Source organism: Triturus cristatus, chromosome 7 (assembly GCF_964204655.1).
Source record: "Triturus cristatus chromosome 7, aTriCri1.1, whole genome shotgun sequence".
Taxonomy (NCBI): domain Eukaryota; kingdom Metazoa; phylum Chordata; class Amphibia; order Caudata; family Salamandridae; genus Triturus; species Triturus cristatus.
In genome coordinates, this window is record NC_140590.1 from 580,182,924 (window position 1) to 580,471,281 (window position 288,358).

At 47.3% G+C, this 288,358-nt stretch overlaps 1 protein-coding gene across 2 annotated transcripts; it reads right to left on the minus strand.

Moving 5' to 3' along the window:
• Positions 1 to 14,367: 14,367 nt before the first annotated feature.
• LUC7L3 (LUC7 like 3 pre-mRNA splicing factor) lies at positions 14,368 to 215,009 on the minus strand. Of its 2 annotated transcripts, none has more exons than XR_014966556.1 (11): positions 214,824 to 215,009; positions 173,727 to 173,793; positions 169,422 to 169,461; positions 166,083 to 166,227; positions 149,448 to 149,525; positions 149,255 to 149,359; positions 111,619 to 111,780; positions 94,119 to 94,384; positions 37,810 to 37,961; positions 15,177 to 16,340; positions 14,368 to 15,140 (listed from the first exon to the last, which is right to left on the minus strand). XR_014966556.1 is itself a non-coding variant. In XM_085617151.1 (11 exons), the coding sequence occupies exons 1-10, from the start codon at positions 214,920 to 214,922 to the stop codon at positions 16,180 to 16,182; spliced, it is 1,275 nt and encodes a 424-aa protein (XP_085473277.1). In that variant the 5' UTR covers positions 214,923 to 215,009; the 3' UTR covers positions 14,368 to 14,863; positions 16,147 to 16,179. The 2 variants fall into 2 exon arrangements, 1 of the variants encoding a protein (XP_085473277.1); XM_085617151.1 differs by having other exon boundaries at positions 14,368 to 14,863; positions 16,147 to 16,340.
• Between the last annotated feature and the right edge of the window lie 73,349 nt (positions 215,010 to 288,358).

Consider the following 288,358-nt stretch of genomic DNA (forward strand, 5'->3'; position numbering starts at 1 on the left):
GAAGATCCGAGAACCAGTGCTGTCTCGGCCAGAACGGGGCAATTAGGATCAGGGTACATGGCTCCGCCTTCATCTTCCTGAGAACCCTGGAAATCATCGGAAACGGTGGAAAAGCGTACGCAAATACGCTGAACCAACCTATGGAAAAGGCATTTCCGAGTGACCTTGGTTGGTGTGAGAAGTTGGCCTGATGTATGATGTCACTAGTTCTAGTGTACACCTTATATCAGTCCAAATACCCTTATGGTGATTGGTTGTAAAGTCAACCTTATAGACCAGCTATCCTAGTGGTAGCATGGACAAGAGCAGTCTTAGGCTAAACTCTGAATGGCATGTGAAGCCAGCTGTGATACCATATATAATCCCTTGAATACCAAATGAAAGGACACCACAACAGATATATATAAAAAATAAAGTGTATTTATTCTAGTCAAACCCTCAGCACTCTTTATGAGATTAGAGGTAAGTACAACACAGTCTTATTTAAGCATACATTAAGTCACACAGGTAAGTAATACAGTTAGGCCCTAGGGGCCACGCAAACCATATACTAAGTAAGTGGTATTAGGACCACTGTCACGGAAATAGAATAGGCCTAGGCCTAGGGAATCGCTGGGGCTACACTACACTAGCGTTAGTTAGGAAGTGGGAGGCCCACGGGATTCGTGTGCAGAGTGGAAACACTCACGCGTAATGCGTAAAAGTCAATAGCAATAGTACAGTTTAGAAAATGGTAGATTTAGGACACTTCCGGAGTAGCTAGGAAGTTGAGACTTGAAAACTAGACACTAGGATAGTCACTATCCTGATGAGCACCGGAGTACCCAAGTTACCTAGCCCACAGGCTGCGGGTGCATAGGGGTGAAGATGCGTCGTTTTTGTCGTCGACTCCTATGGATGCCTGAAGAAAGATGCTGACAGGCAGTCAGTGAAGAGTGTCCGGTGGATCCCAAGGCTGGGATCAAGAAGAGAAGAAACCTGCAAGCAGAAGGGACAGAGTCAAGGTCACTAGCCAGTGACCACGTGGAACCAGGCGATGTCGTGAAGATTGCAGGTGAAGGTGAAGCTTGTCGCTGCAGCCAGGAGGACCAGGAAGCGTCGAGGACGACCAGGACCAGGAGGCGAGCTGTCCCACGAAGGCTCTTGCTGTCGGCGGCGTCGAAGTTGGACTAGGACTCACCAAGCCTTGGCAAGCGGAACCCACGAAGAACGAAGGACTTGCTTCTGGTGCAGACCAGGAAGGTCCGGGGTGCTTCTTCTTTGCAGAGAAGCGGGAGCCAGTCTGGAGGAGCCAAACCAGCGCAGAAGATTTCAGGGTGCGTCGTCACAAAGGCCACTAGCCAGCGGGCAAGCAACCGGACAGACGCGGCAAGCAGGAAAATGCTGAAGGGCCCCACGCAGGACTCGTGGAGTGTGGGGGGCTGATCTTCGGTGCAGATGGTGCTCGGGGTTGGGGCTTCTCAATCCCCGGTGCACAACTTCGAGGGTACCTCAGAAGCTGCGCTTTAAGTTACTAGCCACTTTTTCCAGGTAGCCGGTCCCACGTCGCTAGTCGCCTCCACGGATCTCAGCTTTGCTGTGGATGTGGATCAGGGTCGGAGAAGTCTGGAAGTCAAGGCTCTGGTCAGGCTCTGCAGTCGGTTCCTCGTAGAACGTGGGCAAAGCAAAGGGTAGTCTCTTGATGGTGCCTGTTTGCACAGGGTAGCCACTCCTTGGCTACAAGGGAGATTCTTCAGTCTTCTTCTTTCGTCGAATGTCGAAGGTCCAGAGTTTCTGTTCAGTTTTGCAGGTTCAGGATCATCTAAAGTCTTGAGGCCCAACTCCCACTCTTATACTAATCTGGGGGGGCTGGGATACCTGCTAGGTCACGCCTTATGGGTGGGACCTGGGAGGGGGTGGTTACACCCACTTCCCTTTGTCCAGTTTCGCGCCAGAGCTGGGGCTGGAGTGCCCCAGCGCCGGTTTGAACTGGACTATGCAAGGAACACCTTGTGTGCCCCAGGCATGTCTCATTCCTTTCAGCCCACCCTGCCCCAATACACTAAAGGCTGTCTGGGGAGGTGCTAGCACCTCCCCAAGCAGGAAACCTATTGTCCAGGCCTCCCTGGCTGGGATCACTCCCAGCAGCAGGAGGTCAGACTTGTGTCTGTGGCAGCAGCATCCATTTTGTGATGCTAAGGCTTTGGTTAGAGTTAAACAGCAAAGTAGGATTTTAACATGTCTCTCCCTCTAGAAGGGAGGAATAATATCCTCATCACCAGAAATGGTATGGGGGTATTATTCCAAAGTGTTAGACACCTTACACGACATGTTTTGATAAAGCCAAACCATAGTTACCATAACCGTTTAAGATTATAAGGCACTTTAAGAGTATATGGTAGGCTATATCATAGAACAGCTATAAGGACATGGTTCCGAAAGCTGCAGACAGGCTCAGCTCATGCTAGAGCACCATCTCACATGTTACCAAGCACTCTGCCTCCAGGATTGTTAAGGCCTGCCATAGGAGTGACTGATAGGTACACATGTGTCTATATATAAGGGTAGATATAGGCATACTATATCTAAGCAAGGGGTGATTACACGACCTTGCCCCAGCTGAGTGATCAGCCAGTTGTGTCTGATTGGAAGGCCAGACCAGGGGTGGCATAATACATGCTGCAGCCCCTGGGAGGCCTAGGGTACACCTATGCCCTGGGTACCTAGGGTACACTGTACAGGGTCCAATAAGGTGATCCTTACCAATTGGTTATGTACCTAGGGTACATGGAGTCCATTTTAAAGAGAGAGCAGACAGCCTGAGACCCTGAATGGCAGGATCTCAGGCCAACTAAGTCGAAAAACCAGCTAGACACTAGGCAAAAAGTTGGGGGTAACCATAGTCAGATATCCACCTTCCTACAGTTGGGGACGCCAGCTTGCGTAGCTTGGGCATTTGGCGTTCTCCTTGGTGGCAAACAGGTCGATTCCTGGGACTCCCCATTCTGAGAATATGTGATACAGCGTACTCGTCGAGCTCCCATTCGTGGGAGAGGGATTTCTGTCTGCTTAGGGCGTCCGCAATGGTGTTGTCCTTGCCCGGGACATAGTCCGCCCTGAGTGTGATCCCATGGAGTACAAGCCAGTTCCAGATCTTTTGCGATTCGCGTGATAGAGTGAGCGAACGCGTTCCTCCCTGTTTGTTGAGATAGTGCATCGTCGTGGTGTTGTCCGTTCTGACGAGCACCTGGGAGTTCTGGATGCGTGGTAAAAAGACTTGCAGCGCCAGATACACAGCCCTCAATTCCAGAAGATTGATATGGAGATGCTTCTCCTGATCTGTCCATTTGCCGCTTACTTGAAGGTCCTGTAGAACGGCTCCCCAGCCTTCCAGGGATGCATCGGTGGTGATCACCAGCGGTGCTGCTGGAAGCAGGAATGGCAGTCCTATAGACAAATTCCTGCGATTTCTCCACCATTCCAGGCTCTTGGATATTTGCGGCGTTATCCTCACAATGTCTTCGAACGAACCTGTACTCTGCGTCCATTGGTTCATGAGGGCTTCTTGCAATGGACGCATCCGGAGTCTGCAGTGAGGGATGAGGAGTATACAAGAAGACATCATTCCTACGAGTGATTTGTAGGTTCGAACTCTTCGGGACTTCCTTGATGCCACAGCCGTGGCCAAAGATATTATCTTGTTTTTCCTTTCCTCTGAAGGAAATGCCCTTGCGCATTCCATGTTCAAGGTCGCCCCGAGGAAGGTGATGCTTCTTGTTGGGGACATGTAGGATTTCTCGTGATTGAGAGTCAATCCTAGATGTTGAAAAAGATTGGTGCAGGCGTTGGAGGATTCTGTCGCGCCTGCAGCTGAAGGTGCCTTTACCAGCCAGTCGTCGAGGTAGGGGAAGACTTGGTGGCCCATTTGACGCAGGAAAGCTGCCACAGGTGAAAGGCACTTGGTAAAAATCCGCGGAGCGGATTTGAGGCCAAACGGTAGGACCTTGAATTGGTAGTGTTGTCCTGCCACCTCGAATCTTAGAAACTTTCTGTGCCCCCTGAGTATCGGGATGTGGTAGTAGGCATCCTGAAGATCCAAAGATGTCATGAAATCTCCTTTTTCTAGAATGCCTAGTATTTCTTGGATCGTCACCATCCTGAAAGACTGACTCTTCAGGAAAGAGTTGAGTGCCCTGAGGTCTAGAATGGGCCTCCACTTTTTCTCCTTCTTGCGTATAAGAAAGAAGCGGGAATAGAATCCTTTCTCCCTTTGAGACGATGGAACTCGCTCGATCGCTCCTTTCTTCAACATCGCAGATATTTCTCGGAGTAGCAGTCGCAGATGTTTGTGTGGAAGCCTGCGGGGAGGGGTTGCAGGTGGGATGGTGGTGAATTCCAGGGAATGGCCGAATCTTATTAATTGAAGTACCCAGCGATCTGTGGTGATGAGATGCCAATTTTCTAGGAAATGGGTCAATTTTCCTCCAATCTTTGATGAGGGAAATAGTCGCTGGACTGGCTGGAGTAATTGGTCACTGGCATCGGCCGGTGCCCCTCTTCTGGTTTTTACCCCTGAAGTTTGATCTCCCATAAGAAGTCTGACGACCTTGTTGCTGCTTCTGTTGGTACTGGGATTTATTCTGGTAGGAATACGAGGACCTATTTTGATAGGATCCCCTGTCGGAGGACTGGCCTCTGGATTTGTTGCCTCGAAAGGACTGATTCCTTGCCTGCAAAGTACCAAGCGCTCTAGCAGTATCAGTGTCTTTCTTGATTGCTTGGAGCGCCTCGTCAATTTTATCCCCGAAAAGGTGTTGGCCATCGAAGGGCATGTCCAGCACTTTCGTCTGCACCTCCTGCCTGAATGATGTTGCCTTAAGCCATCCCTGACGGCGTAGGACCGCTGCCCCAGCTAGTTGTCGAAAGCCTGTCATGGCCACATCTATGGCACAATCAATGATCTCAGCTGCCGAGGTTTGGCCCCCGGTAAGTAGTGCCTTGACCTCCTCCTGAACTGTGTTTGGCAGCTCCGCTATATAAGGGGCTATATCTTCCCAAAGCTGGCGGTTATAACGCCCTAACAGGGCTATGGAGTTGGCCACCTTGATGGTCATGGCCGATGTCGTAGAAAACCTCTTACCGATCGTGTCCAACTTCCTGCCTTCCTTGTCAGGTGGGGCTGACAGAGGAGAGGAAGGGTTGCGAGAATTCTTCTGCGCCGCCTGGGTTACGACCGAATCCGGTTTCGGGTGCCCATTAAGGCAAGCTGGCGCCGTGGTTGGAGCCTTGTACTTTTTATCCAGGCGTGGAACAACCGCAGGTACAGAGGCCGGCGTCCGCATCAGTTTCTTTCCCTGGTCCCAGAGAAACTCAATTATTGGGATCGACTTCGTTGTCTTCTTTGTTTGCTCCTTGAAGTCATGCAAGAAGCACTCGGTCTCAGTCGATTCCATCACCATATGAAACCGCGTCGCTGCACTTTCCACTATCCTATGGAAACCGCCAATGTCCACTGGCGGTGAATCTGCTTGGCGCGGTTGCGGTGAAGCTGGGGAGGATGCTACATACTCTTCCTCCTCATCATGATCCGTCTGGTCTTCCTGGACTTCCCCCTCTTCCATTTCCTCAGCCTCCTCATCTGATGATTCTATCACCTGAGGTGGCACTTTCTCCTGGCGGACCTGAGTAGTTGGCCGTGACAGTTTTGGGGCTGTCGTTGGTGTAATTGTAGTAGGCGTCGGGCCCCCTGTCTCAGTTGCCGGTGATTCCGGGAAACGTTGTTTGTAGTCCCGGATAAGGTATTTGAGGTCATTTACAATTGACACGGGAAGGCATACCATCTGGGTGACCTCCGTGCGAACCTGATCCCGGAAAGGGTGTTCCTGGTAGCTCATCTCCTCCTGTTCTTCGTCCGTGCTCTGACACTTGACGTGCAGCTCTGAAGGGGAAGTAGCCTGATCCAGGAGTTCTTCTTCAGATTCCTCACTCTGGAGAATCTCCATAGGCAAATGAGTTTGCACCTTACTTGGAGACGTTGTTTCTGGTGTAATCTGCTTCCTGGTCAGTTTGCCAGACACAGAATCCTGTGCAGAATCCCCTGCCGTCGTCGACGTCTTCGCCGTCTTAGTCGTCGACGGGGGGCTCCTCCTCGACGATGTCGTCGTCGACGGGACAATCTTCGTCGTCGACGAGGTCTTGGACGTCGACGACGGCTTTAGCAGTATTACAGATGAAATGGGTGTACCTGCTGACGACGATGAAGGAGTGGTTGTCGTCGACGAGAAGACTGACGACGCTGTCGTCGTTGACACAGTTGTCGTCGCTGTGGAGACATAACCTGGCGACCCAACTCTTTTTTGCGCTGAGGAGGTTGTCGCAAATTTCCTGGCCGACTGGGTAGGCTTCTTGAAAGTCTGCGCATCCTTTTCAGACACTGAAGATTTTGAAGGTCTTGCCTCTGAAGACTTTGTGTGCCTTCATAGGAGGAGTGTCTGAGGGGCCAGGAGACGCCACTCTTGGCCTCTTCAGGGAGACTTCAGAGGTCCTCGAAAAGCTTCCCTCTGAGGATACCACACTCTCCCTGTCCTTAAGCCTGTCCAGCCAGATAAGCAGACGACCTTCTCTGTCCCTCAAGGTTTTGTGAGGGAAAGACCTACATATCTTACAGTCCTTAGGTACGTGGTCAGGATAAAGGCAATATAGGCAGAGGTCATGCTTGTCGTCCACATGTAGCCTTTTCTTCCCACATGAAGAGCAGGCCCTGAAAAGGGCTTTCTTCTGGGATTCAGACATGCCAGAACTTAAAAGAAATAAATCACTCACTGCAGTGATAAGTGGCTTGAAGCAATCTCTGTTCAAGTCCTTGAAGAAATAAGTCGCTTTTAAAAGTGAACAAGTTAGTTTTGAAGAAATCCTGAGGAGAACTCAGGCTGGAGACTCCCTAGCACAACGTGCGGTAGAAAATCTGAGGGACTGAGGCTCCTGTCAGGAAGGTTCTAGAGGGAGGTGATGGCTGATTGGCTGGCTCTGAGAGTTTGGTCCTTTTTACATAAGGACAAGGATAGGCCACTAAGGAGAGGCCCTTAGGCCTATTTTTCTCTATGTATGTCTATAGGACATTACTTTTTTTTAGGTACTGGAGGCTCCCGTCTCGACGACGGGGAGTGATTCAGGCATGTGAATCTATGAAAGACACCCCTAATACTGGATAACAGCTGGTTTCACATGCCATTCAGAGTTTAGCCTAAGACTGCTCTTGTCCATGCTACCACTAGGATAGCTGGTCTATAAGGTTGACTTTACAACCAATCACCATAAGGGTTGTTTGGACTGATATAAGGTGTACACTAGAACTAGTGACATCATACATCAGGCCAACTTCTCACACTGGTCACCTAAATAAATGTCTTTCCTGGTGGGGTACGGCAGAGACCCTAAAGATGACGAATACTCCGTTAATGAACTAACTAATTAATATGCTCTCTAGGTACCTCTCAGAAGACGTTTTAGCAAAAATAGACACCATCTTCAATAAACTTCTGCAACAAGACAAAAAAACGAGCATGTCACACAAAAAACATACTCACGAAAGATAACAGTGGGATAGACCTCCCTAACTTTAGAAACGACTTGATGGTATTTCCATTCCAACAGGGCACCAACTGGTTTCTTGAGGATGCAGACTACACACCTATCTGCGTAAACATAGAAAAATCAATCCTAAACAAACCCATCTGTGCATATCTGACAATGCATAATTCCCTACCCTCCTACTCCAAATACATTTAGGATAATACTAAGAGAGCCTTTCTCAGGGTGTACTACCTTCCGAAGATACAGATCTGTAACTCTAATCTGGAATGCATTTGGCTAAATCCCAAAATCAAACTTGATGGTCAGCCTATACTATGGTCTGATTGGTCAGAAAAAGGAATAAATCTGATCAAGGACATCTTTGAAAAGGACTACCACCTCCTCTTCTCCAAGATGCAGTCCTGCTTCGGACTAGAGAACCTAGATTTCTCTAAATTCTTGAGACAGAGTCCAATTATCGAAATGCCAATCACTTAAAAATAACTCCTCACTCCCACTCTCATCAATTGCCTCAATAAAGCAGGACTAAGTGTCCAAAGTGCAGATGTTACTCTTACCGAAATCTCAAATACAAAACCCAAAATTAACAGAAATGGGAGATATAACACTCAATTGGGACCGCATACATAGCTCCACTTTCTCGAATAAGCTATCTCCAATGCTCTCCCAAACTAACTACTTGCTCATTCTACTGGACCCCAGAAAAACTCTATAAACTTGACCTCACACAAGACTCCATATGCTGAAACCTTAATAAACAAAAGGGCGCCTTAGCACATATGCTCTTCGACTGCCCCATCCACCGAACTTAATGGAACTCTAGATTTACTTTTAATCGAAAAGATTTTACATCTCTCTCCAACACGTGAATTCACTTATATTCTTCCTTGCCGGTTCGATCCTCAAATAAAAAATTAAGCAGGCAGACTTACTAGATCTAATGCTAACTTTTGCCTGTAAGCTCATCTTCAATAACTGGAAGAACTTTGACATAGTCTCCTTCCACATGTGGCGCAAGTGTCATTTTTCTAAGAGGAGCAGAAAACATCTCTTTACATTGCTCCTCCTGGCGCCCATCTTAAAAAGGCCAATATGGAATTCATAATCGGTCTCTATAAGTCACTTTGAACCTCCATAATTGCATATCTACAGATGTCTGCCCCATCTAACCTCACAAAAATACGGCCATACTGGCATCACCTTCGGCACTGTTAGCAACCTCCTGAGGCGGAAGCCGGGAGTTTTGACAGCCTGTAACTTTTTAAAAATACTTGCAGAAATTTGTGTCTTTTAAACTTTGTGATTCCCTCCCTGGGCACTTATTATTTCTGTTTTCTCACCTGGCATCCCCCGCACAGCGTAATTATCGCTGCCGCGGCGTCAGTAACTTCGCCTGGCCGCCATTTCCTGGAATTTCCCAGGACACGCCCACCATCGCTGGCCGCGCCCCCTCCCAACACCTCCACCCGCCCTGCCCTGCCTATAAAACATGTGCTCGCAGCGGACGAGCGCAGCGGGCGCGCCGTCTGCGCACTGAAGGCGCGCCGAAGGCAAGCCCGCCTGCGCCCGTCCGCGTCCGAACGGGGCACGGGTCACGCCACTCTGTCCGTATCACTCAATACTCCCCTGTTGACCTACTTGACCTGCACGCCCCCTGGCCCTTAGCCCCATCTGCACGCATGCAGCTCAACCGTCTGTGTCTGGGTCACACCCGAAACACTTTTCCAGAGTTTGAGGCTTGCACAAACCCTACCCCTCCTCAATTTATCTCTCACCCCTCCCCCTGGTCCTCACCCTCCAGCCTTGAGCTCAAAGTGCGTTATCTTAACACCCGCTCCCTTGTAAAACATCAGACGGAAATCTTTCATTTCCTAGACACCGATAACCCCGACATACTGTTTCTAACTGAAACCTGGCTGCACGACGGATCTTCCCCCGACATCTTGGCTGCCATTCCACCTGGTTACTACATTCTTCAAACCAATAGGACTTCCGGTAAACCCGGAGGGGGTGTGGCAGCCATCATCAAGCTTTCCATCAGATTTTCCACCCTTACCGTATCATGTATCCCTCAGGTTGACTGCCTTGCACTCAGACTGGATTCCCCAGCATCACCCCTTACTTGTGTCTTAGTCTACCGCCCCCCTCAGTCCATGCCTGACTTTCCATCTATGTTCGGAGATCTTTCATCCCAGGTAGTCATCAATAACTCTAAAATCCTAGTCCTCGGAGACTTCAACTACTGGCCCCATGATGAGAAGGAAAGTGCCTGTTCGTTGGCTTTCTCCGACTTGCTGCGCAGCTTGAACTGCTGCCAACATATAAACACCGCCACGCATACCAAAGGCCATTCACTGGATCAGGTCTGGACCTCAAATTTAGTGATCTCGGCCCCCCTTATATTGCCGTGTGCTTGGTCCAATCACTTCCTCATTTCCTTCTCCCTTAAAACTTCCACCTGTCCCAGCAGGCCCCTCGATACTAATCTCTTCGCCCGAAACTGGAATAAGGCCGACATTAGCCAATTCATCAACCTATTCAGTACCTCCATTCCCCTGGAACCCTATTCATTAGACACACGCCTCTAACCTAAGCCATTGGCTTGAGTCCGCCAGTGATGCGGTCGCCCCCTACAAACGGATTAAAACTAGACGTCTTCATGATGCTCAGAAATGGTTCTCTGAGGACCTTAAAGTTTTAAAGCTTGGTCTCAGACAAGCCAAGCGCCGATGGCGTAAAAATTACGCCCCCGAAGCCAGGGTAGAGTTTGTATCCCTACTCAAAGGGTACAAATCCTCTATTGTATTAGCCAAGACCATGCACTTCTCTAACAAAATCGTGGAGTCAGCTAACAAATCTAAAAGCATCTTCTCGATTGTGGAGGAGCTATCCCATCCAGACAGAGTTTCCATCAAACCCCTCCCTTCCCAAGAGCTCTGCAACTCCCTCAATCACTTTTTTATCGAGAAGATCGCAAAAATCAAAAACAGTATTTCGGTGTTGCCCGTATCGGACTCCTTTGTGTTCCCAGACAACCCCCACGCTGACCCCCTTTATCCCCAGTCTCTCACTCAGATTCCCCTCATTACGGAGGCGGATTTTCCCGCCCTCCTTAGCAAAGTCACTTCAGGATCTCCCACTGACTGCTGCCCCCCCAAGCTCTTATGCAAGGTCTTCACTGCTTGTCCCACTCCCCCCTTGGCACTGTTGAACTCCTCCCTCACCTCCGGCCTAGTCCCTAGTATCTTTAAGATAGCTGAGGTAGTACCTATCCTAAAAAAAACAACAGCCGATCCTACGATCATGAGCAACTTCCGTCCCATCTCCCTTCTCCCTTACCTTGGAAAGGTGCTTGAGACCCATGTCACCAACATCCTGAGCTCGTTTGTTGAGCAGTCTCACTTCCTCGACTCCCAACAGGCCGGCTTCAGGCCCGCCCACTCTACTGAGATGGTCATACTTTCTGTCATGGAAGAACTGCGTAGGGGAGCTGACTAACACCAGCCAAGCCCTGGTGCTTCTGGATCGGTCGGGCGCCTTTGACACGGTCGACCACACCATCTTGGTCGACCGTGCCAGGCAGGCTGGGATAGGGGGTACCGCTCTTGACTGGATCCGCTCGTTTCTTACCAACCGCCAACAAGCGGTCCGGCTATCCCAGTTCTCTGCAGACAGGGTTGGGCTGACCTGCGGTGTGCCTCAGGGATCCTCTCTGTCCCCTCTCCTCTTTAACCTTTATCTCACCCCTCTGATCAGTACTCACCGAGATAAAAATGTCTCCGCATTTAATTATGCGGACGACATCCAGTTAGTCTTTAACATCGACTCCTCGGACCAGTCAGTCTCCAACTTTCAAGCCATTCTTGGCCACATCAGTAATTGGATGGGGGCAAACCACCTGAAACTCAACCCCGACAAGACCGAACTGGTTCTTGTAGGAGGCCCTTCCAACCCCTGGTACTCTAATTTCTGGCCCTCCAGCCTGGGCCGTCCTCCCCGCCCTACTGATTCGGCAAAAAGTCTGTGCGTTATCATCACCAAAGACCTTTCGATGAAGCCCCAGATAAATGCCACTGTTTCTTCTTGCTTTTTTCAACTCCGTAAAAATCGGAAAATTGCGCGTTTTCTCACCACCGAAGCTCTTACCTTGGCCCTTTTGGCGTTAGTCATCTCCAGAATTGACTACGCCAATTCTTTGTATGTTGGCATCCCTGACTACCAGCTCAAACGCTTGCAGCTTGTTCAGAACCAGGCGGCCCGCCTCATCTTCCATCAACCGAGGCACCACCATACCTGCCCCCTGCTAAAATCCTTGCACTGGCTCCCCGTCTCTGAACGCTGCAAATTCAAGCTAGGATGCCTCATCTTTAAATCTCTTGCCGGCCTTGGCCCCTCGTTCATTTCCTCTCATTCACCCATATGCCCCCCCCCCCGCAATCTACGCTCGGCTCATTTGGCTCTTCTTATAGTCCCCCAAAGTCAAGCGTAAGAAATGGGGCGGTCTAAGATTCTCGTTCCAAGCTCCCTCTCTCTGGAACTCCCTCCCCCTGGACATAAGATTGGCTTCTCCCTACACCCACTTCAGATCCCTCCTCAAGACTCACCTTTTCCGCTCGGCGTACAACTGAACTAAAATTCCTTTTTTCCCAGTTTTCCCCTTCCCTCTTCACCCTTACTCCTGCCCTTACCTTTGCCTCCCTCTCACTCCTCAGGCAGTTGCTTTCCGCCCCCTCCCTCAGCGCCAAGAAACTGTATAGTGTACGCCGCGCTTTATAAATGCTTTTCACATCACCTTTACAAGCCCCACTAACCATTATCAACTAACTCTACCTTCTGACCCGCATCTGACACTCATGCAATACTGACATCTACTCAACTATCAGTCTTGGTATTGACCATTAATTCTGTTGTGCATACAGATACCATTATTCCGTTGTGCATAAAGATACCATGGAAATGTTTTCTGAAACGACAGCTATGTAATGTATGCAGTGTTTAAATCGCTCTTAGTTATAAAGTCTGAATATATTAATCCATGCTGACCTATAAGACTTCTGTATATGTACCATTACTGACATGTCCGTTATGCATATCTTGTACCTCCCCCCTTGCCTTCTGCACCCACTCTCACGGTGCCTTCCTGAATGGTTTATTTAGAAATGTTATTATGAAAGACAAGCTCCATCCTTGCTTTAATTGCTTTGGCGAACTGTCCCTCCGTTTGTATTCTTATACAAAAACTCAAAAACTATTTGAAAAAGAAAGAAAATAGCTGACCATAGTTAATGTAGCTTCAGTTTAAAATGTCTCATAGTTGGAACGCTTTTTCTGTCTGTTGTGTATTTTCCTCTTTCTCGTTTAAGGAGCAGAGCTGCACCAGTCAATGTTTATTCAAATGTATCATATTGTTTTGGTTTCTGTGTGAATGTTTAATTGTGTATGTTACTTTGACAGCAGAACAATGAGCCCAGTACCTCATTGTGATGCGCATATTTGGCTGAAGTTCCTGCGGCATAGATTCCATTGTGTGGTAGACAAACACTGTAGTAATGCAACATGTTCAATCCTAATTGGTTCTTTTTCTGGGAATCATAGGGATTAAAACTTAACATAGTAGATATGATAACTATGTTGAGTTAGAAGAGTTAGTTCAGATGCCCTTTCCACTCTCCTTGGAGGAGGCACTTTCTTTGCCCTTCCCCAAAAGAGCTAGACTCCTGGCAGATTTCTTTTCTCAATCGCTTGACAATCTTCATTTGATTCTGCCTTTATAGGCTTTACTCGCCGGCACCTTCTGCGTGACCCCTCACTAAATTTCAGATTTTCTTAGCTTAGCATATTAGGGAACTTCTCTTCAAAGGAAAAGATACTGCTTTGATTTACTTTATGATAACTTTAAAAGTTTGTCTTTGCATTTGTGATTTTAAATTGATTTAAATCATTTTGACTAACGCATTCATGAATTGATTACGGATTTTCAACTTATTTGAATTTGTAATTTTACTAATCTCCTATTAAACATTCATGGTTTGCAAATATACCACTGTCACTTTTGTGGGGCCAAAAGTGATTCACTGTATATAATTGTATTTGATTTGTTGGTTCATGTCTCAGTCTGACACTGAAAGCACTTCCGCTTGAATGCAGCTTGAACTTAAGTTTGCACAGGAATCTTAATGGTGCAAATGTACTGCAACCAATCTTATTTCTCACTAAACCACTGACAATTGTTTGAAGTTTGAGTTACATAGCTCTGCCTGTGTGAATAATACTTATTATTGGGCTTGCTGGCACCAGCTAAATAAAGTTGGCCATTCTGTGCTTCTTTATGTTCAGACAGGTCTGAGGGAGAGCAGTGCCTTTCATCGTTTTACTAAAAATATTTAATATTGGCAGCAGTAACTGTTGGGTTTCATATGCAAGGGGGCCTCACCGCCGAGCTCTTCCTCTTTAGTGATGAACAAGATGAGCTGTATGTCTTTCTTTTTGGTGCATGCTTCCTCCAGGTCTCCTTTCCCAATCCTCCCTGCCCATCCTTTAGAAGTTGCCTGAGGACTTTTCCACTCAGAATATCTACTTTTGGCTCCCTTATGGTTAAGACTTTATGAGGCCAACTCATTTCAATCACCAAGTAGAACTTTAGGCAGTTTACTATCAGACCAAAAGGTCTTATTCCAGAAATCTTCACTTACCTTTATCACCATTAACTTAGTCATAAATTTGCCAGCAAACTATAGAAACTGCAGGTCATAAAATGAAAATTCATCTTATACAAATTAAGAGTCAAGCAGCATGTTTATTTTACCACAATAAGTTTATTTGAAAAAAGTGTTGAATATTTAACATCGGAATTACAGTGGAAAAGAGAACACGTTTTTCTCCCTCATAGATGAAGTAGCTAACGGCCAACGAATACACATGAATTAATTTTAACTTGGTTTATACAATGTAATAAAGTTATTCTTTTTAATACCCAATACTGAAAACTCGGCAACATATTGTGCAAACCACAGGTTTAGGAACTGCGCGTATGGATTTAAATGTCTTGACGGAAACAGATGCAGGACCTCAATTTCTCTCTCTCAACAGCATTTATGCTAATTTAACACATTTTTCGGACCTGAGATATTAGACAATAGTGTTGAAATGCATTTTGTGAGAGAGAGAAAAAAAAAAAAAACACAGTGGACCTTATGTTTTTCTAAGCCACTATATATTTCTTTCACCTCATTTTAAGAAGATATTCAGCTGGGGTATTCTTGAGGATGTCTTTCCACGTCACAGCTCCATTCTATGAGGCAAAATTTAAGGCAGAGACAAATTAGATAATGCACACAAAAGGTTTTACATTCATATAAACATAATGAAACAAACTGTGCTACATATATGTCCCGGTTATATTTGAATATATTAAAATAAGATAGAATGGTCTATCAATGGTATATCTTCAAAAGACTGACCAATCTCTAACTAGATCATTAAACGACAAAAACTGTTTCTTTACCATTATCTCCATATAAAGCTGTATCTATAGTTAATTAAGCAGAAAGCGGGTAAATTGATGAGAACTGCCATGTGAACATTTATAACGTTGCAGTTCCCACAAGAGAAATATCTTTAGTTATTGTATTGGTAACAGCCCCAGCCATCTATCCTACAATTGTTAATGTTTAGAAGGCATATTCCCTAATAAGGTGAAGTGATCAGATGTGTTTTACAGGCTTGCATTTATAGGGGTGTTTAATGCATGAATCAAGAGAAAGTAGTGCCAGCCTGTGCATCGCCATCATGTACAGTTGAAAGAAAGTTGCATTCAGTTAACAAAATATACAATTTTCACAAAGTGAACAAAATAATTTTCAATATATGTATACATACAACAAGCTTATATTACAAATAATGCAAACATGGATGTCGGTAGAGAAAGGAGTACCTGGCATGAGTACCTGCTTAGTTTGACTGAATCCTTGATTTTTAATTTGCCTTTTCATGGGCTGCTCACAACACCAACGCTGTGTGAGGTATGGTAGACAGCTGCAATAATTCATAAGCCCTACACTTCCATCAATCCAATGCTACTGGCTCTCGAGTTATAGAACACACTGCATTAGAATTCAAGGCAATAAAAATACTAGAAACATCCTTGACAAATCAATACTAACAGTTGAAATGAAGAAAAATAGCCCAGAATGTTACCCAGAAGCATTAATTGTTATGAAGTGGTCTCTATAATGCCAAAATAAGACTATACATTCAAAACAGTTACCATTATGAGAGAAACAATAGAACAGACCCTGCAGTTTGCATGTCTCAGATGAGGTTGCATGTATCAGGTCACAATGAAAGCTCAATACATTTTTTTTTAAAGAGGCACGCTAAGTGGGGTCAAGTCTGCTACAAGAGAGCGGAGACAAAATGTACCTCAAAATGCTTTTGCAGGACTACACTGTATTTCTTCATAGGATGCTTTAGTACGTTTTCTTGATCCGCTTACTTCCATCTTCATCCGTGCATACTTACACTGCACTGTCAAACAGTAACAAAAGCCCTAAACAATGAAAGAAATACACTTACCTCCATCTGATCTGAGGTCATATCAGATCAGTTTTAATTGGACTGAGTTTCACCTTCAGATTTAATGCCTTCACTGGTCCCATTGACCTCGTTGATAGTCCCACACTCCATTGGCTCGTTATTTGCAATTTCTCGCAATTTTTCTTCAGTGGAAGATTTTCGCTTGCTCTTCTTTTCGTCCGAATATCTCCTTTCTGCAATAAACAAAAGTACCACTGTTAACTATCAATTTTAATACGCTTTCATTTTTATTGAAGAAGTCACTTTGTTCTCATTCTAACTGCCTCTTGTTTCTAATTCGCATAGTTTACAGTCCTTTCTGAATCCATTCTGATATTTCCCTTAGTTCCGAGTAACTGCGGCCTTTTTCTGAATGCCTCCACCTGTCTCATTGTCACAGCGTTGCTTCTTCTCAGCACCAGTCTCCCGTAGAATTCCACATAATTTTATAGTTTCAGATTCTCATTGTCAATTTTCTTCATATTGCTTCTCTCTCCTCCTTATTCGGAATTCCCAAGTCTCTTGTTAATCATAAATGCCTACTAGTCTTTCATTTGGGTAGGCTTCCTTTTCTTTTGATCCGATTTTCTCAATAGCGAGACAATTTTCCTGCTGTTTTCGATTGTGAATGCCTAGTCTTATTTTAAATCTGGCTGCCTCTACCATTCTTTCAGTACATGTTTGAATAATAACCATCTCCATCATTCAAACGTCCACATTCTTTAGGTTTCTAAATGCTTATCCTCCTTACCTTTCATTTTAACTGCTTCTGATCTTAGATTGCTCCGGAACACTCATTCTGAATGCATTAAGATATTTCCACTTTGGCTTGCATCCAGTCACCCCCAATAGGACAGCAGTCTATATTTCAAATTCAGGGAATAACTGCTTTCGTATTTGGATCACCTTCTTTTTCTTTCCTCCAGTCTCTCATGCTGATTGCCTCCTATCCATGTCATTTGGTTGTTCGCTTTTAAAAAAATATTAGTCAGATTATTTTCTCGTATATCATTCCAATAACTTCCTGTATTTCAATAAGAAATCATTTTCTCTTCTATTGAATGCCATTTGTTATTTTCAATGCAACTGCATTTTCCCCACTTATTTAATGGTTACCTGTTTAGCATTCCAGTTTTGTGAGCCTCTCGTGTTCTGAAGGCCTCTGTGTAATTCGCTTTTTCTTTAACCATTCAGAAGTAACTCCTACCGCGATCTTTCACAGTGTACTCTGCGTCATGCAATCTCACTCCTATTGGTTCCGTTTTTTTTGGGTTTTTTTTTACTTGCTTACTCACTGCAACTGCCTCTCACTTCAATTACCTTCCTTCTGATTGCATCCCAGCTTAATTTAAATGCTCTGTAACTCGGATTGAATTGCAGTTCTCTCATTCAAACTGCTCCTCTGGTGTACTCATTTAGATTGGACTCCTAGCACATATGTATAGATTACTTCCCATCACCACCAGGCTACGTTGCCAATCATACCCTGCCATTGAGTGCCCCTCACATCTTATACTGCAAATCTACTATTTCATTCCAATTTTATCTGTTTCAGTCAAATTGTCTCCCGTCCCTGTTATTCTGAACAACCCCCCGCCCATTCAGAATGCCTTGCCTTTAATTTTGAAGGACTATTTCCTTCCATGTCTCTCTATCCGATTGTTTATTTTGCATGCTGAAACTCTAGTCTGTTACTTATATTTTTAATGAATACTCCTTTCTTTCCGTTTGCCTCCTGCAAGGTGCAACAAGCAATAGGTCACTAGATCAAACTACTAAAAAATGTTTAGTAAAGAAACCAGATTTTCATCATTCAATATTAAAGCATCCAATGGTAGTCTCCCCAACTGCTACAACTAATATATGGTCTCCGATAGCCTAATGTCGCCATCAGACAAAGCCACCTAATATCTTTTTTTTAGTCCACATTTTGTTATGATTATGGCTACATTGTAAATGACTGCACATGTAGATTTTAATTTATTTGTTGTCTTATAGCCTTGTTTCCTGTGTGCTTGATGCTCAAAGTACTAGGTCAGAGTACAACGATAACTCCCTGTACCAAACCACTTTCTAAAACAATTGTGAAGGCTAATGTAGGCTTGGATTTTGGGGTCAGAAGAATTGTCAGCTAGTGAGATGCTACTCTTTTAGAAGAGATTTGCAGCAGGTTGAGGGGATTGGGGTTAAAAAATAATAGAGCCAAGGACACCTAATAGAAAATCTTTATACCAAGCTACTCCAACAAGTAGCAAACCTGCTTGATGCACTCAGGTGAGCGCTGCTGGTCATTTTTCACAGGGTGGGCACGAATGTAACCTAGACCGAAATGATCACGATTACAACACTGCTGGCTTGGTTTAATTTTAATTGAGCAGAAGTAGCTCTTGTTACAAAAAGGATGGAGACCCCGGGAGTATATACCATCTACTCAAATAACCACAAAACTGATACCAAGAGTGTGAGAAAGTGGCTCTGTATATACTGTTCCTTAATAGGTACAGGGTATACAGAGTCCACAGTCCCCCAGGGTTTGACAGAGGTTAAAGTTAGATATAATCTTACTCTCTAAAGTGGTAGCTTGGTCGAGCAGTAAGGCAGTATCAGAGGACAGTGTAAAGCATTTGTTGTACACACTCAGTCAGCAAATGGTCTCACACACTCAATAACTGAATTCTAGGCCAATGGTTTATATATAAAAAAGATATGCTTGTTTTATTTTAGAACCAACACTTGGATTTAAAATATACTTTCTCAGAATGAGATGTTTCATATAAATACTTTTGCAATATGCAATTGACTTTTGTAAACAGTTACAAGTGGTTGCAGTAGGCAACTCTATTTTAAACACAACAATGCATTGAGCTCAATGGAAAATTCAAGTTATGTGCAACAGATTACTTTTTAGATTACTTTTGGAATTCCAGGACTGGATCCTAGCTTCAGTCCTGGGTCAGTACTCAGAATCAAGTGATGAAAGTCGACTTAATTACTGTAATGATTTTTAAACAATATTTAGCTATTTTAAAAGTTGACACTTGGACAATATTTCAAAGAAAACAGTCAATGATTCCCTATGGAAGAAAATTCAAGTTGCAGGTACAGTATGTTCTCGTTACTTTTGTAATCCAGTACTGGGTGCCTAGACTCAGTACTGGGACCTTTATCCAAAACAGGTAAGTAATTACGTTTTCAGATATTATACGATTTTTGAAGAATATTTAAAGATTGCAGAAATCGACACGTAGAAGAAATTTCACAGAAAAACAGTCAATGGTTTCCTATGGAAGAAAATTGGGTTAAGGGTAAGTACAGTTGTAAGTATTTTTCAGAGTCAGTGCTGGGCACTAAGATCCAGCACTGGGAGCTCACCTAAGAGCAGGTGAGTAAGTTCGTTTTCGTTACTAGGCTGATTTTTGGTGACTATTTTAAGATTTGAAAAGTCCTCACTTAGAAGAAATTTCAGGAAAAGGTCAGTCAAGAGTTAGCGGTTTAAGGGTAAGTACTCGACTGGCAGAGTTGAGGTTCTGGGCATAGACTCAGGGGTCCCCCAGGGTCAGGTAGGTACAGTTGGTTCACCCTCAGCGGCTCTAGGGCAGCCGGGTGCAGAGAGAGTTAAGCCCAATGTTATCCTATGAGGGATAGGGGGGCCTTGGTTGGTGGCTGCTGACTGGCAAGCCACGCGGCTGTGGGAGCTGGGCTCCTGGTCACTTACTCAGGGCAAGTGGGGAAGTAGGTAGGTGTAGAGTTTTCACTGCCAGGGCCACTCGGGCGGCTGGGTGCAGAGTGCTTTTGAGCCTTCGGGCGCTCAATTGATTTCACTGGGAAATCTCCGGTTTAGAAAAAGGCTGCAAGCTCGGGGACGAGGACTCTTCAGGTGCCACCACCACTTTGAGAGGTAAGTTGGGTAGTTGGAGGTTGGGTAGGTACCCCGGGATTGGGCACAGGGGGCCGCAGGGCGCCGCGTGCAGGGGCGCCTTTTGGTGGCGGGAAATCTTACCCTCTGTTGATCGCGGTAGGGGGGCACCTTGTTCGGAGGCTGCAGGCTTCTTCAGGAGTGTCGAGGGAGGTCTTGGGTGCTGGACTCGGGGTCACCGTCGCCGTGGGGTCGTCCACGGGGTCTTTGTTCACTACGGCACTGGCCAGGCTTGGCTGATGCAGAGTGTGCTGGGTTCGCGGTTCCGGGCTGCTGCCAGGGATTAGAAGTAGGTTTTGAGTAGAGCCTCTACTCCTGGGAGTCCCGGGGGCTTAGAGCCAAAAGGTAGCCAGGTCCTCCGGGGTTGGTGAGGTTGCTGGCCACAAGAGATGCCGGGTTGAAGCAGGAGCAGGTTCTAGGGTCGACAGGCCGGTAGGGCTGGGGCCAAAGCAGTTGGTGTCTTCCTCTTTTTAGCAGCTGCAGGGCAGGTCTTCTTTCTTCTTGCTCTTCTTTGTAGTTTTGAATCTGGAATCTGGGGAAGGAAGGTTCAGGGTGCCCCTAAATACTAGATTTAGGGGCGTTACTGGGTGGGTACACCCCCTATCCTGCCTCTCTCCTGTGGGAGGGGGGCAGTAGCCTAGTCCTGATAGGGTAGGGCTCCCCATCTTCAAGATAGCTAGAGCCCGGAAATGTGCTTCACCTCGCCTCCCCCACCTGAGGGGTGGGGTTGGCAGGCTGGCACATCCCATGTCCTTATTTGGGGTTTCCGGCCAAAGCTTCCTGCCAGAGTGGGGGGTTGCAGTGGCCTGGGGAAGCTCACAGAGGCAGCATGCCTTTGAAGCTTCCCCCTGCCCATCCTGGGGGAGGAGATTTAGCACCTCGCCCAGGATGTGCATTGTTGCAGGGGCTCTCCTACCCAGGGGTCCAGCAACATGTCTGCTGGGTGGCAGCCTAGGCAGCCTCAGAGCAGATGTGGATTGTAGGTTAGGTTTAAGGGGGCACCAAACTTCTCAGTCTTTAGTGTTGCCATTATGGTGCTGTGGAGCTCGTGTTTGACGAGCTCTCAGCACCATGTACTCTTAAATGGCAGCACTGCACTTACAGTGCTCAGGAATGGACCTGGGCACTGTAGGGGCACAGGGCCCCTGCTCCTGTGTCCACACCATTGGCATAAGGCAGCCAGGTAGAGGGGTGGTTGATGTATAACAGGGCAGTGTAGGTGATGGGCATGGCACACAGGGATGTGTGTCATGTCGATTTTGTTTTTGTCTTGCACCCAAACACTCAGCCTGCAAAGGCAGTGTGCGTGTGTAAGGGTACAGGGCCTCTAAGGGTGGCACAAGGAGTGCCGCAGCCCTTAGAGGCCTTCCCTGGTCACAAGGCCCTGGGTACCATTTACCAGGGGCTGACATGTGGCCAGGGTTTGCCAATTTGGGTTTGGTTTGTTTTAGGGAAGGAACATAGGCCCTGGACACCTGATTGGCAGGAGTCCAGGGCACACTCAGTCAAAGTACATTCAGCAATTCAGCAAAAAGTGGGGGCATACCATGCAAGAAAGATGGCACTTTCTCACAAAGATACAGTATTTTCATCACATAAGTTTATTGTTGATATTGGTCTAGGAGGCCGTGATTGGTTCAATAAGAATGTGGCATCATGCATCACAGTAGATTAGGCAGTCAATTTTTGCAGCAGAACCAAACCAAAGAGTATACAGAATGGAGCTTAGATGCAGAATTATAGTTGGTAACTGAGTTATGTCCCACTCCTGCTGCTGTGCTTTCAGTCAAAGCAGATAACCTGTGCTGTCCGATTCTCAGAGCCCTCTCAGACTCGCTAGGAAGACCTTTAGGACCTACCAACAGTGGGTAACGAGTTTTTTTTTTTTAATCAATTGTTGCTACATCATAGCAGTAAATTACCAGATTTAAAATCTGGTCTAAACAATAGACACTTTCTGTGGAAGTCATGCATAACAGAATTAGAAATGACCAGAATACGAAGATAATAGTGCACAGAAGAATAGACAGAGCACATAATAAATGGAGAGGTGAGGGTTAAAAGACGTGATGACTTAAGGAGGTTCCTAATGGGAAAATAAAGGCTTTAACAACAGAGTTCAACAGATTTAGGTGGATTCAACAACAGAAGTTCAAAGATTAACCCCACTAAAGTAGAGGCTCAATTTAAAACAGACATGGTATGAAAAAAGTACACAAAAACACCACGGCCAATTAAATGTATTGCTTACTAATAAAAAAATTGAAAAAATTGAAAAGCAGTGACTTTTTAGATAAAGATTTTATGAAAGGAAGAACACGGCTGACAGACATTTTACCAAGCGAATTAAGGCAAAGATCAACTGATAGTTATTGGAAATTAAGGATGAAAACGGAAAAAGGTGTCAAGGATTAGGATCAAAACTTCAAGATATTCTGTTCCCATTATCAAAAGATGTATTTGGATTAGATGATTTCAAGGAAAACCAAGAGGTGAGCAAACCAGACAGAGAAGCTTTCAATTGCAGAGAATTAGAGCACATCGTTAGGACGAGCTATAGCGAAAGAAGAGGACGATGGAGTCATTAAGAAGGGGAAGCTCTCACGTGCCACACGTTCCCCATAATGTTTTTAAACAAATGTATGTGTTCTTATCCCACCATGAATCGCTCTGTTATGAAGCAGACATTACAGTGAATCTAAATTTGGGATAACTCCCTGAATTCTGTTCCTTATACTACCCACAGCCTTACTAAACGCAGATGCATAGATCTACATTAGGGATCTCATATCCTGAGGGGGACATCACGCCACAGAGTGTCCATGGGAAAGCTCTATTCGAGCATTACTACCTGGCCTCCCAACTGCAATGGATCGCCAGGTGGATATACTCCCGTTATTTGCCGGACATGTCTTCTTTGCAACCTCCGCAAATGCAGAGCAGCCTTTTATGAATTTTCCATACTTGCTCCAAGCCCATCCCCGACTCAATGTAGCGTACAAGTGCTTCCATAGGAGTCTCTTCCTCACTAGAATCACCATTGCATATGCACCTGCTATCCCACTGCTGGAAACTCCAAGAGGGGACACCTACACGACGGCGACTGAGTTGCATCACTGGGCCTCGGAAGGGATACAGGACGTGGGAGACCTTTTTCAAGACGGCACTCTTATCCCGTACCAGGAACTCCTGGCAGAGGAGAACCTGCGCCCTGGGCAGTTTCTACTACATAGAACGATCATAGCCTCGTTAACGTCTAAATGGGTGTTGGACTTGGCCCTTTTTAGCAGGTTGACCTCTAAACTTTTTGCCTTTCCTGTGACCTGGTATTAGTGGTCCAGTGTAAAGTGCGTGCTCCGAGTGCGTGTGGTGAGATGGGCCTGCCCTCCCATAGGAATGCATGGGGGATATGTGTGTCCATGGTAATTCCTGGTGTGAGAGGAGTGCAGGGTTGAGTTTAGTATGTCTGAACTCGTGAGAATAAATGCTGCGCAATGGTGTGCGCAGATTTATGGTGACTGGTGGAGAAATGCCATTTTTAGAAGTTGGCATTTCTGTGTGCTGTGCGTCTGCCTGCCTGATGTGAATTGCATGTCTGGCTTCTAATTGACAGGAGCTGAGAGGCGTGGGTGGCTCCAGGGTGGGCAGGGTGAGTCAGCTAGGCTGAATGGGACACCTGAGCTGAGAGTGGTGGGGGGAGAACTCCCCTGACTGAATAGGATGGTGCTTCCCTGGTACAATGCTGGCTCCGCCCCCTGTGGTGTGTCTGATCACTCAGCCCCCACCTGACAAAGTGCTCCAAATCCCCCTAAACCAGTCCTGACTGGTATCTCCATGCCCTGCACATTTACACAAAGGAAATACTAGTACAAATATAGGGGCTGTGACCCCATGAAAATGTTCAGTCTTGGTGTGATTCCTGCGGGGCGTGCTGCTGCTGGGGCCCAGGAGGACCTGCCAGGAGGGCTCCCTGGGCCCTCCTGGCGGGGTGGGCACCCGCAATTTAAATATAAAAATAAGCGGGTGGGCACCCGCGATTAAGGCATAACGGGGGAATCCCTATGATGGGGATTCCCTCACCAAGGTTTGCAGTTCAGCGCTGCGCAGCCCCCAGGATCTCCCTCTCCTTTGGGGGAAAGATGGGATAAAGCGCTCACAGTGTGCAGAAGACAGCAAAAGGTCCTGGGGTAAACAGCATAAGTCCTTAGGAATGAAGAAATGAGGCAAAAGGTCCCAGGGGCATAGGGAGGCCCAGCTATGCCCCTGGAAGAGGGAGAGCCGGGGGCTGCGCAGCGCTGAGTTGCAACCCTTGGTGAGGGAATCCCCATCATAGGGATTCCCCCGTTATGCCTTAATCGCGGGTGCCCACCCCGCTTATTTTTATATTCAAATTGTGGGTGCCCACCCCGTGATTTTCTTAATGGTGGGTGCCCACCCCGCATGGTGCCTGGATCTTTCTATTTAAATAGCGGGTGCCACCCCGCATTGGGCACCTTCGAAATGGCGGGTGCCCACCCCGCACTTTGCTGGAGGAGAAACACCGTCGCAGCCCGATCTGAAATACACCGGCTGCAGGCTGCCAATCGCAGCGTGGCCAGAGCAGAAGTCAGGCAGTGTGGTGCCTGACTCGGGGCGGGACTTCCGCATTAATGAGGGAAACCCGGCCCCGGGTCCACAGGAGAGCGGAGAGAGTCCGGCCTTAGCCCCGGTGCCGGAGAGGATGTCCAGCGAAGGGCCCGGGTGAAGTGGAGAGAGGGGGTGAGGCGCAGCAGCAAAGCCTCCCCAGCGAGGGAGGAGAGCAGAATGCCAATCCCAGATCATCGGCGGGGCTCCCGTGAGCTGAGAGAGAGCCCCGCCTGCGAAGAGAGCAGCCTGGTGAGTAGGGGCTTCTCCGTGGTGTGTGCCTGTCCAAGGCACATGCACCAGTGCGCCCCATCGTGGGCCTAGTTTGTGTTAAGCGCCAGTGCGCTCCAAGAGGGGCATATTTTGTCTTTCGTGCTGTTCCCCGTGCCCCTACCAATTTGGGTGATTTTCCCAGCTGCCCCACCTGACAGTGGGCAGCTGCACCGATGGGGGCAATATTGTGTAAGAAGCCCCAGTGAGGCCCCGAAGGAACAGATGTGCCAGGGCCCCGTTACTGCATTATCAGCTGCGCCGCACCAGAGCAGGCAGCTGCAACGTTGTGTATATGTGTTCTAAGGGCACCAGGAGTGTCCAGGCCTCATTTTAATATTCACAGCTGCCCAGCAAGTAGTGGGCAGCTGCACCGTTTAGGCTGTTCTTTCTTCAGGGGCATGTTTGAAGTTAGGAGTGAGATGCACTCCTTTGCCCCATACATGTACAGCTGCCCAGCAAGTAGTGGGCAGCTGCAACGTTAAGGTCTGTGCAATTGCGCACCCCTAACTTCTGCTGCATTGGCAGCGTGCCCTGACTTTTGGACATAGGGCATTTGAGCCCCTTGGAGATGGCCAGTTGTAATTTAGGTAGGTGCGCAGGAAATTTAATTCATGTACTGTTTTATGCACCCTGATTTATGCCTCTAAATGTGTTTTTATCATTATGAGGTTTTGCATACTGTGGTTTATGCATGTGAGATTATTCTCTACTGTGGTTTAGGTATGAGTTATACCCTACTGCGGTTTTATGTTGGTAAGAGTATTTCCTAATGTGAGTTATGCTTAGGAGGTTATGGTCTAATATGTTTAGGCTGATTAGGTTGGCGCAGAATATATTTCAAGCCTAATGTGATACTGTACCTAATATGTTTTATGGTTACAGGATGATGCTGAGTATAGTGTTTGCCAATAATTACTGGTTGTGTTCTACGTTTATTATATGTCTACATTTATTATCTTTACTAAGTGATGATTCTGACAGTAGCCCACGTGGGCCTGTCATGTGTGTATATAATCCCCTGTAAATTTTGCCCAGTGACAGTTGGCACAGTGTATATTGTGTGATTACTATCAATGTGTTTTATGATAATACAAAGGCTATTTTTATATATAACCTTGTGTGGAGTTCTTTTTGTGCCGCGCCTAGTAGGTTGTTGGTGTGTGTTGCGCAAATGCTTTACACATTGCCACCGGGATAAGCCTGACTGCTCGTGCCAAGCTAACATGGGGGTGAGCAGGGGTTATCTTTGGCGTGTAACTCCCTTGCCCTGACTAGAGTGGTGGTCTCTGCCTGGCTTTGGTGCAAGCCTTAGCCAACCAGAGATCCCATTTCTAACAATCGGGTAAACTCACTCAGGAACCTCCCACGCATCACACTTTGCAATACCTTCATGCGATGGGGACAGGAGGACATCTCACACGCTGGTTCGCATCTTCTCTTCGACATCACACGGAGGTGGACCTCACTCAACTTCGACTTCATTGGGAGGGGGGCCCTGGAGAGGGAGTTTACAAATAAAGAATGGGCGGTTGTAGGGGCAGCCCGACCTACGTCCCCCGTAACCAATGATTCAAACAAATTCAATTCTTTGTACTACACCGGGCCTTCCTTACTCCAACTCAAATCAACAGGTACTTCCTTCGCACTGATGTGGCTTGTCCCTGATGCCGGCAGTTAGATGCAGACATTCTCCATTTGCTTTGGTGATGCCCGGTCCTGACTGACTATTGGAATAATGTGATGGTCACCCTCACAACTTGCACCTCCTGCACCATTCCTCCTAATTGAGAGGCCCATGTGCTGCACGTCTTCAGCCGAAACAAAAATATAGAGCTGCCATACGATTTCTAGAACTGGGTTTAATAACAGCCAAACGTTTGATCACCAGGCGATGGAAATCCCCTCTGTCGCCCCACCCACTTGCCTGGCGCCGATCCCAGCTTAACTGGTCTGAGGCGGAGGGTGTGGCGCTGCGTATCGAGGGCCTGCTTGGAGTTCGTACATTCCCCCTAGCGCCTCAGTGGGACACGATAGTTTCCAAGCTCCAGGAGATGGTCACTGGTACAGGAGACCCAAGTAATTTACATGGGGTCGTTACTCAGGATACATTCCCCGCCGGCGGGAGTGTAGGGTAGTGCTGACACCTGAGCTGCCTTAGCCCTTCTGTCTCAGAGCATCATTGTCACCAGGTCCTGGTAGTTTTTGGCACCCCCCAGCTATGCTAGATACGGCAGCAGGTGACTCCACCCCCCCTTCCCCTCCTTGACTTATGTTGTCCTCATTTTGTTGTGCCCTATCTCCCCAGTTGGGTTTGAACTGCACTATACCCAATTCTTTTACATGCTACCCGGTGCCGTAACTCACCAGCACTGCTCTGCCCTCCCTGGGATATTAATTCATGGTTTGAAGTACTCCCCAAAATCCACATCTCTGTTTTCTCTCTTGCTACTGGGTATTGTGCATCGTGCTATTGGCAATCATTTTTCTGTTTTCTTCCACTTGATGCATTATCGCTGCACTGATTATATGCTTTATTAATAATGTGCAAAATGTTAATAAAGAAGATTTAAACAAAAATCAGGGATCTTATATCCTTTCTGGAGAATTCCTCTCATGACGCAAACAAACCAGTTAGGTTTTAGTAGGAGCCAGCAAAATCTAGTAAAATTTGGCAGAAAGGCAAATCCTATCAAAAACTAACAAATTAAATAAAGGCTGTGGGTATCTCATAGATGCACAAAAACATCCTATGGCCGTAAAAGAGTTATGGCAAGCTACAGAGGCCTATTAGTTACAATATATTTGACAGGCTTTGCTTAAAGTACAGTGTAACCGCACAAGGTATTTCTTTTCCTGTCATTCTTTGAAGTACGGACAGAACCACCTGCAGGTAGAATTAAATAACAAATCTTACATTTGTGAAAAAGTTATTCATGTATTCAGAAAGGAATATGCTACTTACCAGTATGCATCTGTTCTTGGCATGTAGAGCTGCAGAGTCACACACTGAGGATAAGATCGCCATCTGGTGTTGGGCTCGGATGATTGCAGGTTGTTGTTGTCTTCGGAAGAAGCCTTTGGTCACGAGGTTGGTGACTCCTCCCCTGGACAACAGTGCGCATGGGCATCCACTCCATCGGCAGATTGTTTTTCGCCATGATGGGAAAAGATGGAGTATATAGAAAAGAAAGAAAGGATGTCCATGTGTAATGTCTAAGTAAGACGGATGCTGGAACAGATACAGGTCCCGGGGAGGCGGGCGGGCGTGTGTGACTCTGCAGCTCTACATGCCAAGAACAGATGCATACTGATAAGTAGCATATTCCGTTCGAGGCATATGAGCTGCAGATCACACACTGAGGATAGATTATACAGCAGTGCTCCCCTTAGCGGTGGTCGCCTGTATCCGTTGCAGCAGCTTGAAATAAAGTTTTTAGGACAGCCTGGCCCACGGAGGCCTGTTGTTTGGCCTGCACGTCAACACAATAGTGTTTAGTGAAGGTATGCGTGGTAGACCATGTGGCTGCCTTGCAAATGTCTTCTAAGGGAATATTGCCTAAGAAGGCCATAGAAGCCCCTATTTTACGCGTGGAGTGCGCCCTAGGGGGAACTGTAAGTGTACGTTTAGCCTTGAGGTAGCATATTTGGATGCATTTAACTATCCACCGGGCTATTCCTGATTTGGAGATCGGGTTGCCTTTGTGTGGTGGCGCGAAAGCAACAAAGAGTTGTTTTGTCTTTCGAAAAGGTTTTGTCCTGTCGATGTAATAAAGCAAGGCTCTTTTAACATCTAAGGTATGTAGGGCCCTTTCAGCTACCGAGTCTGGATTTGGGAAGAAGACCGGTAGTTCTACTGATTGGTTAAGGTGGAAAGGGGAAATCACTTTTGGAAGAAATTTAGGGTTTGTCCTAAGAACCACTTTGTTACGGTGTAGTTGTAAGAAAGGTTCCTCAAGTGTAAGGGCTTGTATTTCACTTACTCTGCGCAGGGAAGTGATTGCGATAAGGAAGGCTACCTTCCATGTTAGGAATTGCAATTCACATTTGTGCATAGGTTCAAATGGGGGACCCATGAGTCTTGTTAGAACCACATTGAGATTCCACACTGGGGCAGGTGGCAATCTTGGGGGAAGAATTCTTTTGAGACCTTCCATAAACGCTTTGATGGCTGGTACCTTAAAAAGGGACAGGTGTTGCCTATTTTGCAAGTAGGCTGCCAAGGCTGCTAGGTGTAAACGTATAGAGGAATACGCTAGATTGCATCTTTGCAAGTGTAGTAGATAGCAAATGATGTTTTGGATGGAAGCATCCAATGGATGTATGTCATTATTAGCGCAGTAGATGGCAAATCGTTTCCATTTAGCGGCATAACACGCTCTAGTAGTAGGTCGTCTGGCTTCCTTTATGATATTCATACAGTCTGGAGGGAGATTGAGGTAACCGAACTCTAGGACCTCAGGAGCCAGATCGCTAGGTTCAGTGTTTGAGGATCTGGGTGTCTGATTTCTCCATGGTTCTGGGTTAATAAATCCGGGGAGAGGCGTAGCTTTTGATGTGGAACTAAAGATAGTTCCAGAAGTGTGGTGAACCACGGTTGACGTGCCCAAGTGGGAGCCACTAGTATTAGTGTTAGTGACTGTTGTTTCAGTTTGCGTACCACAAATGGAACTAGTGGGAGAGGCGGAAAGGCGTACGCAAATCTGCCTGACCAGTTCATCCATAGGGCATTGCCCTTCGACTGTGGGTGTGGAAACCTGGCGGCGAAGGTTGGGCATTTTGTGTTTTCGGGAGTGGCGAACAGGTCTATGTCTGGTTGTCCCCACTTTTGGAAGAAGGGGAGTAGAACCTTGGGGTGTAGTTCCCATTCGTGGATCTGTTGTGTGTGGCGACTTAGGAGGTCGGCCACTTGATTGTGGATCCCTGGGAGATGTTCTGCTAACAGGTAGATGTTTTGGGGAATTGCCCATCTCCAGATTTGCTGTGCCAGTTGGGACAGTTGGAGAGAGTGTGTCCCTCCCTGTTTCTGTATATAATACATTGTCGTCATGTTGTCTGTGCGTATGAGGACAGTTTTGTTCTTTAGGTGAATTTGAAAGGATTTTAGTGCTAGGAACACTGCTAAGAGTTCCAGGTGGTTGATGTGGAGCAGTTTTTGTTGGCTGGTCCATCTGCCCTGAGTGGTATGGTGAAGGAGGTGGGCTCCCCACCCCGTGAGAGATGCGTCTGTAGTTAGCACAACTTGTGGAAGAGGCTGTAAGAACGGTCTCCCTTTGGACAGGTTGATGGTGTTCCACCATTTCAGTGATCGAAGTGAGCGACTGTCCACCAACACCAGATCGGTAAGTTGTCCGTGAGCTTGGTTCCACTGTTGTGCTAAGCATTCCTGTAAGGGACGCATTTGAAGTCGTGCGTGTGGGACTATGGAGATGCATGACGCCATCATGCCTAGGAGCTGCATGAACACTCTTGCTGGAAGAGATGGATGAGTTTGAAATTGAGAGATGAGATTTTGTATACTGGCTATCCTGGCTGTGCTGGGATAGGCAATGGCTTTGGATGTATCTATGGTTGCTCCTAGATACTGATGTAAGTGGGAAGGTTGTAGGTGGGATTTGGGGTAGTTGATAGTGAATCCCAAATCGTGGAGAGTTTGAATCGTGCGATGAGTGTGGAGAACGCATTTTTGGTATGTATTGGCTTTTATGAGCCAATCGTCCAGATAGGGGAAGACATGGATCTGTTGTCTTCTGAGATGCGCTGCCACGACTGCTAGGCACTTGGTGAACACTCTGGGTGCTGTTGTTACTCCGAATGGGAGAACTGTAAATTGATAGTGTTGCCCATCTACCACAAATCGTAGATATTTTCTGTGAGCGGGATGCATAGGGATGTGAAAGTATGCGTCCTTGAGGTCCAATGTGGCGAGGAAGTCTCCCTGTTGTAAAAGTGGGAGGACTTGTTGGAGAGTGGTCATGTGAAAATGATCCGAATGTATATACTGGTTTAGTAGTCTGAGATCCAGTATGGGCCTTAGTGTTTTGTCCTTTTTGGGAATGAGGAAGTATAGAGAATATACCCCTTTTCCCTGATGTTGAAGGGGGACTGGTTCTATCGCATGTTTTTGTAACAGGGATTGAACTTCTTGTTTGAGGAGAGAGAGATGATGCGAGGACATTGGACGTTGTTTGGGCGGTATGTTTGGGGGGGATTGTATGAGTTCGAGGCAGTAGCCAGACTGGATAATTTGTCTTACCCACCTGTCTGTGGTGATGGAAGTCCAGACAGGCAGGAATTGTTGGAGTCGCCCCCCGACCGGAGTGGAATGGTCTGGGGGGAGTGGTGGCAAGTCACTGTTTGGTGGCTGGTGAGGTGCGGGTGTTGTTGTTGTTGCCCCGCCCTCGACCTTTGTTATTGTTTCCCCTATAACCTCCCCGGAAATAACCTCTGTTAGGGGATGTTTGTCCAGAATTTTTAAAGGTGGACGTGGTCTCAGTTGATGTGTTTTTGGAGCCTCCTCTATAAAAGGAGCGACGAAAGGAACCCCGGTTTTGATGAGACTGCAGTGCTCCCATAGACTTGGCAGTTTCATTATCCTTTTTCATTTTTTCTAATGCAGTATCCACTGCAGGGCCAAATAGCTGCTCTTGGTTGAAAGGTTGAGCTAGAATTGCGGTTTGAACCTCCGGTTTAAAACCGGAAATACGGAGCCAGGCATGTCGTCTGAGTAAGACGCTAGTATTGACCGCTCTAGAAGCAGTGTCTGCTGCATCTAAGGCGCATTTAATGGAGGCATTAGATATTAATTTGCCTTCTTGGATGAGGTCAGAGGCCTGGGACTTAAAAGGTTCAGGCAGATGTTGCATAAGGTCCTCAAGTTGGTCATAATGCGCTCTATCATACCTGGCTAACAGGGCCTGGGTATTCGCAATACGCCAATGGTTAGCCGCCTGCGCGGCGACCCGTTTGCCCGAGGCTTCTAAAAGTTTAGACTCTTTGTCTGGGGGAGGCGTTTCTCCAGTTGTCTGTGAGTTAGCGCGCTTCCTGGCATTTGATACGACTAGGGAGTCTAAAGGGAGCTGGGCCTTAATGTATGCAGGGTCTTGCGGGGCTGGTCGGTACTTTTTTTCGATGCGTGGGTTGAGAACCCTAGCTCGAACAGGGTCCTTAAAGACTTCAGTAGCATGCTTTATAACCCCTTTGATCATGGGCAGTATGTGAACAGTCTTTTGTGACTGCTCAAAGGTATCAAGGAGAAAGTCCTCTTCAAGGGCGTCTGAGTGCATTGTAACGCCGTGGAATGTTGCTGCCCTATTTATAAGTTGGCCGAACCCTAGGTGGTCATCAGGAGGGGAGGGCTTGGAGGGGTAGGTAGTGGGGTCAGGCATGTCAGGTATAGGGTAAGACCAGTCATCCATGGGTGCTGGGTCTGGGAACGTAAAAGGGTCGTTTGGATCAACAGGATCATTAAATAAATCAGGGTCCGCCCCTCCCCCTAAGTCATCATTATCTTCCTGTGGAGGAGGTGAATGATAGGGAGATGGTAAAGGTAAAGGTAAAGGAGAATCAGGAGGAGGGGGGGGGGGGGACGGGTTAGGAGGTAAAACAGGAGAGGAAGGACGAAGTGGTGAAGTAGCACAGTCCTTTTTCCGTATGGGAGCTGGGGGAGGTGTAGTGTCCAGCTTCCGCTTTTTATATGGGATGGCAGTCACATGTCCCGTGTTAGGATTGATGTAGATCTGCTTCTGAGTAGGATCTGGTCGAAAAAGTTCATCTGGCTCCGAAGGTGGTGTCTGTGATGTCCGCTTCGGGTCTTTATGAGCTTGTTTCGGCGGGGACGCAGTTTTCGGCGCCGATGATTTATTCGGCGCCGACTGAGTTTTCGGCGCCGACTGAGTTTTCGGCGCCGACTGAGTTTTCGGCGCCGACTGAGTTTTCGGCGCCGACTGAGTTTTCGGCGCCGACTGAGTTTTCGGCGCCGACTGAGTTTTCGGCGCCGACTGAGTTTTCGGCGCCGACTGAGTTTTCGGCGCCGACTGAGTTTTCGGCGCCGACTGAGTTTTCGGCGCCGACTGAGTTTTCGGCGCCGACTGAGTTTTCGGTGCCGACTGAGTTTTCGGTGCCGACTGAGTTTTCGGTGCCGACTGAGTTTTCGGTGCCGACTGAGTTTTCGGTGCCGACTGAGTTTTCGGTGCCGACTGAGTTTTCGGTGCCGACTGAGTTTTCGGTGCCGATGGACTTTCAGGCATCGATGTTGAAGAACGTCTCGGTGCCGGTGGAGACTTCGGTGCCGAGGAACGTTTCTGTGCCGAAGGAGATTTCGGTCTTGGAGCCTGTTTCGGTGCCGACAGTGGGTGTTTGGGTGCCGAGGGTGTTAAAGGCACAATCAGGTGAGGTTTGCTCGAGCCCGAGCCACCCACAGGCTTAGATGTCTTCGGAGCCGGGCCCGAGGGCGGGGCTTCTGAAGAGGATTTCCGGTCGCGACTGGGCCCAGCTGGCGGAGTCTTGACCAATGCTTTTTTGGATGGGGCAGGGGCAGGGGGGGTGGTACTCACACGCTGCCCTGGAGTGATGAGGTCATCGGAATCATCGGCCTCGGACACGATCTCGAGATCTTCGGTGTCGTCTTCGGGAACATCTTGAGCAAAGATGTCCTCCGGTTCTGGAGCTGGTTTGGCCATAATATGGCGTCGAGCTCTTCGGTCCCGGAGGGTCTTCTTCGAACGGAAAGCGGAACAAGCTGGACAGGTGGACTCGTTGTGTTCCGGCGACAGGCAGAGGTTGCAAACCTCGTGGTGGTCACTGTGGGGGAACTTCGCTCCACACTGGGGGCATTTTTTGAAGGGTGTCCTGTCCATCAGCCGCTTCCGGAACCGGTCCGAGTTGATGTCGACGTCGATGGAATGAAGATTAAAGAGTTAAATCGATTGCTGGAAGTTTTCTGCTGGAGCGGAAAAAAGTTCATCCGAACCCAATGGCGGAAAAAAACAATCTGCCGATGGAGTGGATGCCCATGCGCACTGTTGTCCAGGGGAGGAGTCACCAACCTCGTGACCAAAGGCTTCTTCCGAAGACAACAACAACCTGCAATCATCCGAGCCCAACACCAGATGGCGATCTTATCCTCAGTGTGTGATCTGCAGCTCATATGCCTCGAACAAGTTATTTACCTTTGGTAAAGATGCATCTGTAAGAGACATAGGTTAGCTATAGATTCATTATCTTCAAATTACCCCCTTGCGTTAGGCTGGAGCCGTAGAATTTTTTCTTAGCAGTACCCCTGCGCGTCGGTTGACTCCGCGCCTGTCGTGGTCGCCGGGATGATGTTGCGATGTCTACTTAGATGCCGCTCCTGTGCGCAACCGTCAGTCCTTACTTTTTCCGCGCCAGCCTAGCGCAGATCCGGAGAGAGCTACCCCTTTAGTCACTTTTTGACAAACATTTTTGGTGTTTTGGCAACCTCTTTTTCGAGTGCTTCGACTGCCAGGCCAAGAATCCTAAGTCTTTGCGTCAGCGGTCCCGAAAGCTCTTGGAGAAGCTGCGGTTGGCTCTGCTTCACTCCCGGTCTCGTTCAAGGGGAAGGCCTCGAGACCTGTCGCGGAGCCCCCACACCTCTTCGCACTTTACGTCCTTGAAGTCTTTGGGTAGGTCGAAGCCCAAGAAGAGGGAGAAGAGGCACCAGAGTAATTCTAAGGTAAGGAATCTATAACTAACTGTCTCTTTCAGATAACTTTTTTCCTTCTCTCTTTCATTTTTGTTGTGGATGGGCATCGACAGACCTCCATTTGGTCCCTGCTTGTTACGTTGTCATGCTTCCTCTGGAAGCTCCTACCTTTGGTCGCCATCTTCAGATTATTTTTTCCTTAATTCTGGAACCATTGGCTTGCATTATCAGGTAAAGGCACAGGGAAGTTGCATTATGCTTTATACATAGGCCCGTTAGCATCTCACTATATGCAGATGATATGCTGCTCTTTGTCCGTGAACCGCGGGTATATCTAGCGCCTATACTGTGGGAGTATATCAGATTCAGGTACTTCACAGGGATTAATGTCAACTGGAGCAAGTCACTTGTGGTCCCGTTGACAGTGTACAGAGACTCATGCTCTGGACTTCCCCATTGTGTGGTCATCTGACCCTGTCAAGTATTTAGGGGTGTGGGTACATCGGAATCCAGATAGTCATACAGGAGAATTACAGGGTTGCATGCGACAAACTTGAGCAGCAAGTAGACCGCTGGTCAAGGATGCCATTGTCCCTGGCGGACCACATTGCCCTGATAAAGATGGTTATCTTGCCCCGTTTTTTGTACCTGTTCAGTAACATAACAATAAAACTAAAGTTTTTTCAAAACGATACGCTTGCTGCTGGTGAGACTGATATGGGGAGGAAAACAAGCTCGGTGAGCCTGGATGCCTGACAATGGACTATGACAAATGTGGATTTAACGTGCCTGACATGTATTTATATTATCTCTGCGAGCAAGCGCAATATGTCTATTCCTGTCGCTGCCACCACAACTTTATAACGCATAATGCAGTGGAAGACGGGGATGCACACCCGATCCCACTCAAATGTATATTATCGCACACTCGTAGAGGCACTCCAAAGTAAGAATTTAACACACTGAATCCCACCATTGCAGCCTGGCAGGATATTGGCCGTCTGGCCACGAAACTTCCGCTGTATGCCCCATCACTCCTGCTGGCACATCATGCTGCACGGTCAGTGAAGAAAGAGGCGGGCGATATGTTCACGTTGGCACGGGCAGGTATAGACACTATGCAGGATCTGTTCCCTAACGGCAGTTTCATCACGGATGAAGAAATGGGATATGTCCAAAACAGCTCGCTGCCCTTTCTATTCATTTTCCATAGACTAAAGAAGGCAATGCAGGCACATTACCCCACCTTTCCGGATGAGCCCCAGACATTGCAGACACTACAACTCCTCCTGGTAAGTCCCACACGCCATAAGCTGATATCAAAGTTATACAGGGCAGCCAGGGAAGAGAAAGTTACAGGGAACCATGTAAGCAAAGATAGATGGAACACAAGACTGAATCCTCCACTCACACACAAGGAGTGGGAATGGTGTAAGCTTACTGGTGCATATACGTCAAATGGCTACTTACGCATAATTCATTTTCAGTATCTGCACCAGGCGTATCACACACCAGTCAAACTGTTTAAATGCGGTCTTCGGGATAACGATAACTGTAAAAGATGTGGGATGGCTGGCGCGGATTTCTGGCATCTGGCCTGGGAGTGTGACCAGGTGGCCGAGTTTTGGGGGAAGGGTGACTGAAAAGATCGGGGTGATGTCCAGTGTTACTATACCTTGTACACCTCACAGCGGTCTGCTGAATGTCACATCACAATTGAAGGGCACCATTGGCAAATTTTTAAGAGTGGCTCTATTGATGGCTAAGAGAAGAGTGGCAATGACATGGAAAGGCTCGCTTGCACCTCGAAGAGATCACTGGATTAAAGACCTTGTGTATTGTAGGGAGAATCTCGAACTCTATGCTGAGGAGCTTCCATCAAAGTCAAAACCGAAAGACATTTGGGAGCCATTAGTGCAATATCTATGGGCAAAAGATCAGGATGCCACAACTTTAACGAGGGATGGATAAATCTAACTGTGAATAGCATGCACTAACATGTAAGAAGGATCACCAAAATGTATCTATGCACAAACAAAGTAATGAATTTATTCATCATGGGGGGTTTCGGTTTGATTGTTATGTATTACTGTTGGGAGACGATGCAATATACACTGACTCAATCTGTATGTTGTGTGGAAACCCAATAAACAAATTTAAAAAAAAAAAAAAAACATTCACATTGCAAATATATCACTTGCTTAATAAATCATAAGAATCGTTGCAAATCAGAGTGGATATGGGAAGATACACACCCTATTAAAAGAGAAATTGATGTAAAATAAAAAAATTCTATGCTCATTTTTAGGCTACTACAATGACTCCGACCTATAACCCTCTCCTGGACTACACAAAAGAAACATTCATCAAGTCTGTAATAGCATTTAGCAAATGTGAAATTCACTTAACAAGACACAAACTACTGTTTTGTAAATGTTTCTGCCCATGGAAATTAGTTGGGTGTCTGCTGTGCTACTTTTAAAAATGATAAAGTAGAACAAATAGCACACTTGGTAGGTACAAGAGTCTGACAAACAAAAGAATACAAAAACATGTAAAGATAAATGGCAAAAAGAACAACCATTAATGAGGTTGTTTGTGGAAAGAGAATATATTACCAGTAACTGGCTGATGAATATACAACGTAATTAAGTACGGAGGGTTTAACAATTAATATATTTGATTGTACAAAAATGTCTTTGGTTACTTTAAGTACGCCAGATTGCATCAACATTTCTGTAATTTATGCACCTATTCATTGATTTGTTTACGTTTTCTTTTCTTACAAGTGTATAATCTTGTATGAGACTTCATCAACTAATGACCCTTTTATAAAGTTGTTCATAACGGAGTATAGAGCAAAAAGAAAATCTGTCTTGCCTTTTTCTTTTTTATATGTATTCTACTTCAGGAAAAGCTTCATAAAGTCTGCAATAACCGATAAAGCATGTAATTGTGCTAATCACAACAGATGTGCAAACACCAGAGAAACATGGCTACACCCGTGCAAACAAGGTGCTCAAACCAGTTTTTGAAAAGGCACACTATATACATAATACAGGCAGGCTAGCAACAACGAAAGTCTGCAGAAAATAGACACTGGCAATCACACAATGCATTGCAGTTAACTGCGAATTTTACATTAGCTTCATGCTACTTCAAGGTTAGAAACATGAAGTGAACAACCAACCTCGTTCTTTTGATTTTCTCTCTTGATCCCGCGCTCTACTTTTGCTCCTGTGCTTGTGAGATCTGTGATCCCGACTTTTAGATCTTCTGTCCCGACTGCGAGACCTATGTTTTCTCTCTCCTCTATCAGGACTTCTTTGACTATCTCTGCTTCTAAAAACAAAAGTGCAGAGGATACAGGGTACATATATAAAACACTTTTTTTAATATGTCGTCATTAACTTAACGGATTGCCTTATATTATCTTCTATATTTGTATATACAAATATTGAATATGCTACTTACCAGTATGCATCTGTTCTTGGCATGTAGGGCTGCTGACATTCATATCTGTGCATAGATCGCCGCCTAGTGTTGGGTCCGGATGATTGCACATTGTTGTCCTGGAAGAGTCTTCCAAGTATCACGAGATAGGTGGCTCCTCCCCTGGACTACAGTGCGCATGGGCATCCTCTCCATCCTCAGATTGTTTTTCGCCATTGTGGCAGTGATGGAGTAGATACTGTAAGTGATGACCATGCTATACAGTAATTCTGAGTGCTGCAGCCGCTACAGGCGCCGGGGAGGAGGGTGGGCGATATGAATGTCAGCAGCCCTACATGCCAAGAACAGATGCATACTGGTAAGTAGCATATTCAGTTCGAGGCATGTGGGCTGCTGAATTCATATCTGTGCATAGATTATATAGCAGTCCCTCCATTAGCGGCGGCTGCCCGTGCCAGCTGCAGCAGACTGAAAAAGGGTCTTGAGAACAGCCTGTCCTACAGCTGCCTGCTGTTTTGAATGTACATCTACACAGTAGTGTTTTGTAAATGTATGTATAGTGGACCATGTGGCTGCTCTACCCTCTAAAGGAATATTCCCCAGGAAAGCCATGGACGCCCCTAACTTTCGTGTTGAGTGGGCTCTGGGAGGAATCGTTAATGTGCGTTTAGCTTTTTCATAGCAAATTTGAATACATTTAACGATCCATCTGGCTATCCCTGCTTTGGAAATGGCGTTGCCCTTGTGTTGTGGAGAAAAGGCAACGAACAGTTGTTTTGTTTTCCTAAAATCCTGTGTTCTGTCTATATAGTACATGAGGGCCCTCTTTACATCTAGTGTATGGAGCATTCTCTACGCGACATTTTGTGGGTTTGGAAAGAAAACAGGCAGTTCAATAGTTTGATTCATGTGGAACTGCGATATCACTTTAGGCATGAAAGTGGGGTTAGTACGTAGTACGACCCTGTTTGCGTGAACCTGTATGAATGGCTCTTGAATGGTTAGTGCCTGGAGTTCACTAACTCTTCTCAACGAAGTGATTGCCACTAAGAAGGCTACTTTCCAGGTGAGGAATTGAATCTCACATGAATGTAGAGGTTCAACAGGTGGACCCATTAATCTGGTGAGGACCACATTCAGGTTCCACACCGGTGCCGGTGGGTGAGTTGGAGGAATCACTCTTTTGAGTCCCTCTAAGAAGGCTTTGATGGCAGGCACTTTGAATAAAGAGAGGTGCTGCCTATTCTGAAGATAGGCCGCTATTGCGGTTAGATGTATACGGATGGAGTTGTATGCCAGATTGCATCGGTATAAGTGTAACAGGTAACAGATGATGTTCTGAATGGATGCATCCAGCGGATTAATTTCATTGTTTTTACAGTAAAAAACAAATCTTTTCCATTTAGCCGCATAGCAAGCTCTGGTCGTGGGTCTCCTGGCCTCCTTGATATTCATACATTCTGGAGGCAGGTTTAGGTAGCCAAACTCTAAGACTTCAGGAGCCAGATCGCCAGGTTCAGCTGTTGCGGATCTGGGTGCTGAATTTCGCCATGGTTCTGTGTTAAAAGTTTGGGTGTTAGCCGCAGTCTTTGAGGCGGCACCACGGACAGTTCTAGTAACGTGGTGTACCATGGCTGGCGTGCCCACAATGGAGCAACCAGGATGAGTGTCATTGAGTGTTGCCGTAGTTTGCGTGCCACTAGCGGTATTAATGGCGCTGGGGGAAAAGCGTACGCAAATGTGCCTGACCAGTTCATCCATATCGCATTGCCCTGCGACTGTGGATGCGGAAACCTGGCGGCAAAGCTTTGGCATTTTGCGTTTTCCCTTGTGGCGAATAGGTCTATCTCTGGATGACCCCACTGCTGGAAGTACGGTTGGAGTACTGATGGATGTAGCTCCCACTCGTGCATTTGGTGGCTGTGTCTGCTGAGCAGATCCGCCATCTGGTTGTCCTTGCCCGGGAGGTGTTCCGCCATGAGGAATATGTTCCTCTGAATGGCCCACTTCCACATGCTCTGAGCCAGATGAGACAACTGTGGAGAGTGTGTTCCTCCCTGCTTCTGTATGTAGTACATGGCAGTCATGTTGTCCGTCCGAATCAACACGACTTTGTTGCACAAGTGTACTTTGAATGCCTTCATTGCCAGGAAGATAGCCATCAGTTCCAGAAGGTTGAAGTGCATCTTCTGTTGCTGTGTCGTCCATAGTCCCTGCACTGTGTAATTGAGTACATGAGCTCCCCATCCCTGGAGAGACGTGTCCGCCGTCAGTATTATCTGTGGAACAGGCTCTTGGAACAGTCGGCCCTTGCAAAGGTTTTGTGGATTCCACCAATGCAGAGAGTTGTATGCCCGACCGCTCACCAACACTAGGTCTTTCAACTGTCCTTGAGTCTGATTCCATTGACGTGCCAAGCACTCCTGAAGCGGGCGCATATGTAGTCTCGCATGCGGGACTATGAAGATGCAGGAAGCCATCATGCCTATCAACTGCATGAACACTCGCGCTGGAAGGGAGTGTTGTGGTCTGAACTTTTTTATCAGCAGTTGCATGCTGTTGATTCTCGCTAAATTTGGCTGAGCTTTGGCAGCCAGAGTGTCTATAGTCGCGCCCAGGTACTGCCGTATGTGGGCGGGTTGGAGATGTGACTTTGGATAATTCAGTGAGAATCCCAGACTGTGAAGAAGGTGAATGGTGTGGGATATGTGGCTGGCACACTGCTGGGCTGACTTTGCCTGAACAAGCCGGTCGTCCAGGTAAGGGAAGACGTGAATGTGCTGTCTCCTTAAGTGTGCGGCCACTGTCGCTAGGCACTTGGTAAAGACTCTGGGCGCTGTTGTTACTCCGAAAGGGAGTACTTTGAACTGATAATGCTGATCCTGAAGAGTGAACCTGAGATATTTTTTGTGTGATGGGTGTATGGGTATGTGGAAATACGCATCCTTTAAATCTAGTGTTGCTAGGAAGTCTCCTTGACTGAGTAACGGCAGAACCTGCTGGAGGGTGAGCATATGAAAATGCTCTGACAGAATGTATTGGTTGAGAGGGCGGAGGTCTAGTATAGTTAGTGGAGACCCGTCCTTTTTTGTTATTAAGAAGTACAGAGAGTACACCCCTGACCCCCGCTGTTCCATAGGCACGAGCTCTATGGCTCCTTTCTGCAGCATACTTAGTACTTCCTGCTGCAATAATGTCAAGTGCTCTGCGGACATAGGACGGTGTCTTGGTGGTATGTTGGGTGGATTGGACGTTAATTCTAGACAATAACCGTACTGGACAATTTCTCTGACCCACCTGTCCGTGGTGATGGATCTCCAGACTGCCAGGAACTGTTGGAGTCTCCCCCCGACCGGTGTTATGTGGGCGGGGGGCAGTGACAAGACATCACTGTTTGCTATTGGCGGAGGACCTGGCGTTGTTGTGTCCTCGTCCTCTGCCTTTGGTGCTGGATCCACGGTATCCACCCCTCTTGTTTTTATTATAGGTACTCTGGGTACCTCCTTTACTGTACTGCTGCTGGGACCCCTGACCTCAGCTGCTCCTCTATTCCCGGGGAGACGAAAGGAGCCACTCCGAAACTGCTGCGACTGTAGAGCCCCCATAGATTTCGCAGTTTGTGTCCTTTTTAATCTTTTACAGTGTAGTGTCAACCTCGGGGCCAAATAAAAAGTCTGGGTTGACTGGTTGATTCAAGATATTATTTTGAATCTCAGGTTTGAAGCCTGATATTCTCAGCCATGCGTGCCTCCTCAACATCACACTAGTGTTGATTGCCCTTGCTGCAGTGTCAGCTGCATCTAGTGCGCATTTGATGGACGCATTGGTAATGAGTTGTCCCTCTCTGATGAGGAGCTCCGCTCCTTCTTTGTATTCATCTGGTAGGTGTTCCAGCAGTGTTTCTAGTGTATCGTAGTGTGACCTGTCGTATCGGGCCAGGAGTGCCTGAGTGTTGGCAATGCGCCAGATGTTTGTTGCTTGTGCCGCTACCCTTTTGCCTGATGTTTCTAGCACTTTGGTCTCCTTGTCTGGAGGAGGAGCATCACCCGTAGTCTGCGAGTTAGCTCTCTTGCGAGCATTAGAAACTACCATGGAGTCCAACGGCAATTGAACCCTAATGTACATTGGGTCTCCGGGTGCTGGTTTGTATTTCTGCTCTATTCTTGCGTTCAATACCCGCGCCCTGGTCGTTTCCTTAAAGATGTCCTTCGCATGTTTAAGAACCCCTTTTAACATTGGTAGTGTCTTGACCGTTCTTTCAGATGTGGAGAACGTGTCCACCAAGAAATCCTCCTCCACAGAGTCAGAATGGAGTTCCACTCCGTGATTGGCAGCTGCCCTTTCAATGAGGGCGTTAAGAGCAGCAGTATCTTCAGTGGGAGACGGTTTGATATTATAAAGATGAGTGTCAGGAGCATCTTGTGGGTCACCCTGGTCAGTAGGGTCTCCCATGCTTGATCTGGGTCTTGCTGTTGGTCATCAGGGTCATTATCCACAGGATAAGGGGTATCATCCCCAATATAGCCCTCTCCTGCATCCGCCTCCGAGTGTGTAGGAGAAAAGGATGGTGGTTCCTGATGATAGGTTTGGAATGTTTCTACAAGCACTGGCGTCGAACCTGATGCCAGTTTCCTTTTTAGTGGAATCTTGTATGAGTCCAAATCCTTCTCTGGAACAATTCTCCGCTTGCGGAACAGCCTACCAGTGTCGGCGTCGATAAACTGGTCCTGCGAGTCCTCGACATCGGTTCTTTCCGTGGACACTGTTCGTGGTTGTTCGACACTCTTCCGAAGTTCGAACATCTTCGGTGCCCCTGGTGGCGGCAATCCAAACTTGATCGGCGCCGAGTGAGCTTTGGCGACCGTGTGTGGTTCGGGACCCGTTTTTGGTTCGAGGGTTGCCTGTTCCCCGATGCGTTTTAGGGACTCCGACACCTGCTGCAACGTGAACGCAGACGGTGCTTTGGAACCGATAGGCTCTTTGGAGACAGGTCTCGACGCGGTCTCCGGTTTCTTCCCAGCCTTCGGGTTTTCGATCCGAAGTTTGGGATCGATGCCCTGTTGATCCGATATTTTGGCAGTCGCCGCACTCTTCGGTGTTGACGTAGTCGGATCGACCACTGTGACCTTGGTGGTTGGTGCCCCAACCTTCGGTGCCATAGGCCGGTGCGTCTTCTCGGGACCGAGGGCCTTCTTCTGCGTCTCGGTGCCGAAGCCCTTTTGTGGTTTCTCGGTACCGAAGTCCTTCTGTCTTTGGTCGGCTCCGATGTCCTTTTTCTGTGTCGACGGATTGGAGGGCTTCGATCCGACCTGAACCAGTTGCACGTTCGGTTTCGATTTAACCGGTGCTGTGTTTAGTTTCACTTTCACTGAATCGAATCCAGTCTTTTTTGATAGTGTTGGCCCTTTTGAAATGTTCGAAGCCGGGCCTTTAGGCGGGGCTGTAGAACGATCCGATTGATCTTGGGTAAGGCCCGCAGGCGATCCCTCGACCTGAGCCTTATCAAGACTGTCTCCTTCGGCCTCCGCATCGACGGATTGGCCTAGCTCCTCGCCCGAGCTATCTTCCTCGGCCCCAAGGGCCTCATCGTCGTCTCCTACCTAGTCGACGACGTCTTCGTCCTCGAAGATCACCTCATCATCCTCGTCAGATCGGGATTCATGCTCCGAAGCATGGCTCGAGTCTATCTCTTCGACGCTCTCGACTTATTCATCCTCGGTGCTGAATATGTTAACCGGGTTAGGCGCAGATTGTTTGGCCTCCAATCTAGCCGCCCGTCGATTCCGAAGTGTCTTCTTTGACCGGAACCGGGCGCAGGCCATACACCTGGACTCATCATGATCCGGTGATAAACATTTGTTACACACCGGATGGACATCGACGTGTGGATATTTCGCATGACAAAGGACATCTCTTGAAGGGAGTCCTCGATTCCATCCTCGAGCGTCGATCGATGTTCGGACCGAAACTAGGTCCGAGGAGTGTGAATAAGTATAATAATTTGTCGATACCGAACGCGAACAATACCATCAATACCTAAAGGCTTTTGGCCTTAAATAAAGTTTTCCTAACTTGAGCTAAGATAAGCACATCCAAACCCACTGGCGGAAAAAAACAATCTGAGGATGCCCATGCGCACTGTAGTCCAGGGGAGGAGTCACCTATCCCAGGATACTTCGAAGACTCTTCCAGGACAACAATGTGCCATCATCCGGACCCAACACTAGGCGGCGATCTATGCACAGATATGAATTCAGCAGCCCACATGCCTCGAACATAATATATATATACACACACACACTCGCACACTACATGTGTGTATCTTACTGCTTGAGCACAAGGCACATTTGTCCACCTCCCTTTGTTCTTTACCAATGGCTAATACTTACTGTTTTTGTAAGACATATTATTAAATGCAGACAAAACTTTTTTGAGTGCATGATTCATCCCTTTGTATTAGGCACCACTGTTCTCGCTATATAACTCAAACCCCAGGGCCAATGTGATCTTCGGGTAACCCTTGTGTTATAGAGCAATTTGAATATTAGCTACACAACCATAACTCTCTCAATGCAACGCTTATGACATCGCACATCACATACAACTTTCTTCAGTAATGGTTCCTTCCTAGATCCATAACCCTAAGAATTATTCTGTGCTCTAGGCTGGATCTTAAAAGCAAAAAAAGAAAAATGAAGACCATCAAATAATTGAACCAGTGCCTGTCGGTAAGATTTATCAACAGAGAATTGGGCTTACTTCTGAAAAATGGATCCACCCTCACTTTTCTGTTTTACCTCAGTTCTTGTTGCCCCGACTTGACAGATCACAACTTTGTAACAACCCTGTATTTCCTCAAGTTTTTTGGGGGAGTTTTATTTTCATCTCACTAAGATTTATTTTCGACATCTTTTGCCTACTGCTCCTTTTTTCTGATGTTAGCTTTATCTCTGGTGTTCTCTCAGAGGAAATGCAGCCAGTGGGAAGAGAAGATGTCTAAATAACATAGGCACTCCCAGGTGCTAGTATTGCCTGCCCCATGACTGATATTTTCACCTGTAGATACTGCATTATATCTGGGAAAGACAGTTGAAGCTTTTTTCCCCGTCAACGTTGTTTGAACCCCATTTATTGTCAGTACAGCAGGGAGGAGTAGCTGTTAATGATGTATGCTGAGGTCATTTAATTTGCTAATCACATTGATTAACAACCATGTTTGTACTGTATTTCTTAAAACTGTCAATAAAAAGAATTCTAAAAAAAAAAAAAAAAAAATGTTTGAACCCTGGAGTCTGTAAAATTTTAGCTTGACCAGGCCTTTTTTAATGTCTGACTTGAGCCCTAGGGGAGATTCACCTGTGAAGTATATGACTAGGTGGAAACATGCTCCTTCCACCATCTCTGCAGGATTGGCGGCTAAGTGAGGTGCCTGTTCAGGCTTACACTCACTGACTCACTGGACTTGAGCCTATACAACCTGTCTGCATCCAGCAAAGTTCAGCTCAACTTCCATACAGCTACCTTAAGACAGGGAACCTGTGCAATACACCCAACTAGGTGTCGGAATTCAGACACGGAATACCTCCTCACCCATTTCTACGGGAGATAATGGAGATGACAGATGAGCAGGCAATAAGTATGAGTATGTAGGTGCAGATGTTGATAACTTGCAATATTTCAAGGGGGATCCACAGGAGAATCCTTTGCCTTGCAAAGCTTGCCACCTAATGATTCCTTCCCCTTTTCTGATTGTATGTGCAGCAAAGGAGTCTGGTATCCCAATGCAGGAGGACCAGCACCAGTCGTGTTCGATGTTTGAGTATCTGGAGTGGCTGATGTCATTACTGGCCTTTGCCCCCTACCTCATGGTCTTCTGTCTTCTCTGCCAGGTTATCGTCTGAGCCTCCCCCTCCCCTTATTCCCCCCACCTCCATTGCACACTGCCACCACAAGATGGCTGCTGGTCTTTTCCACTGTTTATCTATGCCCGGTGCTTCCAACAGACTTCATGTGACCCGGGAATTAAATGCCTTGTTTGCCCCCGACACTTTCTTTTACACCCTCTTCACGTTGTTTCCCCATGTGGCCTTTTCATCTTGCAGAATACTGTAATTAATGTGTTATCTTGTTATCAATCGTAGTCACTTTGGATCACATAGGGGCATGTAAATTCTCAAACGTTCGGGCTACCATCATGGTCAGAGCTCAGCTAGAAATAGGAGCACTGGCCTGCTATGCAAAAATGGTTATGGTTCAGAACAGCAACTCGTATTAGTCACTGCAGACGAGTTGAATACACCAATTCGTAGCAAATCTTCTTAATCTTGTTGCTTTGCACATATTTAGTTATGAGTGCATGTGAATCTTGAATTGCGGACGTAATAAGCATGCAGAAGAGAGACCTTGTTAAGAGTTCAGACTTGTATAAGTACTTTACGGTCACCAGTGGGGGAAACCATTATCTTGAAACCAAATTTACAACATGTGTTGGAAGCTCGAGCAGCTGAAGAATCGTACAAAAATAATCTTTGTTAGAACAATAAAAGGGGAGCCCGGTTATCCTGACGTGTTATTACTTAAGCCACTTCAGGATTGCCAAGGAATTAAGCTATCAAAGACTTTGCTATCTGGCCTGAAAGAAGGCAATGCTTGTAATCAAAGCAAACTGGAACTTCTGCAGAGACTAAACAACCGATTGAGTCAGCCTGTAATGCTGAGATTAGTTCCTCAAGAAAGACATTTACACAGCTCTAGTAATAGGAGAGTTATGGACAACTCAACGTCCTCAGTACACAGAGTCTTCAGTAGCTGAAGGAAGACTTCATAAGATAACAAGCCAACAGACTTGCACCCCTCTGCTTAAAACCAAGGTTGCGCACAGGCTGGCTCAAAGACAAGAGTACTCTGAAGGCTGTATCAATAACAAATGTCTTAAAATCACAAAGTGCCTCAACACTAAAGGACCAGGCCCAGGTAGGGGAGATGGGCCTAGGCACAAAAAAGGATCTTTAAATTAAATCCTTTTCTTTGATGTTTGACAGGACTTCTACAGAGCCAACAGCCAGGTTACACAAAATTAAAGTTAAAGCTCTGAATGTCCACCTGGAAACACTGACTTCGATTTTTACCTCTTCTCCTAGGGGCTTGGCTGTCTTTTGAATAAAAACGTGTTTGCCAGGCACTTCAGACTGTCAAAACTTTCCTTCTTCCTAATTTATTTTGGCTTCTCCATAACTGCCACAAATAAGGAATCCTCTCTCATTCTTGTTTCCTCTTTTCTTTTTTCTAAAAGTACATTCGTCCATAACGCAAAAGTCTCTGAAAGAAACTAAACACAGCATGAAGGGATTATTTTCAGTATTCATTTTTCCACAGACGCGCTGCTTCACAAACAGTTAAGGCATCTTTAAGAGAAGTTATGATGTGAGTAAATGGGGTCCTGTTGCAGTAACCCCCACTTTTTGAATGCCTCTTGATGCATCTGACTGCAGAGTACTGGGTCCCTGCTGTCCAGGTTGCCTGTACCAGTGTTCTTCCCTAAAACCGTTTCACAATTGACTCTTCAGGCCCCCTGTAAGTCTCTAGTAAACTGTACCTGGATACCTAGGGCACTGGGACTGAAGACGGTCCCCAAGGGACCTCTCAACTAGGCCATGCAGACTGCCACAGCAGCATGCATGAGCTGGTGCAGACAAAAAATCACAACGTTGACATAGCACGCTGCCTGTGTGCTATGCATACTAGCACTGCCTAAGGTATAGGTAAGTCACCCCTCTAGCAGGAGTTACAGCCCTAAGGCAGGGGGCACTATACCACAGGTCCATTCTTGAATATTGTGACAGGAAAGCTATGGTGAGTGTTTGGGCTGGAAACTAGACAACTCGAATTACCCAGCACTATGACGGTTTCTCTGAACACACAAGTGTTTGGTACAAAACTACTCCTCAAACCTACACTGATGCCAATGCGGGATTTATTGAAACATGCGCTCAGAGGGGCTCCCTGAAAACCTACCAACCCTGGTGTGGTCACACCAGACATGTTTCTGGACCCCTAGGTCGACAGCACCCCCTTAGTTATGTAAGAGAGACCAAATTTGTCTCTGAACCAATCAGAGCCTCTCACCCTCTAGAACACTCCTGAGAGAACATTTTGCCCCTCAGATTTTCCTGCACTGATGGTAAAGAGGGCTCACCTTTTGTGCTAAATCCAAGGTGAGCCTCTCAGGGGAGGAGGATGGGTCGCATGTGAATCTATGAAAGCTTCCAATACTGGAGAACTACAGTTACAGGTAAGTAAGTTGTTTTCGTACTCTAGTATTGGATCTTTCATACATCCACATGCCTGAATCAGAATAGCGAGCAGTAAATCATAGCACATTTTTTGTCACTTAAGACTTGGAACCAGGCAACGTATGTACCTTGAAAAAAGCACTCGAGACAGACACTGAGACAGACACACAGACACAGACACACACAATCTTTCAAGACTTGCATATAATACAATACATAACAATAAAATGTGCATATGTAACCAATAAAGGAAGGAGGGATGGTAAAGAGGGCTCACCGTCACTGGAAAAGGTTTCTCAGTACTGCTTGTCCCACTGCCACATCCTTCTCTGCAGCTGCATCAAGGCAGTAATGTCTGGTTTAGGTGTGCGTACTCTTCCAGGTAGCAGCTCTGCAGATATCCTGGATAGGTACTCCCGCAAACAAAGCAGTGGAGGTGGACACTGCTCTTGTAGAATGAGCCCGAACACGTGCATTCAACGGCCTCCCAGCCGCCTGATGACAATATTGTATTGCACTTGAAATCCATCAGGCAATTCCTGTGAGAAAGTGCCATCTTTCTTGCATGGTATGCCCCCACTTTTTCTGAATTGCTGAATGTACTTTGACTGAGTGTGCCCTGGACTCCTGCCAATCAGGTGCCCAGGGCCAATGTTCCTTCCCTAAAACCTAAAAACCAAATTGGCAAACCCTGGCAACATGTCAGCCCCTGGTAAATGGTACCCTAGGTACCCAGGGCCTTGTGACCAGGGAAGGCCTCTAAGGACTGCAGCACTTATTGTGCCACCCTTAGAGGCCCTGTACCCTAACACAAACACACTGCCCTTGCAGGAAGAGTGTCTGGGTACAAGACAAAACCAAGAGTCGACATGGCACACATCCATGTGTGCCATGCCCACAACCTACACTGCCCTGGCAAACATCAGCCACCCCTCTAGCTGGGTGCCCTATGCCAGTGGTGTGGGCACAGGAGCATGAGCCCTGTGCCCCTACAGTACCCAGGTCCATTCCTGGGCACTAAGTGCAGTGCTGCCATTTAAGAGTATATGGTGCTGAGGGCTCGTCAAACACGAACTCCACAACACCATAATGGCAACACTGAAGACTGAGAAGTTTGGTATCAAACTTCTCAGCACATTAAACCTGCACTAATGCCAGTGTGGGATTTAATGTACAAAGCACTAGAGAGGGCACCTTAGAGATGCCCTCTGAAACCTAACGAATATGCTACTTACCAGTATGCATCTGTTCTTGGCATGTAGGGCTGCTGACATTCATATCTGTGCATAGATCGCCGCCTAGTGTTGGGTCCGGATGATTGCACATTGTTGTCCTGGAAGAGTCTTTGAAGTATCACGAGATAGGTGGCTCCTCCCCTGGACTACAGTGCGCATGGGCATCCTCTCCATCCTCAGATTGTTTTTCGCCATTGTGGCAGTGATGAAGTAGATACAGTAAGTGATGACCATGCTATACAGTAAGTCTGAGTGCTGCAGCCGTTACAGGCGCCGGGGAGGAGGGTGGGCGATATGAATGTCAGCAGCCCTACATGCCAAGAACAGATGCATACTGGTAAGTAGCATATTCGGTTCGAGGCATGTGGGCTGCTGAATTCATATCTGTGCATAGATTACATAGCAGTCCCTCCATTAGCGGCGGCTACCTGTGCCAGCTGCAGCACTCTGAAAAAGGGTCTTGAGAACAGCCTGTCCTACAGCTGCCTGCTGTTTTGAATGTACATCTACACAGTAGTGTTTGGCAAATGTATGTATAGTGGACCATGTGGCTGCTCTACATATGTCCTCTAAAGGAATGTTCCCTAGGAAACTCATGGACGCCCCTAACTTTCGTGTTGAGTGGGCTCTTGGAGGAATCCTGCAAAGAAGCGCTGCTCCTGTGTTGTTGCTGTCTGGCCACTTCGCCACGCCTCGCGGCCCCCGCTTCGCGGGAGCCGCTCGTAGGCTTAGACTCTCTCTGGGGAACATCCTTTCTGCCTCCCTTCACGTGCTTTGAGCACCAACGCGCCCCTTGCAAGCTGTCATCTGGTCAACAGGGGTAGAGGCGGGACTGCGAGGACCAGCATTCCTAGCGGCGTGGATCGGCCGCAGCTGGTCCTCTTCCCGCCCCCTCCTCCTCCTCTTTAAAATCTGTGTGGAGTGAGTGAGCCTTGGGACCCTTCCTGCAAAGAAGCGCTGCTCCTGTGTTGTTGCTGTCTGGCCACTTCGCCACGCCTCGCGGCCCCCGCTTCGCGGGGGCCGGTCGTAGGCTTAGACTCTCTCTGGGGAACATCCTTTCTGCCTCCCTTCACGTGCTTTGAGCACCAACGCGCCCCTTGCAAGCTGTCATCTGGTCAACAGGGGTAGAGGCGGGACTGCGAGGACCAGCATTCCTAGCGGCGTGGATCGGCCGCAGCTGGTCCTCTTCCCGCCCCCTCCTCCTCCTCTTTAAAATCTGTGTGGAGTGAGTGAGCCTTGGGACCCTTCCTGCAAAGAAGCGCTGCTCCTGTGTTGTTGCTGTCTGGCCACTTCGCCACGCCTCGCGGCCCCCGCTTCGCGGGAGCCGCTCGTAGGCTTAGACTCTCTCTGGGGAACATCCTTTCTGCCTCCCTTCACGTGCTTTGAGCACCAACGCGCCCCTTGCAAGCTGTCATCTGGTCAACAGGGGTAGAGGCGGGACTGCGAGGACCAGCATTCCTAGCGGCGTGGATCGGCCGCAGCTGGTCCTCTTCCCGCCCCTTCCTCTTGTTTTTCCTTCATAGCTTGTGTGGACAACGCGCACGCGGGACGCGCGCGGGGCAACGGCTGGGGCGAAGACCGGGCTAAGAGCGGGCCGTTTGAGGCCGGCAGAGGACGGCCCAGGCCCACCCCCCTTATTGCTCCTAACCTGCTTGTTATGGTATCATCGTGCCGAGACAGGTTAGCTTAAACTGAAGCTCCCTAGTTAGTAAGTCGAATGACGACCCTGATCTCATTGTAAGCACCATGAGTACTAGGATGACACGTAGCAAAGCCTCCAAAGGTGGTTTACAAATCTGTGGCCCTATGGACGACTTCATCACCCGCACAAATATAGCCATCGATGAAGAAATATCTAAACTTCAAACCCGGGTATCCCTAGAATTGGTAGCTGCACGTAGGCTGTCCGAGGTAATTGCCCTCTCGAAAAAATCATCCCTAGGACATATAGCCTCTGCTGTCACTCCAGCACGCCCTGCCCGCCCAAATAGTATTACCACCCAGGTTGATTTACACCAGCCCCCGATTACTTCCACCCTCACTCCGCCCTTAGAACAATCACGCATTACAGAAGAGCTAAGCTTCGCTGCACCTTCTCACGCCCAGACCCCCACCCTTAATCCCCTTTCCCAAGCATTCCCAACTACTTCCCGTGTTAGTGGTGCACAACCCAAAAGAAAACGCCAATTACGCTCAGCCTACTCTCGTAAAAAGGCAAAGGTCGCAGTCTCCCACCAGCTCACAATGACCAACACTCAGGCACGTAATGCTTTACCTGAGGGTTCCTTGAGCACACAGTCAGTATGCCAAAGTATGGGAGAGGGTCCAGCCAACACCACCCCAGTAGACGAGGGGGCGCAGGTACAAGACCAAGACCAGGGAAGGAATGATAAGGAATTTATAGATCAAGTCTGGGAAACATTAAAAAAACTTCTCTCACCACTCGACTTAAGATTGTATAGGATAGAAAACAATCTACTCGAGATGGAGAAGAGCATTATTGCTCTGGCCACTCTTGGCCTAAGAAGTCTCGAAAACCAGGGCGTGTCCTTATCTGACCCACTTTCGCCAGCCCCTGTTTTGCAAGCTGAGCAGCACCCCCCACCAGTACCTGTTGCTGTAAGGCCTGTTCCTAAGTCGAGGACTGTGGCTGTGGATCAAGTTTCCATAACCGCTAAACCTCAGGCTACCAAACCGCAGATTCCCACACGGAACTCTAAGCCTGGAAAAGTAAATCTAAACCTGGTAGCATCCGCCAGACCCCAGCCTGCCGAAACCCAGGGTCCTCGTCCAAAAGAAAATTTTAGAGGAGGCTATATAGACCTTCCACCAGAGGTCAATGACTATGTGGTCGTGTTGACAGGCGTCCCTGTGATTGGCACTGACCAACACGAAAACCACTGGTCATTGAAAAATAAAACTATGCACTGGCTTAACGTCAACAGACCGATTCCCAATGGCAAAAGAAGCCGAGTAATGATGGTCCGTAGAATACCCTGGGTGGGCCCAACCAAGAAATCTAAGCAAGGGGACTGTGTAGTTGTAACTTTTGAAGACCCACATACGGCGCACCATATCTGTTCCTGGCCAACTAGTGAAGATTCTTTAGTCATACCAAGGCCGCTATCCTATTTTTACCCCCCACGCCAATTGCATACCCAAGCGGATAACTGGTCCTCGGTGCAGCACCACCCATGGAACACCCATCCCATGAGGCAAAAGAATACTCTTTTACACTGGAATGGCCTTTCAACCTACAATAGATTTGGAGGCCTGGAGGAGGTCGATTGACTTTCTATGTTCCCAGCATGCCCACAACTAGAAAAAGCATTGTCTCCACATGTTATAGACATAATTGGAAATCCAACCAACGGCCCTCCAACTAGCCAAGCAGGGCTTCTGACTCTCTTGCCCCGGGCCATGGAACCGATCAAAATGGCCATTTTAGATTGCAAAAGAGTGGAAACGAGGCCAGACAGCCCCTGTTCGATCCCCCCTCCTCCAGTACAATCTAATCCAATGGAGATCAACCTGCCTGATAGAGTTGCCTCCCCAGGCGATTCTTCACTGAGGGTCTTAAGCTGGAATGTGGCTGGCCTTGCACGTAACTTTGATAACCCGGAATGGAACACCTTCCTGGCACCCTATGACATTTGCTTGCTACAGGAAACATGGTGCCAGGAACCTAGACATAGAGTGGGGTTTTCGACCTTCTATGTTCCGGCTGTATGTCACCAAGGTTCTAAAGGACGCCCATCCGGTGGTCTTCTCATCTGGATCAACATAGCACTAGACCTCAGTGTTTCTCAAAGGACCACCGAAACACCTGACCTTCAATGGCTAACAGTGCACTACAAAGGGGGAAGGAAACTAGAATTATTTAATCTCTACCTAAGGGGCAATAGGAACGGAGGATCTCTAAACTCTTTAGGCTTAAGTAACTACCTGTCTGCCTGTGACGCCGACTCTCTCGTCCTGCTGGCAGGCGATTTTAATTGCTGTTTTGAGCCTTTAGCCAAAGAAGATATTCTGGATACCAACGAGGAGGATAACAGGAGGGGCATCCCTATTTTGAACCTCGAACCGATCCCTAAATGGACACAAAAGGCGATCGATATAAATGCTCTTTGCATGGAGCATAACTTGAGAGCAACGAATGGGCGTTCTAAATCAGATCCCATGGGTGCCCATACATACAATAGGACGGGCCACTCATCCAGAATTGACTTTGTTATGCTCAACTATAACCTCTGGCCATATCATCAAGACATGGAGGTTATAGAGACCTGTGACAGCGACCACAACCCTCTCGCTTTAACCATTTCTGTCCCCTGGCAAACTGGGTCTCAAGAAGCTACTAATCAGTTATGGAAAGCTTCACATGAGATTCTTCCCTCAAACTGTGGCAGACGTCTTAAATGGGCAAGAGTCTCAGCGGATGAGGCTAGGATGTCACAAGCTGAAACCATCTTACTAGAGGCTGAATCTAGGCTTGATAGCACGAATAGCGATAGCAAGATGTTTTTATCGTTATTTACGGAGACTGTAACGGCACTAAGTGGGCTGTTCATCATTCCCAAACCCAGCTCCAGAACTGCTTCAAAGGGGGCCCTGAGAACAAGTGAAAAGTGGTTCACAGCCAAGTGTCGACTTGCTAAGGGTGATCTTGTTGCTGCAGTAAAAGGAAAAGACCAAGCTACCATCAGGTCTGCAAGGAAACTTTATAGGAAAACTGTGACTGAGGCCAAGCGGACATATGATTTCAACTTTTGGCGTGACCTAATGGAGGTGAGCACAAGGAAAGATGCTAAGGGGTTCTGGGACTTGCTAAGATCAAGAGACAAGCCCATTGATCAACAACTGACTTGTAATATCCCTGGTGTTGCCTGGTTTGCCCACTTTTCGAAATTGTATTCGGCTCAGACAGGGCCTCCGCAACCAGACCCGCTCCCAAGGCTCAGTTCCACAGATCTCCCACCAAATGAAGTCCTATTTACCACCTTGGAAGTAGAGAAGGCAATCAGGTGTATTGTTTCTAACAAAGCAGCAGGACCTGATGGGATTCCGGGCGACTTGATAAAAAATAATCCCCCATTTTGGAGCAGATTAATTGCTGTTCTTCTTAATGAGGTTATGATGGGGGGGGTCTTTCCCTGACTCTTGGAGGGGCGCTGAAGTAGTCCCCATTTTCAAGAAGGGTAGCAGGGAAGACCCAGCCAATTACCGCCCCATCAGTTTGCTGGATTCGACGCAAAAGGTAGCGGGGAAAGTGGTATTGGGCAGGATTCTGGAGTGGGTGGATGAAAATCAGATATTGTCTGATTTCCAAGCGGGTTTTAGATCAGGGACAGGCACCGTCGAGCAGACATTCCGCCTTTTAATGCTCTATTGGAAGGTAGTGGTGCTAGGAGGGGGCAGCTTATACTTAGTCTTCATAGACTTAAAAACAGCCTTCGACCTGGTTCCAAGAGCATTATTGTGGAAGGTCCTTGACGAGTTAGGTCTACCTCCCTATTTGTTGGCCTTGCTGATAAAATTCCATGAAAACAACTTTGCCCAAATCAGATGGGGTGCCCAGGGAGAAAAAACCCCGTGTATTCCAGTAGACAGGGGCGTCCGCCAGGGGTGTGTGCTTGCCCCCACTCTGTTTTCGCTTTACGTCAATGGAGTGGTGGAGCACCTTCTTCAACATCCTGCAGATGCACCATCCCTGGCTGGAAGGAAAATCCCGACGCTCCTGTTTGCGGACGACACCCTCCTGATTTCGAAATCACCTGCAGGCATACAGTCGCTACTTTCCAGCTTCAAGGCCTTCTGTGACACCAAGGGACTGGCCATAAATATTGGCAAGACCAAATTTCTTGTCCTCAACCCCCCTAAGAAATCTGTTAAACCCCCCACTCTAGACTCTGTCACATTAGAACGGGTCAAAGAATTTGACTATCTAGGCATACGTCTTTGTGATAGTATGAGCTGGAAGGCCCATCACCAAAAAGTGTTTCTAACCCATAAGAGGGTTGTTGGTGCTTTACTTAAAGAGCAGCGTGCTTCCTTCATAAAACCTATTGGGGCACTTCTTGATATTTATAGGGGTAGGGTTGTGAGTGCAGCACTGTATGGCGCAGAACTTTGGGGTACCCAGAGAGTGGATACTTTGGCCCACCTAGAAAATAAATTTCACAAAGATCTGATGAGGCTACCCCAGAGCACCCCCACAATCCCCCGCTTGCTGGACGCAGGTACCCGTCCAATCTGCGAGCAAGCTAAATTACGCCCCTTACTACTATGGTCTAGAATTTGGAACGTCCCCGAACTCCACAGCTATGCAGACGCCCTAAAAGATGTACTGTCCTTACCTGGCTGGCATAAGATCGCCTAGCTCAGAGAGGTCAAGAGCGCATTATACAAGCTCGGTCTGGGAGCTGCGTGGGAAAATAAAACAGCACCTCCTAAACAAGAACTGAAGAAGGCTTACTGGTCTTGGGTGGATAACGAGAGACTTGGTAAATCAAATCACCCAAGATCTGTTGCCAACTTCTTGATGGTTAAAGATATCCCCTCCAGAGAACCATATTTGGACTTGATTCACAGTTCACATGATAGGGCATTATATTTTAAATTCAGGGTTGGGGTCTTACCTTTATGTCAGTTTACCTCTACCTGGAAACCACCACTGCAAACTGTACCCTATTGCCCATTCTGCGAGCTAAAAATCGAATCTGTCGCACACTTTCTATTTGAGTGTCGAGTCTATATGGCCCCTAGACGGAGGTGGTTGAAGCCTCTTTGTAGGAGCCTGGGAACTCGCTCACATCTGGAAGCTATAAGAATACTGCTCTCAGATACAAGACCCTTTTTTGCCATTTGTTTGGCTAAATTCCTAGGCTGGGCTTGGCGCATAAGACCTGCTAAACAACTGACGATACAGTAAAGTGTCCCTTTTTCATTTTTCATAAATTTTAAGATTATCCCGTGTAAATATGAAATGTTTTTAATGGTAATATGAATTGTAAATTGCTTTGTTTCGACTATTGTTTTTATGCTGTCATGTTTTGCTTTTATGATATGTTTCTATATCGAAATAAAGCTTTACTACTACTACTACTAATGTGCGTTTAGCTTTTTTATAGCAAATTTGAATACATGTAACGATCCATCTGGCTATCCCTGCTTTGGAAATGGTGTTGCCCTTGTGTTGTGGAGAAAAGGCAACGAACAATTGTTTTGTTTTCCTAAAATCCTTTGTTCTGTCTATATAGTACATGAGGGCCCTCTTTACATCTAGTGTATGGAGCATTCTCTCTGCGACAGTTTCTGGATTTGGAAAGAAAACAGGCAGTTCAATAGTCTGATTCATGTGGAACTGCGATATCACTTTAGGCATGAATGTGGGGTTGGTACGTAGTACGACCCTGTTTGCGTGAACCTGTATGAATGGCTCTTGAATGGTTAGTGCCTGGAGTTCACTAACTCTTCTCAACGAAGTGATTGCCACTAAGAAAGCTACTTTCCAGGTGAGGAATTAAATCTCACATGAATGTAGAGGTTCAAAAGGTGGACCCATCAACCTGGTGAGGACCACATTTAGGTTCCACACTGGTGCCGGTGGGTGTCTTGGAGGAATCACTCTTTTGAGTCCCTCTAAGAAGGCTTTGATGGCAGGCACTCTGAATAAAGAGAGGTGCTGCTTGTTCTGAAGATAGGCTGCTATTGCGGTTAGATGTATACGTATGGAGTTGTATGCCAGATTGCATCGGTATAAGTGTAACAGATGATGTTCTGAATGGATGCATCCAGCGGATTAATGTCATTGTTTTTACAGTAAATGACAAATCTTTTCCATTTAGCCGCATAGCAAGCTCTGGCTGTGGGTTTCCTGGCCTCCTTGAGGATATTCATACATTCTGGAGGCAGGTTCAGGTAGCCAAACTCTAAGACTTCAGGAGCCAGATCGCCAGGTTTAGCTGTTGCGGATCTGGGTGCTGAATTTCGCCATGGTTCTGCGTTAAAAATTTGGGTGTTAGCCGCAGTCTTTGATGCGGTACCACGGAAAGTTCTAGAAACGTGGAGTACCATGGCTGGCGTGCCGACGTTGGAGCAACCAGGATGAGTGTTATCGAGTGTTGCCTTAGTTTGCGTGCCACTAGCGGTATTAATGGCGCTGGGGGAAAAGCATACGCAAATCTACCTGACCAGTTCATCCGCATTGCCCTGCGACTGTGGATGGGGGAACCTGGCGGCAAAGCTTTGGCATTTTGCGTTCTCCCTTGTGGCGAATAGGTCTATCTCTGGATGACCCCACTGCTGGAAGTACGGTTGGAGTATTGACGGATGTAGCTCCCACTTGTGCATTTGGTGGCTGTGTCTGCTGAGCAGATCCGCCATCTGGTTGTCCTTGCCCGGGAGGTGTTCCGCCATGAGGAACATGTTCCTCTGAATGGCCCACTTTCACATGCTCTGAGCCAGATGAGACAACTGTGGAGAGTGAGTTCCTCCCTGCTTCTGTATGTAGTACATGGCAGTCATGTTGACCGTCCGGATCAACACTACTTTGTTGCACAGGTGTACTTTGAATGCCTTCATTGCCAGGAAGATTGCCATCAGTTCCAGAAGGTTGATGTGCATCTTCTTTTGCTGTGTTGTCCATAGTTCCTGCACTGTGTAATTGAGTACATGAGCTCCCCATCCCTGGAGAGACGCGTCCGCTGTCAGTATTATTTGTGGAACAGGCTCTTGGAACGGTCGGCCCTTGCAAAGGTTTTGTGGATTCCACCAATGCAGAGAGTTGTATGCCCGACCGCTCACCAACACTAGGTCTTTCAACTGTCCTTGAGTGATTCCATTGACGTGCCAAGCACTCCTGAAGCAGGCGCATATGTAGTCTCGCGTGCGGGACTATGAAGATGCAGGAGGCCATCATGCCTATCAACTGCATGAACACTCGCGCTGGAAGGGAGTGTTGAGGTCTGAACTTTGTTATCAGCAGTTGCATGCTGTTGATCCTCACTAAATTTGGCTGAGCAGTGGCTGCCAGAGTGTCTATGGTCGCGCCCAGGTACTGCCGTACGTGGGCGGGTTGAAGATGTGATTTTGGATAATTCAGTGAGAATCCCAGACTGTGAAGAAGGTGAATGGTGTGAGATATGTGGCTGGCACACTGCTGGGCTGACTTTGCCTGAACAAGCCAGTCGTCCAGGTAAGGGAAGACGTGAATGTGCTGTCTCCATAAGTGTGCAGCCACTGTCGCTAGGCACTTGGTAAAGACCCTGGGCGCTGTTGTTACTCCGAAAGGGAGGACTTTGAACTGATAATGTTGATCCTGAATAGTGAACCTGAGATATTTTCTGGGTGCATGGGTATGTGGAAATGCGCATCTTTCAAATCTAGTGTTGCTAGGAATTCTCCCTGACTGAGTAACGGCAGAACCTGCTGGAGGGTGAGCATATGAAAATGCTCTGACAGAATGTATTGGTTGAGAGGTCTTAGGTCCAGTATAGGTCTCAAAGACCCGTCCTTTTTTGGGATTAAGAAGTACAGAGAGTACACCCCTGACCCACGTTGTTCTACAGGCACGAGCTCCATGGCTCCTTTCTGCAGCATACTTAGTACTTCCTGCTGCAATAATGTCAAGTGCTCTGCGGACATAGGACGGTGTCTTGGTGGTATGTTGGGTGGATTGGATGTTAATTCCAGACAATAACCGTACTGGACAATTTTTCTGACCCACCTGTCTGTGGTGATGGATCTCCAGACTGGCAGGAACTGTTGGAGTCTCCCTCCGACCGGTGTTATGTGGTCGGGGGGCAGTGACAAGACGTCACTGTTTGTTATTGGCGGAGGACCTGGTGGTGTGGTTTCCTCGTCCTCTGCCTTTGGTGCTGGATCCACGATATCCACCCCTATTGGTCTTATTATAGGTACTCTGGGTACCTCCTTTATTGTACTGCTGCTGGGACCCCTGACCTCTAGCTGCTCCTCTATTCCCGGGGCGACGAAAGGAGCCACTCCGAAACTGCTGCGACTGTAGAGCCCCCATAGATTTTGCAGTTTGTGTCCTTTTTAATCTTTTCTAGTGTAGTATCAACCTCGGGGCCAAATAAAAAGTCTGGGTTGACTGGTTGATTCAAGATATTAGTTTGAATTTCAGGTTTGAAACCTGATATTCTCAACCATGCGTGCCTCCTTAACATCACACTAGTGTTGATTGCCCTAGCTGCAGTGTCAGCTGCATCTAGTGCGCATTTGATGGACGCATTTGTAATGAGTTTTCCCTCTCTGATGAGGAGCTCCGCTCCATCTTTGTAGTCATCTGGTAGGTGTTCTATTAGTGTTTCTAGGGTATCATAGTGTGACCTGTCGTATCTGGCCAGGAGTGCCTGAGTGTGGGCAATGCGCCAGATGTTTGCTGCTTGTGCTGCTATCCTTTTTCCCCGATGTTTCTAGCACTTTGGACTCCTTGTCTGGAGGAGGAGCATCACCGGTAGTTTGCGAGTTAGCTCTTTAGCGAGCATTAGAAACTACCATCGAGTCCAACGGCAATTGACCCTTAATGTACATTGGGTCTCCTGGGGCTGGTTTGTATTTTTTTTCTATTCTTGGGTTCAATACCCGTGCTCTGGTTGTCTCCTTAAAGATGTCCTTAGCACGTTTAATTACCCCTTTTAGCATTGGTAGAGTCTTGACTGTTCTTTCTGATGTTGAGAACGTGTCCACCAAGAAATCCTCTTACACCGAGTCAGAATGAAGTTCCACTCCGTGATTGGCCGCCGCTCTTTCAATGAGGGCGTTAAAAGCAGCAGTATCTTCAGTGGGAGATGTTTTTATATCATAATATGAGTGTCAGGAGCATTTTGTGGGTCTCCTGGGTCATTAGGGTCTCCCCATGCTTGATCCTGGTTTTGCTGTTGTTCATCAGGGTCAATATCCACAGGATAAGTGGTATCCTCATTATAGCCCTCTCCTGCATCCGCCTCCGAGTGTGCGGGAGAAAAGGATTGTGGTTCCTGATATGTTTAGTAAGGTTCCACAAGCACTGGTGTCGAACCTGACTATTTTATTTTTCAGTGGAATTTTATATGATCCCAAAGTCTTTTCTGGGACAATTTTCCACTTGCGGAACAACAGTCTACCAGTGTCTACGTCGATAAACTGGTCCTGTGAGTCTTCGACATCTGTCCTTCCTGTCGACACTGTTTGTGGTTGTTCGATACTCTTCCTAAGTTCGAACATCTTAGGTGTCCCTGGTGGTGGCAATCCAAAGATCGGTGCGGGCGCCGAGTGAGCCTTGGCGACTTTCTTCGGTTCTGGACCCGTTTTCGGTTCGAGAGTGTCCCGTTCCCTGATGCGCTTTAGGGACTCCGATACCAGTTGCAACGTGAATGTCGACGGTGCTTTCGATCCGACAGGCTCTTTGGAGTCAGGCCTCGACGTGGTCTCTGGGTTCTTTCCTGTCTTCGGGGCTTCGATCTGCTCAGCACTCCTCGGTGTTGATGTAGGCGGATCAACCACCTTGACCTTGGTCTATGTGCCCCAACCTTCGGTGCCATAGGCCTCTGCGGCTTCTCGGGACCGAGGGCCTTCTTTTGTTTCTCGTGCCGAAGTCCTTTTTTGGTTTCTCGGTACCGAAGTCCTTCCTTGGTTTGTCTGCTCCGATGTCCTTCTTTAGTGTCGACGGATTGGAAGGTTTCGATGCCTTCGATCCGACCTGAACCAGTTGCACTTTCGGTTTCGATTTGACCGGTGCAGGTTTAGATTTCACGGCATCGACTCCAGTCTTTTTTGATATTTCTGGCTCTTTTGAAATGTTCAAAGCCGGGCCTTTATGCGGGGCTGTAGAACGATCCGACCGATCTTGGGTAAGGCCCGCAGGCGATCCCTCGACCTGAGCCTTATCAAGACTATCTCCCTCGGCCTCCGCATCGACGGATTGGCCTAGCTCCTCGTCTGAGCTATCTTCCTCGGCCCCAAGGGCCTCCTCGTCGTCTCCTACCTCGTCGACGACTTCTTCTTCTTCTTCTTCCCGGAAGATCTCCTCATCTTCGTCGTCATATTGGGAGTCATGCTCTGAAGCAGGGTCCGATTGGTCTTGAACATCCTACTCTTCAACGTCGTCGGAGTGGTCTACCTCTTCAACGCTCTCGGCTTCTTCGTCCTCGGTACTGAATATGTTAACCGGGTTAGGCGCCGATTTCTTGGCCTCCAATCGAGCCGCTCATCGATTCCGAAGGGTCTTCTTCGACCAGAACCGGGCGCAGGCCATACATTTGGTCTCATCATGATCCGGTGATAAACATTTGTTACACACCGGATGGACATCGACGTGTGGATATTTTGCGTGACAGAGGGCATCTTTTGAAGGGAGTCCTCGATTCCATCTTCGAACGTCGATCGATGGTCGGACCGAAACTCGATCCGATAAAGGTGAATACGTTCGATAAATAATCTATCGATACCGAACGCAAACGATACCGACCCTATCTAAAGGCTTTTGGCCTTAAATAAAGTGTTCCTAACTTGAGCTAAGATAAGCACATCCGAACCCAATGGCGGAAAAAAACAATCTGAGGATGGAGAGGATGCCCATGCGCACTGTAGTCCAGGGGAGGAGCCACCTATCTCGTGATACTTCAAAGACTCTTCCAGGACAACAATGTGCAATCATCCGGCCCCAACACTAGGCGGCGATCTATGCACAGATATGAATTCAGCAGCCCACATGCCTTGAACCATACAATCCACGTCTGGTCTGAGAGGCTGCCTAGGCTGCCACACAGCAGACATGTTGCTGGACCCCTGGGTGGAGAGCCCCCGCTCTCCTGGGCCTGCAACAATGCACATCCTGGGCGAGGTGCTAGGTCTCCTCCCCCAGGATGGGCAGGGGGAAGCTTCAAAGGCATGCCGCCTTTGTGAGCTTCTCCAGGCCACTTTACTGTACTCAGCAACTGGCCCCCACCGGTTCTGACCCCCACTCTGGCGGGAAGACCGTCCGGAAACCCCAAGTAAGGACAAGGGATGTGCCATCCTCTGCCAACCCCACTCCTCAGGTGGGGGAGGCGAGGTGAAGCACATCTTCGGGGTCTCACCATCTTGAAGATGGAAAGCCCTGCCCAATCAGGACTAGGCTACTGCCCCCTCCCACAGGAGAGTGGCAGGATCGAGTGTGTACCCACCCCAGGGCAGGGACCCATTGGTCCATGCCCTTTACCTACCTGTAACGCCCTAAATCTAGTATTTAGGGAAACCCTGAACCTTCCTTCCGATTCCAGATTCCGAAAAAGCAAATAAGAGCAAGAAGAAAGAAGACCTGCCGTGCAGCTGCTAAGAAAAGGAAGACGCCAACTGCTTCATCCCCAGCCCTACCGGCCTGTCGACCCTCTAACCTGCTCCTGCTAAATCCCGGCACCTCTTGTGGCCAGCAACCTCACCAACCCCGGAGGGCCTGGCTACCTTGTGACTGAGCATCTGGGACTCCAATGAGCAGTGGCTCTGCTCAAAGCAAGTTCTAACCTCTGGCATTAGCCGGAACCGCGAACCCTGCACACTCTGCACCCGCCAAGCCTGGCCTGTGCCGGAGTGAACAAAGACCCCAGGGACTGTGACCCCGAATCCGGCCCCCAAGGACTCACCTAGACGCTCCCGACGACACCTGCAGCCTCCGAACCAAGTACCCCCCCAACCGCGATCAACAGAGGGTAAGATTTCCCGACATCAAAAGGCACCCCTACACCCGGCGCCCTGCGGCCCCCTGTGCCCAACTCCTGGGTACCTACCTATCCTCCAACTACCCAAGTTAACTCTCGAAGTGGTGGTGGCACCTGAAAAATCTTCGTCCCCGAGCTTGCAGCCTTTGTTCATCCTGGAGCTTTCCCATTGAAATCCATTGAGCGCCCGTAGGCTCAAAAGCACCCTGCACCTAGCCGCCCGAGTTGCCCTGGCAGTGTAACTTCTACTCCTACCTACTTCCCCATTTGCCCTGAGCAAGTGACCAGGACCCCAGCTCCCACAGCCGCGTGGCCTGCTAGTCAGCAACCACCAACCAAGGCCCCCCTGCCTCCCATAGGATAACATTGGGCCTAACTCACTCTGCACCCGGCTGCCCCTGTGCCGCTGAGGGTGTAACAACTGTACATACCTGACCCTGGGAGACACCCCAGAGTCAGTGCCCAGAACCTGAACACTGCCAGTCGAGTACTTACCCAAAAGCCAATAACCCAATTTTCTTCCATAGGGAAACAGAGGAAATTTCAGAAGAAACCAGTCAAAATGTGAGGAGTTTCTAAAACTTAAAACATTCACCTAAAATCAACCGAGTAACGAAAACGAAAATACTCACCTGCTATTAGGAGAGATCTCAGTGCTGGATCTTGGTGCCCAGCACTGACCCTGAAAAGTACTCACAACCGTACTTACCATTAACCCAATTTTCTTGCATAGGAAATCATTGACTGTTTTTCTGTGAAATTTCTTTTAAGTGTCGATTTTTGCAAACTACAAATATTCTTTAAAAATCGTACCAACTGTGAAAACGTAATTACTTACCTGTTTTATATAGAGGTCCCAGTACTGAGCCTAGGAGCCCAGTACTGGATTACAAAAGTAACGAGAATGAATATGCTACTTACCAGTATGCATCTGTTCTTGGTATGTAGGGCTGCTGACATTCATATCTGTGCATAGATCGCCGCCTAGTGTTGGGTCCGGATGTTTGCACGTTGTTGTCCTGGAAGAGTCTTCGAAGTATCCTGGGATAGGTGACTCCTCCCCTGGACTACAGTGCGCATGGGCATCCTCTCCATCCTCAGATTGTTTTTCGCCATTGTGGCAGTGATGGAGTAGATACAGAAAGTGATGACCATGCTTACAGTAATTCTGAGAGCTGCAGCTGCTACAGGCGCCGGGGAGGAGGGAGTGCGATATGAATGTCAGCAGCCCTACATGCCAAGAACAGATGCATACTGGTAAGTAGCATATTCAGTTCGAGGAATGTGGGCTGCTGAATTCATATCTGTGCATAGAATACATAGCAGTACCTCCTATTAGCGGCGGCTACCAGTGCCAGCTGCAGCGGTCTGAAAAAGAGTTTTGAGAACAGCCTGTCCTACAGCTGCCTGCTGTTTTGATTGCACATCTACACAATAGTGTTTGGTAAATGTGTGTGTAGTGGACCAGGTGGCTGCTCTACATATATCATGCAAAGGGATGTTTCCCAGGAAAGCCATGGAGGCCCCTAACTTACGTGTTGAGTGGGCTCGTGGGGGAATCGTTAATGTGCGTTTAGCCTTTTGATAGCAAATTTGAATACATTTAACGATCCATCTGGCTATACCTGCTTTGGAGATAGCGTTACCTTTGTGGTGTGGGGCAAAGGCAACGAAAAGTTGTTTAGTCTTCCTAAAGATCTTAGTCCTGTCGATATAGTACATGAGGGCTCTCTTCACATCTAGTGTATGGAGTGCTCTTTCTGCGACAGTTTGTGGGTATTGAAAGAAAACAGGCAGTTCAATAGTTTGATTCATGTGGAACTGCGATATCACCTTGGGCATGAATTTGGGGTTGGTACGTAGTACGACCCTGTTGGCGTGAACCTGTATAAATGGCTCTTGAACGGTTAGTGCCTGGAGTTCACCAACTCTTCTTAAAGAAGTGATCGCTACTAGGAAAGCTACTTTCCAGGTAAGGAATTGAATCTCGCATGAGTGTAGAGGTTCAAAGGGTGGACCCATTAGGCGTGTGAGGACCAAGTTGAGGTTCCACATTGGAGCCGGTGGGTGGCTTGGAGGAATCACTCGTTTGAGTCCTTCCAAGAATGCTTTGATGGCAGGCACTCTGAATAAAGAGAGGTGCTGCCTGTTCTGGAGATAGGCTGATATTGCGGTCAAATGGACACGTATAGAGGTGTACGCCAGATTGCATCGGTATAGGTGTAAGAGGTAACAAATTATGTTTTGGATGGATGCGTCTAGCGGGTTAATGTCATTATTATTGCAATAAATGACGAACCTTTTCCATTTGGCTGCATAGCAAGCTCTGGTAGTGGGTCTTCTAGCTTCCTTAATGATGTCCATACAGTCAGGTGGCAGGTTTAGGTAGCCAAACTCTAGGACTTCAGGAGCCAGATTGCCAGGTTCAGCTGTTGCGGATCTGGGTGCTGAATCTCTCCATGGTTCTGCGTCAAATGCGCGGGTTTGATCCGCAGCCTTTGATGCGGCACCACGGAAAGTTCGAGAAAAGTGGTGTACCATGGCTGGCGTGCCCACGTTGGAGCAACCAGGACGAGTGTCAGTGAGTGTTGTCTGAGTTTGCGAGCCACCAGCGGTATCAACGGCGCTGGGGGAAAAGCGTACGCAAATCTGCCGGACCAGTTCATCCATATCGCATTGCCCTGCGACTGTGGATGTGGGAACCTGGCGGCAAAGCTTTGGCATTTTGCGTTTTCGCTTGTGGCGAATAGGTCTATCTCTGGATGACCCCATTGCTGGAAGTACGGTTGGAGTACTGATGGGTGTAACTCCCACTCGTGCATCTGGTGGCTGTGTCTGCTGAGCAGATCCGCCATCTGGTTGTCCTTGCCGGGGAGGTGTTCCGCCATGAGGAACATGTTCCTCTGAATGGCCCACTTCCACATGCTCTGAGCCAGATGAGACAACTGTGGAGTGTGTGTTCCTCCCTGCTTCTGTATGTAGTACATGGCGGTCATGTTGTCCGTCCGGATCAACACGACTTTGTTGCACAAGTGTACTTTGAATGCTTTCATAGCCAGGAAAATTGCCATCAGCTCTAGAAGGTTGATGTGCATCTTCTTTTGTTGTGTTGTCCATAGTCCCTGCACTGTGTAGTTGAGTACATGAGCTCCCCATCCCTGGAGAGACGCGTCCGCTGTCAGTATTATCTGTGGAACAGGCTCTTGGAACGGTCGGCCCTTGCAAAGGTTTTGTGGATTCCACCAATGCAGAGAGTTGTATGCCCGACCGCTCACCAACACTAGGTCTTTTAGTTGTCCGTGAGCCTGATTCCATTGACGTGCTAAGCACTCCTGAAGCGGGCGCATATGTAGTCTCGCGTGTGGGACTATGAAAATGCAGGAGGCCATCATGCCTATCAACTGCATGAACACTCGCGCGTGAAGGGAGTGTTGTGGTTTGAACTTGGAAATCAGCATTTGCATGCTGTTGATTCTCACTAAATTTGGCTGAGCTGTGGCCGCCAGAGTGTCTATGGTCGCACCGAGGTACTGTTGTACGTGTGCGGGTTGGAGATGTGATTTTGGGTAATTTAGTGAGAACCCCAGACTGTGCAGAAGGTGAATGGTGCGGGACATGTGGCTGGCACATTGCTGGGCTGACTTTGCTTGAACAAGCCAGTCGTCCAGGTAAGGGTAGACGTGTATGTGCTGCCTCCGTAGATGTGCAGCCACAGTAGCTAGGCACTTTGTGAAAACTCTGGGTGCTGTTGTCACGCCGAAGGGAAGGACTTCGAATTGGTAGTGCTGCCCCTGAACAGTGAACCTGAGGTATTTTCTGTGTGAGGGGTGAATGGGTATGTGGAAATACGCATCTTTGAGGTCCAGTGTGGCCAGGAAGTCTCCCTGCTTGAACAGCGGGAGGACTTGCTGTAGGGTGAGCATGTGGAAATGCTCGGAGAGAATGTAGCGGTTGAGGGGTCTCAGGTCTAGTATAGGTCTGAGTGACCCGTCCTTTTTCGGTATTAAAAAGTACAGGGAGTTCACCCCCGTACCTTGCTTGTGGACGGGTACGACCTCTATTGCACTTTTTAGTAGCATACTTAGCACTTCCTGCTGAAAGAGCGTCAAGTGCTCTGAGGACATAGGACGGTGTTTTGGAGGTATTGTGGGTGGAGTTGAGGTTAATTCTAGGCAGTAACCGTGTTTGACAATATCTTTGACCCACCTGTCCGTGGTGATGGAGTTCCACGTGGACAGGAACCTTTGTAGCCTTCCCCCGACAGGTGTTATGTGGTCGGGAGGAAGGGAGAGGGCGTCACTGTTTGTTCTTGGGGGAGGACCTGGTGTTGCCGTATCCACGTCCTCTGCCCTTTGTGCTTGAGCCACGATATCCACCCCGGGTGTTTTTATCGTAGGAACTTTGTGTGTTTCCCTTGTTGTAGGTTTGCTGTGACCCCTGTCCTCTACCTGCTCCTCTATTTCCGGGGCGACGAAAGGAGCCGCTCCGAAAGGACTGCGTTTGGAGAGCCCCCATGGACTTTGCAGTGTCGGTGTCCTTTTTTATTTTCTCTAGGGTGGTGTCAACCTCTGGCCCGAATAAGTAGTCTGGGTTGACAGGCTGGTTGAGGATGTTATTTTGTACCTCAGGTTTGAATCCGGAGATTCGTAACCAGGCGTGTCGTCGCAACATGACGCTAGTGTTTATGGCTCTGGCAGCTGTATCCGCGGCATCCAGTGCACACTTAATGGATGCGTTTGTGAGGAGTTGTCCCTCCCTGATGAGGATCTCTGCTCCCTCTTTGAATTGGTCAGGGAGATGTTGGAGTAATGTTTCTAATGTGTCGTAGTGTGCTCGATCGTAGCGAGCGAGTAGCGCCCGAGTATTGGCAATACGCCATATGTTAGCTGCTTGGGCCGCAACCCGTTTGCCGGAGGTCTCTAGCACCTTGGACTCTTTGTCCGGGGGAGGAGCATCCCCTGTCGTTTGCGAGTGTGCCTGTTTGCGAGCGTTCGCAACTACTATGGAATCCAGAGGTAACTGGCCTCTAATGTAGGTAGGGTCCCCAGGCGCCGACCTGTATTTCTTGTCGATCCTGGGGTTTATTACTCTTGCCCTGGTGGGTTCTTTGAAGATGTCCTTTGCTGGTTTGAGGACACCTTTCAACATGGGTAGAGTTTTTATATTCCTTTCTGAGGATGCGAAAGTATCCATGAGAAAGTCGTCCTCGACGGTGTCAGAGTGGAGTTGCACACCATGATTGGCCGCAGCACGTTCAATGAGGGCGTTGAATGCGGCAGTGTCCTCTGTGGGAGACGTTTTCGCTCCATATAGTTGCGGGTCCTGTGTATCCATAGGTGCACCCGGGTCTACAGGGTCATCCCAAGCTTGGTCAGGGTCCTGTTGGCCTTCAGGGTCCATCTCTCCGGGGTAGGGGACGTGGTCACCTATGTAGTCCTCCAAAACGTCTGTTTCGGAGTGTGTGGGAGAGCAGGACTGTGGATCTTGGTAAGAGGAATGGAGAGGTTCGTAAAGAACTGGTTCCGAAGCCACTGGCAGCTTTTTCTTAAGCGGGATCCGGTAGGAGTCCAAAGCTGGCTCGGAAGTTATTCTCCTCTTGTGGAGCATCATTCTGCCGGTGTCGGCGTCGATGATGTGTGATGGTGACGTCTCTGCAGGAGAGCGTTCGGCAGGCGTGATCGTGGTGTGGGTGACACGTGTTCTGATTTGGAACAGTTTTGGGGCCGTGGATGGCGGCAGTCTAAAAGTGATGTTGGCTGGTGCCGGAGAGGCTGTTGGAGCTTTTATCGGCTCGGAGCCTGACGTGTCCTGGAGGACTGCCTTGTGTTTGATGCGTTGGAAGGACGCAGCAACTGGTCGCACCTGGAGCGCCATCGGTTCTTTGGCGCCGACCGGTTCTGTAGAGGCGGGCGTGGACTTCTTCGGCGCCACTGGGTCATCGAGTCGAGGAGCGGTAGTAGCAGTCGACGTCGTCGATGATTGTGCCTTTGGTGGTGCTGTCGAAGCGGTGTGAGACGCAGCAGCCAGTTTGACCTTTGTGGCCGGAGCCGATTGTTTCGGTGCCGGGAGCCGAGTAGGTTTGGCGGCACCGAAGGTCTTTTTCCGTGTGTCGGCGCCGACGTCGGCTGCTGCAAGCTCGGCACCGAAGTCTCGTTTGGTGCGGTCGGTGCCGACGGGTTTGGCTGGCGTCGAAGGTGTGGTGGGCTTCGATCCGACCAGCGACACTTTTGGTTTCGGTTTTTGATGAACCAATACAGCTTTCGGTTTCGAAGAAGGGAAACCAGCCGTTTTGGGTAGTAATGGCTGCCGCTGAATGTCCGAGGCCGGGCTAGAGGGCGGGGCCGAAGAACTGCGGGATAGGTCTTGGGTAAGGCCCGAAGGCGATCCCTCGACCGGAGCCATAGACTGGCGCACTGGGATATCCTCAGTCTGTACGGGTAGGCCTTGCTCGTCACCGGAGCTACTCTCTTCGGCCCCTAAGGCCTCATCGTAGTCTCCTACCTCGGTGTCGGCTTCATCTCTGTGAAAGAGTCGTTCTTCGATGTCTTCCGATCCGGAGTCGTGTTCGGAAGCGGGGCTGGAGGGTAGGTTCTCCACGTCTTCGACATCTTCGTCCTCGGCGCTGAAGATGTTGGTCGGGGCCGGTGCCGCTTGCTGCGCTTCGAGTCTCGCTGCTCGTCGATTCCGGAGAGTCTTCTTGGATCGGAATCGGGCACAGGCCATACATGTGGACTCGTCGTGATCCAGTGAAAGGCATTTGTTGCACACCGGGTGGACGTCGACATGGGGATATTTCGCATTGCATACAGGACACCGCTTGAATGGTGTCCTCGATTCCATCGTCGATGTCGGGTCGATGGTCGGGTAAGATGCGAAAAAGTTGTTCTTGAAGTTAGTAAACTAACAAAGATACTATCGATACCGATCGGGAACAGTACCGACGCGAACTAAAGGCCTTTTGGCCTGGAAAAAGTTTTTCCTAACTTGAGTCAAGATAAGCACATCCGAACCCAATGGCGGAAAAAAACAATCTGAGGATGGAGAGGATGCCCATGCGCACTGTAGTCCAGGGGAGGAGTCACCTATCCCAGGATACTTCGAAGACTCTTCCAGGACAACAACGTGCAAACATCCGGACCCAACACTAGGCGGCGATCTATGCACAGATATGAATTCAGCAGCAGATTTCTCACCTCACCCAGGATGTGCATTGTTGCAGGCCCGGGAGAGCAGGGGCTCTCCCACCCAGGGGTCCAGCAACGTGTCTGCTGTGTGGCAGCCTGGGCAGCCTCAGAGCAGACGTGGATTGCAAGTTAGCTGTAAGGGGGCATCTTCTAAGATGCCCTCTGGGGGGCTTAGTACATTAAATCCTACACTGGCATCAGTGTGGGTTCAATGTGCTGAGAAGTTTGATACCAAACTTCCCAGGCTTCAGTGTTGCCAATATGGTGCTGTGGAGCTCGTGTTTGACAAGCTCTCAGCACCATGTATTCTTAAATGACAGCACTGCACTTACAGTGCCCAGGAATGGACCCGGGTACTCTAGGGGCACAGGGCTCCTGCTCCTGTGCCACACCATAGGCGTAATGCACCCAGCTAGAGGGGTGGCTGACATATGCCTTGGCAGTGTAGGTGATGGGCATGGTACACAGTGATGTGTGCCATGTCGACTCTTTGTTTTGTCCTGCACCCAGACACTCAGCCTGCAAGGGCAGTGTGTGTGTAAGGGTACAGGGCCTCTGAGGGTGGCACAATGAGTGCTGCAGCCCTTAGAGGCCTTCCCTGGTCACAAGGCCCTGGGTACCTAGGGTACCATTTACTAGGGGCTGACATGTGGCTAGGGTTTGCCAATTTGGAGTTTGTGTGGTTTAAGGAAGGAACATAGGCCCTGGGCACCTGATTGGCAGGAACCCAGGGTACACTCAATCGAAGTACATTCAGCAATTTAGCAAAAAGTGGGGGCATACCATGCAAGAAAGATGGCACTTTCTCACATTACCCCAGTAATAAAAAGTCCCGATGGTTGTAAGTAGAAAATAACAAAAGGTTCAAATCGTTACTTATCGACAAGACACCCTTGAAGGGCATTACAAGGCTCCAACTTTGTTGCTGTTCTACGCACCGCCAGTTCTAACCGCCATCTTTCCCTCCAGCTTCACTTCCACCCGCATTCCTATTCACACTAGCATATCCTCCAGGGTCGCCGTCATCCGCGTTGACACTACCTTGCATTCCCCCATGCCGTGCAGGTCCCCTCGTGCAGGTCCCCTCGGGGGTCAGTGCGGCCGGCCGGACGGCCGCTATTGGGTGCATTAAATGTAAACAAAAGCCTTCTGAGCGTGGCGTCTGTGCACATGGCCTCCAAAGCTCACGTACAGACGTTCTTTGTGCTGTACAGCACAGAGTACACACAGCGCTTTCTGTGGAAAATGGCACTTCATTGATGATTGGTTTGATAGAACATTCCCATAGGGTGTAGGGTCAAGACGGATTTGCATATGGCTGGGTTCAAACTATAATGGCATAGGGAGCAAAAATCGATGGACATAGGCCCAGATCTCTGTACTGGGGTGAATGTTTTACATTGTTCAACATTCTGCCCATCAATTGTTGTTTTTGCACCTATCTAACCATGGCTGGAACACCACAAACACAAAAGCAATACGAGTCTTCTAGTTTACTATTTACTTTTGTTATTGTTACCCAATGAAATGGGTCTGAATTTACCAACCTGGGAAGGCTGGAAGACTAAATAGGCTTGGCCAAGATGCCAACTTGTAGAACAGCGAACATTCACCCCACTCGGCCATCCTGCCAGCCCTCCCGCATTTAAACCAGAGCCAGTTTTGTTGACTTCAGAAGGATGAGAGCCAAGTCAGCCCCATCAGTGTTTGAACCAGAGACTTAAAGGTCACTGCAAAAGGAACACAAAGACAAGTGGGCATCTCACTTCCTTGGTAATGACCAACAAACTGAGTAGCAAGGAGAGACACTTTCATTGCTGTCACCACATCAACAAATACATTACCCCAGTAATAAAAAGTCCAGATGGTTGTAAGTAGAAAATAACAAAAGGTTCAAATCGTTACTTATCGACAAGACACCCTTGAAGGGCATTACAAGGCTCCAACTTTGTTGCTGTTCTACGCACCGCCAGTTCTAACCGCCATCTTTCCCTCCAGCTTCACTTCCACCCGCATTCCTATTCACACTAGCATGGCCTCCAGGGTCGCCGTCATCCGCGTTGACACTACCTTGCATTACCCCATGCAGCCTTCTCCCCTCCACACACCCCTATGCCACCCTTACTGCCACCTGCCTTCTTATACAGTGCCAGCTGCACCCATGTCCCATTCTCACTCACAGGGCCCTGTGGAAAGGGCGGCCTGCCCTTATGGAAATGACGCACTCCAGCCACATGTAACTGCAAACACATCTCAGGGAACACAGTCACTGGTGGGCGGGGCGCGGCTACACAAGAGTTGTGGTAAATAGTACATTCATTCACTAGGAACTCTGAAAAAGATTGTTAGGACTTTCCTGAAGATCAAGGACAGTAGTTATGATCAAATGATTCTGGGTAAGAAATCCAATGTCCGGGGGCAAGAATAGATGTTTATTTGCAATTTGTGCGTGTAGTATTCATTATTTCTTATATAAGGCGGGCCAGACACGCGCGTGCATTGGGGAGTTACTCGTGTAGGCAGCGAGTCTGGGCTGTATTTTATTGCCTTGTAGGTTATACCCCTATCATTTCACTTGCTGTTACCTTCCTCAATTCACCCTTAGTGCTACTCTCATGCTAATGATTGAAGGCGCAATCGGTGCCTACACCCGTGCACTTGTCCAAGCCCTGCCACCTCTGCCCCTTTCGCACCTTGATCCGTCCCTCGACCCTCACCCCCGCACAGGCTCCAGGTCTGTGGGGGAACACTGGCCAGGCAAGGACCCCCCCCCCCCCCGAGTCTACTTAAAACGTACATACAACCCAAATATGCACTTTAAAAAAATGTGGGTTGAATTTATCTACATAGACATTCGTTCGGTTTCATAACCACTTTAAACTTGTTAGACACATTATCATGACACAAATCTAGGGATAAGGTAACTTGCTAAATGGACATTATTCTCATAAGAAATGTATTTACATCTGGCTGAAAAAAAGAGGCCAGCGCTGCCCCCATTCAGAAGCCTCCTTAGGTATTTGTATGGCATGCATGAGTTCTTGACAGGTGTAACGCACGTGCACTACCCTTAAAAACTATAGGTGACGATGACAATCTTGAGTCGTGCTTTAGGGCCAAGACCCCTTGAACATCCTCACTCTGGGGTCCGACCACAGGCGACAGTCAGTAGATGCGTGGAGTGCCACGAAACCTGCCAACCCCACCCTCAGGGGGCCGCGCTGGGAGCCACCACTGCATGCAGGACTTCAGGCCTCAAACTACGGGGTGTGACGTTTCCAATAGCACTGATTAACAGCTGGATCAGTACTGACCCTGCCTTCTCTACAACCATGAAGGACATGTCCACATCCAAAATATACAGGAATTATTAATTACAGAATTACTAAAAACACTTCGAGAACCCCGCCATCCAAGAGCAAATGTAAAGGCAAGTGGGCAGGTTAATCACAGCGGCCCTGTCACGGAGGTAGCTCAGTCATGGAAGTAAAGAGGGTGAACGCCAAACACCCCAAAGGGGCTTTACAAGACCTCCGACGACCCCAAGATCACGACGCTGCACCTCCGATGATGCACCTCCGGCTCCCGGGATCCTGTCCAATGGCAGAGGGAGCCGGAAACTTTACACCACCAGCATTTGGTGCTTCCTAACGTGTGGGGGCCTATCGCCACCCTGCCTGACTGCACCTGCTCCATGGTTTTGTGATTGCGACGAGAAGGGTTTTTCCTGCCATCGTTTGGTGACACTTTCATAAGTACTCACGTTTGCAATCGCCCTAGTATCTGTTCCACCCGAGTCCCTCATATCTGGCCATCCAATCAGGCCAACTCCACGCCCCCATTTCACAGTCATCTGTCATATCCTTTGGGATTCCATCCACGAAAGCATTCGTAAAATTGTCTATTTTTTTTTTAAGTATGGAAGTAGCTGCCTTGTGACCAAGGTACCAGAAGTGTGACTCGATCACCTCTTGCCCTGCCCTCCCACTTACATTCAGCCTCTCACCAGCCTCCAGGCTTGCTTCCACCTCAGAAATGGAATATGCTACTTACCAGTATGCATCTGTTCTTGGCATGTAGAGCTGCAGAGTTGTACACTTAGCATAGGTCGCCATCTGGTGTTGGGCCCGGATGTTTGCAGTTTGTTTTTCTTCTTGGACAGTCTTTGGAAGTCACGAGTTTGGTGACTCCTCCTTCGGTCCGTACTGCGCATGGGCTTCGGCTCCATCCTCAGATTGTTTTTCGCCAACAGGGAAATGATGGAGCGTAGTAATAACAGTGAGAAACCCATGTGTTGTATCTAAATAAGATGTACTGGAACGGATACAGGTAGCCGGGGAGGCGGGTGGGCGTGTACAACTCTGCAGCTCTACATGCCAAGAACAGATGCATACTGGTAAGTAGCATATTCCGTTCGAGGCATATGAGCTGCAGATTGTACACTTAGCATAGATTATATAGCAGTACCCAACCTTAGCGGCGACCACCGGTATCCGTTGCAGCTGTTTGAAAAAGTGTCTTTAGTACAGCCTGGCCCACCCTAGCTTGCTGCTTGGAATGCACATCTACACAGTAGTGTTTTGTGAAGGTGTGCGGTGTAGACCATGTGGCTGCCTTGCAGATGTCATCTAAGGGTATATTCCCTAGAAAAGCCATAGAAGCCCCTAACTTTCTTGTAGAGTGGGCTTTAGGGGGAACAGATAATGTTCTCTTTGCCTTTTGATAGCAAATTTGTATGCATTTTACAATCCACCTAGCTATCCCTGATTTTGAAATGGGGTTGCCTTTATGTGGTGGAGAGAAGGAAACGAACAATTGTTTAGTCTTCCTGAAGGGTTGCGTTCTTTGTATGTAGTATAGTAACGCCCTTTTTACATCAAGTGTGTGTAAGGCCCTTTCTGCAACAGATTGGGGTTGCGAAAAGAAGACAGGTAATTCCACTGATTGATTGAGGTGGAAGGGGGAAATGACTTTGGGCAGAAACTTCGGATTTGTGCGAAGTATGACCTTGCTGTGATGCATTTGTATGTAGGGTTCCTGTATGGTGAACGCTTGTATTTCACCAACCCTTCTAAGGGAAGTGATAGCTACAAGGAAAGCTGTTTTCCAGGTGAGAAACTGTAGCTCACATTTGTGCATTGGTTCGAAGGGCGGACCCATTAGTCGTGTAAGAACTAAATTTAGATTCCATACAGGGGAAGGTGGTGCCCTGGGAGGAATTACTCGTTTAAGGCCTTCCATGAAGGCTTTAATAGCGGGCACTCTGAAGAGTGATAAATGCTGCCTGTTTTGTAGATAAGCAGCGATCGCTGCTAGGTGTAGGCGTATGGATGAATATGCCAGGTTACACCTGTGAAGATGGAGCAGATAGCATATGATGTGCTGTATGGATGCATCTAGGGGGTTGATTGTATTGTTACGGCAGTAAATTACAAATCTTTTCCACTTTGCGGCATAGCATGCTCTAGTGGTAGGACGTCTGGCTTCCATGATGATGTTCATGCAATCAGGGGGAAGGTTAAGGTATCCGAATTCTAAGATTTCAGGAGCCAGATCGCCAGGTTGAGCTGAGCTGGGTCCGGGTGCCTGATTTCTCCATGGTTCTGGGTTAGGAGGCATGGGGAAAGGTGCAGTTTTTGATGTGGTACCACTGATAGTTGTAGTAGCGTGGTGTACCACGGCTGCCTGGCCCACGTTGGAGCTACCAGAATGAGTGTGAGGGAGTGCTGTTGTAGCTTCCTGACCACTAATGGAATTAGTGGGAGAGGTGGAAAGGCGTATGCAAATCTGCCTGACCAGTTCATCCATATCGCATTGCCCTTGGACAATGGGTGTGGGTATCTGGCGGCGAAGCTTGGGCATTTTTTGTTTTCGTGGGTGGCGAAGAGGTCTATTTGAGGATGCCCCCACTGTTTGAAGAATGGGTGAAGAACTTGTGGATGCAGTTCCCATTCGTGTAGTTGTTGCGTTTGTCTGCTGAGCAGATCTGCTATGGTGTTTTGTACTCCTGGAACGTGCTGTGCCAGGAGAAAGATGTTTTGGGGAATTGCCCATCTCCATATGCTCTGGGCTAAGCGGGAGAGCTGGGGAGAGTGTGTCCCCCCCTGTTTTTGTATATAATACATCGCAGTCATGTTGTCTGTGCGAATGAGGACTGCTTTGCCCGAAATTTGTTTTTGGAAAGATTTTAGGGCTAGAAAGATCGCCAAGAGCTCCAGATGGTTGATGTGGAGCGATTTTTGCTGTGGCGTCCATAGACCTTGCATTGTGAGGTGTAGGAGGTGCGCTCCCCAGCCGGAGAGCGATGCGTCCGCTGTTAGAATCACCTGAGGAACCGGGTCCAGGAACGGCCGTCCTTTGGAAAGGTTTGTGGTGTTCCACCACTGCAGAGAGTGATGTGTGCGGCCGTCCACCAACACCAGATCCGTCAGCTGACCCTGGGCCTGGTTCCACTGTTGTGCTAGGCACTCTTGGAGTGGACGCATGTGGAGTCTTGCATGGGGCACTATGAAGATGCAAGACGCCATCATTCCTATGAGCTTCATGAACACTCTTGCTGGAAGAGAGTGTTGGGGAAGGAATGTTTTGCGTAAGGCTTGAATGCTTGTGAATCTGGCTGAGTTTGGATAGGCAATACCTTTGGAGGTGTCTATAGTGGCCCCGAGATATTGCTTTGTGTGAGATGGTATGAGGTGGGACTTTTGGTAGTTCACCGTGAAGCCTAGCTGGTGGAGCAGTTGGATGGTGCTGTTTGTATGTTGCACACATTGGTGGTAGGACGTGGCTTTTATGAGCCAGTCGTCTAAGTAAGGGAAGACGTGAATGTGTTGACGTCTGAGGTGTGCTGCTACTACTGCTAGGCATTTGGTAAACACTCGTGGTGCAGTGGTGACCCCGAAGGGGAGAACCGTGAATTGGTAATGTTGCCCGTCCACCACGAACCTGAGGTATTTCCTGTGAGAGGGGTGTATTGGAATGTGAAAGTATGCGTCTTTCAGATCCAAGGTTGTGAGAAAGTCTCCCTGGCAGAGGAGTGGGAGGACTTGTTGTAGAGTGACCATGTGAAAATGGTCTGAGTGTATGTAGGCATTTAGAGGCCGGAGGTCCAGAGTGGGTCTGAGGGTCTCGTCTCTCTTTGGTATTAAGAAATATAGAGAGTAGACCCCTAGATTTCGTTGGTTGACGGGGACCTACTCTATAGCATGTTTTTGCAGGAGTGAAAGTACCTCTTGTTTGAGCAGTGTGGAATGTTCTTGAGACATTGGACGGTGCCTTGGTGGGATATTGGGTGGGGTAGATGTTAGCTCTAGACAGTACCCTGACCGAATGATTTGGGTCACCCATTTGTCCGATGTTATGGACTCCCATACGTGGATAAAGTTTTGTAGTCTGCCCCCGACCGGAGTGGAATGGTCTGGGGGGAGCGGAGGGGAGTCATTGTGCGGGGGGGGTGGCAGAACGGGTGTTGTTGGTTTTGCCCCTGCCCTTATTGTTGTTACCCCTGTAACCACCTCTCTGATTGCCCTTTGAAAAGGTATTTTGAGGAGGGGACTTGTAGGAGGTAGAGGCGTTATCGGTGGAGGAGCCTCTGCCTGTGCCACGAAAGGACGAGCGTCGAAAGGAACGTTTGGAGGCTTGTGTTTGGAGTGCCCCCATAGACTTTGCTGTGTCTGTGTCTTTCTTCATCTTTTCGAGCGCTTCGTCTACCTTTGGCCCAAAGAGTGTTTCCTGGTCAAAGGGGTGATTGAGTATGGATGCCTGGACTTCAGGTTTGAACCCTGAGATCCTGAGCCAGGCGTGGCGACGAAGCAGGACACTGGTATTTATGGCCCTAGAAGCAGTGTCGGCTGCATCGAGGGCACACTTAATGGAGGTGTTTGTGATTAGTTTACCCTCCTGTATGAGGTCATGAGCCTTGTGCTTGTATTTTTCTGGAAGGTGCTGCATAAGAGCCTCTAGTTCGTCATAGTGTGCTCTATCATATCGCGCAAGCAGTGCTTGTGTGTTTGCAATGCGCCACATGTTTGTAGCTTGGGAGGCGGTGCGTTTACCAGACGCGTCCAGAAGTTTAGATTCTTTGTCTGGCGGTGGGGCATCTCCTGAGGATTGGGAGTTAGCCCGCTTTCTAGCTGTGGAGACAACTAGGGAATCTAGGGGAGCAGGGCCCTTGATGTAAGCAGGGTCTGTGGGTGCCGCCTTGTACTTCTTCTCTATTCTAGGGTTCAGTACTCTGGCTCTGACAGGGTCTTTGAACACCTCTGTAGCGTGCTTGGTGACACCCTTAAGCATGGGTAAAATGGAAGTAGATTTGTCTTGTATATCAAATGTATCCAGTAGGAAGTCTTCTTCTACTGGTTCACTGTGCATGTCCACCCCATGGTAGTGTGCTGCTCTCTGCACTAAATGATGAAACCCTAAGGAGTCCTCTGGAGGAGACGGCCTTGATGGGTATAGGTCGTCCTGAGGTACATTGGGTATATCAGGGTTATTGTAATCCTCCCATGGATCTGGGGTCCCTGGTGGAGTGGGATCCATTGGGGCGTCCGCCGGGTAATTGTCCGGATCCCCATCATCCGGATCTGGGGATGGGGCCGGATCGTAGTGAGGTAAAGGTGGCGGAGACCTGTGAGGTGGAGGCGGTGGAGGAGGTGGAGGGGGTAGGGGAGGCGGTGGTGGGGAGGGCACTCTGAGGGGAGAAGTAGCAGAGTCCTTCCTTTTGGGTGGAGGAGGAGGAGCCGGAGCATCAAGGCGTCTTTTCTTGGTAGTTAAAGTCAAAAGCCCAGTCTTTGGATCTTTGGACAAAGTCTTTTGTAAAGGGTCTGGTGTAAACAGAGCCAACGGTGTCGAGTCGTCTGTCGGCACCGGTGATTTCGGAACCGGGGGTTTCGATGGTCTGTGTGCGCCATGCTTTTTTGAGGTCTCCGGGTGTTTCGGCGTCGAATGATGTTTCGGCGCCGGAGCGTCGGTGCCGACAGATTTGTGTTTGGTCGGCACCGAGTGTCCAGGCTTCGGCACCGGTGGTTTCGGAGTCGAGCTGGATTTTGCAGTCTTCGGTGCCGGATGCTGTTTTTCGGCACCGGGTGTCGGCTGGCTCGATCCCGAGCTGCCATGAGACTTTGGGTGCTTCGACACCGGGCCCGAAGGTGGGGTGATCGAAGTTTTGGTTTTGGTTTTGCCCAGGCCGGCAGGCGAGGGAGTAACCTGAGTCTCTTTGGTTTTCGGCGCGGGGGTGGGAGGGGGCATAGTACTCACGGCCCGCTGCGCTGGTGTAACGTCCTCCACGTCGGAGTCGTCGGCCTCGGAGGCGCTGACGACGTCTTCCTCCTGCTCGGTGTGTGTTTGCCCCGAAGCTTCGGCGTAGTCTCCGAAGATGTCCGGTGGAGTTGCCGAGGATGAGTGCGCCATGGTGCGTCGAGCTCTTCGATCTCGGATGGTCTTCTTCGATCGAAAAGACTTGCAGGCGGGGCAGTCTCTAGCCTCGTGTTCCGGAGAGAGGCAAAGGTTACACACCTGATGGAGGTCGGTGTGGGGAAATTTAGACCCACATTTTGGGCACTTTTTGAACGGAGTCCTTTCCATCGGCCGGGACCGGAGTCGCGGAGGGCCCGAAGGCCGGTGTCGATGTACGGGATGGAGAAAAGTGCCGCTTCGAGAGATGAAGATGATGAAGGAACTCGAAGAATCGAGGATTTTCCGTCGAGGCTGGAACCGTAGAAGTTCGAAGCCGGAGCACGAAGTATCACATCCGAGCCCGATGGCGGAAAAAAACAATCCGAGGATGGAGCCGAAGCCCATGCGCAGTACGGACCGAAGGAGGAGTCACCAAACTCGTGACTTCCAAAGACTGTCCAAGAAGAAAAACAAACTGCAAACATCCGGGCCCAACACCAGATGGCGACCTATGCTAAGTGTACAATCTGCAGCTCATATGCCTCGAACATAGATTTACTTCGCCCCCCTCGTTGCCTCCCCCATATCGAATTCTTAACTCCGTTTCTCCAACACAGCTTCTTTACCTCATTCGACACCACTCACGTCCGTACATCGATGTCCCCACCATCTCCCCCCACGCCTCTGTCCTATGTGTATCCTTTCGTACCCTGTTTCTGCCCTTCGACCTCGTCTCTGCCTCCCCCACACTGGTCCTGATTCCATGAGAATCTCACCTGGCGCACGTTAGCGTCCACAGTGCTACTTCAAGTAGCCTATTCCCTCCGTCTACTAAAGCCATTGAACTCTCGGTCCCCGCAGCACCCCGGCGCCCTTTAAGAAAACTATAACAAAGGACAAGGTAGGGGGCGCCCGCCAATGCCGCCTTCCTTGCCATTCTTCCTTTCTGGGGGATCGGCACTGGTTCTATTGCTCCATTTCGGAGCATTGCCCGAATCTCTCGACTGAAGTAGATGTTTGACCTCTTGATGTGTCGGTGGAGTACAAAGGGGGAACTGAAGGAATTCTAGAGTATGACCGAATTGTATTATATTGAGGACCCACCAGTCCATCGTTATTTTTTGCCAATGATGGAGAATGGAAGCAATTCTTCCACCCAGGGGAACTTTGAGGGGAAGGAATACATGTAGCCAGATTCTGAAGGTTGTAATTGTCTTCTGGCATTGTCCTTTCCTTAATGACCTCGTCCTCTAGGAGCAGATTTTGTATAGCCCCCTGCCGGTCGTTAACCATACTGTTGACGGTATGGTTGAGAAGATGTGGAATAAGAGGGGTATCTGCCCTGCTGGTAACCTCCTCTATATGATGATTGGCCTCTACTTCGGAACTTCCGAAAGGGCACCCTGCGGTACTGTAGTGTTCCTAGGGCCTTTGCGGTGTCTGTATCCTTCTTGATACTTTGAAGTGCCTCATCCACTTGTTTTCCAAACAAACCCTCTCTATCAAAGGGGAGATCCAGAATTTTATTTTGGACCTCTGGTCTAAAAGCAGTAGCTCTCAACCATCACTGACAGCGTAGTACAGCCGCTCCTTCAAGCGATCTGAAGGCCGTGGTAGCGATATCCATCGCACAGTCAATGACTTCAGCCGAAGCCTTTTATCCCTCTTGAAGGATCTTTTTTACCTCCTGCCTATTATCATCCGGGATGAGGTCTATGTAAGGTGTCAGGTCAAAACCACATCTGCCTATCGTATCTGCCCATAATGGCAAGGGCATTAGCTGCTTTAACTAGAAGAGCAGACATGGATGAAAACCTTTTCCCTGCATTATCTAAATGCCTACCTTCTCTGTCGGGAGGCGCTGATATAGGAGCTGAGGGATTTGTAGATTTCTGCTGTGCCGCTTTGGATATAACCGAATCCGGCTTGGGATGGCACAGTAAACGAGCTGGAGCGCCTAAAGGCGCTATATATTCCTTCTCTAGTCTGGCGAGCACAGGTGTGTGTCGCCGGTGTCTTCATGACTTTTAAGCCTTCTTCCCACACATGGCTAACAATCGGGATACCCCGAACTGACTTGCGGTATGGTTCCTTTAAATCATACAAGAAACACTCCGTTTGTGATGGCAATGGAATAAGATAATCGTCCCATTCTTTGTTAGGGTCTGTTATCTCTCCCTACTCTTGGTCATCATCGTCAGTGGTGACAGGACCCTGTTGGTGTACTGGTTGAGAAGACCTAGGTGCAGGGTCTGGCAGTAACTCTCTGCTTCTAATCGAAGTAGTAGGGATGGAGCGTGGATGCGAAACAGGTATTTCCTGAGAGGCTGGAGTTGGCAGAAACTTCTTTCTATAGTCCGCCAGCATATACTGCAGATGCATCATCAAGGAAGATGGCATGCCAACCATCTCTTCCCGTTAGCCCTGGTGATAATGTTGTTGTGGAGGATATTGATACTCCCCGTATTCCTCCTTAAAGTCATCCTCTTGACATTTAACATGCAAATGTGTGGGGCTAGTAGCGTATCCAAAGGGTCCTTCATCTTCCTCTCCTTCTGAATCCTGCTCCTCTAGCAGGTGTGATGGCACAAGAGGAGTAATTTTGCTTGGGAGGTGATCTCTGGCGTAATCCTCCTCTTCCTGACAATTTCCAGCTTTTCTGTTGTTTCTCGTCGACGACACCAACGTCGTCGATGCCGCCGTCGACACCAAACGTACTGCTGTATCCTCTACCGGTGTCGAACCCATCGTCGCCGATGACGCCGTTGACTGAGAGCCAACTGACACAGGCAATGACGGCTTCTTGGAAACTAACTTCACCTCAATCTTCTTCGTTGACGATCCTGTCGACGATGCAGGTTTTTGGGATTTTACCTCAGTAGGCAAATTAGACGGCTTTCTGAGGGTTCCTTGACCAGGGGGGGGGGGGGGATTTTGACAGCTAGGAACTCATTTTTTGGTGTTTTTTCCCCCGAAGCATGTCCCTTACTCTCCTTTTCTCTAGGCTGAGGAGATTTTGAAGGACTGCGCCCAGAAGACCCTTGAGTGGTCTTTTTTAGGACCTTCTCAGGACGTTCCTCTGAGGAATGAGCGTGAGGAGATTTGCTTCTCTTTTGAGATCTCCTAGATGTATAAGAGGATGCCTCATCACTATCGCTGGACTGGACATAACCTCCTTTCTGGCCTTTAGCTTTTGAAGCCATATCAAAAGGCGCCCTTCACAATCCATCAGGGTTTTACTTGCCTGAGGTCCATGACCTGCCTCCATTTCCCACATTTTTACATTTTTTAGTAAGAACTTTGAATAAAAGCCTTTCCCTTGTAGCCCGAAAGGCACTTTTTCTAGTGCCCCTTTCTTTAGTAGAGTCGAAATGTTTTGCCTTAACAAGGACAAATGATGATGCATTTTTCTTGGAGGCGGAATTTGAGGAAGTTTGTGGACAAATTCTAGGGTGTGGCCATGTTGGATGATGTCCAGCACCCATTTGTCCTTCGTGATGGTTTGCCATTGATTCAGAAATGGAGAGAGCTGATGGGACCGAAGATGTTGAAAACGAGATGAGGTGGCTGGCGGAAGACAAAAGTCACTGATGTCTTGAGAAATCCTGCATTTTTCCTCGTCCTGCAGGCTTGTGTCTAGCTGATTGTATGACAGGTTTGAGGGACAAAATTGTTGCTGTCCTCCATATTGTGGTCTGAAACTCTGTTGACCATATGGTCGATATCTGTAGGATAGGTAAGACAGTCTTTGCTGGAACTAACCTCTACCTCCACGAAAGGGCTGAAAACACCTTTGTTGCAGCGTGCCAAAGGAACGTGCAGTCTCAGTATCCTTTTTGATGCCCTGTAGCTCTTAGTCTACGTGTTTTCCAAAAAGATTTTCTCCATCAAAGGGCATGTCCAGCACTTTTGATTGAACTTCAGGGTGGAAAGACGTAGCCCTAAGCTAGCCCTGCCTACGAATGACTGCGGCACCTGCCATTTGCCTGAAAGCAATAGAAGACAAATCCATTGCTGAGTCAATCACCTCCGAATATGCTCTAGCACCCTCGTGCAGGAGGTCTTTCGCTTATTTCTTTTTGTCCTCAGGAAGGAATTCGAGAAGAGGAGCCAGATCTGACCATAACGGACGATAATACCTTCCCAAAATTGCTAAGGCGTTAGATGCCTTGATAGCAGTAGCCACCATAGTAGCGAAGTGCTTGCCGATACTGTCAAGGTGTTTGCAGTCCCTGTTTGGAGGCACAGAACAAGGACATTGCAGATTCCTGGAACGCCGCTGGCCAGCCGGCATTATTACCGAATCCGGACGAGGATGGCCTATTAAACATGCTGGAGCATAATCAAGTGCATTGTATTTCTTTTCAATCCTCGGTAACACAGCAGGAACGGAGGCTGGGTTCTTCATTATTTTCAAACCTTCACTCCAAATGTAATCCACATTAGTAATGGATCAAACCGATTTCTTTGCTGCATATTTAAAATCATACAGAAAACATTTGGTTTGCACCACAGGAAAAGGCAAATCAAACCTTCTAGAGACTCTCTCAAACACTTTATGGAAGCCCCCGATATCTCCCGGGGGGGGGGGGGGGGGGGGGGGGTCAGTCGACGGAGGAGGGGAAGGCGACGGTGAAGATGGAGCCACATAATCACCCCATTCTTGACCAAGAAGGTCCAGATCCTGAGTGAGATCACCTTCCTCGGACTGATCGTCTGCTTCACTCTCGATGTAATCATCCAGGATTGTAATTAATCGAGGAGCCTGTCTCTTGACCTGCGCAACAGGCAGCGGAGTAACCACTGGTGGAGGAGGAGCAACTTGAATATTTGGACCGCCGGGTGTCAAAGGAACCAGAGCGGTAGAGTCCGGAAATCTTTTATAATAGTCATTTAACATATATCCAAGGTCTGTGACCAGGGAGACTGGGACCAGCATGGAATCTGAGCTTCCTGACGCTCTTCATAAGCCTCATAAGGGTAGTGCTCTTGAAAAGAGTTGTAACATTGGGCCTGAGAGTGACCTGAAAATGAATAATCCCCTTTCATATATTCTGATTGTCCTTGCGCTTAGTCTTCCTCATCAGTGTCCTGGCATTTAAGTCTGAGCTGTGAGGGGCTGTAAGCAGGGTCAAAAAGACTTTTATCCGCTGATTCGTCCGTACCAAGAAGGTGAGAGGGAAGCAATGGTGAAATCTTGGGTAAAGGTGAAAATCCTGGTGATTTTGGAACCAAATGGAGACTTTTAGTATCCTATCTTTGATCCATTGACGCAGTCAATGACAGAAGACGCCCGATACTGGCCAAGAGGGTGATTTGAACACTGCTGTCGACTGCGACTGTGTTCCCTTCGACAAAGTCAGACGCAATCATCGACACAGTGTACGTCGTTGTCACCAAAGCAGTCGACAATGAAATTGTTGTCACTGTGCTAGTCGATGAAGCAGTCGTTGCCACAGAGGTCAGAGATTTAGATGAAGTTCTCGACTACGGGTAAGTCAACAGTGCTTTCTTCGTCGACGAAGCATGTTTGAGAGGTTTAACAGCAGAGAGGCAGATGATTTCTTCAGGTCTGATTACTTCGGCTTAATGGCTGTCTTTTCGGCAGTGGAGGGTTTCTCTGCCTATAATTTCTTCAAATCAGCCTTTAATGAGGTAGAACCGTCATTTTTACGCTTCCTCTCAACTGAGGATAGCCCCGGGCTCTCTTCGACATCAGATTCTGATTTTGATGCACAAGTTACTTACCCTCGGTAACGATATATCTGTAAGAAACATTAGTTAGTTATAGATTCCTTACCTTAGAATTACCCCAGGAGTCAGACTGGATCCGGAAAGTTCTCTCGTCAACAGTACCTCTGCGGGTCGGAAGGTGATGTCCGTCGGCTCCGCGTCCATAGTCTACGTCGTGGTTGCCGGGATGACGTTGCAGCAGCTACATAGACGTCGCCCTCGCGCACGGACGTCAGTTCTGTACACTACTTTCCACGCCAGAAACGCAGAGCCATGCAAGACACTGACCATTAGTGCACAAAACTAGGGACCTGAAAGGATGTCCTTAACCCTAGAAATCAGTTCGCAGAACGGGGAGGATGGGTTGGGTGTTATGGAATCTATAACTAAAGTTTCTTACAGATATATCGTTACCAAAGGTAAGTAACTTATGCATCTGAAAGAAACACGTTAGTTATAGATTCCTCACCTTAGAATAGATACCCGAGCAATACCAACCCCGGTGGTGGGTCTGCGTACCAAAGAAGCCGTCTCTCCGGACTTGGCTGTCCAGGCAGTAGTGTTTGGTGAATGTGTGCAGCGATGCCCACGTGGCTGCCTGACAGACTTCATTCAGAGGCACTCCCCTTCTCCAGGTAGTAGTGGCTGCAGTCACCCTGGTGGAGTGAGCGCGTAGTCCGACTGGAGGCTCCTTTTTAGCTAAGAGAGTAACAAGCCTTAATACACAACAAGACCTATCGAGAAATTGTGCATTTGTGAACGGCCCGACCCTTCTTTGCACCCACGTAACCAACTAAAAGTTGATCATCCACCCGGAACGGTTTTGTGCAATCCAAATACGAGAGCGCGCGTTTTGAGTCCAGACGGTGGAGCCTCTCTCCTTCCTTTGAAGGATGCAGAAGGTGGGCAAAGTAATGGTCTGCCCGAAGTGAAAGGCAGTGACCACCTTAGAAAGGAAGGAAGAATGGACCGGTCCGGAGAACCACCTTGTCCGGATGAACAGACAGGAAAGGAGGCTTTGAAGAAAGAGCCTGGAGCTCACTCACTCTTCTAGCAGAAGGGATGGCTACAAGGAAAGCAGTTTTAAGAGTCAGACAGCGTAAAGGACAGTTATGCAGTGGCTCAAAGGGAGCACACATGAGATAGGTTAATACAAGGTTCAAATCCCACTGAGGCATAACGAAGGGGGTCGGAGGAAAAAGATATGTTAAGCCTTTTAGGAAACCGTTAACTACCGGGGACTTGAAAAGAGAAGGCTGGTGTCAGGATTCCCGCGTGCAGGACACCGAGATCGGTGACTTGCTATCGCACATGCGCGATAGCGGCCCGACTGTAGAAAAGTATGAGGCACGATAACTCGGGGCTTCGCGTTCTAGTGTTGCCCCGTAGCTTTGTCCTGCGTTTCCTGTTTCCGTATCCGACGCCTATCGGCGTTTTCACGCTTAGGACTTTGTTCCTTTGAATAGTCCTACTTCCCTTTACAGAGCTCTGTTCATTTAGGATTTCCCGATTTATTTCCTTTCCTACCCCTTGATATCCTTGCCTCTGCCCAGTGCTCCGCCCACCTGATTGGATTGTGGTCTCGAAGGCCGGCCGGGCACCCTTGCGTGCTCCGCCCGCCTTTCCCCAGGCGTTCCCGCTCCCGTCTTCACTTTCTCTGGGGGCAGGACAGCATACTGAGCGCTCCGCCCGCCTTTCCGGAGTTAGTTCCCGAGGGCCGGCCGGGTGTCTTGAGGTGCTTTTCCCCCTGTCATTGGCCTCTCGCTCCTTCCTCTAAACACCTTTGGTGCTCCCCTCAGTGTTTACTGTGCGCTCCTCCTGCCTGGCTGGATTTTGTATTGAGGGCCGGCCGGGCAATCGTTACGGACCAAGTGTGGATGAACAGGTTGCCGCCTCCTCACACAAACTACAGGAAGCTCGTTTCACCAGACTGTGGCTACTCCATTGCTACATTGAACAGTGGATCATCGTCCTGCTTGAAGAGCCGGATATATAGATTGTAGAAGAGAAGGACTCCTCCAAGGCTGGCTCACATAAATCTCACTGTCATCTTCAAGTAGACGCTAGATACACTATCCCCAGTTAACCAGAGAGCACAGCAGAGTCTGGACACAATCTACGTTTCAACATTCAGAAGAGGCAGCTGGCAGTTGCTCCAGAGATTTCTTCCCCTCCTTCCTCGTTTTGTTTCCCTGCTTTCCCCTATTGCCAGTGCTCTCTAGGGTTTGATAGAGGCATTGGGTAGTGGTGGAAGGTAGGGGTCTAGCAACAACTTCACCGAAACTACACAGCGCTCCTGCAGAATCCATTCCTAGTAAGATCCTTACAGCTGGTTTGGCAACCAAAGGAAGGCAGAGATGGCTGAAAGATAGCCCTTGATAGTGCCCAAAGCAGAGCCCTGCTGGGATAGAGAGAGAAGAAACAAGAGTACTTCTGAAAGAGGGGCAGAAAGGGAATCCACAGCCTTTGCTGTGCTCCATGCCACAAATTTGTTCCACCTAGAGGCGTATACTGTCTTAGTGGAGGGACGCCTGGCTGCCAAGATTACATCACAGACTTAAGGAGGCAGGTCGAAAGACGTCAATTGCCACCGCTCAATCTCCACGCAAGGAAATGGAGACTGGACAGGTTCGGGTGGAGAACCGTCCCCTGCTGCTGCGACAGAAGATCCTCCCGAAGAGGCAGTCTGACCGGAGGACCGATGGCCAATGTTGAGCAGCTCGGGATACCAGACTCTTCGTGCCCAACCCGGAGCCACAAGAATGACTTGGGCCCGGTAACGCCCGATCTTCAGCACTCTGGGCATAAGTGGTATAGGCGGAAAAATGTACAACAGACCGCAACTCCACTCGCGACCAAAAGTGTCGCCAAGCGAGTGCCGCCTTGGAAATTTCAACACGCAGAATTGCTGACATAGTAGCACCTGAGGCTGAGTTAGTCTGCTCTGGCATTCAGAGAACCGGCAAGGTGTTGAACCACCAAGGAAATGCCCTGATGTTCCAACCATGTCCAGAGGCAGAGGGCCACCCCGCCCTGTTTGTTGCAATACCACATGGCGGTGGTGTGGTCCGCGAACACCTGCACTACTCTTCCCCGGACAGAGGTAAGGAATGCCTTCAATGCAAGACGAATCGCCCGGAGCTCCAGAAGGTTGATGTGAAGCCTGGACTCTGCTGGAGACCAGAGGCCTCTGATCTCCGCCTCTCCCATTTGGCCACCCATCCCAGAAGGGATGCGTCCGTCACCATAGTTTGGTCTGGTTGGGGAAGGGAGAGGAATCTGCCATTGACCCAATCCTGGTTCGTAAGCCACCACTGCAGTTGTTGGGCAATGCCCTCCGAGATCTGGACGCAATGGGACAGATTCCCCTGATTCTGCGCCCACTGAAACTTCAGGTCCCACTGCAGAGCCCGCATTTGCCACCTGGCATGATCGACCAGCAGGATGCAAGAGGCCATGAGGCCCACCAGCCTCAGGGTCATTCTGACCAAAACTTGGGATAGAGGCTAAAAGATCAGAATCATAGCCAGAATATCCCGGACTCGCTGTTCGGGAGGATGGACCTGAAACCGTGTCATGTCCAGAACCGTTCCGATGAAGAGGAGCTTTTGAGAGGAAATCGGGTGCGACATCTGCACATTGATGGAGAACCCCAGCAAATGCAGGAGGTTGGCCATAGTCTAGAGGTAGGAAACGATTGCCTGGGGCAAGCCCGCCTTGAACAGCCAGTTGTTGAGATAGGGGGAAGACTGAAACTCCTGATCTGCGCAGATGAGCTGCGACCACCGTCATCACTTTCGTGAACACCCGAGGGGTGCTGGTAAGGCCAAAGGGGAGCACGGTATGCTGAAAGTGCTAGTGGCCTACCATGAACCATAGGTAACGCCGGTGGGCCGGCAGGACGGGGGATGTGAAAATAAGCGTCCTGCAAGTCCAATGCTACCGTCCAGTCTTGCGGGTCAAGGGCAGACCAGACCTGAGCAAGCGTCAACATATTCAACTTTTACTTTCGGAGGAAGTGATTGACGTCCATGAGGTTCAAGATAGGAAGCAGGCCCTTGTCCTTCTTGGGAACCTGAAAGTAGTGGGAATAACCTACTTCTGGGACAGGAACGTGCTCAATGGCTCCCTCGGCCAGGAGAGCCGTAACTTCCTGCTGGAGAAGGGCCAGATGATCCACCGACCGAGTGGTATCGTGGTGGCATGGCTGGAGGGGTAGTCTCGAAGGGGAGGGAATACCCCTTTCGGACTATTTGCAAAACCCACCTGTCTGCCGTGATGGTGCGCCAGTGGGGGAGGTGATAGCGAATCCTGCCGCTGGCGTTTGATGGCCCTGAAAAGGTTGGACTAGGAGGGTTTGGAGGCTGCTGCAGAGGGTAGACTGGCTCACCCGCTGGCCCCCGGAACCTCGCCGGTTGTTTCCACATACTCAACCACCCGAAGGTTGGGTAACTTGCTGCGTCCCTGGGTGGGATGTAGTGGAGCACCCCTTCCGTAGCCACGAAAGGGGTGAAAAGCAGACTGCACCGGACGGGTGGAGAGACCCAAGGACTTGGCCGTAGCCCGTGAGCCCTTGAAGTGCGCTAGGGCGTTGACTGCTTTGTCGCCAAAAAGGCGACGTCCATAAATGGGCATGTCCATCAAGGTGTTCTGGACATCCCCTGAAAAGCCAGTGGACCTCATCCAGGTGTAGCGACGAAGTGCTACCAACGTTGAAATGGTCCTGCCAGAGAGTCAGCGGTGTCGAGCCCACAACGGACTGTAAACTTTGCTACATATCTCAGAGTGCGAATAACGGCCCAAGAGACATGCAGTGTTTACGGACCGCAGTCCTAAGCTGTTGGATGAGAACATTTTCTTGCCAAGGTGGTCCAGCTTCTTGAATTCCCTTTCCGGTGGAGGGGTAGGGAAGGTGCTTTTGGAGGTGGAAGCTTCAACTACCAAGCTCTCAGTGGTGGGGTATTGGGAGAGGAAAGTGGGCTCGCCCGGAGCTGGGCGGAGGTATTGCACAATCATCCTGTCCACGGGCGCCCCCGTGTTGGGTCTGGACCACGTGCCCAAAAGAATGTCCGTGAGGGCCTCATTCAACGGCAGCAGGGGCTTCGAAGAGCTCGCAGCAGGCTGAAGCACCTCTGTCAGGAGGTTAGTCCTGGCCGCCACCGTAGGAAGCTATAGGTTGAGAGCCTCGGCCACCCTACGCAACACGACTGCGTATGACGCTCCCTGCTCCGTAGCCACGGTAGGAGGAGACAACATGCCATGGTCAGGAGAGGTATCAAGACCACTAGCATCCCCCAGTTCCTCTCTCCAGTCTTGCTCAGTATCTAACTGGTCAGTTAAACGATCACCTGACCCCTACCAGTCCTCCTCATCATCATCCTCTGGGTGCCACTGTTGTTGAAAAGGGACCCCAGGAGAGAACAGGGGCACCAAAACCCCACCCGGATGCGTGTGGGACAAGGCCGGTTCGGCTCAGTGTCCACATCAGGATGGAGGTTGGGGTCGACACCGGCCGGGTAACCGACCGGCGCCGAGCGCGGTAGTGCTGCCGTAAGGAGTAGAGTCGGTGGAGGTGTAACGAGGTCACCCGGCGCCGATCCAGATCCAGGCCTGGATCCAAGGGGAGCCTGCTGCGCTGGGAACGGAGTCGCCGGCAGCTAAGACCTAGGCCCCCCCCCAACCGAGTCCGCGGGGCCCTAAGGCGTGCCGGCAGGGTCAGTCTGCCTAAAGATGGCATGCATCACCTCGTAGAACGTACGAAGCTGGGCGGGGGTCGCTCCGGGTCCCGGAAAGGGAGAGAAGCTTGAAGTTGACCCTTCCGGCTGCCTCGTCCGATCAGCCGACCGACAAGGAGAAGTCAAAGAGCGACGATGCTTCTTAGACTTCTTATGCTTCAACTTACCCGACCCAGAGTGCGATGACTTCGAACCGGAACGGTGGTCGCTCCACGGCTGGTCCCTCGAACTCCCTCTTGACCGGCACGGAGCCAACTGTCTGCGTTCAAGCAGCTTTCGCGACTGCTACCATAAAGTCTTCAGCGCAATCAACCGACAGTCAGAGCACGACTTGGGGTCGTGGCCGCTCTCCAGGCAAAATGAGGCACATGCGGTGCGGATCCATCACCGACAGTCGGTTAGAGGAACCACAGGCCTTGAAACTGGGCATCCCTCGTGCACCTGTTTGGAGTCGGAGACTCGAAACTCTTAACAAGAAGTCGACAAAAGTCGAAAAAAACGTAGTCAAACTTGTTGCCGGATCTGCGCTGGCTGGCGTGGAAAAATAAAGAACTGACGTCAGTGTGTGACGCCGACAGATGGGCAGCTGACCGATGCCACCTTCCGTCGCGCAGGGGTACTGCTGACGAAAAATCTTTCCAGGTCCAGTCTGACTCCTGGGGATAATTCTAAGGTAAGGAATCTATAACTAACGTGTTTTTCAGATTTCTTTTTCTGGAGCCATAACAAAAATCTGGCCTCTATAGCCTTAAGAGTTTTTGCTGAAAAGGTTCTACAGTACTTACAGTCTTTGGCTGTATGTTTAGGATAAAGGCAATAAAGGCAGTCTTTATGTGGATCTTCAGAAAAAAGCCTGGCCTTTCCACAGGATCTACAGGGCCTGAAAAGCCTCTTCTTAGAACCCTCAAACATCTTTGTAGTAAAGAAAGTAGAATATAATAACTGGAGGTGAACTCTAGCAGGGTCAAAAGTTCACTCACTGACAAATTGAGCAGACCGAGCTCAGGGAGACTCCCTCACACACTACGTGCGGTTAGAAATCTGAGGTCCGATGGCTCTGACTGGGGAGTTGAGGTCTAGGGCTGGTCTCTGATTGGTCGAAGTTTGGACCTACATAAAGATGCTGACGAATGTCGAAGTTTATTTTTCCTTCTGGTGATTTCTATGTACTTCTATGGTACTTTTCTAACTAGCACGTGACTCCCACAATGACAACGGGGAAGATACAATCATGTGAATCTATGAAAGATTCAATACTGGAGAAATTCTGTACATCCCTGGAGTTTTGCTTGCAGGTTTAGAGGACATAAAAGCAGACCATCCTAGGAAACCTAGTAGAGGAAGACAAATGGGTTTTAATGAAGGCTTCATTACAGGCCTCATTAGTCAATGGGGAACTGGGTAATTTAGCCACAGACTAAATCTACAAATGCAGAGATTTTGCATCCAAGGGTCACAGAACAGAACTCCACGAAGAATTGCTTTTTGATAACTTAATCTTCATTTCTCTAAACAGGCCATGTACCAGTGACAGTATCTGGATCAGTTTATCCTGCCAGATCCTCTCAACAGAGTAGCTGGCACTTTCCTCCATCACAGTCTACTATTGCAGAATTTGGCTCTTAAAAGCAGGCAATATGGTCACTGAAATACCTTCCTGCTGCATAAATCTCTAGAGAAAGCCAAATGTCCAGCAACAAACATTCACATGGGCAAGATTCTAGATTTGGTTTCTTGATATAAGGGTGCATCTGAACACATCAAATAGAAGCAATTTGTTTCCTGTATTAATGTCCACTAGCCAGCAATTACAGTTTCTAGAAAACACACTTGCCAAATATTATTAAACCTTTTCTGAGCAGTATTCCCTTCTGAAATGTCAAATTTAAACCTTTTTCCTTCACATCCTTTTCCCGATTCCTGTTCTCTAACCTAGACATGTTTTAGTTTAACTTTACAAAATACATAAAATACAATTTGATTAAAAGTGAATAAATAAAATCCTGCATCCACCCTCACAAGCAGAGCCACCTTTACACAATCTCTTACTAAGTGGTTCATTTCAACTATCACCACAGCAGCTGCTCTTATTGGAAAAGCTCCATGTTGCACACTTTCTAGAACTATAGGTTCAAAAGGTACTTTTGCTTGTATTCGGATGCCAGAATTGACATAGAAGACATAACTCCGAACGAGACCTATATGTATTTTGTGTTGAAGGAAAAGTTCTTCACCAGGGACATACTCGCACCCTTCCCACACTCTACAACCAACCAGGAGAAAAGCTGCTAAACTAGATTTTATTATCTTTTCCTGACTGTTGCTTCAAAATCAATGATACAGCTTTTCTTACGGAGCAGAGAAACATTTTGGCAACTTTAACACAATGGTGACAAAATTAAGCTCATAGCGTAACACTCTATGTCCCACTTTATATTTCCTAGCCAAAAGTGGAAATGAGAAACCAACTTACAACTAGACGTTTTAATTGTGGAAAATTTAATTTTAGAAAGAGAAACTTCAATACTGGTAGAGATTTTCTATGTTTATAAATTCAATGAAGATCCCCACAATGGAGAACTGGGATTACTAGTGAAGTTCACCTTTCTGGCGATTCCCACTTGTGGATCTATCCATCTGAAAAGCAAGTGCCCACTTCGACTGCAACGATATTCCAGCACAGCGTTTAACTTTCATGGTAAACCTCACTTTTTAATTGGACATTGAAAATACTTCAAATAACATAATTTATCATTAACTGATAGATGTTCACAAACCTGCTGCGTCTTCGATCACGGCTTCTTGAGCTTCGGTGGTCACGTGACCTACTGCTTCGCCAGTCAGAGGTTTTGCTTGAATGTCTACTGCGAGATCCACTTCTTTTCTGCCTTTCCCGATGCCGAGCCTTTTCTTTTTCCTCTTCCTCCTCTCTGCGTTTATTTCTCTCTTTTTCTTCTCTTTCACGCTCCCTTTCTTCTCTTTCCCTTTCTTTCTGTAAACGTTCATCACGCTCAGGTTCTTCAGTTCTCTTACGCATTTTTGCCTATTAAGAATTCCCGCAAACATGAAAACTCAAGTTTAAGATCTAGACAGTAAAATAGCCTAAAATGTTAAACTACATTTTAATCTGATAACAGCTTCAGACCACGAAGTGCAAAGACCTCTCTGTCAAACTGATTTTTAAAGTTTTACCTGCAAGAGTAGTTCTTTCAAAAGGGTAGCATTATGAGATTGGTGTACAGAGAACATTTTCTCTTATCACCAAACTGGACCTCAGTAACACCCAAATTTGAATTCTATGTCAGGACTGGAGGCGAGGATTATGCCTTCTTTCTTCACTTTATTTGTACAGCAGCACAGAAAGAAGTAAATAAAGACTACGTTTCCCATGAACCATAGGGAAAAATGTAGTCATTTACACTGTGATAACAACCAATTAAACAAAAGCAACAACGTCCAATCAGGGCCTCTCCAGCTCCCTATAGTCCTTTGTCAGTGTCCTGATCCTCTCTTTCTTCGCTGCTGCGCAGCCAGTTAAGTCTCCTCAGACTCTCTTCCTGTTTGGGGGGGCTTTTATTGTATTTATGCTGTGCCTTTAAGGTTCATTTGCTTCTGAATCGCTTTGTATGCGCAATGTTTATGGCAGATATGCTTATGTGACCTTTCCTTTGTGGTGTTTGTCATCTATTTAGATTTAGCGCGTGTTATTCGCGCGGTCGCCGCGTTGTTTAATTATTTTTCGTTGCGTTGTTTAATTATTTTTCGTTGCGGTGTTGTTGTTTTCCACGTGAATTGGTTCTTCCTGACCGCGGGACCGAGAGGTTTCCCTCTCGCTCCTACGTGGTCGCTGCTGGCGCGCTCCGTTCCTCCCGCCGCATGGGGGCGTGTGAGGCTGTGGCATGACGCGTCGAGTCTCTGGTTTTTGTCAAAGTTTTTCCAGAGGCGCGTGCGTTTTTCTACACGGAGCTCTGGGCTGAGGTGTAACGCCGTTTTTACGGTCTGTATTGGGTCCGCTCGCGGGCCGTTTTTTTGGTGTAATTTGACGCTCGTTCCCCTCACATTGGAATTCAGGGATTCGAGTCTGTGTTGCTCGTGAAAAGAGCGCTGACGCCTCCTGGGGAGGTCTGTATCGGCCTTGTGGCCTTCTTTTGAGGACAGTCCCAGCCCAGATAACTGCAATTACTCGATATATACTTGGCCAGCTTTGTCCCCTCAGGGCCAGTCACCCAACAAAGTTAGTGGTTTGTGCCACGGGTATATATTCTAAGCTGACACCCAGCTTTGGTTAAATATTTTTTGCGAATTGCAGCGCAAAAGTTCCACTTGCACTCCCCTCTCCTGTGATGGAGTATTATGAGGATTACCACGAGGAGGAGGAAGACCCTCTGGCGGATATGCCATGGGGTGACGCTTTTTATGACGCTATGGATACCTCTATTTATAGAGCAGTGGATCAAGCCATTTCCCCTTTGGAGGATAGGCTGACGCAGAAAATAGAACAAGCGTTCTTGCGTCTAGAGCGTAGATCAGCTCTCCCTTCTACTTCCCAAGAACTCCCGGGCCCACCGCCTCCTAAACGTCCCTGTGCTCAGGGGGTAGATGTGGACGCTTTTGAGCGCCTCAAACAAGCCTTCATTGATAGCCATCCTAGTAAGAGTTCTATGGATTCTCCCGCTCTTAACCTGGCTCTCTCCCCAGGATTGCCCACTGGGGATCCTGACGCCAGCCCGTCCAGGTCCTGGCTCCCGTCCCGGCCCTCGCAAGTTCCTCAGATTCCATCAGGGTCCTCTGACTTACAACCACCCCCCACTCCTTCAGACATGTTGGACCCCAACGACATTGTCCACCCACGCTCCTCCGACTGGGTCCCAGCCGAGAAAGTCGCGACGTATGTTGCGGAACATATAAGACGCCCGCTTGAGAAGGAGGCTCGCAGTTGTCTCCGGGCGGAATGCCCCCGCCCTTCCCTTGAGGGCAAGGTTGCCCTGACCCCGGAGATCGACCCCAGAATGTCGACGTTCCTTCAGAAGTTTATTAGGGACCCAAAAAAGGGCATTGACCGGTCTTGGAGGGCGTGCCAAGACAAGCTCTTGGACGTCCTGGGGCCCGCCACAAAAATTTTGGATATGGCTGAAGAGGCCAAGGCTTCAGGGTCTATGATTTCACCCGAGACGTTGTCAGGCTGGGCACAACGGGTGGTGATATTTTTAGGTAACGCTAACTGCGCTCTCTCCACCGAGCGGCGGAGGTCCCTCCTTATTAAGATTGACCCCAAACTTGGCGACTTGGCAGATTCGGAGGCGGGGGCCATTGCCCAGGGGGGTCTCTTTGGGGAGCCCTTCATCAAGGAGTTAGGAAAATTCGTGAATACCTTCACGTCACTGGACAGGGCACAATCCACCATTAAGAAAGTGTTCCCTCGGGTTTTTCGAGGGGCCGGTCGAGGCAGGGGCCGCTCGACCGGTCGACAAAATCATCAAAACACCCAGAGAGTACCAAGACCAGTCGAAGTTTGGCAATTTCTACCCCCACGAGAGGACGCCGCGGCAAAGGCAGAGGACACAGGGGAGGAACGTCTAACACAGGCTCTGGTGAGTGTTCTCCCTTTTTCCCCACAAAACATAGGGGGGCGTCTGGCAAGTTGCTACGGGGCATGGCTATCTATCACCCGCGATGCCTGGGTTCTTCAGACGGTGAGGGGGTTCCGCATAGAGTATTTTGGAAACCCAGTGCAACGTGTTCCTCCTCGACCCATTCAGTTTTCGCTTCAGGACGCACGTCTGGTGGACGAGGAGGTGGCCTCCCTTCTTCGGAAACGCGCCATCTCTCCCACCACGCTCCACCCGCGGGGTTTCCTCAGCAATCTCTTTTTGGTCGACAAATCCGACGGGGGCAAGCGCCCGGTCAATCTAAGCGAGTTCAACGGATGGTTGGTCTATCGCCATTTCAAAATGGAGGGTATCCACCTCCTTCGCGATGTCCTCCGCCCTCACGACTGGATGGTTCGTCTAGATCTGAAGGACGCGTATCTGGTGGTCCCAATTTTCCGGCCCCATCGCCGGTTTCTTCAGTTCGCTTGGCGCCATCGGATCTACGAGTTCACGTCTCTCCCTTTCGGGCTCTCTTCCGCGCCTTGGTGCTTCACCAAGGTGCTCAAGCCAGTGGTGGAATTCCTGAGAGCTCGTGGGGTCAGGTTGATTGTGTATCTCGACGATCTCCTTTTGATGGCTCCCTGTCCCCGTTTGTTATCGGATCATCTCCAGATGACAGTGACACTCCTCCAAGATCTTGGGTTTGTAATCAACGAGGAAAAGTCCCTTCTTCAGCCGGCGCAGTCCGTTACCTTTCTGGGGTTCGTCATCGACTCCATTGCCTCCACTCTAAGTCTGCCAGCAAAAAACTTGCAAAAATTCGCCACGAGTTGCGTCGAGTTCTGGCGCATCAGAAGGTGTCGCTTCGCCAGCTGGCCCGAGTAGTGGGGCTTCTCTCCGCTTCGATTCAGGCAATTTTTCCAGGCCCAATCCACTACAGGGCCCTGCAGCGCCTCAAGGCGTACTTTCTCCGGAAGGGGTTTTCGTACTCCCACAAGATCCGCCTATCCGACGAGGCTCGGAGCGAGATCCAATGGTGGCTGACGCACATGGAGGCATGGAACGGAAGAGCAATCTTCGGTTCCGTGCCAGATTTGATTATCGAGTCGGACGCCAGCAGGCTGGGTTGGGGCGCCCGCTGCGGAGAACTTTCCACGGGGGGCTTGTGGTCTCCCGATGAACAGAAGTTACATATAAATTGTCTCGAGCTTCTGGCCGGCTCGTTTGCCGTAAAGTGTTGGACGAAAGACTCCGTACAGTCATGTGTACTTTTGAAAATGGACAACGTGTCGGCCGTCCGCTATATCAACCATCTTGGAGGCACCAAGTCGAAAGCCCTCTCGGATCTAGCGGCGAGCTTCTGGCAGTATTGCCTAGACGCTCAGGTGTCGGTCACGGCGGAGTATCTGCCCGGTCGGGACAATGTGGAGGCGGATTTCCAGTCGCGCCACTTCCGGGACTCCAGTCTTTGGAAGTTGGATCGTTCGGTTTTTCTCTCGCTCAGCGAGCTTTGGGGTCCCTTCACGGTGGACCTGTTTGCGTCCCGCTTGGATCACCAGCTTCCACGATTCTTCAGCTGGAGGCCCGATCCTCGGGCGGCAGCCACAGATGCGTTTCTCCAAGATTGGAGCAAGGTTCGCGGCTATGCGTTTCCTCCCCTTGCGATGATTACCCGGACAACGGCCCAAGTCCGCAGACAGCTAGCAGACCTGGTTCTGGTCACCCCTCTGTGGAGGTCTCAAGTGTGGTTTCCGGTTCTACTGGAACTTTCCTGGAATTTTCCAATCCTACTCCCCCGGATTCCAGATCTTCTCAAGGATCCGTACGGCGCTCCGCACCCTCTAGTGTCCACGAACTCACTGTGGCTCATGGCGTGGAGGATTTCCGGGGCAGATGGCAAGCCCCAGGCCTTTCGCGAACAGCTGAGGACCTCATCTCCAAAGCCTGGGCGGATAGCACCGTTAAAAGATACAAATCTGCATGGTGCAGATGGTCCCGTTGGTGTCTGCGACGGGATCTCGATCCCGTGGTCGCAGATGTGGTCCACGTTGTGAACTTTCTGGCGCATTTGGCGTCCAATGGCCTGGCCTATCGCTCTATTAACACTTTCAGATCCGCCATTTCTTCGGGTCATGTCCCGGTTGGTGGCTCGGCAGTGGGTGAGCATCCTTTGATTTGCAGACTCTTAAGGGGTATTCGACTCTCCTTGCCGCCGGAGCCTCGGTATTCGGCGTTATGGGACGTTAAACAAGTCTTGAATCTTTTTTTTGTCATGGCAACCTAATAGGTTTCTATCTCGTAAGGAGCTGTCAGCAAAACTTGCAATGCTCCTACGCCTGGTGTCTTGCCGTCGAGTGTCGGATGTGCGCGCTCTTGATATCTCGGGCCGGATGTTCACCCCGGATGGAGTGACATTTACCCTTTCGCGTCGTACAAAATGCCACACAAGAGTCATCTCGTACCCGGAATTCTCAGATTCCCCAAAACTTTGTGTGGTCCGTCCTCCGGGTGAGCGTCAGCTTCTCATCGCGCTCCGGAAGCCCTTTAAGGCGGTTTCCTCACCCACCATCGCGAGATGGGTTCGTTGGGTGATGCAAAGAAGCAGGCATTAGCCTCAGGCTCTTTGGGGCGCACTCTGCAAGAGGGGCCATGGCGTCTAAGGCGTTTGGCCTGGGTGCCCGCTTGGAGGATATCCTCAATGCGGCGGACTGGTCCTCAGATTCCACCTTCAAGCGGTTTTACTTCAAGCCTATTCTGAATATGGCTCAGCTGGTTGTGGGCAAGCTTTAAACAAGCATAATCCTCGCCTCCAGTCCTGACATAGAATGAAAATTTTCCTAGCTATCGTAACGGAAAGTTTCAATTCTATTAAGGACTCGGAGGCGAGGATTATCCCGCCCTGTGCTCTCAGAGGACATCCCTCCCCGTACTGGAGTAAGTATTATTTTTCCTTTGGAATCTGTGGTGCAAAATGTTATGCTGGATTTTTTCCACTGTACGGTTAAAATGGTGTATTAGTTCTGTTTCTTTCCCTCGCTACTTAATACCTAGGGCGGTTTTTTCCCCTGGTAATACTGCCTTGTTTGTTGCAGGTTCGGATACCCACAAACAGGACTCCTGAAGTTGAGGGTTTGGCTGTCTTCGCGCTCCGAAAGAGAAGATCAGGACACTGACAAAGGACTATAGGGAGCTGGAGAGGCCCTGATTGGACGTTGTTGCTTTTGTTTAATTGGTTGTTATCACAGTGTAAATGACTACATTTTTCCCTATGGTTCATGGGAAACGTAGTCTTTATTTACTTCTTTCTGTGCTGCTGTACAAATAAAGTGAAGAAAGAAGGCATAATCCTCGCCTCCGAGTCCTTAATAGAATTGAAACTTTCCGTTACGATAGCTAGGAAAATTTTCATTACGGTGAATAGTTTCTACTAATATCCTCTTAGTTAAAATGATTTTAATTATGAGAAATTAAAGTAAAAACTACAGCACCTCGGAAGAAATATGCGTGTTTTTCTAAAGTTTAGTTCTAGGAAGACAGAACTGTTTGTCTCAAAGATCGAACCAAGAGAAGTCATTTTACTCCAGCCATTTTATTAGATAATGAGCCACACTGCAATCAGCGGAGGAAGAGAGAACTGGTTATCAACGGGGAGAGGGTGCTTTAGAAGAGGTGCTTTCGAATGCATGGCATGTGGGAAGCCTGCCTTTCTTTCAACAGTATGAGGAACACATGATTATACAATAACTTAAAACAGTGTATAAAACAAAGAGAAGAACAGTTCTTGATGATATTGATTCATTTTCCGGTGCTTCAACCACTTCTTTAGCCAATCTTGTATGCTTTAGCCATCACGTGTTTCATCACATTTGGAGGTGTCTCCAAGACTTTCTCAAGACTTTTAAATTGCCAAGATCTTAAAGAAGGTCCTTATTATCCAGGTGTGCTTGCAATTCTTAATATAAAGTATTCGGCCTCCCTACGTTCAAGAAGCAATGTGTACAACGCTAATCCCTGGAGAGTCCTTCCAGAGATAAGTCTGTGGCATAACCGGAGATCCGTACAGAGCGATGATCCGTTGTCAGATTAACCGCCTTCTTGTTATCTCCTCAAAATAATTTATGGGTGTGTCCCGCAAAAATAGGTCCAATCTCTACTCTATGCTGTTTCAAATTAATATCCGCATTCTGAGGACTGCGGTAAAGTCCTCTTATATCGTGTATGATTCTCTCTGAAAGCCGAGAGAGTCCTCCCTGGGCAAGTTCACAGTGCTTACATCTTCAGATGCCGAATAGCAGCTGTCTCGCTCGGACACGAGCGACAAACTTGCCCAGTCTAGCAGAAAAATACTAACTTTTAACAATGTAAAAGGACAGGGTTCCTTGCTCAGATAGAAAAAAAGTTACATAAACTGACAGTGTTAGTCATTGCAATTTGGACGCTGTGCTGCATTAATAAAACAGGTCCCAATTGGAGGGCGTGTCTAGCAGCCAACGAAAATGGCCACAGCCTAGGAGAGCTACGCGATCGACAGCGGTTCTCCCCACTGATCCTGTCATTAATCCGGCGGCATATCGCATTCCAGTTGATAGAGGTGACACCAGAACATCCAGCACACGGATGCTGAAAGTTTGAGCCCCGTACTAACACCTGGCAGACACTTAGACCGTGGGGTGGAGTCACGGCCTGGGCGCGGAGGATACGCCGGGGCCTCGCGTGATTCGAGTGCTAACGGGGGGGGGGGGGGCGAAGGCAGAACTGGGCCGGACCCCTGCAACTGTGGAAGAGACCAGGACGGCGTAGATAGCTACGACAGCTGACACGGTGTGTAGATCACCGGCACAGCTCCCAGACCATAAAAGACTCCCAGGCACCGCCCTCGCTGGACAGCCCGGAGGGGGCGAAAAAAACAACCAGGAGCCGCTCGGGCCGAGACCATACTATGCTGATAACGCTGCGCGGACAATACGGGCATAGGCGGGGACCGGAGGAGAATTGGGCGGCTTACAGAAGGCCTGCATACCATTGAAATACCCCAGGCTTCTCGCCACGCACGTCAGGAGTGCACTGCAAGTATCAGATGTCACACGGTGACGAGACGAGGCCCCCTTGAGCAGAAGTAACGGAGCTCATACTGAGGTGGGTGGAATTAATGCAACGCTACCCCTCATTCCCTGGGCCATAGACTCTCCTGCACCCTCGGGCCATCATCTGGCGGCCCTACACACTGAAATAAAGTACACAACTGACTGTGTGTACACATCGGCCCACAGTTCCCGCTGACAATTGAAACACAGGCTCCTGGCAGGCGCTACACCGGAGGGAGACAAACAACTGCCTAGAGGAACTGAAGCAGGCCAGGCGGCTAAGACTGCATCGGAAGAGCCCAATAAACTTACAGGGTGGGGTATAATTCATAGGAGATGCTGGGAGGAGGCGGCGAGGCAGAACTGAAAATTAACCAGGGTTGAGGAGACAAACATGGCAATACCTGCTCTTAGAGAGGCAAAAGAGGTAAACAGGAAAACCGAAAGGCCGAGCATGGACGATACTCCCGCAGGCAGGCAGCGGCAACTACTGGTCTACCTCCTCCGAGTGCCTGGTGGCGGCGCCCAGTGAGCTAGATAACATGGGAGGACGGGGCCAGCGCACGGTACAAAGAAACTAGCTAGACAAATATGCCAATCACAAAGACCAGCCGGTCACACCAGAGACACTCGCAGAACACAGTTGGCTCACAGACCACGAAACCTAAGGAGGTCACCCTGCACAACATAATGGCCCCCCTACACCAGGTAAAAACATTCAGTGGCACAATCTCTACAGACATTACACTGCTACGTGCCGATATTCCAAGATGAGTACAAGAATAATGGAGGTTGAAACTACCACAGCGGCTATCTCCACAGACACAGCGACTTAGCAGCGAAAGGTCCGAAAACTAGAACTGGCGCACAAACAAATGGTGGACAAGCTTGATTATCAGGAGGGCCGCTCGAGGCGAAACAACGTACGCCTGGTTGGGGTACCGGAGAGTGTGGGGGGACCAGCCCTGGACCTCTTTGTAGAAGACCTCATTAAGACTCTACTACAGCCACGTGGGCTACCCAGCTTCTTCTCGGTGTAAAGGGCCCACCGAGTGCCTGGGGGAAGACCCCGGCCGCGGGCCCCCCCCAGGCTCATACTACCACGCATATTCAATTTCCGAGATCTGGATAAGATTCTGCAGGCGGTGCGCATTACCCCTTCAATACATTTTGAAAACTGCACTGTGACCCTCTATCCAGACTACACGGCAGTGGGGACCAAGCAGCGACGTAATTTCTTGGCCGTCAAGACAGAACTGCGCAATCGGGAACTTAAGTATGCAATGCTGGTCCCTGCGAAACTGAGGGTGGAAACAGAAGGAAAAACTTGGTTCTTCACAACATCTGAAAAAGCCCACAACTGGCTGGAGTGGCACCCGACCACGGGGCCCAGGAGACAGACATCACGCCATGGAATCGGCAGGAGCAGGGGAACAAGAAGCCTCGGGCGGCACGTAACAGAACGCAGATGAGAACTCAGATTGATATCGCGCTTCACAGACCTTGGGACTGAGTGGGGAAAACCATCAGTGACATGGAAGCACGACAATGCCATACTTTGCTGTGGGAAATCCATTGACCAGGATTACAATGGACATACGAACTGGTGTCACCAGAGACAATTGCTAATGCAGAAGTTACATTGAGGTGTGAGCAAATAGCCGCTATAAAATACAAGTTTAAGGGAGGGACCTCAGGAGATCGCTGAACGGCTCTCCCCCCCTCATGGAAGTACAAAGTTCTGGGAAATGAGCACTCTGCTGAGTTAGGGTGGCGGGTAGTTCCAAGTCCGCCGTGCAGGGAAGCAGGGAGGACGGAGGGGGGTAAGGGTCAGTTAGGCGGGTTATTGTTTTGTTTGTTACAGATATAGTGATGTAATTGATGGCATACGTGGTGGCAACATGACGCGGCTACTACAGGGCGCTCTCCACTCTTACATAGATGTTGTACACAACACGAATGTAAAAAAGTGGCTCTGTATATACTGCACCAAAGTAGGGTACAGTGTGTACAGAGTCCAGCAGTCCCCAGAGGTTTGACAGAGGTTAAAGTTAGACATAACCTTACTCTCTAAAGTGGTAGCTTGGTCGAACAGTAAGGCAGTATAAGAGGACAGTGTAAAGCATTTGGTGTACCCTGTCAGTCAGCAAATGGTCTCACACACTCGAACTGAACTCTAGGCTAATGGTTTGTATATAAAAATATATGGTTGTTTTATTTTAGAACCAACAATAGGTATCAAAATATACTTTCTCAGAATGAGATGCTACAGTTTAAAACTTTCAATGAGCAGTAGACTTTTGAATGCAATAGATACAGGGGTTGCAATATGCAACACAATCTTAACACAATAATAACATTGAGCTCAACGGGAATTTTAAGCAAACTGCAATAACATTTACTTTACGAACATTTTTCTTACTCAGGGCTGGATCCTGGATTCAGCCCTGGTGCATTTCTTGAAAACAGTTGAAGGAAATAGTTTTTGTTATACAGGCGATTTTTAAGGAATATTTGAAAATCGACACTTGGAAGAATTTCTGGCAAAAACCAGGCAATGTTATCCTAAGGAGAAAAGTTAGATTATCGGAAAATCACAGGTGTAATTACTTTTTCTGGTCAGTGCTGGGCTCCTAGGTCCAGCACTGGGATCTCTCCTGGTAACAGGTGAGTAATTTAGTTTGTTGATCGGATGATTTCTAGTGAATATTTTTAAGTTTCAAAACTCGACACTTAGAAGAATTCCTAAGTGAAAACCGGTCAATGTTACCCTATGGAGAAAACGCAAGTTATCGGCTTTCAGGTAAGTACTCGACTCGCAGAGTTAAGGATTTGGGGCAAGACTCCGAGCTCTCCCAGGGTCAGGTTGGTATAGTAGTTACACCCTCAGCGGCACAAGGGCAGCCGGGTGCAGAGAGAGTAGGCCCAATGTTAGCCTATGGCGGGTAGGGGGCCTTTGGTTGGTGGCTGCTAGCAGGCAAGCCACGCTGTTGTGGGAACAAAGTTCCTGGTCACTTACTCAGGGCAAGTGGGGAAGTAGATCAGAACAGTTAGTGCATCTCCAGTGGCACTGGAGCGGCTGGGTGAAGGGTGCTTTTGAGCAGTCGGGCGCCCAATGGATTTCAATGGAAAAGCTGCGTGACAAACATAGGCTTAAAGCTCGGGGACGGAGATTCTTCAGGTGCGACCACCACTTTGAGGTGTAAGTTGGGAAGCTGTAGGTTGGGTAGACACCCAGGAGTTGGGCACAGGGGGCCGTGGGGCGCCGGGGTGTCTGTAGGCGTCGGGAAATCTTACCCTCTGCTTGTCGCGGTTAGGGGGGTGCCTGGAGTTGAGGCTGCAGGTGCAGTCAGGAGCGTCAAGGGGAGTCATTGGGTGCTGGGTTCTGGGTCACAGTTGCCGGGGGGACGTCCTTGTGGTCTTTGTTTACTCTGGCACGGGCCAGGCTAGGCGGGTGCAGGGTGTGCAGGATTCGCGGTTCCTGGCTGGTACCAGCATGGTAGTTGCTTGAGCAGAACCACTGCTCGTGGGAGTCCCAGTCTTTAGTTGAGCAAGGCAGTCAGGTCCTCCGGGGTTTTTGAGGTTGCTGACCACAGGAGACGCCGGGTTTTAGCAGGAGCAGGTTCGAGGGTCGACAGGCCGGTAAGGCTGGGGCCAAGTCAGTTGGTGTCGTCCTCTTGTTAGCAGCTGCACGGCTGGTCTTCTTTCTACTTGTAGTTTCAGAATCGGGATCTGAGGAAGGAAGGTTCAGGGTGCCCCTAAATACTACATTAAGGGTTGTTACAGGTGGGCAAGGTCAGGGACCAATGGGTCCCTTCCCTAGGGTGGGTACACTCCCTATCCTGCCACTCTCCAGTGGTAGGGGGGCAAGAGCCTAGTCCTGATTGGGTAGGGCTCCCCGTCCTCAAGATGGCAAGAGCCCGGAGTTGTGCTTCACCTCGCCTCCCCCATCGGAGGGGTGGGGTTGGCAGAGGCTGGCACACCCACTCTTCTCTCCTTGGTTTTCCCGCCGATCTTCCTGCCAGAGTGGGGGTCAGAACCGGTGAGGGCCAGTTGCAGAGTACAGCAAGTGGTCTGGAGAAGCTCACAAAGGCGGCATGCCTTTAAAGCTTCCCCTGCCCGTCCTGAGGCCTAGCACCTCGCCCCAGGATGTCCATTGTTGCAGGCCCACAAGAGCGAATGGCTCGCGACCCAGGGGTCCAGCAACATGTCTGCTGTGTGGCAGCCTAGGCAGCCTCTCAGTCAGGCCGCTGGTCGTTGGTTAGTTTCAGGGGGCATCTCTAAGATGCCCTCTGTCGTGCATTTTACATTAAAATACCACACTGGCATCAGTGTGGGTTTAATGTGCTGAGAAGTTTGATACCAAACTTCCCAGTCTTCAGTGTAGCCATTATGGTGCTGTGGAGTTCGTGATGACAACCTCCCAGCACCATATACTCTTAATGGCAGCACTGCACTTACAGGGCCCAGGAATGGACCTGGGTACTGTAGAGGTACAGGGCTCATGCACCTGTACCCTCACCAACGGCATAGGGCACCCAGTTAGAGGAGTGACTGATGTATGCCAGGGCAGTGGTTTGTGGGCATGGCACACAGGGATGTGTGCCATGTCGTCGTGACTGTGTGTGTGCCATGTCGTCGTGACTGTGTGTGTGTGTGCCATGTCGTCGTGACTGTGTGTGTGCCAGTGTGTGTGTGTGTGCCAGTGTGTGTGTGTGTGTGTGTGTGTGTGTGTGTGTGTGTGTGTGTGCCAGTGTGTGTGCCAGTGTGTGTGTGTGTGCCAGTGTGTGTGTGTGCCAGTGTGTGTGTGTGTGCCAGTGTGTGTGTGTGTGCCAGTGTGTGTGTGTGTGCCAGTGTGTGTGTGTGTGTGTGTGTGTGTGTGTGTGTGTGTGTGTGTGTGTGTGTGTGGTGTGTGCCATGTCGTCGTGACTATGTGTGTGCCATGTCGTCGTGACTGTGTGTGTGCCATGTCGTCGTGACTGTGTGTGTGTGCGCCATGTCGTCGTGACTGTGTGTGTGCCATGTCGTCGTGACTGTGTGTGTGCCATGTCGTCGTGTGTGTGTGTACAGGGCCTCTAAGGGTGGCACAACAAGTGCTGCAGCCCTTAGGGGCCTTCTCTGGTCACAGTGCCCTGGGTACCTATGGTGCCATTTAACTAGGGGCTGACATGTGGCCAGAGATGCCAATTGGATTTATGCTTCAATGCAGTTTTAGGGAAGGAACACAGGCCCTGAGTACCTGATTGGCAGGAGCCCAGGGCACACTCAGTCAAAGTACATCAGCAATTCAGCAAAAGGTAGGGGCACACCATGCAAGAAAGAGGGCACTTTCTCACAACGAATAGACACACTCACAAACGTTTCAAACTCCCAGTCATTGAACTCTAGGGAGATGCCACTTCCTTTCACTGTGATGTCCTGGAATATAAATGGACTGGGTGACGAGATAAAAAGGGGACTGGTCCTCCAATACATTAAACGCAAGGGTCTGGCTGTCATGTTAATATAGGAATCACATTTGATGGGCTTGGCCTGCAGGGCCCTGGACAGATGGGACTACAAAATAGCAGCACACTCTGAATTCACTTCCGGTTCTCGGGGGTATGGATTCTGGTCCATAAACACTTCCCACTGATACAAACTGGGTCCTGGACATATGACCAAGGACGATTTTCAGCGATATCATGTTAATGGGAGGGACAGTCGTACAATCTGGTATCAGTCTATATCCCACCGACGCTGCATCAGTCAACCTCCCCAGCCCTGGGGAAATTCTTGTTGTCACTCCCGCAGGGTGAACTCATTGTGGGGGTGACTTTAACGATTGATTCATCCATAAATAGAAAAACCCCTAGAGACCCCAGTAGTGCAAATCTCAAATTAGTGGACTTTGTTGACGCCATTAGACTCATTGATGCCTGGAGAGCAAGGTACCCACAGGAGCGACAATATACCTCCCACTCAGGAGTTCATAATAGTCTCAAGAATAGACTGCATATTTACATTGGCATAAGGGCTGGAAAGGGTATTAGAGATCCTACACTTACCCAGGGGCATCTCGGACCACTCACCAGTGCTCATTACCTGTGCATCCTACACTCCGGGATGACGCAGACCGTTTCCGCTCTACCCTGGGTATCTTAAAAACCGTAAGATTGGGAAAGGTCTGCTCACAGCCACGGAGCAATATTTAGCAGAAAATTAACACTGTGTCCTCTCCAATGATGTTGTGCGAGGCATATAAAACTGTACTACGGGGCCAGGCAATCTCACTAGTTGCAAAGCATAAAAAGGTACAAAGACAGTAGATGGAGACTCTGGAACACGGGGTAGCCCAGGCAGAGGCTGAACATGCCACAGACACCAGTGATGACACGACACATAGGTTACATTTAGCACAACAGGAATACAGGGCATTTGCATGGGAGGAGGCGAAATCCAAATTCACCAGCACGCAGCATACTATTTACGAACTTGGTGATAAAGTAGGCAAGCACCTCGCCTGGCTGGATAGAAAGGAAAGAGTAGCCGATGGGTGGCTCAACTCAGATTGGAGACTGGGATTATGACCTCAGACCCTCAGCAAATAGTCAATACATTGGTGGCCCATTACGAGAAAATATAGACGCCCACAGCCACAAACACAATAGAAGAAAATCTAGCTTTTCTTAAGGACATACAAATGCCTACGCTGTCCCGTGACGCAACTCAAGCGCCGGAAGCAGATCCGACTCCAGACGAGCTCTTGCCACCAGTAGGCGCATTACATACGGGAAAAGCCCTAGGACCTAATGGTATTCCTGTAGAATTCTACAAAAACGCAGCAACTCAGCTCGTACCACACCTGCTTAACATGTACAAAGATAGTTTGGAAAAAGGGGAGTTGCCCAGAGATCAGTGAGTAGCGACAATAGTTGCAATACATAAGCCGGGCAAGTCGCCCCAGGAACGCATGTCCTATAGGCCGTTATCTTTGATAAATGCAGAAGCTAAAATCCAGATTTATGCCGATCCAAAACAGCGATGAATCCAAGGAGACTCCATAGTGTCATGCCGCGTAGACCTACTATTGAAGAAGACGCAGTTATTTTGTCCCTGGATGAGCGTATAGCATTCGACCTGGTCGAATGGCCCTTTCTCTTCGCGGTCCTCTGCCACATGGGTTTCGGCCCCAAGCTCTGCAAGTGGGTGCAATTGTTATACAGAAAACCCCTGGCGCAGGTTGTGGTAAATGGTCGCATTCAGCAGATTTCCCCTCGGGGAAAAGGGACGAGACAGGGCTGTCCCCTGTCACTGCTCCTATTTGCAACAGTGCTGGAACCACTGGCGGCATGGATCCGGTCTTCCGTGGGTTAAAATGGGCTATGGAATGGGAGGATCGCATTTTGCTCTATGCGGATGATGTGTTATTGTACCTAGCATCCCCTGCGCGTTCTATTAACTGCCGATTACATATATGCGCAGCATATGGGCGGGTCTCGGGCTATACTATAAACTGGGCAAAATCGCTCCTTTATATACTTCACAGTCCCCCGCCGCGGCTCCTGCGTAACTGCGAAATCCAGATTGCTAACAAGGGACTTCAATATCTCGGCATATATATAGAACGCATCAGGCCACGCATTTCATTGAAGAAATCCTCCTGCAGCCCCTAGCGCGATTCTGCCGTGATGTCAAACACTGGCGACCACTACCACTCATGCTACTGGGCAGGGCAGTCCTCTTTAAGATGATGGCACTTCCCAGATTCTTATATGTCTTACAAAACACCCCGTTCCCAGTTTCCCCAGCATACTTTACAATAATAAACGCCGAAGTGACCAATCTGTTATTTTATGGAAGGTCTGCCCATATATCCATGCATAAACTAGTGAAGGGCTGGCATGACGGCGGCATTGCCCTCCAACACATAAAAGTATATTACTGGGCATCACAGCTCATCGTAATAAATCAATGGCTTCATGCACCGCAGGAGGAACCAGCGTTTCGCATGGATTGGCATCTCCTAGAAGCCGAAGGGATTATGGGGGTATTATACAATGAATCCAGAAGGATAGCTCTCACAGGTCCAATGGCACACACAGTCCATGTCTGGTAGGCGGCACAACGAGCGTTGGGCTGATAGGGGGTCGTAAAGCAGGCTACACCATCATGGGAAACCCGGCAATTAGGTAAACTGTGAAATACCAAGGTATTTAGACAATGGGAATTGATAGGTATCACAAAGGTGGGTGATATGTGGAAAAAAGGCGAGGTTGTCACGTTCACACAGCTACAGGTCACTTCTGGACTAGCACGGGCGGAAGCCAAAATGCCATTTCCCAAACCTACCGGAAAATAATAAATAATCAGCCGGACCTCGCGACAGCCCTTAAGGAGCGATGGGAGGCTGACGTGGGAGAACTGGATGAGGCAGACTGGCAGGAGGCAATTACGTCCCCAAATGAGGTAGCTATACCTTCTAAAGTAAAACTAATACACTTGAAAATTCTACACCGCACTTACTATACGCGAATACTTCTACATAGATTAGGCAGTATGGACACACCACTCTGCCTAAGACAGTGTGGCGCACCAAGCACATTTTGGCACACACTCTGGCAATGCCCGGCAATCACATCTTACTGGGAGGCAATTATGCACACGATTTCCCAGGTTACTGGAGTTACGGGTCAGCCGGAACCAAAGAGAGGTCTACTCAAAATTTGGGAGCCTACTGATCTCAACCATGCGGCTCAAGACTGGGTGACACTGGGTATGGCATTGGCAAAGCGGAGTATAGCTCAGCACTGGGGCTCAAGACTGACTCCTAACCAGCGACAGTGGTGTCATGACCTGGACGGCACAATGATAATAGAGAAATCAGTCTATGTCCACAGGGGATGCCCCAAAAAATGGACTGGGAGTGGAGAAGGTGAAATGCATTCCCGGGCAATATCTGCAAACCCCCACAGGAGGAACTGTTGTCAGAGGATAGTGACTAAAGAACTACGGTGAGAGTACTGTGATGTGTAATGTTACTCTTTGCAGCTATGCTGTCAATGAATGAGAGACGGAACTTGCTAATCAATGTAAAAGGTAAACAACTACTGTATAATGTCTCACCACACTATGTATGCACTATTGAATATTCCAGTAATGTATCAATTGTTATTCAATGCAAAATGCCAACAAAAATGTAAAAAAACAAAAAAAAACAGGTCCCAATTACTGGATTTAATCATTATCAGTAACTGTTGCTTCCTATGTTTTTCGATGCATTTAACTACTGACAAAACAGTTCACTGTAATGATTGTCTTTATTTTTGACGGGACTGTATTTAAAAAATGTATATATTTTAGGCAAACGTTTGCATCAATGATGAAAGTGCTATAAGGTTAGGTTTTAACTGTACAGGGGAATTTCTCTTTCTCCCTCCTTCCCTGTGTTACTGATACACACCTGTAGGAATAGATGCTCAATGCGTACTTATTAGTTACTCAGCTACACAAGGAACCCCCCCCCTCTTTTCTTTTTTTAGTAAGACTTGAAGAATAGGGGATACTCCATAAAACATGGAAAAGCTGACAACTTAATCACAATAAAGTTAAAGAAAGCTTACTTTTAACTCTTCAACAGTGGATTTTATTTTGGCATAACCCATGTGCTGCTTTCCCATCAAATGGTCATCTACTCTGGACTGTGCATCTCCTACAATTAAAAAGGCTCCACACACTTCACATACTTCCATTTGCTTTTCCTGGACTGCAAAGCTCTCAATTGTCTGAAAGGAAAAAACAATCCAGTCAACTACTTTAGCATGCAGCTCCATCACATTTTGCAGACAGTTTCTGTGCATTATTCGACAGCCACCTCAATGTTATAGACTTTTACGCTTGATGGTGACCATGCTAAAAAAAAAACGGTGCCACCTCAAACAATATGCACATATGTAAGATATAGATACCACATACAGAAAATGCACTTTCACTTAGCACATGTGCTGCATTTAGGTGCCTGTTATAGAAGCACATGCTTTGCATACTCGTAACATTTGATAGTAGTATTCTAAAACCGCTTGTTTTCCATATTTTAAGGATGTAAATCTTATAGGTCATCCACTAGAACCTCAGACATGCCTCTTACTAGATGCACTCTCGTGTCAACTCATGGTCCGACAATGGGATTTTACATGAGGGGTGTGAAAACTGCAAATCTAGCACTACACAAATGCGATATATTCCCGTGCTTTACACAGATTAGCGAGCACTATGCAATTGTTGACGTGGCTTTAAGGTAAAAGTGGATTTGCATCACAAATCCGTCAAGGCAACAGGACCAACTTCAACATCCTAATCATTTGAAAACATGTATTAACAACAGTGCTTTGCCGTTTTATCTACTGGATACCAAGTCTCTGCTTCACTTTATGCAAGTGAACGCAAAAGGTTATGCTTGTTACTATTTTATTTGCAAACATGCATTTGACAGGACTTTACATTACGTGGAGAGTGAAGTTAATATATAATTCACAAGAGCTAATGCTGAAAGTTCTGAAACTATATTCTCGTAATGCTTGTCTGGCATATGATGTAGGAAGACTGGTCAGTGTGTTAGAGCAGATTTGGGAAAATATTTTTTTAAAGTGGCGATAGTGTACATAATAACATTTTCGGAGTAATAGAATACGTGGCTTGTCTACTGATGAGGCCTGCAAGTCACAGAGCCATGAATGAAAGGGTTGGCTACAATAAATGTTAACTTACACAAACTGTGTTCTAATATTAGTGTGCATAGGCTCAGAAGAATGAAATGCTTCGAGAATATCCAGTTATGCCACATACATGAAACTAACAAGAGCAAGGTACAAGCGTAAAACTAAATCAAAACCAATTAAATAACCAGTTCTATGCATAATGAACAACCTTTTACAAACATGTTATCAAGTTTATATAGACAGTAAGGCATAATGTAATCAAATGACAATTGCCAAAGGGTATATATAGGATATATAGGAATCCGCATTTACAAAAATATACTCAATAACACACTGAAAAGCAGACAATTCCAACAAAGCTAGGGAACACTTCTCTCCTGAAATGACCATTAAGCAGCTCCTCCCACCTATAAGGTTACTACTGTAACAGGGAGACATATTTTAATGGTCTAAATCAGGGCTTACCAAACATTTCAGGCCCACAACCCAATTTTTAGAATGTCAAACCAACGCAAACCACCTCGCATTTAAGGACATGAGGGGAGGCAAATTTAATTGAACAACAGCAATTGTTTGTAAAAGTCATGACCTTGACCACGCCCTTCAATATGATACTGTGACCAAGACATTGATCTGCAAACAAAAGCACAACATGGAGTACTACCCTAGAGTCCGTAGTAGAACACCTTTCAGAGCAAGGTTCTGACCGGATACATTTGATTACCAATATCAAAAGGCTTCAAAAAAGTCTTGGTGTTGATACCAGATATTTTAGCAAATTTGAGAAACCCCTTCGGCAGCAGACTATGGGGTAAGGCCTCATATCCATTTCTGTGTTAAAAACAAGGCCCAATGGCGTATTGTGGAATATATGGTGAATGTGGCTTACCATGTAAGCATCTGTTTGTGGCATGTAGTGCTGCAGATTCACATGCTTAGCATAAGTCTGCCATCCAATGTTGGGATCGGAAGTTATTTTTCTTCAAAGAAGCTTTTCAAGTCACAAGGTGCAGTGACTCCTCTTGCATGGTCTTCAACTCCATTGTTAGATAGTTTTTCTGCTTGACGGGTGAGGACGGAGTGTGAAGGATGATGTATCCTAATGAAGAGAGCATGCAAATATAATGTAATGTTGTTAAATGCAACCCTCACAGGTTTCCGGGGAAGAGGGTGGACACATGTGAATTTACAGTACTACATGCCACACACAGATGCTTACAGTGTAAGTAAAATTCACCGTTTGATCGCACATGTGGCTGTAGATACACATGTTTAGCATAGACTGTAAAGCTGTTCTCCTCCCAAAGAGGTGGCTAGTCTGTGAAGGGTGCATTTGCTTGAAATAATGTGTGAAAAGCTATTGGCCCACATAGGATTGTTGACGGGCCATGACATCTACACAGTAATGTTTTGTAAATATGTTCAGTCTAGTCCATGTAGCTGCTTTACATATGTCAGCCATGGGGTACATTGCCTAAAAAGCCATAGTAGCTCCTTTTTGTGAGTAGAATGAGCTTTTGGAGCAATCGGTAGAGCTCGGTATGCATTCGCATAACAGATTTGGATGCATTTTACTATCCATTGTAAAAACGTCGGATTTAGAAATTGCCCTTCCTTTGTGTCACTTGTTGAATGCGAGAAAGATTTGTTGCGTCTTCCTGAATGGTTCAGATCTATGAATACAGTACATAAATGCCCTTTTCACATCTAGTATGTGTAATGCTATTTCTGCAACTGAATTAGGTCGAGGAAAGAATACAGGCAACTCAGATTGGTTTAAGTGAAATTGTGAAACCACTTTTGGGGTGATATGTAGTACCACTCTGCCTTAGAAAAACCATTTTTTCAACTTCATAGAGTTAATACCTGAAGCTCACCGACATGTCTGAGTGAAGTGATTGCAATGAGAATTCCAACTTTCCATGAAAGGAATTGGGAGGGGACATTTGTGTAGATGTTCGAATGGGGGACCCATTAACCTTGTTAAAACAATACTGAGATTCCCAACGGGAGTAGGTGAGACTCTGGGTGGAAAAACTTAAGTCTCCATAAAAAGGCTTTGAATACAGCAATACTGTAAATAGAGGCGTGTTCTCTATATTGTAGATATGCAGGAACTGCAGCTAAGTGTATTTTTATGGAAGTGAAAGCTAACCCGGAGGTTTGTAAATGCAACAGGTAACAAACAATATCTTTAAGTTGTGCTGTTAAAGGGTCAATATCCTTTGAATGGAAATTGTGGACAAAGTGTTTCAACTTTGCTGCATAACAGGCTCTATATGTGTGTCTCCTGGATTCTTTTAGAATATCCATACATTGCCCTGGTAAGTTTATATATCCAAATTATAACACCTCATGAGCCAGATCACAAGCTTGAGCAACCTGAGATTAGGATTTCTTACTACTATCTTGTGGTTTTAGAAGCTCCTGCCAGTTGGAAAGCACCCGACTGAGACTACTGATAGTTCTAGAAGTGTAGTGGGCCTTGGTTGTCTGGCCGAAGTTTACATACCAGAAACTGAAGCAATGAGAGAGGTGGAAATGCGTATGCAAATATTCCTGACCAACTTGTCCATATCGCATTGCCCTTGGACTAAGGGTGCTGGGACATGGAGGCAAAGTTTGGGCATTTTGCTTTTTCTGCAGTTGTAAACAGGTCGATGTGTGGTTGACCCCACTCATGAACTTGTTGTATTCTGCAGCGGCGATCTGCAAGTTGGTTGCCCACTTCCAGCATGCACTCCTCTAAGAGGTGAATGTTGTGCGGAAGAGCATACATCCAAATGTTTTGGGCTAGGCGAGATAGCTTGAGTGATTTGGCGCCCCGTCTTTGCAGATAATACATGCTAGTCATGTTCTGTTTTAATGAGAATTACCTTGCACATCAGGCGAGGTAGGAAGGCTTTCAGTGCTAGATGAACAGCTAGCAGCTCTAGGTGACAAATGTAGAGAAGAGTCTCAGTGGGTGTCCAGTGTCCTGTCCAGTGTCCTGCACAGTAAATTCTTTTGAGTGTGCTCCCCAGCCAAGAAGCGATCCATCTGTTGTGACGTTTCTCTCTGAAATTAGGTCTATAAAAGGCCGTCCCTTTAGGAAACTGTGGGAATTCCACCACTGCAGAGTGTATCATGCTTGATGGCTGATCAACACTAGATTCTCCAGCTGACCTTCCGCTTGAGGCCACTGACTCGCTGAGCACTGTTGCAATGGGCGCATATTGAGTCTAGCATGAGGTACTAAAGCTATGCATGATGCCATAGTCCCTAGGAGACGCACAACAGTTCACTGGTAGATGTGGGTGATGCTGAAACTGTTTTGTTCCGAAACAGAAAACTTGAACACGTCAAGTAAAAAGAACCTGACGAGGGTAAAGAAGGTGGTGTCAGAAACCAAACTTGATCCTGAGGAACACCATATGAAAAGAAAGGAAGAAATTATCTCTTTCTTGAGTCCCCTCACTCACCAGGGTTTCCCCACGGTGACATGCTTCATCATAGGGGTCCTCCCAGTCCTCTACGGACTGAGGCGGTTACGTAGGAGCACTGAAAAAATAGGGTATGTGTAGTGCAAGTGAAGGAAGTGGTGGAGTGGGATGATTTAAAATGATCAGCTAATGGGCCAAAAATAAACTATTGATGCTCTAAGCTGAAAAATTAAAACGGGGTGATATGCTAGAGAACCTCACTATAATGAAAAGGTGTGCCTAGCATATGATCTGGTCAACTAGTTTCGAGCTTCCCCAGCTCTTCATCAGGACTGCACTGGGACAAGCCCAGTGCCGAGAAACTTGCCACTCCTAGTTAGCCTAAATAAGGTGCAATAAGTGTGATGCCGCAACTATAAGGCATGCGTTATGGGATACATACGTAATGTACGTCCGCAATTCATTTAGTATATAGCAACAATGTGCTTCATGGTCAACGGAGGGGGTGCGACGATCTCGTACAATTGTACGTCGAAAGCCACACTCGTTACTACCTATTGGGAACCAAACCTCACGGACCGCATTCTGAAACTGTTTTAACAGCTTTTTATGAGCCAGTCGTCTAGATATGGAAAAACATGTATGTTTTGCCTTCGTAAGTCAGCTGCTACTACTGCTAGAGATTTTGTGAATACCCTTGGAGCTGTAGTAACCCCGAATGGAAGCACTTTGAACTGAAAGTGTTGTTCTTGAAACGCAAACCTGAAGTATTCGCTATTTGCTTGGTGAATAGGTATGTGCAAATAGAACAAGTTACTTACCTTCGGTAACGATGTATCTGTAAGAAACATTAGTTAGTTAGATTCCTCACCTTAGAATATCCCCAGGCGTCAGACTGGATCCGGAAGATTTTTCGTCAGCAATACCCCTTGCGCGTCGCTAGGCGTCGTCTGCGGCTCCGCGTCCGTCGTCGGCGTCGTGCGCCGGGATGACGTCGGAGTACTTAGACGCCGCCCTCGCGCGCTGACGTCAGTTCTTGTACATAGCCTTCCGCGCCAGGAACGCAGAGCCATGCAAAGACCGACACTGGTGCCAAAAATAAAATCTAGGGGCCTGAAAAGGATAACCTTAACCCTAGATGTCAGTTCGCAGAACGGGGAGGATGGGTGGGTCGGTGAGGAATCTAACTAACTAATGTTTCTTACAGATACATCGTTACCGAAGGTAAGTAACTTGTTCATCTGAAAGAAACACGTTAGTTAGATTCCTCACCTTAGAATAGATACCCAAGCAATACCATCCCCGGTGGTGGGTCTGCGAACCAAGATCACACCAGAAAGTCCTGGAGGACAGAACGGCCAAAGAAGCCATCCCTCCGGACTTGGCTGTCAAGGCAATAATGCCTGGCAAACGTGTGTAGCGAAGCCCACGTCGCCGCCTGACAGATGTCCTGCAAAGGGACTCCCCGTCCCAAGACAGTAGTAGCCGCCGTGGCCCGAGTAGAATGGGCGCGCAGCCCAACAGGAGGGTCCTTTTTAGCCAAGGAATAGCAAATTTTTATACACAAAACGACCCACCGAGAGATGGTCCGTTTGTGCACAGCTTTCCCCTTCTTAGCGCCCACGTACCCAACAAAAAGCTGGTCGTCCACCCGGAACTGTTTTGTGCGGTCCAGATAAAAGGAGAGCGCACGTTTTGGGTCCAGACGGTGGAGCCTCTCTTCCTTGTTGGAAGGATGCGGAGGCGGAAAGAAGGTGGGCAAGGTGACAGACTGCCCAAGGTGAAATGGAGTCACCACTTTAGGAAGAAAGGAAGGACGAGGCCGAAGGACAACCTTGTCCGGATGAACAGATAGAAAAGGAGGCTTTGAAGATAAAGCCTGGAGCTCACTCACCCGTCTAGCCGAGGTGATGGCTACCAGAAAAGCAGTCTTAAGAGTCAGAAGACGAAGGGGACAATTGTGAAGAGGCTCGAAGGGAGCGCACATCAAGAATGTCAAGACCAGATTCAAGTCCCACTGAGGCATTACAAAAGGGACAGGAGGGAACGTGTGTGTAATGCCTTTGAGAAAGCGTGTAACCACAGGGGACTTGAAAAGAGAAGGCTGATCAGGAAGCCGCAAGAAGGCGGAGATGGCAGCAAGATAACCTTTCAGGGTGCCCAGGGCAGAGCCCTGCCGGGCCAGAGAAAGAAGAAAGAGGAGAACCTCAGAAAGAGGGGCGGAAAGGGGATCCACAGCCTTTGCTGTGCACCATGCCACAAATTTGTTCCACCGGCAGGCGTACACCGACTTTGTGGAGGGACGCCTGGCTGCCAGAATGATATCACAGACTTCAGGAGGCAAGTCAAATGGCATCAACTGCCGCCGCTCAATCTCCACGCATGGAGGTGGAGGCTGGACAGGTTCGGGTGGAGGACCGTCCCCTGCTGCTGCGACAGAAGATCCTCCCGAAGGGGCAGACGTATCGGAGGATCGGTCAACATATTGAGTAGCTCGGGATACCAGTATCTTCGTGCCCAATCCGGAGCCACCAAGATGACTTGGGCCCGGTCGTGCCTGATCTTCTTCAGCACTCTGGCCAGAAGTGGTATAGGCGGAAAGGCGTACAACAGACCGCAACTCCACCCGTGACGAAAAGCGTCGCCGAGCGAGTGCCGCCTTGGAAATTCCAACGCGCAGAACTGCTGACATTGCGCGTTCTCTTCGGTGGCGAATAGATCTAACCAAGGCTCTCCCCACTGCAGAAAGAGACCTTGCGCCACTTCGGAGTTCAGACGCCATTCGTGATCCATCATGCACCGGCGGCTGAGTTCGTCTGCTCTGGCGTTCAGAGAGCCCGCCAGATGTTTAACCACTAGGGTGACGCCCTGGTGTTCCAGCCATGTCCAGAGGCGCAGGGCCTCCTGACAAAGGGTCCACGACCCCACCCCGCCCTGTTTGTTGCAATACCACATGGCGGTGGTGTTGTCCGTGAACACCTGCACGACACTTCCCCTGACAGAGGGAAGGAAGGCTTTCAGTGCAAGCCGGATCGCTCTCAACTCCAACAGGTTGATGTGGAGACGAGACTCCGCCGGAGACCAGAGGCCTCTGATCTCCGCCTCTCCCATATGGCCACCCCAGCCCAGGAGGGACGCATCCGTCACTACGACATGCTCCGGTTGGGGAAGGGAGAGGCTCTTGCCCTTGACCCACTCGCGGTCCGTGAGCCACCACTGCAACTGCTGTGCAGTGCCCTCCGAGATCAAGACATGGTCGGACAGGTTGCCGTGATGCTGGGCCCACTGAAACTTCAGGTCCCACTGCAGAGCCCGCATGCGCCGCCTGGCGTGATGCACTAGTAGGATGCAGGAGGCCATCAGCCCCAGAAGCCGCAACACTAGCCTGACCGAAACCCGGGATAGAGGCCGAAAGATGGGAATCAGGGCCTGTATATCCCGGACCCGCTGTTCCGGTGGATGGACCCGGAACTGCGCCGAATCGAGAACCGCTCCGATGAAGAGGAGCTTCTGAGAGGGACTCAGGTGTGACTTCGGCACGTTGATGGAAAACCCCAGCAAATGCAGGAGATCCGCCGTAGTCTGGAGGTGGGAGACGACTGCCTGGGGCGAGCCCGCCTTCAACAACCAGTCGTCGAGATAGGGGAAGACTGGAACCCCTGATCTGCGCAGATGAGCTGCGACCACCGCCATCACTTTCGTGAACACCCGAGATGCACTGGTGAGGCCGAAGGGGAGCACGGTAAACTGAAAGTGCTCTTGGCCCACCGTGAACCGCAGGTAACGCCGGTGGGCCGGCAGGACGGGGATATGGAAATATGCGTCCTGCAAGTCCAACGCTACCATCCAGTCTCCGGGGTCTAGGGCAGCTAGAACCTGAGCCAACGTTAGCATCTTGAACCTTTCCTTTCGGAGGAAGGCATTGACGTTCCGGAGATCCAAGATAGGGCGTAGGCCCCCCCTTGCCCTTCTTGGGAACCAGAAAGTAGTGGGAATAACAACCACGACCTACTTCTGGACTCTGAACGCGCTCGACAGCCCCCTTGGCCAAGAGAGCCGAAACTTCCTCGCGGAGAAGATTCAAATGATCCCCCGAGATACGGTGGTGCTGCGGTGGCATGGCTGGAGGGGTCGTCTCGAAGGGGAGGGAGTAGCCCCTTCGGACGATTTGCAGCACCCACCTGTCCGATGTTATGGACCGCCAGTGGAGCAGGTGATGGCGAACTCTGCCGCCCACCGGCGTGGTATGGGCCTGAAAGCTCGGACTAGGAGGGCTTTGAGGCGGATGCTGCCGGGGTGGAAGTGGGCTGACCACTTCGGCCTCCATTTCCGCCACGGCGGAAACCACGTCCGTGCGCAGGTTGGTTCTGCGGCTGGTGGCTTTGCGGACGTGAGGAGGCGCCCCTTCCTTGGCCACGAAAGGGGCGAAAAGCGGAGGTGTGCGCCCGCGGAGCCGAGAGGCCCAAGGACTTGGCCGTAGCCCGGGAGTCCTTAAAGCGGTTCAGCGCACTGTCCGCCTTCTCACCAAACAGGCGAGTGCCATCAAAGGGCATGTCCATGAGGGTGTTCTGGACATCCCCGGAAAATGACGTGGACCGCATCCAGGCGTGGCGGCGGAGCGCCACCGTGGTGGAAATCGCCCGACCCAGCGAGTCCGTGGTGTCAAGCCCACATCGTATGGCGTGCCGTGCTGCATCCCTCCCATCGGCCAAAGCCTGGTTAAGACGCGTCCGGACCTCCTCCGGACACAGGGGCAGCACGTCCTCCACCGTATCCCACAGGGAATGGGAATAACGGTCCAAGAGACAGGCGGTATTCAAGGACCGCAGGCCCAAACTAAGGGACGAGAACAGTTTCTTGCCAAACTGCTCGAGTCTCTTGGAATCCCGGTCCGGCGGAGCGGTCGGGAAGGAGGATTGGGAGGTAGAGGCCTGGATAACCAGACTCTCGGGGGTGGGGTGTTGGGACAGGAAACTGGGGTCACCCGGAGCAGGGGCGGTGGCGCCTGGCAACGTTCCTATCCACAGGAGGAACTGTGGAGGGCTTGGACCAGGTGCCCTGCAGAACGTCAGTGAGGGCCTCATTGAACGGCAGCAGAGGCTCAGTGGAGCTTGCTGAGGTTTGAAGCACCTCAGTGAGGATGTTAGTCCTCACAGCCACGGCAGGCAACTCGAGCCCAAGGGCCTCGGCCGCCTTGCGCAGCACCACAGAAAATGCTGCACCCTCCTCCGAAGCCACGGTCGGAGGAGAAGTGAATCCAATGTCTGGCGAGGTGTCCAGCCCACTGGCCTCCCCAAGTTCATCTGCCCAGTCCTGAGAAAGCTGTGATTGAACAGCCATAGGGTCCTCGAACCCCTCCCAGTCGCCCCCATCTTCCGATTCCTGATAAACAGGAGAAACGATCGGAACCGGACTGTAGAGATGGTAGGACTCAAGCGACGTCGGATGCGGCGTCGATCGACGCCGTAGCGGCGCCGGGTCCGGAGGAGGGCTAAACTGGGGCGGTGTTGGCGCCAAAGGCGTCGGCGGCGCCGGAGGTGTAGGCGTGTGCGCCGGCGGCGCCGGTGGCGGCGTCGGTGGTTCATTCGCCGGCGCCGGTGGAGGAGTGACGAGGTCAACCGGCGTCGACGGGGGCCCAGGCATGGGCCCCGCGGCGTCGAGACCGGAGTCGTCGACGGCGCCGGGGCCGGAGCCGCCGGCAGGCAAGGTCGCCCAGTCGAGTCCGCGGGGCCCGAAGGCGCGCCAGCGGGCGTCGACGGCGGGGCCAGGCTCCTCATGGCCGAGAGGAAGGCACTGATCTCCGCCGGCGCCGCGTCAGTCCCAGGGACCGGAAGGTGTGGGGGCGGACGCGGCGCCTGCGGCTCCGCCGGAGCCGCGGGGGTGGAACCACCCTGACCCTCGGCCGAGTCGCGCGACCAGCGAGGGGAGTCCGAAGAGCGGTGTCGCCTCTTGGACTTCTTTGAGCGTTTGGACTTACCCGACGACTTGGAGCCGGACGATCGATGGCGTCGGCTAGGGCTCCGCGAGCGATCCTTGGACCTCCTCCTGGACCGGGATCGCGCACGACGCGGAGCCGAGTGGCGAAGCTCGAGAAGCTTGCGGGACCGCTCCCGCCTAGCCTTCGAAGTCAGGGCCTGGCAGTCGTTGCACGACTCCGCGTCGTGGTCGGGGCCTAAACAGTAGAGGCACCGGCGGTGGTGATCGGTCACCGACATCAGTCGATGGCAATCCTCGCAAGCCTTGAACCCAGGCATCCTACCGGCACCAGATGTCGACAGACAAGGATCAAAAATGATCAAAAAGATTTAGTCAAAAAAGACTAAAAGGGGTAGCTCTCCCGGATCTGCGCTTACTGGAGCGGAAAAAAGAAGAACTGACGTCAGCGCGCGAGGGCGGCGTCTAAGTACTCCGACGACGTCATCCCGGCGCATGACGCCGACGACGGACGCGGAGCCGCAGACGACGCCTAGCGACGCGCAAGGGGTATTGCTGACGAAAAATCTTCCGGATCCAGTCTGACGCCTGGGGATATTCTAAGGTGAGGAATCTAACTAACGTGTTTCTTTCAGATAGCGTTGTTTAGGTCAAATGTTGCAACAAAGTCGCCCTTTTGAAGTAGTGGGATGATATCTTCCAGAGTGACCATATGAAAGTGCTCTGATAGGATGTACCCGTTTAGGGTCTTAGGTCCACGACTGGGCTTTTGGGGTATTATGAAGTACATAGAATAGACTCCCGTTGCTTTGTGTTTTGTAGAGGCCCAAGTTCTATTGGTCCTTTTTGTAGGAGCTTAGATTTCCTGTCCGAGCAGTTGCTGATGGTTTGTGGACAGTTTATGATTGAGAGGAGGAACGTGTGGATGTGAGCTCCAGGCAATAACTACGTTGGATAAAATCAAACACCTACTGGTCGGAGGTGATGGACCGCCAGACAAGAAGAAACCTTTGAAGGTGTCATCCAACAGCTGTTGTGTGATTGTAGTGGGGAGGGTTGGATGGTAGGCAGGTCATGGTTTTGTGCTGGTGGATCTGGGGAAACCTCCACTGCCTCTGAAATTGTTACCTCTATAGGATCCCCTTTACTTCCACTAGACGAAGAGGTTTGTGATTGGTGATGTTGGCAAGATGTAGAGGTGTATGTGGATGAGGGTTTTGCTGCTCCACGGTATGGTGAGCGACGAAAAATACTTCTCTATGCTGAGGTCTGTAACGCTCCCACAGCCTTGGACGTTTCAGTGTCGTTGAAGTAGGGAGTCTACTTGAGAGCCAAAAAGTTGCTCACCGTCAAATGGGAGTGCAAGTATGTCCTGTTGTACATCTGGCTTGAACCCAGAAACCTTAAGTCAGGGATGGTGTCTGATAAGCACACTGGTGTTAATCCCTCTAGCAGCTGTATCAGCTGAATTACGAGCGCATTTAATGGATGTGTTGACAATCAGTTTGCTTTCTGAGGCAATCTCAAATGCCCTATTTTTATACTGCTCCCCCATATGTAGAAGGAGCCCCTCCATTTCATCCCAATGTGCCCTGTCATAGCGGGAGAGGAGCCCAAAGGGGTTGGCAGTTCTCCACTGGTTTGCACATTGCGCCGCTACCATCTTTCCCGCTGTATCAATTTTCCAGCTTTTGGTGGAAATAGGCCTTTTATACGAGTGGGATTGGTAGGGGAAGTTTTATATTATTTGTTGACCCTTACCTTAACTGGGTCCTAGAATATTTCCGGGGTACGCCTGAGCATGCCCTTTAGCATTGGGTAAATACTGTCTTGACCTTTGGGATGGGGAGTGTCTCAAAAAGGAAGTCATCTTCCAAAGGATCAGTGCGAAGTTGAACCTTGTGGTAGATAGCGGCCATCTGTTTGATACTGTGGTAGTATCATTGGGAGGAGGGGGGCTTAGCTGGGTAGAGGTCTGATCAGGATCAGTAAGTGGGTCTGTTTCAAATGTATCCCATAGGTCATCCTAGGGTGGGATGGACTCCTCCTCCTCCTCCTCCTCCTCCTCCTCCTCCTCCTCCCCCCCCCCCCCCCCCTTTGCCAGTGAAAGGAATGTACGGACGGAAAATAGTGTCTCTCAGCAGGTGGTGAAGGTGATGGTGAAACTGCCTGTGGAAGTACATGTGGTGGTAGTGAAGGGCAGTTGGGTAGTGGACTTATGGCTTTGTCAGCTCTTTTAGTGGGCTTTGGCGAGCATGTGGTTGTATTGCCTCCTCAAAGCTCAAATGTCTCTTGGCCGGTTTTTCTTTGACTCGAGGTAGTGCAGTTAGAAGGCGGTCAGTATCTGTATGTATGAGCAGCTGTTTTTGTCTTGAGTCCGGACGGTCCTGATAATGATATAGCAGGGGTTCAACAGTTTCAGTGGCGTCCTAGCGTTTCAAGCTGCTGTGTTTTTTCGGTTCCAAAACTGTTCGAGGTCGAGGGTTTCGGTGCCAGGCTTTCAATGTCAAAGAGCTTGTTTTCAACTCCGAATCTCAGGTTATAGCCTAGCAATGGTGGCCAAGTCTTTCCCTGGTCTTTCGATGCTGAGCCAGGGCTGGCTGTGTCCACTGCAGCGGTTAGGTGCCGACCACGGCCCAAGGGCAGGGGTGGCCCGTGTAAAGACTTTGGTTGATCCAAGGTAGATATTTGGGGATATTGGTTTGTGGCTGTGGTCGAGTTAGAGGGAGCCCAGTGCTCACAGATTGCCCCCGAGGCAAGTCTTGCATCTCAAGCTCAGACCCAAAGATGTCTTTGTGTGAGAAGCTCCCATCATCTGCTGCCAACACATGGACTTGGGACTGCTGTTGGTAATCTTATGTCCCAAACATGTTGGTAGTCTCCTTGATGGTGCGTAGAGACATCTCCACTCTCTTTGCGCGCCAATCACACATCATTTTCTTGGACCAAAATGACTGGCACACCCCTCACAAGTGTCTTTGTGATGATCTGGCGAAAGGCATAAGTTACACACCAGATGTTGGTTGGTGTGTTGGAATTTGATGCAGCAGCGTGGACAAAATAGAAATGGTGTTCATTCCATTACCAGCTGCACATGGTGTGGATAGGAGGTCGAAAAAGAAGTTTTGAAAAGCAACCAATCTAGATGGCCAAGAAACCACAATCCATAACAATACCAACGTTTCAGGCATAACCAGTAGGAGCGACGATACAGAGATGGATCAGAGGAAACCCGTTCGACGGCGGAAAAAAAACAACCTAACAATGGAGACGAGGACCATGCGCATTGAAAGCAAGAGGAATCACAACACCTTGTGACTCAAAAATTATTCGACGAAAAACAACTTGCACACTTCCGATCCCAGCACTAGATGGCGGACTTAAGCTAAGCATGAGTATCTACAGGCACACATGCCATCAAACAAATATATATATATATAGACTTGTTTATCTATATATAGCAAACACGGCCCAAGGACATTGGAGCACTTGATTTACATGCTCACCAGAATACATTACCGAACGCCATATTCATTTTATTTTAAGCACTGTAAATTAAGTGAGTTTTCCAGAATAATAGGATGGTATGAAAACATTGGGACTCTAACCTCGTTACCGAGGTCCAAAGTCAGCAGCACTGGCCGCTAGTGGTATGGTTGTGCATACCAATGTATAGTGAGCGTATGCACTGTTGAAATGGTTTTGTGAAGAGTGTTTTTTTTCTTTTTTTTTTTTTTTTTTAAAGCAGCCGCAACAGATACTGGAAGTGTCGCTGGGAATTCTAGCAAGGGTTTGATTTAAAACTGGACTTAGGCACACTGTTCCTCAGTTTTGCACCGGTGCACAAACAGGGCTAATCATTTTAAAGATTACATACATACAGACCAAAACTTTGGTGACCCACCAAATATTGGCGCGCGATCCACTAGTGGCTCCTGACCCACAGATTGGGAAATGCTGGCCTGAATGATAAAGGCATGGCAAATTTCCAGGGCACCAGCTAAGTGTATTGACCTGTTATCTATGTCATGTAAATGATCAACTAAATCAGGTTTGTTTCCATCAAAACTCCATTATCAGGGTTTTAGCAGTATTAATCACCAAACAATTAAGTTCACAAAAAAAGGATAGCACAGTTAGTGGTCTTCACTTCCTACTGGAGTCTGGTCGAGCAGCACAAGATCATCTGCATAAAGCTTATATGAAGCGCCTTCATTTGGGGGAAAAAAAGAACTTATTTTAGCCTAAGTCTTTGGAAGATGTGCCAGGGCCAGGAATTAAACAAACAAAAGAGCAAAAGTACATCCTTGCTTAAGGCCATTCCATGTCATAATTCTCTATCACTCCTCCTTGTTTAATTGAACCCTCTTCCAAATAAAGGAATTCAAGGCTTCCGCCAAGTTTATCAGCAACTGTATTATTTCAATTGCACACAATTTTCCCCACACACTGCCTGTTTTCCCTGTGGAATGGTGTGCAAAAGTCAAAGGTATACAAACTTCTTTGAATGTGAACACTCATAGAGGATACCTGCAGGACAGACACTTGTGGTAATATACTAAAACCTGGATGGAATCTGCCGTGCTCCAGTACAATTAGAGACAATTTCTCATCCTTCCCTAAATACTGGAACAGGAGCCTTGCCAAAATTTGTTAGGAGTCCAAAAAATAAATTAGCCCATACTAATACATTTTTTATGTATTGGTTTTGCATGCAAAGTCAGCAAGGAAGAAGGCATGTTTCCCATTAATACAATGCACATAAAAGGTAAGAAAGTGGTGACCAAAATTCAAGCGGCCTTTTAATTGCTACCCGAGGGGCTACATATGGGATTGCCGAGCTGTTTAACTTTAAAGATTTAATTATATGTATCAGATTGCTATTCATATTCTTTGACAACAGGTTAGCATAAAGTATGTAAAAAAATAGTTAACTGCAGATGGCATCAGGCCTCTGTACAAGTCACTGATGTAGGAAGCTGGGTTTCTGTTGCAGTAACCCCCCACCTTTTACCAGATTTCTGATGCACTTTGACCCCAATTGGCACTTTTTTGGACACATGCAAGTCCCTTGTAAAAGGTACAAAGGGCACTGTGACCAGGGAAGGCCTTTAAGGGCTGCAGCACATATTGTGCCACCCTTAGAGGTCCTGTACCTACACACACCTACCCCCCCCCCCACGCACACACACACACACCCACCCACCCCCCCACCCATTGCAGGCCGCGTGTTTTGGTGAAGAGAAAAGAAAACAAGTTACTTACCTGTAACTTAGGTTCTCCAGTATTGGAAACTTTCATAGATACCCATGCTTGAATCATTCCCCGTCGTCGAGATGGGAGTCCCCGGTATACATAAAATAGCGATAGAAACCATTACAAAAGAAGAAATTAGGCCTAGGCCCATTCTAGTTTTGTAACATCCACCTCTTTTTGTAAAAGAGACCAAATAAAGTGAACAACCAATCAGATTAGCCTCACCCTCTAGAACCTTCCCGAGAGAACCTCAGACCCTCAGATTTTCGTAGCTGTAGTGAAATACTATAACTGAAGCTTCTGAAGGCTGAGCTTTCCCAGGGGAGAAGGGTGGGTCGCATGGGAATCTATGAAACTTTCCAATACTGGAGAACCAAAGTTACAAGTAAGTAACTTGTTTTCTTACTCCAGTATTGGAACTTTCATAGATTCCCATGCTTGAATCAGAGTAGCTAGCAGTTATGAGTACATCTTTTGAACCTTGATTCCTTATTCATTCATTATTTATCATTAAAATCAACAGTCAATGGAAATTAAACACATTGTGAACATAAGGAAAAAAGGACGAAATGAGCAGAAAGACGGAAGGAGGGTAGAAAGGGAAAGCTCATCACTTAATGAAAGAGGTTCCTCAGGACTGCCTTGCCCACTGCTGTGTCACTCTGCGTTGAAGAATCCAGGCAGTAATGCTTTGCAAATGTAGGAGTACCGCTCCAGGTTGCTGCTCTGCAGATCTCCCAGATAGGAACGTTGTGTGAGCAAGGACCTGACCTTCAAAGGGTTTGACCGCTGCTCTGTGACTATACTGGATAGCGCTTGCAATCCAACGAGCACTCCCCTGCTTGGAAAGGAGAAAGCCCTTACGAGGGGTGCTGAAAAAGACAAATCGTTGAGGAGACTTACTGAAGTCCTTAGTACGTTGAAGATAGAATTTTAAGCACCTCTGAATGTCCAGTGAGTGGAGTGCTTTTTCAGCCCGAATAGTCGGTTGAGGGAAAAAGGTTTGCAGTATGACTGGCTCATTCAAATGAAAGTCTGAAGGCACTTTCGGTATGAACTTTGGGTTGATACAGAGTATCACTGTCCCCTTTTTAAATTGGAGAAAAGGTTCCTGAATGGTGAGAGCCAGAGCCTGTAATTCACCTACTCTCCTAGCCGAAGTCAAGCCTAGCATAAGAGCCACCTTCCAGGAGAGGAATTTCAAATCCGCCCGATGAATAGGTGCAAAGGGATGCTTCATGAGCTGGGTGAGAACCAAGTTAAGGTGCCAAAGAGGAGGCAATGGCTTGACTGGAGGGAAAACTCTAAAAAGGCCCTTGAGAAACTGCCTAATTATCCTTGCCGACCAGAGGGAAGGACCAGAAGATGTGTGTCCGAAGCGAGAGATGGCAGCAAGATGGACTTTGATGGATGAGTGAGCCAGCCCTGCTTTCGCTAACGAAAGAATGTAAGGAAGCACTTCATGCGGTGCAGAAGAAAAAGGATGAATACCCTCCTGCTGGCACCAAAGGCAGAAACACTTCCACTTTAACCAGTATGTCTTGTTGGTACTTGGGGCTCGAGACTGAGAAAGTACATCTCTGCATTCTGCCGAAATGGTCAAACCAAGAAATTCTCGGTGATCAGGAGCCATGCCGTTAGCTGCAGGGATCGAGGATCTGGGTGCCAGACTTGGCCCTGGGACATTGTAAGCAGCGTAGGAATTGGCTGCAAAGGAAGTGGACGGTCCAGGGAGAGGAGATGCAGCTCTGTGAACCAAAATTGGCGGGGCCACGCAGGAGCCACCAAAATAATCTTGCAAGGTTCCGTCTTGAGCTTGCTGGGAAGCCTGGGGATCAGCAGAATGGGGGGGGAGGGGGGGGGGGGGGGGTAGTGTAAACAAAGGCACCTGACCAGGCCATCGAAAGCGCATTCCCCAATGATCCCGGATGGTGATTGCGTAAGATCGGCATTTCTTGTTCTTCGGCGTGGCAAACAGGTCTATGGACGGCCTGCCCCATAAGTGAAAAACCTGTTCCAGGGTAGACTGGTCCAGTTCCCATTTGTGGCTGACCGATTACAGTCTGCTCAGCGTGTCCGCCGTCTCGTTGAGAACGCCTGGAAGATGCTCCGCTTTTATGCTGGATCGCCCATTCCCAAATTGGCTGAGCTTCCTTTGACAAAAGACGAGACCTGGAGCCGCCCTCTTTGTTTATGTAATGCATGGCCGTCGTATTGTCTGTTCGTACTAAGACTGCAGACTGCTCTATCCGTGGGAGAAAAGCCTGTAAGGCCAGGCAAATCGCTCTGAGCTCCAGCAGATTGATATGTAGAAGACTATGTTGGGGTAACCAACGCCTGCTTACGTGAAGGTCTTGCAAGACCGCTCCCTAGCCCTCCAGCGAGGCGTCCGCAGTTATCTGAGGAGCTGGGGTGATCCTGAAGGAGAGGCCATGAGAAATGTTTCCCTCATTCGTCCACCATGCTTCGGCGTCCCTCATGGACACGGTAATGAAGATCTGGTCTTCGAAGGTACAGTCGACTTGGCGCCACTGCAAGTCCAGCTCCTCCTGGAGAGGGCGCATCCGTAACCTGCAGTGAGGAATTCGAGGAATGCAGGAAGAAATGGACCCCAGGAAGGACTTGTAGAGGCGAACTGAAAGTGACTGCCTTCTTAACAGTAGACGGCCCATGGCCATCAGCTTTTCTGGTCTCTCCAGGGTCGGAAAGGCTTTGTTGAAGGGCGTGTCCAGATTGGCTCCCAGGAACCGGGCTGTTCTGGACGGACATTGAGTCGACTTTTCTGTGTTGAGAGTAAGACTTAGATTGTCGAAAAGGTGTGGCCACGCTGCCACGGATTCCGTTGCCTCGTGCTTGAAAGAAGCCTTCAGCAACCAGTTGTCCAGGTAAGGGAAAACCCGATGCTGCTGCTTTGGCAGAAAAGCTGCCACGGAGCTAGTACTTTTATAAAGATCCGTGGAGCAGATCCGAGTCCAAAGGGCAGGACTTTGAACTGAAAGTGGCTCTTGGCTACTGTGAAGCGAAGGAACTTCCTGTGGGCCGGATGGATGGGCACATGAAAGTATGCGTCCTCAAGATCCAATGTGGCCGTATAATCTCCTGAGTTGAGAAAACGAAGGATGTCCTGCAGAGAAACAATTCGAAATGATTGTTTGATGAGATAGGTGTTGAGCTCCTTCAGATCTAGAATAGGGCGCCACTTTTCTAAGGTCTTCCGAACCAGGAAGAACCAGGAATATAAACCCTCTCCCCGCTGAGAGAGAGGAACCGGCTCTATCGCCCCTTTGGCTCTATCGCCCCTCTCAGGAGCATTTGATGGACTTCCAAACGCAGAAGACGAAGATGTTTTGACACGGTGACGCGAGGGGCTTTGAAGGTGGTGCATGGACAAATTCCAGAGTATGGCCGTATTGAACGATTTTCAGAAACCAACGATCCGATGTTATTTGCTGCCAGTTGTGGAAGTAATTTGAGATTCTGCCTCCCACTGGTGTTACAGGAGGAGAAGGGACAGTAGTAAGAGTCAGCAAGCTGCTATTGACGCTTAGAGGAGTCCTTCCCCTGGCGTCCTTGTCGTCCTCGGTTAGAGCTAGAGGAAAGAGGATGATTGATTTTGCCGTTTTTATAATGCGGGCGGTAAGATTGAGAATTTGATCCATATGAAGAATACCGTTGTTGCTGGTATCCCCCTCTGTAGTTAGCACCCTCTGCCTCTGGTCCCACGAAAGGGTACCTTGCGGTATTGCAGAGTCCCTAAGGGTTTTGCCGTCTCCGTGTCTTTCTTAATGTCCTGGAGCGCATCATCAATATGCTTCCTATAGAGCGCCTCCCTATCAAAGGGAAGATCCAAGATTTTGTTTTGGACCTCTGGACAAAACCATGTAGCTCACAGCCAGCCTTGGCGACAAAGGACAGTAGCTTCCGCAAGGGAGCGGAATGCAGTCGTTGCGATGTCCATTGCACAATCAATGACTTCAGAAGAAGTTTTCTCTCCCTCTGGAAGTATCTTCTTTGCCTCCCCTTTCGCATCTTCCGGCAATTGATCCAGATAGGGGGAAAGGTCGCACCACATCTGGCGATCGTAGCGGCCAAGTGTTGCTAAGGCGTTTGCAGCCCTGACCACCAGGCTGGACAGGGAGGAAAATCTCTTGCCGGCATTATCAAGGAGTCTGCTCTCTTTATCTGGAGGTGTCGGGAGGGGAACAGAAGAATTTTTGGACTTTCTTTGGGCAGCCTGGGAGATGACAGTCTGGTTTAGGTTGACTGACCAGGCAGGATGGGCTATCCTCAGGAGCCTTATATTTCTTTTCAAGGCGAGGTAGTACTAGAATAAGCGTGGCTGGATTTCTCATCACTTTTAGACCCTCGTCCCAGACGTGACCAACTATTGGAATGGTCTGCACTGATGTTTTGTAAGGATCCTGAGAAGTCATAAAGGAAACATTCAAACTGCACCGTGGGCATGGGCAGTTCAAATCTCTTAGCAGCCCTGTCCATTAAACTATGGAAACCCTCTATGTCTCCAGGGGGAGAGTCCACTGGCGCTGGTGAAGGCGAAGCCGGATCAGGAATGACAGTCATACCACTCAGAGTCTGGATCTTGTATAGTAACGTTGCACTGGTCCTCATCAGAGGAATCATCCTGGAAGAGAGTGACGATTGGTGGCTCATCAGGAGCCACGGGCAGTGGTGGAGGCGATGGCAATTGAGGGGTAGAACGCAGTGTGTGCTGAACAGCTGTAACTGGCACCCCAACTGGAGCTGGTGTTGGGAATCTCCGTCTATAGTCCGCAAGCATAAATTGTAAGTCCGTTAGTAGGGAAGAAGGCATAGAGACCATCTGCTGTTGGTAGACCTTTTGATAACCTAAGGGAGGATCATACTGCTGTTCTTCCAAGTATTCTTCCTCAGAGTCTGTGTCCTGGCACTTAAAGTGCAATTGAGAAGGGCTATTCGCATAGCCATACAGTCTGTCATCCTCCTCAGATCCCTCCTCTTCAAGGAGGAGTGCCGGTGGTAGAGGTGTCACCCTCCTAGGGGGGAGTAATCTCAGGGGCAATCTGGCGCTTCCAGATTGTAATCGTAATTTTTTCCCTCATCGACTAGGTTGTCGACAGGGCCGTCGACGACGATATAAGAGTCGTCGACGAAGATTTGAACGCCATCGACGGAGCCCTCGTCGAGATAGTCATCACCTCTGCAGCAGATGCTGCCGTCGTTGCAGTCACCACCGCCGTCGTCATCATCCTTGTAAATGTCATCACTATCGTCGACTACGAAGTTACCATCGGCATCGAAGCTTTTAACGCTGGACCCTGCAGGTCCGTCGACGGAGCCAGAACTGGAGGAGGCGAGGCCTTTGACTGTACCTTTGACGTCTTCGTCGACGGAGTAGTTGACGTCGTCGACTAGTGAACTTTCTTCAAAGGCTTACCATCAGAAGAGAGAGAGGAGGGCTTTTTGAAGGCTTTTAGAGCTGCTGGAGGAGAAGATGGAGGAACTGAGCTGGATTTCCCCTCTGATGCCACTCCTGCTGACAGTCCTTACCTCTCCTTTACACCTTGGTGAAGAGATTTGCTAGGATTACGCCCTTCAGACCTATGAGAGGTCTTTATAAAGGCTTTACTGGGACGGTCTTTAGAAAGTGAAGGAGAAGACCTACCCCTCTTCACAGACCTCCTAAAAGATGTAGCGGAGGAGGCCACATCACTATCACTGGAGACAGGCTCCTTCCTTGACTTGAGCTTCTGGAGCCAGGTCAAGAGACGCCCCTCACGGTCTCGCAAAGTCTTCTTTGAAAAGGTGCGGCATATCTTACAGTCTGCTGCCTTATGGTCTAGGTACAGACAGTAAATACAATCCTTGTCCTCCACATAAAGTCTTTTCTTAGCACAGGTTGCACACGGTTTAAAGAGGGCTTTCTTCTCTTTATCAGATATCCTGACACCAAGTCCAAGCAGTTCTTGTAGAAAAACAGGTGAAAAAACTATAGAAATAAAGTGGACAGGACAAAACTGAGCAGAGCTCAGTGGAGACTCCCTTGCAGAACGTGCGGTAGAAAATCTGAGGGTCTGAGGTTCTCTCAGGAAGGTTCTAGAGGTTGAGGCTAATCTGATTGGTTGTTCACTTTATTTGGTCTCTTTTACAAAAAGAGGTGGATAGGTTACAAAACTAGAATGGGCCTAGGCCTAGTTTCTTCTTTTGTAATGGTTTCTATTGCTATTTTATGTGGGGACTCCCATCTCGGCGACGGAGAATGATTCAAGCATGAGACTCTATGAAAGTTCCAATACTTGAGTAAGTGAAGAGTCCACATGGCACACATCTGTGTCCCATGCCTACAAGCCACTGCACTTGGAATAGATCAGTCACCCCTCTATCAGGGTGCACTATACCACTGGCGAGGGTACAGTTGCATGAGCACTGCACCCCTACAGTGTCCAAGTCCATTCTTAGACTTTGTAAGTGCAGTAAAGCCGTAAAAGAGTATATCGTCTGGGAGTTCGTCATTATGAACTCCACTGCACCATAATGGCTTTACTGAATTCTGGGAAGTTTGGCATCAAACTTCTCAGCAGAATAAACCCACATTGATGCCAGTGTGGGATGATACAATGCACTCAGAGGGCATCTTAGAGATGCACCTGAAAAACGACCTGCCTCTGGTGGGATTCCTTGACTGGTAAACACCAGTCTGTCACCACGAGACATGTTTCTGGACCCCTGGAGTGAGAGCCTTAGCTCCCTGGGCCAAGAAACAAAGCCTTTCCTAAGCGAAGATGTTCACACCTCCTCCAGGTCAGAAAGAGCCATCTGTTGCAGGGGAGCTTCAAATGCCTTGCTGCCTTTGTAACACGACCCCCAGCCTCTCCTGCTATCAGGAGCAGGGCCCGTTCCTATTTCACCGCCTTTTCGGTGGGAAGACAGGCGGGAAATGTTAGAGCAGCTCAGAACCAGAAGGTGTGCCCACCTCTGCCAACCCCACCCCACAGGTGAGGGAGGAGAGGTGAAGCAGACTTCAGTGCCTGCCATCTTGCTCACTGTGCCACTGGATTGGGGAGAGGAGTTGGCCTAACGGCTAGGGCGGTCGACATCGAGTTTTGGGAACCGGGTTAGAGTCTCAGCAATGACGCTGAACATCCTGTCATTCTGGGCAAATCACTTAATCTCCCCGTGCTGAACAAAAAATGAATTTGTCCTCATGTAATGTAACTGGTGCCATGTAAAGCGCTCTGATAACGGGTTAAGTTTGCGCTATATAAAACTCCATAAAAAAATAAATAGCAATCTGGCTGATAAGGGGTGAAACCCGAAACCGGTCCTAGGTTGCGCGTTTCCGGTCCAGGGAGGACCTGGCCTGGCAGTTCGGGCTGGACTGTTCCCATGAGGCACAGGGTCAAGACTGATTTGCATATAGCCATGTCTAAACTGGGGTGGCATAGTGTGCAAAAGAATGATGGATTTAACCCAGATCTCTTGACTGAGGTTGAATGTTTTGATTTGTTTCCTCCAATCAGGATTAGGGATTGTGCCCACTCCCCCACGTGGGGTGAGCACACCAAGTGTGTAGTCAACCTAAGGTCTGGAGCCCATTGGCTACTGACCTCGAGACCCCTAAGTACAGTATTTAGGGGGTAGCCCTGAACCAAGAAGACAGATTACTGCAACCTAGGAAGGACAAAAGATGTCGCTCAGCAGAGGAGACTGCAGTTTACAGAGATCCTGTGCCAAAAGTTGCCTTGTCCTGCAGGCAGCGACCTCCAGAGGCCCGGGGAGGACTGACTGCCTTCTACAAAGACAGGATCGCCTGTCAACTCTCAGACGTCACCTGCAGCCTCTAAACAGAGGACCCCCCCAACTCCAAACTGCAAGTGGCTGGGGAAGGTAAAATCCGACCTAAAGAGACCCCTGCATCCAGCCGCCCTGCAGAAGAGAACCCAAGGTGCACCTACTTCCCAGAGCACTCCAACAAACCTGCCCAGATGTTGGTTCCTCCCAGAAGTCTTCCTGGCCTGCAGCCAAAATGAGCAACTCCCATAGAAAACAGGGCACTCAATGCCAAAACAGCACTCTGCACCCAGCCACCCCTGTGCCGCTGTGGGTGCACCTTGAGTGCTAACTAAGATCGCCCTTTGCCCTGAGGTAAGCCCCGGGAGCTTTGCTCCCACAACATCGGGCCTCAGCACTATGCACCCGGCTGCCCTGGTGCTGCTGAGGGTGCTAGGAAAGTGCACCTTCAACCGTGGGGGAACCCTGGTTCTAAACCCAGAAAACCAACTCCCAAACCTAAGTACTTACCGTTAAACTGATTACATTGTTTTCTCCAATGTGAATCAACTACTTCCTTGTGAAAATTGTAAACAGTGCAAAGTTGGTTTGCATGAAACCTTAAGAAACTGCATATGTACAAAAACAAAATTTACTTACCCTTCCTAGAGGAAATGTCCCAGTTTGATATCTAGGCATATCACACTGAGAAGAAAAAGTAACTTAAAAGTAATTCAAGCCGTTTTATTTACAAATGAATTTTCTGTAACCAATCCAATTGCATTCAACTGCATTCAAACTGCATTTAACTGCATTATTCTTGCAAAGTACAATTACACTTACCTGTACCAGGCCTGGTTCTCGAAAATAAAATACAACTAAATATTTTATACCAACAAATTCGTCTGAGTTCAGTCTTCGAGTGTGTAACATCATTTCTTGCCGGAGTGTGAAAAATAAATGCTTAACACGACCCTCTGATAAAGCCTTACTGCTCGCCCACACTTCCACAAAGAGAGAGCGAGGTATCATCTCCTTTAGCCTCGGCCTACCTTTGGGGATCTACATGACACTGTGCACATTATACCTTATTTTGTCATAGTATATACAGAGCCAGCTTCCTACAACTGATGACTATGTGTCAGTGCTGCTCTGTCAATTCTAGTTGTAGGTGCGTCACAGAAAGAATTGTTTTCAACCACCAGTGACTGAAAAACAAGAATTGCCAGAGGAAACTGCAGTCATTATTTCTCAAGTCCTCCACACAACCTGTTTTTCTTAAACTTAATGTAGTATCTGTAAGAGAGCAATTTAGATCAAAGTTGTTCAGGTTTTAATCAAGGGTTAGCTCGAATACAGTAACCAAGTTCCTTGCTAAAGGCTCTATGCATGACCATGCATTCAGGACCATACACAGGGTAGCAACACGTCTTCCCTCAGTCAACCAGAGTAATCAAAATTGTATAGACTATGATTGTCACTTGATTTTAGAACAAAGTGATTGGATGCTGCAATGGCCAATTTCGAAGCCAATCTAACTTCCTTGCCTGCTGTCTCCCACCATACATCCTCTTGCCATCAGTATTTGATAACTTTGCTTACCATGTGGCCATTACCCAATGAAGGGTCTAGTTCTAGGGAACGGAATGGCCCGGTCCAACCACAGGCCAAGCTGGCAGTGATAGTAAGAAATTAGCTTTTTTATTGGGGGTGGGGGATGCGGGGTGAAATCCCTTCAAGCAACAACCACAATACTAGTCAGGGTGAACCACAAAGGTCACTACATCAACAAGTGCTTAACTCGCTAGTAACTTGGTACAAAAGCAGTCCGGATAAACTCAGAGGCAATGCGTAAAGTATTTATGCAGCACACAAACAGTAGTAAAGTGAAAATAAATTTAAAAAATCCCACACTAATTTAGAAAAATAGAGTAAAATGTAACATTTGACAACAAAATGAATATATTCCTAACAGGAGAACAGGAATTATCAATTATTTAAATTTTTTTAAAAACTAGTGCCTAAAAAAATCAAAGAGCCGACCGCGGACATCTAGTCACGCAAGACCAGGCCAAAAATCGAAATTTATGCTCAAACGCGATGGAGCGCACTTCAGATACACGAGGTGGATGTAGCCCAGTCGATGCTTAAGTTCGGAATTAGAAGACGTTTTGAAGAAAACTGTATGAGAAGGTAAGGGGGCAAGGCAGTAGGCAGTGTCAGACGAGGCAGAGTTATTGTCTGGGAGCTGCTGCACGAAGTTGCGGTAAAGATTTTTACGTTTGGACTTGGGCTCTTTTTTTGTAAGTGAAAAATCTCCAGCTGGACTAAGCTGCAGGCTGTAGCCAATGAGAGCTCCGTGAGGTCAGATAACCCCTTTGCGAGGAGCCACTACACACTATCTGCTTGTGTAGAGATGAATACAGCAGGAGCTGCCGCAAAGTCAGACCGACCAGTGACGCACCTTGGGTGGAACAGCGAATAGGTAGGTCCTGGTCTCCTCTCTGTTCTCAGCGCACATTTTGGCTGAAAAAGTTCTAAGTCCCAAGTTTTAGTTTTAACCTGTTTGGGCAACTTTAGCACAACTACCAAGGATCCAGGGCTGGGTAGGCACCACTTGGAGGATAGGACTCACTTCATGAAAGTTCCAGGTACAGCATTCAAGTTGTTGGAGCCTTTTGTGTTCCTGTTTCTCAGAACAGGAGGCCAGCTTTATTAATATGAGGCAGTCAGGATAGAAAGCAATCACTCTAGGGTCCATATTCATCCGTTGATATTTTAAAACGCCTTGTTCGTTTGCACCTCAAAACGTTATCTGTATTACATGGTGATCACACCGCCTCCACAGATTGTTATGTGAATTCGGTCACCAAATATAGAAGCTACAGGGGTTGCTTTACATCCGGATTGCCTCAAATTAATAAAACTGTCATCAAAGATGAAATACAGTCACCCCTTGAACCCCTTCGCTGCTTCTAAAATCAACTGATTGATGATCACAATAGAAATGGACAACTATATTGTTATAAGTGAGAAGTTCAGCCCATTAAAAAAAAAAAAAGAAGACTGTGCTCCAGTTCGTGGTCCTGAGGAAAACAGAGAACTTTTTGGGTTTGAAATATGTTGACAGTTATAAAACAAGCATTGGCATTGCCAATAGATCTTGCTTTTGGGATCTTATAAGTATTTAGTTATGCAGCACAATATCCTTGGAGCAACAACATCAACTGCTGCACGGCTAAACACTTATGAGGTTCCAAAGGCGAGACCTATTGGCTATGCTTGTTTTTGTTTTTGATAAGAACACGGTTTGCTTCGGTGAAGTCTCGGCGAAGGGCGCCCCCACCCGACAGATCTGAATTTTGTGCCTCTGTGGGACCGCCCCTTCGCACACACTAAAAGTCCAACTCAGTAACTCCTTCAAAAAACTAACACGCATGATATAAAACATTATCATGGCACAATGTCTCTGAGGCGGAGGAGACAAGGCAACATTATGCCTGTTTTTGCCTGAGCTCCTTACGTTCCTTTGAAGAAACAACAGCTCAGCTGCAAGTTACTGAATAAAAACATGTGCAGACACAGCTCTGGGGTTCAAAGACAGGTAGGTAAAAATCGGATCAGCCTCCTGACCGGTGACACTATACAACACCACCCGACAAATGTAAATGTAAATTGATACTTGTATAGCGCACTACTCACCCGCAAGGGTCTCAAGGCGCTTGTACGAATACCACTGTGGAACCCATCCTGGCTTTCCCTGTGAGGCGTCCACTCCTGGGCACCCCCAAGGTGGAGGCCAGGCATCCTTAGTGTTGTGGGGGCCGTTGTGGAGATTAAGCAAGCTATTGCCCAGAGTTGCAGAGTGGGACTCCATGATTGGAATGGCACCGAGGCGAGAATTATCAGGTCCGTGGAATTTTTGAGCCCAAGACCCACCAAGGTGGGGAATTGAACCCTGGTCCCGGGCTAGACCTCTGCATCAGGGTCTGCCGCTCTAACCATTGAGCCACACTTCTCCACATGAATCCAGAAACCCAAATTGTCCCTGTGTTCACGTGTAAACAGAACACAGAAAACATCTAAGCCAAACATTTTTACCCAAAAATATGTACAATCGCGCTGGAAAGCTGCAAAAACAATGGCTGGCTCACACAACCACGCAAACGTACGTACACGTGCTCCTGCACACTTACTTACATTTACACACGCGAACATATACATATAGGTACATACACGCATACATATAAATGTGCGTGTGTATGTGTTTACGAGTGTGTAGTGATTTACGTGTATATGGCCAAATGTGTACAAAGTTATATATACGCGTGTATATGTGCGATGGTATATGTATATACACACACACACACACACACACACACACACACGCGATAGATATATTCATTCATACAAACAAATGGACAGACAAAAGCACACGCACATATTACGCATAGACACGCACATCCTTACAGATATATTCATTGACACACACAGGGATAAAAACACACACAAACGCGCATACTCACAAACACACAGACTAACATGCATACATACACCCATGTATACAGAGGCACACAAAAAAAGCATAAATGCATACACATATACATACGCGCAAACACACAAACAACACACACATATGAAGGGCCACTGGAGTTATTCAGCGGGGAGGCCCAAATTATACAGCAGCAAGGAAAGGAAAATTAGGCGGCGTGATATGCCACATTTTGTGATACTAATGCATCATTAGTTTATCAGTTATACACATCACCACTACCCTGACAGATGTTTCACTTCATTAGTACAAGTTTAACACACAAAAACCGCAATAAGCAACAGAAAGATAACCGGGTGATGCACTATTGGAAATCGATAATTAGGCGGGAAACGCCGTCTGCAGAGCCGCATAATTACAGTCGTCCTGCACCTATGTCTATATCTGAACATACACTAGTAAACTCACATATACAAACACGCTGGCTCATTAATGCAGCTACACACATGTATTAAGAAGTATAAAAAAAGACCATTAGATTCGATTCTATAAAATTAGATTCGATTTTCTGTGGCAAACGAACGGAGAGTACAAGATTCGCTTTTTGATTACAATTAAAATATCTTGTGTACAGATAGTAAAGTGTTTGACCATACATAAAAACAAATCTATGATAAAAACCAAAAATTAAAATGAATAGGTATAGCCAGGCACTAAAATATTTTAACTTTGCAGCCGGTACCAGGGCTTTTACCCATATAATACGATCAACAAATATCTGCAACTCACCCACCCCCCTCCTAATCCAGGCTAAAACGTCTGCTCCTGGCTTCCCCTGAAAGGAAAGAAAAAAACGAAAATAAAAAATAGCACCCAGCAGTTCATGGATGCATAAAGCGCCCTGGCCTCTTTGAGAAAGAACCCAGGTCAAGATTTCGATTCTACCCGCAGCCCGGCCCACGTCAGGGAAAGGAATCAGTCGCAGGCCTCTGAAGAGGACCTTAAAATGCTGTTTAAAATGTTTGAGAGCTGAGAAGCCACCTTTCATTGTAACGTTTTTGCACAAGTCTATTGAAAACTCAGTTGTAGTGAACAGACAACAGAGCACACACACACAGCAGAAACGAGTAGGAAATAGCGAAGACTTGGTTCCTGTAATATTTTAGGAGTAGTGCGGCCGGCTTACAATGGATAACAAGCATTGGCCGCGCGGGGTGTAGGCAGTTAGTTCATGTAAGAGTTCTGGGAGGGAGAGTAAGGGGCTAAATGGGGATCCGCTCTATACAGTGCGGTTGTTTACTTGCTATAGTCGAGCGCAACCCGTTTGGAGCACAGTTGAAGGATAAGAGGGGCAGAGCCTCGTTCAGGGATTAGCGAAGGTTTGCTTAGAGGCGGGGCGCGCGTGCGGGAAGAGGGGGTGAGGAGGAAAGAAGAAAGATGGGCTGGGGATGAAGGCATCCCAGTCACGTGGTCAGACGCCGCGACGGCAAAAGTGGAAGCAGACTGGCGAGTGGTCTGCGAGAGAGGAAAGCCAGATGCATCCTCTGCTCGTCATTGTGCACGTAACCGCACACTCTATGCCAGCCAAATACCTGTGGTCAGCTTTTTAAAGCCCAAACGTATCGCCAGAGCAGCGCATGCTCTGGCTCAGGTGAGACCTTAAAAACAGGGTGTCTTCCTGAAAATAACTTGGGCACCTAGGGAATTCCCTTTTTGAGAAACACATTCTGGGTCCAGTTGTATGGTCTAATTACAAACTGATGTTCTAACCCCAGGCTTTTGGTCATTGAGGGAGCCTGCATTAATGTCACAATCGGTATTAAAAATGTAAGACTGGGACACTTGTTTTTAGGTCGAGCCTGTAACCGCGCGCATGCGCTGTTCTGGCGAAGACTTTATGTAAGGGCTTTCAAAAACTGACCTAACAATCGCACATGCTCGCGAGTGTGCTTTTTGTTTTGTTCCACGCTATTCGCCTTTGTGTGCGTCTTTTTAACAAAAACAGCACGCAATTGGCCAAAGGTGGACGCATTGCTCCGCCCATGGCCTATTGGTGTCGGTTACCCGCACGGCCGCCATGTGGTTTCAATTATTGTGCTCAGACACATGAGCGATAATTGAAACAAGATGTCTCGCTGTGGCACGCACACACCCCTCGTTGTTGATACGAGTCGAGCTGTAGTGTGAAAGCTGCAGATAATGGTGTTGCCAAAATCTCATGAATAGCACACGAACAGCTTGGGTGTCAGGAGATCATTATTTTTTTCTAAGATTCTAGGACAAAGTTTGAGAACTGAACAAACTTATTTATGTGCACTGTTAGTGATAAAGCGTTGTCTATGCTAAACCCAAATATTTCACAGATGAAGAGGGAGATAGATGGAAAAGGGATATCATCGACATTTTCGAAGTTGATATTCCATCCTTTAAATCATGAGAAAATTACAATGATTGTCTTTTAATACTGTCAAACCCGGCTTTCCTGAAGCTTTAGTGGCGCCCAAGGGACTAAAGACCCTTCCTCACGGTTGCAGGTGCAAGTCGCCCAAACTCAACAACAATCTTCTGGGACACATTTAGAAGACTGTCCCGTATGGGGCACCACCTTGGGGCGGTTGAGCTTACCGCTCTCATGATGAATCTAAATGGCATACAGTCAGTCACATCACATGCATTTCTATGGAGTTAAGCGACGCAAGCCTGAAAAACCTCCAGTCTGTACATAAATGGTCCTTCACGTCAGTTTAGAAAGTGGCAAGGTAACCCTTCCTCCTGAGGCCGCGTCGGCCATATATACCAAGGACAACAAAGGGCCTTGCGTGCGCATGCTGATAAATGTAATCATTGATCGGGTACACAGCGTTCGTGCCGTTCTGACCTTTCACGATTCTTTAACCCAGTGCTGTTCTTTTAGGCCGCAACACTTTGCATTCTGGAAGTTGTATTTTTGCTTCGCCCGTTGCAGGCATGCTGTGTGTTAGACAAGGTTGTCGTGTTTGCCAGCCAGGAGCCCTTGAGAACAGAAAAAGGCGACAGCAATGACACAGATACCCATTTGCTACAAGTCTTTAAATTCCCACCAAAGTGCCGAGGTTTCCTTTCATTTTGACTGCAGGTCAATCTTGGTACCGCGGTGCTTGAGCCACACTAACAGTCTTAAGTGGGAATTCAACGTCATGGTCCAGAGTTTGGTTAACCACACCGCATAGACCTTCAGGAGGCAGGTGAAGCAGACCACGGGTGATGACCTGCATCAAACACTTTCTTCTTTTAGGGGCTGTTCGTAGTCTTGCTTCACGTTTTGGAGGTACTGAATGCACTCTTTGCAATTTGTGCTTGTTAGGTATACTAGGTATAGCTTAAGGACACCTCTAGCTCATGTGCTAGCTTCATGTATTAAAATAGAACCACCATAATTAATAATACACAAATATGTACTTATGTAGAGGGCTTTGAGTTAGTCCTCTTTATCCACTGGCCTTTAATCTTGTCATTCACATTTTGCTTCCATGCGGCACTGCATAGAGAGGGCGTGGGTCAGACCTCTTCAGCCATTGGCTCTCTTGCACAGTGATTAATGGTATCTTGTTTGATCTTCCGTGAACACCCACCTAAACAAGCTTTTCCAATGAATTGTAAATGACAATGCCTTTTATTTATGTTTTGGTTTTTAAAACCTAAATAGAAGTCGTTGTCATTTACAATGCCAATAGCTTAAACTCACGTAAATGCGAGACCTATTGCATTGCAAATGCTTGTTTGTGTTTATGTTCCGTTTATGAAATTTCATTGTATTTTATGTTTTGTTATACTGGAGAACCACAGATTACAGGTAAGTAACTTCTTGCTCTTTTTTCCCCCCCCCCAGCTCCAGCTCATGCAAATATCAGCACGCGTTAGGCACTCACGGGATGGGTTTAAAATCCACTTTAATATGCAGACGCGTTTCAGCAAACAGCTTTCCTCAGTGCTTAAAGTGTCATTAATACATGCACAGCGTTCCATTTTAAATACAGAATGCTCTCTCCTGATTGGTAATTCATAATGGTGACAAGTAAAAAAAGGACTGCATAGATATTAGTTCTCTCAGGCCGCCATACTGGTAAGATAATGTGTCAATGTTAAAGTGTTCCATTGCCATATTTTACACTGGAATATCAAATTAAAGTCACATATCTTACTTTCAAAGCATGCCGAATTGTGTCTCAGTCCTTTATTTGCACCCCACATGGGCAGCCACATAGACGCAGCGCTTCGTCCACCCCTCGCCAAGCCTCGGATATAAATTCGAGATAAATCCCTGGTTGCCGGTGGTGGTGCTGCCCGAGCGACGCTGTGATTTTGGGGGCCATCGAGACAGGCTGCCGGTGGACGCTCTGAACGCCGGCTCTACTGGTGGCTGCTGGACTGGGAGGAGTTGCGGACGGGCGGACGCAGGGTACTACATGAGGCCGTGGATGCGGCCTAGTCCGCGGCGTCCCTGAAGACATGCGTGCGCCACTCGAGCCTGTGAAGTGAGCGCCTGGCCTCACCCCCGGAGTGCCGCAGCTGCTCACGGACGCCGCGGGAGTGGGAATATCTGCCCACGTTGCCTCTCTGTTGCCCAGCTGACACGGTCGCATTTTAGACGGGCCTAAAGACAGCAGATCTCAGCACGATCAATACCTGCCCTTCCATTCAATAGACAGGTGCCGAGGGGGAAAATGGAGTTCACAACCCCTGTTTACTTCTGGTGAGGACGCGCTATCACTGCTGGGGGCCCGGAGGCTTTTTGAGCCATTTTGATTTTGGAGTGTGTTGAGGCTGGTGGCCAACTGGTCATATTGGCTTTACTCTGACCCACCAGTATTCTGTGGGTATCTTCATGGGATAGATCCCCGCTTATGTATCCACGTGTGCCCTCAAGTTGATTCCCATTGTGCGATGGGTAGACACTGCGTGGCGCACTGGGGGCCTCTCAGCTGCCTCTCATCTGTGATACCTGTGGAACTTTGGGGGTCAACCGGACAGAGCATCACCGGCTCGGTGGGGCGAGCGAAGTGTTAGCGACCCCCTCCCCCATTCTATCTGGTGGCCCGTGACTGATTGCCCTGTACCTGTGTGGGGCCGGTGGGCGTGTTTGTTGGTGGGGAAACCTTTGAGGGGCAGCGGAGATTCGGACCAAAGCCGACAGGCCGCGTGGGGATCCCCACGGAAGGCGGCGGTGAGTAACTCCTACTCCCTTGCCCTATACAGTTCCCTGCACGTGGACCCAGCATGGCGACAGGCCGCAGTGGGCGGAATGCGACACAAACCAAATTGGAGAAGTTTGCATGGCAGAAGAGCCATGAGGACAAAGCGGGCACCGCAGTGCCGTATGGGGACGACCCGGAACCCACTAATAAGGACCTCCTGGTGGCTATCACCGGTGTGCGGACATCTCTCGAGGGCAAGATTGATACGGTCGCACTAGAAGTGACCCTTATGAGGGTGGATATGCGCAAAATGGCTGGTCGAGTAACTGCCATTGAGACCACCACAACTGAGCTGGTAACCGATGATGCCCTCCTTAAGAAGCAGGTGACTGAGCTGCGTTCCTCTCACGAGGCGATGGCAGTTCAACTGGATGAGTATGAAGGTAGGATGCCGCGCAACAACGTCCGAATTCTTGGCATTCCGGAACGGGCAGAGGGGCCGACTCCTGATCTCTACGTTGAGGAACTGATCCTTCAGCGTCTTCAGCCAAGGGGCCTCTCCAAATGCTGCTCTATCGAGCGGGCTCATCGTGTGCCAGGGGTAGGCCCAAGCCCGGAGCCACCGCCCACTTCTCGCCCGGGTGTTCAACTATCGTGACCGCGACCTGATCCTACAAACGGTGAGGGTGGCACCCCCACTGACTGTTGAAAACAGCAAAGTACTGTTCTTCCCGGACTTCATCCTGAGAGTCCAGAAACTACGCCAGAGCTTCTTGGAAGTGAAGCGGGCTCTCAGGGAGCAAGGGATTAAATATGCCATGTTATTTCCAGCGAAACTTAGAGTCGGAAGGCCCGTTCAGCAGGGAGGGGGGGCGGGGACTCCGTTGGGAGTATGGGGGGTTTGTTTAGTATGTTTTTTTTTCATGTTGGATATTGGTACATTCCAATGCTGATCTCTCCAATCTCACAAGCAGTGCAATTTTTCATGACATATGCGACATCCCCTTTTTTTGTCTTCGGCCACGATTGATAATTTGGAACTACTTGGTTCTAATTGACTTGCCGAAATGACCCAAGGTGTTAAGCTGAATGCGGCCACGTGGAACGTTAATGGTTTGGGGGACAAAATCAAGAGGGGCGTTGTGTTGCAGTATATTAAGCGGGTTGAGCTTGATCTGCTACAGGAAACTCATCTATTGGGGAACTCATGTAAGGCCCTGAATAGGAAAGGCTACAGCCTCATGGTTCACTCCAGAGGGGTGGGGATTTGGTTCCGGAGGGGCTGTCCCTATATCCTCCATGCCACCTGGACCGACCCTCAGGGCAGATATGCTGCAATGACGGACTCCTGGGAGGGCCGAGTCAGCAATGTTGTCTCTGGTTATGCCCCGACCTGGACTGCAGTGCTAGACGCTGCAAGATGTGGGCACCCTACTGCTGGAGCCACCATTTGGGGTGGTAATATTGGGGTGGGACTTTAATCTCACGATGGATGGTTCTTTGGACCGTCTCCTGCCTCGGGGGGACCCACCTAGGGGTTCACAATTGTTAGAATTTGCGAATGCCCTGGGGGTTGTAGATCTTTGGAGGTGGTTCAACCCGCTGCACACACGCTTTACGTTCCAATCGGGAGTACACGGTAGCCAATCACGGATTGATTACATGTTCACACATGCCCAAGATGTTCATATTTTTACGGGATCCGGTTGTCTGGCCCGTGGGATTTCTGACCACTCGCCTGTTCTGGCGACCTTGGGATTCCGCCGTACGGGTCACCCATATTCTCTCACTATAGAGCCCTGGACACTCAAGATTCCGCATATCAAGGAGACTCTCCTTAAGGACACGGAATATTACTTTGCTGAGAATGTGGGCTCCGCTGATTCGGCAGTGACACTGTGAGGAGCTTTTGGGGCAGTCATTAAGGGTAGGGCGTTGTCAATAGTGATAGGGCACAGGGCGGAACAGTCTAGGAAGGCGATTGAATTAGAGGCGGATATTTCAGCTCTGGAGGAGTCAACTGCGCGAGATCCTGACCCCGCATCCCTGCACAGTCTCGCGATCACGAGGCAGGATTATAGACAGCTTTTTGAGGGTGCCATGGCGAGCTCTCTGGCTTCCAGTCACAGGATTTATGAGCAGGGCGAGCGCACAGGCAAGCTCTTGGCATGGCTTGAGCGGAGGGAACAAGCTGCCAGATGGGTACATCCTATAGCTGACCCGGTGGGCACGCTTCTCACTGACCCTCAACTGATAGCCGACACCTCTGTGGCCCATTACGAGGAGGTCTATACTAGCTCACCTACAACCCAGGCACCATTCTCCTCCGATATGAACTCCTGTGAGATGCAGTGCCGGCCCGCTGGGATGTAGGCACCTTGCTGTGTCAACTTTGCAAACTGTTAATAAAGGTCTTGGGGAAAAAAAAAATCCCAGGCACCATTCTCGGCTGACGACCTAGTCACTATTAACATTCCTACCATCTCCCCCCAGGATAAGGATACCCTGGAGGCGGACATTACGGTAGAGGAGGTTCAGAAGGCTATACTGAGTGTCCAATCAGGTAAGGCCATGGGTACCAATGGGCTCCCCATCGAGCTTTTTAAACCCATGACTTCACTCCTCGCACCACACCTATTGACTTTATACACAATGTTTCGAGTCGGGCCTCCTACCCGCAGATAGTCGAACTGCAGCCATTGTGGTAATTCACAAACCGAATAAGCCTGTCGAGGACTGTGCATCTTATCGCCCCATCTGTCTTCTGACGGTCGAGGCCAAGATCCTGGCTATACTCCTGGCAAATTGACTTCTTCCTTATATAACGGACTTGGTCCACCCTGATCAGTCTGGCTTTATGCCGGGGAGAAACACGGCTTGAAATCTACGACGGGTACATGGGGTTCTTGGTAGGATTGCCACTTTAGAAGATGACGCGATCCTATTATCAACAGATGCCGCTATGGCATTCGATACCATCGAGTGGGATTTTCTTTTTGCAGTCTTGGCCCGCATGGGGTTTGGGTCCAAATGGATACGCTGGATCCGACTCCTGTATACCCAACCCACAGCACATGTTGTCAATCATCGCTCCGCCACTTTCACTCTTCATCGGGGTACGAGGCAGGGATGTCCCTTGTCCCCACTACTCTTCGCTTTAGTGTTGGAACCACTTGCGGTGTGGGTTCGGGGTGACCCGGGGATACGTGGGCTCAAGTGGACGGCAACTCACGAGGACCGGATCTCTCTATGCAGATGATATTCTCTTGTATCAGGCTTCCCCCCGCACGCTCTCTGCGGCGGGTGCTACATATTTTCCACATCTTCAGTGCTCATTCTGGATATTGTATAAACTGGTCCAAATCCCAGATGTATGCATTATGGGGTGCTTCCCCGGCAAGTCCCCGGGGCTACAAGATTGCGGTGGTCTGTCGGGGTTTTCAGTATTTAGGTATCTTCGTCACCCTAGAGGTTGAAAGAAACCTGCTCGGCCCACTGGAGCAGCATCTAAAAGGCTTTGTAAAGATAGGTATAAACAGAGCAGAAAAGTAAGAGATTAACAGCAATTGAGAAAGTAAAGAGATGCAGGGAGATAAAATATAAAAACAAAAAGAAAGAAACTCAAATCCAAACAAAAATTAGGATACTGAAACCCATCTCTCAAAAATCCCCTAAAAGGTCTTGGTAAATCAGAACCTTGCTTTATTTAAAGCTTAAAAGGCCTGTATGTTCTCTCTACACTACAATACTGAAAGCAATTTCAAGGGTTCAGATTAGCGCCCCGTGAACCAGACATTTATGAGTACTTTGACCCTGCCTGCTTAAGAAAACACTAATTCTGTATCCATAGCAAACACGTCATCCAGATCAGTTTGCTGGCAGAGGTTCGGTTTAGGGCAGTAAAGAAGGCACAAAAAATGGTGCCCTTCTTTATGGGACCAGCAGCCATCGTAAAAACCTGGTAGGGTGCCTGGTCACAAGGTACCTCTGTGTGAGTAGGTGAAAGCGATGAATCCATTAGGGATGGGCTTACTGAAGAATTCCCTTGAGCACAGCATTAGGTTCTGGAGAGCGTACAAGGCTATCTGAACAAAAAGTGTGCCAGTTGAAAGGGAATGCATGTGCCTTAGGCAACAGATACAGACCTTGTAAACAGATCTGGCTGAACATTGAGCTCTAGGCCATTGCCATATTACAGAAGGCACAGAGACATGAATTAGGAAAAAAAAAAACTTCTTACCAAGAGTCACTATAGAGTTCCTCTGAAAAACAAGAGCAAGGCACGGTTCCCCCTTCAAATTTTGGGCAGAAAAAAACTGATGAACAACTGAGTACACTGAAAGGGTATACCTTAGTCTTTGACCTGACAACTTCTGGTTCAGACTCATTTTCTGATAACTGGTAATCGAATGGGCTAAATAAAAGTGACCTAGTGATGCAAACCATGCAGAATTCAGCAATGCATATTTTATCTTCTCAGTAGCGCTCCAACTTACTGATGTAGTTGAAGTGAGTATCTCTCGCTCTTCCTTCAGCTGTTCAACAAGTTTCATCATTCCCTGTGCCTCTTCTACTTTGCCCTGAGAACCTAGTTCTTCAATCTTGAAAGAAAATAAAAATAAATGTTTACATTTTCAAAGGGTTTCATTTAAATGACATGTAAAAGGAAGTACAGAAGAACAATCTCACCTGTTGCAGAAGTCCTTCAATTTTATCAGTTAACACCTGAACCTTTTCGTCATTTTTACCACCATGACCAGCAGCTTGCTAAAATGCACGAAAATAATAAAGAAATATATATATATGATTTAATCTAAGTCGAAAGGGTAGAGGAAATCATTAAGGCAACGTGGTTCAAGTACACAACATGACAGCTTCACAGTACACAAACAGCAACAGATTTATCAATTAACAACTAGTGGCAGCAGAAACAATGATGCAGCAGGAATATTTCCCTTCTGAACACAGTGAGGGCTCTTCTTTCTGAGGTATTCAATCATGTCCCCCAGGAGCTGTATGTGCTGCGTCAGAAAAGGAATGCAGTGGGAGCCATCTTCAAGATGGTTCATCCACCCAAGCATACACTGGGAGACCTGATGGAGTAAGCAGAAATGGAATCATGGAGTAGGGAAAAGTATTTAGAATGCATGTTACCATGACTATAGCTGATGGTGTCTGGGGCCATGGAGGGGGGGACTATGGCAAAGAGGACTAGTGCCAGAAACTAACAGAGAAAATTACCCAAAAAGATAGGCACTGCAGTTCACCTGAATACACTAGAGCATTGTACAGTGTGAAGACACCAAAGGCCAAGACCGCTTTATCAAAATAAGAGTCATAGCTTTTCAGAACATTGCACAGCAGTCCTTGATAGTGTTATGATAAAAACAGCATGCAAAAATGTGGAAGGCAATGCCAAACTAACAAGACGGAAGCTTGGTTGGGACCCCAACTTTAATAAGCAGGCAAGAGGACACAATATTGCAAAACCACAAAGGTATCCTTTGTAATGTCAAAAAATACAAAAATAAAGGCACAAAGAGAAGGATGAGTAGCTGGAAAAATCATGCTATTGTGACAAAATACCAAGTTACTTACCTTCGCTAATGATGTATCTGTAAGAGACTTATATTAGTTATAAATTCCTTACCATAGAATTACCCCCAGGCGTCAGACTGGATCCGGAGAACTCTTCTTCAGCAGTACCCCTGCGTGTCGGTAGGTGGCGTCGGTCGACTCCGTGTCAGTCATCGGGATTACGTCACGGTGCCTAATTAGATGCCACACCTGTGCGCCGACGTCAGTTCTGACAGGACTTTCCAAGCCAGAAGCACAGAGCCATGAAAGACACTGACCACTGGTGTTCCACACTAGGGCACTGCAAGGGAGTCCCTATCCCTAGAAGTCCGTTTGCAGAGTGGGGAGGATGGGTGTGGCAGTAAGGAATCTATAACTAATGTATGTCTCTTACAGATACATCGTTACCGAAGGTAAGTAACTTGTTCATCTGAAAGAGAGTTTTAGTTATAGATTCCTTACCTTAGGATAGATACCCCAGCAATACCAGCCCCGGAGGAGGGACTGTGTTCCAAGTTCACACCAGAAAGTCCTGGATGACAGAACAGAACGGGCAAAGTAGCTAATCCTCCGGACTGGACTATCCAGACAGTAATGTCTGGTGAACGTGTGCATAGAAGCCCATGTGGCCGCTTTGCAGATGTCAATGAGTGGGACTCCACGTGACAAAGCAGTAGTTGCTGCCACAGCACTAGTGGAATTAGCTTGAAGCCCCACTGGAGGTTCCTTTTTAGCTAAAGCGTAACAAATCTTTAAACAAAGGATGGCCCATCTAGAGATGGTATGCTTTTGCACAGCCCAACCTTCCTTGGCACCCACATAGCTAACAGAGTTGATCGTCCACCCAGAAATCCTTTGTGCGATCAAAGTACAAAGACAGCGCATGTTTCAGGTCCAGATGGAGTCTCTCCTCCTCCTTGGAAGGGTGCAGAGGTGGGAAAAAAGGTGGGCAGAGTGATAGTTTGTCTGACGTAAAAAGGAGTGACAACTTTAGGGAGGAACGAGGGTGTCATTAGATTATTCACTTTGTCCGTATGCACCGAGAAGAAAGGTGGCTTGCAAGAAAGAGCTTGAAGCTTACTCACTCTGCGAGCAGAGGGGATGGAAACAAGAAAAGCAGTTTTCAAGCTAAGAATCCTAAGAGGACAGTTGTGAAGAGGCTCAAAGGGAGCGCACATAAGTTAAGTCAAAGCAAGGTTCAAGTCCCACTGAGGCAATATGAAAGGAGATGGTGGAAAGAGATGAATAATGCCTTTAAAGAACTTACTTACAATAGGGGACTTGAACAACAAGAGCGGATCTGGTAGCTGAAGAAAAGCAAAATTGGCTGCCAGGTAGCCTTTAAGAGTGCCCAGATCAGAGCCCCGCTGGGCCTTAGAAAGAAGGAAAAGAACCTCAGAAAGAGGGGCAGAAAGCAGATCCATCGCCTTTGCTGTGCACCTTGCCACAAACTTGTTCCATCGACAGGCGTATACCGTTTTCATGGAGGACGCCTGGCTTCCAAGATGACATTACAGACTTCGGGAGGAAGGGCAAAAGCTGTCAACTGTCGCCGCTCATTCTCCACGCAAGGTGTAGGCTGAACAGGTTCAGATGGAGGACAGTCCCCAGCTGCTGCGACAGAAGAACCTCCCAAAGGGGCAGAGGTGTGGCCCCGCGGCCTGGGAGACTGACTCCGGAATCTGGGGATCACGGTTCGATCCCCGGCGGCAGATTAACCCAGCACCATGTGACTCTGGGCAATAGCATGCTTAATCTTCCCGACGGCCCCCAGCGCCTAGAGACCCTTACGGGTGATTGTTCGCGCTTTACAAATGTGGATTATTATATATCAGAGTACCAATAGCCATGCTCAGGAGCGCGGGGTACCAGACTTAGTGCCCAGTCCGGTGCCAGAAGAATGACTTGGGCCCAGTTGCCCTTGATCTGCAGCATTCGGGGCAGAAGTGGTACAGGCAGAAAAACATACAGGAGGCCACAACTCCACTCAAAACGAAAAGCGTCGCTGGGCGAGTGCTGCCTTGGAAACTCCAACGAGCAGAACTGTTGACAATGCGCGTTCTCTTCGGTTGTGAACAGATCTAACAAAGGCTCTCCCCACTGCTTAAAGAGACCATGCACCACCTTCGAGTGAAGACGACATTCGTGATCGCCCAGACACCAATGGTGGAGTTTGTCAGCCCTGGCGTTTAGAGAAACGGCCAGGTGTTGAACCACCAGGGTCATGCCCTGAAGTTCCAGCCATGTCCAAAGGCGAAGTGCCTCTTGACAAAGTGTCCACGACCCCACCCCACCCCACCCCACCCGGTTTGTTGCAGTACCACATGGTGGTGGTGTCTTAACACCTGCACTTCGGAGAGGGAAGGAATGCCATCAGTGCCAAGCAGATCGCCCGGATCTCCAACAGATTGATAAGGAGCTCAGACTCCACCGGAGACTAGACTCCTCTGATCTCCACCTCTCCCAGGTGGCTGCCCCATCCCAGGAGTGATGCATCGGACACCACCGCCAGATCTGGTTGGGGAAGGGAGAGGGATTTGCCTCTGACCCAATCCCGGTTTGTTAGCCACCAATGCAGATGTTGCGCAGTTCCCGCCAAGATCTGGAAGTAGTCGTTAAGATTCCCCTGATGCTGCGCCAAATGCAGATCCCGCGTATGCAACCTGGCATGGTCCACCAGCAGGATGCCATGAGGCCCAGTAGCCTCAGGGGCATTCTCACCAAAATCCAGGATGGAGGCTGAAACATCGATATCATAGCCCAATTATCCAGGTCTCGCTGTTCGGGAGGATAAGCCCGAAACTGCAGGGAGTCCAGAACAGCTCCGATGAAAGGGAGCAACTGAGAGGGAGTCCGGTATGACTTTGGCACGTTGATAGTGAACCCCAGCGAATGCTAGAGGTCCGCCGTAGTCCAGAGGTGGGAGACAACATCCTGGGGGGAGCCCGCCTTCAACAGCCAGTCGTCAAGATAGGGGAAGACTGGAACCCCTGATCTGAGCAGATGAGGTGCGACCACCGCAATGACTTTCAACACCCAAGCGGCGCTGGTAAGGCCGAAGAGGAGCACAGTGAAAATGCTTGTGGCCTACTGTGAACCGTAGGCAATGTCTGTGGGCTGGTAGGACCGTCAATGTGAAAATAGCCGTCCTGCAAATCCAACGCCCCTTGCCAGTGTCCAGGATTGAGGGCAAATGGAACCTGAGCCAAGGTTAGCATTTTGAACTTCTCCTTCTGGAGGAAGTGTTTGAGGGGCCTGCGGTCCAGGATAGGACGCAGGCCTTTGTCATTTTTGGACATCAGAAAGTAGCTGGAATAGCAACCACAACCTACTACTCAAATTACGGTGTCCATCACTCACAATGTCAGTGACTCTGCTCGAAATTGAACAGCAAGAAGACAGAGGTTCTGATCTTTGGTGATAAGACCGACACCTGGTCAGGGGAGTGGTGGCCCAACTCCCTGGGTACTTGTCCTACCCCCGTCTCTCATGGCAAAAACCTGGGAGTGGTGGTCGATAACTCCCTTTCCTTGAACCTGCAGGTCTCCAGGACAGTGGCTACCTGTTTTGGGCTAATCAGGTCTATTAGGAAAATCTCACGATTCCTCTCTGTTGCAGCTCGTAAACATGTTGTTGCATTAATACTGTCCAGATTGTATTATTGCAACGCCCTGTATCTGGGCATTAACAAAGGACAGCTGCAGCGCCTACAGATGGTACAAAATGCCGCTGCAAGGGTGGTGATGGACCTGCCTAAACACCACACTGTCTCAGCTTCCCTTCTTTCGCTACATTAACTCCCTACGGAGCGCAGAATCATGTTTAAAGCTCTTTGCCTCACTCATAATGCCTATTATGGCATTGGCCAAATGGGTATTAAGACCTTATTCCAGCATTATGTCCCCTTGAGGAACCTCCGGTCTGCAAGTAAGAATCTCCTCATTGTCCCGAGGTTTAAATGGTTGAGATGGGGTGGGAGAGCTTTTTCAACTGCCGCAGCCAGCTTATGGAACTCTCTTCCTGATGAACTCTCGGGCCAAAGATTACATATTCTTTAACGAAAGTCTTTAAAGACCTGCTTGTTCCCTGTGGGGCTGGTTTGAGTGTTTCCTCGTCTATCTGCGTATTGTTTCTGTATCCAGCGCCTCGATGCCCTTGGGCTTAGTTAGCGCTCTATAAGTTGTATTTCATTCATTCACTTCTGGCGCAGGGACCTCTCTTGATAGCTTGAGAGACTTCGACAAATGATCCTCCAACATGCAATCGAAAGACGGTGCCATGGCGGGACAAATGGTCTCGAAGGAGAGGGAGTAGCCCCTTCAGACTATCTGCAAAACCCACCTGTCCGACGTGATGGATTGCCAGTGGGGGAGGTGATGGCGAATCCTGCCACCCGCTGGCCGCTGATTGGCCTGAAAAGTCAGACTAGGAGGGTTTGGAGACTGCTGCTGGCCCGCCCGCTGGTTCCCACGTCTGCGGCCACGCAGAGGCTGGGCAGCTTGCGTGGGCCGGAGGCTGGACCGGGTCGGAGGTGGTGGGGTGCCCCTTCCATAGCCGCGAAAGGCAGACTGCGGTGGACGGGAGGATGCAGCGAGACCTATGGATCTGGCCGTAGCCTAAAAATCCTTGAAGCACTCCAGCGCAGTGTCTGCCTCGTCACCAAAAAGGCAAAGGCCATTGAAGGGCATGTCCAGCAAGGTCGCTTGAACATCCCCCGAAAAACCAGACATCCTCAACCAGGCATAGCTCCGAAGGGCTACTGACGTAGTAATCGTTCTGCAGTGAGTCGGTGCTATCCAGTCCATATCAGATTGTGGATTTGGCTGCGTCTCTCCCATCTGCCACTGCCTGGGAGAGGACAACCCAGGCCTCCTCCGGGCACTGAGGCAGCACTTGCGTAACCGTATCCTAAACTGTATGGAATTATCAGCTGAAGAGGAACACGCTATTCACAGACCACAGCGCTAAGCTGGAGGAAGAGAACATGCGCTTCCCAAGTTGCTTCAGCTTCTTGGATTCACTGTTCGGGGGAGGGCAGAAGGGAATGCGCCCTTGGAAGAAGCTTGGACCACCAAGCTCTCGGGGGAACGGTGTTGGGTGAGGCAAATGGGATCGCCTGGAGCCGGGCGGTGGCGACGGGCAATCGTCCGTTCCACAGGAGCCGCTGTGCTGGGCTTGGAATAAGTGCCCGGAATGACGTCTGCAAAGGCTTCATTGAAGAGCGAGAGAGGTTCCGAGGAAGTTGAAGCACCTCTGTCAGGAGGTTAGGTGACGGGCCTGGAGCTCCTTACAGTGACAAAGACCTCGGCTGCCATACACAGCACCACTACATATATGACACTCCCTCCTCTGTAGCCACAGTAGGGGGAGAAAGCATGCCAAGGTCTGGGGACGTGTCCAGACCATCAGTGTCACCCAATTCCTCTCTCAAGTCCCGTTTTTCCAGCTGGTCTGTCAAGGGGTCCAACGACCCCTCCCAGTCCTCATCACCACCCTCAGGGCAATACAAAACACCTGGGATAAACATGGGGGCAAAAGTACCCTTCGGCGTCGGATTCGACGTCAGTCCGGCTCCGGGTACATCTAGGGGATGAGGATGAGGCGGCGTCGGCGGGTGCATAGTTGGCGCAAGGGGCGTCGTTGCCGGATAGGCACCGGGGAAGGTAGAGTGTGGTTGACTGGTGTTGATCCGAATCCGGATCCAGGACTGGATCCACGGGGGCCCTCTGGCGCAGGGGTCGGAGCCGCCGGCATAAAAAGCACAGGGCCCCCAACCGAAGGCGCGCTAGCGGAGTCAAGCAGCCCAAAGATGCTGTGGAGGGCTTCGTAGAATGTACGAAGCTGGGCAGGGGATGTCCCGGCTCCCGGAATAGCAGGGAGGTGCGGAGTCGTCCCTGAATCGGGCACTGGAGACAGGCTTAGTGCGACAACACTCTGGGTCCCTCGACGCGTCGGCCGACCAACGGGGAGAAGGCAAAGAGCGACTGTGCTTCTTCGCTGCCTTCTTGTGCTGTGACTTAACCGAAGAGTGCGAAGACTTGGACGAGGTAGGGTAACTCCACGACCAGTCTTGTGACCTTCCCCTTGAGCAAGACCGGGAGTGACACAGAGCAGACTGCCAGGCCCCCAAAAGTTTCGGGACCGCTCCCATAAAGACTTCGGATTCATGGCCCGACAGTCGGAGCACGACTTTGGGTTGTGGTCGCGCTCCAGGCACCAGAGGCACACAAGGTACGTGTCCGTCACGTACATCAGCTTGTGACATGAGTCGCAAGGCTTGAAGCCAGTCAGACGATGGGACATCCTTCGCACACTAGGAGTCGAAGACTCAAAAAAACAGAGGCCGACAAGTCAAAACAGTTTAGTCAAAAAATGACTAAGGGGCATGCTCTCTCTGGATCTGCGCTAGCCTGGCGCGGAAAAAGAAAGAACGGACGTCAGAGTGCAGGGGCGGCGTCTAAGTAGGCATCGCGACATCATCCTGGCGACCACGAAGTACACGACTGATTAGAGTCGACCAACGCCACCTACCGACAGGCAGGCAGGGGTAAGGCTATAGAAAAATTTTCCGGATCCAGTCTGACGCCTGGGGGTGATTTTAAAATAAGGAATCTATAACTAATAGTCTCTTTCATATACAATCCATAGAAACTTAAGAATATTTAATTTCCTCCAACTCTTCCTGCTCATTCTTCTCTTCCACATTAAATCGGTTACTCCTCTTCTTCTACTTTCTCATTCTGTTACTCCTTCGCTCCTTATCTTCAACCCTAAGCCCACTTCCTCTCCCAATACTGGAAGTCTATTCTAAACAAATGAAGGCTGTGATCGATCCAACATCAAATGGTAGTGTGTTCCACAGTCTTAGAACCAAAATTGCATCTATGATCTCGCTCCAGAAAAAACTGGGTCGGATGCCTGAATGATATCACTGGTGAATACCAGCAAGCGTTTTGGTACGTAGGTTTGAACAAGTCTTTGTGGGCATTTATGCTACAGAAGCTTAAAAACACACTTTAATAGGGACCCACTGCAGGTGTTGGATCCTGCCAATATTACCGTCAATTGTTTTAACTGTAAGGCTCAGATGGGCAAGGCATTTTGTATCTTCTGTAGCTTGACCACTTGGTATGCAGGAAAAAAAACATACAAGGACTTGATGGTTGGTAACCTTGATATAGGGGAGTTAAACGTCGGGTATGATATAGATGGTAAAAAGCAGCCTGAACCATAGCTCCAATATGGGTATCAAGTTGCTTTCGGTGCCCCTGATTTCCCGCAAACTATGCACCTTTTAGGTAATAGGCATATGGCATTCACAGTGCATAGGAGATTGCAAGTTCGCCTGAAAGCGAATCCTAACAAGCTTAATAGGAGTACCTGAATTTTTTAACCATTCTGTTTGACACTATAGAACGGCATGAATACTAAAACATGTCTATGCTACCTCGTCCAGCTCACGTATAAAAAAAACCTCTTCTGACATTTATTTATAAATAACATTTATCATTGAAGTAAGAGAGGAGGAAGGATAAGTTACTTACTTGTGATACTAGTTCTCTTCCAGGGGTATACTCAAAGTCATAAGCACTGAATAGTTCCGCCCACTTGCGGGGACCCCGGAGCATATACAAAATACAAATATACATATATACACGTACGTAGTACTTTCAAAAACACACAATATATATATCTTTATTTATTAATATATACATTAACATGTAGCCTAAAAAACATTCAATAGGCTAAGATGTCAAAATTGCATGGGATTTTTTATTTAAAGTAAAAATAAGTTTATATAGCATTTCTGTAAAATGAACATGCACTCTTTTAATAGGCAAGTAATAGTAGGCAATTAGCCCATAGGCTGCATAGATAAAACCAGAATAGTATTAAAATGGTGCCGTGCCTTTAACACCTCCAAGACCTCCCTGCTCCCATCATGCCCCACGGGTGACAGTTAGGTCAGGTCTTTTTTACGGCATACCATCATTTGTAGGAATCAAGAAGGAGAAGACTAACATACCAAAGTATTTATCCGAGGAGGCAGGTGGGTCGATTATGACTTTGAAGAGTATACCCCGGAAGAGAACTTGGATTACAGGTAAGTAACTTATCCTTCTCTTCCAGGGGATACTCATCAATAGTCATAGACACTGAACTGAATAGCAAGCCCATACCCACAATCCTGCGGACGAACACTAGTATAGTTAGACATTCTATGGATAATTTATACAGACAGGCTTACCAAATTGACCATCTGCCAGAGTGTCCGAGTCTAAGCAATAGTGGCGAGCAAATGTGTACTGATAACCATGTGGCAGCTTTACAGATTTCTGCAAGTGGTAAATTGTTTAGGAGGGCTGTAGTAGAGGCCTTCCCCCTGGTGGAATGAGCTTTTGATTTACCAAAGAGTTGTCTATTAGCTAGCTGGTAAAACAAAGTAATGCATGAGACTATCCATCTAGAGATGGATTGTTTGGAAGATGCGAAGCGAGTACGCATGGAACCATAGTTCACAAACAAACTGCCTGATTTTCTTAGATCTTTGGTTCTGCATATATAGAATTTAAGAACTCTTGAGGTCTAGAGAATGTAGAGCCCTTTCAGGAGGACTTAAAGGTTTTGTAAAAAGGTAGGAAGAGTGAAAGATTGGCTAATATGAAAATCAGAGACCACCTTAGGTAAAAAACTAAGATGAGTTCTAAGGACCACTCTGCATGGAAAATGAGATAAGGTGCTTTTTTTCAACACAGAGCTTGTATCTCGCTCACTCTGCGAGCAGTTTATTGCCACTAAAAAAACTGGTCTTCATTAAAAATGTTGCAGGGACGCTTTACGAATGGGTCCGAATGGGGGGCCCATCAACTTCAAAAGAACCACATTAAGCTCCAATGGAGAGGGAGATCTAATCAGTGGATAGTCTTTTCTCAACCCTTTAAGGAAATCCTTAACCAAAGGCATCTGGAAGAAAGAGACCTGATTGGGAGATTTTCTGTAATGCTGTGACAGCAGCCAAATGCACCTTCATAGAAGAAAACTGAAGGCCTGATTTGGCTAAATCAGTAGGTAGGGTAGAATCACCTGCTCCTGCCCTAGAATGGGCTCATAAGGATTACTGGAGCACCATATGTAGAAACGCTTCTATTTCAAAGCGTACAACTTTTTCGTGGATGGTCTCCTAACCTCTTTCAGGATCTTTTCACAATCTGAAGACAATCCTAAATGACCATGCTGGAGGAACTCAGGAGCCATGCGTCAATCTCAAGAGATGGAAGGTTGGGGTGGAACACCTCTTCACACACCCGGTAGTTTGAATAGTAGGTCCGGACGGCACAGTAACCTCCTCAGTGGGGTCTCGGATAGATGGTCCAGGTACCACCACTGGCGAGGAGATTCTGGTTCCATCAGGATCATATTGGTCTTGGCTCTGTAGAATTTGCTGATCGCCAGAGGAATGAGCGGCATTGGTGGAAAAGCATAAAGTAATGTCTCTGACCATTTGATCAAAAGCGCATTCCCTCTGGAGGTTGGTTGATGGAACCTTAATGCGAAGACACAGCATTTTGCATTGGTTGCATCCGCAAATAGGTCGATGTCTGGGACTCCCCATCATAGGAAGATGTCCTGTGCGACTTCATTGTTTAGCACCCAGTCGTGAGCATCAACAAAGTTCCTACTTAGAACACATAAACGTTGAGTGTGCTTGGGAGGTGAATTGCAGAAATTTGAAAGGTTTTATAGAGCGCGAACAAGACCCTTGCGGGTATCAGAGCGCTTAACAGTCAAATAGAGTTTTTACACATAAATCAAAAGGGAGATTGTAACATCTACACAGAAAAACATAATGCAAAAACACAGTGATCAAGTAGAATGGGCCTCTATCCCCTTGAATCAGTGAAACAATAAGATGGGATGTCCAAAACTTAGCTGGACCCTTGTCATAGTCCGGGTAATAGTAACACTATAGCAGATCACAAGCCCTCAATGGACAGTACTCAAGTGAATTTAGCCATGAGAATTAATTTTACTTCCTTTTTGAAGGATGCAAAAGAGGTGTTAAGTCTGGTTTCAGGTGGTAGAGCATTCCAAATTCTTGGTGCCATCCCTGAGAAAGTACGGTTGTACGTTTTTTTCTTGTTGAATCTGTGGTTTTAGAATTAGGTTTTCCGCACTTCTAGAGGATCTGAGCCCTCGGAGATTGTTAGCTTTTGTGATAGATATCTGGGTGTATCGTGGTGTATGGCTTTGTGTGTCATACATGCTATCTTCAAGTGAATTCGGGCTTCCAGGGGAAGCCAATTCAGGGATTTGAGGTCCGGTGTGATGTGTGCATTTCTTTTAGAGCCAGTGAGGAGTCTCGCTGCAGCGTTGATTGTGGCTCTTAGTGGTGCTGTGGTTGCCTTGGGTAGGCCACAGAGAGAGACGCTCCCATACTCTACTCTGGGGATGACAAGTGCTTGAACTGCTTGCTTAAAGTCCTTGGTAGGCAGGACGGGTTTCAGCTTCCTCAGTATGTTTATCTGGTAGTTGGCTCCCTTAGTAGCGTTGCTGATATGTTTTTGCATACTGAGGTTACAGTCTAGAGTTATTCCCAGAGATTTCGCTGAGTCAACAATGATTGGTTGGACGTGGAGTGCCGTGTGGTGTTTTAACCATTCTTGCATTAAAGGGACTTGGGCGGGAGGAGCTATAAGCAGGAACTCGGTTTTTAAGGCATTTCGTTTGAGATGGTTTTTTGCCAGCCATAACTGGGTATTTCCAAGCGTTGTGTTGAGCAGTTTGATATCATCTAGGGTGTGGATCTTGAGGTATAATTGAGTGTCGTCAGCGTACATGTTAGCTTCCTTGCGAGCAGCCACCTCCATATGCTTGGAGCCTCCTGAGAGAGGGGTCTTGACCTGGATCCTCCGTTTGTCCAGATAATACATGGTTGTGGTGTTGTCCGTCTGAATCAATAGGGAGTTTGCCTGGATGGAAGGGAAGAATGATGAGTGTAAGATGTCCGGCTCTCAGTTCTAACATATTGATAGGATATCCCGTCTGCGCATCCGACCACAATCCCTGTACTTGGAGAGGGCCCATGTGAGCTCCCAAACCCTGTAGGGAAGCATCTGCAACTATCGTCTGGCTGGGAAGATCCTGATGGAACGGCACCCCTTTCAGCATGTGAGAACGCTTCATCCACCATCTGAGTAAATCATTGGCCATTTGAGGGAGAGCCACTTTCTCTTCCCAACGGTTCGAGGTCTGTTACCACTGATCCTCCAAAGCCTGCTAGAGGGCGCATTTGCAGCCTAGCATTGGCGGCAATGATGATGCAGGAAACCATTGAGCCCAGAAGGGAGGACACCTGCCTGGCTGTGAAAAGGCGTGTGCGGAGGAGTGTGTGGAATTTGTGGATTGAGGATAATCTCTCCTCCGAAGGACTTGCGCTTACGGTATCCAGAGTAGCCCCCAGGTAATGTATCTTTTGAGTTGGGTTGAGAATAGACTTCTTGTACTTGATCTATAGACCTAGACGGCTCAGCACTCTAATGCAGCATTGGAGGGGTTTCTGCAGCAGCCCGAGTGACAAACCTTTTAGCAGTCGGTCGTCCTGATACGGATAGGTGAAGATTTTCTGCTTGCGTAGAAAAGCAGCTACTACTGCCATGTATTTCGATAATGTGCGGAGCGCTGACTTTAACCCAAACAGGAGGACTCTGTACTGGAAGTGCTCCAACGCCACCTGAAAACGCAGGAATTTCCAATGCTTTTTGGAAATTGGAACGTGAAAGTATGCATCCTGAAGATCTATGGTGCACATCCAGTCCCTTTGATGGAGTTGGGGAAAGATTTGGTGTAGCGCTAGCATCCGAAACCGCTCTTTGCGGATGAACTTGTTGAAGCGTCTTAGATGAAGCATGGGTCTGTGCTCCTGGTTTGGTCCTTTCTTCAAAACCAGGAAGAAACAAGAGTAAATTATTGTTGTTGGATAAAGGAACTTCCTCTCTGGCCTCTTTTTGTAGTAGAGCATTCACTGCTGTCTGAAGTAAATGGTGTTGATAGACAGACGTTCCCTGAGGTGGTATGGTTAGTGGAGGGGACTAGGATCTGAGCAAGTAGCAATTCTGCACAATGTTGAGCACCCATTTGTCTTTTGTGATCTTTTTCCACTCGTCCAGGTGAGACATGATACTTTATCCCCCTACCCCTCCCCCCACCACAGTGGGCAACAAGGACGGGGAAGTAAGTGCTCATTGTTTTGCCGGCTGTTTTGCTGAGGAGGGTGCTGATCTAGAGGCTCCGCTTCCTGGTCGACGAGAATGATAATGCAACCTGGACTGTTGTTGCTGTGTCTACCAGTGAGGGGTTTGAACCCTCTGTTGGAAATGCAGACCATCGTACGGTCAGTATTTGCGCCGGAAATCTTTTCTCTTTGAGGCCAACTGCCTTCAGGATGTCCAATTCTGATTTCATTTTGGACATCTCATCACCGGCATGGGTGCCGAAGAGGGAACTGCCACTGAAGGGAAGGTTCATGATCCTGCGCTGTGCTTCAGGCTTGAGACCTGCGAGTCGTAGCCAGGCGTAGCGCCTTGTACAGATGCAGTGCGATTACCCATGGGCTGTAAGATCGGAAGCATCAGCACTGCGCTGATCACCTGGTTTGCTACGAGACCACCTCCTGCAAGATCTCTTGAAAATCCGGTTAGTCTTCCTCGGGCAACTTATCGGTGACATTTTGCAAGAGTCCCACAGAGCTCTGTCGTATCTCCCTAGGAGTGTAGAGGCACTAGCCACCTTTATATATGACGCAGAGGTATAGCACATCTTTTTTCCTAGGGAGTCCATGCGCTTGCTCTCCTCATGTGGGACTGAAGAGGAGGCAGCTCCTGGATACATCTTTCTAGCTGCTGCCACTAAACTATGGCGGATCTGCTCTCAGAAACAGTGGGTCCTGGCCAGGAGCCTTGTACTTCTTAATGATGCGTGGAGGTGCCGACCCTACCGCAGCCAAGATCGTTTGTGGAGCTGGTTCAAGCGGACCAGGAACCAGAGGGAGTAGAGGCCTTACTGAGGACCAGTGATGCAGTGTCTTAAATATTACCGATGCAGAGGTAGCCGGTGCAGGCATTTCAATGTTCAGCTTACTGGCACCCCTGCTTAGGACTTCATTGAAGGTGGTCATGTCGTCCACTGGAGACACTAACTGGCAGAGTAGCAGACACCGTCGGTGAATAGTCCCCAACAGAAGATTGTGAGGAGGCTGTAGACCATGAAGGTGAGCACGGTCGGCTTTTTTGTGATCTTGAAGAGTGAGAGTGGTGAGCTCTAGACCATCTGAGAGGTGTTCTGGATTGAGATCTTCGTGTGGAAAGAGATCTCGTTCTCCTTGGAAATGTGTGTGGAGATCTTCAGCAGTCGTTATAGGTGGAGGACCAGCAGAGATTCTGGAAGGAGAGTAAGTTTGTGAAAAGTCTGAACCAGGGCTTTTTTGTGGAACTCTGCAACCACTGTGGAGACAGATTAATAGGAGTCTGCTTTTCTGGAACCAGAGAGCCCTCCAGTGTGATCTGTCCAATTCTTATGGCAGGGAGGAGGATGTTTTTCTCGACGTCAACCGTCTGGATTTCGACGTCAATCTCCATCTTCCCTGTGCCTCCGTCGATAGCGAGGGGAGCCTTGGTGTTGTGCTGTCCGTTGCCACCGTAAGATTCTACGGAGGCGAAATAGTCATTCGCTGCCGCTTCTTCGACAGCAGTGAGATGTGCGGACAGGTAAGTCTTGACGTCGGGCCTGTAAACGCCGAACGGTGATGTGGAGGCGGCAACACAGACAGTGATCCCTTGGATGCTGATCACCTATGTTCCGTTGGTGAATTTCTCAACGTCAATCTTCCGCTGTTCGACCGCGACGCTCTCCGCACAGACAGTCTATGTTCCGATGGTGGTGGAGTCCTGGACGCAGACCGCTGCAAAGTATTCATCAAGTGGTGATGAGCTGACCTTCTCGACGTCACCCAAGTTCGCTTTTCGGCATCGACTAGCGCTTTGCATGTCTTACGACTTCCGAGCCTGCTACAGCGAGGGGTCTCGACATCGACTTACCTTTTGTTAACGGACGCACTGAGTGCCTTGACGGCAAATTTCCCGTCGACGTCGATGCATGCTATCTATGCTTCTCGGACATCGATCGTGACGCCGAAGGAGAACACTCAAACTTGCCGCGACAGATCTCTTTTTCGGCAACGGTGAGTCAGAGCAATGTCTTCTCTTCTCTGTTCCACCCCTGTGTTCTTATTTGTCACAAGAGGAAGGCCCTTTGAAAGCATGGTTGCCTCCAAGGCCACTTGTTGGTTCCTTTACCCTCTCCTGCAAAACATACAGCTTTATCATCTTTCGGTCTCGAAGTGTCCTCTTGGAAAAATGTTGACAGTAGTACCATTTATCAGGATTGTGCAAAGATGGTAAAACACACAACACAGACAGTGTGGATACGAGGTAGCCAGCAATTAAAAACATCGTATTGTAGAGGAAAAAAATTCCAGGAAACCAATTTTTGACCAGAATGGCCTAACACTGACTAGCCCAATGCTCCAGGATCCTCACGGAAGAAGACGGAAAAAAGAGCTGACCTGTTACCTGTGGGGCATGATGGGAGTAGGAAGGTCTTGGAAGCACAGCGTCAGTTTATTACTGTTCTGGTTTTATGCAGCCCATTGGCTAATTGCGTGCTATTACTTGCCTTTTTCTTGGAAAATAAAAGGCTATGTTTTAACACTAAAAGAGTGCATGTCCTATTTCACAGAAATGCTATATAAACTTATTTTAAATGAAAAATCCAACACAATTTTGGCATCTTAGGGGGGGGTGTGTGTGTAAAGTATTTTGTATATGCTCTGGGTTCCCGGCAACTGGGCGGGGCTACTCAGAGCTTATGACTATTGAGGAGTATCCCCTGGAAGAGAAACACGAAACCCAGGCACTGATTATGTTACAATGTAGTCAAATTAAAATAATTCACCAGAAGGGTCGATAGAAGTGGGCCTCCAGTGCAACCCATCTGTCAACAGGGAAATGAGCAAAAAGGAATTTGCCAATTTACACTTTTTCTGCCGACCAAAAACAACAAGAGTGAAACTACTTAAAAGTTTGAACATACACTAGTAACACTGACTTCAGGTACTGCAACAGGAGTTCAAAGGTTAGAGGGGGGAAAAGCCGTGGACAAGAGTAAGAACCAGACTTTGTCTCCAAAACTGGAATCAGTCATTTGGCTCTTTCGGATTCATGCTCTCAATATAGGGATAAATAATACTCAAATCTGTTGCTGAGCATTATGAATCTCCAAAATGGATATTAATTTGAATGTAAATATCTGTGATTAAGTGTTTAGTCGTGTGGTCTACCTTCTGACTTATTGTAATAAAAATGTTTTAAAAGGTTGTCATGTTTTATAGAGCATACATGGAAATATACGACTAAAAAGACGCTTTGCATGTGGTTTCATTCATTCAGCAGGAGTAAGTAAGAGGGATGCCTTTGCAGTAACGGATAGAATACAAATAATACAATGATCAGGTTATAACAACAACAAAACTGAAATATGAATATATTGTAGATCAAATGAACTCACTGAACTGCTCTGGTACCTCACTGAGTAGTTCTCTTTCGTTGTAGTTTTATTCATCATGCTGTGCGCAAAGTTTACCAACAGCTTTATATACAATAGGTTCTAATTTTGAAACTATTGTGCACTTACACTTGCAGCCTGTTGGCTCTGCGACAGAGCCAACCGTGCATGACCCCTCCGTATCCTACGTTCCACTTCTGCCAGTAAACTCTGCAAATACCGAAGAAACTCTCGTTCGTAGCCCATTTTCAAATAACGTGAGCTTTTCTCGTACCTGCCAGACAAAAACAATTACATTTTAGAGTGTATTGTAATTGGCATAAATTAGGATAAGGACAAATGTTAGTCTTTTACTGTAGGCTCTTTCCCATCATCAATCTGTGGGTAACTGCTGCCTAGTTGATGGAGTCGGAACCTGCTCCAAAATTGTTAAAAAGCTTGTAGAGCCAATCAGTAACTATTTTCTGTGTGACAGTTGAGGGAATGGGGCAACAGCATTGGCAAACGTGCAAAAGAATAAAAAGCAACAGTCACAAAATAAGTATCTTCATTCCGTTATAATGTCCTGGTTCTTTCCGATTCTCAGCCTGTGCGTAGATTATATAACAATTAAGAATGAGAAAAGGAGGAAGAGGAAAACAGAAGCATACTGAAAATTAGACCCAAGTGTGAGAAATTGGGTTGTTGGTTAAAGGGGGTGAAACCAACAGCCAGAATTCTTGACAGGGAGAATCACAAAAAGTCACAAAATTACCAATTTGCTTAACCCTCTGGTAGCTTGGAACAAAAGCAGCCAGGCTTAACTTCGATGCAATGTTTAAAGTATTTATGCAGCACTCAAGCAGTAATAAAATAAAAACACAAGAAAAATACCACACCAATTTAAAAAATAGAGTACCATTTCAATAAATTGACACCAAAACGACAAAAATCCATTAATTAAATCTGGGGATATGCAATTTTAAGGATTTGAGATAAATATACCCCCTAAAAGCACATAGCGCCCCTCGCAGCTATCTGGTCATGCGAGATCAGGTGAAAGTCACAAGTTCAGTACAACCACGATGGAGTGTAGGCCAAACACAGGCACCAGGTAAGTGCAGATGAATAACATACCTTCAAAAAGTACAGCACCAGGAATACAGTTTGCAGTGGAGTAAGCCACAACGAGCAGGGACATTGTCACGGATATCTTTGCTGTGACGCAAAGATCCTGTCGGGAATCACAGACTGGCATGGCTGGTGATTATCGTCGGTAGTCACTGCAGGCTGTTGCGGCAGTAGCCTAAAGTGCAGTTCTCACGTTGCCCATCATCCCCGGCAGTTGATGTAGTGCAGAGAGTATGGTTCGCCGGAGCTTCAAGTTAGCGGTCGGCATGAGCAGCAAGCCTAAAACTTGAGTATTTTTTCCTTTCTTCAAGAAGGAGCTCAACTGATGCCACACAAAAAGTCTAGGACCTGGGAGGCACCTCTTGGGATCAGAAACTCACTCCAGCAGAGTCCATTAGGGTTCAGGCAGGTCCAGTTGCAGCAGGTCAGCTGGGCAGTTGCAGAGGGGCCTCTAAAGCTGGTAGTGTCCCTGTAGCTTAGAACAGGAATCAGTCAGCTGTCCCTTGTGGTCACTTTAGTTTGGGATGAAGGGTGCAGGTCCAGTCTTCTGTAAGGCCTCAAGTAGCAGGGCATCATTCTTCTGTAGTATCCAAAAGTCCAGGAGTGTCCTGAGAATGGGTCGGAAATCTCAATTTTTGTACCTGGTGCACACTTTGAAGTGGGAGACGCTTCCAGAGCTTCCCCCTACAGATGTGTCTGAAATTTCCTGCCTCAGTCCCAACCTGTCTGGGGCACAATAGTCAAGTGTGATGTCCTTTCTTTGTGAGCTGGGCCAGTGCCTTTGAAGTGCAGGTGTGGTATGTAAAAGCTCCACCCCTCTTTCCTACCCACAATTAGGCCAGGATGGCCCATCCTACCAACACCCAGACTCTATACTTGGTCATGTGACCCAGGAACAGGCTGCAGGCACCAGATGGTCAGGACATGAACATGCAAACTTTCAAAAAGCGGCATTTTAAGAATTTGGACTTACAATCTGACTTTACCTTAAAAGAGAGTTTTCAATTACAATTCCTCAGACACCAAACATGACTTTCCTACATGCGCCCAATAAAAGGTTATCATTTTTTAAATGTAATTCTGTAACCCATGGGAGAGGTAGTGAAAAAATAAATGGAAGAATTTTTCACTACTAAGACCAGTAAAACTTAAAAATACATGTCCAACTTTTTAACTAAATTGCACCCTGCACCCACTGGCTTGCTTAGGGCGGCATATGTATTTAAAAGGAAGGTTTGGACACGGTAAAAGGTTTATTCGCCAGGTAAAAATGGCAGTTTAAAACACCACACACAGACTGTGATGGCAGGCTGGAGACAGGTTTAAAAATACCACTTAAATAGGTGGCACAATAAGTGATGCAGGCCCACTAGGAGCATTTAATTTACAGGCCCTCGTTACAAGTAGTACCAATTTACTATGGACTTAAAAGTAAATTAAATGTGCCATTTGATTGTAAGACAATCTTACCATGTTTAAATGAGAGAGCACAAGCACTTGCTGGTTAGCAGTGGTAAAGTGTACAAGGTCAAACATCAAACAGAAATGGGTTCAGAAAACAGGCGTAGTGAAGGCAAAACGTTTGAAGGTGGCCTTGCAGAGAGGGCTAAGTCACCAAGAGAAACCAGTTCTGGAGAAGTTCCTGGGCAATCTTAACATCGCTCCAGCAAGAAACCCGGAGAGCATATGACAGCAAAATGCATGGGGTAAACAATGTAGCTGCCTAGCATACGTCTCTGACAGATGCTTGCTTGTAGAATGTCATCGAAACCGCCTGCATGTCAACACTAGACTACATACAGTGAGCAGCATCTGATGCATAAGATCCATTCCTGACGATTATATTATGACCATCAAAAAGGCACCCTTCAACAACAGAAGTTCCTTGTTGCATGAGGACAATTGGTACATAAAGCTTGTGCATCAACTGGCCGAGTAATAGATTCAAATCTCCGGAGCTGCTGGACGTCCTTACAAAAGTTTGTAAAGAGTCTGTTCAGGTATGTTTGATAACCAAGAGGTAAGCCTTTTAAGGGTCCAACTGCACCCGACTGACATCCAACTTATTATTTCCTTTTTTTTTTTTTTTTTTTTTTTTTTTAACATTTGTGTTCGCCATTAAAACTGATGGGCAAACTAATTTGTATTCGAGAAACCCATGCATCTTCCCTATTCCCATAGGAATAAGACTCCTTTTAAATAAGGTAAAAGTAAACTGTAACTTTCGGGTTAATGTATATATCTGGTATAAAAGAAATGCTATTAACCAGCATGGTTTAATAATTAGGACTGAAACTTAAATGTACTAATGTCTAATCAACTGTAAACAATTTTATTTACACATAAATAAACACTTACTGTTTACGTAAATTTTCATCATGAATCTTTTCACAGGGACCTGAAATATAAAAATACACGTTTTCATGTATGGGTTTATTGAATGCAAGCAATACTGATGAGGCTCACAATTTTGTAATCAACAAATTGCCATTCGCTTTCAAAACACACATCAGTATAAACAAGCATTAGCAAAGCATCAGCTTTGGCACTGGCTAAGTCTTAGACTTGTCAATGGTTGTTTTGTCATGGTTTTTGCAAACCAATAGATTTGGGGAGGCGGAAGAGTCCTCAATCTAAAAGAAAATCACACTGGTTGAAAATAAATATATTTGTTTGGTCTCAAAAAGTGTTGCCCTGTTTTTGCCTGATATACTTGCTGACTTATTGACTTCCTGTAGTAGCTCTCTTGCCTTATTGTTAATTTTTGTTAATTTTGTCACTTATTCTTGCCCCACGGTCGATCCCCACTGTTGATTCTTGCCGCCTGGTGAACCGCCTGGTGACCACGCCCACTTCCCCGCTTGTTGCTTCCCGCCGTCCAGCTGCGCTTTGCCTCCCCTGTTCAGCGGAGGCCTCTGAGCGGCCGCGCAGCTGGTGCGCCAAAGGCAAGCCTGTCTGCGTCCGACTGTGACCAGCACCAGGAACCCTGGATCAACAACCACCCTCTGCTACGACGCAACTACCCTCCTCGCCTTCAACCCTGGAAGGAACTTCCACTGCCAGATATCTATAGCAAGCACCACCCACAGACAATTCTCCTGCCGCCAAACCCTCAGCACCATCATCACCACCACTCCAAACGCCAACACACCCGAAACCCCGCAGTGCATCCTCCTCAACGTGTGTTCCCTACACAGATACGCCACGGAAATCTGGGACCTCCTCAACACCCTCTCACTAGACATCGCCTTCTTTACAGAGACCAGGACCAACGCCTCTTCCGCACCAGACATCGCCACGGCTATCCTTGACGGATACAAAATCCAGAGGAAAGACGGCCCCAATCACCCAGGAGGAGGACTCGCCATCGCACACAAGAACTCCCACCGACTCTCCACCACAAATGATCCGCTGAGCACCTTCACATCCAGATACAAACCAGCCCTAGAAGCACTCTTCGTGGCACCCTCGCATACAGACCGCCCGGATCTCATGCCTTGTTCGCCACAACCATCGCTGACGTCATCGCACTTGAACTTCCACCTCGACAATCCCACTGAACCAAACTCCATCACCCTCCTGGACAACCTCGCCAACATCGGCCTGAAACAGCTAGTCTCCACATCCACCCACAAGGCAGGACACACCCTCGACCCCATCTTCGTAGGAGGAACCAACATTCACTCCAGCCACACTACGCAACCTCCATGGACGGACCACCACTGCGTGCACTTAAACGTCGACAAACCCACCGCCCCCAAACCAGCTACGCGCCCCCTACAGAATAACTGGACAAAAATCACTGAATAGCAGCTCAAACATACCCTCATCCACAACGTCCCCACTACCTCGACCGACGCCAACCTCGCTGCCAAAGAACTACACACATGAATCTCCAACTGCGCAGATTAACTCGCACCCCTACGCAACTCCAACAGGCATCGCCCCATAAAGGCCACCTGGTTCACCACCGACCTCCAAGAATCAGACGCACCGGCAGATGTCTCGAGAAGAGCTGGAGAAGCAGCAAAACGCCAGGAGATCACACCACCTACAAGACTGCAATGCCAGAATACCACCAACGCATCAGTCGCCAAAAGGACCTTCATCCAAAACAAGATCGCCGCCAACTCCAGCAACTCCAAGGAACTCTTCAGCATCATCCAGGAATTCACCAAGCCACCCAGCGAAACCACGGACATCACCCCCTCCCAGGACCTTTGCGACAAGCTCAGATCCTAATTCCATCAGAAAAGCAAGGGCCTCTACAACCATTTCAATGGCCTAGCACATGACCCAGGAACCACCACCTTCTCCAGCAACACCAACGGACCGACCATCTCCTGCTGGACACCAGCCACCACGGAGGACACCACCTCGACCATAAAAGGCATTCACACAGGAGCCCCCACGGACCCCTGCCTGCCACACATCTACCACAGAGCCACCACCGCCATTGCTCCCGAACTCAGACACACCATCAACACCAACTTCAAGACCAGCACTTTCCCAGACTACTGGAAAAGCGCAGAAGTCAGACCCATGCTCAAGAAACAATCAGCAGACCCCCACGGACCTCAACAACTACCGTCCCATCTCCCGTGGCCAAACTCGCAATGCCCAGCTAACAACATTCATCTTAGAAAACTCCATCCTTGACCCCTCCCAATCCAGATTCCGAAGCAACCACAGCACCGAGACCGCGCTACTCGCCACCACAGACATTCCGCATCCTCCTCGAACAAGGACACACCATGGCGCAGATCCTACTCGACCTCTCAGCAGCATTTGACACAGTCTCCCACCGCACACTCACCAACAGACTTCATGACGCCGGCATACGGAGAACCGCCCTCAAATGGATCAGCTCCTTCCAAACCGGTAATTCCCAAAGGATCAGACTGACACTTTTTCTCTCTGAATCCATGGAAATCAACTGCGGGGTACCCCAAGGATCGTCAATCAGCCCCACACTCTTCAACATCTACATGGTCCCCCTCGCCACCATCGTCAAACACCATGGACTCAGCATCATATCCTACACCGATGACACCTAGCTAATCTTCTCCCTCACCAAGGACCCCCTCACCACCAGACTCAACTTCCAGGAAGTAATAAAGGACTTCGCATCCTGAATGAGCAACAGCTGCCTGAAGCTCAACTCAGAGAAGACAGAAGTCCTCATACTAGGACACTTCCCCTCCGCTTGGGACGACACCTGGTGGCCCACTGCCCTCGGTAGCCCTGCCACACCCATGGACCACGCCCAAAACCTCGGCATCATACTCGCCTCCTCCCACTCCATGACCAGACAGGTCAATGCCATTGTCTCCTGCTGTTTCAACATCCTCCGCATCCTAAGAAATACCTTCAAATGGATCCCCCCCAGAAAAAAGGAAGACCGTCACCCATAACAAGCAGACTGGACTACAGAAACGCCCTCTATGTTGGGATCAACAAGTCTCTCACTCACAAACTACAGACCATACAGAACACCGCAGACGCGTCCTCGGCATACCTTGAAAGGAACACATCAGCCAACACCTGCACAACCTCCACTGGTTCCATGTAGAGAAGAGTCAGTTTCTAGATACTCAAACATGCCTACAAATGTCTCCACAACACCGGACCCCAATACCTCAACGAATCTCCTTCCACGTACCCAAACCTCCGATCCGTCGCCCTTGCCGAAACCCAGCACATCAGCAAAGCCAGGACAGGTGGTAGAGCCTTCACCCACATAGCGGCCAAGACCTGGAACGCACTCCCGATCGACATCAGACTCGCCCCCTCCCTGAACATCTTCAGGAAAACACTCAAGACCTGGTTTTTCCACGGAGCAGTGAAACCCCCTCACCCCCAGCGCCTTGAGACCCTCACGGGTGAGTAGCACGCTTCACAACTCCTGATTGATCGATTGAATAAGCACAAATCGCCATGGTAGCCCCTGGCACTTAAGTAAAATGCTTTGTGTGTGGATGTGCTCCTTGTAAAAGGACAGAATACATTCACTAAAAGTAAAGTTAGACTATTTCTGAAGTGGGCTTACCTACTGACCGAAGCTGTATGCGGTACTGAGCGGAAGAAAATGTGAATGAGACAAAAACAGACCAATGGATTTAGAGGGTAGTCTGAAAGCCCCTTTGTTAAAATAGAATATACACCTAATTTTAGGAAAACATAAAAGGTCTTGGCTAACATCAGACCTAAAAACTTGCCTTATAGTACGTAACCTTCTGCCTGATTTGCAAGTTGCACCTCACTGTTCAGTTGTGTTTCGTACGAGTGTTTACAAGTGTCTCCTTGTATCACAATATGTAATTTTGCCTGGATTAGGGATAAGAGTATTCATACCACCAGGGGGTGACGTTTCACCAGCCACATGACTTCACTTGCACTTGAATCCCTGATGACGCTTACAGTAAATCCTATTACAACTTTTAATCTTGAAGCAAAGAGACAATATACCTTTTTTAAATAATCCTAATAACTCTGCAGTATGTCATTGATCAGTGACTGATAACATGCATCAAGGGCAACCAACTCAAAGTAACACATTTTTATTTGAAAAACAGCAAGATTACTTCAGATAAGCTGAAAGCACTAATAGGATAGCTGCCGGTATCCCTTGCTCAAAATATTATCGCCTGTAATATAACTTACCCAGATCTGAACGTGTATTAGTAAATAATTCAGCTGGACAATATTCACATAGGTAGTATTTGCATACCTAGTAAAAAAGGAAAAATAATCTTTTATTGCTCATTGTAAATGTTATGCAAAACCAATAATAAATGAATGGCAAGAAAATCAGACAACATAATTCTTCACATCATACTACGGATACACTATTTTCAATCAATGTGCAATTTGCAGGCGACTTTCTATTTAGGTGTGGGTTTTGACAGTGCAGATGTCTAACAGACCTACTGTTCACAATATATTTGAAGTGGGTGTAGGAAAGTGGCTCTGTATATACTGCTCCCAAATAGGTACAGAGTGTACAGAGTCCACAGCACCCGATGTTTGGCAGAGTCTAAAGTTAGATATAACCTTACTCTCTAAAGTGGTAGCTTGGTCGAGCAGTAAGGCAGTATCAGAGGACAGTGTAAAGCATTTGTTGTACAGACTCAGTCAGCAAATGGTCTCACACACTCAAAAACTGAACTCTAGGCCATTGGTTTGTATATAAAAATATATGGTTTTATTTTAGATCCAACAATAGGTATCAAAATATACTTTCTCAGAATTAGATGCTTTAGTTAAATACTTTGCAAGAGGCAATTGACTTGGAATGCAATAGTTACAGGTTGTTGCAATAGGCAACACAACTTCAAACACAATAATACATTGAGCTCAATGGCAAGTTCAAACCACGCGGCCCTGTGATTGCTGTTATGTTATGTTACTGGGTATTTGTTAAGCGCGCGGCTACTCCCAAGAGTGTCCCGGCGCTAGTCATAGGACCCATAACAAAGACACTCAGCAGGCAAATACCACAGACACAGATCATGAAAACAATAATGTTTTTAATTTGTGACGAAAACACAAAAGATCATTTTCCTGGCGTAGATCAGGGGGAAGATTATTCCATAGAGAGGACGCCAGTACCTGAAAGGTACGGCCTCCCTGTCGTGCGAGAAAGACCCTGGGAGTGTGAAGCAGATGGGCAGAGGAGGACCGTAGCGTACGTGAGGTTGACAACGAGCCCTTAAATAAGGTGCACCGATGTTATGAGAAGCCTTAAAGGCCAGTACCAGTGCTTTAAAGAGAACCCTCTTACGTACTGGGAGCCAGTGAAGTGTTCTCAAGAGGGGGGTCGTGTGGGTGCGTCGATCAGCAAGAAAAATCGCTCGGGCAGCAGCATTCTGTGCCACCTGAAGACGGTTGAGAAGGTATTCAGGTAGACCCAGATATAGAACATTCACATAATCGAGGCGAGACAATATCAAAGCCTGCACGACAATCCTTCTGTGCAATTGAGAGAGCAGTGGAAGAAAGTTTCGCATCATCCTGAGTAAGCCGAAGCAGGTGCCTACCACCGATTGAACCTGGGCGTTCATGGAGAGCTTACTATCCAATTTCACCCCCAGGTTCTTAACCGCGGTAGCCAAGTCGGAGGGCGGAGGCGTATTTGGAGGCCACCAATCACGCCAGTTATCGTCTGGTGCCCCGCCAAAGAAAATCATTTCTGATTTATCAGAGTTGCATCTCAGGTGATTGGTGTTGAACCAGCTAAAAACTGCCGAAAGGCAGAGCTGGATGGTCTTCACATCCAAGACTTCACCCTTGGCACATGTGAATAGCAGTTGAGTGTCATCTGCATAAGAAACGATTCTGGCACCAAAGGATTCAACCAGCAGTGCCAGAGGAGCCACATACACATTAAACAATGTGGGGCTCAAGATGGAGCCTTGGGGGACTCCTACATTCATAGCTTGAATACAGGCCTCAAATGGGGGGGGGGGGGTGGGGGGGGGCGCAGACAGTTTGCAGTCGGTTGGTTAGATAGGACCGAAACCATTGTAAGGCGGTGTGCCCAATACCGCACCTCCAAAGACGATCGAGGAGAAGGTCATGGGGTACGGTATCGAAAGCTGCCGATAGATCGAGCAAGACCAACACTGCTCGCCCGCCTTTATCCAAGGTGACTTATTGATTCTGAGATCTCGAGGAGAGCGGTTTCGATGCTATAATTAGCACTGAAACCGGACTGACTGGGATGTAGAATGTTATTAGATTCTATAAATTCTCCAGAGTTTTGAATAGGGCAGGAAGCAGTGAAATGGGTCTATAGTTACTGGCCGTCGAGGGGTCCGCGGAGGTTTTTTTTTTTTTTTTTAACAGGGGAAGAATTTTACCCAGTTTCCATTGCTCCGGGACAGTCCCCAAGGAAAGTGAGATTCAAAATCTTATTGACTGCTGGGTTAATGACCTCAGCAATCGAGGCCAGGATTTTTGCAGGACAAGGGTCAGCTGGGGAGCCAGACTTTAGAGCACGAAGAAGATGTAAGGAATTCTCTAAAGGGATAGCAGGGATATGTCGTAGACAGTTTATAGTGGGGGGAGGTTGCTGGAGCAGCCAGTCCAGCTTCGAGTCACAGTTGAGACTTGCCGCTTCAAAAAGGAGGCTTGTAAAGAAGAAATATAAAGAAAAATAGGGCAATGTCATCAGTCCATGCTTTGGTAGGAGTAAAGGTTTTTTTTAAGACATTGGGGGACGTAAAATCTTTTACAACCCTAAAAAGTTCCGCACTTATTGCCTGCCTGCTCAATTTTTAAGTTGAGGAAATTCATTTTGGCCATGCGAATTTTACAATAGTATGCTTTCAAAGCATCCTTATAAATTTGCTTAGCACAAGTATCATAGTCTTGTCGCCATATCCTTTCTAGATATTTACAATGGCTCCTGTTTTTCCTAAGATCTTCAGTAAACCAGGGTGCAGTTGGTCTACCTCTGTTGGCAACTCGAGTTTGGAGGGGGGCTATATTATTGACACAGGTTTCAAGCCAGTTATCCAGCGAGGATACATCAGCTGCCAGATTATCCTTAAATAAAAGGGGATGTCTTTTCAGAAAGGTTCCTACGGCAACTGGGGTCATTGATTTAAATGACCTAAAACTATTGGTACGTGGTGCATAGACCTTAGCTGTTGTAGCGAGTGGTTCTTTAATGCTAAAAGTAAGTAAGAAATGATCTGACCATGCTACGGGGAAGGGTGAGTCCATTTCAATAAATTTATTAGAGAAGACTTGGTAAAGTAGGTGTCCCTTATCATGAGTGGGTTGAGTAACATAAGGAGAAAAATGAAGCATGTTTAAGGAATCGAACAACTTAGTTGAGTCTAAATTAAGGGGTGTATCCATGTGGATGTTAAAATCCGCTAAAATTAAGCAATGTTCATATTTGACAGCCAGGGGAGAAATGGCAAAATTCAGACCTTCTAAAAAACTATTAGCCTGCCCAGGCGGCCGGTAGATCAAGGCCCCAGCAATAGAATACTGTGGAGAGGTTTTAAGAAGGAAACTCATGCTTTCCGTATTCTCCAAATCTAATTTAGGGAGTATGGAGCAGGTAAATGTATTTTTATAGATGATTGCGACTCCTCCTCCACGTCCCCCTACACGATCACTCCTTACAATAAGGTAGTCCGTTGGAATGGCATTGGCAATCGTGGGGTTAGAGCCTTCATGCAGCCATGTTTCAGTGAGGAATAACACGTCTGGTTTGGAGTCTAAGAGGAGATCCAAGATTTGAAAATCATGTTGTTTTACAGAGCGGGCATTTAAAAGCGTCAGTTTTAGATCATTGTTAATATGCGTACTCGAGGGTGTGGATTGAACGGTTATACGTTCCCTTAAAGAGGGGTGGTGCGCAATGAACTGAGGAGGGGGAAGGGACCAGTGGCACACGTCACAACTCCAAGCTTCCATGGGGCCAACTGAGAGAGAGTGGGAGCAACAGTGTGCATCCTTATTAAGAATATTAATGTCATCCAAGGTGTACTTGACTCGGGGATTAGAATTATTAGGAGGCATCCTACCTATATTAAGGTGTTCGGCAGGGTCCAGCGCGTCCGAGGCGCAGACGGGCGTGCCATTTTATCCCCTCCGTAGTTAGGAAGACTAGACCGCGCCTTGCCAAGATGGCGGGTCACAGTGAATTATATTCCCCACTTCCTGATTCCCACAGAACATAGATTATAGTTCCCCTGCGCGAGGACGAATTCAGTGGAGTGCAAGGTAAAACTTTGCTAAAATCAGTTATAACACTTAAAGCATCCAGACAAAGTTAAAAAGATAAGTCACAGGATAAAAACAATTCAAACAAATTCATAGCGAGAAAAGTGCAAATTTAGCGAGATATGCAAATTAGCAAGATAGCAGCGAGATAGATAGTCATGTGCATCAGCGTGAGTAATCTATTACGGGCTGTGAAATATGCATTCCTTGTCAGACTAGCGTGTTCAGACCCTGTCGGGATGGGAGCCTGCTGGGAGCTGCCCGGGAAGCAGCAGCAAAGGCAGCGGGGAGCTGGCAGGGAATGGATAATGGATGTATAACAGAAGGGCAAGAGCAATGAGGTGTAAAGACAAGGATGATGAGAAGACCAGGATTACGTAGGAAGGAAGAGAAAGGAGACAAGACAAAAACAAAACCGTGCACGGCAAAGAATTTAAAGAATGCAGCAGGCACAGTGCGGGGCAGCTGCTCACTCCCGAGCTCCCAGGCCAGGGGAGAGAGAAGGCAGGACATGCACCCGCCTTTAGCCAATTGCGTGCTTTCTTAGAAAGACGCACGCAAAGGCCAATAGCGTGTGAGCAAAAAAAAAAAAAAAGCACATGCACAAGCATGTGGACCGCTTTGGAAGTCCTTACTAGAAGACTCGCAGAGAAACGCATGCGCTCAGGCGAGACCTAAAAATGGAGATGTATGTGGAAGAGCTGCTAAAAGAACTTTTTGGTGCTGACCTGTCAACCATGTTCGTGGTTGAGAGAGCTCATAGCACTCTGGGCCCACGTTGGGCTCGGCACCCAGACCCATACTCTCCCGCATATTAAATTATCGAGACACGAGCCAGGGGTGACATACTATCACATACAATGGCAACAACATCTCGTTTTACCCCGATTTTACCCTAGTGGTGCAGGCGGCCAAGCGCAAATTTATTCCCGCCAAAAAACTCCTCATGCAGGCGGAAATTCCATATGTGATGCTCTACCTAGCCAAGTTGAAAGTGTAATTTGAAGGTACATCACATCACTACAAGGACGCAAAATCTGCCTTAGAGTTCGCTAAACACGTGGGAAACAAGAAGCGCCTGCAAGCCACAAATGGAGGCGAGTCTCCTGCAGACAGGGTAAGTGATAATGACAGAGGATGATGACCGAGGCAGCTACCTCACGTACACGCGCACACACAGCAAGAGGTATAAATACAGGCTGTAAGGCGATAGAGCTACAAAGATGAAAAAACTTGTGAGGGGTCAGGTAAGAACTGTAAAGTCCCGTTATTATGCTGAACATTGACTTCAATTTCTCCATTAACAACACGGCCACCCTACCCAACGGTAGAGCAGTTAGCCGGTTACTTCATGCCCCCAGGGAGATGTCCCATACTAATTGTTGGGGCAACGTTCAAAGTGTTTAGAGGGGTATATGATACAACCTAATTGGGGGGTTAGTGTGGTTGGGAGAGGGAGGTGGGGTATTATTATTGTTCTTATTGTGATCAGACAAACGCACAGCAACCTAAAACCCAGTAACACCCTAACATACTATCTTAAGACAAGACCGATCTCAACCACAAGGCCAAACATCAAATGGGCACACAAAACTACCCTCAAACACGCTACTGGAGCAAGACACGTTAATTCTGAAAATACGCCATACCCATCACCACCGTATACACAATGAATACCTATACATTTCTTACGTGGAGCATCCGCAGATTAAATGATCATAGAAAAACAAGATTAATACAGGCCTACCTAACCAGACATAGCATAGACATAGGTTTCTTTTACAGGAAACTCACATCAACAGTTCCTCCACACTAAACTGCAACAAACGATGGGATAACATATATTCCTCTATTTATTCCAACTATGCTCACGGGGTTGCTATCCTGATTCGCCGAAGGCTGAACTGGACCCGATCAGACTAACACATTGATCGAGACGGTAGATACGTCATTCCGACAGGCTTGTTGGGCCAACTACGCATAACCATGACTGCCATTAATGGTCCCAATAAAGATAGCCGCAAGTTTTTTTCAAAATATTTGGGCTAAGATTACCATGCTAGGAGGGGATACAGTGATATGGGGAGGAGACTTCAATGCCATTCTTCACAGTGGTATGGATAGGCTGGGTGCTTCCTGGAGACTACACCTTAAATCTGGAGCTGCTCTGAACTGTAGAATTGCAGAGGGTAAACTGATAGACATATGGCAGGCTAGACACCCAGAGACTCTCGAAGGTACATGCATCACAACCCAATGCAGTGCCTGGTCCATGTTAGATTACTGGCTGATCTCAGAAGATCTAGCAACCTGGACAACTAAGGTAGAACATCTCCGAGAACGCTATCAGACCATGCTCCTTGCTACATACAAATAGAGCTCCCAGGAGAACAAAAACAATTATTTAGCTGAAAACTCCCCCCGAGCGCTTTGTTGGATGCAGTGTTCAGGGAAGAGATCAGGAAGGACATCAAGGAATACTTTGAAATAAATCCTGTCTCCTCATATGCTTCACTATGGGAGGCGTTTAAGGTAGTTATCAGGGGAAATGCATAGCCAGACAGGCAGGAGTTCTGAAATCCATACGACAATCCCTCGCCAAGCTAGAAACTGAAATAGGAGACCTTAAGCGGCATATTATGCCTCTAAAAGCGAGACCCTGCTTGCAAAGATGACGGAAAAGTTTGTTGAATATGAAGAAGAGGCAGTGAGGGAAGTGAAATTTCTCGGCAAATACACTCAGGCCAGGAGATATGACGAGGGAGACAGGCCGGGCAAGACATTGGCTAATACACTACATACCACCGCAACACCACATACATTACCAAACTACTAGACGATAGACACAATCCGATTAGAGGGGAGAAAAACATATTTAAACGCATTCCTCCAATTTTATTCAAGTTTATATTCCTCTACTCCCTCCCAAAGCACCGGGGAGGATCTACAGACCTACCTTGACTCCACTGAATTACTATGGCTGAGCAGTGTCCATAGAGAATTCTTAGATGTACCCTTTACCGCGGCTGATATAGTTCAGGTAATAAACAGTCTGCCGGTTGATATAGCACCTGGCTCGGATGGCCTGACTGCCGCCTTTTATAAATGCTACACGGACATATTGGCCCCCCGCCTGTTACTGGTCTATGAAGAAGAGGCTCTTCAGAAGGGTTCTCTTCCTCAGACTATGTGGGAGGCAACAATACTATCCTTATTAAAACCAAACAAGCCACCTAATGAGAGAGACTCCTACAGGCCCCTCTCAGATCAATTTAGACACAAAAATCTACGTGGAATTATTAGCTAACCAATTATAACTCCTGCTACCGTTGATTGCACGTCCGGAACAGTCAGGATTTATTTGTGGTAGATCCACTGCACATAATCTAAGAACATTCTTTGCTGTATTACATTATCTGAACCCGCAAACACAAGCAGCTGCGGTGTTCCTAGATGCCACTAAGGATTTCGACTCTTTAGAACGGTCCTATTTATTTGCTATATCAACTAGACTGGGACTAACTCCTACTTTTATCAAACTAATTCAAGTTCTATATGCCAAGCCAACAGCCAGGATCCAGTTAAATGAACAGATCTCTTCCCCTTTTCGGATCACGAGTGGTACACCGCAGGGATGCCCTCCCTCGCCCCTGCTTTTTGGTATCGCAATGGAGCCCCTAGCGGCCAGGATCAGAAATCATCATGCTGCCAGGGGGACAGGATACTCCACAAGAGGGCTGGTCATCTCGCTCTATGCAGATGATATAACATTGTACATAACAAATCTGCGAGAAAATTGGCACCCAATATTACGAGAGATACTAAAATATGGGGGCTATTTGGTGTGCACATGAACTGGGCTAAGCCAGAGTTCCCCCCCCCCATCACTGAGCACACGTTACTGTTCCCCATAGAATTCACCCTCAAATGGGCCGGAATGCTATCTGGGTGTCTGGCTAAGTAGCACTGTGCAGGAGATTTGGAGGATGAACTATGGAAATGCGGTGGAGAGGTTGAAGAGAAAATAGGACTGTGGTCTAAACTTCCACTATCTCTTGCAGCCAGATTTGCGATAGCCAAAATGATAGTTTTACCAAAATTTTAAATAGGTTTAGCAATATACCTTTGCCCCTCGCACATACGTTTGACAAAATGCGGTCACTCGTGATTTAGTTGGATTGGGCAAGGAAACAACCTTGTGTGACCACTGACGCTCCCGCAGGCACGGGAGGGGGGCTGGGAGCTCCTGATATCCCTCTACATGCTTATTGTGCTCAAGCTCAATTTGATCACTACTGGCTGTACCCCACACCGTTTCAGCCTCACATGGCAGTGGAGTTGGATCGTGCGCCGCCATCCCCTCTCACGGCTGCTGTGTACCAGCCCTACAAACGCCCCATAGAGGAAATAAATACTAATGAAACAGTGCACTGGGCTTGGAAGGGGTTGACCAAAAGGGCGAAACTGAAGACCTTATACGCTCCTTCGATACCATTAGACTACAATACCCAGATTCCCATACCGGAGGACAAGGGGGTGGTAGAGATGTGGAGACAAATGAGCATAGTGACATTCGCAGACCTCTATCCGTCGGAAAATTTTATAGCCACGCCCCAACCACCCATGGAAATGCCTAGGCAGTTTTATGAATTATTTACATACTACTGCATCAGAGCCGCTTGTCGACAATTGCATGGCACCTTCCCTTGCCCTCCACCCACATTGCAGGCCTTCTAGCACATAATCACGAACCCATCACCACACAAACTCATCACTAGACTCCATAATATAATGCAGTCCACTGCGCCGATGATGAAGCTGAGAGCGTTGAAGGACTGGAACACGGAGCTACACCCTCAGGTCACAGAGGAACAATGGACATTCTGCTATGGACAGCTACAAGCATTATCCCCGAACTACAAATTGTGTTTAATTCATTTTAAATTTCTACACAGATTTTATAAGACGCCGATCCAACTGCACCGCATGGGACTAAGACCTGATGACAAATGCTGGAGGTGCAAGGCTGACAGCGACTTTTTTTACATATGGCTTGGTACTGCCCACTCATAATGAAATACTGGTCGGACATCTTCAGTAGGATCAACACCATATTAGACATTAATGTAACCCCATCACCCACGCTGGGCTTACTGGGATATGTCAGACACCACCCGAGAAAAGGAAACTACACGCACTATTGATTTTATTGGCTAAACGTAGGGTTGCAACACACTGGGGAGATAAAAGCGCACCTTCTATTAAAACTTCGACACGCAACATTAGCGTTTGCCAAAATCAGCTATCCACATATTTGGAATGGATGCCGACCTAGTCAAGATCAAAAGACATATGGGAACCAGTTTTGACCTGGCTGCACACACTCCAGTCGAACACGAATACTCCCACGAGAGGGGATGAAGACCACACATAGCTTAAGACACCCTCCCCCCCCCCCTAGACCTAGTTATAATGTAGAACGTTATAGCACTTTGTGCATTGACAAGGATAGTGAACCTGTACTTGGCAGAGAGGTACCCAGCAAGGCATAGTCTAATAGAAATGTAACAATTTAACCCGGAGTTCAGAATATTGATTTGGTGGTTATCCTCCACATGTATGCAGTCGTTGGGAAGGGCTAACAATACCATGAAACTATATTGTGCACAACTGGGTGTAACCATTACAGACGCAATTATAGTGTTGTGCTTTGTATATTATGGTAAATGTTATTCTACCATGCTGACCAGTTTTGGTTGTTAGATTTTATTTAAAAAAAACGCAAATATGGTTAATGTACGATTGATATATATGTGACCCAATTTGTATATCTCAATATATATGTATAGATTAATAAATGCCAATACATTTTTTTTAAACTTTTTTTTTTAAAAGAACATTGCAGGTCTTGGCGTGGATCCAGGGGATGAGTCTGTGGTTCTCTGGTGATTGGAGTTTGTCGTTTAACAGTTCAAGGTGCGCTTTAGAATTTTGATTCACACACTTTAGATTAGCGCGGAGGAGTTGATGAGGCAGCTAAAAGGTGGTGCACTTGGAGGTTCGATTGCAGACCCGTTAGATAACTGGGTTCATTTTGTTAATTCAGAAAACACTGCATGTGCCATCGTCAATGATTTTTCTTCAGGGTTCATGTGCTTCCCTTTAAGGGTGTGTTCTCCACACTCCATTTAAACCATGGTTAGTGAGTCACCGGAAGGTGGCCCTGATCGTGGTATCTTTTTGAAAGTTAAAACTTAAAAGGTGACTTATTGGTAATCAGGTGAATTAATCTGTTTTATGAGCCGATGAGTCCCCCTCACTTTTTCTTCATATCTAACTGGATGCTTGGATTAGTGCAAAAAAATTATGGAGTGGTATTGTGATAAAGGGGATGGGTCGCATGAGTTTATCTAGGGTTTTATGGGTGCTGCTCGTTTGCCGAGACCCTATCTCTCCTGGTGTGTACATGGGGGTGCCATCGGTGTAGGCTGCTGTCAACCTACATGTATGCAGGACTGTGCGAAGAAGGGGTGTGTTGCTGCTAAGTATTGTTCTTGGTTGCTATGTACACTGAGATCACGTGAGTGTATACTTGTCCATTCTAAGCATGGGGAGTGCAAAGTGCCCCTTCCCTGTGACGCTAGATATCTCGACTCCACCTTCCCAAAAGACTTATTTTTGGGGCTAACTTTGGGCACCTTTTGCTGGTTTTTGGGCACTTATCGAAAACTCATGTGATCTGCTATTATACTTATGAGGTCGGGGGTCGGAAAGTTGTTCCGTGGCCCCCATGTCCCCTTGAGCCCCCATGTGCCGTCTAGAGGTGTCCAAGGTCAGGGCTTACTGCTTTCTCCAGGTGGTGAGGCCTGGTGTGTTAGTTAATTGCTAGGACTGATACGATGGGTAAGTGCATTCTGCGTTCTACTCTCGCCAGGAGCGGTGATGGCATTTGCAGACTCCCCTCTACCAGGCGCACCCTCTCCCTTGGACTACGTCTTTTCAGTGCATTTGGATCTGTAGTTCCTGGCTTGTGGCAAGGGACTTCGAACTAGCGGACATGCTCTTTTTTTTATTTTTATTTTTTATTCGTCATTGCAAAAGAAAATCAATTCATACATTTCATTAGGCAAATTCCATTCAGCCAATTATACAACAAAATCAGCAGAAAGGGCGGAGAGGCACATACGAAAATAAACGGGATTAAAACAATCAAATCTCTATATAATAACTTTTATCCGGATTTTGGCATTGTAGATAAACAAAAAAAGAAAGGGGGATTGTTTCAGTTGTTTTCAAGTCTATCTTTCCAATCGGAAATTGGAGTCCATATCCGTTTCCCCATCTGCTGTATCTTCCATCCTTTTTTATCATACAATGCTTTTTCTAATACATGTATCGCTAGTAATCGTGCCATCCATTGTTGGAATGTTGGCGGGTTAGAGTCTTTCCACATCGCTGCAACACATAGTGTCATAGCTATATAAATAAACTCATGATGAGGTGATTCTATACCATCCCTAGTTACTCCCAGAATCATAACTGCATTGGTTATACTTATTTTAATCCCGAGAGCACGATCCAGAAATTGCTCTATTGTGTTCTTAAATAGATCCAAGGCGGGGCAAGCGGAAAACATGTGAATGGTATCCGCCTGTGCTGCTCGGCATCTGGGACAGACCACTCCCATTGTTCCCCCCCCCATTGAGCAATTCTATATGGTGTATAATATAGCTCATACAAGGTCTTGTATTGTTGAGTTTGTAGAGTAGCAACTCTTAGCACTGAATTTGATAGTTTAATCGCTTTTTCAACCTCGTTGCCAGTTAAGTTCAGCCTATTATTCCATTTATCAATCACTTTTCCACAATCGTCCTCCTTATACTTGATCAATTCGACCCCCTGTGCCTGCACAGACGGACGCTCCCTCCCACTGCTGCTACCTACCTGCCTCCGCTGCCTGACGCCTGTTTGCCGCTCCTCACCACCTACCTGACGCCGCTGCCTGCATCTCGCCTCCGCCGCCTCCCAGGTACCGCCTGCTGCTTCCTGGTCGCCACCCACGCCGCTACCTTCACTCCTCACGCCCGCTGACCACCGCCACTTACCTGGTCACTCCTTGGGCTCCGTCGCTTCCCGCCGATTTTCCCGCCGTTTTCTCGGCGCCGCTGCCCCAGGCGCACACTCCCACTCCCGCCTCCTCCTTCAGTCCTGCCCCCCCCTCCCTGCCCATTGGCCACCCCGCTCCCGCCTCCCGCTGACCCTCCCTCCCGGCTCCTTATTTAAGGGGACCCCGCGGGCTGGTCAGTGCGACCCCCTGTGCCTGCACAGACGGACGCTCCCTCCCACTGCTGCTACCTACCTGCCTCCGCTGCCTGACGCCGGTTTGCCGCTCCTCACCACCTACCTGACGCCGCTGCCTGCATCTCGCCTCCGCCGCCTCCCAGGTACCGCCTGCTGCTTCCTGGTCACCACCCACGCCGCTACCTTCACTCCTCACGCCCGCTGACCGCCGCCACTTACCTGGTCACTCCTTGGGCTCCGTCGCTTCCCGCCGATTTTCCCGCCGTTTTCTCGGCGCCGCTGCCCCAGGCGCACACTCCCACTCCCGCCTCCTCCTTCAGTCCCGCCCCCCCTCCCTGCCCATTGGCCACCCCGCTCCCGCCTCCCGCTGACCCTCCCTCCCGGCTCCTTATTTATGACGCCCCCTCAGCGACCGCGCAGCGGACGCGCGCAGCGGGAGCACCGACTGAGCGCCGAAGGTGCGCCAAAGGTAAGCCCGTCCGCGCCTGGACCGCGCCCAGCGCCAGACCCCCTGGTCCCCGCGCCCGCCAGCCCCCCCGCAGGACCTACGACTTCGCTACGCTCATCGCACTCAAAACCGCCCGAGCCCCCGGTTGCTACCGAGCGTCCCCGCGACGCACCCATGGACCCTTCGCCTGCCGATCCTGCAACTTCTCTTGCCTCCAAACAAGCACCACGCCCACCAAGACGGACAACAGCAACCACCTCAAGTGCATCCTGCTCAACACCCGCTCCGTCCACAGACACGCCGTGGAACTCTGGAACCTCCTCGACACTGCATCTCCAGACGTCGCCTTCCTCACGGAAACCTGGATGAACGACTCTTCAGCCCCCGACATCGCCATTGCCATCCCGGACGGCTACAAGATCATCAGGAAGGATCGCGTCAACCAGACCGGAGGAGGCATCGCCATCGTACACAAGAGCACCATTCGCATCTCGACTGACTCCATCGACGTATTCAACGCCGCCGAATACCTGCACTTCCAGATCCACACCGACCCCAAGACTACCCTCAGAGGCACCCTCATCTACAGACCCCCGGGACCACGCGCACAGTTCTGCGAAGACATCGCCGACTTCATCAGCCCTCACGCCCTCCCCTCCGCCGACTACATCCTCCTCGGGGACCTCAACTTCCACCTGGAGAGCAACAATGACCGCAACACCACCGCCCTGCTGGATAACCTCGCCAACCTCGGACTTCAGCAACTGGTCAACACCCCCACCCACTTCGCCGGCCACACGCTCGACCCACTCTTCTCGTCCAGCAAGCACGTCACCTTCAGCCACTCCACCGGACCGACCACAGCTGCGTCCATTTCAGCTTCAGAAAGAACACGGTCCACCATCACCCGAAGCAGGCTCCCCACAGAAACTGGAGCAAGATCACCGCCGACCAGCTCGCCACCTCCCTCAGCCAGAGCCCACCTGTCAGGACCACGGACCCTAACACAGCTGCCCTCGACCTCACGCAGTGGCTGACCTCCTGCGCCGACGACCTCGCGCCACTGAAGAACCCCCTCACCAGGCCCAGAAGCAAGAAGGCCCCCTGGTTCACCGACGAACTTAAGGACTCCAAGAAGGCCTGCCGCACCCTCGAGAAGGCCTGGCTCCTCAACAAGACCGCCGACAACAGAACAGCACTGAAACTCGCCACTCGCAGACATCACCAGCTCATCCGCACCACCAAGAAGAAATCTCTGCGGGAACGACTGGACAAGAACGCCCATGACAGCAAGGAGCTCTTCAACATCGTCAAGGAGTTCTCCAACCCCAGCACCGGCAACAACGACATCACTCCCTCACAGGACCTCTGCGACTCCCTCGCCTCGTACTTCCACCGCAAGATCGCCAACATCCACAACAGCTTCGACATTTCACCCCCGCACCCATCGGTCGTACCTTCGCACCCCGCCGCCACCCTCCAGACATGGACCGAGGTGACCCCCGAAGACACGTCACGCATGATGAACACCATCCACTCCGGATCTCCGACCGACCCGTGCCCCCATCATGTTTTCAACAAGGCAGCCTCTACCATCGCACCCCACCTCCGAGACATCATCAACACCTCCTTCAACACAGCAACTTTCCCGGAGAGCTGGAAGCACGCCGAACTCAGCGCTCTGCTGAAGAAACCAACAGCGGACCCGACCGACCTCAAGAACTTCCGCCCCATCTCGCTCCTTCCTTTCCCCGCCAAAGTCATCGAGAAGGTCGTCAACAAGCAACTGGCAGCCTTCCTCGAGACGAACGGATCCCTCGACCCATCACAGTCCGGATTCAGAGCCAACCACAGCACCGAGACCGCCCTCATCGCAGCCACCGACGACATCCGAGCCCTGCTCGACAACGGCGAAACAGCGGCACTCATCCTCCTAGACCTCTCCGCAGCATTTGACACTGTCTGCCACCGCACACTAGTCCAACGCCTCAACGACACCGGCATCCAAGGGAAGGCTCTGGAATGGATCATCTCATACCTCTCCGGCAGAACACAGAGTACGCCTCCCTCCGTTCCGCTCCGAGGCCACCGAAGTCATCTGCGGCGTCCCGCAAGGATCGTCGCTCAGCCCCACTCTCTTCAACATCTACATGAAACCCCTCGCTGCCATCGCACGCCAACACAACCTCAACATCATTTCCTACGCCGATGACACCCAGCTAATTCTCTCCCTCACCAGAGACCCCGACACCGCCAAAGCCAGCCTGCACGAAGGGATGACAGACGTCGCTGAATGGATGAACATCAGCCGCCTGAAACTGAACACGGACAAGACAGAAGTCCTCATCCTGGGACCATCACCCTCCGCATGGGACGACTCCTGGTGGCCCCTGGCACTAGGCACCGCACCTGAACCGACGGACCACGCACGCAACTTGGGCGTCATACTGGACTCCTCCCTATCGATGACCAGACAAGTCAACGCCGTCTCCTCAGCTTGCTTCCACAACCTCCGCATGCTCCGAAAGATCTTCCGATGGATCCCAACCGAGACCAGGAAGACGGTCACCCACGCTCTCGTCACCAGCAGACTAGACTACGGAAACACCCTCTACGCCGGTACTACGGCCAAGCTTCAGAAAAGACTTCAGCGTATTCAGAACGCCTCCGCCCGACTCATCCTGGACGTCCCCGACGCAGCCACATCTCGTGCCACCTGAGAGACCTGCACTGGCTCCCGGTCAACAAGAGGATCACGTTCAGACTCCTCACCCATGCACACAAGTCCCTCCACGACCTAGGCCCAGGGTACCTCAACAGCCGCCTCACCTTCTACACGCCCACCCGCCGGCTACGTTCCGCTAACCTCGCCCTCGCCGTCGTCCCTCGCATCCAGAGAGCCACCGCTGGAGGAAGGTCATTCTCCTACCTGGCAGCTAAGACTTGGAACTCCCTACCCGTCCACCTGCGGATGACCCAGGACCACCTGGCCTTCAGGAAACAGCTCAAGACCTGGCTGTTCGAGCAGTAGCAGACCCCCTTCCCCAAGCGCCTTGAGACCCTTACGGGTGAGTAGTGCGCGATATAAGTTCCATGATTGATTGATTGATTGATAAACCTGGGAGATTGTACAGCCTTTATTATCCCTGAGAACTTCCATAATTTCTACTCGTTTATAATTCGTATCCCCTCCCTGTTTCTTTGACAGGACCGATCTTATCTGTAAATATTTGAAAAAATCCCTGCGGTCTAAATTATATAACTGGTATGCTTGCTCAAATGTTATAAGTCCCGTAGTTCCCACCAAGTCTCCTATTGTTTTTATCCCCTTCATATCCCAACGCTTCATAACCGGATCATGGAATACCATTGGTAACGACTGATTATTAAATAATGGAGTATAATAATTCATCCTCCCAATTTGCGTTCTCTTTCTTACAATTGACCATATTGCCATTGCTGCGCCCACTGTCTTGAACTTAACTTTCTTGTAATAACTGCCTTCGTTAAATGTAAGGAGCCATTTGTTAGAATCCTTAATCAATAACTCATATCAGGAACGCTCTCCCCCACTCTCCATCGATCCTCTGTATTTCCACCCAATAACCCAATGGTGTATTGTAGAACAGTTGCCCAATAATATGCCCTGTAGTCCGGTGCCGCTAAACCCCCTCGCTCTCTTGGTAATGACAGAAATTTCAGTGCTCGCCGTGTTTTACCTTTAGCCCATATAAAATGATTTGTAAGTCCTTCTATTTCACTGAGCCAGTTATTATTGAATTTCAGCGGAATAGTGCGAAACAAATATAGTATTTTAGGCAGGAAAATCATTTTTATTAAATTACATCTACCTATTGTTGTTAAATATAGATTATTTAATCTATCTAGATCCCACTTAGCCTTTTTAATTACCGGTCCCAAGTTTGTTTCCACTATCTTTGAAAGGTCGGAGGTTATTATTATCCCTAAGTAGGTGGCTGAATCTGTTATTCTTTTATCTACCATCCTTACCTTTTTATTAACTACTATTTGAGTTTTACTCTCATTTAGTTTATACCCTGAGAGCGCCCCATAGGCTATTGCTTCTCGTTCTCTCTCTGGTAGAGCTGTCGCCGGATCCGCAGATATTACAGCTAAATCATCCGCGTACCCTAAGATTTTCGTTTCATGTCCGTTCAGGACAACAGGCATAATATTTCTATTTGACTCCATCTTTCTTATAAACCCATCTATGTAAAATGCGAAGAGTAGTGGGGAGCATGGGCATCCTTGTCTAGTACCCCGTCCAATTTTTATAACCCCACTCTGCTCCTCCATAATCCTTAATCTTATCGTAGGGTTCAGCGGACATGCTCTTGTTGCAACTTTGGAGGGGTACGGCACATCGATCAGACTTTAGAGATTTGAAAAACCCGAAGGAAAGACAAGAAAATACCGCCGGGATCATAAGTGCGTGGGGAACAGAGGGCCAAGAACCCTCGCCAAACTTTATCTAGGGAAGACGACTGGTCCGGGACGGCCTCAAAATTCTGGGACGTCTGGTAAACCATTCCACCGACTATGCCATGTGGGCGCCTCGCAACTTATTGGTTCATGTGCGTGTGCTGTGGAGGTTATGGGATCTTCCCTACCCCTGGCGTACTGGGAATCCTGGCTCCAGTCACTTCAGGACAGCTTTGTTTTACAATTAAAAGGGGAGTTTCATTTGGCCAGAGGCTTTTAGTTTTTGGAGGCACGAAGGAATGTTGGTCTGGGGCTAGATGCCTGAGAATGGGGACCTTTTGACTTAGTGATGGGAGCCTGACCCTATTTGATTTTCTAAACAGGACCTGGGTGCCTGTTTTTAAGTACTTTGTCTGGAACCCACCCTGCCCCCTAGTCAGACTACCCTCCCCATGGCCAGCCAACCCGACCCTGGTGGATCAGCAGCAGAGTAGAGCCTTGGCTCCCACAGGCGCCCTTAATGGCGAACTCTAGTGAGAGTACCCAATCGACAGAACACACACAGCAGCTCTGAATCCCCAGATGCAAGTAAACGTTTGTATTCCCAACATTCTCTCACTGGCCCTTCTTTTGGTTTTGGTTCTTGTGATGTGGGTGAATGGTAGGTATTTACTCTGGGGGTTTATCTTACTGCACATTTGGACTGTGTTTGTGTGAATGGATTACCTCCCCAGACAGTTACCCCTCCGTGCCGAGGCTGTGGCCACGGTCCCCGATGGGCTGAGTTCCGTCTGTGGTTGCTGTTGCCATGTATTTGTCGAACTACCTGATCTCTATTGCAGTGGTGTGGCGCCTGAATGCAAGGTGCATTCGGGTTTCCTGGGCTTGGTTTTGTGGATGAGGATTTAGTGGTGACTGGGCCTGGCCCATCGTGGTTGCTTTTTGGCCAGCAGCTGTCTGCCAGGTGGCCCATTCTGTGGAAATAGTAACATTCCCTAGGGTCTGGTTGCTGCCAACCTCCCTGGTCTCTGCCGCTATAGCTAGGTTGAAACCCTCTGGGATTTTCCATTGGAGCCCCCTTTAAGACTAGTGCCATTTGCACGTTTCTTGCAAATGGCACCAGTCTTGTTGTGGTAATGCAATATATAGGATTGTATCTCCTGCCAGGGTTCGGTGTCTAACCCCACCACGCTGTCCAATCTGCTTTCTCAGTGGACAGACCCTTTTGAGAACTTTGTAAAAGAATGTGACTTGTGGGCCAGTATCAGTCCACGGCTGTCCTGTTTCTTGTTCCCATCGCTCCCTCACCCCATCCCAAAAAAAAAAAAATAATAATTTCCCCTGCCATCATAGTTCCTGCCATTAACCCTCCTACGCCAGGGCTGTCAAGGAACATCTCCCTCAGGACCGTCCTTATTTGGTGCCTGTATGAATTGAATGCTGCCCAGTAATGCTTTGTCAGCATACTTGCTGGTATGCGAGCTCGAGCAAAAATCATGTTAGTCTGCTTTCCGATAAGACTACTTAGAAGATTGTAGATATCGCCTATTGCTACATTTACTTCTGCTGTGTTCTTCTCAAAATATAGATCTATTTCCCCGCTTCATCTAGCAATGGCGGGAACTTTGTCCCTAGCCCTTCCTTATCCATTTCAGCCCACAGCACATAGGTGGTCCCCGACATGCCCTTCTGTAAAAGCAGGTACATTCTTATTTTGGGTAGCTCTACTGATTTCTCCCCAACATGGCATTTCCATCTTTTTAGGCATTCTTGCATGTAGGGAAAGTTCCACTTGGGATCTCCGCCATGCCAGATGCAGTCTTCCGCTATGGCCATGTCCTGTGATTCAAAGGATCCCTCTAAGGCACAGGTCTATCGTACTGGTCTTTTCCCTTGGTCCAGTGGGCTAGCAGAATGGCTGCGCAAAAATCACGCTATCCTCTCTGGCCACTATCTCCCTTGGAGTCAGTCTATCTATCCATCTATCTATCCCGTGAATTTGGCTGGAACAGCATACGTCTTCATCACTGCTCCCCTCGTCCGTGCGCAAAGGTGCCATCTTGTTTTTCCTATGTCTTATTAGGTCAGCACAAGATTACCCTGGTCTCTTATTTCCCGGTCAGCCCCTCTCCTACGTTGAAAATTTAGAAAGGCTTGGATCCCAGCCAGAAGCCTCATCTAATTCTACCTCTGATTCATCCCTTACCAGTGCCATGTACCTACCTACCCCTGCACTACCCACTTGGGGGGGAAGGGGCACGCTGCTCTGTTTCCCACTGTGCTTCCTAAGCGCAAGTTCTTTCTCTCCCTCCTTAGCTCACACATTTTTTCCAAATTCCATCTGGGTTGCCTCCTTAACTCTCTGAACTATGCAGTTATTTTTCGTTGAGCTTTGCCCTCACATTCGCTCTGTTTCCTCCTCTACCTGAGCAAATCCTGTAACGCCACCTGAGTCATCGGATCCCGGGGGACTGGGAGGCCCATTCCTCGCTCCTGCTAGTTGTATCACTGTCTAGAACCATCACAAATCTCCCAGTCACTCATGTGTGTTCACCTCAACCAGTGGGAGTGCATGTTCTCCATGCTGCTGGGGTTCTATATCTCGAGCGCGACTGACGGGGGAGTGGTGGTTGAACTTGTTGGAGCCCTTGCACCATACTTGGGTTGTGTTGGGACTGCCTGGGCCTCCTGATCTCTTAGTCTCTCATGCCTGGGCCTAACCGTTTGTTGTTCAGTAGGGGGCTTGCTGACTTTAACTGGCGGATTGGAGTATCCTAATGCGGGGAAAGTGGGCAAGAGCACTTCCATACCTGCATATGGTGGTGGGGGGGGGGGGGGTGCTGATGTTCTACTTGCTATCTGTAGTGCAGGACAGTCGATGCGCCCGTCCTCAAAAATAGCCCATAGCTCTAATAATGCCGATCTTCTGTCTTTCTTTTGACCTGTGTATTTGGTTTGCATGTGTGTTCTCATGCGTTTAATTGTGTTAATGTCTAAAGTTCCCTCCTTCGCCCTGGAAATGCATGTGCCTATGTTTGTGAGTGCCATTCTTGGCAAAACTGGTTACATTGTTTAGCCTGTGTAGGGAACCTGCTTTAATGGTGACTCCAGGATAAGTTTGGTAGTTTTAGAGGTCAAGATACACCTTAGCTTCTCTGTTTTAGGGAATCTTTGGTTTTGAGCTAATCGTGGGGAAAATATACACAGGGTTATTGCTTATAATTACTACAAGGTCAGTGCTATCTACCGATGCATCAACAATTCAACATGAACATTTCCGAAACACAAATAATGCATATGAAGGGTTGAAACATTGAAAAAGTGTAACTGTCAAAATGAAACAGTATCTCAACGATATTGACTCTAGGCATCAAATACAGTTTGTGAGAAATAGTAGTACCCTCATATGAAACATTGGGTCATCAACAAAAACACTATACTTAAGGGCCGATTAAGGTTGGACCGCTACCAACAGCCCGTCGGTGGCAGTGCCACCACCATCAGAACTACGATATCCACCTGCCACATTACCATGGCAGGATAGGTGGCGGTCGGAAAGACCGACCGCCATGCATCAGACGAGCTTCTTGAGCTTGCCGGCGCGCCGGAGCGAAACCATATTCCTACAACGGTGGCGGTGCCTACCAGGCACCGCCGTAGGGATTAGGATGTCCCTTTCCGACCACCATGAAAAGGCAGGTGGAAAGGGAATTTGGGGGCCCGTAGACGGACCCCCTTCTAACCTGGCCCTAAGCTGTGGGGTTGGGGGGGGGGGGGGGGGGGCATAGTGCCTGCCACGTAGTGCAGGGATATATCAGGTGTCCCCATTTTGGATTGCAGCAGATCCTGCCACCAGCAGCACCCACCACAATGCAAAAGATAAGCATTGCAACTGACATGGTGGCGGTCGTATTGTAATGCCTGTCAGGACTGCCTGTCGGGCGGTCCCGTTTCCAATAGGGTGGTGGGCGGACGTAAGTGCACCCGCCGCCTAATCAGCCCTTAATTACTGAAAACTGTTTTGTCTTAACAGCACTACAACATCACATTTACCTTATATCAATCTCAACAATAAAAAATTGCCAGAGAAAAAATGATGACATTGTCAAAAATCTCTTAGACAGCTCCTAACGCAGGCTATCCTGTGGCCAGGGGAAGCTCTGCACGGTACACAAGACTAAGGGAGTCTAATATTCTGTCAATATCGCCTCCAGGACAAAGACAATAACAATGGTGTGTGGAAGAAAGGGAATAACTAGAAAACCACAGGCCCCTCTTGGGCAAACACAGGTTACATCTAAACTCCCAGGTCCAAATCTTTTTCCCTATATGTCCGAATGGCATCCAGGATACCAGAAAAAAAAGTATACCATCTGTGTTACGGCCAGTGGACCAAGCGATCAACACCTCCCACTTCTTTCACATATCAACGGTATTGAAAAATTGGTGGCACTGAGAAACGCTTTTAGACAAAACAAAAATAACTCCGCCTAATCAGGCTAGTTTTACGACAAAAATAGTGTTCTGTGAGACAAAGGGCTATACAACAACGGGCTATACAACAAATGTTCACCTTTCCTAGCGTGCTATCATAAAAAGGTGACTTACGCGGGATCGCCTCCGAGGCCGCCTTATGACTTCTGTAAATGACAATGCCTTATATTTAAGTTTTAAAAACCGAAAACATAAATAAAAGGCATTGTCATTTACAATAGCTCGAACTTGCATAAATGCAAGACCTATTGAATTGCAAATGCTTGTTTTCTACGGCCCCTCAGCCCTTGCCAAGGTCTGTATTCATAGTTTTGCAGCTATGTAAAAGGGAAACATCAAGGCATTGACTAGAACACCTTTTTTATTTCAGAAAGTTTACAGCTGTTTTGAAATAGGAGTCTAGCCAAAGGCTGAAAGGTGAGAGCCATACAAGAACTTCCGAAAGTGGACAGATGTACAAGGCGGCTTTCTGGAAGCTATTCGTGTGTGAAACAAACATGAGCGCCCCCCACAGTATTGCCCTGTAAAGAACAACTTGTTGAACAAACCTCCATAAATGATTCTACGTGGACACTACACATAGGCACGAAGCGCTATAAATTGCACGAAAGGGCACGGAGAACAGCATGGTACTGCAACTGCTCTTCGCAATTTAGGAGACGGGGACAACGACAACTCATAACAGCATACAAAGCTACTGTGTGGTTGGGGAGGGGGGGGACATGAGGAGAGACTGTGGATGCAGACCACAGTATTGCAGGAAGAAACGAGCAGATAGAGACATGAATGCACAAAATATCACAGACCCCTGCAAAGCCCATACATCATCATCCAGCCCGGCATGCAAGGTCCAGGAGCACTACGTTCTGCTGCAACTTCCTCTATAAAAGAAATCTGTAAATCTATCCGAAGTTCTGGAAAAACATAAATAAACAAGGATAGCGGCAAGTAGACGGTCTCCTGGATGGTGGGAGGGGGAGAAACAGACACTAGGGCAACGAAGCGAGATTAAACAGCGACAGGTGGGTGGGGGATTGAGAATGCTGGGCGCCTGGGTTAAAGTGAAAGCGGGCACCAGTGTTATTGAAAGAGGTAAACTCATTAATGAAAGTAGTGCTCATAGACTAAAGACAACGTACCGTGTAACAACCGAAGTAAAAGGGCCAGTCGCCATGGGAGGTTACAAGTGTAGACAAGGTGGTACTAAGGAGGAACTAACAAGCCTCTTTACTAATCAGAACCCAGCATTTACGAAAGACAATGGCCCAAGCCAATGACACAAGCCAATGACAAATACGGGCGGAGAGTTCTCGGGGCTTCTATTTCATACTACGCCACAACAAATCTCGCAGAGCAGCACATGCGCACTGGCTCTAGGCTCGACCTAAAAAAAAATGAAATTACAAAAAAACAATTATGGAAGTGTGAATCCTTACCATGTTGAAACCTCAAAAAACAGGCTTAGCACCAGCAGCAAAAAAAGAGCAGTCAAGTTAGAGGTCGCATTATTTACCAAACTTGGACTACGTTGTCCCTGCTGAAATTCCAGATTAAAATTTGTGCCATTTGAAATGAAGGAATTCTGCCAGCAGAATTGCTTAGAATTCAAACTACATATAAACATACAAAGAAAAAAATATTTATTTCTATAAGAGTTAAGAAACTTACACAATTACTCAAAATGTACTTTAAAAATGGGATGATTACACAAGTTAAGTAGCACCCAGAGTAAACAATCTGTGAACCAATAAACAGACTTGCACTGTGATCTGAGGAGTCTCCACTAGTGAAATTCTAATCTGTAGGTCTTTACTTCAAAAGTACCTTAATACAAGGGAAGTGACCCAGGCTGAGACAAAAAAATGTCCCGCTATACATACACAGTGCCACACGTAAAATGTAATGCTTAGATTAAAGCAGAATTCAGAAACCATTTACTTTATTAAGAATTTGCTACCAAGGGTTTTTCGAAAGTAATGCTATTTAAATTTTCTAAAGCTTGAGATGGCTCTGCTGGGATCTCAAACAGCGAACAAGTCAAATAACTGGAGCAGACACTCAGCTCCATTTTGAATGGGATTTCGAAGAAAAAAATCTATTGGAGAAACTCTAAAAACTTTCAAGACCTTTCAACAAGTAAAAACTAAGTATGTACCTACTAAAACAAGTAGGTACCACCAATGTCTGCATTTCACAACAAACTGATCTGGGGTGGCAGAGTGGGCTAAAGAACGGTGATGGATCAAACCCAGATCTGTTGACTGGGTGTGAGTGTTTGATTGGTTCTGACGCTCCGTCCATCACCACCCCCTTTTGTACCGCTTTCACAACAAACTAAACAGCCTCTGAACAACACATTGATATTTTTAGCACCTCTTTCCAGAAAGGTTAATCCTCAAAAACCCTTCATACTCTCCCAGTAGTTAGGGGCCACATGTCTAAATACTTACATTGAAGTTTAAAACAAAAATATATTAACGCTACCAACTTCAAATACCCAATTGACTTCTGCTTATCCTCTGCTGAAGCCTTCGGTTCAGCTGTTAATGCCTCCACCAACCTAATCCCACAAAATGTAAAATATCAGTCCGAATTGGTAAACTGTTGCCTGAACTCACTCAAAGTCTAAATGGAAAACGATATGGCAAAATTGAATGATTAATCAATAATTCAGTGTATTTATGTCACCTGCCCAAACAGGACTTATGAAAGGAAGAATGTCTAGTGACACGACAACAGTCCCCTTATAGCACACGTAAATTAGGCAGAAAACATACTTCCCCTCCACTAGCCTTGGATGCTGAAAAGATCTTCAATAGTTTGTCATGGACAGACCAAGTGGGGCTATGTATATAAAGCTAACCTAGGTTACTACCTTGATGGAGTGCCCCTCTGCGCCTCCCCAATAAAGTCTGAAAGCTAACAAAGACCAGTGGTATGACTTCAGACTACTTTACATTAAGAGAGGGTGGTGGGCAATCGTGTCCCCTACTACTATAGTCCCAGTTGTCTTGAATCTCTGTTAAAAAAAAAAAAAACTCAAAACAGATAAGAAATGCCCCACCATCACAACAACAACACAATTTGCCATAACTGACATCCTCTTTGCTGCCAATAAGGAAACCACTGTCCAAGCACTATTTGGAATCATAAAAGCATTACTCTGGTATCTAGGTACTGTTTTAACCAGAATAAACCAAAAAACATTCCTCTCAACGTACGCTGCACTTTCTCAAGGATTCATAATGCTGGACTAAAACGGCAACTAAGTCCTCTTAGCACACTTTGCTAACAGCATGACAAAAACTAGGCCCATCAACACTAGCAACAACCCCAAAAGTGTAATTTGCGACATAACAATCGCCCTATTACTCAACATTCTAGTGTGGTAGGATAGGAGCATGACAAATGTACACTCATACCAATAATAAACAATACAGGAGACGTAGTCCTGTGCAGAACTCCTATACACTTAAACAAGCATTGGCCAAGCCAATAGGTCTCACCTTTGGGACCTTACAAGTATTTAGTCATGCAGCATATTATCATGGATGCTAAAACATCTACTGATACTTCAACAGCCACATACATCCATGGATGGACTTCTGTGCTAGTTAATCAAAATATGATGAACGTCTTTTCAAAATTCAAAAAAGCACATTTCTTTAACTAAGAAGCTTTGACATTAATAGGCAAATTTAGCACTACATTGAGAAGTATTTCTTTAAAGAATTATTTTTGAACAACTGATAGTGGCATTTAAATATGTTAATAGGTTTGGAATGGACTATGCTCCAAGAAACTATAACTAGCCTTGGAAATGTGTTAGACGGTGTTTGACAAAAGCAAAAAAAAAATGCTGGGCTCAACGCAATGCACACATATGCATCATGACGCTGTGGTGGCCATTTATGTTCGACTATACGGTAGCTGATGCATGCATGCGACCGGACTAATATGAATGCAAGCTTTGCCAAGCATGTGCACCTATGCATCATGAGGCAGCAGTAATTGTTTTTTATTTCATACTGTCCCAAGATGGCGGGCGCCTATTAGGAGTTGTGAATTTTTTTTTTTTAAGTCACAAAAGTGCTTGTTCAAGAAAACAGCAGACCAGTAGCAAATTGCAACTATCAGGCATCTGAAAAAAGAAAAAAAAATGAAATGGGACAGAGGGAAGGGGAAGCAATGAGGAGAGGAGGGCTGTGTGGGCAACAGAACATGGTGAACAAGGAGGGTTGCAGAAGTAAGGGAGGAGCTGGGGGTAAAGGAAAGTGAAAACAAAGCTGAAAATGGGGAGGTGGACCAGTGAATGAAAAGAACAAAAAGCGTGAAAACATTTTTTTTAACCTGGTATGGAGAGGCGAAAGCAAAACAATGGAAGCTACAGGGAGGGCGAGAATGGGGTGAAGCAACATTGAGGGAACAGGTGCAGACCTGCCAACTAACATGGTGCCACTTTGTGTCACACGATTTAGGCTCACTTCACACAGTCATCTGGGTGAGGAGCTGAAATCTCACTATGGTAGGGAAAATGAGCTGAAAATCCACTGTAAATCAGTGGATTTTTCAGCTTTTTTTTCGGAGACCGTAAGCAACCGATTTCCCTAAAAGGTGTGAAAACACCCAGGACATTGGCAACAGCCTAATGACCCTCAGCATTTTTGGGAGGGGGGGGGGCTTTGTGAGCTGGGGGAGAAAGTGTACCTTTTAGAAGGATCTCAGCACCAGACCCCGCCCCAACCACGGCCCAGTCCCCTTCCCACACACTAAAAATATTTTGTAAACAGGCATGTATGCAGGTGGGGGAAGCAAACAAGACAGAGCATAACATGGATCGCAGGGGAGAGACAAGTAAACAGGCGAGAGAGAAAGAAATGTGGCTCTGGCGGGGCGAGAAGCACATGGGCGAAATACAACTCCTATGGGAGAAGCACATGTGGATGAGTGCATCACAGAAGAGGTAGGGGAGAAGCAGACGAGAGAGAACATGGAGCATGGCAGAGGGAGGAAGAGGAGTACATGAGAGAGACATCTAGGAAACACATGCACTCAAGGAGTGCCCGAAAAGAAAGCAGCGGAAGGACACAAATTCACAAGAGGGACAAACACAAGAAGAGGAAGGAAGCTCATACAAGCTAATAAATAAGAAGCATGCTAATGACAATAACAAAGCCAACAACTGGTAAGCAATGGGCGGGCTATAAATCCACTGTAAGCTGACAATAGGTCTTTTTGAGAAAAGCCAGCTAGTGCTGTTTGGTAACAAGCATTTGCAATGCAATAGGCCTCACAATTGAGATTTTAGGCTACTGGCATTGTAAATGACAATGTCTTTTATTTATGTGTTTAAAAACCCAGAAGTAAATGCATTGTCATTTATAATACCAATAGGTCAGAGTCTCTAAAATGCGAGACTTATTGAATTGTAAATGCTTGTTTACAAGCACCTCATGCTGCGCTTTCATGTTAATAGAGGCCATGCCCCTTTATTTAGACAAGCCGTGTCTAAAGAAAGGCCCGCAGCTGCTATTAAAGTGAAAGCGCGGTATGGGGCACTTTTACCAAAAAAAGCATTTGTCTGTCAAGTTTACAAACAAATGTTTTTTTTTTTGTAAAAGCGCCCCGCAAATGCGCACTGGGCGCACTGAATGTGGTAGGAAAGCATGCTGTGTCGGCAGTAGGAGAAACTCATTAAAGAAAATAGTGCTTTCTGAATAGATAAAATCTACTGTAGAACAACCAAAGGCAAGCATTTGCAATGCAATAGGTCTAGCATTTACGAGTGTTGAGCTATTGGCATTGTAAATGACAATGCCTTTTATTTGTGTGTTAAGAAAAGCCTCAAAGTACAAATTGCGTATTTACGCACCGCTACTTGCAGGCTTTTAGAACACAAACAAAAGGCATTATTATTTACAATGTCAATAGCTCTGTTATGTATTATTGTTGAAGCTGCTCTATGACTGTTCAAGTATTTACAGTTCATACAGTGAAAAGTTATAGCATGTTTAAACACCAACTTTAGTCACAGAAATATTGAAAGTACAAATCTTGCTCAATGCAAAGGCCGATTAACATCAGTAACAGCCATCAAATATTTCAACAGGGTTAAAGTTTTCACTCGGCAGTCACAAAAGCACAATTTTACCTCGTCACTTTGCTCCTTCCCCTTTTCTCCTCGAAAGATTCCTACGATTCTAAAGCGGTCCTGGCAGTACAAGCGTTCTATTCGAGTAAATGATTGAACTCCTCAAACCCGCCCATGCCTTTCTATACTTCATTTTCAGTGCTAATCGAGTTAGAACACATTTTTAAGTTGAACCCTTCCAGACTGGTATTAAATATGCGGTTTTTTTCCAACAGATAATTGTTTTATTGGTCCATTTACTACGATTACAGGTTGAGTTAACATACATTCATATCAAGTAGGAAGCCTTTGCATCAGGAAAAAACTGTGTTTTACCTGTTGATTTGCACTGTAAATAAAAGTTAAAAAGCATTGACTTTTTAGAGACCAAAAACCATCACTGTAAAGTCAAAGAGCAATCGACTGCAACCTTTACCGATTGGGAGGTGCGTTCGGACTATTTAATCTCACGAACACGCATTAACCTATACTCACCATGAACTTCATATTGGTTGCTGGTGGATTCACAACAGAACGAAATTTGTTCAGTTTGTCAATGAGGGTTTTCGCAAAGTTGAAGTATTTGGAAGACAACGGACAGAAAGCTCCAGTAATAGAACACACGCCAACTGCGCCCTGTCTCCGCCATGCTTCCTGTGCTGTATGTATTCTGACCTACCTTCCCTTCCACCTTAGTCTTTTTATTTTATTGAGCAGAGCATTTAGAACATGATATACATATTACAATCAGAGCAAGCATAAAAACCATGTTAACATTGATATGACCGCTTCTTTCCATGACAATTCTTTTTTTCCCTTTAACCCCTTGTGTGTGCACGACTGCTCCCGGCCGTCGTGCATTACGGTGGGCGAGTGCGCACGACAGCTGGGAGCCGTCCTGATTGCGAACGCCGTTTATTTCTCCCGCACAGCGGGAGAAATAAACCCGCACGCAAGGGGTTAAAAAAAGAAGGCTAAAGCAGATGATCAATATAAAAATCAGAAATAGTTGCAACATAGCAATGTGCAAAAAGTGCATTAAAGTGCAATAGAAAAAAAGTGTGAGTGCTTTTTATATTAAACTGCTGAATAGCAAAGTATCAGTATTGGACTACTTAAATAAATAAAAAGAAATAATGTGACATATAAGCTATTACCACAGGCAAATATGATCACTCCTTAGGGTTTCTAAGTTACTTAAAAACTTAGAATTTTTTGTAAATTTCCTGATAGCTCCCACCCGTCTTGCATAAGCTTTTCTAAATCCCTTGTCCTTTTCATTTTATTAAGCCATTTCGCATGGGTAGGAAGATCCCTAGAATTCCAATTTTGAAGAATTAGAGAACGGGCTACAGTGCAAGAAATAAATAGAAAAGCTGCCTCGACCACTGTCAAATTCATTCTATTTCTACATAATCCAAACAGAGCCGCCGCATCCTCCGGTTCAATTCTCTTCCCAGATTGCCTGACCTAGATCAAGAAAAATTGCCTCCCAAAAAGGCCTCAACCTTGGACATGTAAAAAAAATATGATGCCAGCCCCCCTCTCCATCCGCCTGGCATCAGAAGCACCTATTTTCGGCATCCGGGTATCTTTTTTCCAGTGCTTCCGGAGTTAGGTAGGCAATCCATCGGGATAGGAAGGCCATCCTTTTGAAGTTTGCTGCACGCAGCGATTTACTTCCTAAGAGGCATAAGGCTTTCCATTCATTTATGGAAAAAATACATTGTCTCGCGAACTATTTTTTCCAAATGATTCTCTATCAAGGGTAGTTGACCCTGATCTTGTAACAAACAATACCAATTCCCTACCCCGTTTTAGGAGTATCAAAAATATCACTGGTATTTTTTTTTTTTTTTTTTTAAATGGACAATTTGTAGGTTTCCTTAAACTCCTAGCCCTTGACACTACCTCCTGCCAGGAGATCACCCTATTTTGAATACAAAAGTATCTTAACTCCCCTAGCCCACATCCTTCCCAATTATTCATATGGCTTAATCGGATCTGAAGGCCGAGACTAGTACATTCTCCCAGTCTCAGGTACTGTAGACCGGAGAAGCCCAACTTTTTAAAGAAGGACTGGAGTCTAAGAGAGTAGTCCTTCAAGGTCTTATATCTAGTTTTTTTTGGAAGTTTTTAAAAACACTTGAGTTTGAGATCCTGTTTCCTGTGTCATTTTGTCAATAAAGAAGCTCTCTCTGATGGACTTAGATCCCAACAAACTCGCCAATAGATCTAAAAATGCGGCCTCATAGTAAGTTCTTAAATGAGGCAAGGCTAAACCCCCTCGTGCAGTCGATAATTGTAATACTGTCGATTTAACCCTTGCGACTTTCTTTCCCCAAACAAGCTCTCTAATCAGAGTTTCCATTTCTTAAAAAAAAAAAAAAAAAAAGACATGTATTTTTATTGGGACATTTATAAAAACAAAGATAGGTAACGGAAGTATGGACATTTTTAATTAATGAAACTCTTCCCACCAAGGGAGTAAAAGCCATTGTTCTAAAAGTCTCCTAATTTTTTCTTTCATCCTTAAATAATTCAGTTTATATAGTTGTTGATATTGGTTGGACACATAAATCCCCAGATATCTAATTGGGTCCGACTTTGTGGCTTGAGCCCTCAGACAAGATGGAGAAAAATTTAAATCTGTATTGAGAGCCAAAACTTCAGTTTTACTAGAGTTTATTTTGTAGCCCCCATTAACTCGAAATTCCTAAATTCGCTCAATACCATTTCCAAATTATCTTTGCTGGGGTTCAAGTATAAAATAATAAAGTCAGCAAAAAGTTTCAGCTTCGCCATACCAGAGATTGGAGGTCGAATAGCAGCATTATTTTGCATTTTAATTACCAATGGTTCTATAAAAAAGGTAAAAAGCAATGGCAACAGCGGGCAACCTTGTCTTGTCCACCGGTTTATTTTTACCATGCCCTTTTACCATGCCCGCACGTTTCATATTTACTACTACTTGGGCCGAGGCCCCTTGATAGATGTTGTGTAGCATGGTAACGACCTGGGGAGGGAAACCAAATTGACCGAGGGCAAAGAACAGGGTTTTCCAATTTACCAAGTCAAATGCTTTTTCCGCATCGACCATCATAATGCAGGCCGGAATAGAATTGGCGTTAAAATAATCCAAGGCCTATATTAAAAACTCAGTGTTAGCTGCCATAGATCTTCCTGCTATAAAACCGGTCCGGTCTTTGTGGATTGTCTCCTGTGCAGCAAATAAAAAACGCCTAGCCCATACCTTCATTAAAATCTTATAGTCAGAATTCAGGAGACTGATAGGCCTATAAGAGTTGACATCCATAGGGTTTTTATCTTTCTTTAAAAAGGACACAATTATCGCCTCAAAAAAAAATAAAAAAAAAATAAAGGGCACCTGGCCACCCTTTTTAATATAATTAAATAATTTTGTCAGAGGTGAAATTTATTCTTTTGAAAAAGTTTTATAAAATTCGATGGGGAAGCCATCCTCCCCACATGCCCTTTGCACCGGCTGTTGCTTTGATGGATTCCAAAATCTCGACGAATTCTAGATCAGATCCAAGCTGATTGATCCGGCTGTCAGAGATTCTAGGGATGTTCACGTTTGCAAAATATTCCTGGATAGATTCCTCCCCTACCGAATATTCTGTAGTATAAAGTTGCTGAAAATGCTCTAAAAAGATCTGTGGGATCTCCTCACCATTAGCTACTTCTAATCCGGTCTTAGGGTCTATCGCTTTTGATATTATAGCCGATTCTTGTAGAATTGGCAAATAGCTTACCAACCAGCTGGCTATCTTCGTACACCCTTTATGGATACAGCTGGGAACTACAAATCTCTTCAAAAACAAAAAAATTCCTCAGAGCCTTTCTAGCCTGCTCGAGACGATGAGGATGCAGCTGGATCTGGTGAGCATGTTCCTCTCCGACCGCTGCTTGTAATTCTGCTATTTTAAGCCGCCGAGCGCTAGATTGAGCTGCCGCATAGGAAATTATTTGTCCGCGAGCTGCAGCCTTGAACCCACCACATACAGAAAAGGGTTCTGCTGTATTATCATTGATCTTAAAATATTTAGAGATCCACTCTCTAAAGCTCTTAACCCAATCTTGATCCTGGAGGAGGCGGCGGTCCAGCTGCCACCTGGGACGCTCTCTGCTCCCCCACCAAGTACGAGTTCGAGCCCTATATACACATGATCAGGAAAGGGATTACTCCCGATGTCTGCCTTTAAATCCCGAAGGGATCTTGATGCAAGAAATAAATCAATTCGGGAAGCAGTTTGAAAACTGTGCGAGTAGCAAGTAAAAGAATTCTTGTCGGGATTTATATTTCGCCAGGGAGCTAATAATTGGTATTCTGGTTTAATGCCATCCACAATTTTTTTTTTCTTTCTTTTTTTGGAGGTGTCCTTTCTTAAATCCTGTATAAAAATAAAATCGCCACCTATAATAATCTGCCCAGGGGATCCCCTAAAGAGCTCATTAATTTTAACCAACTTTGAGGTATCGTCCAAAACAGGACCATAATAATTTACGAAGTTTAAAATCTTTCCCTTCAATTTAGTTTCCACCCATATCCACCTCCCCTGTGGAACCCTGCGAACTTGTCCAAATTCCCAGGGTAGTTTTTTGGAAAAGCAGATAGCAACTCCTCTCATAGCGAGGCCTGCGAACGCAAAAAAAAAAAAAAAAAAAAAAGACAATCAGAAAAGACCCTGGGTAAAAACAATTTTGGGGAATTGGATTTTACATTGGTCTCTCGGAGAAACAAGACTTAGGGGTTAAACGAGGTCAGCCATCTAATGAGAGCGCCATATTTACGTTTATTAAGAATTCCATTGGCGTTGACTGACAGGATCTTACATTTACTAGTTTCTATTGCTGCTGCTATTTCTTGAGTAACTTTCCGGTTTACTCAATAACAAATCTCTTAATTTCTTACTATCTGTACCTAGTGCTACTGCTCTTTTTCCTGCTGCGAGCCCTTCCCACACCCCTCCCTTCCCACTCCATGAAAAAGGAACCCGCCCATCGAAATGTGGAAAAAAAAACACTAGCCACATTTCGACCCACCCATTGAACCTCCTGGGTGTCATGTAACTACACCCTAGGTGACCCTGCTGCCCCCAGCAAAGGAAAGGAAAAATTCAGAATCACATGAGTAGCAAACACACCTTAGCGCTGTAGTCGGGCAGAGCCCCTTTTCGAGTATAAAAGGCCAGGGTTTTTATGCTATTACCTTGAACACAAGATCCACGCGAGATCTCGTTTAGAAATACCTGAGCCTCTTTCAAATCAGAAAACACACAAAATGTCCCCTTAACCAAAACCCGCAGCTTTGACTGTTGAGCAATTGATGCTTGAGCGCCGTGGGATTTAAACAAATGAAGAATCGTGACAAATTATTTTCTCCTACGCGCCGCAGCAGCAGTCATATCAGAGAAAATGCGACATTTAGAAGTTTCATTTACAAAAAACTGCTTCTGCTGAATCGCCATTATTAAAATTCGCTCCTTAATACGAAAGTCTGCAAAGTTCAGCAAGATTGTTCGTGGTAGCTTAGAATTAGGGAAGGGATGAGCCGGAACTCGATGGCCCTGGTAATGGGAAGGTCTCCTTCGAATTCCGGAAGAACTTTCTGCCTAATAAAGGAATAGACTCATTGCTGGGTTTGAGACCCTTCGATTCCTTCTGGGACCCCCACTATTCAGAGGTTTGACCTCCGAGAATGGTTTTCAAATTCCTCAAGTTTGTTCTCCAGATAGCTTTTGTTTTTTGCTGCCTCTTTTACTTCCCCAATAATTGTATTCATTTGATCTTCTAATAATGAAATTCTAGCTTCCGCTTCTTGGAGTTTAATTGGGAAGCATGCCATTACCTCTTCAATTTTACCTAGCCGTTGGTGCAGAGAGGCAATCTCCTGTTTGAGTTTTTTTTCATTTCACAAACCTCCTCTTCCAATATTAAGTTCAGCATGTCTCTGATGTCCATCTGATAGATTCCTGATATTTCCGCCCTTTGACTGGAGTTACTTTGAGATTCCAGGCTGCCCAAATTCGGATTTTCAACAATAATATTTTCCTGGTAAAATAAACCCCCTATCTACAGTTGAACCTGGGGCAGAGGTCGAGGTTGGGGCTGAAGTTGGGAATGAGGAGCCATCGGGTTTAAAGAGACTTTTACTTGTGTCTTGTTACCTTCTTCTGAGGATCCAAGTAGCTTTGACTGGATCGAGCTGGGAGCAGTCATTTCTACAAGACTTAATGATACTAGAGAATCTCGGCCTTGACATTGATCTAGCTCCTGAAAGGTAGAGTTATTTTTTATGGACAATAACTGGGTCTGGATAGGTAACCGAGGGCATTGAGGTCTTGCCTGGTCCTATGTATCTAGGTCCTCTGGTGACACTGATGGCACTTTTGATGTTTTAGTGGTTGGGCTTAGAGAGGGAGGATGTAAAGGATGTAGAGTTGTTTTCTTTTGAAACAGTGGAAATTCCTTTGCTGCATTTAGTTCTTTTTTATGACCATCAAATAATGAACTCTCCTGTTGTATATTAGAGGTTGAAGGTGGGACTTCTATCAGATTTGATGCGGCGCTGGTCTGATCTGCCACCAGTACCTCCCGTTCCGGGGACGCTAAGGGAGGGACCTCCTCTGAGCTCTCGAGGGCACTATCCAGGCCATAGGGATTGGTGGTATATTCCTTATTGGCCAGCCATGCAGTTTCTCTTACCTGGGCTAAGCGTGTTTTAGCCTTGAAGTGGGCTGCGGAGTCGATCTTAGTAACCACATTAGAATGCTTCGGGGGTTTACCCATTTTTTTTTTTTATCTTCTAGGTTGTTTTTTTTCTCCTTGTCTCACTTATCCCTCTTATATCTCAGGACCCCCTTTAACTCCTCCATACCTTTTGACGTGCAGCTTTTCACGGAACTCTTCACGGGACTTCAGGATTGCACTCTGTACTCTGCAATCCGTCCTGATGTCAGTCAAAAAAACCCGGTGGGTTCAGGTGAGGCAGGGTTTTCAATGACCTCGGCTCCCCCCTTCGTCAGTTCGAGGGGTGCCGCGAACGTCATCCCAGTACCGGCGGTTGACACCTGCTTCCGAAATCCACTCTCGGCGTTTTGCGTCCTCTTAATCAGGCTGACGCAAGCTCCTCCGAAAGAAGAAAAGATTTTGATTCCTGATACAGCGTTTTACCGCGAGTTCGCGGAGCCCAACATGCGCTTCAACTCCGACTCCTTCCGTGTCTGCAGCGTCTATTCAAAAATCTACGGGCAGCCGAAAAACAAGGGATTCTCTCAGCGAGGTCGTTAGCGAACCGTCAAGGTGTGATTCTCCATTGCTGGGGGTGGAGCAAACAGCGTCACCTGTGGCGACTCGAAGGAGTGGTTCTCCGTAGCCATCCAAACATCAAACTTCCGCCTTAGTATTCACGAGGGCCAGGTGTTGCGCCTGTGGCACGGTTCCTAAACTCTACAATGTGTTTAAAAGCGTGATTCTTACGCTGGGTGCTTTAGTAAAGTAAGCATTGGCAAAGCAAGAATTGCCAAGAGCACTACCTTATAAGCGGAATGCAAAATGCTTTTATGAGGCAAACTATGGATGAACACCTACAGAAGGAAACAATTACGCATAAGCGCGTGCTTTAGTTAAACAAGCATTGGTAAAGCAATAATAGCCAATAGCACAATGTTATAAAGTGGAATGCAAAATGCTTTTGAGGCAAACTCTATGGATAAATGCCTACAGGAGGAAACAATTATGCATGAGAGCGTGCAAGAGCAAGCAGTAACGAGCGGCAGAACAATTACCCGTAAGCACCCAAGAGCACGCAATGACGATCGGCAGCCATCGGCATTCACGGCAGAAAGTAAAGAAATAACAAGCGCTCACCATTGCGGGAATGCAGCGCTGTTTATTTTTGCATTGCGCTTTCACTTTAAAGTGAAAGCGCGATGCAAAAATAAACACACGGCGCCCTGTCTCCTTTTGAGACGGACCATCCGGACTGACTCTCACGGCGTGTTTATCTAACACGCCTCCTAAAGATAAGAAATTGCTTTGCAACATCCGCAAAGCAGACGAGCCAGTCCAGATGGAACGAACCAAAAGGCGAAAGGACGGCAACCGAAAACCATCCTTTTCAATGGGAAACCAGCGTTTAACATAAACGCTGACGCTACCCAATGAAAATGAGGGGCGGGGCTTCAAGTCTCCTTCTTGAAACTGCCTTGATGACTATAGCTCTCGCTGGCGAGGCGCGCATGCGCGCTCCCACGCCTGGCGAGACCTAAAAAAAGGAACAGTCCTCATGGGTGGTTACAAATGAAGGCAATGCGGTACTAAGGAGGGACACCTTTTAACGAATCAGAAGGCAGCATTTACGAAAGACAATGACACAAGCCAATGACAAATATGGGCAGAGAGTGGGAGGGGCTTCAAGTCCATACTACAATACAGCATGCCTGGCAGAGCATGCGATGCCCAGGCTCGGCCTAAAAATGTGCCATGGCTCATTCATTACTTTGGGATTGTGGCTTTAGAAACTGCTGTACTGTGTCTAACACTTAAAGTCCTTGTTCACAAACCCTGCACACAGCTGTGAGGAACATGCTAAAGCGAGAGAAATGTCAGAATTCTCGGAGAAAGCTGGAGAGGCACTGACCTCTCTCACAGAGGTCAGAGTCAGGTACCATGTGGAGACCTCTTTGTAGGCTGGCATTGCTTTTCCTTTGTCAACAATGGCCCGTTTTTCAAACAGAGTAAACTCCGTGAGAGTCTCACTTGAAAAAGATGCATTCCACAAAAGTGTGAGAATTAGTAACCATAGGTGGTTGTAGGTAAGTAGCGCAGGTTGTTTATTTTTTTTGTGGCCTAACAATGAATGCTAAAAAATTCTGGTTAGAAAACCCATTGTTATTTGGGCATGAGGAGCTTACATGTCCATGCCGTCCAAGTGGGTGTATACCGTGTGGTGCCTTCTACCGTTCTTGGCTTTTTTTTAGCCAACAGCACTTTGCATTCTGGGACTTGCAGTTATGTTTTGGTTTCCGCTGCAATCGTGAGTTTATAAATTCTGCATGAAAAGTGCTTAACCATCTAGGGCTGGTTAAGGGTTCACGCGTGACATGGGGTCTGTCCCACCTTGCCACAGATATTTGTGCAGTTTTTCTGCCTCATTCACAGATCAAGGCTGATACGGTTTACAAATTGCATTTCTGTCCATTTGTCTTTCCTTAGTACCACTAGAGCAGTATTTTGCTCATAAAACTAGCACCAGACAGCATGCAGTAAAACATAACCTCTCAAACACAGGTGTTAACAAAGTTGTCCCTTCTTTTGTAATGGGCACTGGTGATAGAACAAGCATAAACGCAGCGTACTCCCCTGTTAACACTAGTGAACGGCTCTAAATGACCCCCCTTTGCATTATAATTAAAGAGCCCACGGAACGTGATTCTAGCAGCCCACTGAATAGTTGTCAACGCTCCCAATGCATTGTTGGATTTGTAGTCTTGTTATTATAATGGGACTTCTGAATGTATAACTTCCAGCGTGCTTAGTGGCGTTGGTTGAACTAGCAAGATTGGCTATATGGCAACTATCCGCACCAGTGAAACACCACTAACGTGACATGAGGCTGTTTCATAGCTATGAAATTACCAAGCACAACCATTTAACCCGAACACCATAGAAGAAAGGAAAGAAAGACTCAACAACTCTTCTTAAGCGCAGCAAAAGACAGAAATCACCAACATGGAGAAGCTTAGAGGTGCCAAGCGTCCTTGAACTTGTGTTAAAGGAAAACAATAATGAATGTATTAAGAAACTGTGGAATCCCAGCCGGACTGGTGGACGGCGAGGTTTATAAAAGAAAATAGATGGGCGAGAAAACAGCTCATGAAATATTAAGGAAGGTGAACGAGATGACTAGATGGGTACAAAGTTAAAAAGAAATGTGACAACATTAGATATCCTACTCACGTGTGGTACTGGTCGCAAAATGATCTACCTCCAATAAAAGCCATGAAACAGGACTGCACACCCCCGGTGCCACCATCGTGGGCTGCCTGGGCGAAAGATCTAGGCACCCAGTTGGAAGAGAAACAGTGGGCATACGTAGGTGCACTTAAACGCACCGTCTCCTGCAAAGCTAGGTTTAAATTGACACACTTCAATTTCTTACATCGCACTTACTCAACGCCGGTAACATTAAAACGCATTTCACTTGACAGGGATGGTTGATGGCAGAGGTGCACTGCAGAAAATGCAGATTTTCTTCACCTGGCATGGGGAGTATTCATTGATTAGGCAGTTCTGGACGGGAGTGGTCTACAGGATTAGTGAAGCTACAGGCCTTCAGTTGAGGCCAGAGCCTTTGTATTGCCTATTAGCATCCGTACGGAATCCCAAGAAACGGAAACTGCCTTATAAATTACTACAATTAATGCTAGTGTTAGCTAGACGTAGGCTGGCCATAACATGGATGGGACAGAGAGGTCCGGAATTGCCAGTCTGGCTTAAGGATGTGCGTGAGTGGACACTAGCCGAAGAAGCACATATGAAACTTACACGTAGGGACGAAAAACTACAAGCTGATCTGATGGAATCGCGAGAACTTTGGGTTAATGGAAGGGGATGCATCCACTCACAACACTCCAGAGAGCGGGGAAAGCAGGTCGGATGAGGAAGGCCAACTTGATAATGGAGGCCGGGAGAATTAATGCTAAAAATTTACAGCCTATATGCATTTGGTTTATCCCATGCCTGTTCCTCACTGTGTTATAGACAAGGATGATTATGTACCCCTATTGTGATTGTCTATCTCCAATGCTGCCACCTGTACCAAGTATCAACAACAAAAACGAAGGAATGACCCTATATGCTGTATCGTTGACAATATGTTTTTATTGTTGCAAAAAAAAAAAAAGTTAAAAAAAAAATACGAAAAATGCTCACTTTATCAAATTAAGGTTAAAAGAGCTCTGAGAAAAACGATTAAAAACAAAAGTCAACACGACAGCTAGGGCACTCTTCGAAGAATCTTTCCAGCTCAGAGCAGCTCTTGTCCGATCTCTTGGCGGTAGATTAAATAAACTGCGTGGAAAGCGGGAGGAGCCCTGAAGTCAGGATTTAAAGGTGAATGCACATCTAAGGCCTCGATGTAAATAACAGAACTGTACATTAGCATATTTAATAATGTGAAATAATAAAAATAATGGAGTAGAGAATCTGTAAAAACCCAATATAAATCATGAACAACTAGAGAAACCGCAGTAGTGACTGCTAGCACTACTAGGACACACCATACTTTAAGTGTTCACCTGTAGAAAGAACAACAGTAAAATAAATCAATGACGTTTATGCAGCCCAAAGGCTCTCTCCTGAGACTTCGGAAGTACTTAGAGGGGGCTTCATTGCCAACCTCCAATAATTAACACAGGGCATGCTAAATCATTCATAACCTGCTGCTACAATGAGTTGCAGGGACAGAATTTCTGCAGAAACAACCCTAGAGAGGTAGTAACAAAACAAATGCAAGCGGGTTAGTTTTGTATGGCAAATGCGTGCACTTTTCTGAACTCTCCAAAACCGAAAGTAGACCACGGGTACTTCTGGACAAGATCTAAAGGGCACACAGGTAAGAACTGTAGAGTGTATGTGAAATAAACGAGTCCCCACTAGGTGTTCTATCCTCTGCAGGTCAGAAACAACCGGTGAAGCGATGAGATATGAATAAAGACTTCAAGGTGCGAAACATACTTTAGTGCAATCCCGGTGTTTATCGCGCTTCTGCACATTTAATAAAACATGTTCAAGATATTCAACATAGTGCTTGTGTATGAGGGATTAAAATGAGAATAGGCGATACTCGATCAATGTTTCTAGGAAAGCATTACACACATGGTTAAGGCACCTACGTTGATTTTGTATAACGATGTCAATGATTTCAAATTATTTCTATAGATGTGCAGTGTTTTATTAAATAAGCACAAAAAAGAAGCGTTAGAAAAACTATGATGCACCAATATTGACTATCAGGCCTGGAATCCCTGCCTCACTTTGTAAAACACTAAAACTTCAGCACGAAAAGCTTCAAATATGAGTCGGTAACCCAATGTCACACGCCACGATGGCACCCTAACATAACAAGACAATTCAAAACAAAGTCCGAAAACAAAACACTGCACAACTCAAAACAGACACCTGACGTTTTTCTAAGCTAGAACAGTGAATACAACTATGTAAATGTTAGTTAGATGAAACCGGATCCCCCCCCCCCCAGTTTGAGGGTGTAATTTATGTAAAGATGTGTAAAATAAGTTGAAAGAATCTCAAGTCGTAATCAAGAATGAAACTGACGTCTGTGATTAAGGAAGCCTAAGGGGTAATTGTGGAAGTGAAGGATCGTATGTTTAAAGGCGCTCAGGCCAGGAACAGGGTCTGTGCAATATCGGGATCTGCGCTGGTAGTCCAGACAATGCAGCCAGTCTTCCAGGAGGGAAAGCTTCTGAATGCATGCGTGTACGCTGGAACGAGAGACGGCCAGTGATTAAAGAAATCATCAGGAGCATAACCGGTAATCTTGAATTTAAGCATCACAACAGAAAAGAAGAAAATTGAGACTAGTCTTTCCTAATGTTCTATTTTAGTTGAAGTACTGAAAATGCTTTCTATGGAAAGGGTATGCAAGCTTTCAGTTGCAGAGCCACTGTAGATTGGCTAGACAATGGCCTGGGTTCAAAAAGACATGGCTTTCATGTACTGTTATCAAACTGCTGCACAGTTTAAAGTCAAGTCCCCACGATCCATCAAATGACCCTTCACCTACCCACACTGTCACTTACTTCTCTTGCGACACAACCTACAAAAGATTCCACCACTCCAGCCCACATGGCCCAAAACACCCGGCAAAACGGTCTTAAAGAGACAGCTATCTAGGCGTGTCCTGAAAAAAAAAAAACACTAAAGGGTAAGCCAAGAGCGTAAATTTGAACCGGCATTCAACGCCAGCGAATATCAGAAGAAAGCAAAGTAGTTGACTAGCACATGGCAATGAACAAAATAGCTCACTGGAGGCTGGGTTTTCTATGTATGCATCTACTTCTCCCAGTATGTTTCCATGTAACCCTCTATTGGCCCGACAAAGCCTGGGGTCCAGGGAAGGAGGTCTGGCATAGCTAACAGTGGCAGCACTCACAGTCTCGTGATCCCAGCGAACGTTACAACTCTTCTCGTCAGGAGCCAGGTTACGGTCCCTGCCCATCAACTCGTCGAGTAGCTGAGCGGCTGACAACATAATTCAGCCCACGTACTCCAGCTCAAACTGTTCGCGTACCTGAAGCCTCAGACTGTGACTGAAACACAAGAAAATGGTGGCACGAGTGGCGTCGACGCCGACAGAGGACTAATAAAATGTGCAAATAAAGGGGCCATTTTGAAGTTGTACTGTGACTACATGATTTTTCGGAGCCTTAGGGATGGTAACCCATATCAAACTTGTTTCATACTCATATTATTTGTGGTATCTTTTTGAACGCAACTACATGTATATTTTAGAATACTACAAAACACAGGTCCATGAAGATGTTCCACAAAAAAACAGCACGTTCTTTCTGATTCCTTTTGAACGGATCAAAAAATACACTAATTATTTGACGGAGATTCAGTTAATAGGGGTGAGCGCTTAGTACGATTTCCCTTCGGAGGCGGCTCATTTCTTCTCCCAGAATACAACTGTATTTTGAAGTCCGTTGCTAGTAAACATGAGCAGTGAAGGCTAGAGCGCGCCTCTCAGTGTGCAAGTAGGTCAACTCCCCTCTTATTGGTGTGACGTTTATGGCTTTTCCTAAACCCAACTAACCCAGTCACCTTTTAGAACCGCACAAAAATACGGTTCTCCGTTAAAGAACTTTCTTGATAATTTAGCGTACCGAGACACTCGAGGTCAGGGCTTTAAGTGGGAGGAAAAAACTAAGGGGTCTCCCAAAGGGGCGTGGTCAATGTAATTAAGGGCGTGGCTTAAAAACACGTAAGCTAAAAATCTGTGTTTAGCATAGTGTGCTGCCCGACTTGTATTTTGCTGTTTCTGTCATTGCGTCCAGATATTTGATACAAGTCACATCATACCTACGTGTCAGGACTATTGGCTTTGTCAGTGGTTGTTAGTTGCATAAGATAAATAAGCAGCAACTATAGCTTGTATATAATATTGAAAAAGTGACACCATGACAATGTTGCTGCTCCTGAGTTTCAAAAACAGAAGGGAAATCCATAGAGAAAAAGACTCTCTTTAAAGGATTTCCCTTTCTCTACAAGGCTCACCACGCCAGGCGCGCAACACCCATTGAACTCAAAGGGCTTCGCCCCCCCCCCCCTCGTGTGTGGCAACCCGGACCGCTTCCCGGGCAGGCACAAAGCCGCGCCCGAGCACTTCACAGGTCTTTAAAAAGACCATTTGCATGTTAATGAGGCCTTGCTGTTGTTTCACCCCTTCTAAGAGCCCCTGCAGCTCCACTCTGCCTAGATTGAGCCCCCCGACCCCCGAAATCAGCGCCACTCTGCCTACTGTTTAAAGATTCAGCCCCCCCCCCCAAATTTTTGGTTAGCCCCCCCGAAATTTGGCTCTAGTTGCGCCTCTGCACCACGCGCACATCGAAGTGCTGCTGTCACTGCAAATCCGGAAAAAAAAACGGGCCGCCTGTGCCAGGACACAAAAGAGAGCCAGATAGAGACCCGTTTCCAGGCCCCCTTAAAAAAACTGCCGGTGCTCAGACCCGGTGAGACCCGGCCCACTTAAAGCCCTGCTCGAGGTCACGACGCTCTCGCTTCTGCTCTTTATGTGTAGAGGGACTTAGAGTTGAGTGAGCTCTCTTTAGGTGATAATTTATGACGAAATGTGGTATCTGCTTCCAGCTTGCTGCTCAGGCAGTGGATGTGTGTAGAATGTTAGTATGAGTGTATGATGTCATAGAGTGTTGTATGCGTGGATGAATGTCAGTTGAGAGTAGGCTGAGCAGCAAGGAGGCTGCTCCTGTTGGAGTTTCGTTCTTCCTTCATTAGTACCTTACTTCTTACTTCATTTCTTTACTCTACCTTGCCTAATAAACTACTTGAAGATACCATCTGAATCCGGACTATTCTTCCGTTACAACACTGGCGACGATTTGAAGAACCTACATGTGTTCCTAGAGGACTACTGAAATTTTAAAGCAACTCCAAGGTACGAGCATCTTGTAACTACTATTGAACTTTAAAACCTTCTGGCATCCTGCTAACTTTGAAGTTTTCTAGCACCCTATGAACCCCAACAGTGACCTCCCACCGGTCGCCCTCAACACCTACGTGCCAATCTCTGCTTCAATTCTTTGTATCTGCTTAATGTAACTTGCCTGAGAGTGTTCCTCTTATTTACGCTCATGGAAACTGTCACTACTGCCTTTACTGCTGCCTTGGAACAGTATTCTACCACCGTGAGTGCCCTGTTGAAACAAGTGTTTCTGTCTACCTGCTCCTTCTGCTTTCAACCTGACTTTAACAGGACTAAGAGAACAAGAAACGGGGTATGAGGACGAGATCCGGTTGCAGAGCAGATGACACAGAGTCCAGATCAGGGAAGGAAATTTTAACGTGTGACCCTTAACCTGAGGACAAGAGTTTGTTTTCTACTGTCTCCTTCACTGTTCTACTCTGCTGTGTGCCCTCAGTAACCTGCTCTGCTCTGGATCGTGAAAGTAAGGAGATTTACGGTTACCTTATCAGCAGTGCTTTGAATGAGACAAACTCAGGTGAGACATTTTTATTTGGATTTTTGGTCTACTCGGAGACGTGATTCACGCATCTGTTACCAACCGTCATGTTCAAATTCAAAATTAGTCATGGCACGAGCTCCCCTGCACGCACATACCTGTATCCTGATGACGCGCGGTTGACTCGAAACATCCTCAATGACGTTGCTGAGAGATTGGGCACTGCTGAAAGGATGTCTTTCTGCACTGGCGTGCAGTGAACCACCCGGCGCGACGTCTAGATGCGTGCCGCCATTTTGGGTTTGTCCTTTCCTTTACTGCATTCACTTTGCCAACCACATATTAATATGGACAACGTTCGCAGCGTTCCTCACTCTTGCATTCCGCAATACTTCATTGTTGACGCGCTGCATTTCTGCTATCCCAGCAACGCAACGATCTTCTCATCTATTTTGCATCATAACTTGTAACATTCTGCAGTGGCGCGCATTCCTTTCCTGGATCATATTCCTGAGTGAGTGGAGTCATCCTGTAAGTACCCTCAGCGCGGTGACGCGCACGCCTTCTTCAAAATGTGACGATTCTCCTCAGTGTCACTGTAGTGTCACTGCAGCTGCTCGGCAATCCTTGGCCCTTAAGCTCTCTTCTGCCAACCAGGTTTGCCATCACCACTTTAATGTTATACTTCAGTCGGTTGGTGTATTATTTGTTTTTCGTCAAGGTTTGAAGACCATGAGTATAACTTGTGCAGTTTTATTGATTACGGAATAGTGCCACCTAGCCGTCATTCACCATCTCTGCACCTCTTCAAGGAAGATAAGTCCACTCGTTTTAGACATGTAAAACACAATTCCTCCAGTGTTTTTCTTGTATCAACTATTCTACAAAGGTCACCTGTTACTTCACAAGGTACTGTTCCATTTCCCTTTAATTCGTCAGTTGCATTCTATCATGACAACGGTGACCACTTTATTTGTTTTATCTTATTATTTTTTTATTGGAACCTTGCTTAAAGTTTAAAATGTTATAATTACTCATATGAACCACTTTGCAACTTGCATTGCTTGTGTTCTCGCATTTTACGCTGACATTTGTCACATATTGTTAGTGTTTATTTTACATTACATTACAGTACTCTAGAGTGTTAGAATTTACAGTGTCAGAATTTACATTGCTTAGAGCATCTGTTTTAATGGCCTACTGGCTGTATATTTTATTTTACAATGCTTCCTTCTCAAATTCTTGTAGGAGAATCTTCATTGTTCCTATTATAGTATTTATTGCAACGTTACTTGATTTAAAAATCCCATATGGAATTCCTTATTGAGATCTACGAGCGATTTTTGCTCTTATGTTACGTGACTTGTCAGGTCACCAGCGTTATGCATCACGGTATGTTACATTCCTAGGTTACGTGACTTGTCAGGTCACCAACACTGTTATCCATTATGGTATGTTACTTTGCCATGTTTCGTGACTTGTCAGGTCAACTACTCTGTTATCCATTATGTTACCTTACTTTACATGTGCCTTATCCTCCTGTTTGTGATTCGTCACTCACAATGTTTCTTACATACATTAGAGGTTTACATTAGTTTACGTTACATTACCTTACAGTGCCTTCCTTTGGGGCATATGTTATGTATGTAATTGTGTTGTAATAGCCTATGTTATGTTTCTTAATTCTTGTATCTTATCTACATATTCTTGTTCTTGGGATCTATGACACTCTGTATTTTCATCACATGGCACCTGTACGTTGATTTTACATTGTATCACTTTACTATTTTACTATTCTCTTGTGTATTTTCTAATTCCAAATGAGTTTTCCTTACACATCTCATACATTTTGAGAGTGTTTTTCTTGTCTTTGACATGCACAGTCTGTTTCCTTTTGCTGTTTCTTCTTGCCATCTTCATTCTGGTATGGCCAACTGGTATGTTTGGTGGTGATTTGGCGCATCAATGCCTTTTTGTTATGTGTGTTTCCTCTCTAGTGCTACGCTATTGTTGTCCTTCCGTACTTTGTTAGTATCTCCTTAGCTTGTTGGCATTTCCTACTGTTCTTCTGCTTTTGCTCTTCCTACACATGATTTCTTTGTCGTTCTATTAACAGGGGAGTATGGGTGTGGGTTATTTGGATATTCCTGTTATTCTTTGTCGAGATATGCATTGTCCTTTTCTTCCTTATTTTAGTGTTTATGTTCTCATCGTTGGTCTGCATATTAATTCCATTGGTTTATTGCAGAATCCTCTATCATAATATTTGCAATATGTTCTCATTGAGTTACTTATGTTTATTGACATTCTGACTGCTTGCTTCTTCCCTGTAATGTCGTTAGTATGCTTATTCCTTGCATTTTCAATTTTTGTGTTTTTATTAAAGGGGGAAGAAGTGTGGTATCTGCTTCCAGCTTGCTGCTCAGCCAGTCGATGTGTATAGAATGTTAGTATGAGTGTATGATGTCATAGAGTGTTGTATGCGTGGATGAATGTCAGTTGAGAGTAGGGCTGAGCAGCAAGGAGGCTGCTCCTGTTGGGGTTTCGTTCTTCCTTCATTTGTACCTTACTTCTTACTTCATTTCTTTACTCTACCTTGCCTAATAAACTGCTTGAAGATACCATCTGAATCCGGACTATTCTTCCGTTACAACCCACAAGCTACATTTTGCGTTTCCTTTCAACTTTATTCGTTGTTGACAAGTTTTTAGTGAGATACGTTTTCAAGGTGCTGATGTGTGAAATTACAGTACCATATATGTGCCACTTAATCACGACAGTTACGTCTATGAAATTAAATAATTTTAAGATATTACCATTTCAAATTCAAAGTTAGTGTTAAAACAAATGCCTTACAACAGAAGCAATACTCCTGATATTCTCATACTTTTACTATTACTTACCGGTAATCTTCATTAGTCTCAGTTTGAATAGTCCTCGTCCCAGTCATCACCTTTGAGGTTTAACCCCGCTTCAGGATAGAAAATAAAAACAGGAACAACTATGACTAAACTCACTTATGACTAAACTCACACACCCTCAGATGGGAACTATGATAGACAAGCATTCCTGCAGCACTTCCTGTAACACCAAGCCTCATCAAAGGTCTGATCCAGGGAAAGGTGGGTGGGTTTGTGATGACTGGGATGAGACCGAGTAGGACTGAGAGTAATGAAGATTATTTTAATTTTATTAACAGTAAGTCATCGGTCCATTACTTCTACGTTCCCCCTCCATGATCTAGTCATCACCTTTGAGGTATACCCAAGCCTATATTTCCATTGACATTTAATACAAATAGTTCATCCATTTAAAAACCATATATCCGTAAATGTATATAGTTTCCTAACTTATTAATGCATTAACACCACATAATGCTACACTATGTTTTGTTATGGAAAAATCTGTAACAATAAAAAGTGCATCATATTATTTCTCGTTTGCTGACTGCAAACTCCGAAACAAAAACTCCCCTTCAGGGAGAATGTTTAGTAGTCAGGAGTGTGTAATTAACCTGCGATCACATGCCCAAGTCCCTGCTCTACAAATATCTTCCAGTCGCACACCTAGAAATTCTGACAATGATACTAAATTGCCCCTGAGTTGCGTTCCAAAATGTCACTTGGGCATTGCAAATCTTGACTTGTGTAAGCAACACTATTGTCTCTTTTATCCAGCGACTCAGACTCATTATGGAGTGTCTCTTACCATGAGCAGGTAAACCAAAAGTGATAAACAGACTGTTGGACTTTCTGTACTTACGGGATTTGCCAACGTAAAAAGACAAATCACATTTAAGATCCAGTAAATGTAACAATTTCTCATTCTCAGGTGTAGGAGAGGGAATGGGAAAAAAAGGTCTCTTAAGAAGAGCAAAACTTGAATTGACCTTAGGTAGAAAACAAAGGTCTGGTTTCAGAACTACTGTGTCATACAAGAATCTCAAACAACGAAGACAGCACAGAAGAGCCAAAGACGCAACTAGGCGTTGTGCAGAAGTGATAGCCAGAAGAAAATGTACTTTTAGAGAAAGACATTTTAAGTCCATTGTGTTTAATAGGGTGAGATTTCAAGCATTTCATAACCATAGGAAAATGCCAAGAAAGAGTTATAGTATGAGATGAAGGTCTAGAAATGGCGAAACTCTTGAAAAGCCTTGAAACAAGAGATTCTGATCATCACCATGGAAAGCCTTTATCGAAAACCATTGCGACATAAGCATTGATAAAGCGATGTTTTTATGAAAACTTCGAAGGTACCAGTTAATTCTAATGTTTCATTGCTATTTTAAATTATATTGCTGTTATGTTACTCACATCATTATTCATTAATAAAGCTTTTCAAACACAAAAAAAGAAATTCAAGAATAGAAAAAATTGGGGGCAGGGACAAATGATCATGATGGCAGACACACTTTAGAGGAGCTGTGTGGAGCCCTGTTGTATATCGCATTGATCCAGCTGACCCGGCAAATCGCTTTGGCCTTCATGGAGTACTGAAGGCCCTGTCGGAGGCCCTCTGTAGTATTGTGTAGTACTGTCAAAGGTAGGTTTTTCCTCAGGGCTTGCACGATGACAGAAATGACCCACCTCCAGGCAGCTCCAAGTCTGATTGTCGTTAAGACCCAGATCATTAGAGTGGCCAAGCGGGGTGAAAGGGTGTTGGGGTAGGAACAGCAGGGAAGGAGATCTGTAAGAAAAGTGTAAAACGTTAAACAGACTACCTCTCTGAATTATCCTGTAACATAATAAACTACTGCTCGAATATTCACCTGAATTTTCCCTGTAGAGAAGCCTGGATTACCTTTTGAAGAGAGACAGCACTATAATGAGAAATACATTCCTATTAGTCAAGCAACATTCTCTTGTAATGAATGTCTTTTGATATGCGAAAGAGTATTATCAAATAATACACACTAACAGTTTTGCTCTCCTTCGCATTGTACTGGTTTATTCCTTATAAAGAGGTTTTTTGCAGGTCCTGCCTTGCAACTTTTTACATGTAGAAATCGTTGATAGCGAACATTGTCCTTTCTTTTAATGTCTTGGTACTTTTACGATTGATTGCCTTGCATAAATATGTCAAAGTTCCAAAAATTATGTTCAATCCTGAATCGATTAGCCATTGTTCAAAGAATCAAGTCTTTACCCCACAAAACTATGATGCATATTATTTGTTCAAAAAAGTATCCATGAATATTCATAGGCCTTCAGAAAGAGAATGGAACGCTCTTACCGCGATTCTGCTGAGCATCCAAACTCTCATCGAACGCTCGTTCTCTGTTCCGGAATCGGGGAGTTTCCTCGATCAGCTGAGATCTTACCACGTAGGTCTGCCCAGGAGGAATCAGCGCAAGGAAAGCCAGCAAACAGAATAGCGAGGGAGTCAGGACGGGCGCGGTCCCTATTTATAGCAGGGATCCGCCCGAGATGCAATTACGTTGTCTTACGCTCGTGAAGGGGCGTGGCCTCAAACCAATGCCGATGTCCTCATGTGTATACGGGTGTCAATACAAAGGGAAAACAAAGTCAAAACTTTAGGCAATATTCAAGAATACAAAGGAAAAACTCTTGTGTATTAACGCGGAATGCAAGACCAGCAAGCATTCGCGCGCGACATGACTCAGTTCAGCAAAGACGATGTACATCATACACTTGTGGCACAATCAGTGTTCTTAGTTTTAGGCAGTTCAAGCAGTGCAGATAGGTCTAAGAGACATTGCAGCAAATCTTTAGGGTCGCTGGTGATACCGAGTACAGCGCCACCAGTAGCGCGCCACAGGAAAAGTACAGTGAATTTTGCCACACAGTGAACGCATAGGAGAGTGTGAGAAGATGCCCCTAGAGCCGCAGCCCATAGCCATGACAGTACTCCCCCCTCCCAAGCGGTCTCTAGGGGCTGGTTTATGAGGGTAGGAGTCATGGAACCGACGCACCAGTCGAGGTGCATGCACAATTTCAGCGGGTTCCCACGAGTCATGATCAGGTCCATAGCCTTTCCAAGAAATTAGATACCATAGGCGTGAGCCTCTTTTATGAGAGTCCAACACGCGACGTACTTCAAATTCATCATGACCATCCAGTGCAACAGGAGCCGATGGAAGCAAGCATTGCTGCGGAGCTGGTTTTAGAAGTGACGTATGGAAAACTGGATGGATTTTCAGAGAAGATGGAAGTTGTAGTTTATACGTTACTGAATTAATTTGCTTGAGAATGGTATATGGACCAATGAATTTTGGGGGAAATGCCTTCTTATTCTTGAATAATATGTTCTTAGTGGAAAGCCACACTTTGTCACCCACTGAATATTGAGGATCCGGTCTGCGATATTTGTCAGCTGTTTTCTTTTATGTATTTTTAGCCTTTTGCAGATTTTGTATGATTTGCGCATGTACCTTTTGGATATGATTCGCTCTTGTGGAAAGAGAGGGAACCAGACTTTGACTTTCAGGAAGCACTACTGGTAAGTAAGAAGGATGAAAACCATATGTGGAATAAAAAGGAGAGGTTTGCAAAGATGTATGATGAGCTGCGTTGTAAGCTATTTCTGCCAACCAAAGTAAGTTTACCCATGAATCATTTGCGGAAGCAGCATAACAACGTAAATATTGTTTAAGAGTCTGATTGAGTCTCTCGGTCTGACCATCGGTTTGTGGATGGTAGCTAGTAGAAAGAGCTGGAGAGATTTGCAAATTCTTACACCATTGGGTCCAAAATGTGGCAGTAAATTGAAAGTCACGGTCTGAAACAATCTTCTTTGGGATTCCGTGTAGGCGGACAACGTGAAAAAGTAGCAAATTAGCCAATTCGCTAGATGTGGGTATCTTTTTACATGCCACAAAATGTCCTAAATTGGAAAAACTATCCACAATGACAAGAATACAGGTATGTCCTTGATCCCTTGGTAAATCTGTAATAAAGTCTATAGAACAATGTTCCCAAGGTCTTTGCGGGGTTTCTAAAGGTGTTAACAATCCTCTAGGTTTTCCATGATCGCTCTGGTTACGTGCACATGTTTCACAGTCAGCAACCCACTGTGTGATGTCTTGAGTCATTTTGGGCCACCAGAAATTTCGTTGGGACATCTGTTAGGGTTTTTTGCTTACCTGGGTGTCCAGAACATGGATGATTATGATGCCACTCGAATACTGTTTTTCGTAACTGTTCTGTAGGTAAAAATAATGTTTTCTCATGAAATGGTAGGTCTTGAATGATTTGTCTATTGGCATCTTGTGCCAACCAATTCTTCCACATTTGAACAGGAAAATGTTCTCTTACTGAATCCAAGAAATCCTCCGTGGAAATTATACAAAGAACTTTGTCGGGATTGATTATGGCTTGTGGTTTTTCTGTTAAGGGGAGTTGAGTTGAGTCTTGACGAGTTAATGCATCGGCTTTTCTATTGTCTATTCCTGGTTGGAAGGTAACCACAAAATCGTACTCAGAAAAAAAAGCATCAATCGCAATTGACGTGGAGATAAAACTCGAGCAGTTTTCATAAATTGTAAATTGCGATGGTCTGTAAAGACTGTGATAGGATACCTTGCTCCAAATAAATGATGCCTCCATTCTTTAAAGGCTTCTTTTATTGCTAAGAGTTCTTTTTCTGCAATTGTTTAGTTTGTTTCTGCTGAGGATAACTTTTTTGACATAAAAGCTACTGGATGCAATTGACCAGTTAGTGCATGTCGCTGTGAGAGAATTACTCCTATTGCTATGTCCGAGGCATCTGCTTCCACAATGAATGGTTGTTCTGGATTGGGATGAACTAAAATTGGTGCTGAAGTAAAAGCTGTTTTTAGTTGCTCAAATGCCTTTTGGGCTTCAGACCCCCATAAAAATGGTACCTTTTTCTTTAACAAGTGAGTGATTGGGGCTATGGTTTGTGAAAAATGCACTATAAAATGGCGATAGAAATTCGCGAAGTCCAAAAAACACTGGACATCGCGTACTGACTTTCAGTTGGCCAATTAAGCACTGCTTGGATTTTTCTTTGTGCCATTTAGAAACCCCCAGGTGTTAGAATGACGCCGAGAAATTCAACTTCAGTGACGTGAAAGTCGCATTTATTCAGCTTGCAGTAGAGGCCATTTTTCTGTAATTGGTCTAGAACCGTTAAAACATGTTGTTCATGCAGTTCGTTGGAAGAGGAGTAAATTAGAATGTCGTCTATGTATACAATGACAAATCTATCTCAAAACTCCCGCAGGATGTCATTCACAAAAAACTGGAACGCCGCTGGGGCGTTACAAAGCCCGAAGGGCATTACGGTATATTCGTACAGACCATACCTTGTTTTGAAAGCCGTCTTCCACTCATCTCCTGGCCTCATGCGTACCAGATGGTAAGCTCCTTTTAAATCTAGCTTTGTATACACTACGGCTGATTTAACTTGATCCAGGAGAACGGGAATAAGCGGGAGTGGATATTTATTTTTTACTGTGATTTTATTCAGGGCTCTATAGTTGATGCAGGTACGGAGCTCACCATTGGCCTTTGGTACAAAAAAAAGTGGAGAAGCTGCAGGAGATTTGGAAGGACGAATGAAGCTGTTGGCTAAATATTTGTCTAGGTATTCTCGTAAGTGCTGATTCTCTTTTTCTGCCAGGGCATATATTCGACAATTTGGAACTACAGAGCCAGGTATCAGGTCTATTTGGCAGTCATATGCCCGATGAGGAGGTAGTATTTCTGCTTGTTTTTCGTTAAACACCTCTCTGTACTTTTCATACTGAGGAGGCAATCAGGTTTCCTTCTCTTCAGCTGTAGCTAGGGCATGATCTTATTCTTGTTCTGATTTCTTTGACTTACTAACAACACAATGTTGCTTGCAAAAATCCGAGAGTTCAGTAATTGTTCATTGTTTCCAGTCAATTAACGGATTATGGGTTTGTAACCAAGGCATTCCAAGGATAAAACCATATTGAGGAGCACTGATTAGATTGAAAGATATGGTTTCAAAATGACGCATGGTAGCTACTGTAAATTCCAATTGTAAGGCCTTGGTTTGTTTGGTAATTGGTCCAGATGTTAGAACTCTCCCATCAACCGTTTGCGCAATCTCTTTTTTTGTCTTAAGTTCACATGGTAATTGTAATTGTTGTGCTACGATAGAGTCAACAAAGTTCCCAGTTTCCCCAGAGTCTAGGAGCACCGTGATTACATGTCTAGAGGTCGCTGTAAATTCTAAGACCATTTCTAGTATTAAATGGCCTACTCGTCCAATCATAGAGGTATTGATGGAGGGGATTTGCCAAACATTCAAAAGATCCCCCTGTACATCTTTTGAGCAACTTAGTTTTACGCCGGAGATGTAATGGAATCTAACACCTTAACGGTTTGTTGGAAGGCTTTCTTTGGTTTAACCAGACAATCTTTTACAAAATGACTCTTTTTGCCGCAGTATAAACAAAGATCATTTTTTCTACGTGCTTCTTTTTCGTCTTTAGTTAAGGCAGGGCGAACAGATCCTATCTCCATAGGTTCACCATGATTTTCTTGTGGAGTAGTACTAAAAATTGGTTTGTTTAGTTCAAAACGATAGTTACCGCATTCTGGGCGACGACCTTTACGTTCAGACAGTCTATAATCCAGGCGTAAAGTAAGATTAATTAGTTCTGTACAGCCTTTAGGTTGTGGGTCAATTTGAGCTAAAACATCTTTAAGATCATCTCGTAGTCCATGATAATAAATTGCAGCCCTTTTTTCCTCGGGCCACTTAGTTTCTGAGACCAAGCGATTAAAATGTGTTAAATATGTGACTAGGGGGCATATGTATGGAACCAAAATTTAGTCGCAAACGCTGCGAATCGCAAAAAACAGCGTTTGCGACTAAATATTCGCAATTTCATATGTATGACACACATTCCTAGTGAAAATTAAGAAATAGCTAAATTAGCGATTTCTTAGCCTGCGAAACTCAAAAATTGCGATTAAGTTTGCGATTTCTAAAATTGCGATATTCTTAATTTGCGAAATTCGCAATAAGGATATCGCAAATTAAGAAATCGCTAACAAATGTATGAAAAACTCGCTAATAGCGATTTAACGAAATTCGCAAAATAAGAAATCGCAATTAACACCAATTGCATGCAGGTGGTAAACTGGTGCAAGGTACTTAAACCACCCCACAATGCAACAGAACCAACCACAATGGCAGCACTGTTTGTGATAGCCAGGAGGCTGCGTATTCGGGCTCTTGCACAGAGGAGAATGAGACAGGAACGTATATTCAGGCTGCGCATCACTCTGTTCCAGCACACTGAAGAGGACATCTATTACAAGTACAGGCTGCACCCACAGACCATAATGGACCTGATTGAGGAGCTGAAACCCTACTTGGAACACCCTACACGCAGGACACAAACAATTCCCACACATGTGCAGGTCCTGTGCTCCCTGCACCTCCTGGCGTCAGGGAGTTTTCAACGGGTAATAGCGGAGGTTGGTGGGGTGTCACAGAGTGCACTTTCGCGCTTCTTACATGCCTCTCTAGATGCAATGCTACAGAGGCTCCCGCATCACATATACTTCCCAAACACCCAACAGGCATTACAGCAAACAAAACTGGACTTCTACCAGATTGCACGTTTCCCCCACGTCATTGGCTGCATCGATGGGACCCATGTGGCCATCACGCCCCCATCAGCAACTGAATATGTCTACAGAAACCGTAAATGCTACCATTCCCTGAATATACAGATTGTGTGCAACGCAAAGTATATCATCACTGACATTTTACCCAAATACCCCGGCAGTACACATGACTCTTTCATCTTTAGACACAGTGGAATACACAGACGTCTGAGTGCTGGAGAGTTTGGGAAGGGATACCTGCTAGGTAAATACATGGCACACATCCATACATCCACTACATCACTGGAGGGTGAGGACATTGACTTACCTATTGTGTCTATCCCTGCAGGTGACAGTGCCTATGAAGTGCGGGACTTCATCCTGACCCCATATCTGGATCCAGCAAATGCAAGTGAGAGGAGATACAACAGGGCACACAGATCTACACGCTGCGTCATTGAGCGTACGTTTGGAATCCTGAAGAACCGCTTCCGGTGCATGCATAAAAGTGGAGGCGCACTGCAATACAGCCCTGAGACCTGCTGTAAAATCGTGGCAAGCTGTGCAATGCTACATAACATGGCAATGAGGAAAGGCACCACAATTGATGTGACCGATACAGACACATCGGATGGCGATCGCCCTGCTCCCCCTGGCAGACCTGCGTCAGGAGTCAGGGCAGCTGCTGGACGCCAGAGACGAACTGAGATCACACAAAACTACTTCTAGGTGAGCAATGATGACATGAGACAAAGAAGCTTTATAATGTGTGCAGTGTTTATTCACACTTCACAAGCATTAAAATGGTTGCTGTACCCAGCACATGTTATGCACACAGTGCAGGTAAGGCGCAAGTAACTGTGCAATCTGCATAGTTGGGTTACTTCACCCTTTTTGGATTAATTGTCACCGGACAGTTCACCTCCTTCGGTGACGCATTGGTGGTGTTTAGCGTCCAGGCTGAGTGCCCTCCATGGTGTTCCTGGGTCCTGCACCCTGTCTGGAACTGCGCCGTCTTTCTCCAGGCAATGTAGGAGTGATGCTGCTCCTACTGGAGGTTTCTTCACTCTCTCCAGAGGCCATGAGAGCGCTGCCACCTGCGTTGGCCGTCTGCAGCTGCTCCACTGCACTGGTGACCTGTGCAAGTCCTCTGGCTATGTCCTGGCAGCAGTGCGCCATTTCCACCTGCATTGTGACGCTTCTGCGTGTCAGAGTGCTGGTGGTGCTGCAGAGGCGGTTCACGGCCATCGTATATGTGTGAAGGCGTGCATTGGCACGTCGGCCAGCCCTCTCACTGGCGGCTTGGTTTTGCCTCAGAGTGTCGCACAGGTCACGGATGGCACCTGCCATGGCCATGATGCCCTCCCCATGTTTTTCTGACATAGCTGCCTATTAATTGACCTCAGGGATTTACTTTGCAGGCGCTGTTCCTGCAGCATGCTGTGTTCCAGCCCAGAAAATACTGTTTCTTCCGCTTCAGTGGCAGTGCTGCTCCTGGGCCTTGACCTGCGCGTGTCCTCCCCTGTGGCCGGTATTTCATCCTCAAATGGAGGCAGTGGGGGCACATGTGTGCGCTTCCTGCGCTGGATTGGTATGTGCTCCGTATCGTCACTGGAGTCCTCAGGATGTGCAGGCTCCTCTCCCTCTGCACTGTCTTCACGTGCCCTGGATTGTGCTGTGGCTGTAAAGGGGACTACATGAGTTTGTGTCTTTGTCTGCAATTAGCAATCAATAAAGTTCCTACAGTTTGTATCGACTAACCTCTGACACTGTATCATTCACTTATCCCCAACCCACATGTTGCATTAGATTTCCTTTGTCTCATGGACACACTGTCAGACATAGTACTACAAGTTCCATGATGCATTGCTGGGTGTGCTGTAAGACTTGGACTGGAATGACATTTTGTGAGGATATTTAGCGCATTTGGGGAATTGTGCATGGGATGGGGATCAGTGCAGATTGATTTTGCATGCATCTTACCTTGGCTGCTGGATGCAGGGTCGGAGCTGTCAATGTCAGCCACACCACCGACGCTCTCAGGCAGGAGAGTCGACTCCACAAGCTCCTCCTGGGGTGTTGGCTGTGCTGCTGTGGATGGTCCTCCCCCAGTCTGGTTTGCATCCTTCAGTCTGGCTGCCACCCTCTCCTTCGACCTCTGGCGCATATCATACCATCGCTTGCGCAATTCCTCAATGGTGCGATTGGTCACTCCCACTGCATTCACCTTATGTTGGATGTCCAGCCAGATTTTGCGTTTCCTTGCCTCTGGGACACGCAGTGCCTTCTTACCAAAAAGGAGCCCATGGCTGCAAACCATCTCCTCTATGAGGACCTCCTGCTCCTTGTCAGAAAACTTGTGTTTCCTCTTCCTCTTCTCTGCATCCTTGCCCTCAGGTTGCTTGTTGGACTCCATTGGTGTTTGCTCTCTCCTGGGATGCCTCCTCACACTCTCCAAACAGCCTCTGGGTGTGGCTCAGGTGAGCAGGTGCAGGAAATCACTCCAACTTCCTGTTTGTGATGTCATCAGGCTACACCTGTATAGCAGATTCCCGTATTTGCGATTTCTTAATTTGAGAATTTCGCAATTAAGGAATCGCAAGTGAGGTTTCTGAGACTTCTATGCGATTATTAAGAAATCGCAAAACATTAGCGATTTCTTTTTTACATCCCGTTTTGCGAATCTCAAACTGCAAACCGCAAAATATCGCAATTTGAGAATCGCAAAACGGGAGTTTCATACATATGCCCCTAGGTCTTTATTGCCTTGACGTAATTCCAAGAGTTCTCTATCTGCTGCGAGTGTTGCTGCTCTTCTATCAAATACTTTCTCAAATTCTCGGACAAAGGTCTTCCAGATATATAGAATGGCATTGTCTTCGCGGACCAAAGGGACTGCCCAAGAGGCTGCATCACCAATTAAATATGAAATGAGAAAGGCTACTTTGGACTGGTGATCAGTGAATGCAGTGGGTCTACAGGTGAAATGCAATTCTATTGGGGTTAAAAAGATCTGGATCTTAGCCGGATCTCCGGAGAAACGTTCTGGTGGGGGGAACAGTCACAGATATAGATGTGGGATTGTGACCTCCACTAGCCGTGCCATGTCCTACTGAATGAACTACACTAGGGAATTTACCTAAAGGAACATCAAAAGGATTGCGCTCAGCTTTTTCTCTACTTTCTATCTTATGTTGTAAATGTGAAACGCTATCTGCTAATACTGAGGTTACTCTTGTTGTACTTGCCCTAGGGCCTTGAGAATGTCATCTAAGGTGGCCATTTCAATCAATCGGGCAAGCCGGGAGAAAATAATCCGTGGGCTCGCTATTCTGTCAAAGGTAGGTTTTTCCTCAGGGCTTGCACGATGACAGAAAAGACCCACCTCCAGGCAGCTCCAAGTCTGATTGTCGTTAAGACACAGATCATTAGAGTGGCCAGGCAGGGGGAAAGGGTGTTGGGGTAGGAACAGCAGGGAAGGAGATCTGTAAGAAAAGTGTAAAACGTTAAAACCTCTATGAATTATCCTGTAACATAATAAACTACTGTTCGAATATTCACCTGAATTTTCCCTGTAGAGAAGCCTGGATTACCTTTTGAAGAGAGACAGCACTATAATGAGAAATACATTCCTATTAGTCAACCAACATTCTCTTGTAATGAATGTCTTTTGATATGCGAAAGAGTATTATCAAATAATACACACCAACAGTTTTGCTCTCCTTCGCAATGTACTGGCTTATTCCTTATAAAGAGGTTTTTTGCAGGTCCTGCCTCGCAACTTTTTACATGTAGAAATCGTTGATAGCGAACATTGTCCTTTCTTTTAATGTCTTGGTACTTTTACGATTGATTGCCTTGCATAAATATGTCAAAGTTCCAAAAATTATGTTCAATCCTGGATCGATTAACTAATGTTCAAAGAATCACGTCTTTTCCCCCAAAAACTATGATGCATATTGTTTGTTCAAAAAATTATCCATGAATATTCATAGACCTTCAGAAAGAGAATGGAACGCTCTTACCGCGATTCTGCTGAGCATCCAAACTCTCCTCGAACGCTCGTTCTCTGTTCCGGAATCGGGGAGTTTCCTCGATCAGCTGAGATCTTACCACGTAGGTCTGCCCAGGAGGAATCAGCGCGAGGAAAGCCAGCAAACAGAATAGCGAGCGCGTCAGGACGGGCGCGGTCCCTATTTATAGCAGGGATCCGCCCGAGATGCAATTATGTTGTCTTATGCTCGTGAAGGGGCGTGGCCTCAAACCAATGCCGATGTCCTCATGTGTATACGGGTGTCAATACAAAGGGAAAACAAAGTCAAAACGTTAGGCAATATTTAGGAATACAAAGGAAAAACTCTTGTGTATTAACGCGGAATGCAAGACCAGCAAGCATTCGCGCGCGACATGACTCAGTTCAGCAAAGACGATGTACATCATACACTTGTGGCACAATCAGTGTTCTTAGTTTTAGGCAGTTCAAGCAGTGCAGATAGGTCTAAGAGACATTGCAGCAAATCTTTAGGGTCGCTGGTGATACCGAGTACAGCGCCACCAGTAGCGCGCCACAGGAAAAGTACAGTGAATTTTGCCACACAGTGAACGCATAGGAGAGTGTGAGAAGATGCCCCTAGAGCCGCAGCCCATAGCCATGACAAGTACTTTGTAAGTTGTATTGTATCTGGTAAGTTGTATTTAATTGCACTGCTTAGAATTTCCATGCAGATTTTAGAAATCAGAAGTTCCCACTATAGGTCTATGTTCTCCATATATTGTGTGTGTAGAATGTTAGGATCAGATGTTACGCTCTCTTCGAGAGTCATGCTGCTGCCCTGCGGGTTGACAATAAAGAAGAAGACTCTACTTTGATTGCCTACTGTGATTATTTACACACTGATGCTACAGGAAATTGGCGACGAGCTGGGATCGTACTGCTGTCAACCCCGGACCCATTGCGTCGTTTGGACATCGTTTTGGCGTTCACCACCCCTGCTGCATGTGGTTACTAAAAGCTGGCATATTTCCTGCCTTGTTACGTCTACGTCATGCCAAAGTGTTCCAGGGATGCGGATTGAGTGCCTACTTTGCCGATGTTTGGTTTCTGAACTTCCGGTAAAACATTTTTTTTTTACCCTTTACGATTATTTGGTGCCGTTAAAATTGCACCGTTAGCTTACCGCATCATTTGAACAGCGCTCCCGCATTCTCTCGTCTCACTTCTCTCGCCGTTCTTTCTGCGAGTGTTCCGGCATCTTCATTCTGATCAGCCTGACGTGTTCTCACTACCTTTCCTGTGGTGCATTCTGGGATTCCTACGCAGGTCATGTTGCATGACCTTTACGTGCCGCCATTTTGTTTTTCTAAACGCCGTCAGTATTTCTCTTGCTGTGTTCGCAACTTGATCAAGGCTCAAGTATCAGTTTCATCACGACCAAAGGACAAGTGACAGTTTCACCTGCAATCTTCATTTGCCGATTTCAACATACTTTTATTCTGCTTTTGGATTGTTTTTTCACCTTGTGAGTACTGGTTTGTTTAAATTTTTTTTTTTTCTGTTTTCATTTATTTCTCTTCCAACTTTTTTAACTGGGTGAACTTTACTTCGTTACTCATTTTTATTACTCATTTAGTGTGCTGTCTGTTGCCTATTTAACAACATGGAAGAAAGTTCTGGAAGTACTTCTTCTCCTAGTGTTATCAACAATTTAATGGTAGGAATCAATTTAAATACACCTAAAGAGTTTCTCACTAATCCTGGTGAACCAGTTGTTAAATGGTCAGAGTGGAAAGAGTATTTTATTAACTACATTGCCACTTGTTGGAAGCCGGAGTCCCAGTCCCGCACCACTGTCACCAAATGCGAGACCCGGGACTCCTCACTCAATGTTAGGCCAAGTACAACTGAAATGAATCTTTATTGTTCAATTAATAATAATTGTTACAATATTCTATCAATGAACAAAAGCTTGTTTAAAATCTCACACAGTTAGATAAGAATAAAAAGACGTTTAAAACGATTAAAATAGTAAGAAGGACTATTACTAGAGCTATTGTCCTATCTAGCAGTAAGGTGCTGTACATGGGACTTGAGGAAAAGTTTTATCATAGTCTATCTTGCTTAATGGCCGACGGAATGCTTTTATAACTCAGTTTTCAGTTTCAGTGCGGCTCCGATTGCGTCTGTGAATTTCCCTAGTTGGGCCGCAATTTGAGGTGTTTTAGTGTAAAAGCATAGGTCTGAAACTTCCCTGCAACTTTGTAGGCCAAGCGACCTATAGATGGGGAGAACCAAGCACTGCCGCTCCCTGACTAACTTTGGGAAGCAGCACAAAAGGTGGAACCAAGATTCACGTTGGTAGTTGCAGAGTCGCCAAGCCACTGAATTGTCCTGCCAGGCCCAAGTTGAGTCAAAATCCGTGATGGGCAGAGCGAGAAGTCTCATGTAGGTGATTCTTCCCCGAGCCAGGACTGTCAGAGCTTGTTCAAGGTAGGGCTGCGATTTTTCCATGATGTATGAGGAATCCAGTGAGGAAAGATTGAATTGGTGATGCAGGCTTTCCAGGTCCCTTTCAAAATATATTCTCTTTGCCTGTGTATTCACTGTTTTCATCCAGGCTTTTATTGGGATGACAGGGTTGTGCAGATTTTGGACCTCAATGTCCAGTAATTAATGGCTGCTGCCAAGTGCACCTGCCATGGGGAACCCTCCTCTTCAAAGAGCGTTTAAATTTGTCTTTTTAATGAAAATTCTGGAGCTCCTGATGTAGTATTTTATTAAGTCACCTGAACATCTGATATCCGGACTAGTGAGACCCAACTCCATCCTTACTCTTGCTTTCCTGGCTTGTCTAGAGAGAGCTAGGACCTTTTTATAAGCCAAAATTTGATGGTTCACGAGGAACTTATTGAAGGCACCGGGAAAAACTAAATGGCCATAATTTAGAGAGGGCACTAATTTTGCCTTAAGAACTTTCAAAATGGGTTCAGAAGTTGGACTGTGAAGTCACTTGTTAAGGCTTTTTAAGGAATAAATTATGCCTGCCGCTTTCCTTCTCAGATGTTTCAGGTGGGCTGTAGGTTTTGCTCCTTCCGATAGCCAGAAGCCTAAATAGTTGTAGCTCATACTTGTTTTGATTTGCAGGGCCCCAAGTCGCCAATGTTTGGTCTTCTTTCGTGGGTGCTTCCCGAATATAAGTATCCTGGTCTTCTGATTCACCAGGAGATTATTCTGGTGGCTATATCTGTGCAAAGCTTTTAGGGCCTTCTGTAAGCCAGTTCTCGTGTGGTCCATTATTACAATGTCGTCTGCATACTGGAGTAAGAACTTGTAAAGCGCACTACTCACCTGCGTGGGTCTCAAGGCGCTGAGGAGGAAGGGGGGGGGGGGGGTTGCCGCTACTGGTCGAACAGCCAGGTCTTGAGTCGCCTCCTGAAGGTCAGCAGGTCTTGGGTCTGTCATAGGTTCAGAGGAAGGGTGTTCCAGGTCTTGCCGGCGCGGTGGGAGAAGGATCTGCCGCCGGTGGTGGTGCTTCGAATGCGCGGGACGGTGGCCAGGGAAAGGTCGGCGGAGCAGAGCTGGCGGTTGGGAACGTAGAAGGAGAGTCGACTGTTGACGTAGGCTGGGCCGGTCTTGTGGAGTGCCTTGTGTGCGTGGATGAGGAGTTTGAAGGAGATTCTCTTGTCGACGGGGAGCCAGTGCAGGTCTCAGGTGGGGGGTGATATGGCTGTGGCGTGGAATGTCGAGGATCAGACGTGCAGAGGCATTTTGGATTCTTTGTAGTCGTTTGATGAGCTTGGCCGGGGCTCCAGCGTAGAGGGGGTTTCTGTAGTCGAGTCTGCTGCTAACTAGGGCCTGGGTGACTCTTCTTCGTGTGTCCGTGGGGATCCACCTGTAGATCTTGCGGAGCATGCGGAAGCAGGAGGAGAAAACTGCGTTGACTTGCTTGGTCATGGAGAGCGTTGAGTCGAGGATGACTCCCAGGTTGCGTGTGTGGTCGGTAGGTGTCGGGGGTGTCCCCAGGGACGAGGGCCACCAGGAGTCGTCCCAGGCTGATGGGTTGGAGCCGAGGAGGAGGATCTCCATCTTGTCCGTGTTCAGCTTCAGTCGGCTGCACTTCATCCAGTCGGCAACGGCCTTCATTCCTTCATGGAGGTTGGATTTGGCGGTGAGGGGGTCCTTGGTGAGGGAGAGGATCAGTTGTGTGTCGTCGGCATAGGAGATTATGTTGAGGTCGTGCTGTCGGGCGATGCGTCCGAGTGGGGCCATGTATATGTTGAACAGTATCGGGCTGAGGGATGATCCCTGGGGTACGCCGCAGATGATCTCGGCGGCTTTGGATCGGAATGGGGGAGGCGGACGCTCTGGGTTCTACAGGAAAGGAAGGAGGTGGTCCATTCCAGGGCCTTGTCTCGGATCCCTGCGTCGTGCAGGCGTGTGCGTAGTGTGCGGTGGCAGACAGTGACGAAGGCAGCGGAGAGGTCTAGGAGGATGAGGGCCGCCGTCTCACCGTTGTCCAGCAGTATCCTGATGTCGTCGGTGGCGGCGATGAGGGCGGTCTCGGTGCTGTGGTTGCTGCGGAACCCTGACTGGGAGGGGTCCAGGATGCTCTTTTCTTCGAGGTATCGGGTGAGTTGTCTGTTGACGAACTTCTTGATGACCTTTGCTGGAAACGGAAGCAGGGAGATGGGCCAGAAGTTCTTGAGGTCTTTTGGGTCTGCCTTGGGTTTTTTGAGGAGGGCTTTGATCTCGGCGTGTTTCCAGCTCTCTGGGAAGTTCGCGGTCTCGAAGGAGAGGTTGATGATGTTGCACAGGTGGGGTGCGATGGTGCTGCCGGCTTTGTTGAAGATATGGTGAGGAAAAGGATCTGATAGGGAGCTAGAGTGGATTGTGCTCATGGTCTTTATGGTGTCCTCGATGTTCACGTTGGCCCAAACTGTCAAGGGGTCGTGGTTTATAGGGTGTGGCAGGTCTGGTGTGTCGGGGTCTGTTGGGGACGTCCGGGAGTCGAAGCTGTCGTGGATGTCGGTGATCTTGCGGTGGAAGAAGGTGGCGAGGGAATCGCACAGGGCTTGCGACGGCGGGATCTTGTTGGCGTTGGAGCTGGGGTTGGAGAGTTCCTTCATGATGGTGAGGAGCTCCTTGCAGTTGTGTGCGTTGCTGTTGAGGCGGTCTTTGAATGAGGTCCTCTTGGCGGATCTGATGAGGTGATGGTGGTGGCGGATGGCGTCTTTGTGGACTGCGTGGCTGTCCGGCATCTTCTCACTGCCATTTGTTCTCTAGTTTCCAGCAGGTGCACTTGGAGGCTAGGAGTTCCGGGGTGAACTAGCTGGCTCTCTTGCTGGTGTCTTTGTAGGTGGGTGTTTTCAGCGGGGCTAGGGTGTTGGCGCAGTCGTCCATCCATCATCTGAGGTTGTTGGCGGCGGCGGCGGGGTTGGTGGGGTCGGTGGGTGGGTTGCGTGCGAGGTTTATCTGTAGTTGGTCTTCGGTGATTTTGCCCCAGCAGCGGCGGGGGATCTGTTGAGTGCGGTGGTATGCGGCGGGTTTCCGGAAGGTGAAGTGGATGCAGTGGTGGTCGGTCCAGAGGAGTTCGGAGGTGTGGCTGAAGGAGACATGGGAGCTTGAGGAGAAGACTGCGTCGAGCGTGTGTCCGGCTATGTGGGTCGGCGTCGTGACAAGCTGTCTCAGTCCGAGGTTGGCGGGGTTGTCGATCAGGGTGGAGGAGTTGGTGTCGCTGTTCTCCAGGTGAAAATTCAGGTATCCGAGGAGAATGTAGTCGGTGGAGGTCAGGGCGTGCGTGCTGATGAAATCGGTGATGGAGTCGCTGAACTGTGGTCGAGGTCAGGGGGGTCTTTAGACGAGGGTGCCTCTTAGGGTGGTGTTGGGGTCCGTGTGGATCTGGAAGTGCATGTGTTCGGTGGTGCTGAGAGAGTCGTCGGTGCTGCTCGAGACCCTGATTGTGTTTTGTGGACGATGGCGATTCCTCCTCCGACTCCGTCGGTGCGGTCTCTGCGGGTGATCTTGTAGCCGTCGGGGATGGCTATGGCGATGTCGGGTGCGGAGGAGTCATTCATCCAGGTCTCTGTCCGGAAGGCGACGTCCGGTGATGAGGTGTCGAGTAGGTCCCAGAGCTCGACGGCGTGTTTGCGTGCGGAGCGGGTGTTGAGTAGGCTGCATCGGAGAAGGTTGAGGTCCTCCTTGGCAGCTGTCTCGGCGGCTCTGAGGCAGGTGTAGCTGCAGTTCCGGCAAGTGAAGGGACCATGTGTGCGTTATGGGGCGGCCTTGACGCAAGTAAGGGTCCGTCCGGGGTTGAGAGCGTGGAGTGTGCTGGCATCGTGTCGGTCGTTGTGGCGGGTGCGGGGGGCACGGTCCAGGCGCGGACGGGCACAGACGGGCTTGCCTTAGGCGCGCCAGCGGCCGCCATATATGGGGAGGTGGGAGCAGCAGGGAGGCGGGAGGCAGGGGCAGCAAATGGGCAGTGAGGGGGCGGGGACGCAGGGGATGCAGCAGCGGGTACGGGAGCGGCAAGGGAAGGTAAGCGGGCACAATCAGGAGGCAAGGGGGGAAACAATGAAAAACTGGCACAATCAGGGGGCAAGGGGTACAGAAGGCAAGACGAGTACAGTCAGGCAAGGGGAATAGAAGCAAAACTGGGCAACAGCAGTACGGAGTAGACAACAACAGGGGACGGGGGTACAGAGGCAAAAACAAGCGCAATCAGGGGACAAGGGGTACAGAAGGCAAAACTAGTACAGTCAGGCAAGGGGAACAGAAGCAAAACAAAACGGGCAAGCAGAAGGCAGGCACAGGGGGTATACAGACAGCAGCAGTACAGAGTGGACAACAACAGAATACAAACCTAAGGCCTACCACTGGCCACCAGGGATGAGGCGCAGGTGGTAGCCTGCGGGTGGAGGAGGGCTTCAACTTCAACCAGCAGCGGCAGCTGGGGCAGGGTCAGGAACACAGGCGGCGCTGTAGCGGAGTGGGAGCGACCTACCAGGCAAGGCAATGTTTGACTGATTTTAATACGGAAGAGTTTAATCAATTTCGATCTTAGGCCCTGCATTCACAAGTGGCAATATATAATTCTACCAACTCTCTGGCACCCTGTCCAATTTCTTGCAGTCCCAGAAATCTCCAAAATAATAAATTTTTTTAAAGAATACAGAACCAATGTCAGTCAAGCTGCCCAACTATGCATCTTCTCCCCCACAGCATGTGAGTGAAGAAAACGTACTAAAAATAAGTGGAAGAGTGAGAGGGCACCTCACGTATGCAACACCAGGGAGGCTACCAGCAGGTTCTCGCCAGTATGCCCACGTATATCATCATAGGCTGCATCGGAGAAGGTTGAGGTCCTCCTTGGCAGCTGTCTCGGCGGCTCTGAGGCAGGTGTAGCTGCAGTTCCGGCAAGTGAAGGGACCATGTGTGCGTTATGGGGCGGCCTTGACGCAAGTAAGGGTCCGTCCGGGGTTGAGAGCGTGGAGTGTGCTGGCATCGTGTCGGTCGTTGTGGCGGGTGCGGGGGGCACGGTCCAGGCGCGGACGGGCACAGACGGGCTTGCCTTAGGCGCGCCAGCGGCCGCCATATATGGGGAGGTGGGAGCAGCAGGGAGGCGGGAGGCAGGGGCAGCAAATGGGCAGTGAGGGGGCGGGGACGCAGGGGATGCAGCAGCGGGTACGGGAGCGGCAAGGGAAGGTAAGCGGGCACAATCAGGAGGCAAGGGGGGAAACAATGAAAAACTGGCACAATCAGGGGGCAAGGGGTACAGAAGGCAAGACGAGTACAGTCAGGCAAGGGGAATAGAAGCAAAACTGGGCAACAGCAGTACGGAGTAGACAACAACAGGGGACGGGGGTACAGAGGCAAAAACAAGCGCAATCAGGGGACAAGGGGTACAGAAGGCAAAACTAGTACAGTCAGGCAAGGGGAACAGAAGCAAAACAAAACGGGCAAGCAGAAGGCAGGCACAGGGGGTATACAGACAGCAGCAGTACAGAGTGGACAACAACAGAATACAAACCTAAGGCCTACCACTGGCCACCAGGGATGAGGCGCAGGTGGTAGCCTGCGGGTGGAGGAGGGCTTCAACTTCAACCAGCAGCGGCAGCTGGGGCAGGGTCAGGAACACAGGCGGCGCTGTAGCGGAGTGGGAGCGACCTACCAGGCAAGGCAATGTTTGACTGATTTTAATACGGAAGAGTTTAATCAATTTCGATCTTAGGCCCTGCATTCACAAGTGGCAATATATAATTCTACCAACTCTCTGGCACCCTGTCCAATTTCTTGCAGTCCCAGAAATCTCCAAAATAATAAATTTTTTTAAAGAATACAGAACCAATGTCAGTCAAGCTGCCCAACTATGCATCTTCTCCCCCACAGCATGTGAGTGAAGAAAACGTACTAAAAATAAGTGGAAGAGTGAGAGGGCACCTCACGTATGCAACACCAGGGAGGCTACCAGCAGGTTCTCGCCAGTATGCCCACGTATATCATCATCGGTTGCCCAATCACAGAAATAAAGAAAATAGTGTCCAGTAGAGAGAGAAGAACAGGAAAAAAAGAGTTAACTGTCCCAAAACATAACGCCTGTGTTATGCAAAGAAGCATGTGTTCCGGGCAATTAAAATCGAGTTAAGACTCACTATTAGGTTGCCCTCTTTATTTGCAAATGTGAGCTTACTCGAGGTAAAAACACTATATGTTGCTAACCTTTTCCAAGAAGGCCAACATGTTTCATTGCCAATTACATATGTTGTGGCAAATTTGTCAGGGCGTGGGGTTCACTCAATCGCCTCTCTGGACAATGCTTTGTATGATGTGGATAGGCAGGTGTCGGCTACGGACTTTCATACCAGCCTGCACCAGACCAAAAGGGGTGTGTTCATCACTGTTACCCCTAGTTTAGGGAGCACTACCGTTGCTTATCATTCCACCGCACCCTTGTCGATAGCAAGCCGTGTCTCGTCCCCGCTACCTAGTAGCAGGGACGAGACGTGGCTTGCTATAGACACGGGTGGCAGGGACGAGACGCGGCTTGCTATAGACACGGGTGCGAGGCCCCTGATATAGAGAAGTTATGGCCTTTAGCAGCTGTTGGGGAATTCCCCAAGAATGCATTTTTCCCCACAGCTTACCACGATCGACCCGATCAAAAGCTGCACTATAGTCCACAAAACAGCAGAAAAGTGTTAACTGAGATGGCTGGGTAGCGCGATTAGACAGATGGCCCAGTACTAAGATGTTATCTGTGGTAGAGCTTTGGGCCCTAAAGTGTGTTTGAAAAACGGGAAGAATGTTATTATCTGTTGCCCAGGCTTCCAGTTCTTTCAAATGTATTCTGGCATATGCTTTTGCCTCAACATCTAGTAAAGCAATAAGCTGGTAATTTTCAGGTTTTGTGCTGTACCCTTTTTTGTAAATTGGGGAAAGTATTGAGCCTTACCACAATGATGGAACAATAGAAGTGGCGAAGGTATGCTTAAAAAGTGTTGTTAACTGTTTTGCCCAGAATTCCTGCAAGGCTTTGAACACAGATATGGGAACTCCATTGGGACCTGGAGCGCCATCTGACCTAATTTTTTTGATAAGGGTAGTTACCTCGGCCACTGTAATGTTAGTAGTTTTGATGACTTTATCTTTTACTGGAGTTTGTTGATGGGAATAGGTTTGAATGATGTTCTGATGGGTTGAGTACAGCTGAGTTGCATGTTTAACCCACTCCAAGGCTGCCACTCCGTTTTCTTTTATCTGACCGGTGTCAGTGACTTGCTTAATATATCTCCAAAGTTGGATATGTCCCCTTTCTTTGAGGAAGGTAAAGATTTTCACCCATTCTGCCTCGATTTTCTTGGAGCGTATTTTCCAGACTTTCTTCCTGTGCAGTGCATGGAGAGCTGTTATTTCCTGAGTTTGGGGATTTTTGATGCCTTTCCTTCTTGCCTACAAAGCCCTTGAAAGACTGCGTTTTGTGTGAATTAGGTCTCTTCATTTAATACATTGCGGGGGTCCCAGAGGGTGGGTATCCTGCACTTGGGTGCCTCCAGTTCGTACCCCTAGGGCTGATTTTAGTTCTACATAGAGTGCTTCCCAGTGCACCTGGGGAGAGACTGTGCTCATGACTATGGAATTTGATTCTTTGTAAGTTACCCACTCCAGGCGTTTGGAGCCAAGATTATTAGTCCATTTTATTCTACTCAGGACTTCGTAGCGTTCTTCGCCGGTTGAGACCCCCAGTGTTTCCAATTGTGTTGCGAATTCCCCATTTAGCTGCAGGGTTATCCTCAGTGTCCTGTGATCGCTTTCATCCCTGTTGTCCACTTCAAAGTTGTTAAAGTATGAGTACTAGATGATCCGAAATAAAGATATAGTCTATTGTAGACTTGTCCCTGAAGGTGGGGAGTGGGAACCAGAGAGGATCCGCAGCTGTTTTGATGGTGTGAGCTGAGACCAGACTATGATTTAGAAAAAACTGCTGCAGTGAGGCACCATTAATGTGCGGTAGGATATTCACTTTCGACTTCCCTAAGTTCCGAGTGTTCAGGTCACCAGCGATAATGGGGAGGTGTGAAACATATTTGTTTATGAGCTGATCCATTTTTGTTGTCAGTGTTTTTAGAACATGTTTTTTTTTGCTGGGAGGCAGGGTTTACATAGCAGTTGATTACCAAGAGACGAATTGGGTTATTGTTAATTTTCAGCCCGCTAACTAGGACCGCTTGCATGTCTGGGATGTTGGTTGCAATAAAAGTTGTCTCTAGTCTGCATGCTTGGTTTATGTAGATTGACAGCCCACCAGAAGCTCTCCCAAAGATGTTGCGTTTTATAGCTGTGGTATGTAATTCGTAGAAGCCGTGAAGAATTAATAGTTCGGTGGCCCAGGTCTCTTGTAGGCACAAGATGTTATTTCCACGACAATAGTTACTCACTGAACTGTACTTAAGCAATCTTTTTAAGCCAGCTACATTCCAGGAGATCATGGACAGCTGAATGTTATTTCCCGGAGTTCTGGTGCTGAACCAATGGCGTGCAGGGTTTTTGTTATTAGAGGTGCAATCGTAGTTGCTGCTCTGCTGGACGAAACCTAATGCCCACCCCGGGGAAATGGCTTGGCCTATGTTCAGAGGTACTTGTAATCCTGAATGTATTTTACAGACTTGGCTCTGCGGCTAATTTTTTCGCTTGTGGGTTACACACTGTCCCCTTTAGGATTGAGTAAACTTCCTTAATGGGTGATGGTGCCGCTAACACGTGCGGATATTTCTATGGGACGGGAAAAGCAATATCAATACCCCAGTCTGCCATTTGCGATATTTCATCTGGAGTTAACCCTACACTGGTGTGACAACTCAGCCCTATCGAGGTTGATTCCCCATGGGTGTCACTGGTAAGGCGAAGGAACTTAATCCAGACTAATTCATCCGAGTATGTTCCTGACAGCGTCGGAATGTGTTTAAATAGACGAAGTATATTGCCCCTATTTAAGATGTCATGTTGGCCTTTGATTAGATATCTAGGCGTGAGGATTACCTTATGTTTTTTTACAGACTTTACTTAGATTGCTGACTTGCTCTGCTTTTTGCTAGATGTTTAAGCCGGTGTGTAAGGTACTTTGGTTGGTGCTTGGGCCTATGCCACTCTGACAGGTCTCTAAGCTGGTCCTAGGATTTTGTGTTAGCGGACTGGTCCTCAAAGGAGCCGGTGGCAGAGGGCCCTGAGGGGGGCAGATCCCAAGAACAGGTCCTTGCTCATTAGGCGTACCTAGTTGAACTTTGTGCTCTGACTTCTTGGTGTTGATGTTTGGTGGGGGAACTGGTTGAGTGTTTATTGCCGGACCTAGTAAGCTGTGCGAATCCCTCGTTCGGGAAATTGACTGTAATGATCTTTCAGTCGCTTGTTTTGCTTCTGATGGAATTGTTACTGTAGATTATTCATCACTCAAAGCGTGTTTTATAGTGAAAATTGGAAAATTCTGGATTTTCCCATTGTCGGCTTGTGGTATTTGCTTGCAGGTTGACACGGAGCAGGCAACTTTTTTAATAGCCTTTGTTTTTTTCTCTAATTTCCTTATCTTTTTTTGGGCCCTCCTTGAGAGAGGTACGTCTATTCTTCCCTGGGTGGGATCTTTGCTCTTAAGCTCTTTGGCTGAATGTATGGGTCCAGGGCTGGAGTTGAGACCTAGTGAGCTGATGCAAACCTTGGTGGATGTGGATAAAACTTGGTTGTCAAGCTTTATTGTAGGATTACTCTGGGAAATTGTAGCCAAATTGTCTTGATGCTCTTCACTGTTTGTTGTGGATGCAGTGCCACTGTTATTAAATTGGCAAATAGTTCCTTCTGTTTGTTCCTTCAATGAGACTACCAAAGCTGTTAGGATTGTAGGAAGTGTTGCCCATTTATCGATGAGTTCAGCACACGTGCAAGTACAGTGTTGATTGTCCTGCGTATCACTAAGCTTGTTTTCTGTAAAATCCACCTTATTGTTTAGTACCACCAAACGTTGTGCAATTGTAGATAGCAAATCAATTTGCAGCTCCATTTTATTGGACTGCCAAAGTAGTGCCCTTGCCGTTTATTGGTTCGTTTTGCCAGTTGAGGTAGGACCAGGGTCATTTATGAAGCTGCTACCATGTAGACTTTGGCTTTGAAAGCTTTGGGTTGGTGAGGAAGAGAGCCGAGTATCGTTGGCCATTCTGAGGAGTTTTGGGGTAAGATCCAAAATTCTTGGTATCTTTGTTTCCAAATTCTGTAGAAATATTGGTGATAGGAACCCACAGTTTTCTTGTTGTGCTGGTGTTTCAGTCTTTATTGAGCCAAGTCCTGATTACTCTAAGGAGGACATCAGGATGGGCGACTGCAAAGTTGCTTGTTGATGGCAGTGTATTTGAACTGGGACAACCTGCTCATGTTTTCCAAGGATTGGAGCAGAGGTGGTCCCAGGTAAATCGGATAGATCAATTGCTTGTTTATATTCATTTCCCGGCCAAGTGCAGGATTGGCTCCGGCATCTCCCAGTTTGAGTGCTTTGGCCTAATATTGCATAGGGTTGGATGTTGTGAGATCTCTCCAGGAGGGGGTTCGTGATACTGCTGGATTTAATCCTTGCTGGTAAGTCGATCGGGAAAAGGAGGTTCTTATCATTAAAATGACGTTTGTGAAAAAATTGAGTATTAAGGCCTGCTTTTGGTGACTTTAAAAATGACTTCAGGTCAGGGATTGTGTTCCTTGAACTCCTTAAATTTCTGGGTGAGACTTGAGTCGAGGGGTTTGATTTTACAAGGTCGTTTCCTTGACGTGTGGAAGTTGTTTTTTTTTAGGAATCCCGTGGTTGAGGCCCAACTGCAATGTCTGTGTTTTACCCTGGTAAACTTTACCCTCCTTTGGGGGTGGCTGATCACCGGAAAGAAAGGCTTCAGAAAATCAGCAAGTAACCTCTCGCCCGGAGGGCCAAAGGAAGTTACCCCTCTGTGCCTCGGGCGTACCTTCCAGCAGTCTCCCTGAGTCTCTGCTGTACACGGGGCGCCGGCGAGGCACTTCACTTCCTTAGGCAGTGAGTAGTACGACCAGAGGGAGCCTCAGCAGCTAGCAGCGACTGCCACTATGCCAATTCCCCCGCTGCTGCTGCTCCAAACAAGGCAACCGCCGACGGCCCATTAGCTGGGGGTCACAGGCAGCCAGGTTCAGCGTAAGCCCTGACTCCACTAGCTCAAACCTAGGCCTGGGCTCTGATAAACTTTGGGTGGTTAGTGACTAAACAAAATCAAAGTAGGATTTGCCTTGGATTTCGTTGTTCAACCTTTTTGTTTCGCTGGCACCATTCAACTTTCGCCACACGGTGTCGCCGGTGCGCTTTTACAGTCCCTACACAATCCTTCTGTAGCGTCACACCACCCAAAAAAGCCAGGTCTCTGGCAAGCCGGCAAGCCACCCGCCTCACACCGCACACCACATGCCACACACCGGGACCCCTCAGGGATCGGCTCTGGCACGGCAGGGAGACTGTGCTCTTCGCAACCCGTTGACAGTCTCAGCAGGCAGCGGGCGGTCACGGCGGGTGAACGGGCTGTGGCTCCGAACCTAAAGCACAGCAGCATCACAAACAGGCTCCGCCTCCGAAAATCCAGGTACTCAGGCAGAAATTACAGAATCAAACAAGTTTGTGGTCAGTGTGGTGTTTATGCACAGTACCTGAAAGGATTACAGGGGTGAAAGTGCAAGTCCTGCTTAGGGTCCTAAGAGGGGGCCTCTTCAAAGACTTGGACTGCACAGAAGTCCGTCAGTAATCCCCGCAGTGATAATCTGTCAGATGCACAGCTACCCCGCAGCTCAAGGCCAAGTAAGGACACCGTTTGAGATAGCCCTGCTCACCCCCTAAGTAGCTTGGCACGAGCAGCCAGGCCTATCTCCAAGGCATGAGTGTACAGTATGTGCAACCACACTCACAGCAACCCACTGGTGACACCATAAATGGAATCCACACAAGTTTGATAAAACGACTATAAACTTTATATTTAAAGATATATACGATCAGACCACACAATACAAAAGCCAACATATAATAAAGGGTAATATTCGTTCTGGCTGGCTTGTAGGTTCAAATCCCAACCACCGCTTTGAAATGCTATGCTGGTCGTAATGCTAGAATCACACATGTTGCAATGGACAAACAATAGTGCACTGCATAACGATACAATCCTGTGCTGGGCAAAGGAGAAATAATACAATGCGTAATGATACACCCCGGTACCTTGCAAGGGGAGAAATAATGCAATGTGTACTGCTACAATCATGTATTGCGCAATGAAGGAATAATGCAATGCGACACACCCCAATCACGTACTTTGCAATGAAGAAATAATGCAATGCGCACCGCTACAATCATGTACTTTGCAATTAAGGAATAATGCAATGCGGGCCACTACAATCCTGTACTTTGCAATGGAAAAATACTGCAATGCGTAGCGCTACAATTGTGTACTTCGTTATGCAGAAATAATGTCAGGCGTCAAGACAGACCGGAAGTTCGTTAGCAGCAATATTGGCAATGTGTATTACGACAATCAGCCTCTTCGATAACAGTTACCCCCCCACACGTATCATTGATGACATAAAGTACAGCTTCTCACTCTGGCCCCAGTACTGCCACTCCTTTGGTCAGTACGGGCCCCTATCTGAGCCAAAGCAAAGGCTCACGTTGCCAGAAGGAATGGGAGGCCGAGAGAGTGTCCCTCCGAGCCCGCACCCCGCCCAGGTAGTGATCCACATTACCTGGGGGCGCAACCCCACTCTCCTCTCCTCCTTCAGTGAACTCGGCCTTCCGTGCAGAACTTTCTCAATGGGCCTCAGCGGCTCGGCCTGGCAGCTCAGCTCCTCCGGGGCTGCCGGTCCGGGCCACCACTGTAAGGAAGGTCTCAGGCAGCCGCAGGGCACATGTACTCCACGCCTCTGAGATTACGTTACTCTGGGTGCACGTTCACCACAGCACCCTCCGGGTCTCCTCTAGCACAAAGCCACACAGACAACGCTGATGGGCATGTCGACTCCGAGTGCACGTTCACCAGGTGCACGTTCATCAGGCACTCCTTCCTGCGGTCTCAGTTGGCACCAAGACATGCACACCGCGCTGCAGAGACTCACTTTCTTCCGGTGCACACGATGATCAGCCGATCACCTCCACAGTCCCAGGTTGCACCAAAGCACACACACTGCTTCACTGAGACTTACTCCAACTCCGGTGCCCCGATATCCAGGCGCTCTTCACCAATGCCTTCGACCGCACCACGACACGCTCACCGTGTCCGAGCCTCACTTCTCCTCCGGTGCACTCGATGACCAGGCGCTCTTCACCAGCGCCTCTGGTGCACCCTGACACACACTCTGCGCGTCCGAGATGCACTCCACTTCCGATGCACACGTTGACCAGGAGCTCTGCACCAACGCCTCCTGTGCACCACGACACGCACCCTGCGCGTCCGAGACTCACTTCACCTCCGATGCACACGCTGACCAGGTGCTCTTCACCAGCGCCTGCGGTGCACCATGACACACACCCTGCGCATCCGAGTCTCACTTCACCTCCGATGCACACGCTGCCCAGGCGCTCTTCACCAACGCCTGCGGTGCACCACGACACACACCCAGCTCGTCCGAGACTCACTTCACCTTCGATGCAAACGTTGACCAAGCGCTTTTCACCAACGCCTACTGTTCACCACGACACTCACCCAGCGCGCCCGAGTCTCACTTCTCCGTGTGTCCAAGATCAGAGGGACTCAAGATGCCACAACACGCTACCACCGTGTCGCTTGAAACTTCTCCGGAAATTTTTATGTTCCTGTGTTTCCAAACAGGGAGCCAGCTCACCTCGGGCCCTTGGGGTAACAAGACACAGCACAAAGCACAGTCTTCTTCAAGCAGGGGGACCCAGCGCACAAAGCACAGTCCCAACAGCCTCTTCCTTGGTTAAAACAGCAAACTGCAGACCAGCCTCAGATCACGATGCAAGGGTCGGCCCATCCCAGCAGTCTCTTCAGTTGTTCCTTCCTTAGCAGAGGTTCCTCTTGACCACGAAATGGGTCCAAGCCTTTTCATTTTCAATCCATTTCTATTACAATGTTCAGGGGTCTCAGCTCTCATAGTTATACCCCTAAATGTCTTTGAAATTTGCTGTGCTCAGGGGTCCCTGACCCCTGCCTAAATCAGTTCTGGGTGTCTCCCTCCCAGTGTCACCTTTCTCCCTTTGAAACTGGAGGTCTGGATCCTTAATCACTCAACAGGAGACGGGTCAATTGTTTTATAGCAGCAACCCAGGCCTCTTCACCTCCCGGGCTTCTCCTCCCCCTACTGTCCAGATGCCGATCAGCCTGGTGCCATCTCAACCCCTCCCTGGGTCAAGACCTCCCCCAGCTCCTCTCGCCTCTCAGATCCAGACAGTCAATCCACATTCAGCAGAGACACACAGAAATGCTTAAAGCACAAAACTCAGCCACTTTCTAAAAGAGTGGTTTCTGAACACACAGTGACAAAACTACTTTCATAGAAAGATGTGTTATGATACTGTGAGTTCATACATACTAAACTTCACCTCTCCATTTTAAACCTACGGGAAACAAGGCTAACAAACACAATACCCAGCCTCCCCCATTCTGTCCTATGGGCAGGATGGCCTTTCACCAGTGAAAAACGAAATGGAGAGTTTTTTACTGTCAGGACATAGCACACACCTCAGTATATGTCCTGCCTTTTACTTACACTGCACCCTGCCCAGGGGTTACCCGGGATGTACCACAGGGGTTCCCACTGTGTACGCAAAAGGGAAAGTAAGGCCTGGCAAGTGGTTGCACTTGTCAGGACAACATGCTAACTTAGCAAACTGCGCACAGGCCTGAGTTCCCTTCTCCGCGCACCTTTGCATTACTAGCCCTGGCACACACAGTGCACATCACTAGGGACTTTTCTCGTAAGGCAAACATGCTAATCATGGGCAACCAATTACCATTACACTTTACACAGGGAATACTTGTACTTTGACACTGATCAGCAGTGGCAAAGTACCCAAAGCATCTAAATTGGCAACTCTATGTCAGGAAAACGGTCTGGGGGAAAGCAAAAAGTTTAGGGAACTATAGCCAAAAAGGCCAAGTCCTATACCACTTTAGAGGATAATAGTGGCATTCTGTCTCCCGACAGAAAGAAAAGGATTTTAATGCATTGCCTTGGTCCTGAAGGTCTTAAAGTGTATAACCAGATGCAAAAAGCGAAAAAGATCAGGAGATGTTGATACTTTTAAATGCGCAATCTTAGACTTAGATAGTCATTTCTCCCCTACTGTTTGTATTGCCATTTCAAGACGCACCTTTTACAAAAGGAAGCAACCGCAAAATGAGTCCATTGAGGAATATGTCGCTGTTCTCAAAAAACTTGCAGCTTCTTGTAAATTTGGCGTTCTTCATGAGGAAATGATAAGAGATCAAATTATTATTTGCCAAAAAAATAAGAGTATTCAAGACAGACTCTGGATTGAAGGGGACTTTTGTCTTAAGGATATTATTACCTTAGTCAAGGAGGCAGAACTGTCAGAAAGAAGCGCAAAAACCAATCTCTGTGCATAGTGAGAATCCATCTGTCAGTCTGGTATCATCCAAGAAAAAAGGAAAATCTAGTTTTACAAAAGTTTCAGAAAAACGCACTTACAGTAATAAATTGCCTAGCAAAGTCATACTTGGGGCACAAGGAAAAACTTTCAGTTTTGCTTGTTATAGATGTGGTAGTACATTGCACAATGCCAGTTCCGACAAATGTCTCGCTAGATCTACAAAATGAATTCATTGTGGTATCATAGGTCAATTTGCTAGAGGCTGTAAAAGAAGAGATAAGAAAAACAACCGAGTTTCTTGCCTCACTGAGAACTCGGATTCTTCTGAAAATGAGTCAGAGGATTCTGATAACTCTCATTACAGTTCCACCTCATTAACAAGAAAGAAAGGTGTTGTTCTTAATATCACAAGTGTTGATAATAGCAAACCTATGTGCATCATTAATTTGGGAGGAATTCCTTTACAGGTAGCTGCTGACTCTGGATCCCCATTCACTATTATTGCTCGTTCCATTTGGGATGATAAGTTTGTAGGTGTTTTAGGTCCACATTTGGAATCCACAGATATCAACCCTGAAAGCTTCACTGGGAAGAGATTAACATGTTAGGGTATCGTTTACTACATTTTCAATTTAAAGGGAGAGAAGCATTATGCAAATTGTACGTGGCTTTGGATGGTCCTTCAATCCTAGGCTGGAAAGACCAAAAGCTTTAAGAATTATCTTAGACCCCAATAGCCCAGAACAGGTTTTAGTAGCCTGTGATAGTGAAATCACAAAAAATGGGTATTGGATGAATTTAAAGATGTGTTCAATGGTAAAGTTGGTAAACTTAAAGGTTTAACCCGCCTTATTAGAGTCAAATATTCAGCGGTACCTAAAATTCACAAAGTTCGTAATATTCCTATGATTTCCAGAGAGGGAATTAAGCTAGAGCTTAAAAAAATACAAGATGCTGGCATCATTGAACCCATCAAAGCATGAGAGTGGATTTCTCCCTTGGTCGTTGCCAGATGCGCCAATGGAAAAATCCGTCTCTGTGTTGATCTCAGAAGTTTAAATAACAATATCATAGTTGACCAATTTCCCTTACCAAGGATCAATGAAATGCTTTCCATTACCAGAGGTGCTAAATGGTTTTCCACAATAGATCTCTCCTTGGCATATCACCAAATTGTTTTACACCCCTCCTGCAGGAACGTTACTTCTTTCTGCACTCCCTTTGGTTGTTATCAATTCCGCAGAATGCCTTTTGGTCTGGCGTCTGCAGCCGCAGTATTTCAAAGGTTAATGTCACAATTGTTTGGTGATATGCCGGGGATTACTTTCTTTCAGGATGACATTCTCATCATGGGCCGTGAAAAACACGAGCATGATGCTAGATTAAGAAATGTTTCGCAAGTGTTATCCTCCAAAGGTTTAACTGGTGAGATTTCAAAGTGCAAATTTGCGGAACATAGCGTAGTCTACCTACGTCATGAAATTAGTCACAAAGAAATCAAGCCGAAAACAAAATTGGTTAATGCTATTGTTGATGCGCCCTCCCCTAAATCCAAGGATGACTTGCGGTCATTCTTGGGTTTAGCAGAATTTTACTCTAAGTTTGTAGAAAAAGTTTCTGAGAAAACGTATCCCATGAATACGTTACTAAAAAAAACAAAGTGAATTTTCTTTGGACCTCGGATTGCAAACAAGCTTTCCAAGCTATTAAGGAAGCCATTAGTAAAGCTCCCAATCTCCAGGGTTTTGATCCTTCAGCCACTACTTTTGTTGCTACAGACGCAAGCTCCAGGGGTTTGGGTGGCGTCCTCACTAGGCCGACGAAAATCTGAAGGAGGTTGTCATCGCATTTGCATCTAGATCCTTGTCTCCTTCAGAAGAAAAGTATTCAGTAATAGAAAGAGAGACCGTGGCTTGCGTCTGGGCCCTGGAGCATTTCAGGAAATGTTTATGGGGTAGGCATTTTACTTTGAGGTCTGATCATAAACCCTTAACTAAGCTGCTTACCACTGAAGGTTTATCCAGGGCTACTGCCAGAATTGGCAGGTTTTCTATGCGCTTGCAAGATTTCATGTACACCGTTCAGTACGTTCCTGGTGTTAAAAATAGAACAGCTGATTTTCTTAGTTGAATGGCCCTACCTTTAACTGACATTGACTGTAACCCCTGGAATGAGTTTTCTGTGGCGAGTGTTTCTCATATTGATGTTTTTCAGGGAAGCATTGAGCGTACTGAATGGATGAATACTGAAATTTAGGGTTCCATTCTTTGAGATGTCAAATCCAAAGTTATTAATGGTTGGTCTGGCGTAGATAAAACAGACTTAACAGATGAACTTAGAGGATTTTGGGAAGTAAGGGACAAATTGTGCGTGAATGATCAGTTCTTGGTGAGAGGTGAAAAAGTTGGTCCCCCCCCCCCACTTCCTTAAGAAAAAGAATCATTGGCGTGTGTCATGATGGTCATTTGGGCATAACCCGCACCAAGCAGAGGCTCAAAGCATTGTATTGGTGGCCCGGAGCAGATGTTTCTGTTGAACGATTTGTCAGAGAGTGTGTCAATTGTGAGGTTGCTGACAAGTCCCACAAAACGTTTAATCCTCCCTCATTCCCGTTGCATTGCCCAAGCGCTCCGTGGGAGGAGGTTGCTTTGAATTTCATGGGACCCATCTTGTGGCAAGATGGTTCTACCAAGTATATTATTGTCCTTGCTGACTTGTTTTCTAGATGGTTTGAATTGAACTTGGTTGAGAATGTGAATTCTTTAGTCGTTATCAAGTTTTTAGACAGTGTGTTTTTGAGGGGAGGTTTTCCCGCATCCATTCTCACAGACAATGGTGTTCAGTTCAAATCCAATTAGATGGTCCAGTATCTGAATTCTTCCGGCATCAAACAAAAAATCACTGCGCTTTACAATCCCAGTGGGAACAGCGTTGTGGAAAGGATCAACACAACTATTAAAGGATTTATTCAACTTTCCAATAAAACTAATTTGAATTGGAAAAATGAATTAATGAAGATGGTTTGGTCTTACAGAGTGACTTGTCATTCCTCTCTTGGTTGTAGTTCTTTCTCCATTATGAGAGGCAGAATTCCTTTTTCTAAAGAAAATCCTGGTTGGATGGATAGGAGTAAGTGTGTTCATAGTGACTGGGATAGTGTCAAAGGTCACATAAAAAAATCCCAGTCAAAGAACAAAGTCTACTTTGACACTAAACATGGCAGTAAACAATCCAATCTTAGTGTTGGTCATTGGGTATGCGTTAAGCTTGCTAAGAAAGTACCAAAAGTGCTCAACAGGTTCAGTGAACCTCACCAAGTTGTCAAAGTGAATAATAATACTGCTGAACCCGATAATGGCATTTTAATCGCCTTGCCCTTAAGGGAATCCTGTCCAGAATTCGTCTTGTGGTATTAGTCCCCACAAGAATTATTGGTGGTTATTTGATTGTAAGTTTTGTTCTGTTCCTCCTTGTGAAGCTGGTGTTGGTGAAGAGACCAACCCTAGTTCCCAGGTAAACTTGGGGAGCAGTTCTCTACCCATGCAACCTTTTGAGACTCACAGCAGTTGCCCTGCTTCCATGGAGCTGACAACCTCCCGTGGGAGAGTTATTAAGAAACTTAGTAATTTGAATGATTTTATTTGTGATTAAAGTGTAGTTTTTTTCATATATAAAGGGGAAGATGTGTAGTATCGTGTAGTACTTTGTAAGTTGCATTGTATCTGGTAAATTGTGTTTAATTACACTGCTTAGAATTTCCTTGTAGATTTTAGAAGTCAGAATTTCCACACTATGGTTCTATGTTCTCCATATATTAATGTGTATGTAGAATGTTAGGGTCAGATGTTACGCTGTCTTCGAGAGTCATGCTGCTGCCCTGCAGGTTGACAATAAAGAAGAAGACTCTACTTTGATTGCCTTCTGTGTATTATTTACACACTGATGCTACACCCTCCCTTCAAAAAAACACTTAGCTAGACCGTGCCATTGGGGAAACTTTGAGCAGTCCCTGCTGAGCTGGGCAGGAACCTATAGGACTGGACTGGGTCTCTGTAGGGAAAGCAGAGAGGCATATTATACGGAGAAAGTTCCTGTACAGCTTGAACCCAGAGGTGAGACGAGGAAGCTGGGACTGGGGCCCGTGTTATATCGGAGAAGGGTCTTATCATGGACTGTGGCTGTATCCTAGCAGGTGGTGAGCCGAATTACACTGATTGAGTACAGGTCAGCGGGGGGGGGGGGGGGGGGGTAGCAGCAAGCCCCAGGCCTGTTGGTAGGGAAGGCTGGTGGAATCGGCTCCCAGAGACAGCTTGTGCCTGAAGAGTGAGTGGAGCAGCATCTGTGGTGGGAGCGGCACTGAAATTCAGCCCCCCCCCCCCCCCCATCATGAACCGGTGAGAGGGAGTCCAGGGCCCTGGGACAAAGTGTTAAATACACAGCCTGACATTCTGAAACCCCATCTGCAGCAGTGAGTTGCACAGGCCATGTTGTGACAAGGGGAGCAGAGTGGTTTGGGCAACTGATATGTAACCTCTTGCGCCTAGTTGAAGTGCTTCTCACTCGACCGGACCTGAGAATGCCATTGAAGCAAACCACTGAGCATAATCATTTGTACACAGCGGACAGAGACACAGGTCTTTCTACCCCACCTTGCTATTGCTCTTGACGTGTGCTACTAGTTATATAATTATCAAAACCAAAGGGAATACACAGACAGCTGCTCTTCTGCAGCAGAAGAAAATTGACAAGTACGCCAAAATATCAGCAGCCGCTCAGCAGACTGAGGAATAGCAGAAGCAGGCAGTGACTCCCCAAGATCAGATATTGTCCACTCAAATATCTCAAGCCAAATGTGACACCGGTAGATTTTTAGAGACATAATTCAGAAGTGTGGGTCTTGTGTGTCAAAACCTTAGGAAAATAGCAAATGTTATGTTATAAAATTTGTAAAGTGCATGGCTGTCCCGGCAATGGGACATCCCAGCGCTGGCAGCAGAGAGAGGTGGGTGAGAGAGGAAACTATCGATCAGTGAAAGAGCCAGGTCTTCACTGCCGTTCTGAAGGCCAAGTGATTGAAGATGCTTCGATGGAAAGAAGCAGGGAGTTCCAGAGGGACGAGCACCTTGAATGAACGCCCTCCGGCTCTGGTCCTACGAAACTGGGGAACCCGCGCCAGATGGAGATCGGCCGAGCGTAGAGCACGTGTCGGTATGTAAGGAAGGCATGGATCTCTCAAAAGTGCTGTGCTTGAGCCAGAGAGAATCTTGTGAGTGAAGCAAAGCGCCTTAAAATGAATTCTCTGCTCTACAGGCAGCCAGTGAAGTCGGTGCAGACGGCCGGAGACCAAGCTGTGTCTGGAGAGGGCAAACAGCATACAGGCTGCGGCGTTCTGAGTGTGCTGTAGTCTTTTGGACGCAGACTTATAAGAGTCAAGGAGCAGCGCATTACAATAGTCTAGCCTGGCAAAGGGGATTTCACCATATCCTTTAAGAGAGAGAAGATCATTTTACAGGGGTTGTTGCCAGTGTTAATTTTATTAGCAAAGTAAGCAGCGCCGGACTTCCGAACCAGTTTATGGTAGGCTTTAATGGCAGTTCTATATTGAGATTTGGCTGTGGAGTCATATGAGCACCTCCAAGCACGTTCCAGAACCTTGCAGTTCTTTCTGACTACTGTGAGTGATTCGTCGAACCAGACATTGGCTTGTGCTTTCTTGGGATAGGTCAATTTGTCTGGGATGCATCTGTCCAGTGCCTTATTGACCCACCCCCTAAAGCAGGTATTGGCCGCCTCGATGTTGGTTGGCAGTGCTGGTTTCAGAGTGCCAAGAGTGTCTCACAAGGTGGTGGGAGCCAGTTTATGCCAAGGGCGTTTGTTGGGTTACGGTGGGGCTGTGATTTAGTGCCTGCTAGGTATGTGGAGAAATGTATGAGAGAGTGGTCAGTCCATGCCATGGGTAATAGGGTCTGGACCTCTAGCGACGGGATATTGGAGAAGACTGGGTCAAGGAGGTGGCCAGCCTCCTGCATAGGGTCTAGACCTCACTGTGACAATTGGCACGTTGCCATATGGCCTAAAATATTGTGGCTATCAGAGTCCCATTGGGACTCCAGGTGAAGATTCAAATCGCCTATGATGGTAATATTGGCTGTTTTAGGCGCTAGTGTGGTGGCAACATCGGCTAATGCTTCTCTGAAAGATTTGGACGGGTCTGGAGGACGGTAAATAAGTAGTTCCAAAATTGTGAAATTTAAAAAATTGCGCTTTCACAGTCCAGAAGGGTTTCCTGAGTGAGACTACATGCATAGATGGCTTTATATATCACTGCCCCCGCCTCTCCCCGTCCCTCTATTCACATTTCTCATGGCGTAGTCTATGGGCATGGTCAGGGAAGGGATAGCGGCAGAGTCCTGAGAGAGCCATGTCTCTGTCAAGAATAGAATATCAAGGGACCATTCAGCTACAAGGTCAAGCACTTCTGCATGGAGCTTGGCCAGGGAACAACAGTTTAAACTGCTGGGGGGGCGTGGCCAGCTGGCACCCAAGATGGCCGCAAAGGAGTAGAGCTCTGTCCAACGATGATCTAAATCCCCCTATATCCGTTCAAATATCCGTTTAAGCCTGGAAAATTCATCTGTCCCGTTCTCCTCTACTTATACAGAAACCCAGTCCAAGTGTGGCAAAGCTTAGATGTCTCTAGGTGGAGCCGTCGCTGCAGGCAGCAGGACACGCCGAGAGCCAAGGAGAGTCCCAGCGACGACAGCAGAGAGCGGAGCCTCCCACCACCTCCCCTCTCTGTAGTGAGACCCACGAGATCGAGTTCGCGACCTCTCCTGGCCGTTCTGCTCGCCCGGATTGCGGATGCGATTATCTACTCTCATCGGCGACAAGTGTGGAGGTCCAGTAGCGGCCCCGGGGGGCTGCGAGTTCAGCCAGTAAGCCTATGCGGCCTAGTGGTTTCCTGACGCGTGTCCCGAGATGCGAGAGGCCCAGCGCCTTGACGGCGTAGAGTTAACTTTGTGATGCGGGGAGAAAGTGGTGCTTCCCTCCCCCCCACTCATTTGTTGCTCCCAATATCCAGCGTCCAAATTGCATGGTCTGACCCGGGGGCCTGAATAGTGGACATAGCTGTCCTCCCCCTCTGTCATTAACGTGCACTGGCGCGACTGATGTGATCCAGGGGCACCCGCAGAGCGAGCGGCATGCTCAACCAGCGCTAACACCCGCAAAACCACACTTGAATGCTTGCCAACCTCTGCTCTTGACTGTGTAGGCCCGGAGGCCGGAGATCTGGAGAGTGATTGCCACCTCTGCCTGTGGCAGGCACTGGCAATCAGAGTAGACCACCGCCTTGAAAGTGTCCACCGACGTGGCTGACCAACAACGCAGTTAAGTGGTAGGTTGGAAGTTACCACCAACTTCACGGCACCTGTGCCTGATTAGCACACTTGAGGCCCCAACACCTTGAGCACCTTTAGGGCTATTTTAAAGGGACAACGCTGCCAAGATGTCCACAGCTAGAGGGCCCAAGCAGACCCATCAGATGAAGCTGGACAAGTTCCCTCAGTCCAAGACGGATGGAGTGAAAGAAAGAATTGCACCACACGGCAGGAAGCTGGTGGACGTTATGGAAGCTATGCAGGGGGTCCGAGCGGTGCTTGAACAGAAAATCGACACGGTAACAGCTGAGGTAACCCTCATGCATGCAGACCTACGTACTTTGGGGGACAGGGTCAAGGCAACTGAAGAATCAGTGTCAACGCTCCAAATATCTACAAAAACGCTGGCAGTAACTGTCAGAAGGCTTCAGGTGCAAACTTCGGACCTGTAGGCTAAACTTGAAGACTATGAAGGGCATGCACGTAGAAACAATGTGCGCATTTTGGAGGTTCCTGAAAGAGAGGAGGGGCAGACCACAGACCTCTTTGTCGAAGGCTTAATTAAAAAACACCTACAGCCACGGTCCTTGTCACAGTATTTCTCAGTTAAACGTGCTCATAGAGTGCCTGGAGGACCACCGAAACCAGGCGCTCCTCCACGTCCCATCTTGGGGAGAATTTTTAATTACCGGGACAGGGACATTATCCTCCAAATGGCACGTACAGCCCTCCACTCAAGTTTGAAAATTTGACGATCACATTCTTTCTGGACTTCACACTGAAGGTGCAAAAGATGCGCAGGTCCTTTCTGGAAGTGAAACTGGCACTCCGGGACAAAAACTTGAAGTACACAATGCTTTTTCCAGCCAAGCTGCACGTGCTAGCGGAGGGGAAATCCTGTTTTTTTTAGACCCCGAAGGAAAACTGAGAATGGTTGGAGGGATGGAGAACTCCTGGCGCTCAGAAAAATAACTCTTCAAGGCGCCTCCAAGGGCACGAAAATAGCCAAGAAAGCTCCGAACGAGAGGAGGGTATTTGATTCGTTACAAAGGTCATGCTATAATGTTGACTGGGTTGCCCTCCCCGAACTTTGAGATGAAGGTGACGGTTAGAAGTGCAAAGAATGTAGGTCTGTCCTGACGAAAGTTGGGTGACTACGCCATGCTGGATAGTGGGCAAGTGGATGTACCGTCAAGTATATATATTTGGTGCGTTTTGGCCAGACATCGCTAAGACATATTGTCCAGCTTTATGTGCCACCAAGGGAGATGGGACACTCTAATGATGTTTTCTAAGTTCACTAACAATAAAGGACTGAAAGTTTGCGAACTATTATATTATGGGCTTGTATTGTCACGAATAAGGGGGAGTTTGATCTTCCGGTCGAGGTTATTCGGCTGTGTCGCGTTTCCCCTCACAAAGGTTATTAGTTAAGAGTATACAGCCACTCTGCAAAATTGGGGTATGGGCACTAGTAAGTCCACATTGCAGGGAGGCAGGGAGGGGGGGTTTGGGGCTTTTTCAATGGGATAGTTATATTGTGAGTTTTATGTTATGGTGCAGCTTTAAAAATAGCATTTTCCCCAGTGCATTGTGGATTGACAGTCAGTTTGGAGATAAATCAATATGTACAATGTTCGAAGTGTCTAAGATGTGGTCGCCAGGTGGGTGTGGGAGGATGTGTCCCTATTTTTCCACCCTTGTTGGCCCATGTTTCAGATGGCCCACTTCACAGCAACTAAATGGGTGATACATGTGAAACGGCTCCGCTCTAGAGTCGCTTTAAACTACTCTCGTGGAATGTAAATGGCCTTGGGGACTGAGTTAAACGTGGAATAGTTTTGCAATATCTGAAGTGACAGGCACCCGAGGTGGTGCTTCTACAGGAAACTCATATCCAAGGGTCCTCTTATTGTGCACTCAATAGATGGGGGTATAAACTGGTGGCCCACTCAGGCTATGCGAGGGGTCTAGAGGGGTGGGCATCCTCAAGCTCACCTCCTTCCCTTTCCAGGTCCAATCGGTCGCCCACGACCCACTAGGAAGATTTGTCACGGTTTCAGGCCTTTGGGAGGGTAAATCCCTTAACATAACCTCACTATATATACCTCCTAGATTGCACTCAATGACACTGGCCGCTCTCAGCTCCCACATACTGAGTCTGCCCGAGGGTGACTTGCTCCTGGGTGGGGATTGTAACGCAGCCCTTAATGGTGACCTAGATAGGCAGCATCCCAGACAGGGCGCAGTGCCCGGGAAGATGTTAACGGATTTCCTCGGGGCAATGGGTCTGATAGATTTCTGGAGGGCGTGTCACCCCTCGGACTGACACTACACTTTCCTTTCTGGTGTCCACGGTAGTATGTCCCAAATTGACTATATCTTCCGCAAGGCCACTCAACTCCCCAGGTTTAGGGATGTCCCCTTTCTTCCCAGGGGCACCTCTGATCATTCCCTGTTGGTAGCGTTCTATGGCAGCGCCCCTTCCCCCACACACCATGAAATGGTTCTTAACCCTCGGTACCTCAAGATAGCAGCAATTAGAGGTAAACATACTGAGACGACCACCCAGAACTTTATGGAAAACAAGGGATTGGTAGATTCAGACATCGCATTGTGGGAGGCATACATGACAGTGGTGAGAGGCAGCGGGTGGCAGCAGTAGCAGGGCACAGGACAGAGAAAAGAAAGCACTTACAGACGATAGAGGGTGAGATTGCCCTTCTTGAGCGTGGCCTGGTGACGTCAAACACTCCAGACACCAAACACAAATTGCTCATGAAACAACAAGAGTATAGAAACATTGCTGAAGATTCAGCGAGGGCCCAATACCGGGCTACCCAGCATCGCATATACAATATTGGCGACAAGGCAACCCAGCTATTAGCTTGGTTAGACAAACAGGATACGGCCAACAGATGGGTGACTGAGATTGTAGGCCAGGACGGTACGAGAATTCATGATAGAGCTGGGATTGCGGAGGATTTTGCGGTTCACTTCAAACAGGTCTATACTTTCACTCAGGCCTCCACTCACGCTGCAGTGAAAGAATTACTAGACACTCTGGGACTGCCCATTCTTGATCCCCAAGATGTAGAGGACTTGGACTCCGTCTTGACCAATGAGGTGGTGTCCAAGGCGATTGGTGCCCTGCAGTCCGGAAAAGCCAAGGGCCCCAGTAGCCTTCCTATTGAACTCTATAAATTGAACGCTTCCACGATTGCCTCATACCTTATAGGAATGTACGAGGAAAGTGTGAACAGGAGGGTTCGGCCCGAAACACAGAGATTGGCCAACCGTGTCGTTATTCATAAAAAGGGTAAACCCCCTGAGTGCTGTGGCTCATACAGGCCTATCTCCCTCCTAGACCCAGAAGTTAAAATACTCGCAAAAAATCCTGGCACGGCGCCTCTCACCTCATCTCCATAAATTGATTCACCCGGACCATTCTGGTGATTCAGACATCGCATTGTGGGAGGCATACATGACAGTGGTGAGAGGCAGCGGGTGGCAGCAGTAGCAGGGCACAGGACAGAGAAAAGAAAGCACTTACAGACGATAGAGGGTGAGATTGCCCTTCTTGAGCGTGGCCTGGTGACGTCAAACACTCCAGACACCAAACACAAATTGCTCATGAAACAACAAGAGTATAGAAACATTGCTGAAGATTCAGCGAGTGCCCAATTCCGGGTTACCCAGCATCGCATATACAATATTGGCGACAAGGCAAGCCAGCTATTAGGCCTGGTTAGACAAACAGGATACGGCCAACAGATGGGTGACTGAGATTGTAGGCCAGGACGGTACGAGAATTCATGATAGAGCTGGGATTGCGGAGGATTTTGCGGTTCACTTCAAACAGGCCTATACTTTCACTCAGGCCTCCACTCACGCTGCAGTGAAAGAATTACTAGACACCCTGGGACTGCCCATTCTTGATCCCCAAGATGTAGAGGACTTGGACTCCGTCTTGACCAATGAGGTGGTGTCCAAGGCGATTGGCGCCCTGCAGTCCGGAAAAGCCAAGGGCCCAGTAGCCTTCCTATTGAACTCTATAAATTGAACGCTTCCACGATTGCCTCATACCTTATAGGAATGTACGAGGAAAGTGTGAACAGGGGGGTTCGGCCCGAAACACAGAGATTGGCCAACCGTGTCGTTATTCATAAAAAGGGTAAACCCCCTGAGTGCTGTGGCTCATACAGGCCTATCTCCCTCCTAGACCCAAAAGTTAAAATACTCGCAAAAAATCCTGGCACGGCGCCTCTCACCTCATCTCCATAAATTGATTCACCGGGACCATTCTGGTGTTATGCCGGCTAGAAATACCGCTTTGAACCTTCGATGCCTCCATAGAGTTCTTGGCAGGGCAGCTACAATTCAAGAAGAGGCAGTGATCATGTCTCTGGACGCCAAGATGGCATTCAACATGATTGAGTGGCCCTTTTTATTTGCCGCACTTGAAAGATATGGGTTCGGGGAGAGGTTTCTATCCTGGGTGATTCTTCTTTATTCAGAGCTGTTAGCCCGAATTACAGTCAATGGGGTTCGATTGGCAACATTCACAATGCAGAAGGGAACGAGGCAGAGATGTCCCCTTTCCCCCTTACTCTTTGCTTTGGCCTTGGAGCCCCTGGCAATATGATTTAGGGAGGACCCCCTCATTAGGGGCCTCAACTGGTCAGCGGACTGGATGGATAAAATCTCCCTTTACGCTGACGATATTCTGCTTTATTTGGCCAGACCCTACTTTTCCATTCACCGTGTCCTACATATATTTGCTCTGAAGTACTCTGATTATACCATTAACTGGGACAAGTCTCTAGTTTACGTTCTAAGTGGTGACCGCACAACCCTGCCTTGGTACTGCGGGGCTAAGATAGTTACAGACGTTTTTTTATATTTTGGAATTTACGCCACAGCCAACCCCGCAGCTTTTTACCACCGTAATTTGGCTCCTCCTCTGTGCCGTTTCCAAGCCGACATCCAACATTGGAAAACCCTGCCCCTTACCCTATCGGGCAGTGCCGCCCTTTATAAGATGATGGTGCTCCCCCGTTTTATCTACGCCCTGCAAAACACACCCTATTTGGTCCCAGCGCAGTACTTCAATACCGTTGAAGCGGAGGTACGCTCTTTGCTTTGGAACTCCGGGGTCCCCCGAATAGTGTTGACTAAACTCATGAAAAGCTGGTATGACGGAGGTATCGCCCTGCCAGCAGTCAAAAGCTATTAATGGGCCTCCCAGTTAGTGGTCGTTAATCACTGGGTGCACCAACCAGGGACAGATCCCGCTTACAAGATGGATAGACACACTATGTTCCCCGGTAATTATTACAGGGCAATCTATGGAGGGAGGAATTACGCGCCTAAACACACCCCAACTTCCACCACAATTGACATATGGCACACGGTGACAACCGCGTTGGGGTGGAAAGCTAGAATCACAGAAGTCACCCCTTTGCTCGACACACACCAACTGGGAATGTTGTTGAAGCATCCTGGCTTCGACAAATGGGACTTGATAGGTCTCTCAAGAGTTGGTGACCTGTAGGCGAAGGGGGGGGGGGGGTGGTCCCTTTCAGTAATCTCCAGCGAGATTACCAATTGCAGAGGGGACATTTAGATACCTCCAAGGCCGGAATGCGCTACAAAGGCCGAAACCCAAGGGAGCGGAACTGCCAGCCTCCTCACCCCTTGACGATAGACTTCTAGACGATTACATCTAGGAAAAGGCTATTTTATTGACATACCGCAAAATACTCAACAATACACCAGACATGCTAGGGAGAATTTGTGCAAGGTGGGGGAGGACATCGGAGACATTGATGATGAAGAATGGCAATAGGCTTTGGCTTCCCCTCGGGAGGTGGCGATATGTTCCCGGTTTAGACTTATCCAACTCAAACTCCTACACAGAACTTATTACACTAGTTTGGTGCTTGTAAAAATGGGTGCCATGAACTCCGCAACCTGCCCCAGGGGATGTGGTCAAACCACCACCTACCTGCATCAGTGGTGGGAGTGCCCGATTCTACAGACATACTGGGGGAGGTTCACTTTAGCACTGTCCTTAACCTGCCGTAAAACCTTTAAGGTCTCACCCCACTTGCGCCTCCTTAATATCTGGGATACAACTGATCTATCAAGAACCAAGAGAGTGTGGGTCTCCCTAGGCTGTATGGTTACGAAACACAACATAGCTAGAACATGGAAGGGCGTACTCAAATCTAAGTTTTGAGACTAGGAGTCCGATATGGACTAGTGTATGCAGGCTGAAAGGGTGGTATACAAAAATAGAGGATGCCTGCAAAAATTACGAGAATCTGGGGAGAATGGAATGTGAGTTGGGGGATGATATGCACACCCTTAGTGATACCTCCCCACTGTCGGCAGATGATGTGGGGGAATAATGTCTATAACTTCCGGTTCTGTATGAGACACTTTTTGAAGTATTGATCCAATGTAACGTTATGTCGAACAATGTAACAATGCGCGGGAATTGTTGGAAATTATGGGAATTGCACTACACTTTGTCCCTTTTTGTTTTGGTCTTCTTTGTTTTTGTTTATTCAATAAAAAAGATTTGTAAAATTAAAAAACAGTTTAAACTGCTGATTTTGTACTCCTTCATGCACGGGAGGGGCTCAGGCAGTGGTTGACCCCAAAATTGTACTGGTTGCAGTGCGGGAGCCCGGCAATAGGAGCTCAGCTATGGCTCCCACATGGGGGAACGCCCCTTTGCAAGGCGAGCAAGGTCTCGTGCGAGTAAACCAATCTGTGGGGTGGTAATCAACCGAAGAATGGCAACCTCAGTACTGAACTTTACAGGAAGCCAATGGCACGGAACTCCCTTTTGCATTTCAAGAGCTATCATCCTAGGGCTCTTAGGGAGAACCTCCCATTTGGACAATTCCTTCGTATTCGTCGGAATTGTTCTGAGGTGACCAAATATCATGAACATGCTTCTCTCCTATCCACACAATTGCAGGAGAGACAGTATCCTATGAAAATTATAAAAACATCCATGAAGAGAGCCAGAAACAACCACAGAGAAGCTCTGCTCGAGAAGAGGATACAGAATCCTATGGAAGAGAACAAAAGGATTACCTGTGTCAACACCTTTTGCAACTATTCCAATGCACTTAAGAAGAGTATCCTGAAGAACTGGAGGTTTCTTAAAATAGAGGGTAGTCCCTTACCCCCTCCCCTTTTTGCCTTTAAAAGGAGCTCTAATCTGAAAGATCGATTAGTGCATACACGCCCGAGGGTGTTGAGAAACCAAGAAACAAGCACACTTTGGGGGTTACCACCAGTTGTAGGTCACTTCCCATGCGGAAATTGTGCAGTATGCCCCCAGACTCGCCACACCACTGAGGTAGAGATAGGGACGAATAGACCTTGGTCCCTCAAAACCCATACAAACTGTAACAGTGAACGAGTGATCTACTTAATAAAATGCCCCTGCAATAAAAACTACGTGGGCATGACATCACGAAAGGTCAAGGTGAGAATATCGGAGCACAAGAGCACTATCCGATGTAAAAAGAGTGCTACCAAACTCACTAATCACTTCATTTCAGTGGGACACAAAGAGAACGAGCTTCAGTGGGTGGTTCTAGAACAACCACATATTCCAGCTCATATTACTGACATTCAGAAGTTCCTTCTAGTAAGAGAGCAGAGATGGGTGCACAGACTTCATTCAGACACTGAAGGTCTGAATGATGAAATTCCTTGGCTGTTGTTGTAAAATCTAACCACACCCCCTCCCTCCCTCCCCCCCTTTTTATGGCTGATATTGATGTGCATGTATACGCTTGCTATAGAGGGGACTACGACGACAAGTTAGCTACTATATTGCTGCATTATCACACTGCAGATGGGTTATTTCTATGTATGTCCCTCATGGATGTACATACACTGATGACCTTCCCTGACAGAGAGTCTTCTTTTTATATACATTTATATGACCTAGGTTGCACAATCATTGAGGCTTATAATATACTTACACACTCTATGAGCAACATTAGTTTTTCCCTATGGGAGCGGCTTTGTTTTGTTTTATAACAAGTAGGAGTGTTATAATGCATATCGGACAGATCCTGCACCTGTACGTTGCTGGCGTGAGAGAACGAGTTAGTGCCCTCTCAGCCACGCACGCGCCTTACCCGATTACAAACACCTCTTTGCCGCACATGCGCGTTAGTTGCTTATAAGCTTTCGCGTCATTCTATCAGAAACATCTCTTCGTCGCACATTGGGGTTTCTGAAATACTTACACACTCTCTGAGTAACATCACGTTTGCCTTATAGGGGCGTTTTTTGTGGCGTTTTTTGTTTTGTTTCAAAACAAGTAAGAGGGTTATGATGCATATCGGGCAGATTGTGATTCTGCGCGTTGCTGACGTAAGAGAAAGAGCTAGTGCCCTCTTCGCCACGCACGCGCCTTACCTGATCACAAACACCTTTTTGCCGCACATGCGCTGTGGTTGCTTACACGCATGCGCTTTATTCTATCAGAAGTATCTCTTCGCCGCACATGCGCGGTACGCCTTTACAGGCAGCGCTTTGGGCAGCTCAATCGGCCCGCCTCACCTGTAGGCATTTGAACTGAGGAAGGTTAAAAAGACTTCCACGACGCGTCCGTCGGCACCTCCGGTCTTTACTCAAAGACCGCCCTGGGGTACCGACGGACAGGTGAGTGTTCATTTGGCCAGCTTCAGTTGATTGGGTGGTTACTATACTCTTAGTTGTCTGTCCAGGCTCATTTTGGTATTAGTTTGAGTGCCTGGGTTCATGTTATTTTAGGGAGTTCTTAGTGATTACTCTGTTTCCCTTACTTTACATACCAGTACATTTGGTACACGTGACCTTATATTTAATTTTGATAATTTCTTTTTGAGTTATGTGATTTGTGTTAACAGTGTGTGTCTTTCTCTATGTTTCACGTCTACTGGTATGGTTTAATAACCACCTAGTATGATAGTGAACATTCTAATGTGTCTGCTGTTGTGGCACAATTCTAATATCTCTTTCTAATGTGTCTGCAGTTGTGGCACAATGCTAATATCTCTTTCCATAATCACTTTCATGTACCATACCTGCCTTTGCATTCTGGGATTTGTTGGTGCTGTTCTCAGATTTTTAAACTATGCTTCTAAAGAGGAGAGTTTTTTCAGGTATTACCTGTTTTCTCTTTCTCCTACTAATTTGTCCTTTTAGAGCGGGGCCCCTTTCCCTGAGTCGAGACCAGGTTGAGGTGAGGGCTGTACCCACTGTTTATGGGTAAGTGCAATTCAAAACGAACAGTATTGAATGCCATACAGCATTAGTGAATGCTAGTTTTGGTCACTGAGTCTGTTTGACTTTTAGTTGAGCTTGTTTTACACATTGGGTCTTTGTTTCTTTTCCAATTTTTCCACAGGTATCCGGTTTTGATTGGCGATAAACTTGACCGGTGCGGTAGGAATTTTTATCTGCACCCCACTTTTGTATAATTTACACACACGTTTTTTTCACAAAGAAAACCACAGCAGTAATTTAGGTCCTGACGAAAGCCCAGATACTATTGATCGATTGAGGGCAGAAACATGTTGACCGTACTTGCTATGGACAATAGCATAATGTCAATTTAATTTATGCAATATTGCCATCTTGCTTTTTAAATATGACAGGGGTTCTCTACTATTAAAGAACTTTTGAGCACCCTTAGCCATTTTTAACTCACACTATTATGATTTTACTGCTGACCTTTAGGATTTCTCACCTTGATCTATGGGTAGTACCTCATCCAAGACAATATTCGTGAGAGATCAGGTGACAATCCTCCTTGGTTGCTCCTTCTATGCTAGCGACCGGGTCACTGTTTCATGAACTGGTCCTGCTGGTTGGAGTACACAGACCCAGATGATAATAACAATTAACCACCTTAAGTGATTGATGGGTCCTGTTGAAGGGAGTGCTCTCTTATAGAGTCGTCACGTTGAGAATGGGGTTCACTTAGACCTGTTTGTGTAATTTTTTGGCTCAATTATTGACCCAGGTTGTATTAGTGTTTTGAATCAAGTAGAGTGCCTGACTTCTGGCGATGTCCAGGCGCTGATGGGTGCAGACGAGCTTGGCTCTGGCCAGCAGTGGGCGTGCCAGCAGCACGCCCGCTGCACACAGTTGCACTGCGGCGTGCATGAAGTACCTGGGTGTCTCAACTGGCTTCTCCCAGGCACAACTCCGATTGGTGGAAACAGACCAATCAGAGCGCAGCACCTCTGTGAGTTAAAACAACACAAAAGATTTAAAAAGCGATCACAGTGGTTTTAAAAGTTCACACACAGAGTGCAAAAGAAGTGATTTAAAAGGAATCTGCGTCAGCGGTTCCTGTGCCGAGCAGTTCCCCCCTGCAACACACTCTCTTAGGGCTGCGTGTCCGTGCTGCGGCCTGCATGAAGTACCTGGAGGGCACAACTGGCTGCTCCCAGGCACGACTCCGATTGGTGGAAACAGACCAATCAGAGCGCAGCACATCCGTAAGTTAAAACAACACAAAAGATTTAAAAAACAATCACAGTGATTTTAAAAGTTCACACACAGTGCAAAATAAGTCATTTAAAAGGAATCTGCCTCTGCGGTTCCTGAGCCTGGCAGTTCCTACCCGCAACACACTTTCAGGGCTGGGCGTCCGCTCTGCGGCGTGTATGAAGTACCTGGGGGAAACAACTGGCTTCACCCAGGCACGACTCCGATTGGTGGAAACAGACCAATCAGAGCGCAGCACTGCCGTAAGTTAAAACAACACAAAAGATTTAACAAGCATTTGCAATGCAATAGGTCTCGCATTATAAAAGTGTGAGCAGTTGGCATTGCTAATAACAATGCAACACTAGCTATTGGCATTGTAAATGATAATGGAATTTATTTATGTGTTTGTTTTATAACATAGATAAAAAAGGCATTGTCATGAACAATGCCAATAGCTTAAACTTTTGCAAATGCGAGACTTGCTTTTTATTTAAGTTTGTTTTTTTAAAAACATGAGTAAAAGGCACTGTCATTTACAATGCCAATAGCTCAAACTTGTATAAATGCGAGACCTATTGCATTGCAAATGCTTGTTGTTACAATATGATCCTGGCTGGGCATGGTCTGGAGCCTCACACTTAGATGCAAATGCAATGGAGGGGAAACAAAGGCCCATAGCTTGTTATCACTTCACAGGTACTTAAGTGTGGCATGCTTCTGATTTTGTTCAGTCCCTATATACAAGAGATATGCATGCACTGTAAGAATGTCAGATGTGTTGGGTCTGTCCCAGTATTTACACAAATAATTTTTTTAAACATTTTATTGCTTCTATAGTGCTACTCAATTTCATGTTACCATTATTATTGTATTCAAAGATTTACTGGCCATGCATCTCTGCAATGCATACATTAACCCCATAACATATTTTAAAATACAGTCTTTGCAGCTAATTAAACAGACCAGACATCCTGGTTTCTCTCCTTGTTGCCAATTTCTTAGTGGCTGAGTTTGAAAACAAAATGAATGTCTTAGTTTTGGCCCAGATTTTGCATCAGGGTTGCGCCACTATATTGACACAACCCCGATGCAAAATCTCAATCGTTAAATCTCGTAGTGCGCTTAAATGTACTCATGATAGACCTGATAAACATATGTGTGAGGTGTGAATATCTGATGGCACTTCTTTTGATGTCACTTCATGCCATGTGTGATGATGCGTTGTGACGCCAGGCACCACGATGTCACTTGTATACTGCTTAACTTGGTTAGTATCCCCACTTATATTTTTTGGGACTTGTGCTCTCCCCACAAGCACCAAGCATCCCCAGCTATTCCTAGCTGCATATCTAATCCCAACCGTGCACGATACTCATTGTAAGGTAGCAGTGTGCAGTGTTTGTGATATTGTGTTTTGTTTGGTATTGCAAGGTGGTGAGTGTGACAAAATCGAGGACAGCAATAATGACAGGAAATATGTGCAGACCGTGTAGTGGGTAATACCACTGCAGGAGCGGTCACTGCGTGTAACGCCTGCACTGCTGTGCTCTCTTCACCTGATCTTTGTACATCCGAACGCGCCTTCTCAGCATCTGCAGATCCATGCTGAGTTGCTCTGCTGCTGTCCGTGTGGGAAGGACAGACAGGCGAAGCCGACTACAGCAACCAGTTTGCGATTCTGCTATGGGGCTGGGAAGGGGCTCGAACACAGAAGCGGCTCTCATAGAGCACCGGGAAGGAAAGAGTGGCTCTACCGCGGCCATCTTGAAATGGTGAGCGAGTCTGCCAACCGGAGGACCCATTTGCCTGCAAACTGCAGTGAAGACGCAGATTTCTAAATAATTATGTTTCAGAAAGACTCGCAATCTCTTGTTTTAAAACCTACAAATTGTTTGTGCTTCTTGGAGGACATACCTTTTATTATCAAAACAGAATATCTTATTTCGGTAACGTTCTTAATACTTACATCAAAACCCTAATATTTTTTATGAAATTCCCCCAAAAAATGTTCAACGTAATCAATCAAGTTTTCCACCCAGACGGCTGTCTAAAAAACACCTTAGAGACTACAGACATGAACAGCTCTTAGCTGCACTGAACTAGATGAAAGACGGACCAACAAACTACATGTTACTTTCATTTATAAAATTTGAAAGCGGCCATGTTGACGTGCAAATCTTGCTTAGCATTTGAAATAAACCCAAACGAGTTTGTAGTTAGGTGTGCAGTATTACTTATTTCAATTAATACTTCAAATGGCTAAACTATAACTGATATTATGAATACAATTTGAAATACAGCGTAATTACGTATTTTCTCTGTTTTGTAATCAACTTGTATTTACACACTTTTTAATCATATGTTAAAATATTTTGAATAGCTTCTTCTCTTTGCAATATCATGTCACGAATGACGCGATTGATGTCTAGATCGAGAATATTAGGATGGTCGCCTTTATTGTCTGTTAAAAAAAACCGAGTTCGTGATTCCGGTCTACGCCTTTAGGGAGAAGACAACGTGGAATCAACTTCCGACACATGTTTATCGGAAAAGCGGGAAGGAAAGTGTTTTTTTTACAAAGGTGTAGTGTCCCACTTTACCTTGGGTGATGTCCTAAAGAAGCAAGATGAATCCTTTAGATGTCAGTGGCTTAGCCTGCCGACCTTCCCCGCTAAAACGATCACGTACTAAATCGATTTCAGTACAGGGTGACCTGAATTTAAGGGAGGGTTAATTCCCAAAGGTTTCTCAAACCATGTACAAAAGATTGTACTTCACAGACATTAAGATCTGGGCACAGCACTTCCAATGCGGCACCAGATGCGGCTTCCAAGCAAAGGGAAATAAAGGTCATAACAAGCGCGCACTGAAGTTGACGAGGAGGGAGTGGGAGGGGGGAGTGGGGGCGGGCACAGTGCAAATGGTGTGCACTTTGATGTCCTCCGTGGCCGCGCGGCTCACTGAAGGACATCAAAGGGGCCGCGAAGTGATCAGGCAGTGCTTTTCAGGCTGCCAAATGGTGCGCGTGCCCGGCGCACATGCACTGTATTTGGAGGCCTGAAAAGCACTGTTTGCACTTCCAAAACTCGCTTACTATAAGTCTCGCCAGAGCAGCGCTAAAGCGCTGTCTCAGGCGAGACCTAAAAAGCAATCACAGTGGTTTTAAAAGTTCATGCACGGCGTGCATAATAAGTGATTTAAAAGGAATACACCTCAGCTGTTTCTGAGCCAAGCAGTTCCTCCCCACAACACATTCTCTCAGGGCTGCTTGTCGGAACTGCGGCCTGCATGAAATACCTGGGGGGCACAACTGGCTTCTCCCAGGTATGACTCCGATTGGTGGAAACAAACCATTCAAAGCGCAGCACCGCAGTAAATTTAAACAACATAAAAGATTTAAAAAGCAATCACAGTGGTTTTAAAAGTTCACACACAGCTTGCAAAATAAGTGATTCAAAAGGAATCTGCCTCAGCGGTTTCTGAGACGAGCAGTTCCTCCCCACAACACACTCTCTCAGGGCTCCGCATCTGCGCTGCAACGTGCATTGAGTACCTGGGGGACACAACTGGCTCCTCCCAGGAACGACTCCGATTGGTGGAAACAGACCAATCAGAGCGCGGCACCGCTGTAAGTTAAAACACAAAAGATTTAAAAAGAAATCACTGTGGTTTTAAAAGTTCACACAAAGCATGCAAAATAACTGATTTAAAAGGAATCTGCCTCAGTGGTTCCTGAGCCGAACAGTTCCTCCCCGCAACACACTCTCTCAGGGCATACAAAAGTACGGACACCAAAATCAGAATATGACCATCCTAAGACTCTCTGCAGACATACTTCACTGAAGTGACTTGTCTGAAAGAAGCAGTGAGCCATCTGGAACGGCGAGCCGAAGATTCAAGGGGAGGTCGAGAAGAAACAGCCTCTGCATTGTTGGTATTCCTGAGGGCTGCGAGGGGGCGAATTCAGAAACTTTCTTCACTATGTGGCTCAGATGCTGGGTTCTTGTTGAATCATTATTTTTTTTTTTTTTTTTTTTTTTTTGTACTAAGTTTCTTTAATAACCATCTTTAAAAACTATTCAATGTTTTCACGGTTATTCAGGGCATCGTGATGACATTGTTTTTTTTTTTTTTTTGGAAAAACCTTTATTAGCATTTCAACCAATAACAAGTATGGGCCTACAACCCCCCGGGGCCGGCCGCTAAGCAATCAAAGCAACAGAGATCCAATGTTGACACAGGCAGAACTCGGGGAGCAGAATCTCCATGCTAATATATTCTCGGCCAGTGAATGGCGCAAGTAGGACACCAGGATTAAGAAGGCTTTCATTTTATAATAGGGAAAGACGAAAGGATCAGGTGCCAAACAATTTCCCAGCAGCGAAAAATGGCAGGCAGAGTAACAAACGAAAACAATAAACGGCAATCTATCGAGTCAATGGCGCTAAAACAGGAAGTGCAGGATGTAGAGAAGTATCATGACCAGTTGCGCCTGCAGTCCCATGCCCTAGAGCCCAGAAAACACCCCGGAAATTGTGGCACACATGAAAAAGCAGTGATTCACAACAAAGGAGTTGTACCACGCTGATCCCAGTAAAGAAAAACTGTTGAATCATTATTAAACTGTTTTATAATTTGAAAGGGCCCACTGATCTCTGGCGGCCAGCCACTGCAGGGTGCGATGCCAAGGCCTAAAATTTCTAACTTCCTAAATTATGCAAACAGGGAAGCAATTCGATCATATTCTAGGATTTGGCTGGATCTTACACTAGAGGGGACACTAGTCCATGTACACACAGATTACAAACACAACAACTGAGGAGAGCATTTGTAGAAGTTAGACAGAAAGTGAAAGCGCTTCAGTTCACATACATGCTTCCCTTCCTTGCAAAACAGAAAGTCATACATGCAATCAAATCACTCTTCTATGAGACAGCCCAAGAAGTGTGGGACTGGCTAGAGATATGGAAGCCTGGGTGCTAGCAGGCCATTGGAGGCTCAATTGCTTGCCGAGCAAGGTCAACAGGGAAGTTCCCAATCCATCACCCCCCCAAAACAAAGCAGGAGGCCCCAGGTCTTTCGCAAAGACGAGGGCTGAGAGATGATTCAGTAGACCTTAATACGGACCCTCAATCAAATCAGGAAATAGTGGAAGAAGATGATGGTAGTGACAGATCCTCAGTTCCGGAACCCACAATACGAAGGATCACTCAAAAGCATCAGTACTCTGAATGACAACAGTTTTTTTTATGTTGCGCTTTGTCTATTTAGGCCACATCTTGGACGTAGGTTGTCTGTTGTGGGGCGGGAGTGAGAGAGCAGAAAAAATGCTTCCATCCAGTGCATGGCCATGCTTGAAGTTCTGGTTGTATTCCGAATGTTTCTTTTATGTTCTGTAATGTGGATCTTGATTTTTCTTTCTGCTTTCCCTACATACAATCTTCCATATGGGCATTTTAATGCATATGTAACATTTTTGGTAGCACATTTTGCTGAATTTTTTAGTTGAATGGCGTTGCCTGTGGTTGGATGTGCTATATTGTTCCCCTCCAATGAAATTATTACAATGGCTACAGTTTCAACACCGTAGGGTCCCTTTGTGGGGTTCCGGCATGCTTCTAGCATGGTTACCCCCTCTTTTTGCTTGGTGTCAGTGCGTTTTTGACCTAGTCTGCTGGGATCCTGCTAATTAGGACCCCAGCAACTGTGCTTTCTCCCCTAAATTGATTCTGGTAAGGTCTTTGGTACCTCCACAATTGGCTACTGTTTCACCTTTGTAAGTCCCTAGTTTATGGTAACTGGGGGTACCTAGGGCATAGGTACACTAGGGGTTTCCTGTGGGCTGCATCATCTGTTGTGCCACCCATGGGAGTCCACTTAAACTGTGGCTACAGGCCTGGCATTGCAGCCTGTGTGAGTTGGTGCGTGCACCTCTCATCACAGAGATACGTTTTCTTATATCTGAGGTCACTGCACTTTAAACCTATGTCACCCCTATGGTAGGCTCTTCTGTCCCGAGGGCAGGGTGCTCGGTTAAAAGCGTGACGGTGCCCCTGCATGAGCAGAACATCCCTGTAAACCCCCAAGTCGATTCTCCAGGCTTTGTAAGTGTGGTCAGCCATTTTTAGACATATAGTGGACATCAGTCATTACGCAGTGTCTAACTATATAATGGCTCCACCAAACCTGGTCAAGTTTGGTATCAGACATGTTGGAATCATACCCCAACACCGATTCCAGTGTTGGAAGTATAATCCTATTTACTGGGGTGCCCCCTGTACTCCCGGTAATAGCCTTTCAGGGTCTGCCAGCAAGCTAGCGCTGCTGCTGACCACAGACACGATTCTGCCCTTCTGCTGTTGAGCCAAGCTCGAGCAGGGGAAGGCAGAACAATAGGGTTCCTGTCACAGGGAGTGTGACCACCTCCCAGACAGGACTTAGTGTATTGGGCCAGGGTGGGGGCGCTTGCCAGCGCCACCAGGCTGCTTGAAGGGCACATTTGGTGCCCTCTTTGCATACTCCAGTTTCAATCAGTTCAGGGAACCCTTTGCTCCCGCTCTGGTGCAAAACTGGACAAAGGACATGGGAGTATCTTCCCTCTGTCCAGCCGCTCCTCTGGCAGGGACTACCAAGTCATCCTAACCCTCTCCTTAGGGTATTTAAGGGCTTATCTGTGGGTGAGAACTCAGATACGTGATGGGACAAGACTCAAGCCTGAAACTATGTCACTCCTGTGGATCTAAGATAATCCTTTTAAGTCTAATGGGTTGCGTGAAAGGCAAATGATCCATCTCCTTTGGGAGTACACCTCTGCCCGGCTGTAAACCTCATCAAGTTTATAGGCGATTGTGTCTCGTTTTAATTTTTTTATCATGCAGTCATGTATCACTTTTGCGAAACCATCAACTTGACATCATCTATAAGGTTTTTCCATTCATCACTTGGAAGTCTTTTGGTAAGTTCCGCCTTGACATTATGTAGGAGATGGATCATTTGCCTTTCTCACAATTTATTACAGTTAAAAGGATTATCTCGGATCCACAGGATCTGAGATCATGAATCAGAAATTAAAAACCAGATTTAAGTATAGGGTTACCCTCTCCCTATATTACAGCAATCTGTGAACCGAGTCTAACAGCTGGACAGAAAAACTTGTTGACTAAAACGAAAAAGAAGGAAACATGCTATGGTATGCGTGTTCAAATACTCTACAAAAGTGCAAGCCCTCAAATCGATAATTAATAACAGATAGGAAATTTTGCAAAATGAATAACATTTTCAAGGTTTATTTACAGCTAAACCCATGTTCGCATACAGCAGATATAGAAACATTAGATAAATATTGTCCACCAAAAAACAAACCATGCAGGAACACCACAAAGGCGCCCTAAGGTGTTTAAACTGTATCCATTGTAATAATGTAATTGGAGGAGACACTATAGCACAACCCACTAAAGGCAACGCCATTCAACTAAAACACCCAGCATACTATGATACCAACAATGTTATATCTGCATTAAAATGCCCATGTGGATGATTGTATGTAGGGAAAATGGAAAAGATGGAAGCAGGTCAAAATGTGGCTCAATTACAGTTTCAAGTTTTAGATGTCATAGAATCTAGCCAGACATGAACACGAATTCTATTGGATTAAGAAATTGGATACCCTGTATCTATCCGGGATGAATGATAAATTAGAATATGGATGTTTTTAATGATTTTTAGGTCTCGCTGAGACAGCGAAAGCTGTCTCTTAGAGACATTTTGTAAGTGGGTTTTTGAAAGTGCTTCCCCTGGCATAGAGCTACAGTGCACGAGGCGTGCACGCGCGCAAAGCAGCCATATGGCTTTCGTAGCCCCTCTCCGCCCCCTTCCCTGCTGCTATTTCACACCAGTTTATCACAACTCGCGCTTCTCTCCCCCACCCCCCCACCATCGCGTCTCGCGCGTCCAATGCTTGTTTTAGATTGCTGTTTTTTGTGTATTTTAGGGCAACACATTTGCCAACATTCATTCACAGGATGTCCAAGGGATGCCGAGGCTAGAACATGGATCATGGATCCTCATCGCTGAAGTCTGCAGCTCTAGCTGCTGAGCCACGCCCTCTCGCTCTGGGGATCTCTCCTGGGGGCGCTCTTTCTTTGCATCAAGCCACACATTAGCAGCAGCTCGCTCTCCGCTTTTTGTTTCATTCCTCAGTGCTTTCCAAAAGCACCAGTTACCTTACACAATTACAGATTCATATTTTTGTAGACCCGAGGAGATTATTCAGCAGCTCAGGACATTACTTAAATGTCTTTAACAGAGCTGGCGATTAATCTCCCCGTGTCTACAAATACTATGACTATGTCACTGTGTAATGTTACTGGTGCTCATGGAAAGCGCTAGCCTGCAGAGCGAGTGAAGGCTTTGCTGTCACTGGATTAAATACATCAAGTAATGAGGAATTATTTCAGCTGCACTGAGGAAGGCAGCTGCCTGCTGTGTCCGCAGAGCGTTCTGCGGGAATGGGTTATTAAATCGGCTTTGCGCTGAACTTTTTCCTATAACTGTTTTCGTTGTGTGTTTGCTGGATTGAAAAATCAATGTTAAAGGGGCGGGGTGTTTCGACAGACCGGCAGATTGAGGTCTTCTTCAATTGCTGCTGCTTGAGGTTAGAGCGTGGGTTTGCTGTCAGAAGTCACTGGAAAGCTTGGTCTCTGTCTTGAGCTTTCCGTTGCTCCGCCACATCTACTTCATAAGCTGCACAGGATGTTCCACACTTACTTAACATGGTTCTTGTAAACTGGTGCCTGACAGCACACACTTGCAGCAGTGATAAAGCACCTTGTTTACAGAGTAGCTCTAAGAAGTGATAGCTCACAATGCCCCACTTCGAGGGCTGGTCCAATGTTTCTCACTTGGCACCTCTTGTAAACACCCTCTCTTATTGCTTTGATGTTGATTGTCACATGCCATCACCTAATAAAAACGGCCCCTAATGTCTTAAATTCTCCCCCTCTGTTTGATGTTACATGCCTCAACACCGCTTATAAATGGACCCTGGAAATCAGCCCTGCCCCAAAGCACGCTTCTGCATAAGAACTACCTTTAATTTATGGAGCAAATGACATTTCGCGGCATTCTTGTTTAGCACTGTGTCTTATCGCTTTTTCCCGTCTATCTTCCCTTCATCGGCTTCTAACCCACCCCCTTCACTCTTCCTCTCTCTCCCTCCCACGCTCTCCTCCCCTTTTAAAAACCGGATAAAACGCTACAGTTTACTTTGTCTGGCATGTATTTTCTTTCATTATCATTTATATCTTAGTATCCCTTCCAGTGCTTAACTGCGAACTCATTCATAAACGCACATTTCGGATCTGTGCAGAGGGTATCGCCCAAAAAAGGATACATTCAATCCACCCTGTGCAGCATAATTATTGAAACCAACAAACGGACCATTAAGCACTTGCCCAACCCCCTCTAAACACATTACCAGTGTCTAAGCTTACAAACATTATGCATTCCTGCTCTGCAGGATGCATGGCAGGAGAATCGCCTTGCTTAAAATACTTTGTGAAAACATAAAAACTGGTGTGAGTAGCTATTACAGTACTGCAAAAGTAAAGCAATTGGCACAAGCTTCTCAACCATTACATGTGCTGACACCACACTATAAAAACATTTCTAAAAACAGTTGGCATGTTGTCCCACTATGGGGAGAGTTTGGGGAGGGGTGCGAGAGGTGGGAGGGTTTTCACATCAGTAGAAGCTAGGGACCAACTGAGGGGGCCACTGCAAGGCTAAGGAAATGTCATCATATTTAAAGTTGGAACCAGCAGCTTTACTAAGAGGTTTACCTTGAGCATAAGGGGTAGAAGCAGCATTGAAACTATAAATCACCTGAAAATGAGGAACCCACTGAGCTCCTTTCATGATTGTTATAGTTGTTCATCATTTGTTGGAGATTAAAAAATATGTGTGCATATATGTTTGAAAACATTAATTCAGCACACCCATGGTTCCATCATATATTCTTATTTGTATATACTGTGTTAACACACTCTTTATCTGTATTTTGGTTAAAACACCTTGAAGTTATTTAGTGGGGTACTGTTCTTTTTAATAGCTGCTTGAGGTATACGTTTGCACATGCTCTAAATCACAAAGTTTTCAGCAGAACGCCACCTCACGATTAGTATCTGGGTTTAGGCACCTTTAAGTTTCTAGCACGTTATGTCCCTTTTGAATTTTCCTCTCGAGGCGTAAGAGCGCACACGTCCTCTGCTATTATTGGATACATTGAATACGTTTGGATGGATAAACTTCTGGATTGAATACTGGAATCTATTTAAAAAGTCATTGAAAAATATAAAACAATGCATTGTTGTGAATAAGCAGCAATATATTATTATCACTTTTAAACTTATGTAGTAGAACCCCTATGGTTCACAAGTTAAGTGCAACTGGATCAGGCAAGTGTAGATCCACTACCAGCACGTTGTTCGCAGCATTCAATGCAATACTGGAGACATCTCACATTCCTGGTCAGCACAGCAGAAAAACAGGTACACACACATACACTACAACAATAAAGAGAAGTGCACAATTTGGATCATAGTTTATCCATTTCTAGACTTTACCATACACTGGTAGCTAACACGTAGACCTTATTGTAGCATTGAAGGACAGATGGAGAAAAGATGTTTGCCCTCTGGAGGATGCTGACTGGGAGGAGGCAAAACTGGCCCCTCGTATATTGGCAATTTCTATGAGATTATGGCTTATCCAGTTGAAATACCTTTGCAGAGTATACAATAGCCCATCCATACTGAGTAAAATGAAAAAGGGTCTAAACCTTTCATACCTTAGATGTAAAACTGGGATGGGTACCTTGTATTACATGGTATGTCCAGTTATAGAGTGACATTGGCCCCATATTCATTCAATTCTCACAGAAGCAGTGGGCAGGGTAGTCGTGGCTGACCCCAAGAGATCACTTCTTGGTTTGATGGGCAAATGTCGTGGCCCTTGTGCAACCAGATTGCTGGTAGCAACAGGACTTTTTTTGTCGCTAAGCATGAAATCACCATCGTTGGAGATCAGAAAGGGCCCCCACCCATACAAGAGTGGCTGCACGGTATTGACCAGCACATAAATGGACAATACATGTAAATTACGGGCTGTTTCTAAAAACACAAAAATATATGGGGTATTTGGCTAAAATATCATTTCATTGTAGGGGTATGAGCAGAAGCTAGTCTGTTTATGTGGGCATAATTATAATTTATATGAGGATGCAAATTATGTTTTGTTTTGGTCTTTAACCAAATGTTTCTCCAAAACCAATAGAGGCATGTTATAAAAAAAAGGACATTTTGCAAGGAGTGGCAGACACACATGAATTGAAATTCAACCAGTGTCTAGTGTAAGATTGTAGGGTTAAAGGTCTTCTCGAACCCTAGCCTCAACAACCTTTCATGAATGCCATTTGTAAAAGGTTCTGCATTTCGACCTCCAATCCCAGAGGGTGCTATTCAGGTGACTCAATTGAGTTACACCTCTCAGTGGAGGAGGGAGGAAAGGTAGAATCCAAGGAGGTTGAAGGACCATCCTCTTTAGGAGAGGAAACCAAGTTCTGTACGGCCAGAACTGAACCACTTGGATTATATCTGCTTTTTCTTTCTAACGTAGCTTTATTGGCAACTGTAGTAGCAGAGCTCCTTTGTCCAAGAAGCTAGTGTGGAATCCTGAAAGTTGATGAGTTTTCGAAGAAACAACAAGATCGAGAAATGGGCTGCCGAATTTCCTGAAAAGCTTGCTAAACACTGACTTTGATAAAGCTAGATTTTGTGATGAGTAGAACACCCTGCTTAAGCTATCTGCTTCCACATTGTCTTCCTCCTTATATGTATTGCTGGAATTGAGAGTTGATGCTTTTCTGCACATGTTCCCAGAGATCATATATATAACAAATCGGCAAGGTTTTGTGCTTGCGCAAAAGTGTGTGTGCCAAATGTCCAATTGAACCCGAGTCTCATAGGTGCTTCAAGGAGAGACGGTAGCCACCAATCCCTTTGTTGTAGGAGACACTGCTCCTCACAACAATAATGTAGACACCTGAGCACCAAAGTTCAAAAACATTTTTCAGTTTCGGCAAATCCAAAGTACACAGTGTTCTTTTATGTAGTTCATAATTCATCCGTATGCATTCAAACAGGTCCTGACAGATTCCAGTAGCCAATACGTGTTTCGTCATTGTGATTACAATCACCACTGACATCCAGGTCTAGGAATTCTCGTAGTATTTTATAGTATCAAGAATGATGTTGATAAATATCGTAAATTAAGAGTAAAAAATCAAATCTATTCTGAGTTGCGTGTAAATAAAACAAAACCAAAACTAAAAATATCCAATTAGAAGAACTGGAGATATTGAGTTGTCAAGTTTCAAGAGAAATAGTGCCAAAAAGTGTAAAGCTCCAACTGTGGATATCTGATCGCGCCCGACCAGTACAAAGTCGGAAATTCAGGCCGAATGCAATAGAGCGCGGGCCGGCTGCCAGGACCCAGTTAGACCAGCTGAACAAAGTACCTTAAATCCTAGTTTGCGGAATGTTGCGTCACTTCATATTGAAGATGCGCAACGCAGCGAAGCAATGCACCTGGTCCGAGAAGTGCCAAGGCTGTGGTGTGAGGTGCTGTTTGCATCGACGGTCGCATCGACAAGTTCTTGCAATGCGAAGCCCAATTCGGGGATGTGTCACACAATCGGGGCCATGCATTGGTTCCGAGGAGCTGCGATGCTGTGATGCGGAGTCCGTCGTTGTCAAGGCTGACGTCAACGAGAGGTGCGGGGGCCAGCACCAAGGATGTGTCACGCAGCGGCGGTTCCAAAGGTGATGCAGGCTGCGGCAGCGATGCAAGCCTTTGCGACTAGTCCAATCCACGCAGCAGTGGAGATGTGTGGGTTCTGCTAGGGGTTGCGGCGTGCAGCAGAGGAGATGTGTTAGTTCCACTGGATCCACTGGGGCTGGCAGAGCATCTTAAGCTCACTTCCAAGGGTCCAGGCCTAGGGTGGCACCACTTAGCAGAGTAGACTCAAAGATGTCAAAGTCTAGGTGAAGATGCAAGATTGTTGGAAGCCTGTTATGCCCCTGAGGCTTCAGATCAGGAAGCCAGGCAACTCGCCCTTGGAGTCACTCTGGGTTTAAGAGATACATGTTCAGTCTTTCTCACACAGGCAAGAGGCATCAGGTCAGCACAGCAAAGCAAGAGTCCAGCAGAGTGCAGTCCAGCAGATTGTAAGTCCTTCAGCAGCACAGCAGTCCTTCCTGGTAGAGTATCCACAGGTCCAGAAGTGTGCTGAATAGTTGGTGTCTGAGGTCCAGTATTTATACCCAGTTGTGCCTTTGAAGTGGGGAGAAGCTTCTAGAGTTTTCCAGCATCTTGCCTTCCCTGCCCTAGCTCCAGACTAACCACATGTATTATGCAGCCCTTTGTGTGGAGGCAAGACACAGCCTATTCCTGTGTAAGAGGGGCTATGGTCAGCTGCTCCCTTCCATCCTGTCAGTGATGGCCCATCCATGCACACCTAAACTCCCTATTGTGTGTGGCTGTCAAGGAGGAATACACCAAGCCCAACTGTCAGCTACACCCAGTCATGTGATCAAAGAAAGGCTACAGGCACCAAGTGGATAATGCAGAAAAATTGCAACTTTCTAAAGGTGGCATTTTCAAAATTGCTATTTAAAATCCGACTTCACCATAAGTTAGGATTGTAAATTGTGATTCCAGAGACATTAAACATGAACAGGTTACTTCTTCCCATTTGGAAATTACACTTATAAAATGAAATAAGGAAACTCCAATATTCTCCTATGGGAGAGATAGGCCTTGCATCAATGGAGAACAAACTTAAGAGTTTTTCACTACCAGGACATGTAAAACTTAAAAGTACATGTCCTACTTTTTAAATGCATTTCACCTTACCATCTGGGCTGTCCAGGGCCTACCACAGGGGTGATTTATATGTATCAAATAGGAAGGGTTCAGCATGTCAAAAGGTGTAAGTTGCCCTGATGTAAGATGGCAATTTAAAACTGCACACACAGGCTCTGCTGTGGCAGGCCTGAGACATGTTTAAAGGGATACGTAAGTGGGTGTCACAACCAGTACTGCAGGTCCACTACTACCATTCAATTTATAGGCCCTGGGTACATGTGGTGCCACTTTACTAGGTGCTTATAAGTAAATTAAATGTGCTAGTTGGAGATAAGCCAATATTACCATGGTTAGAGGAGAGAGCACAAGCACTTTAGCACTGATTAGCAGTGGTAAAGTGTGCAGAGTCCTAATGCTAGTAAACACAAGATCAGAAAGAAATGGAGGAGGAAGGCAAAACATTAGAGGGAAGACCATCCTAAGGCTGACAGGTTCAAAACATCCCCACTGGATACAAAATCCTACACCATGACCATCCCCCAAAAACAGGAGGAGGACCTGTCATCCACAAAACAGTAAAAAGTCACCCTCGCCTACCGCCCCAGGACTTTGCACTTACTTCAGCAACCTCCTCATCAACCTCACTCACCGCCCTGGGCTCCAAAGATAAAATACTCCTAGACGATCTCAACTTTCATCACAACAACCCCACGCACTTCAACTCCACAGACTTGCTAGAAAGTCTACAGAACATCAGCCTCACCTAGCTCATACAAGGCCCTGCCCACAACACCCTGGACTCCATCTTCTCCTCCAGCAAAAAGGTTAAAGTCAGCCATATTACTCCACTCACATGAACGGACCTCTCCATGGTCCACTTCCACATATTCGAGCCACCAACCACCCCTAAAGAATCTAGCAACACCCAGGGTCACTTCTGGAAGCTACAGATACAGATGGCTCAAAACCCTCCAACTAAACTACTCAGAATCCCAACAAGGACTTCATCACCAACAAAAACAACTTCAACAACTGGATCACCATATGCACCAATACCTTGGTGCCTCTGAAAAACACCAACCCCAAAATATACAACAAACACACTACCTGGTACACTGCTGACCACAGGCAATCCACAACAGTTTACAAACAACTCAAAAGTAAATAGGGAACCACCTGTGGAACCACAGCAAGAAACACATAAAAGGCTGCACTTACACACTATCACTATCAAGTAAAGGAGACCAAGACAAAGGCTCTTACCCTGAGAATGTAATCTAGCTCCAACAACTGCAAGGAACATTTTGCGATTGTCAAGGAATTCACCAAAAAAACAGCCGCAACCCAAACCATCACCCCTATACAAGAACTCTGCAACAACCTCTCAGACTTCTTCAACGAAAAAATAACTAAGCTCTACAGCAACTTTGAACCCCAGCCACCCTGCATCGACCTTCCAAGCCTGCCAACCTCATCAACAAAAGACTACCAACTGACAATATGAAACTCTCTATCCATCAAGGCCACTGCAACAATAATGAAGACAGTCCACTCAAGAGCTCCCGTAGACCCCTTCCCCACGATATCTACAACCTGGGAAAAGCCATGATCAGCACTTCCATCAACAACTTCCTAAAAAACAGCCACCTTCCCAGATAGCGAGTAACACGCCAAAATCACTGTCCTCCTAAAAAAAAAAAAAGCAGCTAATCCAAAAGCACTCAGCAACCACAGACACGTCTTGCTGCTCTCCCTCTCAGCCAAAGTCATTGAGAAGACCATCAACAGACAACTCTCGGACACCTACAACGCTACAAACTCCTGGACGACTCGCAGTCAGAATTCCAAAACAATCACAGCCCCAAAACAGCCTTCATTGCTGCAACAGTTGACTTACCACCCTCAACCAGGTACAGACCACCACCCTTATTCTCCTCAACCCCTCCTTCACTTCTGACACTGGCTCCTACTTCAAGCTCATCACCAGACTACATACAGTGGGAAAACAAGAACCAGCACTCGATTTGATAGCTTGATTGCTCACCCGAAGATCACATGAGTCAAGCTCTCACTATCCACATCAGAACCCAAGGACCTCAGCTGCAGAGTTCCATAGAGATCATCATTCAGCCCTACACTTTTCAACAAATACATGACTCCTCTGGCAGACGTCACCATATTCCACGAAATCAACATCATCTCCTATGCCTATGACACCGTTCTCCTTTTTTCCCTCTCAGACAAAACCATCACCACCAAGACAAACTTCGAACAATGCATGACCAGCATGGCCAATCGATGAAAGAAAACTGCCTCAAGCTCAACACAGACAAAATTGAAGTGCTGATCTTTGGGAATAAGAGCTCACCTTGGGGCTCCACTTGGTTGCCCACTGATCTTGGACTCACACCCACCCCAACAAACAATGCTAGGAACCTAGGCCTCATCGTGAACACCAACCTCACCACGAAGTCCAGGTCAACACTGTCACCTCCTCATGCTTCCACATCCTCTGTTACTTAAAATCTTCAAGTGTCTCCCAATGTACACCAGACATACCATCACGCAGGCCCTAATCTCAAACAGATTGGACTACAACAATGTACTGTATATGCCTGCATCCCAACCTATATTCTTCACAGACTTCAAACCGTCCAATACACCGCTGCCAGACCCAACCTCGACCTCCCACGCTGAACTCACACCACAACTCTACTCAGAGAGTTCCACTGGCTCCTCATCCAGAAGTGCTTTCATTTCAAACTTCTCACTAACACATTCAAGTTATTACACAACACGGGGTTCTCATACCTCAATCACCGGCTTCACTTCCACTAACCCACCAGACAACTTAACTCAGCATTACTCTTAATCGCATACACACCATTATTCCATAGAAGCAGGACTGGAGGTCAGTCATTCTCCTACCAAGCTGTCAAATCCTGGAACGACCTCCCCCAACTCTTCAGGGACTCTTCCTCACTTCTTGAATGCTGCAAGAATCTGAATACCAGCCTATTCAATTAGTCTTTTTGTGGGACCATCGAGACTGCCTGTGTTCAGGCTCAGCCTTGCCACACACCTTCACTCACCTACTCAGCCCTTCGATACCTTCACCGTTGACAAGCAGCACTTTACGAATCCACCTTACATTAGAAGTATAGTCTTTTGCAATGAATGGAGAACTTCTTATTCCGTTGGAGTATGGATCAACCAGTTGTGCAAGTATAGTTAAAATGGTATGAAACTATAAGCTGGATGTGAAGAAAAGTGACCAAGGGAACTACCACTTTGGTAAGTACTCTTGGGCTGACCGAAGACCGAAAGGTAGCACTCTGAATTACCAGTTGTTATTGTGGATACAAAAGTTAAAACATTTTTAGTGACTCCATTGGCACGCGTAGGTACTTTTGTAACCATATCATGAACTTTATGAACGAATGGGATTATTCTTTGCAGTGTTTCCATTTTGAATGGTGTTTTCTTGATGAATGTGTTCAGGTATTTGAAGTCGATGATGATCCTAAATCCTCCCTTCACAGTTGCAAATCTTCCTGAATCCTCCAGATTGGAAATAAACTCTACCTAGTAGCCTTGACCCACAATGCTGATATCCACCCCCTTTTGTACCGCTTTGTTCGCCATAAGTTGGCAGGGTATGCTCAGACGTGAGTCCCTTGCTCACTTTGCCACTGGATTCAAGCAAGCCTGGATGAAGACGGCTGAAATGCCAGAAACCGGTCCTAGGAAGCTTGTTTCCGGTCCAGGGAAGGCATGGCTTGGCAGTTCGGGCTGGACTGTTCCCATGAGGCACAGGGTCAGACTGATTTGCATATGGCCATGTCTGAACTGGGGTGGCAGAGTGGGCTAAAGAACGGTGATGGATCAAACCCAGATCTGTTGACTGGGTGTGAGTGTTTGATTGGTTCTGATGCTCCGTCCATCTCCACCCCCTTTTGTACCGCTTTGTTCGCCATAAGTTGGCAGGGTATGCTCAGACGTGAGTCCCTTGCTCACTTTGCCACTGGATTCAAGCAAGCCTGGCTGAAGACGGCTGAAATGCCAGAAACCGGCCCTAGGAAGCTTGTTTCCGGTCCAGGGAAGGCATGGCTTGGCAGTTCGGGCTGGACTGTTGCCATGAGGCACAGGGTCAGACTGATTTGCATATGGCCATGTCTGAACTGGGGTGGCAGAGTGGGCTAAAGAACGGTGATGGATCAAACCCAGTTCTGTTGACTGGGTGTGAGTGTTTGATTGGTTCTGATGCTCCGTCCATCTCCACCCCCTTTTGTACCGCTTTGTTCGCCATAAGTTGGCAGGGTATGCTCAGACGTGAGTCCCTTGCTCACTTTGCCACTGGATTCAAGCAAGCCTGGCTGCAGACGGCTGAAATGCCAGAAACCGGTCCTAGGAAGCTTGTTTCCGGTCCAGGGAAGGCATGGCTTGGCAGTTCGGGCTGGACTGTTGCCATGAGGCACAGGGTCAGACTGATTTGCATATGGCCATGTCTGAACTGGGGTGGCAGAGTGGGCTAAAGAACGGTGATGGATCAAACCCAGATCTGTTGACTGGGTGTGAGTGTTTGATTGGTTCTGATGCTCCGTCCATCACCACCCCCTTTTGTACCACAATGCTGATAACTCAGGCATCTGCTGTGGAGCTTTCCCAAGCTTTCAGAAAATGGCGAATACTCCTTCCAACCTGACAAACTTATCTAACCATTTCCTGGGCTTGGTATAGTCAGGAATGCCGATCCTTGTTGCTCCTGTCCTTACTCTGTTTGTTGGGATATCTTTGAAAAGAAGCTGTGGACTGTTTCTCCTCAAAGTTCTGTCTCCTTGACATTCGTTGAAAGGATAACTTGTTTTGTAGGAGGAAGAGAAACTGTTTTTTTTAATCGATGTTTGCTTCTCTCTATTCATCCTATGCAATTTTTTTCAAAGATTGATCTTAATGGCCTTTTCCCTTCGAAAGGCATTCTTAATGCATTAGGTCTTTGCACTGCATGAATTTTCGAATATTTCAGGAACAAATAAAATGGGCTGAAATAATGTAGTGAATCAGCCACTTTTGTGGTCTGACACCCTATGATGACCCTCAACCACCACCATTCTGTACTGACTTAAGTGTGTTCTGCCTTTTAGTAGAATAGTCTTTCCAAGAATAGAAGGTATGGGATGTTGAGGTGCAGTCTTATGGGTGGTGGTGCACACATGTTCTCAATGTTGTATACTGAGGGATTTAGTGTATAATGTTATTTGGGTTAGGTGAATTATGACTTTGACCTATTGGCTTTGACGTGGTCTAATGTCATTCTGCCTTCTGACTTTACCTTGCTTCAAACTTTTCTGTGTGCACAGTGGTGCTTGTAAGTTGTGTGGATGAGTATTATAGGTGCTCCTTGCTTTTTTTGATTCCATCTTGCTTTGGGCCTTTGTGTGCATGGCTTAACTAACTCTGAAGCCATTTTCTGTGAAGAAGAGGGCATGTTTTGCTTTCCTGCTGTTTTTCGCATTTTACTGACTAGAGAGAACTGGTTCTTATCAGAGGAATGTACATGGTTTGACTTTTAGTCATAACAGGGGCTTGATCACCCTTGGTCTGACCTTGAAGCAGGCTGGTACTGGCTCTCATGAGAACTAGGGGGCGTGGCTTGCTAGAAGCTTCGCTGTGTTTTGAATGTGTATTAAAAAGGGGATTATACACTGGCTCGGTGGAAGTTCATCCGTGGAACAGACGTGTTGCCACGGAAGAGTAGAGGCTGGTGTCACCTCTGAGCTTTCGCCCGGTTCATGCGATGGACTCCCCTTGAACAAAGTGGGGTAAAATGGAGCATTAGGTGAGGTGTCTCTGCTAATGTCTCTTGGATTCTTTTCTGAATTCTTTCCTTTCCTTCTTATTTTCTGATTCTTATATCCATACATATATATTTCTAAATATATATTTGTCTTGATTGATATTTGCAATCATACTATTGATATGTTAGAGTCTGCTATGTTAGGTGCATTTGGGTAACTGTGTGATGCTATTTACTAATAAATACATCCCAGATATACCAATTCGTCTTTTCCTTGTAGCAGGAGTTGTGGACTCTTCTTGGCCAAGTATTCTGTTGTAGAAGGATGGGTGAATTCCCTTCTAGCAGGTAATTGTGTTATAGGAAGTTGGCGCTACTCCTCACAAGTGATGCGCAAATTATTGTTTTCTTGCCTTGCCTTTGGGGGAGTGTTGAAAGTTTTCCCACCTTAGGAAGTGCTGTGTATATGTTATATTCCATAAGTTTAGAACTGATATTCTCGCCCTGGGAAAGTGACGGTACATTCCTTGGTCCAGGGGAGATCTAAGGTTTGTCATTACATTTTTGGCGTAGTCGGCAGGATCTGAACATTGATTTAAAAGGGGAAGATCGGGGATAGTATAATTGCCTGTTGCTATATTTTTCTCTGTGGAAAAACTTAATAAAAGATTTAAACCTAAAAGGGGAACAAATATGTTTTTT

Bases quoted from the DNA above. Each gene is read 5' to 3' on its own strand.
- LUC7L3 (XM_085617151.1), bottom strand. From the start codon at position 214,922: ATGTTGTCAGCCGCTCAGCTACTCGACGAGTTGATGGGCAGGGACCGT. The intron at 111,781-149,254 runs GTAAGTTGGAGC...TTTTCCTTTCAG, and splicing joins TACTCACTTCAACTACATCA to ACAATTGAGAGCTTTGCAGT. The intron at 37,962-94,118 runs GTTTGTGAACAT...TTTTGTTTTTAG, and splicing joins CGTGATCGAAGACGCAGCAG to AAGCAGAGATAGTCAAAGAA.